At 42.4% G+C, this 288,358-nt stretch overlaps 2 protein-coding genes across 12 annotated transcripts; one reads left to right on the plus strand and one right to left on the minus strand.

Annotated features, from left to right (window-relative positions):
* The first annotated feature begins 12,832 nt into the window (after positions 1-12,832).
* On the plus strand, positions 12,833-199,880 carry LOC119660999 (zinc finger protein 2). Of its 9 annotated transcripts, none has more exons than XM_038070099.1 (15): positions 12,833-12,931; positions 14,698-14,814; positions 15,149-15,921; positions 78,222-79,019; positions 92,586-92,733; positions 93,070-94,492; positions 98,281-98,462; positions 99,175-100,872; positions 149,863-152,969; positions 154,130-154,273; positions 156,117-157,121; positions 157,246-159,348; positions 169,867-170,922; positions 172,576-173,359; positions 197,660-199,880. In XM_038070099.1, the coding sequence occupies exons 4-15, from the start codon at positions 78,924-78,926 to the stop codon at positions 198,151-198,153; spliced, it is 12,240 nt and encodes a 4,079-aa protein (XP_037926027.1). In that variant the 5' UTR covers positions 12,833-12,931; positions 14,698-14,814; positions 15,149-15,921; positions 78,222-78,923; the 3' UTR covers positions 198,154-199,880. The 9 variants fall into 9 exon arrangements, with proteins under 9 accessions (XP_037926027.1, XP_037926028.1, XP_037926026.1 ...); XM_038070100.1 differs by having other exon boundaries at positions 15,486-15,921; XM_038070098.1 differs by lacking the exon at positions 12,833-12,931 and adding an exon at positions 13,111-13,128 and having other exon boundaries at positions 14,698-15,921.
* Positions 199,881-223,431: 23,551 nt separating this feature from the next.
* On the minus strand, positions 223,432-266,658 carry LOC119660885. Of its 3 annotated transcripts, none has more exons than XR_005250495.1 (13): positions 265,780-266,658; positions 242,448-245,124; positions 232,669-232,825; positions 232,504-232,614; positions 227,323-227,483; positions 226,911-227,249; positions 226,680-226,830; positions 226,337-226,622; positions 226,136-226,273; positions 225,809-226,036; positions 225,269-225,750; positions 224,383-225,202; positions 223,432-224,307 (listed from the first exon to the last, which is right to left on the minus strand). XR_005250495.1 is itself a non-coding variant. In XM_038069804.1 (13 exons), the coding sequence occupies exons 2-13, from the start codon at positions 244,824-244,826 to the stop codon at positions 224,439-224,441; spliced, it is 4,974 nt and encodes a 1,657-aa protein (XP_037925732.1). In that variant the 5' UTR covers positions 244,827-245,124; positions 265,780-266,658; the 3' UTR covers positions 223,432-224,438. The 3 variants fall into 3 exon arrangements, 2 of the variants coding, with proteins under 2 accessions (XP_037925732.1, XP_037925731.1); XM_038069804.1 differs by having other exon boundaries at positions 223,432-225,202; positions 242,448-242,695; positions 242,918-245,124; XM_038069803.1 differs by having other exon boundaries at positions 223,432-225,202.
* Positions 266,659-288,358: the final 21,700 nt, after the last annotated feature.

Here is a 288,358-nt window from a genome sequence, read left to right on the forward strand (position 1 = left end):
CTCTTCTCCAGGAATCCGGTCCCTGTCCATCGCATCTCTTGCAACGCTGTTATATCAGCCCTATATTGGGACAGGGTATCGGCTAGCTGCTCATCAGCTTCATCTCTGTACAGGGAGCGCACGTTCCATGAGAAAATGCGCAAATCGTTATTCCGTGTTCGTTGCCGGGTCCGTCGTTTTAAAATCCGTCCTGTCCGAGGCTCCTGTTGTGGCTTCGTAACAAGTTGTTTTCCATGTAGGGTTATCAGCCCTACCCAACCCCCAACCTGGAGGACCAGTTGGTACAATTTGTCCCGTTTTTAGGTGCGGGAGACTCGCCTTCATCCTTCTCCGTCTGCAGCTTTTCGTTAAGAAAGAGCTCGCAGCGGTCACCACGTGGAGGTGGAGGTAGGGTCTGGTAGTAGAGCTGTTGGTGTTGGTTCAGCAGGCATTTCCCAGGTTTTATGCTCCATCGTGGGTACCAATCCACGTTTCGCCCTGAGACCTATACTACCCTTTGTCAGTAATTGGCTAAATCTAGCTGTCTCACTTACTGACAGGCATTTTTCGAACTGCTCTTTTAATTGTCTATAGGAGCAGTCCCCGAAAGCGTCAGAGACAAGTTCAACTGCCTGCTTGCCTAGACCCACCAGCGCGTAATTAAAATGAACACCATCCGCTGTGACGCCAACCAAAGTGAATTGGTCTTCGAGTTGGAGGAACCATGTTACTCGGCTCTTTCAACAAAACCGGAGAACCCGTACGGCCACGGTAGTTACTAAGGTCATGGTTAGCGGAAACGAACAATCCAAGAGAGAAAACGCGGAAGTGGAATGAGGATAGCTCGAGAACGAAAGAAATGAAAGAACGGAGGAGACGGAAAACGGACCTATAATATTTGTTAAAAAGAAAGTGGTAGCGCCGACTCTTGCGGCCTGATGAGTTTTCGGTATTTTGCCTGTATTTTTTTGCTTTTTTTTCAGTCCCCACCCCCTTTATGGCTCATCCTCGAAACCGGAATCGTAAAACGTGAAAAAAAATAGGAAAAATTTGTAAGGTTTCTACTTATATGAAAACAATACGGTCAATTGATTGAGGCTGAATGAGCGAAAAGGTTATAAATGATATATTATACAAATGCTTATAGACCTCAACCATATATTTTAAGGGTGGGTGCTAATTCAACGAACAAAACTGATATTCCACACTACAATTAAATCAAAAGCCCTCTTATATTGCATGGAATCTGTAAAATTTGGGCATCTTGTATCTTCACCTACCCCTTCCCCTTCCCAAGTTTTTTCCACATTGACAGGCCCCCCCTTAAAGCCCACAGTAGCATCAACATTGTCTTTGAGTATTTGTTTCTAGCGCTGTTTAAATTGCGGTGCCAGTAATATTGTCCGATCCACGGAGAATGTTGCAATTGAAATTATATCAAATCTGAAGCCTAACATCCACCACGAGACATTCTCAATCTTCGATTACTACCACGCTTTGCAATTTTAAATTTGCACTTATTCTTGTGGCGACGATTTGATATGTATGTAAGTATATCAATCAGTCTCTAGATCTTATACCAGTCCAAGGCACTTGGGATTTTTGTAGAAAACCAATTTTCAAAATACAAGCATACAACAGAAAAGTATTGTATCCGTAATTTTCGATGTTGAGAGTCGAGAAAGATATAAAAAAAAGACAGAAAAGAAACCGAGAAAAGATAATAGGAATGAAAAGAAAGAAAATAATAAATAAATTTGATTATATTTGATTGGAAATCGATAATTTTGTGGTGGTGGAAAATCTGAATAGGAAAGGCTATCATGCCCTTTATTTGGTGCGATCATGGTAGGGAAGGATCTTTATTGGATCCAAAAAGAAACAAATTTTGTCGAACCATCCATCATTAAGGTTAATTCCATACAAAAACGTTATTTTGATTTGTTAGTTAGGACGCATAAGCGGATAATGAATCAGGGGCGAGGGTGTAGAAATTGTTGTTCATGAATCATCGTATCACCCCTGATGACATAAAAGGACGATCGTCGTGGTAACCTATTAGCCCAGGCTGGAATAACGCAACGAGATATCTGAACACCCAAGAACAGACTTTTTCAGCACTGATCACCCTTGACCATATAAAGGGCCTTGGTAATCGATCAGTCCAAGCTGCAATAAGGAACAAGGAAGAGTGAATACCCAAGGCCAAACTTTTTCAGAACCGATTTTGATGAAGGCTGCAATTTCTATGAATCTATGAAATCGAGTCATAACAAAATGATATCAAAGAAAAGAAACCTTTTTCAGTTTACACTGATGGAAACTTTTGTTTTTAGGCTCGCTTTTTTTAGGAGTAAAATAGGCGAATGCGCTTACACACAGAGTGATAAACTCCCGCAATAATACGCCGTCGAACTGCCAACTAAGCACCTCCCTTCACAGAACTAGCCTGGAACTGATTGACACATTACTTCGTGCTAGTCGTCGCCCGGCCTTGGGGCCCTTCAAGTCTGGGAATCCCTTTCGCCAATGGCAGGGGAGAGGAGGAAGGGAGCTGTTTTTCAGAGAATCCCTTGCCATCCAGTCCCTCCGCCGGTCGAGTTCAATCTTCTTCGTAATAAGAACAGCCCATGACTCCAGAACCCAGCACTCTTCAGCAGCTCCCTCACAACGTTGCTCCTCTGTGTCTGCTGACGAAAGCAGTCCCAACTTTCACAAGAGAATAAGGGGTATTTAGCGTCATCCGCCACTCCATTACAGACTACACAATCAGAAGATCGCGCCTTCCCAATTTTGTGCATGTAAGAGTGAAATAATCAATCTCACCATGCGTTCGGTTCAGCCATGGATCTAAACTGGATGAGCCGCGCAGTCTATCTGTCTCTTGGCTCATTTTTCTAAGAGAGTTGCCACCCAGTCTTTCGCCCTTGTGACTTTCGATAGGTTTACGCTCCTTTGCAAGGAGGACAACGAAGATCACTCCCGCGATCACCACCACAGCCGGTTCGAAGGCAGTGCGGTAAGCAGACGGCACTCGCAAAGCTCCCAATCGCAGCACTTGAGCAAGGTGCTTAGGATTCACTACGTTGTCAAGGACATCAGCCCATACCTCCGCACCATATAGCGGAATGGCTTGCGTTGCTCCCATAAGAAGACTTCTCCAAGTAGATATGGGGCCCCCAATATTCGCCATTAACCGACTCAAGGCCGAAACTCTAGTTGCAGCCTTGTCCGCTGCTGTTTTGATTTGCTCGAAGAAGCTCATCTTCGTGTTGAGCATTAAACGAACTAATTTAACAGCTGGTTTTGGCTCTATGGCCCTGGTTTTTTCCAGCACAAGGCTGAAACCATGAGCAGTCGTCTATCCGTTCACCCGTCCCTTCAATATGCCAAATCTGCTTTGCGCCTGTTCCACTTTGCTTCCGGCAATAAGTGCCGCAACGTCGTTCTCATCTATCAGGCGCAACTCTTCTGGCATGTCTAGTCTTAGCAGACTATCGTAGAAAACATTCCAGAGGTCCGGCCTTCGGATGGATCCCTACGCTAGTCCTAACTTTATCTCCATCCTCCTCTGGTTCTCCAGCATCTCATCCCTCAATATCCGCAAGGGATAGCTTGGCGCGTGGAATGAATTTCCAAATGTGCTTAGCATATCTGTCCATCTTACTCATTGAAGGCATTTTTGACATCAAGCGTTATGAGGAGCACTATCCGTCGAGATTCGCTGCTGTGTGCTTCCACTTAATTAACCCACGATTGACCACGACCTTCATAACAGCATCCATCGTGGATCTCCCCGTTCTGAGCCCGAATTGCCTCGGGGATAAGTCCCCGACAGCGTCGATGGCTTCAGCAAGTCTACTCCTGATGAGCTTTTCGTCATGTCACGCATACACAGCTGTCGGTATACAGACGGCAGCTCCGGGTCTCCTTTTCTTTTGCTGATCAGTACGCTACCTCCCAGCGACAAGCGAAAATACTTTGCTTCAGACAAGCGTTGAACGCCTGAAGCAGCAAGTCTGGCCATTGGCGGAACACCAGTTTGTAAAGTCCCGCCTCGATACCATCAGGACCTGGCGCATTCTTGTTTTTCATGGTGAAAACTGCTTTGTCGAGGTCACTCATTGTGAAAATGGGGAAATTTTCGACGCTTTCAGCGCTACCACAATCTGTTTTGAGACAAGCTAACTTTTAGAAGTCCTGCATTGGTTTCCTCTCCTTGATCATAACTTGTTCCTGGGGTTCGCACTCTGTTTGAACCATATATAAGGGTTGTTTCAAAAATAAGGTTCACATATTTTTTCATGGACCAGGAAAGGTCTCTCAATAACTTGTCGAGTTTATCGTGGCCCATCTAGGCTTAAACTCCATACACACTACGCTGGTCCAAAAACACGCAGCACGCACACAAGCGTAGCTTCTTCCAAAATCCTGTGAACTAAGAGAATTTCAGCCGCTAATTGCCGGATCGTGATTGGCCGATCTTGGAGCATAAGTCGCTCAATTTTCGACACAAATTCTCCGAAGATCGACGAATTTAACCAGTTTTAACAACCAAGCGAGCATCTCTGAATGAGGCAGAAAGCATTTTGGCCTTTTGGCCGTTTGGCAGCAATGAGATTTGAGAGTAAGAAGGAGGAAATAAGCCAAAAATGGCGAAATGATCTTCTGGCACTAGGTCATTTTCCGGAGGTTGAAAAATAATCCAAGGCTAAGGATACGCTCGTTAAAGTAGACGAAGTAGAATTAAACAGGGAGATTCCCTCGAGCAGGAGTTTTTTCGACGGCTCAACCTTCGGAATTTGAAAGCTCCAAGCTGAGACCAAGTACATTAAAAGGGGGGGGGGGGAAGCCTTCTCAGTTTCTACCTTCCTCGAGTGGCTGAAATGCTGGCGGAACTCTAACAACGACCTAAACTTCCCGAAAAGAGTTCACTTGTGGCCGACTTTCCTGTGCTGCCTAGTTCTAAAATAATCCATTCTTTGGCCACCGTAAGGCACTGGTCATGAATCTAATGGTCGCGCTTTCTTTATGAGCGACCTTTCACCGTTACATCCGCGTTTTAGTCAACATATTCATGAGGATCTCGGTCAAGCGTCAACGTCGTTCTTTTCCTCTAAGGCCAAAATACTCCGATGGGCCGCCTATACACAAGTGTGGGTGTTGATTTTCTTTTGTCAATTGACGACCCTGGCAGACCAGGCGGCGATTGATTCGGTCCACGATGATCTCAGGGCTCGGTAGGCGGTCACTTTATGCTGATGTATATGGTTAAACGTCGTGATGATGGTACATTATGTACTCAATGGCTTCCTATATATGTCGAATTCGAAGTTGTAATAGCTTCTTTAGTATTTTCATATCGAGGAAGGGATTTTTTATTGGGATGCTCATCAACAAGTGATTTGGTCAAGTATATCTAGCTTATTCCCCTCTTTTACGTAATCCACATCTGTCCTTACATTTTCCTTGTTAGGCCTGCTACCAAAATTCCACTTAATAGCGGAGGTAATGGATTACCCATCGCTGTCCCTTTGATCATTATTAGCAAAAAGAATATTTCAAATAATATTCACGTAATAAAGCCTGCTTTCGCATAAGAAATTGTTCCATCCCAAGCAGGGTCTACTTCGTCTTCTTTTCCTACCATAGACCTACCCTATAGACTTTTGGGGTTAAGTCACCCGCCCATCGCTCCCTATTGAACCGGATTTTATCCACAACCTGACAGCCATTGTATTGTTCATAGATCTCGTCGTTATGTAGCCTACGGAATCGTCCATCCTCATGTAGAGGGTCAAACTTTCTTCAACGGATTCTTCTTTCGAACGCGACCAAGAACTCCTCCATCCCTAGTTATCCGCGGTCTCCAGAGGGAAACTGACCCTGAAGAAATTATGGTCGAACTGACCCACTTCTGAAAGTTTGCACGGTTGTACATTTTGTGATCAAACAAAAAAAAGTCCTCCGCGGGGAGAATTTCCCGCTCCCTATCAAATCTTAATCTGGTCTTTCTATAGCCAATTTTGAGCCCACCCATCGTGTGTGTCCAGCTTATAAAGAGATGGTAGCCAGACGGAAAGCGATTAAAACCCGATCAACCCCAGTCAAGGAAACAGTGACTCAACTCCATAGAGTTGAACCAACCTTTTTTCCGAAAGCAGGGAATCAAGCAAACGCCAAGCAACCAAACAAGGGTTTCCGAGAATTGGTTCAAACTCTCGCTTCTGCGTCCAACAACCAGCAGCGTCAAATTGCTGTGGGTAACCTTATCCTTGACTTATGGAATTAAGTGTTATCACATTAAACTCCGCGTCCCTGATCTCACACGTCCAACGTGCCACCGTGCAATTGTTAATCTACACTCTGGAGGTAGACTTCTACTGCATTTTAGAAGCTCACCTTAAAATCACCTCACCTTATTCGGAACGATAACAATTCAGGCATTGCCCTCCTAGTCGGATAAGACTATGGTTTTGAAGAAGTCGTCATCGAGAACCTGCAAACTTCTTCCGCTGCGGGGCAAGATTTAAAACTACCTATGGTAAACGGATCCTGGTAGTCTCCGTCTACATCAAATATAATTCTAAAACTGAGCAACTGGGCCATGGCTTGCAAGTCTTGGGCAATCTCCAGTTAAAGTCAAAATACCTTCTTCTCGGGGGGGATTTCAACTCGGGGCATACTTGCTGAGGCAGTTAATATATACGTAGAAACCCTGCTAAAATGGATCCATGACCCTTTTTCGCTCACCGATATTGAGATAGTGTAACCAGTCTTACCGGTGTATCTGGGTAAGACCGAGCGGTCAGTATATCCTTTTTAGGTAAAATCCTGCAAAACATCACTGGGCATGTCTGACGTTTTTGCGGTTGAGCTCCAACTTCCCTCGTCTTCTCAACTCCAAAAGCGAGTCATAACGACTACCCGATCCTTCGCTGACACAGACTGGGATTGGCAATTCATTTCAGAGTTAGCGCCTAATTTGAACTTGAAAAAACTCGTTATAACCCGAAACTCGTCCGATAAAGAAATCGACAAAGCAATAATTGTAGTCACCACCACAAGCTAGACCCAGAAATACCAAGCTAAGGAAAGTCGATGAGTTCGAATATAAGGCTCTACCCCCTGAAAGTCAGACAAATATGACGCAGGAAAATCAAGTGGACTTTTCACAAAGGTCAATGTCAAGTCAATGCAGAATACAAAGCTTTCCGGGATCAATTGCCTGAGTACAATTATTCGGTAAATGGGGGCGAATTTCAGTAATAAAGAATTAGCAGACATAAAACCCGGGCCTAATATGTTTCAGAATATAAACAGGTCGATGGGTAAACACAAGTCCTGAAATTTCGTTCTTACTAAGAGCAGGGAACCTGTCTGCAGTGACGTTAGAAAAGCGCAAGTTCGTGCGGAATCAGTTGAGGCTCAGCTAATACCACTCCACCGCGAAACGATCCGGCCTTAACTGTGATTGTTGACACAATTAGAAAATTCCTCTTCAAACATTCCCATAAGTTAGTAACTTTTCGGCTACGAAGACCGCAGTCAAACCAGTCGATTCGCAGCATTTTCTGAGTCTTCTACAACTCACCAGCTTAACTCAAAATCTAAATAGTAAAAAATCAGCCGGACTTGACGAGATTACCAATTTCATCGTTCTATTTGGAAACTGTCAAAAATCTTTACAATCCGAAAGAAGGGAGCCAAAAATTTCAGACTCATTTGCTTGCTTTCCAAAGTAGTTCGAGAGAGCCTAGACAATTGAACTTGTCGAGCATTGTAATCTCAAAAATATCATTCCCAGTCACCAGTGCGGCCTCCATCATAGACACAGAACCCAAAATGCCCTGAGGAACCTTCACGATACTGTTGTTCCTAGACTTAACAATAGACCAACCGTAGCCTCCGCATTGGATCTAGAGAAGACCTTTGACTTCTTATGGACCGGAACCGGACCCATATACAAACTAATCTTAAACAACTTTCCAATTTCGATTATCAGAATTGTCATTGTCAGATAGGCTATTCTATGTCAACGTCCGTAACTAATTTTCCGAACTCTTGCCAGTAATATCAGGAGTACCATAGGATTCCATTTTAGGGCCTACCTTAAATAAAATTTTCATGACTGACGTTCCCATACCGAACACAGGCCCTGACATTATAGGATAATGCCAATGACACACTTATCCTCGCGTCGAACCTCCGTCACAACAAGACCGGCAAAGCAATAGAAAAATACTCTGCAAATACTTCCGCAGCGTAGTTAGTAACACATCTACTATTTAATTTGCAAGAAAATAGGTCTTAGTGTTAAAGCCAAACCGATTCTGGACAAGATCCTGATAAAACTTATCACCTGTCATGGAGCACCTACGTGGATCACCTGCTCGAAAAGAGAATATGTTCTCAATTTAATGGAAAGGTTTTTGCGAGAAAACAAAAGACCACCCAAATCCATTAATTCGGCAACTCTACCAAGAAGGTTGCACATCCCCATTGGCCATATTTCTCAGGCCCCGCCAAATTGTGAGCAATAACCAAAAACCCTCCGCTCTTCTCAGGGTAGAGGTATGACAGCGTCTGATGAGTTGCTTCTGCTTTGGTACGAAACCGCAACCGTCTTGGTCCCTTTTTTAATGTAAGTATTACTTTATTTTTAGTAAGTAAAATGAAAACCTTCTGGTGCTTTTAGGGTGAGCAAATAAGGTTAATGTTTGGTAACTAAGAAAATGTCAAGATTTATGTACGAAAGACACCTATACCTATTGAAACAGAACGTTCAACTTTAGCTTGAAATAATCTATCAATGTTAGGACATAAGTCATTATTATCATCATCAACGGTGCAACAACCGGTATTCGGTCTAGGCCTGCCTTAATAAGGAACTCCAGACATCCCGGTTTTGCGCCGAGGTCCACCAATTCGATATCCCTAAAAGCTGGCTGGCGTCCTGACCTACTCCATCGCTCCATTTTAGGCAGGGTCCGCCTCGTCTTCTTTTTCTACCATAGATATTTCCCTGGGCTGGATTATCCTCATCCATACCGATTAAGTGACCCGCCCACCGCAACCTATTGAACCGGATTTTATCCACAACCGGACGGTCATTGTATCGCTCATAGATTTCGTCGTTATGTAGGCTACGGAATCGTCCATCTTCATGTAGGGGGCCAAAAATTCTTCGGAGGATTCTTCTCTCGAACGCGGCCGAGAGTTCTAAGATGTAAGATATAAGTCACTGTTGAAAAATAAAACCTAAATTGGTTTACAGTGAAGGGTTGATATTCTTTCCAACACCGTAGACTTGGTCAGTCGCTCCTTCCTTTATGGATATTTTTAATATATATAAAACTCTACTCACGCTTGCCCCTTCTAACTGGGCAAATTCACGGTAACAATGCCGTTTACTATGAATGAGAGCCAGAGTGACCCCTTTTTTGTTGCTGGAATATCAATTTTTCTACCCATACTGTCAATTTTAAGACATTGGTACACCTTTAAGAAATCGCACATTTTTTAAGCTACAGTCTGTTACATAAGAGCTTGGTCACTGTTACACGTAGATCAAAAATCAGAGCGTACTGTTTCTTTTTTTATGACATAGAGGGCACCTCAGTCCTTCATGCTTTTTGTAAAAAGTCAGCTGTCTGTCAAATTTAGTCTTCAATTGAGTGGTTTTTCGAAATGAGTGCTGTTTACGCCTCTCGCTTTGAGACAATTTTTCAATGTTTGCATGAAAAAGGACCCAAATTAACGCAAACTGCTGCTGCGAAATATATGGGAAAGTCGAAGCAATTCGTTAGCAAGTGGATAGATCGCTATAAAAAGGTCGGTAACGTTGATGATTTTCCTGATCGCGGGAGTGTCAAAAAAAGACGAAAAAAAAAGATTCTCGCATTGTTCTCGAAAGATCCAACTTTGACTTTACGTGGAGCTGCTGTGAAATTGAAAGCAAAAGGTGTTGACATTTTACGGAACGATTCGCAGGCACTTGCTTGCCAATAAACTGAAATATCGCAGTACTTTGGAAAAACCAATGTTGAGTGCAAAACACGTTGAAAAACGAGTGGAATGGGCGAAGGAAAACTTGGATCGCGATTGGAGCAACGTAATTTTTTCTGATGAATCCTCCTTTTGGGCATTTCCGAGCATCAAACACGCCTGGACAACCGTCACCAGTAGGATGCTTCAACGGACTGTTAAACACCCCGTCAAGGTTCATGTTTGGGTTTTCGGTACTTTCCCCCGGGCCCAGAGTTTTTTCGGTGGCCCAGAAAAAATTTTTAAAATTTAAACGAAAAAAAAAAGGGATAATAGGCGGCCCCGTGAAATTTTCCTTCTCACACCGGAAAGATTTCCACCCTGGGTCCGAATTAATTGCCTACGGCGTCCTGACTAAATTTCATAGCTGCATTAAAATCGGCGGGGTTCATAATTAGCTGGCACTGCACTGACGTTTTGGCATGGTGTTAACAATATTCAATCCAAGATTCCAGGTAAGACTTAGACCATCTGCATGAACGTAGAAGATACTCAGTTTTGAGCGACCCTATTGACAGCCAACTGTTTAAATGTCCTTTTTATCTCCCCAAGGCTTCTGCAATTAGTATTAATTGTCTCTCCCTCTGCAACCTTTCACCAACTGAATATTACAATTTTTTATGAATTATAAACCAAATAATATTTGGAAGATTTTAACAAAAAACGCCAACGCTTCGGAGGAAAATCATAGAAAAAAATCATCACCGCATATGTACGTCGTGAAGTACGGAATGGATCTTCTTGTTGTTCCTAGTATAAATGTATGAATTTTTTTCCTGGTCCAATCAACAACAGCATCATATCCATTCAACCAACCACCTACCACCCTAAATTGTCCAATCAGCAGAGGAAGAAGAAACAACAGAAATGGACTTGCTCTCATTATCAGCTACGGAGGAGCTTCTTTATCTCTACACGTATTAGACGACCCATATCAGATACAGAGGAGCATTAGCACCATTACGACCACCACCACCATCATTGCTCATGGGAAATCGTTATTTTTCTTCTCGTTCGTACACTATGGATTCTAGGGCTCTGTAGGATAGACTTGGTTCCTATTGATGATAGTAATGATACTGCACTTTATGATATTCCAAGGAGTCCAAAAAGGCATGAAATGAATTGTAAAGCCTAGTCAATTACTTGATGAATAATCGAAGGGATATGCTAGATGTTGAGGGATAGAGGTCGACTTCTTGTCCACCTTTAAACCAAGGAGTTGTAGGATATTTTTCGGCCCCTTCATTTCGAGCGCTGCAACTCAACCAACTTTGAAAATCTTAATCATATTTGCACTATCATGTCGTTAACACTCAATTGCTATTTCGCAAACATAAAGTGATACAAATGCCCCAATATATTCCACCAAACCGTCGCTTTCTGCTCCTGTCTAAAGTATTAGGCCCCCTTTAGATATACGAGCGTATATACATATGCGTCGCTTCTGCTTCGTTCTCTAATCACCGCCCCGAATATAGGTGGTGCTTCTACAATCGGAGAGATCCCATTCAGCCACCGCGGTAGCGTACACACATAATTGAAGCGCACACTAGTGTGGGAATTCCAGCAGTAGCAGCAGCAGCAGTGGCAACAGCAACGGGAATAGTGGATATACTATGCCCAGCCAGCATCAATTCGTTAGTAGTACTATGGACCCAGTCAGTCACTAGTCTCTCAATGGGACTATGTTGGTATGATACTCGGATGACTGTTCTGAAGAATCTGAAAAACATGCCATTGAATGAGCACTGAACTAGATAAGATTCACATGGCATTCCTCGTTGCAGCCTATCTCACTCTCAATGGACCGGGGAATCTGTTGAAATAACCATACAAATCGGTACACTCACAGGATACACACGCCTGGCCCAAGGGCAGTGCAAGTGTTAAGTGGGAGCCTTTAATAAAGCATAGTGGTTGCAAAAGAGAGGGACTGTCGCGAATTTGAATCTGAGTCCGCTTAGACAAGGAGCCGGCCAACCAGTCTGATTAGCCTCCGCGGGTCTTACGGCTCCTCTCGCATACAGCGGCCTTTTACCTTACACCCGCACTCTCATATATCTTGTGCTAAATGGGAACGACCAGTGCGGGTACGAATTGCTCCGGTTCTTTACCTGTACCTGCGCCGTGTATAACTACTCCTCAAATCACTGCATAGCGCTGAAATGCGTCGCAATGCGTTGTATTACGACCAGTTGATCCGTCGGTCCGTCGCAGGAGAAAAGACCGGCGCAAGGACTCCGTGGGTTGCTTACATTATATTGAAATCATATTAAAAGACCAAGGCGCGATGGATGATACTCCTGCAAGGACCTCTCCTTGGTTCATGCCCGGTAAGCTTGCTTGGCGAGTGTTCAAAAGAAAGGACATAAATTCATGATATTTAGCATAAATTTCATCCTTCTTCATATACAGTCGCGAGTCCTTGATGCCACTGGTGAAAAAGGACCCACCATTCTGCCATTTGACACCTTTAAGAATAAGTCTCGTCGCGTTTTGACGGAGAGGCCCACTATACCACACGCAAACACATAAAACTCTTGCGTTCTGGTACACCTATACATCCTTGAAAAATCATCTCATCTCGCTTCATATTCAACGTGTATCTTGTATCTTTTCAAGCTAGGTATCTACCATCTCATTTTGTCAGCACTGAAAAATAAACTAAAACAACTCCCAGAGTATCTGAATTAAATTTGTGTATGCTCAGATTTTCGCTGGTATAATTTCATGCATGTCTCTTTTACTCTGAAACCAGTAGACGAACTTGATGGTGGTAAGGTATATGGTGTGGTGTTCGATGGGAAGACTTTGTTGCCGCGGTGTAGTTGAAGTCCGTCGCGGTTTTAGCAGTCAAAGATACCATACCATGTGTACGATTTAGAGTTTTGTGTTGAATCGTGTAGGGGACTACTTTCAGTATAAAATGTTCATATGTATTTTTTGATGTTGTAGTGTTGTTGTTGTTGTTATTGTTGTTGTTTAGTTATATTTTTGCCGTGTGATTATAACCACTCTACCAATATCCCTTCTCCAGCGAGTTATGGTCATATGTAAACGAGTATAACAGTCTTCGGTCATCGCTCGGCATGAGCGCATGTAACCTTTTTTTGTTAACTTGTATATTAGTTTTTTTTAGTTTTTATTATTTTTATAATAATTTTAATTATTTTATACTGACATATAATTATTTTTAATTTTTATTGTCTCAATTAAAAAATTATTACTTCCCTGTTGACAATACTATCGCGGGACGTTCTTCATGAATATATATTTCGGATGAAAGAGTTATTTTAAAAGAAAACCGAGTTTTATTACCCCGAAAAGAACCCTGTCATAAGGGCGGCATTCAAGTTGCAAAACAATTGCTATTATCGCGAAGTAAGGACAAAGTGCTATATAAAATTTTAACAAGAACATCGTAACTCCCTGTGCCGGACCCAAGATCCTCACTTTGCGCGCCCAAATCTTATAAAGATATTTATAAATTTATAAATAGTTGTCAAACAATAATGTGGTAATCACCGTGCTGTCAAAAACCTAAAACCAATAAAAATATAAAATTTGAACTACGAAATAACACTTTTTCAAAACAGGAAATATGTGACTTAAAAAATGATATTCAATAAACTTGTGGTATCCCTGAGAAAATATCAAATGACACCTGATAAAGTTTTGTTATCAGTTAAAGTGGCCTTAAAAGTATCCTTAAGATTAATTAACACCTCCAAAAAAATGTGTTTTTCATCCCTAAATTCCTAATGGAATTTTGTGTTAATACAAAACAAATCGTGAAGCTGATTTGAACAAAAGTAACCGCCGAAAAAAGGATTTTTTTACCAGACATAGGATTTCTTGATTTTGGCGCAAAAACTCTGCTTTCCAATATAAAAATTGGATGATTTGTTGAAAGTGCGTGTTGTTTTCTGATCTATATATCATATAAGGTTCATCATATACTGCACGTGGATGTGACTTCGATGAAACAAATATAGATATATAAATGGTGATATAGCCTTATGTGTCAATTTATGCATATATTGCAAAAAAAATGCAGTAGGGTCATCGGAGATAGTGTAAAGTGAATTTGGTTTATTGTTAGATTTAGCTTTTCACCAGTGACGTGATGACTTCAAGGATTCTACAACGTATTTGTAAAAAACGTCGTGATTTATTCAGCATCCCTGATTGTGATTAAAGATTTCAATAAACCTGGAATTTTGGACAAGAAATTCATAGAAATCTCAATAATATAACAAGAACAAGTTAAAATGTTACTCAAGAATTGTAAAAGAAACAAATAGACAGTAGGGCAAAATAATAACTAAATTAACTAAAGATTCAGATAGATAGTAGGGAAACTAAAGACTGAAATGAATTACTAAACTGATATCTGTCAAATACGCCACGTCCTTTTCTAGAAAGTGGATTACAGACTATTTAGATACTTTGTATATGATAGAATATAACTAATAATTCGAATAGAATTGAATTATACCCGCCTTTATGACACGTCCCAATAGTATTTTACGATAATATTTTCACCATTTCCTAATTTTCAATTTAGTTTTTTTTAGTATTCTCTTAATTTTTTAATAGACACGAGTATAAACGTTATATCGTGAATATCGTTCGAGTAACATGTTGTTTTTCTTTTTCCATTTTCAGACAAATAAATTTAACAAAAAATATATATACATATATATTTTTAAAATGTATACATATACAGATATCTGCTATTAAGAAAAATGCAATGTGTAGTTCCTAAAACATCTCTAAAAAAAAGTAAATATTAAAAATTAAATAAATAAATTTATATGAATCAATATAAGAGTAAATATCTTTTTTAAATAACAACAAAGTCTTTATAATAAAAGGAAGCGTATCTACTTTATCCTTTGGAATTCAAATTCATTTTTATTCTAATAAATTTGAAGAGTTTGAAAAGTAAATCATAAAATCGATCACATCATAAATAACATCTCAAATTCTCGGAAATAAAAAAAAATATAAATTCCCGATTCGAAATTTTTGGGTAAATTTTTCATTCAGAATTTAGTTAATTTTTCACTCTTTGTATCGTGGATGATATTATATTTTGTTCCCGACACTATTATAGTTTTCTTGCTGCGACGTGAATAATTATAATTATAAAATGCCGTCGAAAAATGTTGATAGGTTGCTTATTTCTTGTCCGTGTGTGTGTGATGTGCTTAAATATTATTCTCCCTAAATAATCGGAAAAATAAAAACAGCAAAAAAACAACAGGATTTACAACAGCAGCAGTATAAACAACAAAGAGAAAACAAAAAAAAGTGTTCTATAAAATTGTAAAATAGATAAAAAGAAAAAAACAATAATGAAAGGAAAAATATTTCTTATGTTTTCTTAGTGATTTACTTCGTTTTTTTTTTTGGTTCCCCTCTTCTTATATGTGAAAAATTTCCAACAACAGAATAAAATTTAACAACAACATCACCGAGAAATATAAAAGGATTTCCATCTGTTAAATAAAATCTAAAAAAATATGAAATTCAAGTGATGATAATGATAATAATATTCAGTTGAATTTATTCCATGCATTTTCCATATAAAATTTATTTATTGTGTGTGTATGTGTTCTGTGTATGTTACGCAAAAGGAATAAATGCAGAGAAGCCAAAAGAAAAAAAAAAATATCAAAAAATCAGAAAAATTGAAAGTGAAATAAATGAAATATTTAAGAAAATGAAGTGATTTGACTAAGGTGAAAAAGAAAAAGATTTTATTTTCTTTTCACCATAATCGAGAATTGATAAGGCGATCCTGTACGACGTATCTGATATCAAATGAATCATATAAATTCAACATATTTAAGGTGGTAGCTGATTTCGTGGATTGGCGGAGAAAAAGTGAGTGTTTTTTTTATATTTATTGTGATTAGTACTATACGATACTATAGTTGGTAGATAAATAGTATAAATAATATACTCATAGCTAGCTTGTATTTTAGGGCCTTTATAATTTAATTGACTTCCAATTAACCACCATCAAGGTTGATAGTTTGATGTTCAAGATCCTGATCCATATATATAATATATCTGTAAGTTAGACAGATCGTCTATAAATCAAAATACCATCTCCATGGATGCACTTATCATAAGCAATTTACAATTAGTTCAAATTTCAATGATCTTCAGGGAAATATTTGGCTTCGATTTCCAAAGTATTTTCCGGCAACATTTCGGTTTTAAGACCGGAAAATTCAGATTCGAAAAAGTATACTTCGAACCCGGAAAATTTAATGGATATATTTGCTTTTAGATTCCGATGAATTACAAGAAAATATTCTTTCTGATTCAAAGATATTTTGGGAAAATATTTCCAAATCTAATTCTGGCAAAGTTCAAGAAACTCTTTTAACTTGCAGAAAATATTTCTTTTCTGATCCGAAAAATATTCCATTTTACTTCCGGAATATTTTAGCGTTTAGTTCGTCTCGATTTCGACATCGATCGATATTCAGATTCTCAAGAATTTCAGGGTAAAATTTTATTCCAATTCCAGAAAAAGAAAATATTCCATATCAATCCCTAGACATTTTCAAAAGATGGTTTCCCAATTGTTTCTGAATAATTTCAGAAAAATATAATGATAACTATACTAGGACATATTTTTAGAATGTTAATAGCCGAAAATTATGTTATTAATTACAGAAAATTCGAGGAAAATGCTTAGTTTTTCTCCCAAAACATATTTTTGATTTGGATACTACAATTATCAAGAAAACTTAAAAGATTCCATTACGGGGAAAATTTAGAGTAAATGTCTAGCTTTCCTTTTTAGAAAATTTTAAGAAAATATTCCATTTCATTTAATGAAAACTTGAGGAGAATATTCTGTTTTGATTCCAGAATATTTCAGAAAAAATATTTCCTTTTCGGTTTCGGCGAATTCCAAGAAAATATTTATTTCGGCTTCTGGAAAATTTACGAAAAATTTGTCGGTATATTTCAAATTATGGTGGGTGGTCGTAACAAAATATTTATTATATACTCCTTAAAATTTGAGACTGAGGCTAAAGAAGAAGAAAAAGAGAAAAATCTTCTAAAAAATTTCAGAAAATGAGAATCTTCCACCTATTAAAAACTGGATCCTCAGTTTTCCAAATTCTAATAATTCCTTTATTGTAAAAACAAAAATTCTCCTGCGGTTGAACTAATTGCGGCTTATGTGGTTCGCATGGATTCCAATGTAGAAAACATCGTGTCAATCGCACCTATGCGCCATCATTGTCACTTTCTAATAATGTGGTTTGGCTAACCCCAGGACTAGCCAAGAAATTGGCAGTCACACAACTTATATTCACAAACTTTCAATTTTCTCTCATGCCTTCCTTGGTTTATTGGAATTGGTTCTTCTACTTCATTATTGTCAAATTTGAAGAATGATCACAGAAAGATCATATTTGTTATACTACCCTCGAAAGAGGCAAATTCTCTTTAGAATGGTGCAAACCACAAAGTAGTAGCGTATCTCGGAAGAATGAAATTTGATAGTATATCCCTGAAGGATGAAATTAGTGCAGTCTATCTCCGAAGAATGAAAATTGGCAGTCTACCGTAGAAGAATGAAGTTTACTTATTTCCTCAAACAGGTAAACTTTGGTAGTTTGGTGGTGGATATGAATTTTGACAATTTGTCCTAGAAAACGTCATCCTTTCTGACTAGACAAGTAGTTCATTCGCGAAGTATGAACTTTGTCAGAATTAGTACTAATACAACAAAGTTTGTTGTTTAAAGGTTTTCAAACGCACTAATTGAGGGGAAACTGTCTTGAACTTTTGTTGATCCATATATCACTCATATTGAGCAAGGTTTTTTATTAATTAATCCGCTTATGCAAGTGATAGTGACAAAATCAGTTGAACGCTTTGTAGACGTGCGTCAACCATAAACCGAAAATAATATGGGTAGAGGCTATATATCCTATAGAACCCTGCAGTATCCATTTATATGGGGTTTGATCGCTGCTATATTGTCATACTGAGACAGAACTGCCACGTGGCAGAAGGCTGTCGAATAAAATCATGCCCGGAAAAAGTACTTTTTCACCAATTTTTATATCAAGAGTGACCACCAGTTTTCATATCAGAGTAACGTGGACTTTTACTACTGTGGTTGCAAAGTTTTACTTTGTCTTCAATTCAATGGTTTCAACTTTTACAGAGGCTGCTATCGAACGGCTCAAAAGTTAAAGAACAGCAAGAAGGACTTTTGCTCTCTCTTCACGTTCAGATCAATCCAATTTTTCGTCGAAGATCTATTGAAATTAGAGCAACATTAATTTGGTAAATTGGACCAAGAAGTTGTTTCAGACCAGAAAAGATGATCTAGGCACGAAAAAGGAGCATGTGGAGGGAGCATTTTGAGGATCACTAGAAATCTGAAGTTACGAAGGACAAGAAAAGATTCCTTAACAAAAATGAGTGCAATTGTACTGAAACTCCGCGAACGGGGGTAAACGTTCTTATTCGTTTTCTTTAATCTCTGTTCCTTTCGACGGGGTCGCTTCGCTACTTTTTTTCGGTCGCAGGTTTGGTCCAGATTTGTCGAGGAGCAAATCTATTGCGCTTGATAGAAAAAGCCTTCAACTTGCCGTTCCGCTTTTGGTATGATCCTTCAGAAGAAGTCAAGTGCTTTATAGTCATCGCATGAATTGACATTTACCAGAAAATGATTATTTCAAAAAACATCAACAACGAAAAGATACGGAACCTTCAAATTTTCGCAGCTTATTTTGAACTGATATGGGATTTATGTTATATATCAAAATGGAATTTATATTATTATACTTAAATATTATTCCGGCCGAAGATGAATTATGGCCGTTCTGGATCGTTTTCATTGAACTTAACAAATGTCAATGATGAAATATGAAATTACAAATTTACAAGAACAAGAAATGTGAATTTTTGGAAATCAAACTTTAAAACTATATTACGCCGAAGTGTTTAATGTATACCCAGTACCTCATATAGGATCATAGGAAGGGTAAATAACAGTGAGATAGAGAAAGTCTATCATATATACATGGGTTACATTATACAAGGTCAATGACGAAACTCGATCGCAAACTTTGTGCATAATTAATTAATTAATAGTAACTAACAAATTGGTTTAATTAATTGTTGATATATATCAATCTTCTTGTATGTTATTAGTAAATAGGATTTCTATGATTAAAATCCAATAAAATTGGATAAAATGCTAAAGAGATTCGGATTAAAAAGGAAATATCTAAATATCAGACCGATCTCTTTTACTTTTTTTTTATTTTACTTTTCTCTAATTGTTACTTTTATTTAGTTCTTAAAAATGAATATATAAGTATTTATAGGTAAAATAGGTATTAAATAAATCTGAAAGACAAATGAAGGGTTTTTTTTCGCTGAAATCAGCTTCCAATGAGTAAAAGGTAAAACAATTAAGGAGAGAAATTGGGGATTCGAATCGTTTTACCATAAATAATAAATAAATCTAAAAATCATCCTCTTTTCTTCAAACTGAGCTGCAAGAAAAGTCTGACAAGTGTAAAAGTCTGACAAAATAAAAAACATACAAAATGAATAAAGAATTAGAAAAATTACGCCGTTCTGCCATTTTATCACAAAAATAACAAAAAAATAAATAGCCTCAACTATCCCGAAAAATTGATCTTTTCTCCCGCAAACATTCCCAAAAAACAAACCCCGCATGCGTAAAACACTGAAAGGAAAATTTTTGGAATATTAAGTAAACAAGAATCTTTCATATTTTTTTTTTATCATTTTACCGTGAAAAATAAATATCAAATAAACCAGAAAATTCACCTAAAAAGTGATAGCAAAAGAAAGTAAAGATTATACAAAAATTCAAGGAGAAAAATCAAGATAGATTTTGGGTCTTTCTTGATTTGTGGTTGTTGTTATATTTAGATTTCTCGATATAGTACCAAATAGAATAGCAAACCAAACAGGATTCTGAACTTTTGCCTTTATCTCGATAAGGTGTTAGTGTCGTTCTTTTTAAACAGTTTGAAAGGGGCTTCACGAGTTTGTGGTAATTTATGGAAGACCACTACAATTAGAAGAAGCCTTTTTTTCGAAATCTTCGTCGCATTGACTCCTTTTCATAATATTTGTCTTTTTTTTATTAATTATATTAAATTATGGTGCATGGTGCTCAATACATGACTAGTAAAAAATACCAAATATAAATCGAAATTATCTGAAAAACAAAAAAAAATATCTTCAAAAAATCAAATCTGCCAATTTGGCTTCTCATAATAATCAAGGGTGATTTGAACCATGCCCAGGAGGACTATTGTGCTCATCCAACTCCCAAGTCAACTGAAATAGGAACTGCCGATAGTGGTTCAACCCTCAATAAGGCAACTTATTGACGTATTTGCTTAACGTCGAATTTACTTTGTTTTACAATATTGACCTAATTTTTGATAAATAAAACGAATGGTGACTGTAAATTTAGCCCACAGTCAGCAAAACGTAGCCCTTTTTACCTATCTTGGATGCCTATATCTAAATCTACGAAATATATAACAGAAAACCAGCTTCTGGGAGCTTGTTAGAATCAAATATTTTCCCGGAAGAATTTATTATTTTATTTTTTGTATTTTCAAAAAGTGTCAAATTTCGAAAATATCTTTCAGATATTTTGACAGCGTGATGGTTGAGGGGGTAGCATCTTCAAACCAAGTCGTGCTGCTGAAAGATTGTCATTTGTAGAACATTAAGTGTGTAGGCAATGGAGTTGAAAATGAGAGGGGGAGGGATAATAACAAAAAACAGACTGTGCGGATGCCCTTTACTCCACGAAGGAGTGAACGGGAAACCAAACACTTCACACATTGCAATGGTCTTTTTCTTAAATTTTGTTTTAATCAAATGCAGATTCGCGGTATTTCTAGCAAAAAGTTTTTAGGCAATGAAACTCAATACCGTCTCCGTTGCTAGAAGAAAAATTTTATTCAGCATATATCGATATTTCGGGAACAACCTGGTCCATTCTTCAGCACCGGGTGAATTTTTTGTTTCTGATTTAATTTTATTGTTAACATGACAAATATAGAGGATGCAGTCATTTCTCGTCCTTTTTCTTGGCCAAATATTTTTACACTTAAAATCCAGTACAGTATTTCAGGAACCAATTGAACAGTTGTCAATGTCAATCTTTGAAAAAGAAAATGGGGAAAAGTCTATCTCAGATAGGACGATGACGTAGGCCAGGATGCCATGTAGCCGCTAGTGATATTGTATTGGCGGAACTAGGCCCAAAACCTGATTGTATGAAGTTCCTTTGTGTATTTGGATTTTAACTGCAACAAAATTTGCCTCCGCTAAATTCCCTAATTTATCAAATCGTTCAAATATTCGACAAGTTTAGACATCCCCTCTTTCGGACTCAGTCTTTGTTAAGTTTGACAGTGGTTTAGTTCGTCTGAATTGGGTTTGAAATTTCTTGCGGGTTCAAGGTTAGTTTTGGGGGCGGCCGAACTTACAAATTAGTTTACCGAAATGAGCCTGAAATTCTCATTGTTCTGTCCCGCATTGAGGAATTAGTATTGAAATGACTATGACACTTTGGTGTAGTTGCAGTGTTTGGTACAATGGCTTCAAGACCAAAGACGTTAGATTTCTTGAAACGATATGGAGTGGTGTCAAAATTATTTTGTAAGTAGATCGAGTCAGGATTTCTAAGCGACACAAAGAACTGATGTATGGCCAGGGAACACCCCTACAGCAGTAGGTTTGGAAAATCCGCAATATTTGCCAACTGCTTGTAATTTTCGAGTAGTATTTCCTGAATCCCGCATAATATTTTCAAAATATTTATATTTTCTGATTTTGGGTCGTTACGTCCCCTACAAAATTCTGCTGGTCTTGGGGTTTTGATGACTTTTGTGATGGTCCGAGTTTTCCGGATCGGTATATCCACGGTCGTTTTAAACAATATTTCGCCATCAGAATATTGTACCGATTTAGGTCCAGATATCCCCGGCAATACGATGTTTCTGCCCTTTTCATATTTTTTACCAACAATTCTTCTTCTTCTTCTTCTTCAGTCTTTGTCCCGTTCACAAGCGGGGTCGGCTCATCGGGATCGGTTTCACCATTTGGTTCTGTCAAAAGACTAATCTGGATGCGATCGCGAAGCTTTCAAATCCCCATCCAGCGTATCAAGCCGCCGTTGTTTGAGCCGACCTTTTGGTCGCTTACTATCGACTCCGATGTTCAGACGAATCTTGGCGAGTGAATGCTCATTAGTGGAAATCACATGATCATACCATCGAAGACGCCTCTCTCACAGTTTTTCCACGATCGGTGCAACCCCATATCGATTGCAGATATCCTCCTTTCGATATGATCAAAACGTGTCACGCCAATAGTTCAAGGCAATATTTTCGTCTCCATTACCAATAATTCTCGGGTTGGTATTAAAAATGTTTATATTAATTAATCCAGGGATCTTAAAGGACTGAATTAACAAAAAATGCAAAATAGACAAAAACGTTCCGCATCCCTTAATCTCTCATACTCAAAACCGACAAAGGAATTCAAATTTTCGAAAATTTCCACTTTGAGCTTGCCCCTTGTTCCGACCGATCCCAAGAAAATCCTACATTGTTTAGAGCAACTTAAACCATACAAATTGCAATGAACAAAATATTAAAACAGGCTCTCCATATTTTGCACGTCTGCAAATGTAATCGTATCCTTTTGTCTGGATATATTCTCAAGAGAGACAACAGGACCGGAAAAAATAAAACCGGATAAATTGCCGTCGGACGATGAGGTATGTTACAACTATCATTCTCCCATACTGTACCTACAGTTCTACCTTATTTCGAATTGAAAAACCTGAACGACCACAGGGTGATTGTTGGTTTTTTTGCTATGCTTCATGCGCAGGTGTTCATCTTGCTCAACTACGATGACTATCCTAGGCTGAACAATAACCTCAGCAACAGCAGCAGCAGGATAACGTACAAAACACCCAAAAAAAAATGTATTTAAACAAAGCACCCATCAATCAAATAGGTGCAAAATATCTGAAACGCTCGCATATACCAAGTATAACATAATCTTCAAGGAGAGACAATAGTGATCTGATCCTTGAATAAAATTTTTTGAAAGGAAGACCCAATCCGATTCAAGAAAAACACGTCTCCTTTTTAAACTTTGAATAGGAACCAAGAAGAGTAGATACAGAAAAAAAAAAGAGTATTCCTTCTGTTTTCCTGCAAAAGTCCTTAATAACCTTACAAGGATGTGTGTCGTTGTGTTTTGTTGTTCTTCTCGGGTCTTAACTGCGTATACATGTAGATTTCGCTGTAACGAAATTTGACAAAAATCAGGACTCATGGGTTCATGGATAATCAAGGTATGATCGGCGAAATACAGTCAGACAGCACAGGGATACGAGGTGAGATGAAATAGGGGTTGAAATTGAAGTTGAATAAAGCATAATGAAACAAGTAACCAACAGGCTTGGTTCGTTTAGATTTTCTGCCTCTGAGTCTATGCTTTTGTCTCTATGGTCTATTGTTTCTAAAGCAAAGCAGGAAAAATGCATAGTTACCTTTGAATATCCTGTCCCTTTCGTTCAATTCAATAAGGTTTCCTTTAGTTAAGTAGGTACGGAATCTATTTAGGGAATACTGTGGGATAGTCGGTGAAAGAGAAAGAGAGAAAGATAATATGATGTTAGGGTGGTCCTTATGTTATTATCCATTGAAAAATATTTTTATTATTGACAGAATTATATTGAAATTTTTGGGTAGGATGTAGTGGACGAAAAATGATAAATCAGGTATGGTTAGTGATTTTATTGTTATCGAAGAGTTTAAAATTTCTATTCAAATTTTAAATTAATAATATGAAATAGAAAGAACAATTGGATATTACCATAGACTGTCATTTGCATATGTTAATTCACATTTTACTTATGTAGATGGTGGACTTCTTTTTTCATTTTATGGAACTCGAAATATAACTATGGATGGAGAGATTTAAATTATAAATTATAATTTAAATAAACATAATTATATTCTAGGAACGCTAGAAGTTATGCTTTGATAATGTCTATACTATTTAAAGAATTAATAGGTAATAATATACAACCATCTAAATAATTAAAAGATGAATCACTAAGTCCATTTGATAGTTTATGAGAATATTCATCTGTTTTTTTTTTTATACTTAAATAAATGTCATAAATCAAAGTGCCTAATTTCATCTAGGTCCCTAGCAGATCTATCATTTTTTAAACCAGAAGTAAATATAACATTTGAAACTTCTATACAGTAATCGTATCATGTTCCCGGAATAGCAAACGAATAAAAATAAATAAATAAATAAATAATAAAAAAAAATATGCAGTTTTCAACTTTCTGCCAATAAGAATTCGTGGAATTAAATAAATTCCAAGCTAGAATCCATAAATAGATAAAACTATGTATTATATAGAAAAAAAAAGGGAAACAGCTCATTCATTATCAGCAAACCAAGGGCGAAAAAAAAAATCTGTAGAAAAAAAGTACTATCAAAACAACTAGGTCTTCCTCTTTAGTACTAAATGAATTTCTTCAATTTCATATCAAATAAATGTCATGGGCGAATTGATGATCAATTTCCTTTCCTCCCTCTTACTATTGGACGACACCTGTGTTTACTTTTCAAATACATAATTGATATAAACATTTGGATTTGATGCTATGCGAATGAAAACTTGCAATAGTATACAATTGCATAGTATGCTTTAGTGGATTTATTTGCATCTACTAACGGTATGGCGGTGAGGGGCCTTTTCCGTGATTTTTTTTATAAATTAAACAAATATAATTTTAAGTCGAATTCTTATTTTGAACTAATTGAATATGTTGAAGTTATTCTGAGAATGTTCTTAAGAGGCTTTTTTCTAAGGTTATATAATAATTTGTTCTCATGGATGAATTCGAGGCAAAGAGTAATAAGTTATATAGCAATCAAATAGGCATATAACTGCATAGTGGGGATTGGATCTAAATATCTGCAAGATTCAAATCAAGTATTTGCATTTGTAAATTTCTAAAATATTTTTGATTTACAAATAGTAAATCATGGATCATGGATTGGTAAATTTAACTAGACGGGCATAGTTAGGCAAATTATTATTATACATATTATCTTAAAGATCTTACAAGTGAGAAAAGGACAGGATAAATTTCCATAATTTCCCTCAATTTCCACTGAAAATTTTTTAAGAAAAAAAAATTTAATCAAACAACTTTGTCCTCTTATTATATGCAAACATGTATGTCTTTTCTATACCATCCATTCATACATGTATCAATCATGTACAATAGATTTTATATCCTTCCCTATCTGCTGAGACCTCACTTAATGCAGGAGACCGCATTTATTTACCCATACATCTATAGTAAAACCATTTAAGGACAAGCAAAAGATGAAGAAAGAACACTGACTAGATACAAATACATGATCAGTGGAGATGTTTGGTTAATGGTGATAATTCATATCGATATTTATTTGTAATATTTTCAATGAAATTCCACGGGGATGTGATTTAAGTTTCAGTGAGTATGGGTTTTTTTTTTGTTGTTGTTTGAAAAGAAGCAGCAAATATTTGTCCCTTTTTCACTTGGATTTTTAGGGGCTTGTTGAAATGTTTCTGAACAGTATTAGGGATGTTCGAGAACAAAATGGTTTACACATCAAAAAGAAGGTATATCAAGGTGGTTGTGAAAATGGTTTATTGTATGTTTTTGAGGGATGAATGCAGAAATTATCATTTTGATGTAGATCAGAAGGTAAATTACCTTTCTAAATTAACATAGAAAAACAGTGCAATGGTTTGGCAGCGGCTGTGTGTCCGTCTCTCGATCTTATTGCCCGGGGTTCGAATCCCGGCCGTCATGGTTATTTGTGCTCAGCTTTATGATCAGCAGACTGTGTGGCCCTATACTCCATAAAGGAATGAGCAGAAAGCATATACTAAAATCTAAATTTAAATTCTCTAAATATCTTTGTTATTCGTAGTTTATTGCGATGTATCTATCTTTCAATTGTCATATGTAATATAAAGGTCTAAATGGGCTAATTAAAAAATTAAATTTCCAATAAAAAAATTCAAAGTGCTAATAATAATTTATAATTATTTATTTATATAATTTATTATTAAGCACTAATTTAATCCTATATCAATACATTTACAAACGTAATCATCGATATAACCATAAAAATATCCTTATTTACGATCAAATTAAATAAATCAGTAGTGCCGTCGGCATTGAGATAATAATTTTCTTTAAGAAAATTACCGGAAAAATGTTGTTATTTAGAGAAATTTATTTAAAAAATTAACGCATGCAACGCCTCTCAACTCACTATACCTCTTTCCACGAATCAAATTCCAGTTAACTAGAAATCCGGGGGGGTTCTGTTCTGGCAAATAACCAATCAAAATCAAGAGAGTGTTTTCCCATAACCTATGCTGGTTTCGATTTTCTTTTCATTTGATAGTTACCATAAAATGGTAGTATAACTATTGTAAATTAATTGAGCTAAAACTATAAAAAGATTCATTTACTATTATTCATTCCTTATAGTTTTTCCCGCATCTAAATTTTCAAAATGAATCATTGAAATGATATATTGTTATAAAATATGACGAATAAGTACTTATACGCATAAACCACATTTGCCTTCCGCCCTTTGTTTATATAAGAAACCAAATTGACCTTTTGTTAATCGAAAAGGTTTTTAGTTTTATTGCATTTTAAAGTATCGATCGATTTCTCAACTAAAAACGGATTAGATCGGTCCATTTGTATACTCATCTCATCTATTCGTCTTTTCACAAATTCTCCGCGAAAAGTTACTAGGAATTTACCGTTAGTGATAGTCGCGATGAAGTAGAGAGAGAGTAGGGGGAGGTGGGTGGAGATGTGATCCCCTTTTGCAATAATTGTGTTCAGATTCATTAAACGGCATTGCGTCCTTGCTCTCTATAACTGGCTTCCCTCATATCGCCCGTATCGAGGAAGTTATTCCGAGAGCTGACCTTATATCCACGGAAATCAGATGAGTACATGCTAATTTGTCAATTCCCCGGGAATTCATCTTAAACATCTAAGAATAATGTCAGCTTGGCAGTTTAGATGAAACACTTGTGTGTTTTTTGAAAAATCTACTTCTCCTGCTTTTTCTTCCGTCTTTGTCCCATTAATAAGCGGGCTCGCCGTGATTGATTTCACCATTTGGTTCTATCAAAGGCCCCTCCCCCCCCAAATCCCTATCCAGCGTGTCAAGCCACTGTTATTTCGGCCGTCCTTTCTGTCGCTTACAATAATTAACATCCAAGAAAATATTAGCCCAGCACGGCGACGAATTCGCATAGTTCCAGCACCAAGGACCTCCTTCCCAAATGTAATGCGAAATTGGATTGAAATTAGAATCAAAACCGATCTAAGTAAGAACTGAACGTGACCTTACCATAGCTGAATAACTGCTAAAACTTGAATCATGAATTTTGGAAGCGGTTCGTTGGAAAGTCTTCCCATTTTTCGGAGGCTTCAAAAATTTTATTTCCTTGGAAGTGTATGGAAACTAGATTCCAAGATTTTTGCTAAATTGTCACTTTTTTTGGCTGCAGTTAAGATACCACAATTAGTTTCATTATTTTAAGAGGGTTCAAGGGGCGAAAGGGTACGAAAAAAATCCTGAACCCTTCCCTGACACTTTGAAACATTTCAGATAGAAACTCCTTTTCACAGCTTGATATACAAAGTCATAAAAAGGGCTCAAATATTTATGATCGATATGTCATACCAAAATAACAGGTATCCTGATACCGAAAAAATATGAAACCCTGTGTCGACTTAGGGGGCTATTCTCCAACGCCAACACCAAAAGTCAAACACGTGATACAATTCAGTTCACCAAGATTATATCAACGTTTAAGTAAGGAAGGTAATGCTTAGCAGTATCTCTGGATATTGCGCAAACTTTTGATGAAGGATGTGCTGCTTATTCAGCTTAATTAAGAAATTCGAGCCTTAGTAGGCTTCTGAAATTGTTTCTCATTGTGCGCCTATCCTCTGTCAAGTCAAGTAACTACGAATCGGATCTGTTTCTACTATTGGTCGGGGTATTGCAAGGGGTATGCTAGGGCCAGTGCTATTGACGAACATTGGCGAAGTAAATGACAAACTTTCCGCTGTCAATGGGCCAAGAAATCGAGAATCGAAATTCATCATCATTATTGACAATCCGTGTCTGATGTTGGCCTGTATTCGTAAGAAATTCTAAACAACCTAGATTTTGCTTCGAGGTCCGCCAATATCCTTAGCAGCTACCTAACGTTCTGGTCTACTTAATCGAAAGCAGGGTCTGCCATGTTCTCTCTTGCCTTTTATCTGCAGCAAAACCTTATTAGAACCGATTCAATATTTATCTGTCCGTCAGTCTGTCTGTCTGTCAAACCCGATTTACTCAGGAATGGCTGAACCGATTATCAAGAAATTTGGTGAGAACATGTTGCCTTTGAATCCCTTTCCCTACAACGAGTGGCATCACTTTGCACTGAATTTAAGGAGGTTCAACAAACATGCAAAAGGGGGATGCATATTTTTTTTCGCCACAAATATAGTGATGTGGGGTATCAAATGAAAGGGCACGATTAGTATTGATCTTCTTGCTGATATTGGGTGAACCATAGAGTAGTGAAGGCTCATATTTTAGGAATTCACCTTGAAATCTTAAGGGGGGTTTCATCGTAGAAGTACAAAATTTGGTACCGTTATAACTTTTGAAAGTGTGAAAAAAATCTAACTATTTAATAATAGCTTTGAATAAATGGCGAGGAAAATTCTTATACAAGATGAAAACAAAACTTTTATACCCGAAGCGTTCAGGTTCCAGTATTCCGGCTTATTTCTACTATAGGTATTGGGCATAAAGGCATTGCGGACTGAAAATCATCACCCAACCGGATTAGATGACCTTCCCATCGCATCCTGTTAAGCTACATTTTAGCCACAAGCAAGCGGTCGAAATATCGCTCATCCCTTCGCTGGGCAGGCTACGAAATTACTCATCATCCTGATTGTTGGAGCCAAGGATTCCTTGGAGAATTCTCCTTTTGAAAGTAGCAGAAATCTTCGATTTCTTGATTACATTAAATACCACCTGAAAAGACGTTAATTTGTCTACTCAAGTTTACTTTGCCCTTTGAGTCGCAATCGTTATATGTAAATATATTGGTTTCGTTCAGATTAACAACAAGACCAAAGCACAAAGATGAACACGAACCCCCGTGCTCGATCCATTTTTTCATCGCAAAAATGTATACCTAGAATGCAATTCAACAGCCGTAATCATGTCCTAATACTGATAATATTTTCAAAATCAACGTTGAATTATAAGATTGAGACCCTATCCATTTAGTTCACCCGACCTTGTGTCCTTACCTCTTCTTCTTCTCAAACGGCTCTCTTTTTAGCATACCCAATGCTGAAAATTGAACCGTGAGCCTTTTCCCCAGGTGCTTAACAATGAAGTTCGAGGTGAACAGTTTTATTGGTTCCACGAAATAGATCCAACATGTCGGGTAAGGACCGATCAGATCAATATACAGACGTTGAAACACTCGATCAGAGGCCACATGTTTTCATTGTCGGGCTTTCGAAGATTTGCACAAATCACGACGTGACGGCTGCAATGCTTCAGGGTTTCACCAGCTCCAACCCCCCCCCCCCCCCCCCGCTCTCTGCATCATGTGACCTGAATGAATAGTCCTCAGTACAAGCAATCATCTCAGTTATTAACTCCTTCGGAATTCAAGGCATCCCGAAGTGTTGATCCTGCAGTTAAACTCCTGAAGAGAAGAAGGTTACCAAGCCTGCATATGAATCCATTGTAACACGCATATTGCAAGGACTTACGGAGATAAATTCATCTGCAAGAGTTGCTCGTCGAGGTTGACGGATTTGAGCACTATCAGCCAGTGACAGAGGCAGGATGTCAAAAACTGCTTTTACAATGTCGCCAGAATAAGCAGAGACGACCAGGTCGTACTCACTTCCATCTGCACAAATGCAATATATAATTCTCTCGTTATTCATATCAATTCCACCTCTGAGAACTATAGCCTGGGGCGTGTCAAAAGTGCCTGTGATGCAGTTCTTCATTATTGGCCACTTCTCCTATATCCTGCTGCTTTTGTTGGCGAGTTGGCAGACCGGAAGAGAATAAAAAGCAGATGAGACACTCTGTTGGGTTGGTCAGGTGGTTTCAGGATCATTAATTTGGGGTTATCATAAATCAGCCTCCCCTAGCTCAAGGGATGAAAGAGTAAAGATGAGATCCAAATTGAATATGGAGTTATCTGTGCTGTTGGCGTTGCTGGAGGAGACTTCTTTGTTATCGGACGCGCGACAGTTTTTGTAATGCTACTAATCAGTATGTAAGCTGTAAAATGATGGTGAAGAGAGAGCTTGAGGCAACCTGGTTTTAGTGGTGGAGGTATCAGGTATCAATGCTATAAGGAGCAGCTTTTGTATGTTCTCAATACTTGTAGAATAGCTTCTGTAGGTTTGTTGTTTTGTTAGAAGAGCAACCGTCAAAAAATGCAATACTTTTCGGACTCTCTTTTGGTTCAGTTTAAGAGTTTTATATCCCCCCCCCTCCCGTGATTTGGTTCCCGAAATAGGCAGGCAGGCTACTCTTTTCTTACTTGCACTGGAAGAACTCCTTCTTGGATGTTCTTACGACCTGAAAATCGATCCTGATAGGCTCATTTCCTATGAAGCGAAAGTTATCTTGCTCAATTTACAAAGCCCATATTTAGGATGCCCTCAGGATTGATCTGTATCTGGATGGCTGAAGTGGTTTGAGCGCTGGTCTGTCGCGGTCCAAATCTCACTCGGAACTGTCGGATGACAGTCGACTCAGCTGTGAGGGGTGTGAGTACCTTAGTCAAACCAGGGTAATAACCTCAAACGAGCGCAACGCGGATCACATTGCCTCCAACAGTGCAGAGGATCTCTAACACTCTGCAAGGCCCTGATCTAATATGGATTGTTACGCCAACGATTATTATTATCCTTAGGATAGATCAAACGCCTTTTCATAGTTCTGCAATGAATTTTGAATAAGGACAAAAATTAGGACCAAGACCATTCCATTGACATTCACTTTACACTACACCCATAACTCCTTTCTTTATAAAAATTCAGACTTTTTTAAAACAAAAAACTTTTCACTTCGCTAAAATTCCATCACAATTAAGCCATATCACAGCCGAAAACCTTTCGACCAATGACAGAATTGTGTTGTATATCCTTACATTATATGGGGTAGAATCAAAACCTCCCAATTACCACCGGCCTTGTTCCTCCCTGAAACTGTTAGCTTTCCTTCTTTCGTCTCCTCTTTCATCAATCCCTGCAATCTACCATATGCTCTCCTCCTACTTGACTCCTTACATAAGAACCCGGACTCATCAGACTAATTAAAAAATAGTAAAACTCAAACGAAAAAGGACCAATGGATCAGAATTGAAGAGGAGCTTGGTATTCATTGAAAAAAGGCAAATTTGATGTGTATTTCGACCCAGCTTTATATCATTTAAATTTTTGTTCGAAATTCCTTCTTTTTACCAATGTGGATAGCATTCCATTCGAAGCTATGATTTAAATAACCACAAACCAAAAATATAACGATTTCGAAGTTAGAATATCCATATATGTACCTACACACGCCAGTTTTCTTAGAATTTTTTTTGGATTTCTCTCCTTCTGGCGACATCTACATTTAGTATTGTACCCAGAAAGGACACAAAAAAAAAACAACAACCGTCAGAACAGAAATGAATCCAATCGTTCTGCTGTTAGTCTCCATCAGAATTTGGGACGAAGGAAAAATGGTTAAACCGATGCTCCACCTTCTTGCTCTCTGGATTTTTCTAAAGAAATTGGTTGGTTAATCTAGTGTAATGCAAATGGCGTATAAATAAATACATATATATATATATATACCTAGATTTTTACATAAGCTCGGTTAGTTGAATGAAATATATTGTCGCCCGCCACTTGGAGCCTGAATTCGCTTCACTCGCTTCATAGACAACAGATTCAAATACTAACGAACCACATCTTGCTCTCTCTTTGTCTCTCAGCTCCCCCGGTTATTTTCGTGATTCCTTCATCCCAGCAAGGTTCTTATCAACCTTCCTTGCCTAGGTCCACCCCATTCCTGCCGCCTGTCGGTCCTTGGTTCGTTTTTATCCATCTCCTAACGTGTGTTATTCTTCTTTCATGAATTCGGCCCCCCTCAAAGAAAACAAAAAAAAAAGGAGAAGCTAAAGCGACTGCAACCCCCTAACTAAAGAAAACAACAGCTTCCAATCAGAAATGATTATAATTATACATGGTAGTCTCAAGGAGTCCTTTCGGTAAGGGACCAGGGGAAAATGAAAACGAGCCGAGATGAGAGGACGATGTGTGATGATGGTGTGTTGCGCGCATAAGTGTGTGACAGATGTGGAAAAGTGTTTATCCCTTTTGCTCCACAATTACCCCACCCTTAAGAATCGTTGACTTTGCTGTTATGTGCTGCAATCATCATCATAGAAATAGGACCAACAACGCTCCATTTATCGCTAGTGTAGGTAGTGGAGATGAATGAGACAAAAACCTAAAGTACCTAAAATTCTACTTGAGCACCCTCGCTCCTCCACTTACCCCATCGTTGTTATTATTATCATCATTGGTTGTCAACCCCCTTACGAATATTTAGCATACCTTATGTATGTTCTCTTGTATAAAGAAGAAGAAAAAGGGACCCGTAAACGGTATCGAATGGCGGAATGCATCTCCAATTTTAACGGTGAGAAAAAGGGTATTTAATATGGAGTCGAGTCGGTATGCTAAAATATGCCCGCATTAAGGAGGTCTTCCCTCTTGAGGACAATATCCTCGACAGCTAAGATATTCCAGTTCGGCACTATTTCTATCTTCTGATATTTTGAATAATTTATCAAATTATAATTCAAATTATATAATTATTACTATGTATATATAATTACAATCTTCCCCTTCGAATTTTTTATTTTGATTCTAATCGCCCCCACCCCCTGGCTTCCCTTTGACAGTGTAACTTCATAAGTATTCAATTCACTCTTTTTACGAAATTACCTCGCTCCGCTCTCTCTCTCTCTCTCTCTCTCTCTCTCCCACTCTCTCCCTCTCTAGAAACCTGTGCATGTGCCTGTCACTGTGTGTGCTTGGTAAATGAGTGAACCGACAGATTAGAAATTTTTCCGTATCACCCAGAAACCTACAGCACACATTTACATCCCCTAACATCTACACATAAGTGCGATAAAGAACGTCCCTTATTATGTACCCGAGCGTATAGTAACAAGAGGCTGGGAATATTTGAAAAAAAAAAACATGTTTACCACCCCCAAATTCTATCCCCACTTTGCTTCTGTCAATTCGGGGTAGATGGGGGAGTGGAAGGTCCCCATCGTTGCCCTCGTCATCCTCATCTGGAAATTAATGACTTTCGCTCCTGTCCTGGCAATCTATGGTTGTCCCTTTTCCAGGACAACTAAGTCATCAGCGGATGTAAGTACAAAGGGAAACCCAAGAGAGAAAGAGAGAAAGGATGAGAGATAGTTGGCGATAGAAGGGGTGACAATATGACTTCTAGGAAAATTGTTTGCAAAAGCAACTCCTCCTGGATCCCAATTAAAACTACGTATATGAAGAGAACAACGGAATAAAATGAAATGAGCGACGCCAAAAACCAGGGGAGAGTAAATAAGCCTTGGCTTATAAACCATCATCAAGTATGCCACTGATTGGTTGTTGTATATCTCCTTCATATTTTATTGCTGGCGGAATCCGGAGTTACTGCCACCTTTTTTATCGTGATAAGGTGTTCAGTGATTCCTGCTTCACTGATAATATAAGCGCACACACGTATGCGGCGTGATTTGCTCTAAAATGTCCTTAGGAGGATGGGTGACTCGATATTTCCTCCTCTATTTTAAAATATATCGTTATCACCTAAAAAAGGACCCTCTTCCCTTTATCTAATTAACTTTAGGACATTGCTGAGCCATACAAGTGTGCTTCGAAACAATAGTGTTTTCCATTCAGCATTTCAGTTTAGTTTCCCTTACCGGCACCTATTACCCCATCCCCCAGCCCAACACAAGGATATTAAATCCCTCTTCCAAGGCAACAGTGCGAGCGACGGAGGTTCTCCCTAACTATATTATTAAAGGTACTTGCATGCACAAACCGGGGAGTTGGAGGAGCTTTGGGTTTTGGGTTCGATTGCCAAAAACCAGTCCTGATTGTTATATAGGCAATTTATATACAGGGGGGTGTAAATCACCTGATATGTGGCGCAAGGGCACCACATAATTTCCAAAAAGGTGTATTGCATATTAACTGACATTTCCATCAGAAGGGACATGTGTTCAAAAACGCTTAACGAGGTTATTTTTGATACCTTCTCCCCGTCCCCTGGGAATTGATTCTCCTTTATTTATGACGGATAAATTGACAACACCAGTGGAAACAAACAAAACAAGGAAAAAACTCCAAAACTGCAACTGTTAGCTGACTCACACTTCTTCAAGCACATAAGAAAGGATACACGGGACACAGGCATGTTAGACCAAATGAAAATGAGAAAAGTGTATGGAAATTTATTTTTTGAGACTTGCGCGGGTCACCTGCTTTCACTTGTTTCGGAGCTACCCATCCCCACCCCCGTTTGGTAGCTCACATGCAAAAAGCTGAGCCAGTATCTCCAGGCTTTCAGCCGAACAGGGATAATAAATGATTTCTCCGCCGTTCATTTGCCTATGCGATATTTCTGCACAGAAAAAAAGGAACCAAAAAAAAAAGAAAAACGGGGAAAATTAAAAAAGAATGAAAGCCCTTTTTAAGCTTTACCCAATCCTCTCGGTAGAATCGAATCGCCTACAATACCACGCATCCCTTTTTCCATTAAAGGATCATTTCTCTCCTCGCGACGTCGTTGTCATTCGTTTTTCCTTTCTTCTGCTGTTTTTTTTTTTTAAACATTTTCGGTTATGTATCCTTTTTGTCTAAGAGCGAAAAAGGAGCGAAGAATCAAATAAGGACAGAGTAAAAAGGACACTGAGCACAGAGTACCGTCAGCATCCTAGCGGCAGGGTTTTTTTTTAATGGTGATGAGCGTGATAGATGACGACTCTTCGCGCTTATTGCTCGACCGACGTGCGACAGAGGAATGCCAACATTTAATATATAGATTTTATGTAGAATTTCGGAGGTTATTTCTGCAGGATCTAATGACTCAACCCTCTCTTGAAATAAAAGAAAATGTGCGCCTTGTGTACGCGCGGAAGATGAGTTTTGTCCTTTTTGGCGGTGGGGAGTGTTGTACAAGCGCAAAATTTTTTTTGTTTTGTAGATATATAATCAGAGGAGGGTTGTAAGGACTCGAGGATGTATGCGCGGGGTGAAAATATAAATTTGCAATTCTCCTTATTTGAGATATGTTATTTTTGCTGGAAGGCTCTACGTTCATATTTAATTTTGTTCTGATTAGATATTTCGGGATATTGGCCAATCGTAATCAGGACCTTTTGCTGGAAAGGAAGGAGGCTGTGTTGGTTCGGATCGTACTGCGATCTTTGCGTATCAGAAGCACCAACCAACTTAGCTAAGTTTTCGTGTTATAAGCAGTCTCACTCCTGCCAATTGCTCATCTTCTGTTGGTGTCACTGATTAGTGAAAAGGACTTTTGATTACTTGATGTAAACAAAATATTCAACTGATCGCAACCTGTATCCTATCCGCGTGGAATTTGTGGTCAATTTTGTGAAAACCGTTCTTCATAGGCACTTTTCGAACGCTTGGAAGCTTTGAAAAGATCCAGTTCAGTTTAGTTTTTTTAGTCAGAACCAGTCTTCTTTCTTTCTTTCTTTTTCTTCAGCCTTTGTCCCGTTCACAAGCGGGGTCGGCTCGTCGTGATCGGCTTCGCCATTTGGCTCTATCGAATGTCTGATCTGGGTGCAATCTCGAGGCTTTCAAATCCCCATCCAGCGTATCAAGCCACCGTTGCTTAGGTCTGCCTTTTGGTCGTTTACCATCGACTTCGATGTTCAGATCAATCTTTGCAAGTGAATTCTCGTTTGCACGAATTGCGTGACCCATACCATCGAAGACGCCTCTCTCGCAACTTTTCCACGATCGGTGCAACCCCATAGCGATCGCGGATATCCTCATTTCGGATGTGATCTAAACGTGTGACGCCACTAGTCCAACGTAGCATCTTCGTCTTCATTACCGCAAGACGCCGTTCAATGTCTTTTATAGTCGGCCAACACTCAGAACCATAGAGAGCGACTGGACGGACGACATTGCGGTAAATTTTAGATTTGAGACGTTCGTTGATACGTCCTATGTCAATACTGAGCTCTCTGCACCGCATGGTAAACTTAGTTAAAACTTTTAAAACAATCCTGTGGGATAGTCTGTAGGACCAACTCTAAAACAAAAATTTTAGCGACTATGACCCATTTTCTCCTTCTCTGAGTGGTCTATAACTGAAAAGACAGGGCAGCCCCATTGCCCTAGACCTTTGTCATCTCACACCTTCTGGCGCTACAATGGACACCACGTTGGTTATATATGTACGTTACAAGGGTTAGGCTTGAACTCATATTGAGAAGCTGCAAATCGCTCGGTGCAGATCAACCAGCATCTGTTTATAGCTCCACAGAGAAGTAAGAAGTTTACCTATATATCGTAAGTACCTATGTCTGCCCACGAAGGTTTCTGTAAAGGTAGACTTAGGTTAGGAAGCACTTATTGGTGTCCATAATCCAAAATTTCCAATGTAAGTGAACTCAGTAGTGATCTCTTGGCTGATTTTGGTTATGGAAACTGAAGTTCTTGTCGGCAGGATACTTTCTCTTCGCTTTCTTCTGGTTAATTTCCAATCCGAGTTAACTCAAGTTTTCAAACTTGCACCAGCTGTTTTTATATTGACGGAAAACGGGTTCTGTGTCGCAAAAAAGAGGCCAAAATGTTGGAGACAGTTTCTCTCCAATCGATATGCTCCTTCATTCACCAAAAATCAAGTCAGACCTGGTTTTGGTTGAACGAATGATTCTTGTAGTGAGCTTTCTATTCTTTGACTTTTGCGGGGGTTAGCTCGTCTATATAGGGTTTACCACTTAACTCATTCGCAAGTTTCATCCGGGTTAAGCTGGTATTTCGATTGATCTCTGGTTGATTTTTCGTCAACCCAATCTTAGCTAGCGTGCGTGTTATATTGCCATTCCATCGAAAAAGCCTCACTGACAACTTCTCCACGATAGGTGCAATGCTATCTTGGTGGCAAATGTTCCTTTTTCGGACATGATCATCGCATGTTGTGCCACTCATCCAAGGTAATAACTTTTTCTCCATTATTGTATAGGCGACGTTCGTTACTTTAAGTGGCCGGTCAGTTCTCGGAACCATACCTTTTTTATCTTTAATCCCCCATGTAAGACAGTCAGGTCTCATTGTCATTAACTATTCTAGATGAATTTGAAGAAGTCATCCCTGCTGCTAGACAGTTGGTTCTTACTGTCACTAAATAAATGCTCCCTGCAAACAACAATGTTTGAAAAAATGCATAGAGAGACAAGACGGAAAGGATTTCGCTGCTCATGATCATAGAGAGAAAATCAGGGCCCAGGATAAAAATTATGTGACCCCCCCTCTGCTAATCGGTTCCATTTACAGGATTGGCTAATACGTACCGTCCAGACTCAAAAATGTCTTCTTGGTGGGTTAAAGCGTTGTATTGCGGGAAGGGTTTCCAAAAAGGATTGAAATGTAATGGAATGGAAAGTGACTATCCTATTCAAAGGATAATATATTGAAGCTCATTTAGCGTAGATGATCTCGTATCTCAATTAAGGAATAATTCAATATATCCATGCGCTTTCCTGGAACCAGTAGCAAAGTAGTGGTACTTCAAAACTGCCAAACTTTGCAAAAACAAAACCGCATGAAAAGAAAGATGAGGCCTAATTCATCCAATAGAATTAAGGATAGAAAATATATACAAATATAATTCGCAGGTTGGTCCCAATCATGGGGCCGTCCAATCATCTAATTGCTAAATATCATCTCATCTTGTAAAAAAGGCGTAAGCATTATAGTCTAGGACTAGCAAATTGAGCTGAGAAAGTAAAACAAAACCCTAGAAAGAGAAAAGTATCCCACACATATATCCAGATATAATGCAAATCAGCTAGTTACATGCATCTCCGAGACGAAGCACACAAGTCCTCCCTTGAACGACCAATCAAGTAGGACGATTTCACCACCACCATCCCATAATGGTATAGTCAAATTGCTAAGCAGGTTCCAATAAAGAAGCGAAGAAACAAACGCCAACGACACAAGAAGAAAAAAATCCCAAAAGGAAAGAATGGTGCGAGAAAGGAGCGAGTGACTATCCTTATTTACCCCTATCTTTGCAGCTCATAGTCATTATCACTCCTTTTTTGTCTAATTGTCCCGCCATCGTCGCACACACCATAAGGGACACACATAGAAACCAAGACCGAGCGCTAGAAAGGGCTTTCAGGACTCTTGCATCCTTTTCATCCTATATATATTTTCTTAATGAAATACATTCCACTAAGCATACGGAACAAGCCGAAATAACGCTACGAAAACGCGAGACTCTTCAAGGAAGAAAATCGGGGAAAATTTCGTAGTCGTACTTGAAGGGGGTGGAGAAGATTTCGGGTTGATGATGATGGTGTTACAGCGGCCGGTGTATGATTTTTTTTCCTCATGTTTGCTCCTTTTTTGTCCTTCTCAACTGCTTCTTTTTTTTTTCGGAAAGCGCGAGGGTATTGTATATTTTTCACTACCTCCTGTTCCTTTTTATATGCATGAGTCCCCCAGTTGTAGTCGTTCCTTTTCTCCCCTTATTTTTTTACACCCATCATCAACGAAAAGTTTTTTGCAAGTACTAAAGCAGATGAAGTGGAGAACTTTCACGATGGTAGACATTCATTGCCGCTGCTTATTCTGATGCGGCTGCTGCTGTTAGTATTACTCCCACTCGTATATGCAACTGTCGTAAGAGAATAAAAATGAAAAAGGGTCGAAAAATAAAGGGGGTAAACCGGCAAGATAGGGTCGCTGGAACGCGAAACGAGAAACGGCAGTCTGTATCTCTCCTGGCTTCTTTTTTGCATTAATTAACTAATCCTTGTTTTCGGAATGCACGCTACTACGTCCCCAATTCTAACCCCACCAGCACCCACCACAACTGCCAATCTCCCACTCAAATCACCCAGTCCCACCCCCGCAACTAGGACCATTTTTTTTTTTTCAATTTAATTTTTCCCTTTTTTTCTGCTGAAAAGAAGTCGCCAAGGAGGTGCAAAACGGGAGAAAGAGAGGTATAAGCAGCAGCAGCCGTAGCCGTGAAGTAGCAGTAATATGTAGCACCAATAACAACAACAACAACAGTAAAGCATCAACAAAAAAAAAGATTATTTTACTTAACGTCTGTTGTGTGCATGCAGGGTAATGTCTTTCGCGGTGTTGATGAGAGCGTACGTACAACGAACATTTCTCCTCAATAGGAATTCAACTATAAAACGGACGATCCGACTTTAGACGACGTGAAAACGCGCGATTTTTTTTATGTTACATGATTTTTTTTTTATTTTGGTAATAAATGTAAAATAATTCATAATATTATGTGGAAAACTAGGTGAAAATAGTGAACTGGTTTCTCAGAGGTTAGTTGATTTCCTACCTGATATGGTTTTTGAAATAATAGTCGAAAAAGTTCTGGTTATCGTCCTGGAAGAAAAAAGGACATAGAAGTATCTTAATGCCTTGGATTTATCACTATAAAGTAAATATAATAATTGATAAACATATAGTGTTTGGATATTAAGAAACGTGGTTTTCATGTGGTGACAATTCTTATGTGTGAAACTCTCAGTGACCCGGCATTTAGTTGATATAAAAATAATCAAATGAAACCATTCAAATAAATTAATAAATTTATTTAAAACATAAATTAACTAAACAATTGTTCAAATGATAAACAAATGTGCATAAAATAGTAGCCAAAAATAACATGAATAATAAATCGAAAAAGTGAACAGAAAATTATATTTAATCAAGGTTTGGTTCAAAAATTGACGAAAATCGGATATTAAGTGAAAAAAGTGTTAAAAAAGTGACAAAAATTGCAAATTCTATAATTAAAATTGTTGAATAAACAAGTGCTTCCAGTTGTCAGTTTCGAAGTGTCCAAAATAAATAAAAATTGAAACAAAATAAAAGAACGTAAATCATAAACTAAGCATACATTTGAAAGTCTGTATATGTTACAATTTTTATAATATAATAATTCAAACAAAAAGAGATGAAGATGGGATAAAAAGATAAAAATAAGTGATTTCAAAGTGGATTATGGTTGCTATGATAAGAATTTTCAAGGAACAAAAACCTGTGAACATACCTTTTCAAAAGGATCCACTTCTAGTGAATTTAGCCCGGATACATTGGATAAATGATTTTAAATCAACTTCAATTCGTCTTCTACATTTCTCTGTTGTTAAGTACATTCATTGAGCTGTGCTGTGTGAAAGATATGTGGATTGTTATAAAAATTATGCGTGTTGAAAATTTATCTAATAAAATGTTAAAAAAAACTAAATGAAATGATAATAGTATAAAATATATAGTATAAAATATAATAATAGTATTAGTAATAATAGTATTAACATTACAATATAATCAGCGAATAAAATTATCGAAAATAAATTCAGGAAATAGTTCGCTATCAGCTGAATTATGTGATAGTTTTCATTTATTATTCTTGAGAAATTTCATCCCATTATTGAGACTAAATTCTGAGCAGTTCAATTTGGATTTAATGAAAATAGAAACCAATGGCCAACTAAAAAAAGTGTTATTATTTATGAACAAATATATTTTATTTTCATTATTTTTCAATTATCACTGTCTTGTCTGATGTTGGATTTTAAGACTTTTCAAAATTTCAGGTGTTGGTGGCCGTTGGCCGTTGATAGATTGATTATTTTTATTATTATTCTCGAAACTTGAATAACTTATTATCTACAAATAACAATTCATTATCGATCCAAAATAAACCATCACCGACAAACGCTAATGTTTTAAAGAAAATATTTCTGGAAACAAAATGTTAAAAGATTGGATAATTCTATTCAATAATATAATTTTGAATAAATTATAAATATATTATTAATACCATTAACAACACCAAAGAACAAACGAACAAGCAAAATCGAAATAACAATAATTAATAGATAAAGCTAATTCAAAACTATCTTTTGTAATTTTGAACCAATATTCCAATCTCTATCAAATTTTGTCCTCACATAGCTACTATCTTGTTATTGTTAATTACAAATGAATATACTCTGAATCAATTTCCCTCAAGGACCTCTTCCTGGCTTGTTATTTTGAAATGAATTAGCATCAGAAATTTTAAACTAATCCTTGCATCTCTTAACACTACTCTCCCAATCTATTCGTGTGAAATTAAAGTATTAAAATATTATTATTGTGTACAAACAATGGTACTGAAAAAACTAATAGTTTGTTTACTGTTCACTCCTTGGGGAGTATAAGGCATCCACACGGTCTATTGGTTGTTAGTCTTATTTTTCAAATACTTTTATTATTACTTAATGCTGCCCAAATGATATGCAGGAACGGCCACTTTGCATAAAAATGAAGAATTGTTAGACTAAATCATCAAAGGCATATTTCTGGGTTAATGCCCTATCGTCCTTTTTTTTACAAACAATTTCAAACTATCAAGAAAATGTTGTTACACTTATTTTTAAGGCATAAGACCCAGTCTAATTTCAAGACGATGTTTTGTAACTTTTCGTGAAAACTAAACCTCGCTTTGAGCAAGCAAATACAACCTTAAATTGTTACATTAATTTTTTGGTGAAAATTAGAAGAATTGTCGACGCATCTTTCGAGCGTTCAAACAATTGCTTTCACTGAGATAATTCCCTCTGGAAATCACAGGAATTTTTGTTCATATTCAATGCAACAATAAACATCCTGAAATCCAACAATAAACGTTGCTGTTGTGAACACCAGCTTCGCATTCTGCTCCTGTGTGAAAAACAAACTGCAGTCCTATTGCAAAACCAAATTTGAACGGATCTCGTGAGTTTTCAGTCTCACTGTCTCTAATATAAACGCAATTTTCATAACCTTCAACTTCCTTCGAACTAATATATGATTTACTACCAATCCTGAAGGGCTCGAATAGATTTCAAGGCTTAGATCCATCTACGCTAGTCCATTCAGTACAGATAATCTAACCAGAGCTAGAAACAGGCACCTATACCGGGTTTCTGTTAATCCCCTCTCATTTCACAAAGCCTTTATGGCCTTATATCGCGAGAATTAGGAACAGAACTTCAACGTTCCTCCAAATTGTGCCCCTTGTGCTGCCATCACGCCCCTGGTGAGCTGGTGAGTTTTCAATCTCACTGCTTTTAATATAAACCCAATTTTCATCACCTTCAACTTTGTTCGCACCAACATTTGATTTACTACCAATCCTGAAGGACTCTAACACATTTCAAGACTTAGATCCGTCCACGCTAGGCCGCTCACTACAGATATTCCAACCAGACCTAGAAACAGGTATCTCTATCGGGTTTCCATAAACCCTCCTCTCAGTTCTCAAGGCTTTTACGGCTTTATAGAGTCCAAAGAATTTGGAACAGGACTTCAAAACTCCTCCAAATTGTGCCCCTTGTACTGCCATCACGTCTCTTGACTTGCATGCCATTGTGTTGCTTTTTTTATATTAACGGCAGCCTTATATCTGAGTTCCAATATGTTATGATCATGTGTTTTGACCTTCCCTTTGCAATTTCATTTGCCAATCAACAGCAGAAAATTTGAAGCCTCCTGGTGGGAGTGGTGAGTTTTTTGTCTCACTGTCTCGACTAAAACCCCAATTCTCACCAACTTCAACTTTGTTCGGACTAACAGACGATTTACTCCTAACCCTGAAGGGCTCTAACACGTTCCAAGGGTTAGATCTGTCTACACGAGCCCGCCCGCTACAGATGATCCAACTAGGGCTAGAAACAAGCGTCTGTACCGGGTTTTCATAAAGCCCCTCTCAAGAATTTAGGACAGGACTTCAAACCACCTCCAAATTGTGCCTCTTGTATCGCCATCACATCTCTAGCCTTGCATGCCATTGTATGGCTTTGCATTTGCTATCGCTTGGTCTTTTTTGATAATAGCGGGAACCCCATGTCTCAGTTCTCAATATGTTATGATCGTGTGTTTTGACCTTCCCTTTGGGATCAACCTTCAACTTCATTTGCCAATCATCAGCTGAAAAACTGGTCTACAATGCTCCTATTATAAGAAGACTGTACAATTTAGCAGTTGACGTACCTTGTGCCAGCTGAAAGTTTCTGCCAGGATCCATCAATGCCACAATATCCTTGCTGAACAAGTTTCTTTACGTCTTCTTATCAATCGTTTATCACTGAATGTTGGGTGCCCTTTTTCGAGCATTAAATTACTAAAATATGTCACTGAATTCTGCACACGAGTAACACTCTTTGTGAATTTGTTTTTATCAGGACAGTTTCTCCTGATATAGTGTAAGGATCCCCAGTTGATACACGGTTAGTCCTGTCCAGAGCATCTGTTACATTTCCGATTGTTTTCGTTTTAAGGATTTCCTCATAATTTTCATTCTGACGGGTCCTTTCGGGCCTCGTAGTGTAAGAATCTCAATTAATACATAATGATCTGAGAACCTTCCAATTTCATCAGGATAAGGCTTACGACTGATAAAACGAGATAATCCACGCAAGCTGATCTCGGCACCGAATTCAACAAAAGTTTAAGCCGAAGTCTCAGAGCAGAACCCACAAATCTCTCAATTTTTCAAGTAATTTTTTTTTCTCTTTTTTTAAAAAAAAAAGGAGTGCGTTGAAGCGCTCCAATAATAAGGGAAATCGGGCATCACCAATTTGCATTACCACCGAGGAAAGAAAGTTCAAGCTGATCGAATGCGATTCAATACCGTGAACAATGGCGCGATGGTTGAGTGGCTAGAGTGTCAGCCTTCAAATCTCGCTACCCTGGATTCGAATCCCAGTCATCATGGGTGTCTGTTTTGCTTTTGTGTTTTGTCTCGCTGTTGTGAGCTCATCACTTGCACAGCGTTAAGTATGATGATTGTGAAACTGAAGCACAATCTGACTCTGTGGACGTCCTATACTCCGCCAAGGATTGAACAGGAAACATTAAGTTAATACCGTAAACGAGAGGTGTGCTTCGGTCGCGGATTAACTTTGTTACCACAGTCGAAGCCTTTCTGTTAGCTTTTTTGTGGGTTCATTGGTGGATTTGATCAGTATTTCCGAATTGCGGGCTATGGCATTTGACTAAGAGAAGTCCTGCTGTTCGCTTTACGTTTATTATCCGGCGTCGAGCTTAAAGATGGATAAGCCACCCGAACGGAGATGAACATCTGACAAAGAGGAGTACGCTAAGGTGGAGGTAACTTATAAGGCTATGTAGATCATCCAAATATTATTGCTGGAATCAGAGTCTACAGAAACTTCAACCGCGTTGAGTAGGCATTGGTCCTGTTGAAAAACCCACCCACATGTCCATGGCTAGAAAGCGCCAGGTTTTTGCTTTCAGAATTGACTAACCTCTGAGTCCGTAAAAGGAAATATTCCCTTATTTCTGATACACGACCCCTCGATTGTGAAAAAAATACAATTACTAGATCCAAGGCATGTTTCCGGGGATTTCTTTCACAATAAAGGTCCTTTGGAGTAGTTTCCATGTTCAGCAAGATGATCAACAATTACGAAGCTATTAGCATTTAAAGTTGTCCAACAGATCTTTCTATTTTTCGACTATTTCCCCACCTACTGGACCTCCGATCTATGCACCATTTTGGAAATCCTTTTTTCCTTTAAATTAGTGATCAGAAATTTCGATTCTTGCCTCCAAATTCTCAATATTACCGAAGGTACTAGCATATCGGCGGTCACGTATTCCACTCTTTTAGTCCTAATTTTGGTTAATTGCTATCGTTAACTACTTTGTTCTACGTTTTCTTTGGTTTCCCAAGCGTTCTTCCGTTCATTGCCAGTGAGTAGGCTCGTTGGAGCCTTTGTAGTTGGAGACTTTTCGCTTGTTGAGTTCAGATATTTTGAAAATTCCTGAAAATATAGAAAATCTATAAATATTCTTGATATTTATAGATTTCGTATCCTATCTTTACCGATAGAAAGAAAAATATATTCGCCAAATTAGATTAAAGTCTTCCTATTTTCACAGAAGCCAGCGTTGAATTTTCTTCCACTAAATCAAGCAAATCTTCGGTGCATCGTTCCTAGACAGCTAACTTAGCTCCAAATAAAATGCCTACAATATTCGGACAAATCCAAATATATGTGAATTAACTTAGAAAGACAAAAAAAAAGTTCCTAATTTTCTGTAAGAAAAATGTCCTAAGTAATATATCCATAAAGGATAAAACCAAAATACATTAAAACATGGGAGTGCCATATATAATTTATTTTCAAAAAAAAGCCTCGCTAACTTAATAAAACAAATAAATGAATTAGCACTGAAATGAAAAAGAATTTATTTAAAAAAAAATTACTAAAATACTCTCCAAATTAAGGGTAATTTATAATATAATAAAAACCTTACCAAGCTTCAGTGGAATTGGGATGAAAACATCCTCAAAATAAAGGGATGATGGAATAAAATACAAAAGCGTGAAAACAACTAAAAGTGAAAATTAAATGTGCGAATTATATTAATTTAGGGGTGGTTTTATGTGAGAAAAAGTGATGAAAATTAGATGTAAAAATAATGTGAAAATAACAATCGTCACAACTCGTTAACCAACAACTGTTTTCATTTTTTTTCCGGCACTTATATAACTCAAGGATTCAAAGGATATAAAACTAACGAATCAAAATGTATGTACGTACTTCATGTTGTATAAATAAACCATCTTCATATATAAACCCTTGTATCCACTACATACTCTCTCTTCCACTATCTCTACATTATCTTTATTATGTGTCCTTGCCACCTTCTTTGCCATCTTCAGCAAGTAAACCAGAAAATGCCTGGATTATATATCCACGCGCTTTATTTATTAACTAATTAAACTAGGTCGAGTTTTGTTTCCTCCAATCAACAGCGTTTGTCCTTGCTCCTGCTCCTGTTCCTGCTGCTGCTTTTAGTTGATATAATTCTTGTGCTGCCCAGTCGTGTGCTGTTGTATCAACAACCACCCTTTGAGGAGGAAATAAAAGGGAGCAAATAAATAATAGTAGAGAAGAGACGATGGCATTGACATTGTATTTCTTCTCGTTCCCTGGTCACGCCTTGATCGTCCATCCCCCCCCTGAAATATTATTTGTACTACGCCACTTGGTCTGCACCAGGAGCCAATTGTCATTTAGCAAATTCCGTTTTTCGCTATTCGTTCATTTGTTTCCCTCTTCCAATAATTACGAAACTCCTCATAACCCTCTTAAGCACCCTTGCTTTATATGGATGTCTAATATATATGTACGTTTACACAGAGCTGAATTTCATGCAGTATACAAGGACCGTTTGCACAGCATCTCTAAGAGAAATAGCAGCAATTACTGGAGCTGAGCTGAAAGGACATGAGTTTGTTGTTCCTATTCTGGTTGGTAATTGGTTTTAGCACGAGTTTGAGTAACATGGGCGCGGTGATTGGCGTGGGCTGTCGCAATTAAGAGTGTGATTGCAGAATCATCCACCGTATACAATCCTTGTGTGCTGGCACACCCTCTTCATTCAATCAGAAGTTGGTGGATGCTCAGAGCTTATCTCATACCAAGAACCCGTCTGTTGTTTGAATGGTATATTTCGGTACAGACTTGATTAACGAATTGCGAACTATATCTAGATATCACCTAATATCCCCCCCCCCCCACCCCCAATCAATCGAAAAATCGGAGAAGACAGTGAAGGTTATATAACATCTTCTAAAGGTTTGATGGGGCTAATACTATGGCTAATTAATAGGATTCATCATTGGTATTTAGACCAGCTTCATTTGGGCAAACGCGTTAGCTAGTTACTTACCACTCTTACGAGGTGAAGGAGAGAGCATAGGGTCATCTTCTAGTTGTTCAACCTTGAACATCTCAGCAGGACTACTTATTGGACTGTTCACATGGACAAGGATACGACTTATATTATGTGCAAGAATATTTGTTTTATTTCAACTAGTTGGTTATCCTTGGGAAGGGGAGCGGAGGATACCTTATATTTATTGCTGGATTGTTGTTTTTTTTCGAACTCTGGAAATAAGGGAAGAGAAACCACTGGCATACATAAACGGCAAGGATTTCCACTGAAGAAAAATGATCATTGGGGAAGATGATAGATATGAAATTGGCAATTGTCATTTTTACACACAGGTTGCGTTAACTTGCTTAAATTTTAAACGGTCAAACATATTTCAAAGAAGCGACATTGCTCCTTTCTTTGTTCTAAATAATTCATTTTGATGCTGATTCAGTGGAAAATGAATTGATGAAAGTGCGTTCCTAGAAGGCTACCTATGTGTTTTAATTGCAGCTCAGAAGATAACACAAGCCAGATCACTCCTACCCCAAAATAACAATTGAATATCTAGCAACAGAGTAACAGGTCTAAAAAAATATCTCTAGCCTAGTAAAGTGTCAAAAATTGTCTGTGTTCCGATAACAATGTAATATTACAAACGTCACCTCTTTCTTACTATTACCCTAAATATGATGTTACTATATCATCAACATCAAATATGTCACACTCGGCAATATACAGTATCAAATATTAGTTATTACTTGAATAATTTGGCCTGCGTTTACTACATTTATAACATAAAGTATACGCCAGTGCCAAATAAGTATCAATGAAGAATGAAAGAACCTTTCGTGCAAGAGAAAAACAAAAGATCCACCAAGGATATAAGATAATAGAAGATTTTTGTACCGCGGTGATGCTTGGTTGTTCGGTAATATTAGGTGATGTAATCCGGTAATGTTAGGTGATGATATTTTCGTAATACGGTGATGCTTGATGATGCAATAATGTTAGGTAATGCGGTAATATTAGGTGATGTTATAATGTTTGAATTGCACTCGGTGATGATAATGTGATAACACATTTTAAGGTGATATCAATTTTGTAATATTACATACATCGCTTCCCCATCTCTACTAAGGTGACCTGAACAGATTCCTCGGGGGCAACCAAACTTTCAAACTTCAAGTACAAAAGAAAACGGCCTTCATTCAGCCAAACCAATTGTATCGCATGTCCCAGCAAAGTCTTCATTTGTAAACACTGGCTCAGTTTTTGACCATTCGCCCATTCAATTTCGTCCGAATACTATAGCAATGTGTAGACCACATATTCCAGATCATTATCAGGCTCAAATCAAATTGGCCAAAAACCCAGTCCAAAGGCAGCCCGATTCTTGGCGTCGACATCGACAACTGTCGCCGCAATTTGTACAACAATGAGCGGTAATGTTAGATATATTATATTATAATATAACATTACTTTTGTTATGCGGTGGTGCTTAGTAATATGGTAATATTAGGAGGTGTAATGCGGTAATGTTAGGTGATGTTATATTACATCATCACTTTTGTAATGCGCTGGTGCTTGATAATGCAGTATGTGGTAATATTAGGTGACGTTATAATGTTTGGATCGCGCTCGATGATGGCTATACTATGTCATTTAAACCTATAATTGGCATATTTCCGCCATCTATTATTATGTTCGCAACATCTAAGTGTTTCAACCTGCCATCTGGTATTAAGTATTCTTCCAGGTGCCAGGAACAAAGATAGGCCTACTCCAGGTCATTATCAGGCTCAAATCAAATTGGCTTAGTGCTAGATGACACGATGACAAAAAGCGCTACTCTCAGTTGGCTACGGGCCACTTTCCACTTTGACATTGCAAACAATCAAACTACTTTTCAAGCCCAAACAAGTTTCGATGAGGTGCTTCGGCGCAAGACCTTACAGTGATACATAGTTGCCATAAACCCCTATATGTGGCCTAGGACATCAACCACACGACACCTATGATTACCAGAAATTCGTGCGGGCACGAGATAAATGGTGCCAGTGGGCCTCCAAAATGCTTGATAACTTTATTTCAGGTTAAGGAGCACCAATGGATTCTTTATCTTGGCAAATACACGCAGTCCATGAAAGGCTTCCTAAAGGTGTCATTATCATCGTGATGGGTGTTATGAGTTCTAAGATGGCCTCTGATCTTGGGCATGTGGTGAATAGGCATAGTCTTGATGATCGTAACAACTATGATGAAAAGTTCTAAGACTTCTGCAACTTTAACCACCTCGTCATGGGTGATACACAGGATTTGCTATAAGGTCATTTGGTTTTCTACTGACCAGCAATGAATTTCTAATGGAATCGGCCTTTTTTTTGGAGACTGTATTCAGGATGTGTGTAACAGAGGAGATGCTGAAGTCCGCTTTGAAAGGCTGCTAAGCCCCAATACTGATAAACACTGGGCTCCCATAAAAAGCAGGTCCTCTGTGAATTGCTGCGAGCGGGAGATATGCTTCCCATCTGCGGTAATGAGCAGTTGTAGTGGTAGAAGAAATACCTCACAACAACTGTGTATAACATTCGATAAAGTTCCACCTTTTGTAGAGAACTTGGCAATATACCTTAACACGGAGATAAAGATTCCAAATGGAGTTATAACGCCTCGGATAGGGTCTGACTTCCAGGCTACGATCTTCGGCTTTTTTAACGGTTTATGATTGTTGTGGCTGAGCGCACGAATACTTTCTCAAACTTGAGCACGAACTCCGGCAATACTAGTGGAGAACGAGCGGAAGCTTCTCAGAAAATCGTGGGGAAAGTTGAGGCACCTTGCCAGGAATAGACAGCGATGCTGCGTAGGTATGATTGACATACTGTACCCCACGTAATGTTTCTGGCGCGTATAATTTCTTCCAAAATTCCCTTCTTCTAATTTTTTCCGGGTTCCCTTCATTGGCTATGGAGAACGATGACAAAAAAGACAATTCGGAAAATTCGTCACTCAAACAATTTGATTTCAGGTCAATCAGTCCAGAAAAAGGCGAACAGGTTCGCGAAGAAAGAATACTATGTCTGCGATGAGAAATATGTTTTCAATAAAGAAAATCTAGAAGAAGGGCTGCATCCACTGTGAAGTACAGGAAGTTGATGAAGGTATCAATAACTGGCCCCCGTTTGAAGACCCCTCAACCGAAGAAGATGACTCGGGGTTGAAAATCTGTAAATTTGAAGTCAAAGAACAGAAAAGAGGCACACAGGAACCCATAACAACCCTCATTTGAGGAGGAACTTAAGGGATTCAGGGGTGAAAACATGAAAGTCAAAATTCAATGTCGTTTCTTTGTCATCATCGCAGACCATGGGCCCCACTACTCTTCGGGAAAGCATGCCTTCCTCTCAAACTCATGGAAAGAAACTGTTTCAAAGGTGGAGATTTCTGATAATGACAAAAAAGAGAAGACAACCAGACCAAGAGATCACCTAACAGTATGCTACAAGTCTGTGTTCGAGACCTACGTTTGTACAGGAGGCAGATTCCAATATAATTCCAGCCATCGAGTCAGTTAGATTTGACGATTTGACGATTTGCTTCAGAGGTCACCTCAAGAAGGAATCCGGCAAACCGAAGTGAAACAAGGTCATCGGCGGAAACACCATTCTTCTGCGTTAGCACTACTACTAATCGACAAGTCCCTTCTTTGATCAACTTCCGCCTTTTTATTAGCCAAATTTATTTTAATATATCCTTATATATAGGTCCTTGGGCGAAATGTAGATTGGTACACACGACGAAGCAAAAACCAGGGGAAACGCCTGCTAAAGCAACACGAAGAGCTCTTCTCCCAAATCTTATCTCTAATTTCACATGGTGGCCAAAAACTGTAGACGGAGATGGATAAAGGTGAATTTTCTGCGCCTAAAAACGAGATAAATTGTACCAACTGGTCCTCCAGGTTTGGGGGTTGTGTAGAGCTGATAACCCTACACTGAAAACAAAAATTACGGAGCCACAAAATGAGCCTCGAACTGGATTGACAACTACAACGACGATGAAATTTATGAGCGATACTACCACCGTCTTTTTATGGATAAAATCCGGCTCAATAGAACGCGGTGGGCGGGTCATTTTATCTCTATGGATGAGGATGATCCAGGCTGGAAAGTTTATAAAGGCAATATGGTGGTGTACAAAATTAATGAAGTCCTTGTTGGTAACAATCAATAAATCTAACTCCTCTGTTGGATTTCATTGGGTTTGCACTGCATGCTGCTGAGCCCGAGTTAGATCCATTTTTGGGATGTCCTTCCTGGGGTTTCCTTCAATGTCGTTGACCATCGCTTAAGAAGATTCGAGTCTATCGATGTTAGTAATATTATTATTCTGCTAAGGGAAAGTCGCACCGCGTCCTTTACGAACTGTTGTGCCCCCGATGTTACTAACAGACGCGCTGGTCATTGCCATGGGAGCGCTGTCTAACAAACTTAAGACAGCAGCAGGGTTTACAGATTTATTTTGCGACGTGCTGTATTATATCAGCTGCTGAGATATTGACGCCCCTGCTTGTACCTCTTGGTAACGAGATCGTTGAGAAATTTTCGGTTGCTAATGCTGTTGGCTTCGCCTTGCTACCTTGGAACGCCTCTTTTTATATGTTTGCGATATAAAGCTTAAATCGGGGCCTGCGCCTATAGGCAACCACATTTCCGTTTTTCGGGTGGAAATAGATAGGTGTCGTGAAGGGGATGAAAAGGGGCTATTCGCACTCACCGAAGTCCAGTCGTGTCACCATATACCATCATCATCAACGGCGCAACAACCGGTATCCGGTCTAGGCCTGCCTTAATAAGGAACCCCAGACATCCCGGTTTTGCGCCGAGGTACATCAATTCGATATCCGTAAAAGCTGTCTGGCGTCCGGACCCACGCCATCGCTCCATCTTAGGCAGGGTCTGCCTCGTCTTCTTTTTCTACCATAGATATTGCCCTTATAGACTTTCCGGGTGGGATCATCCTCATCCATACGGATTAAGTGACCCGCCCACCGTAACCTATTGAGCCGGATTTTATCCACAACCGGACGGTCATGGTATCGCTCATAGATTTCGTCATTGTGTAGGCTACGGAATCGTTCATCCTCATGTAGGGGGCCAAATATTCTTCGGAGGATTCTTCTCTCGAACGCGGCCAAGAGTTCGCAATTTTTCTTGCTAAGAACCCAAGTTTCCGAGGAATACATGAGGACTGGCAAGATCATAGTCTTGTACAGAAAGAGCTTTGATCCTATGGTGAGACGTTTCGAGCGGAACAGTCTTTGTAAGCTGAAATAGGCTCTGCTGGCTGACAACAACCGTGCGCGGATTTCATCATCGTAGTTTTTATCGGTTGCCCTGTTGTGGCTTCGTAACAAGTTGTTTTCCGTGTAGGGTTGTCAGCCCTACCCAACCCCCAACCTGGAGGACCAGTTGGTACAATTTGTCTCGTTTTTAGGCGCGGGAGACTCGCCTTCATCCTTCTCCGTCTGCAGCTTTTCGTTAAGAAAGAGCTCCCAGCGGTCACCACGTGGAGGTGGAGATAGGGTTTGGTAGTAGAGCTGTTGGTGTTGGTTCAGCAGGCATTTCCCAGGTTTTATGCTCCATCGTGGGTACCAATCCACGTTTCGCCCTGGGACCTATACTACCCTTTGACCACCACTATATACCCCCGTGGCAAAAATGTTTGAAGCTGCGCTGTGTACGCGAGCTCGACCGAGAACGTTGTCGGAGTGAATCTCTTGGCTTAACAATTGCTGAGCTAGCTGCCTTGAGAGTGTTTTTGGTGCTGAAAGCGATGGTGTTTATACACCTGACGTTGTTTCCTCATGATGTCGAAAGAAGTGCGGCGTAAACCTTGTCAGCTATGTCGACTGCGGTTTGTAATAGCTGGTCATCAACCGTCATCATAATTGGTTGAAGAGGATAATAGCCGATAGATGTCTTACCCATGGACTACGCATTAGCGTCTCAGGAAGTTTGGTATCGCCGAGACATTGGAGGAGGAACTGGGAGGGATTTCTCGTCACGCATTGAAGTGCTCTCCATGAGCTGTCCGCCAGCAATGTGGGACCTTTCTAATTAAGATGGTATAATTAATATTATACGAAGGGTACGATTATAGTTCATGGTTCGATATGAAAGGACTTCAGGGTGGTTGCAAGCTTTTCGGGAATGTTATAGGTAGACCAACGCTGTTGAGCAGTTTAACAGATACTACACGAATCTCAACCGTATTAATATCCGTTGAAGTTTCAAGTCTCATGAATGATATGACAAGTCAATGGATTTAGCCACGAATCCTGAGAATGTTAGTTATTTTCCAAGAAGCGAAATAAAAGGATGATAATAAGGTTTCCGAAGGCGTTTTGAGTGCGACAAATTGCGGGTTTCCTGCTATCGTAATCCTGGCATACACCAAATAACGCCTTGCTATTTTGATTAACAGGTTTCGGGTCGGTTTCCTCTACTGACCAGATTAGGAGTCTTCATGCTAAACCGGAATAGTGTGCAGAGTTTAGATCCTTCCTTCATCTGCTCCTTATCGATACTTAGAAGACTTTTGACCATGTTAAAAGGGAATATACCTGGGGTACTCTACGCAAGAAGGACATTCCACAGAAACCAACAGAAGTAACTTACAATTTGAGGTCTTTCCAGTGGTTTATTACTTATTCCCTTTTCAGCATGATCATCTACCTTATCGATGAACTTTCGAAACTTTCTCCATCAAGGAATTCTCAGGCCAATATTTGTTGGTGAGCCTTCATTAGCGTGAATTATATAACCATTCAATGGTAAAATGTTTCTCGCAACGGCCATGCTGAACTGCTCAAAACAGAGAGTAAAATGCAGCAGAGGAGGCTGAGTTCCGATTCACTGTATGTGTTTTGAGGCATTGAAGCCAGCCCAGAACTTCTGCACCAAAGTTTAGGGTAGAATTTAGAAGCGTTTGTCTCGGTCAATCGCGGAGTTCTGAATTGAAACAGTCTAAACTTCACACATAGCGCAAGTGCATAGCAAGTAACTATGAGAGCTCCTGCGAGGATCTTGCTGTGGAAGCTTAGCGAACCAATCTTAGTAAAGGAGTCCTTTCCTCGTTGGTGGAATTACCATACCTAATTCCACCAACGTTTCGAGGAAAGGACTGGAATACTGGTACTTATAGTCATGCTCTGCCTCCGTTGTCGACCTAACAAATGTTCATACCTCTGCATACCTCTGCAAAATAGGTATTGTTTAGTGGATGCATGATAACTCACAGGGACCTTCGAGTAAGGTATTCTCGGAATAATGGAGAAGATCTTTAAAGGGCCCTTAATTTAAAAGAAACTAGCAGAAACCTAGATGGAGATAACATACATCGTTCCTTTTCGCTTGTGTCCTTATTGTTATTGTTATTATTTTTAATATTTGGAAATGTCCCCTTTCTCATCATCATCAACGGCGCAACATCCCGGTTTTGCGCCGAGGTCCACCAATTCGATATTCCTAAAAGCTGTCTGGCGTCCTGACCTACGCCATCGCTCCATCTAAGGCAGGGTCTGCCTCGTCTTCTTTTTCTACCATAGATATTGCCCTTATAGACTTTCCGGGTGGGATCATCTTCATCCATACGGATTAAGTGATCCGCCCACCGTAACCTATTGAGCCGGATTTTATCCACAACCGGACGGTCATGGTATCGCTCATAGGTTTCGTCATTGTGTAGGCTACGGAATCGTCCATCCTCATGTAGGGGGCCAAAAATTCTTCGGAGGATTCTTTGGGATATTTGTAATCTGAATACACTTTCAGTTCATGGGGAATCACTGTGGCCTGAGTGTTCAGTAGGTGAGCTTCATTAAAACAGAAACAATAGTTAAATATTGTAGATCAGAATTCACTAATGGATACATCACAACTTCTTAAGGATTATGGATGGAAATTTGTCAAGCTGGTAGCAATTTTAATTTTAAGATCAGTTCATATGATCATACCCCGCTTAACCATTTTCTGTAAAAAAAAGTGTACTCCCCCCCCTTTTGACATGTACGGCAAGGCCCCCCTTAAACTGGACAAACAATGGCACCACTCGCTGTGTGTAAAGGGATTCACAGACCACATGTTCTTACCAAATTCCGTGACAATAGCTGTAGCCATTTCTGAATAAATTGGATGTGACAAACAGACAGACATTAAATCGATTCTAATAAGGTTTTGTTTTATACAAAAACCTTTAAAAAAATATAAAAAGATATCAATTGAAATAAATAGTTTGGTCAAAAATCGAAGATAATACTATACAAATTACTCATTATATGCTAACTATTTTCGTGCAAGTTCTCTAATTCTTAGTCGACCACAGATCCAACAACCATCAAAATTGTTTTATAAAATTAAAACTATCTGAGGATCTATCTACTTCATCAAAAGGTGCATACAACTCTCGAAATCTATCAACAAATTAGTGAATGCATTGTCCAACAAAAGAATACATACTGAATTAAAAAAAAAGAATTACAACAAAAATAGAAAAACCAATTGACAAAAACATTGCCTAAAATACGAGGTTAGCCATGGTAGCATAAAGTGCTGCTAAAGATGAATGTAGAAAACAATGATGAAACATGGACGCACATGAGTGACTTTTAATTTTTTTTTTCCTTTCTTTAATTTACCGGTTTTATAGCATTTAGACGAAATGGTTAGTATTTGGTTTAATATTGTTTGGTCTGCCTCTGCTATTTTTTTAATGGTTTTTAATCATTTTATTGATTCTATTGATCGTGGTACTATTTTTCCTTGTTTTTGTGATGAATGGTGGATTTAATTTGAATAAACGTAATAATCCATTTCTACATTCCATCGATTGTTGTTGATTTTAATTTTGAACAAGCTTTTCTAAACTTTTCATTTTCCATTTCTACAGAGTCCTACAATCACAATACTATTTTAGTTATTCTCATCAGGACCTAATTTTTAACATTTTCATAAATTTATTTTTAAATATAATTTGCATCTAAAGTTATATTACGTTACGTAATCTGAAAGAATCAATGGTAAGAATCCTTTTTTTTAAATAGAAACTGAAATAAAGTAATAAAAATAAATATAATTTGAATTAATAATAAAATAAATACAAACTGCACCACAGTGAATTCGTTTCGATCATAATTGACTGATTAAAATAAAAGCATTGAATGGTTTTAAACCATGAAGAGAATAAATAAAAAAAAAATGATGTCCATTGTTGCTACTTAAATCTGTGTTTGAGTCAATGCAAGAATCAACTTTAATATGGATTGAATCCAACGCATTCATCACAATTTCCATCACTACCATATGAGATGATACCATATAAGCGGAAAATGATTTACAATATATATCCATATTTATACATACATACAAATAAATAAAAACTCAATACTGCTCCACATAAGATTCAGTACACCACCACCATATGTATATACCTATTTATTGATACTATATCGCAACATTGAAAATTGACTCTCATTTACTATTCATTTTCTGATTGATTCTGAGTCGTTTTTCTTCTTTTCCTACCCCGAACCCGTTCTCCAATCGAAGTGTTCAATTGTTAATTGAGCTCATTTCAGTGGTTTGTTACCCATTACTCGATTGCTTTTGTATTGTTGTTGCCGTTGTTGTTGTTGTCTTATATTCTGATTTTGTGTGAAATTAAGTATTTCTGTACGTCCGTTTAGTTGATTCTAAGTTTTTTTTTTTTCGCTCTCTCTTCCTCTCTCTCTATTTTGTGTTTTGTTTTGTTGTTTTCATGGTGATTACTAATATTACGCATCAGTGGGTTTTAGCCGATGATTGTTCACATGAAACCAAACATAATTTTAATCATTGTTTATATGTATGTCTGTATCTATTATATGCATACAAATAAAGGAAAAAGACGAACAATTGGTTTGAAAGAATTTTCGATTTATAATTTATTTATATGAGTTCCTTTAGTTTCAACAGATACATAATACAATAATTAGATTAGAATGAATTTGATCTGTTCATCTGATCGTCGATTTTTCTACTTTTATAAAAGAAAAAAATCAAAGAGCTAAATGGCCACTATGGTGTCTCGTAACTAAGAAACCATAAAAGGTTTAGTAAAAAATAATAAAAAAAATTATCGAAAAAAAATGATAAAAGAAGAGAACCCGTAAAAAATTATAAAAAAAATATTTATATAAAAAAATATTATAATAAAAAAAGAGACCAATAAGATACAATAATCTCTCACATTTTTTTTAAATCTATAATATACATTTCGTAATGCTATTATACCATAAATACTATTAATGCTAATATTGTTGTCCATGCTGCCCATCATTTGGGGGGGGGGGAGGGGGGTCGGCGGATGTTCTGAAAGATCTACCACCAGCACCATTTTTTAAGCAGATAGGATTGTCCGAGCCTAACTATATTGCAAATCTAACTAAATTAGCATTAAATTCAATTACTCATTAAACCAAACTATAATATTACTAAAACAACTAGTATAATTCGTGAAACTAAAATACAAATAAATCTATTATGTAGATTTATAATTATTTATAATTATTTATAATTATTACAAACCTAAAATAAGAAGGTATAAAAATATATTACCACCAAAATATTGAATTATTTAAGCAAACAAACAAGGGGCTGCGTTTTCTTATTTATTTTATTGAATGAGTCTTATCTTCTCACTCCAGATTTCGTCCTATTTCTAGACATCTAAATTGGTACCTATTTAAGTTGAAATTTCAACGAAAGTTTACCTGATTCCATACACATGCTCAGGCTTTTCTGGTCGGTATTTGCCTTAATCAACGTAACCCCATTAATTGCCAAATGATCAATTTGTGCAAGGACTTGGTAAAAATATCCATATATACCTACATACACTGTGTATATGGTATATATTTTTCGACATTTAATTGAGCTTGTTTTCCTCTTTGGAACGAACGTGAGGGCGATGTGTTGATGATGAAGTCTATGAACAGGTAATACATGAGACTGCACAAGCAATTTCCATATTACCTAAGCCAATCTATTGATTAGTTGTGCGTGCAGCTATAATTAAATTCGGAAATAAATCATTGTTTTCGTGTTTAAGCGAAATCGAGCTAAATGCATGAACTCTGTATGTGTGTAAGTAACACTAAAAGTGAAAAATTCTAGGCATAAGACGAAGGGATAAGATGAAGCGAAGTTGAAAGGGCCAGACATGTTGGCTTTACGTCGAAAACTTGACGTGGCGCTTTAAGGGGGTCATCCCGTTTTTGTTAGCTTTTTTTGCGACTCTTTTTTTTTAAGAACTGACTAAAATAAAAGTGCGATTTTTTCACCACTTATTTATTAATATCTTGAGCCTATGAAAAACAATTTTCAGACCGACATTACCGCTCATTATTGAAGTACGCAGCAATTTATTCATCCTTCTCCAAAAAAAGGCGTTTTTCAGATACCACGCGAGAGGGAGCTCTGTTCATCTTAAAGAAATCCAACCCAATAACCAAGCTCTATGCAAACTGTAAAGGCGCTTTTTGAAAGCTCAAAGCATTCTGTATTCATTGGCCATATAGTATAATGAAAAACTCCACGTGCTATGTGGTTACTATCAACGGAATGGAGAGAGTCTCGCTCCCTGGCTGACCTCACGGTCGTTCGCGTCACTCACTCTTCCTCCCAGGCACTCACTCTTCCTCCCAGTCACATCTGCCCCCAGTCCATAGAAACCGTCTAGGGCTGCCCCCAATGTCCGGTCTGTACGGATGGCATAGTGCCTCGCAGGGCGTTGGGGCCGACTTCAAGTGCACGTGACGAGATGGCTGAGACGGCCTCAATTAAGGACCGGAAACCATAAAAAGTGCAACAATCTTGTCTGCCTAAGACTGCCTCTCTTGTGGAACATCAAGGTAGTCGGAGATTCTCCCCGTATACCAGATCAGCAAGACTGGAAGCAAACTCGTCGCAGGTGGCTTTGCCAAGCAAAATGAATGGCAGGACCTGCGACCAGGACGGATCGTTGTGAACCATAATGGCGTGCCACCACACCATTCGACTGCGGACTGGACCACTAAAGTGCGAAATTCACTCTAGACAGAGGGCCTCAGCACATGACTGTGCTGTACTGTTCACGCCACCGCGTAAACTCACCAACGATCATGAGGCAATACTTTTAGCCATGCAAGCCTTACAAAGGGTCTACATTGTCAAGGTGTATGAGGTGGAAGGGCTTTGTGGGAAGAAAGTGAGTCGAGGATAAGATCCTTAACAATAAGCTTATTCATAATACGAAAATAGCCCTTTTTCGGGGCGAACTTTTTAAGAAGTAATGACCACAATGAGTTATTAGCAGAAGTACTATAGAAAGGCGGGACTTTTTTCTTCCCTCCACATATCCTCCATTACTCTCTCCCTCCACGAATGTGGAGTTGACAAATCCATCTTTACCATGATAATATCGAAGTACACACCAGTCACCACGATTATTCAACGGAATTTGTGAAAGAGAACCTCCCGTGTCTTTCCTCATACCACTGCTAACTTTTCGAGATGAATATAGCTTCACTTTGAGGAGCCATGCCGTTTAAAGTGGTGGAATGGAATGCAATAAATTCACGTGAAGTACAAAAATACAAAACTTTGACCTTGAACTTTATTAATAATGGTTAGATTTCCTTGAAAATTTCCAAAATTGTGCATCATGTCATCGTTTATTCTGATTGATGTCAAGGGGGAGTGTTTAATAATTTTATTTGAGCAGATATCGGAGTGGAATATATTTTGGGGCCTAAATTTCACAGATCATATTCTATCACCAAATGATAATAGCCGTTCCGTGTGAATTGGGTGTGACGGACAGACAGAGCTTGAATGGATTCTTATCAGGCTTTGTTCCACGCAGCGCTGTTAAAATTGACTATTCAAATGGACTGCCTGGACCGTTCGCACTCTTTCTTTGTATTCAGCGTGTCCGCCGGGCACATTTATTGTTCGGTTCTGATAGGGACGTGCAGAAGATATTGATTATCACATACTCTCATGTTTGATTATATACCAGTTAAGGAACGTGGCATCAGTCGAACTAAGGCAACTAATCAATTCCCAAGTATATTTTATTTAGTGCCGCTACACATTCGACAGGGAACTATCCTGTGGCTTTACTATTAATCTTACCTCGCTAGGAATCATATCAACACTATTCTACACACTATACCGCATTCCACAATGAAGCTAAAAGTTCTTATTAGGTCACTTGATGACTGTCATGCCATCAAAGATGGTGGCCTGACAGCCTAACATTGAAAGGGGGCTAACAACGGAACTTCCAAGTTATGCTTCAAATTAAGTTAACTTCACTGATGTTGTTTAGGATCTGCGGGATCCTAAGTCCCCATCCACTTGATGGTGGACCGGACTAAATGAGGAGCAACTTACTCCCTCGTTTTTTAGTCCATTGATCCCTAGTATTGGAGCGTAGCACCCCAAGCATTAAGAATTGAAAAAATCAAAAATTTGACTGACGGTTTCGTCAGGCAGCGTCTGATGAGTTGCCTCTGCCCTGGGAGCAGCGTGACCGAAAGTGCCAACAGGTGGAAAGACGCTCCCTTTTATCATCGCAAAAACACGACAAGGTTGCGAGTTATATTGGACTTAAAACACCAGTCGTTGTAGTCTAAGCTAGACTAAAGCTAGGTTGTTGTTTAGGATCTGCGGGATCTTAAGTCCCCATCTTTCCACCTGTTGGCACTTTCGGTCACGCTGCTCCCAGGGCAGAGGTGAGGCAGCGTCTGATGAGTTGCCTCTGCCCTGGACGAAACCGTCAGTCAAATTTTTGATTTTTTCAATAACTTCACTGATGTTGAACACTGTCAAGAAAGGATGCCATTCCGCCTCCATATAGCACATCCTTGTAGCATTCTCCCGTAGAATATGTAGCTTGTATGCCATGACCCTTCTCAGGCTACGGTAAGGTCTCTGCTCCGTCCGATTTAAGCCGCTTCTTCCAAATTATCGTCCAAAGGTTTCCGGATTATGGACTGAACAGTTCGGATCAGAGCTCGAATGAAGGTGTTGGGACGGACGCAGATCATGAGCATGCGATAGCCCGATCTGATATGGGAGACTTTCCCACCCCCTTCATTTCATAGCCCTGCCTGATGGTTTTTCATCATAGATCTCCGTAGTGTACAGATGATAGGAGTTTATCAGTTTTGTTCTTTTAATCCTTGCTGATTCCAAGTATAGGCTTCAATCCAACCAATAGTGCCCGGAATCCCTATCTGCAAGAACTTCATCCGCTCTTTCAGTTCTGTTGATACCTTTGTACCTCGTTGGCTACCATAACCTGCTGATCATACGAAATTAGTTCAGCATATGCAAAATTCCTTTGATCCCCATATTCAGACTCAATACGGTGGAACTTCTCTTGCCACCTGGGCACCGTGGCATAGAGCAAAACATAATATCAACTGCCGCAGTAAAAATAGAAAAATTTCTGCTATGCTCGGACTGGAATCACGCCTGCCACTCAGGATAGTCTATTGGAAAACGCAATTTGCACCCACCGGCGTACCTACTTCCTTTTACGACGACTGACCGCCTTGCATGATGCGACCCCGGAGGTCTGTTCTCAGGATGAACTTGCTATTCTAAGAGCTGAGGTTCAGAGGCGCATCCTCCAGGCAGGAGAAACATAAGAGAGCGGTTAAAACTTGCAATCTCGAGTTAGTGAATTTCAGGTCGGAGATATCGTGTATAATCGGCCCTTCAGCATAAGCAGTGCAGCGAAGCGGTACAATGCCAAACTGGATCGGAAGTTCGTGAAAGCGAAGGTCATCAGTAGAGTAGGAACGGTTTAATACAAGTTGGATGACTTGGACGTCGTAATCTGGGTGTCGTTCACGCAGATGATCTCAAAATTTAACCCGCTATATGAATGTTTGGGTGACTGTTCCTGTGCAGGACTCAAATACACAGCCGCTTTTCAGCATTCATTACATCATTGATCTTCAGCTGTCTTTGCTTGAGCTGGTCTCGGAAACCCAATGGCCCTCTAGTGCCCGCGTCTGTGCGACAGTTGCAGTCCTTTCTTTGCCTTCCCCAGAGACAATCAAAAAGGAAATGCATCTACTAATAAGCAATATTCCCCCCCCCCCCCTTTTCTACCATTTTTAACACCCCTTGTGAGGCCGCGCCTCACAAAACATCTGCAGCAGGAGAAACATCACTCGAGGATGTGATGCGTCCTGCATGCTCCTTTTCGGTCAGGGCATCCGGGTCCAGAGTTTTATGGCTCTGCGCGCGAGGTCGAGCTGTCTTGTTTTGCATTTCATTTCTAGATTTAGCTCGAGTGTTGTTCATTACGATAGGTGTTCGTGAATCCTAATGTTCGTGTATCTGGTGCGCACACGTGAGAGATCGAAGCGCTCAAAGGACCCCCCCCCCCGCATTCCCAACCCTGCATAGCATAGAGGCGTGAAAGCACGTGTCGGCGGAGCGCCTCGATGGAGTTTCAACATTTGCCAGTGGACCTTCGGGGTCAATTTCACAAGTTTTTAGCTTTTTGGGATAGCTGTCCTCGTTTGACCGTCTCCGGCACCTCAGGATGGCCTTTCGATCATCGCAATCTCAATAAATGTTGACAGATTCTGGAAGGGTTTTATGCAGAGTAGTATGTCAATATGCAGAAGTGTTATAGGTGCTCTAAGCAGTTGTAACTCGCTAGCTGGACATATATTCAGCGTAGAAGTAACACAAGGCAATACATATCCATCTTGAGTACAGAGGGTGGGTAGCGAAACCTATAGGTCGTACGAAAAATACGCGATTGCCATTAGGTTGTTGCAGATAACACCCTGCCGTGCTATCCTGATAGATAATGTCGCTAAGTCACTAGAAATAAAAACCTTTGTCGCCCATGTACGTCATCTTACCTTATACGTTCCAGAGATCGGTTACCCTCATATTCACTAGCAAAGGTGTTAAAATTTGTCACACAGAATCACAGCATATATCCTTAACATATCCTGAATCTCAGCTTAGCTAAACGGCTGATTCCTTTGTGTAGGTATGGAATAGGGAGAAGGCTCACCTCCTGAGCACTCAGATTACAGTAGTCTACTGTTCTCCAAGTTCATTGTCTTACTCAGGCTGGCTATGTCCTGGCACTTACTATACCCCCCCCCCCCTTTTCCACCTCTTTTTTGTCAGGCTTCTGCCGACGGCGGCAACGAACTAGATGTTGCCCGACGAATTGACAGCGCTAGATTCGCTTTCGCGGCTCTGGCTAAATTCTGGAAATCTAGCTATCTCAACACCAAGATCAAGGTGAGACTGTTCTGTGCTAGTGTCCCTTCTGTGGAGTAGCGAATTTCACTGTTACTCAAAAGCTTCAAGCTTTCGTCACTACCTGTCTGCGTCGTATTATCCGAGTACGGCGGCGGAGTGGCCTGACGCGATGTGATAGAAAGACCGAGGTGGCAGTAGATAGGCCACACATTAAGGCAATTGCACCGGAGGCTATGAGTTGCAATGGAATCCACTCTCCCAAGATGGCTGACGAGTGGGTCGTCCCATTGGCTCTTGGTGCAGACCAGTAGAGGAAGAGTGTGAGCGTCTCGGGAAGTCGTGCCGGGAGCAGGGTGAAAGGCAACAATAGTACATGAAATAAATCCTTAGCCGCCTTAGGTCCTCTGTCCAAATAGGTACTCTCGAACAAAGGCCCGTCCACGCCTCATACAAAATTGTTCTTTGTTTGTTTAATGTTGTGCTCGAGGGTCAGTTTCTCCTACGAGTACTCTTTTATCAACACGATCACTTTTAGAAAACCTAACGCTTCCTTGCATGGGTCACATGATACCGGTTTTCTAAAAGGTATACCTTACCAGACCCCCACCTTAGAAATGCGAGAAATCGCAAGGAAGTAGGGAAGGAAAAGTAAATTGTTTTTTTTTTTAATTTATATTGGAAACAATAACATTTCAAAAACCGAAGTTTATTTCACGATCAAAAGAATTTCACCCAAAGTATCTTTCCCTACTGCCTTTAATCAAATTATAGCTCCGTGCATTTCCCTTCCAAAATCCATCTTGGCGATGATAATGAACCAGAAGTGATTATGTATAATTACAACAACTGAAAATTGAACCAATCTTCACCAGAAAAAAAAAGGAAAACGAGCAAGCATCCATTTGCGGTGTAATTATCATCATAGTGTCTGTCTTACGGATCTTCTTTTCGGATTCAAACCGAAATACAACTACCAACCAATTAACCAACAACACGTTCGGCTTGCCATACTCTAACGCATCACACACAACCACACGAACTTGAAACGAATAATTATAATAATTAAGATCGAAAGTAAGAGAAAAAAAAAATGAACAGGAAAGAAATTAAATAATTTGTAAGACACTCTGAGCATGAACCAAGGAATAAGAAAAAACCACCCCGAAAAAGCCGACACCGTCGAGACCGACCTATTATACCAATCGAATGGTTGGTTTGAGGAATATGCGAACTGAAAGTGTATTACAAGAAAAAAGCCTTTAGAACGATCACACATAACCACAAGGACCATGCAGGAATCTTTGCCAGACATCCACAGAAAAAAAGATAAATTTTTTCTTCAAAAAAAAGTCGAAAAAAAAACCTCTTCCTTATTGGAAGCTTGGAAAAAAGGGAGAATTCTAAACGAAGGAAACCGCAAAACTTCTTGGGGTATTTTGGTTGTCGTGTTTTGAAAAGATATTCCGTGTAATTTCTGTAGAAATAGTAATTATCCTGGCTGATGTTGACCAGTCATTTCAGAAATATGTTGCTCTCTCATCGATGTCACGATAAAGTGATCCCGAAGTGTAATTCGAATTATGGGGTTGAGAGTTTTGCCTAAGATTAAGTCCTGACTTGGATGGATTCAGGGATGTTTCGTCTGATAGGCTAACTAAGGTTTAGATAGGTGTGTCAATTTTATATGATGTTTTCCCGTAGCTTTTGTTCCGCTTTTGTGTAGGACGGGTTCGCTATTTCTTCTGTTATAAGCATGCTCCGGGTAGAGTGAGGAGATTTTCAAATCAGTTTGGCCACAGGGGGTCTTCGTTAAGCCTTATCAGAGGTCTAAGCTTCGTGAAAATTTCCGGCCCGCCCGCCTGCCTCACCGAACTTGAATGATTCCAATAACTATACGCTATTTTATCAAAATTTAAGGGGTCTAAGGACCAAGCTGTCGGATTTCAAACCGTTTGCCTTAGCATTCCAATATCATGTCATCTGCATTTCTGAAACCTGGCTGGATGACAGGATTTTAGATTCTGAGCTCCTCGAAAGTTACCCTGTCTTTCGTTGTGACAGAGATTGCGTTGCGCTTGGCAAGACAACTGGCGGAGGTGCCGTAATAGTTGTTAAGTCCCCTCTCCGTGCCGAAATCATCTTTTCCTCCTCCTCCTCCTACGATTCTGTTACCATAAGTGTCCTTCCGCCAAATGTATGTCCCTTCATCATATCGTGTGTATATTTTCCCTGCCTAAACCCACCTTCTCTGTACGAGGATTTCTTCGACAGATTATCAGAGGCCCTAACCGTTTTGTTTCCCTCACTTCCTTTCATCCTCTGTGGTGACTTTAATCTTCCTATGCTCTCTTGGCCCGTTACCCCTGGCCTTCCCTCCTTCCCTAATAACTCGACCCACCCTTCCCTTCCTCTATCCACTTTCATGTACACCTGTGGGACCCTCCAATTTAACCTTTCTTAGAAACCACTTAGATCGCACTCTTGACCTTGTCCTCTCTAACCTTCCTGTACGTTATCTCTCCCAATCCCTTCATGCTCCGTCTTACGTTGCCCCTGACGCCCATCATCCTGCTCTCGAGTTCGATGTTCAGATATCCTGACTCCACTCTCCTGTCGCTCGCAAGCCTACCAAGTTCAACTTTCGTAAGGCGAACTTCGAAGGTCTGAACTCTGCCCTGGCGTCAATCAACTGGGTCCCCCTGCTCTCTCCATTTACATGTGACCAAGCACTCAACACTTTCTATACCATTTTATCTGATCTTCTTCCTTGTTACGTTCCCTCTTCTCCTAAGTGCTTACGCTCTTACCCCGTCTGGTTCACCACTGAAATTCACAAAAAACTACGTCAAAAACAGACTGCGAGAAAGAAGTTCTTAGTGCTTAGTTTTTTTTCAAATCCCTTCGTTCCTCGGTCAAATCCTTAATACGTAAGTCCAGACACGAATATTTGTCCAGCGTGGAAGACTCACTAAAGCGCGGAAATTTGAAACCTTTCTGGTCCCACATTCGCAACTCCCGCTGCCCTGCCCAGTTATCCCCTCCGTCCATTAAATTCTCTGGCTTCTCAGCTAACTCCCCCCAACTATCTTGTGATTTACTCTGCAGCTACTTTTCGTCAGTCTATGTTCCTCCTCCTTCCTCCGAATCCCTCCCGATAGTAGATGTAGCCTGCCCCGCATCGTCTACCACTCCCCTTCTTACCCCTATCCTTGTCGAATACCTCATTGGCGAACTTGATGCCAACGTCGGACCTGGCTACGATGGTCTTCCAAACCTCTTTTTGCTCAAAACTGGTAAGTCCATCTCCCTTCCCCTATCTCTTATTTTCAACAAAAGCCTGGAAGGAAATCATTTTCCCAGCTTGCGGAAAGAGGCTCTCATTATCCCCATTCACAAAAGTGGCGATCGTTCGCTTGCCGAGAATTGCCGTCCCATTTCCCTCCTCTCCTCCTGTTCCAAAATACTGGTTGTTGTCTGCCCACTTTGGCCAACACATAGTGAAAGAACAACACGGCTTCGTTAAACGTAGGTCCACTGCCTCCAACATGCTTGACTTTACCAACTTTGTCGCGAAATGTATAAATTCACGGCAAGAAGTGCATACCATTTACACTGACTTCGCGAAAGCCTTCGACACTGTAAATCATAAGATACTTCTATCCAAACTCTGGTCTTTAAACGTTCCCAAACCACTTGTTTTATGGTTTGCCTCTTACCTTTCCAAACGATCCTGCCGCGTCTCTTTTGACGGCTGTACTTCCCGCTCCTTCTCCCCCTCTTCTGGCGTCCCACAGGGGTCTATTCTGGGTCCTTTGCTATTTTTATTTTTTATTAACGACCTTCCTCCCCTCCTTACTTGTCCCTGTTTGCTCTATGCAGACGACCTTAAGCTGTTTTCCGCTATATAGTCGCCTATGGACTGTGTTTCCCTTCAGAATAACCTGGACACTCTGGTTCGTTGGTGCTTGACTAATGGTTTAGCGCTAAACGTCAGAAAGTGTCACTCTATGTGCTACTCCCTAAAATCCTCACCCACTTCTTTCTCCTACTCGCTTGACGGACATTCTTTATCCTGCTTAAATTCCACTCAAGACCTCGGAGTCACTTTCGACAATAAGCTCCGCTTTAACACCCATTGCCTCGATGTCATCAATCGAGCAGCAAAATTGTCAGGCTTTATTCCTCGCTCCTCCTCTGATTTTGACTTCATCCAACCCTCCTTAGTTCTCTTCAATTCCCTTGTAAGGAATACCCTCGAGTATTGCTCCGTGATCTGGTCACCCTCCCGTAACTGTGATTGTCTTGTCCTTGGAAATGTGCAGCATAAATTCACCCGTTCCCTCTTCTTTAAGAAAAGCTTCCCTCGTGTAGACTACCCCTCCCGTCTCCGCTTTCTAAACCTTCCCTTCCTACAATAGCGTAGATCCTATCTGGATGCACATTCTTTAAACTTTCCTCGGGTCTGATGGACTGCTCCGCCGCTGACGAGATCACCTGCCGTCTTGCGTCTTATAACACACGTAACGCAGATATTTTCAACGTGCCCTTCGCGGAGGTCGAAGTCTATTTTCATTCCCCGATTCCCAGGCTTTACCGAAATTATAATGCAAATCAGCTTGGTCCTTTTAACCTCCCTACTTTAAGTAGTTTTAAACGTAGGACAAGTTTTTTGCTTTCTCCGCCTCCTCCGGAGGACAATAATTAATTGGAATTCTCTCCGCTTGTTGTCCGTTAATTAAATAAATCATGTGCTATGCCAAGTTATGAGAAAATAGGCAAATGTAACTAGTGGAAACTAAGCTTCACCTAGGCCACAATACGTCGCTTGCACTATTCCTTAGTGTGTTTGTCCAGACAGTTTCCTACTCGTGCATCCCGTAGGCCCTAGTGAACCTAAGGGCATCTGCTATAAGCAGAGGGTATGTAAATTCTATATCAACTGTATCAAAAAGATAAGAAACAGTTGAGGGAACTATATTGGGGGGGGCTTACCAGGGATGAAGCAGTCCAGAGTGCTTATTGGGGGATACGAACCCATGCGTACAAAGGATTGCTTAAACCTCACCAAAAAGAACCTCCGAATCATAGTGGGAATTCTCACTGGTCATTGTCAGCTGAACTATCACCTGGGGAAGCTAGGGATATCTACGGACACTGCCTGCAGGTTTTGTGAGGAGGAGGACGAAACCTCTATGCACGTCCTGGGACAGTGTCCGGCACTTGTGCAAAGTAGGTCGAGACATCTGGGAGAACACTTAATACCAGATGCAAAGCTGAAACATCTTTTTTTTTTGTGCGTACAAGGAGGTGGAAAATCTTAGAAACACACGTCCGCCGCAGCTTTCCTCCTTCTTTGTTCCTTCAGCAACTCCTCCTGCATTTGGATGATTGCGGAGCCAACCGCAAGCCACTTCTCCTCGGACTCCAGCATTTCAGTAACCAAGCTCTCCGGGGTCCCGCTCCTGCCCAGCACCTGGTTTAAGCTCCTTCTCTCCATCGCAAATCATGGGCAGTGAAACATCACATGCTCTGGATCCTCCGGTATGCCATCGCATCTGGGATAGTTCGGAGAATCATTTAACCCAAAGCGGTGCAGATACTGCCTGTAGCAACCACCGTGTCCCGTGAGGAACTGGGTAATGTGGTAGTTGGTCTCCCCATGTTTTCGCCCAAGCCACACCCTAATGTTGGGAATGAGCCTGTGCGTCCACCGACCTTTCGCAGACTCGTCCCATCTGCGTTGCCAGAGATCAAGCGAGTCTGACCTTGCCGCATTTCTATGCTGTGCATGCAAACATGTACAGGACACTCATTTCTTTGGCCAGAATGTCAACCGGGATCATGCCTGCTACCACCAATACTGCCTCATCTGATGTGGTTCTAAAAGCACTGCAAACCCTCAAAGCCATCCGCCGGTAAACCGAGTTCACCTGCTTCCGTCTCTGAGAGTTTGCAAGCGCCTCTGCTCACACAGGCGACGAGTAGAGCAGGATGGAGCGCACCACCCCGGCTAGCACCAACCTCCAGCAATGTTTCGGTCCACCAATATTTGACAACATTTTTGCAAGTGCCGTAGTGGCACTGGCTGCCTTTTGGCATGCATACTCTAGGTGTTCCCTAAAACTCAATTTGGTGTCAATTATTACCCCCAGGTATTTGATAGCCGGCTTTGATACGACCGTATGTCCACCGACCTCCACTTTTACAGTGTTATTTTTTCTGCGTTTCGTTATTAAGACCGCTTCCGTTTTCGCGTCCGCCAAGGTCAGCCCGGCCTTTTCTAGCCAGGACTTTACCGCTCTCACTGTTTCCATTGCATAAACCTCCACACCTTCTCGGTGTTTTGCTGCAATAACCACAGCTAGGTCATCAGCAAAGCCGACAATCGTAGTCCCCTCTGGGACGGGAAGAGCAAGCACCCCATTATACATGATATTCCACAACAGGGGACCAAGTACCGATCCCTGTGGTACCCCGGCTGTGACAATGTACTCTTTGAGGCCCTCATCCGTCCCGTACCAGAGAGTCTTCTCTGAGAGTTAGTTTTCCACCAAATTCGCTAAGTATCCGGGGATACCTATGTCAGCCAACGCCCCTTTAATTCTATTCCAGTTGGCCGAGTTGAATGCGTTTTTGGCATCCAACGCCACCACGGCACAGCAGCCGCCAGAAATCAGTGCACCTTTTGCCAGGTTTACCACCATGCCAATTGCGTCCACCGTAGAGTGGGCGCGTCGGAAACCAAACTGGCGTTCCGACAAACCATTGCTGGCTTCGACGATGGGCAGGAGTCTGTTGTAGATGACTCTCTCCATCATCTTCCCCATTGTATCCAACAGGCAGATAGGACGATACGACGCTGGGCTTTCAGGTGGCTTGCCAGGCTTCGGAAGCAACACCAACTTTTGCCTTTTCCACTGGGCAGGGAATATTCCTTCTTTTAGGCACGCCTTGAAGGTGTTGGCGAAAGGGTCAGGCCTAGTCTTCACTTCCAGTTTCAAAGCTCGGTTGGGGATGCCATCCAAACCTGGGGCCTTGTTGTCACCGAACCTACCACATATTTCCCGCAGCTCCTCCATAGTTACAGGCGGTATTATGCCGTCATTTGGCTGGACAAAAATTTGCCTTCCCCTATTTTGGTGGTGAGGGAACAGAGTGGTAACAATGTGTTTCAGGAGGCGCGGACAGGTCACCTGGGGTGATTTCCGCAGCCTTTTCATCACCACTCTGTAAGCCTCGCCCCAAGGGTTTATGTCGGCATGGTCGCACAGCTTTTTGAAGCAGTTCTTTTTGCTCCTCCGAATGGCTTCCTTTAGGCGGCCACGCAATTGCTTGTGTGCCTCCTCTCGACCGTCGCCACCGGGTTTTCCCCTGAGCCTCTGGCAAAGCCTCCTTGCCCGAAAACATGCGGCTCGCAAACTTGCGATTTCGTTGTTCCACCAGTAGTTGGGTTGCCTACTGGGGAGCAATCGCCTTCTGGGCATAGTAGCATCGCATGCTTCCGTCACCCATCGAGTGATCTGGGTGACTTTCTCTCCAGCCGTACCATTCAGGGATATGTCCGATTTGAGCACCGCGGAAAACGTGTCCCCCTCGAGAGCTTTCACTGTCCAGCCAAGCATACCACCCGGCATTCTGCGAAAACTCTTTTTCGAGCTCGATTCGCCCTTGATCTCTATGCAGATTGCTTGGTGGTCGCTGTGAGTGTAGTCCTCACTGACATGCCAAGCGATTCTACTGGCTAAAGTGGCACTCACGTATGTCAGGTCCACTATAGACCCCAGGCCCCTTCCCCGGAAAGTGTACGAAGACCCAACATTCGCCAGTACCATGTCCAGCTCCGCGAATGCTTCGAGGAGAACACGTCCCCTGACATTAGTTATCCGGCTGCCCCATTCAAGAGCCCACGCATTGAAATCGCCTCCTATTATGATCGGCCAACGTCCTCTTGCATCCAAAACAAGAGCAGCAAGCATCCGCTCATATTCGACGAGTGTAGCGCTGGGTGGAGCATAGCAGCTGTAGATGTGGATGCCCTTCACCTTCGCTCTGATGAAGCCCTCCTCCGGGTGCTCCATTATTTAAGCTGAAACATCTGGAAGTGGGGAACATACTAAAGTTCCTAACGGTGACAGGCCTGCTTGAGATACTATGATCAACAGGTACACTATCACCAGTAAAAAGGGCACAATAGTTCTTCAAGGACGCGGTGCGACTTTCCCTTAACAGAATAATAATAATCTAAAAGATATTGGGCAATCCTAGTAGACACCGGTTTGTATTCTCGGAAAACTTCATAAAATCACCGGTATGCGCATATATGCTTATACAATAGGTCCTACTCCGTCAAATGGCACTTAAAAATCGTCTATAAATACGTGTTAATGTAGACAGAACCATTTTTTTGTCCCCGAAAATACCATCGCAAGCCGAGATGACAATTAACAAAGATCCTTCCGATTGTTATTTTGCTTTTGCCAATTATCATTCCATGCTACACCCTAGGATGTCAGGATGAATAGCAGCTATAACTGTCGGGAGTCGGATAGTCACTGGAAAAAACAATGGAACAATGCATATGCGTGCGAAACCCAAACTTAAAAACAAACAACAAATGCGACTTTATCACCACAATAAACCCATGGGTCAGAAAACCGCATAACAATAGCAAAAGAGTTAGAGGACATACGATTACGATACACACTATGCGGCGGCACATATAATAAGCGACTATATCTCTCCTTATGAGCCTCCAACTAGCATCAGAGACAGCAGCATCTTTTCATGTCCTGGATTCCATCACAAAAAAGTTGCCGAAAAATTTCGGGGAATTCACCAAAGAGTTTGATTTTGCTCCGATTGTGTTAACTTTTTTCTTGTCTTGTCCTTCCACTGTTTGTCGGTTTACCATGGTTTAACTTAGTGCGAAGTCAGTATCGGGTACCATGCGGGCGGACGTGCTAGTGTGTTGTGAATCTTTAGTGCAACATTTGCCGCGCGTATAGCCTTTAATTCGGAACTATGCGGTCTTCAGCGGCACAAAATATTTGTCGCACTTTCTTACACACCCCAAAAATGTCGTTGGAATTATTGGCTTGGGTTGTGTACGTAGCTCAGGATATATGGCTACAATCTTCCTCTCAACTGGCCCAATCTTACTTGCATCCCAGAAAAAAATCATAAAATCGCCGTACCATATGTGTAAGTTTATCTCTTGATCTTCGTCAAAGGTAAGCAGCGCACCAAGTACCATTCGACTATGGGATGCTGCCTCGAAGATGGTATGATGGGATGCGAAGAAGAAGATGACTCTGACCGGTGCTGCATCCGCGAAGACAATGGAGCACTTTTGCTGAGGACAAACTTACCTTGCAAGATGAACGACTTGAGATGAAGACCAGGCGGCATAAGAACTGTTGTTGGTCTAGTTCATTTAATGAGTGGGGAGGTAGAATTGGTATCGATAGTTAGCGGGAGTATCGGGATCACATAGCGCAATTAGACTCCGATTTAGGGCATTGATTACCCCTGGACTCCGGAAAAAAGGACTGTTCAGAATGAAGAGCCTCTAGCCTCTTCATCCAGGGCGTAAAATCGGCAATTCTTCCTCTACCATATCAAATCCAAAAGCGACCCTTATGAAACCCTGGTCTTCTCTCATACGTTCTGATCCCTGTATCCGCCAAAGTGGTTCTTTTTACGATCGTTCCGTTCGTCGTTTTCTTAATTGTTTAATTTCCAGGCATCCAACGTTCGCGGCAAACGTGTGTACTACTCACTCCGGTATATACCGGGCCACGGGATCGCAATGAAAAACCCCTGACGAGCAAACCAAACGGTCTAAAAAAGTTCCCTGCGGGACATTCGATTGGATGGATGTGCGATAATCGTGCGTGGTGGTCATTTCGTGGCTCTTATACGATCGTCCGGCATCATTCATCCCCGTTGACTGTTGCATTGGAATATATTATATGTTCAAATTCTAAAACGGTATATGAGAGTAATCAAAGGAGGATGACAGTCGAAACTTATCAGTAAGTTAAAAATTGGTAATTGGAAAAAACTGCGTATAGGCTTTCGAAGGATCCGTTTTGGAGGCTTTCATTTTCTTATTTAGCCTGGACCTATACGGATTTCAAAGTATTCAAGAATAGGACAAGAGATTTACTTACAATGACACAATGGACCACGCCATGGGACAGGCATGCAGTTCACAAACCCAACATATGATCACGAAGCGATGATGGCGCAAAAGAAAATGTGCAAAATTTGACACTTACTAGACAACAGAAACGAAGAGCATATGGTATTTGAAAAGAGAAAACATGGGGCGAGTTTTTCCGGGTGAAATGAAGCGGAGCTCCCTCGTTCAAAACCCAAAACCAAGCGTAAACCCACTAAGTTCAACTTCCGCAAAGCCAATTTTGACGGTCTGAACTCTGCTTTAGCGTCTTTCAACTGGGTTCATATATTAAGTAATTCATCGTGTCATCAAGCTCTTAACACCTTCTACAATATCCTCTCTGATCTCCTCTCCTGTTATGTTCCTTCCCCCAAGTTGGGTAAGAACGTAGGCAGGGAGGGAAATCCCTGCCTACGTTCTTACCCAACTTGGTTCACAACGGAACTTCATATTAACATTCGCTTGAAAGATACACCACGGAAGAAGTTTCGGGCTTCTAAGAATGACGCCGACCTTGCTCACTTTCAAGCTATACGATCTACTGTGAAGTCAATGGTCAGAAAGGCGCGTAAAAGGTACCTATTGAACGTCGAAGCCGCCCTTGCCCGCGGTAACTTAAAACCCTTTTGGTCTCACGCTCGCAACTCTCGTAATCCAACTCAATCTGTCCCTTCTTCTATCAGCTTCGCTGACTCCACTGCCAACTCCCCACAACAATCCTGCTACCTTCTCTGCACCTACTTCTCTTCAGTGTTTTCTCCCTCGAGCCCTTCACCCTCTACACCTTTCATAACCACAGACTCCTCCGAATCACTAGCCATTCCTCTCCTTACGCCTTCCTTGGTTGAGTTTCTCATTGGTAACCTTGACCCCAATGTCGGACCTGGCGCCGATGGGCTTCCTAATATCTTCCTTCTTAACTGTAGAAAACACATTTCCCTCCCCCTGTGTATAATCTACAACAAAAGTCTAGACGAATGCTACTTTCCCCGTCTCTGGAAAGAGACCCTTATCATTCCTATCCTCAAGAGCGGAGACCCTTCCCTTGCTGTGAACTACCGCCCCATTTCCCTTCTCTCCTCTTGCTCCAAAATCCTAGAAAGATACGTCAACGACTGGTTGACCGCGCACTTCGGTCACCTCATTGTCAAAGAGCAGCATGGTTTCGTGAAACATAGATCAACGGCTTCAAATCTTCTGGTCTTTACGAACTTTGTTGCTAAACGCTTGAATTCACGACAGGAGGTACATGCTGTTTATGCTGATTTCTCCAAAGCCTTTGACACAGTTGACCATAACATTCTCCTCTCTAAATTTTCTTCGCTAGACTTCCCTCCCTCAGTCATCTCCTGGCTTTCCTCCTATCTCTCATACCGTTCCTGCAAAGTTTCTTTTCATGGTCACTCATCCCGTTCTTTCTCTCTTTCCTCTGGTATTCCCCAAGGCTCTATACTTGGCCCGCTACTCTTCCTGTTTTTTATCAATGACCTCGCCTCCATCCTCACCTGTCCGTATTTGCTTTACGCAGACGACCTTAAATTGTTTGCCTCTGTTTCGTCTCCATTGGACTGTGCTCTCTTACAATCCAACCTTGATAATTTAGCCCGTTGGTGTTCGGTCAACAAGCTAACACTGGATGTCAACAAATGCCACTGGATGCGCTATTCCCTGAAACCCTCCCCATCATCCTTTTCCTATTCTCTCAGTGGTCAACCCCTTTCACTACTGACCTCTTTCAAAGACCTGGGTGTAATATTCGACGATAAACTTCGTTGACATCATTAATAGAGCGTCCAAAATGTCTGGTTTTATCCTACGTTCCTCGTCCGACTTTACCTCAATCCAGCCCTCCTTAACACTCTTCAATTCCCTTGTCAAAAACATCCTTGAATATTTCTGTGTAGTCTGGTCCCCCTACCGCATCCGTGACGGCCGCGCTCTTGAAGCTGTACAACGCAAATTCACCCGGACCCTCTTTTACAAAAAGAACCTTCCACGGGTTGATTATCCGTCACGACTCCGCACCCTCAATCTCCCCTCCCTACAGCAACGCCGTATCTTCCTTGATATGTGTACTCTTTTCAAACTCTGCAATGGTCTGATGGACTGCTCCGCCAACTCGGATATTACTCTCCGTATCGCCTCGTCTCATAACGCACGTAATGCGGACATTTTTGATGTACCCTTCGCCGAGCTCGAGATTTACTTTCACTCTCCGATCCGGAAGTTTTGCCGGTCCTACAATGCCCTACAGCTTGGTTCCTTTGACCCTATGTCCCTTTCTAGCTTTAAGCGCAAAATATGCCATTTACTTGCTCCTCCCTCTGAGGACAATATGTAATAAGAAATTTGCTTTCTGTGTATTGTCCTCATTAAATAAATAAATAAATAAATAAATAAACTGTGGCTTTGTCTACTATTTACTTCGGCTCTTTGGTATTATATGGGAATTCCAGTTTTGACGAAGGAATCAATGGTCATACCAATTTGAACGGAGCTGAAATGAATCCTCTTAAAAAATAAACATTTGCAAAAGATTAATGGACAGCGAACATCGCATCGGGATGGCAGGAGATCTTTCCGAAATATAAAGTGCTAGAAGGATCCTAAAAGGGATGAATGGAGACTTTGGAATAATCAACGCTACCGAGGCGAGGATAGATCTCTCTGTAAAGTGAGAATTTCACAGACGGAAAAAGGAAGCCTGGGAGAACCAACAGGACTGTGAACTCGAAAAGTATAGGGAGCAACCGCACCAGGTGGCATAAGACAGCAGGACGAAACCTTACACAACTCGATGCTTATCCTGCCGAGACAAAGAGTGGAGTCTGACTTCCGACGGAATGGGCATATCGGAGCGATAGGTTGAGTATTTTGAAGATCTGCTCATTAACCAGAACATCGGTGAATTGAAGGTCCCACCGACTGAAGACGACCGACAAATACGGCCACCACCATAGAAGAAACAGTCCTTGCAATCCAGCGGCTTAAAAACCATAATTCGCCAGGACCCGATGGGATTACAGCGCGGGAAAGCGAATCAATAGCTGACGACTGGCAACCAGGGATTATCTGTCCCATACATAAAAAAGGGGGATATCATGCTGTGCAGCAATTGTAAAGAGAGAGGTATCCGTTGCTGAGAACCATCTATTTTGCTAGGTTGGATAGTCCCATACGGCCAAAACACTATTCGCCCATTCCAAAATGGCCTTCACTCTAGGCAAATCAACAACAGATCAGATTTTCTCTCTGGGGTTCCACCACCTTTTTCATCGAATTTAAGGTCATTTATGATAGCATAGGTAGGGCAAAACTGTACATGGCCATGAGAGAATTCGGTGTGCCGGTGAAATTGATAAGACTGACTAGGCTTGCCTTGACAAATGCGCGAGGCCAGATAAAAGCAGCAGGATCACTCTCAAGACATTCAATATCAACAACGGCCTAAGACAAAGGGATGCCCTATCATGCGTTCTCTTTAAGTTGACTCTGAAAAAATTGATCTGCGATGTTGAGGTAAAGGCGAGAGGCACCCTCCTATTCAAGTCCACCCAACTACTCGCCGATGCTGACGATATCGACATAATGGGGAGATTTCGCCATACGGTCAAAAGTCTGACTGTACAAGACAATGATTTTGTCAGTCCTTATGAATTCCTCGGAAACCTGGGTATTTAGCAAAAAAAAATTGCAAACTCTTGACCGAGTTCCAGGGAAGATTCCTCCGAAGAATTTCTGGCCCCCTACATGAGGATGGAAGATTCCGTAGCATACATAACGATGAAATCTATGAGCGATACCATGACGGCCTGACTGTGGATAAAATTCGGCTCAACAGGTTGCTTTGGGCTGGTGACTTAATCCGTATGAAAGAGGATAATCCAGCCCGGAAAGTATATAAGGGCAATATCTATGGTATAAAACGAAAGGGATGGAGCGATGGCGTAAGTCAGGCCGCCAGACAGCTTTTAGGAATATCTAATTGGTGGACTTCGGCGCAAAACCGGAGTTGTCTGGAGTTCCTTATTAAGACAGACCTAGACCGGTTGTTGCACTATTGATGATGATGAGGATGAAATTCCCCACGCTGTTCCAATAGGTCCCAATAGTTCCTTTCAATTTACGCGGTCATAGCAATGCAGATCTAAAAAGGTCCTCGACTCCCCCCTTAAAAAACTTAAAAATCTAGAGTAAGACCAAGCTTTGACGATTTCCTTAATCTGGTCATTTATTTGAGGGATAATTTCATGGCTGAAGCTAAATATTTAACGACACGAAATCTAATTAGAAATAAAGCAAAAGATGTCATCATAAATTTAAATGTAGTTTTTAAAATAGAAACTAAATAATCCAACCAAAAAATATCCTTAATATCCTCTCTTTCTTTTATTAAAATTCCAGAATGTGCTACTGACTATTGCAGCCACGGAGTCGATACACTTCGACAGCCGAGCTATAAAGCTCGGCACAATATCAAAAGTGTTACTACCGTCGGAAACAGCCACATCGCCATCATCTTCGTCATTCACGTTAAAGTCACCATCATCAACGTCTTCACCACCAATTTCATCACTAGCACAAGACTTAACTATAACGTCACTGGTTCAAAAACCTTTAAATTTCTGCGCTGATCAACATCAAAATCAAGATAATCATAAATTTAACTCTGCAGACCATGACACGAAAGATAATAAAACTGTTCAAATTACACCAACGTCTACAACACCAACAACAGTAATTACAACTCCAATAGTGTCACCAAAAAACGGTCATTATTCTTCTGCATATACGTCGCATACAGTTCCATTAAAATCATCAACAACTGCATCGAATATTTTGTCAATCTCTTCTTCTTCCTCTGTTTCACCAATATCACCAACGACAACAACAACAACAACAACAGCAACAACACCATTATATGGATCTATTGCTACAAATTTCTTGCATTATTCAAAAAATCTTCAAGATAATATCAGTAGATCGTCAGAAAAATTGTTAGATTTGAATTTATCAAATGTTGGTGTAACAGGAACTGTATTGGCTGAAATACCATTGTCAGCAACGAGAAAATTAAAAAAATATAATAAACCCACTGCCAACAGTATGCCACCACCTCCTGATTCACCGCATGCCGATTTGGCACCGAGAAAACGTCGTCGTAAACGTGATGATCCTCAAAGTTATTTCACCAATTCAGAGGTTAGTGATGATTTTTGTTTTTGGGGTAGTTTGTAGTTGGTATTTTTTAGGGGTTGAAAATTTACGAAAATTTAATTTATTTTAAATTAAATAAATTTAATTTATTTAATTTAATTAAATAAATTTAATTTATTTAATTTAATTTATTTAATTTCCTTTCTCTGCATTTTATTAGGAATTCATGGAAAATTTGGGTTGACAAATACGTTGTTCTTAAAGTCTTCCCTTAACAAAGCACGTGTGACAAAGCCACGTTATTTGGATGTTCAGGCCATTCTTAACTTTTTCCTTATGATTGAATTTTCATCATCAACTCACCAAAGGTATCCGACCTTATTTCTCTTCCAAAAGATTACTTTGTTTGGGATATGAGGGACGCTAAGTCGACATCTACTTGATGATGGCCGGACCAGATGGAGAGTAACTTATTCTCGCTTTTTTTTTTTGGGCCACGGACCCTTTGTTTTGGACATAGCACCCAAGTATTCAAAAACAAGAAAAAAACCATTTCGGAAGCAGCGTGACCGAAAGTGGTAACAGATGGAAATCGCTCCTTTTTATATAATCGCGAAAACGAAAAGGGTCCGAATTATATCCAACTTAAAACCGCCAGTTTTTTAAGCCTAAACCCTGAATCTCGTCAGTTGCAAGCGGATCAGTTCCAAACTGATCGTAGTTTTGACAGGGTCATTTCTTTCACGGGGCCCTTCTCAGAGCCTACCTGGCGAACCTCAAAACCTAAGAACCCTGAAAATAATCAGGAGGCTATCACCTCATGGTGTTATACTAGGCCATAATTGTCGCTTCAGGCAAATTCTAAGACTTTGAATGTCGGTAGCATCCAAAAGTAGATATTCTGAAATAATATTTGCATATACATTACGTGCTAGGTACTAATGGGACAAACGTTTTTATTAGAGAAATACACAAAACCCTTCATACCTAAAGCGTCCAGTTTCTGGTCTCCCATCTTGTTCATAAGATGAAAACGGTTAAAACCACTTCCGATAAAACTGCTTTCTATAAAACAGACAAACCCTGAATCTATTATATTTTCAGGGTTTTATTTTAATCTGCCCGAACTCTGGAAAATCACGTTCAATTTTGACGCTTTCCTTCTTGGTGTTGACCTTAATGACAGACACGTAACTTGGGGCGACTCAGTAAACAACAAAAATGGCAAAGTTCTCTTCCATTGGTTCCAGTCAGGCCCAGTTCTTAGCGCGGACAAGAGGTTCTACCTTCCTTAGTCTGTGTCACTAGGGGCTCCTCACTTTCAGCTCACTTCGACCATCATACCATCAGTCTCACTACCGCCCCTCCCCCTTCCGTACAAATGAAGACCTTTCAATTTTACAAACTGGGACGATGTTCAACGCGACCTATCCAGTGCGATGGGTCCTACCCTAGACAAATCACGCATTCACACCAACGAAGAGCTAGCCTCTTATATAAGGAAATTCAAATTTGCCTTCGAAATTACAAATTAAGAAACATGCTCCAGAAAAAGAGCTTGGCTACTACAAATACGGTCTTTACCCCTCAACCTTTCTCTTCGTCCGCAGCTAAGGAAACCATTATTCCACCGAATGCGTAACAGATGCAACGCTGACAACTGTCTTCTCTCTGAGATAATTAAAAATCTGTGCAGCGGAATTAATGGAACTATTAGATCCGAACGCCGAAGTCCTTCAAACCTGGCTACCAAGTTTTCACAATGGTTGAAAGGGAAAAATCGGCTTTCAACCTCAGCAACTCCCCGATAAAGAGTAGACTTCTTCCGCCACTTATTCAGGGCCACTACTGTCAATGATGAAAGGTTGAGTTTAGAAGAGCCTTACCTACACCCCGTTTTCCTCAGTTCCAACCCCAACCCGGCTGACAGAGTCACAATCGGTCTGTTCCCTCTTCTATACATCCCAAAAAGAAGTTGAATTTACAATCATCATGTACGCCCTCTCCAGGGGTTGACCCATATGATCAAGCTGTCATGCGTCAGACTGAAGAAGTGGCTGTCTCACCCTAATCCACTGACAAACAAATCTTGATACGCGCAACACCTCGTTGGGTGAGCGTAGGTACTACGTGCAGGACTGACCCTCCTAACGGACAGTAATTCTCCTCTTAACCATCACCCTCTTTTACCCGCTTCTTTTGTCGAAGCTTTTCCCAGGACATTCGCGTTTGGACAATGTTCCGGTAGTCAATCCTCGCGCAGGTGTCGATTACATTTTGTCTGGGTTAGACTAAGGCAGTCGACATAACCTAGCTGAGCATGAGTTCTCTTTAACACCAATAACTTCTTCCCTGAATTAAGGTCACTCCTTCTACCAATTACGGTCTCCAATCCACGTTTCCTCAATCCCGCAATCTTCTGAATCCTTGATCCTTGTCCTTCTGCAGGGCCAAATCGAGCCCTTTGCCGGGTTAGTAGTACTTAACTACTATTTACAATTAGCAAGTTACAATAGCCTGTGCTTAGCACCCATGTACCCCTTACCAGGCCAGGAGTATCATAGAGGAAAGGGATTTTAAGCTTCCAGGGTTTGACTCACGATTTAGCAGGGCTTTAGAAATGTGGTCAATGAGGTTGTTTTACTTTTACCCTCTTAGATTAGAGTTGTCCTCCGGACACTGAAAACGTATTCTCGAAGCGGTTTGACTTTGGCTCGCCTATATACGATTTTGCCGACTTTTTTGGCCTTCCTTTCATTTTGCCATGACAGGAACAGGTGATCCAAGTAGGTACTCCATAACTGATAATGGGTCTTTTTCGCGCCGTGCACAGGGTCAGTTTGGCTTTGATACTAAAGCTGGTTTGTTACGAAGAAGACAGTAAATGCTACTAACTGCGCCATGTGCCTTGCTGACAGTCAGCTCAGGGTGTGGGTTGAAGGTTAGGAGTTGATGAGGTTTAACTCCCAATATTTGATGGTGTAAGACCTGCTCACTGTAATGTTTCCGAGTCTAATTTTTAAGCGTTTAGCTTTTCTATGGATGTCTCTACTACCTTGGTAGCTGGTAACTCCTCTAGGTAACTCCAAGGTAATTCCAAAAGTCAGGTAATATCTGCAGAGGTCTACTCCGTAGTTCTCAACCGCTCTAGCTGCCCTATTGGAGTGGAGATTCGATGCAATCAGCCGTGAAGTTATTATACTCGTATTAGGTTGTTCCTGAAAGGGATCCTTGCGGTTCTCCCGATGTTACCGGCAAGAGATCAGAGGATTCATTCACGGTACTTGGTAAAAAGTAATTTGCGATATTTATGTTTTACCGTTAACCTGTTCATCTGTTAAAACATATTAGGCCCGAGTTTAATATCTGCTAGTCATCGTGTAAATTCTTTGTTGCTAAAATTCGCCACCCTTTGCCGAATAATCGTCCTCAGGCAATTAAAATAGGCAAAAATGGTCAGACATGCCTGATAGAGTTTTGAATGATATCAGTTGAAAGTCGAGGGCAGTTCCTTCAGATAGCAGGAAGAAGTCAACGGTTGATTGACTACTGGGCCTTGTCGGTGAATCTGACAAGACCATGTCAACGTAGGCTGACGAGGAGGGATCCTGGGGTAGCGTATCCCCATTAAGATTTATCGCCCCAGATACTGTGCCTCGAGTTAATATCACCACCGAAAATGAGATACTTACATTTTAGTTGGAGGTTGCCCAAGACTTTTAGGTCCTCACCTAGTTGTTTAGCTCCAGAATTGCATATGGGGTAGACGAAAACTACCAAAATCCGCCCACCATCAGTGGTTTTTACTATTGTCGACCCGTCGGAAGAGTTGAACAGATTACCGATGACGACTTCTTCAAAAGGATTGTCTTTTCTGACAGCCCCCGTGTTGATGTCATTCGGTGAATCGGACATTATGATTGCTCTTAAGATGTATTTCTGAAACACAATAGATGTTTGCTTTCAGAGTACCAATTAGCTCTTGGGCAGTGGCTTGTTGGGGTTGTCAGATCGGAGACGCTGAGTTAAATGTGACAACATTTAATTCTATAAGGCCATTAAAAGTTTGACAGCTGCGAATTGACGCTGCTCTTTGGTTTGAGCAGATGCAAATGTTTCAACTAAATTCTTAAAATCTGCTTGGTCCTTCTTTTGCCCATTAAGGACGGGTTGCGGAGCAATTCTTGGTTGAGAGTTTCTAGCAGCTTGTGCGTATGATATGCCTGGTTGGGCCAAGATTTGTGACATCTGTGTCACTGGCTGTCAGTCGTTTTCTTCGATTTGCCAGCTTTCAATCTGGCAACCAGTTCTTTGTATGCCGGACATCTGCGGTAGCTCGCGCGATGTCCATTTTTACCGCAGTTACAGCAGCCAGGTGTTTATGTTTTGAGTTTTAGGCATTCACTATTCGGTTTCTGCGCATGTTAAACTTAAATTGTCGTTTCTTGCCCAGAGCCGTCACCACTATCAAGCGATCCTCAAGGCTTACTTATCTGGGCTCAAAACGAAAGACTCGTGATTGGTCTATAGAGGCGGTCCAGGCGTTTGAAACTGTCAAATCGAAGTCACAGTCTCCGCCACGGTTTACAAGTATGGACTCAAAAAGTTTCTTATCTTCGGCTCAAACTCTCAGCTATTCTGGGAAACCTCGGGAAAAGGAACCGGGGCCATTCATTCCCACCCATTTTCGAAAGAAAGTATTTCACGCTGTTCATGATCTCGCGCATCCGTGTATCCCGATTAGTAACGGGAAAGTACTTCTGTTCCTCCATAAAAAAGGATATCAGTTCTTGGCCCAGACAGTGTATCGCGTATCAGAAGTGCAAGGTCATCAAGCATGTAGAAATAAGTAGCCACATTCCTTCGGTCGACCAAACACTTTTACACCATTCACCTCGACATCATTGATCACAATCACCTACAGGTTTACGCGGTCGCCTGAAACAATACCTCTGACTGATATTACTGTATAATCATGTGTTGAGGCCCTCTGTCGAGAGTGGATCTCGCGCCGGAATTATAACAGACCAGGGAGTGCAATTCGAGTCTGCTCTTTTCTCGGAGTTAGGCAACCTCCTTGGTCTCAAATACCATAGGGCAATTACATACCACCCGCAGTCCGATGGAATGTTGGAACCGTGGCACCGGACGCTGAAGACCGTTTTAACGTTCATAACGATCCGCTTTGGTCGCGGACCCTGCCCTTCGGCCTGCTCGGCCCTCGAACAGCCCCGCGGAAATGGTGTACGCGGAGATCTTAAGACTGCCTCCCGACCCTATGCTCCACACCAGGTCGAGTTTAAGCGACACTAGTGTGCTTTGCCTGCTTAAGAGCGCGGTTTCCAAATTGCGAACGCCTGACTAGACACTCGACGCTTGGGATCTCCGGACGTGCTCGCAGGACCTCATCAGAGTGGATGCTGCTCGGGAGCCGTTGCAGGAACCATGCATGGGCCCCTTCAACGTCCTGCAGCGAAGCACTCATGCATCCAAACCCGACGTCCAGAGTGGGCCCATCGAGATTCAAGCTCTTTACGGGGCAACACGTGGTATCGGTAACACAATACGTCCGTTTTGCCTAGTGCAAGTAGGTCGTAACTACGTCGCGGGATTTCATCGCAGAAGCCGCGCAGTTTCAGCTGGGGGCGCAGTGATGTGGCGACACCCATCCTACAGTAGGCGCATCATATGTGCGAACGGCACATTGGACTCACCCATCGCCACTGAACCGAAGCCAGCACATCAGGGTACTGAGCCACGAGGCCCGGGCGGACTCAATCGGACCCGTGTATTCCTCCTCCTGGAGTAGTGCATTTCGCCCTGAATTAACTGAAATCCTTTCTAGAATTTCGATAACCTCATATGATAGAGACACGAAGCGGTTTTGATACACCCGCCACACTTTCAAATTCACTTTTCGTATCGTGATAAAGCAATTTAGCCCAGCGCACGAGTTCCTCTTTTACTAGGTGTTGTCGAAGAGCATACCAGATTAGCTCATGTGACACACGGTCAAACGCTTTCTCCATTTAGATTTTCAGGTATTTTTTAATTATCCCAAAATCGATAAGGTGAATAGCTTGAGGGCCAGAAAGTCAATTGTTCTGTCGACATAAGACCAATTATTGTATTTAATCAAAACTATCCAGAGCTAGTTGCTTTTTGGAGTTGATCGCTTCTCCTAGCACTTTTGGAAGTGAAATTATGGTATTGCCCCATTCTTCGGTGGTTTGGTGACCATTTTATTTCCAAGCAAACCGAGCACCCTCGTATGATTGATGCACTCAGTCTTTCTACTAAATACGATGTGTAGGCAGGTGAAAAAAAAATTAAAACAAACCCAAATTAAAGGTGTATCAAAAACAAATCAGCACTAAACTTTGTAGATTTACGTATCTCCGAACCCTACAAAGGCTTATTTTTCCAATTCTATATCATCACCAGCATCCCAACCAAAATGCCAAACAAATCGAGAAAAACACGCACCAAACTTTAACAAAAAATCCACATATAGAAAGAACTTTCTTGTTTTTCTGTTCTCATCGTTTTTTTCTTTTTTTTTCTTTTTATGATTACATCTATCTTAAATTCGTGACCCTAAACCTCGCTCGTGTCAAATCAAAGACCATCAAATTAGTAGATGAGTTGTTACATTGCAAATCAGCAATAATGAATAGTGAGATTGCGGGGGGTTCCTCATCACTTTAAGATTTTTGATTTCATCTTATTATTTGAAAATGAAAAAAAGTAATATTGTTAGAATATGTTTGTATGATGTGCTTATAAGACCATTGGTAATCGTTTTTTGCATATACATATGTTGATCGATTTATCTGAAATATTGTAAGTGATATATAACGAAAAATGGAACTTAATCAATCGAAAATTATGAAATAATATGTGATTGAAATAATTTATAATAATTTTAATATTTTTAATATTTATTTATTTATAGTAATTATTGAACATTATTTATAATAATAATTAATAATTATTTAATTATAATAATTGTTATAAAATAATCATTTATTTATAATAATTTTAACATTTATTTATTTATTTATTGGCTGATATGGTTTAGTTGCAATATGTTAGTATTTTATTTGTATTTTAACGTTTCATCTGGTTTCATCCATCTTCAGGGATCATGGAATAAATCCTGAGAAAAGCAGGTGGAACGCTAGAATATAAATGAAATGGGGAAAATTAAATGTCGGTCTTAGCTAATTTGTCATTGTTTTGTTAATACCAATCAATCAACTTTTGAATTAATTAACAACACCATTTTAACACCATTTTAACAATGAAATTCCGCCGTTCGCGCAGGGTATCTTTTGTAGTTCTTATAATTATACATAAATAATTACTAATATAAATAATTACTAATGTTAATATTACTAATCTTAATATGTCACTATCTAATATATACGTACATATAAAATTACTATTAAATAAACAGGAAAAAACTAAAACCATCTAGTACTTCTATAAAGTGCCATGATAAATAAAATAATTGCGTATGGTAAAGAGACTTAAAAAGCAAAAGATATAAATGAATAAATGAATGGACAATACAGAGCGGAACTCTGTACTGACGGAGAAATAAAGCCAAAATAAACTTCTTAAGATTGTGACTTCTCCTTACCTTAATTCATTCAATTGCGCATTGCGCACGGCATTGGTACCTAGTACGAGTACATCATGTTCACTGTATGTAGTATGGTATCCAGGGACCCATAGCGTCATAGCAAAGTGGTGGTAACTGCCCCTTCCTTTCAACTTCTTCACAGTCTCTGTTTATTTCATGATACGCTTTATGAACCATGCAAGCCACTACTCTCGCCCATGGCTGGGTTATGGAATCTTTGAGTATTCCATCCTGCCCACCTGCCCCTTCTATATCTTTTTCACTATTATTTCAGTCCTTAGGAGGCTACGAACTTTTTATTAATTTTTTTTACTTTTATTTCGTCGTCGCAAACACAGATTTTGAATTGACAACGCAAGTAATTTTCTTTTATATGAAATTTATCATGCATTGGGGGGTATTTAGTGACGGTTATAGTGTAGTTGTCGCCTTAAATAGTTTTATACTATATTCTTATATGTTAATGTGTCCGTATCTCAACCATGTGAGCTTATGCATCTTATGCTTCTAAGATACTTTAAACATGGAGCCTGAAAGAACAGACAAAAGACGCGGAGACTTGGACGACATAGCTATATTAAACTATAAAATACAATTAAAAATAAAAAAATGCCCATCATGCATAAAAACAGAAGAATCTTCAGAAATGGGCGGAACTACCAAATGGATTGCTATCATTTTGAATCTATTTGAGATGAAGTAAATTTGAGCTGGTCTGTTTGCGACAATTGTTCATCCACCTATCTGTCAATCGATCACAATATAATTTAATTTCACTTTTAGATACTTGTATCCGTTGGGGTAGTGTCAACGGTAGAAATGGATGAAGAAAAATAACAAATATTTGTATAATTGGATAAAATATATTTGATGGTTTTTTGTTAATGAAACATGTTGGACCACGTATTGCAATCTTTTTTAACAGAGAATGATAAATGATTAATCAAATCTTAACACTAATATCAAACATAACAGTTTAGTTAATAAAAATCAATTGATCTAAATTGGAATAAATAATTTTTTTTAAGAGGTTGAAAAGAGACTAACCTCAGAGTTCATGATCTCTGAGAGTGTGGGATTTTTACCCGCCAAGCTACGACTGAGATTTCCACGTCCAACAGCTTTCTATTTAGATTTCGTTTTTATTGGAAGAAGCCCCTTTGGTCCACTTTAAAGCTTTGGTTGGCTTCTTTGAGAAACAGGCTGTTCCTCAGTAGCTTATTTTTAAAAAAAAAATTAAACGCACGTATCTCCATTAATATTGAGAATTTCGCGAAAAGGAGCTTAATTTGGGATCGATAGTATATCCTCCCTGCACCCTGGACCCTACATCGTCCTCCCTGCACCGAAGAAGGTGCTAATAGGACCCCAAGCCAAGGTGGAACAGCATACGCCGAGGGCTGCGTGGCCAATGGGGAGCTTGGTCTTTAGTATGCGAACTCTGAATACCTTGGGCATCTTCAGTTTCAAATAAGACTCTTACCCTGGTGGCCGGGCCAGCCAGGGTGGACATTCTTCCCGGACTACTCGTGGGACCAAGACATGGACTCAATTAATAAAAAAACCAAAACGACAATAGAAGAGGAGGTGATGATGCCAGGCGCGCAGGAGGACGAGCTGCTGGCCTCCAGCCAGGAGACAGTGGCCGTCGAGAGCAGTACACTCAGTGCCAGCCGTAGCACCGTTATGCTGAAACCAACCGCAGGGACCTCCTGGAGCGAGGCGTTAGACGGACTAGTGGCTTCTAGTCTGGAACCCACTGCCGTCAGGCTGGGTGTAGCGAGTACCAGACATAGTACTCCTGACCCGAAGCCCTCAGCGTCGGGGGATCCCTCGAAAGCGAAAACCGACAAGAATGTCGGTCGCCGGAAACCGGCTAAGAAGCGAAGGTCCACGGGTGTCCTGCTCGAGAGTCAGTACCAGAAGGCCATGCATATTCTCGGCAAGATTGCCAAGAATAAGGAGGCCGGTACTGTCGACGAGCGGGATGAAAAAGACCTCGCTAAATACCAGGCAATTGTTGATGAATACAACAGCAAACGCCGGGCTGACGAGCAGAAGGCGAAGCTCATCGCTCTAAAACGCAACCGATCTCAAGACGAGGTCGAACAAGATAAGAAGCGGAGTAGAGTGGGCAAGAGCGCAGACGCCAAGCAACATAAGGAGGAAATTGTACAGCAACCGTCAGCCGGCGGGCCACGTTCCTATAACAACAGTCACGGTCTTAGGAGTTTGTGGCATCAAAACGGGGCACCAAAGCGCTAATTGGGCTCCTCGGAGCGGCCACTGATACCTACCTACCTACCCATAGAGGAGAATTAGACCGACAGAATGGCATGTTATGTGTGTTGTGCCGTTATTCTCATGTGATCGCAGTCGGTGGCTGCTTGATCTTTAATGACTTATTGGAGAAACGCCGCAGGGCTGGCCGTGAATTCCTCTAATTGGGCTACACGGAGGCAAAGGTAGACAAAAGGCAAGGATCGCGACCACGACGGATCACCGTGAGCCATTGTGCCGGCCTTCAGCGTCCGGTGCTAACGTTCCAGCATACTATAGGACTGTGGATGGTATCCAGTACTGCTATGTCGTTTAAAACCAAGGAGCTTTCATAATTCCGCGAAAAGAGTAGATTCGAATTGCATTCCCTAGTCCGTGATGATTACGGCTGGAACAACAAAGCGCGGAATCCACTCTGAACAGAGGGCTCGGACACATGACAGGAGTATTGCTTCAGACATCGCATAAATGATTGTGAAGTAATACTTGAATCCATGCGAGTCTCGCAAAGGGCCGATGATGTCGAGATGAATGGTGTGGAAGCGCTTGGTTGACCGAGACAATACACCTACTTCATTTCGTATGTGCTTGTCGACCTTCCACTTCTGGCACGCGTTGATCTGTCTGGTCCAGTAACCTACGTCCTTGTTCACAGACGGCCAGAACTATTTTTCGGTGACTAACCGGTTCGTCGCCTTGATGCCTGAATGTGGAAGATCGTGAATTGCGTGAAATACTGCGAAAATCGGCATGGATCCCTTATCAGAAGTCTCGCAGAGTAAATAATAGTTTAAGCCGAAAATAGGAAACTCCTTGAATTTGTATTTGAAGTGTGCCTTCAGGCTCTAAAGTCTGCGTCGTCTTTTTGAGCCGCGGCGGGGACTGTGATCTCCGAGATTCGAGACAAAACAACATTGTCTTTTCCAGACATGTCTTGCATATCAGAACTGGCTGATATAACTCAAGTGCCGAAGTTGGCGATGCGACGATTTGTTGGGCTTTTGTTTGTGTGAAGAGCGGTGCCTACTGCTTTGTCTGTGGTATCCACGATCACAAATAAGGGTGCATCTGGTCGAGGAAATGCCAGCAGTGTTGCATGAACGACCTGTTGTTTCTCCGCTTCAAACGCATGGACGGCCTCAGCAGACCACGCAACGTCGCAGTAATCTTTACTTTTGGGCGCAGACAAGTAGGCGTTCAGGATCGCTGGGTAATGAGCGGCCTTGAGCAAAAAACGATGATAGCAGTTTAACATGCGCAAAACCTTCACAGATACTTTACCATGGTTGGTAGGGAAGAGCTCTTTATCGCTTCAAACGTGTATGGGTCAGGGGTTATCAAATGGCCGAGAAATTTTACCTTCCTCTGGAGGAATTTTTCAATGTTTAAGACAAGCCCGGCCTAAAGGAGAAAAATGCATTCTAGATGTTCCAATTGCCTAGATTCTGAAGAGATCAAAATATCATCCATGTAGACCAAAGAAAACTTCAAGTTTCGCAAGACAGAGTAGATGAACCTCTGGAAAGCTTGTCCAGCGGCGCACAAGCCGAAAGTCATCCTGGTGAACTGGAAGAATCGGAAAGGTCTGCAGATAGCCGCCTTCAGAATGTCTTCGGGAGCACCAGGCATTTGGTGATACCTCTTGGCTAGATCTAGGGTCGTAAAAACACGGCAATTTATTAGCGATTGCGAAAAATCATGAATTAGTGGAATGGGGTGTCGGTCTGAAATTATCTGAGCATTTAGGCGCCCTATAATCTCCACCGTTTGGCTTAGGGAACAAATGAAGGAAGGACCAACAGCTATTGGAAGGACTACAAATATCCTGTTTCATTAAATCGTTGGACTCTTTCTTTGCAATAGGGCGAAAGTGGACGAACTTTTGAAAAAATTGGAGAGCCGGTAGTGTTGATATGGTGCTGCACATCGGGCTTAACCGACATGGAGAAACTACTTTCCCTAGTAATGTTGCGATACTTTTTGAGGAGTGCGCGAATGGGGTGGTCGGCAGCATCCTCGAAAATTAGCGAAAGAGTGTCATTTTGGCAGGTAGAAATTTTCCCTGCCGTTTGGACCGAGTTACAGGCGATCAGGAATTTTACCTTGTGTGGTTGACCCCCCCCCCCCCCCATCAAATAATTTTTTAATTTTAAATAAATACTATAATAAAATATAACGATTAATAATTTTTGGATCTTTTATCATAATTCGTTCCGAAAAACGTACTAGGAAATGCATATCCTATAATTTCCATGCCTCCCTCTTATGATAGTTAATTAAAATAAATTCATTGCTCATCAGTAATCGCAGATGCAGTCTGTGCATTTGGTTCCCTTCGTATTGTATTTCGTACCTTCAAAACGTTAGAAAAAACGAACTAATGAAACCTTATCTTAAACACTCAACTTTGTCACCTTTACATGTTTGTCACTGAAAATAAAAAAGTAAAAATACCACAGCAAATAATAGCGTAACAAGGGTAATATATGGAGTGACATATTGGAGGAGGAAGGAGGCGAGCATGGGTATCTTCTATAGCCAACAGAACGAAACTCTATGAAACTTATTAATACACCATCATCGGCTAGTAGCAAAGTACGCCCTCAAATATTGTATCTCGATACATAATACCTTTCAATATTCAATTTGTTTAATTGGATTTATTAAGTATGAGGAACGAGTATAGAAATTAATGGTTTTGCAATGAGAACTTTTATTTTATTTATTGTTTTTCTCTTTTTGTTTCTTTCTGGTGTCATGATTTTACCCATTTCCACCTCAATTATTTCTTTCAACTTTCATTTGATTTTATGGAATTAAATTGAATTCTATTGACAGAGTGTTATTTCTAAGGCATTTGGGGATAATTAGTTCTGTCATTTTCTAGTTTGTAGTAACAGTTGAAGGTTAGAACAAATTAGAGAAAATTTGAATAGAATTAAATGTATATATATAAAGCTTAATTTTGTGTCCCTCATGCTCTGAAGAAACATTATAAAATAAATATAAAATAAATATAAAATAAATATAAAAAAAAATAAATAAAAATATTTTTAAATATAAAAAATAATATTAAATGTAATATATTGAAAATAAGAATCTCGGCACTTCAAGTATCAATATTTTTGTGTGTTTTATAAAAAATAAATTAATATTTGAGTAGTTATTTGTCCCATTTGGACCTTCCTCATAATATATATACATAAATTATGTTAGACTTTTTTTTTGGTGTGGTGTTGACATTCAAAGCTTTAGAATAGAAGAATTAAATTTGCATGAAAGCTTTAAACTACTATAACTTTGTTAATAATAGTACAATTTCTAATCAAACTTGGTAGAGGCCAGCCAATTTTTAAAGAATAGGGTAATATACTATTATTAGCTTTACTTGAGCAAATATCGGTGTTTCCTTCTGAACTGATTTTAATAAGGTTTTGTTTTATATAAACCCATATAAATATTATGAGTACAAAATAATATAATAAAATATTGAGAAACTAAAAATTATAAAATATAAAAAAAAACATTATAACTATTATATATGTGTGTAAATATTATTATAAAATATTTAAAAAAGACATAAATAAATAAATATAAGTAAATAAAAAAAAAATTTATCTAATATTTCCACTAGATTTATAGAAATCCTTTTAATATCCTATTTTTCTACCTTTTCAATCTAGGAATACGAATCAGACGAGGGATCACCTGTTTCTTGTTCGGATGTTGAAAGCTTTCAGGGTAAAATAGTTTATAATCCGGACGGCAGTGCATATATAATTGACTCAGAAAACGAATCGTTATCCAACATTTCTGAGACGGGCTTAACAGGTTAGTTGAGAATCCATTATAAATCAGAAAGTATTGTAAACAATACCAAACAATTTTTGCTTCTCCTTTTCTTTGCCAATTTCCACTTCCTGGCACACAATTCCAACTGTTAGAAATATTTATATTTTATTTTATATTTTATTTTATTTTTTATATTTAAAAAAAAAATAAAAAAAATATGTTTTTTTTCTAAATAGCAAGATTTTGACGCTTGCAAGGACATTTTTCAAAATTCAATTTTTAATGAATCAATCAACACTATTTATGACTAACGGTCACTATTCTTTCTTTCCATACCCTACTTTGTCTAAAAACCATAAAATCTACACAAATCAGCTGGTCTACCGACTGCGAATAATCCAAAAATTCATTCATTTCGTGTGGTGAATGCTCGTGATGCTACAATTAATAAAATATCCGAACCAAATAAAATACAAAAACCAATTTTAATGTGTTTTATCTGCAAATTGAGTTTCGGCAATACTAAATCATTTGGTTTACATGCAAACAGTGAGCATACACTGAATTTACATGAATCCGAGAAATTATTGTTGAATCGTGAATATTCGAGTGCCATTATACAACGTAATGTTGATGAGAAACCACAAATATCGTTTCTGGAGCCTTTAGACGTGCATAAACAATTGTTTCAGCAACAATTTCAAAATTCATCTAATATATCATCGGTACTATCGTCAACAACGGGCGATTGTACAGTTTCAACTAATACACCATCAAATACAAGCAGCAGTTCGAGTTGTACACCAACGCTATCGGCGGCTAATAATAGTCTTAGTTCTACACCTTTGCAATTAAGTAGCAACTTAAATAGTCAAATGCTTGATTCAACAACTGCAACAACAACATCATCATCATCGTCAACACCGTCGTCATCGTCATCATCATCATCATTATCATCGCAAACATCAACAACATCACCAACATCAACATCAACGTCTACATCTTCAACAATTATAAATAATTCAAATAAATTAAATAGTGATATATCGAATAGTGCTACTCTAATTAAGTCTAATGCGGGTTATAGTGGTTCATCAAATGTTGCCGGGCAGAATTTAAGTGATTTTGTTCAACAACAATTCAAACAACAACAACAGCGTTCATCAACGCCGTCAGCATCACAAGCATCATCACTAGGTTTAACGAACAGTTCACCAATAAATATTGGACTAAGCAACAATAACAATAGCAGTAGTAACAATAATAACAGTTCTAACAGTTTGCAATCATCACCAATACCAACAACTGCACCAGTATCATCGTATTCATCATCAGCCATAACAACAACAACAGTTTCAACAACAACGCATGGTAGTGATGGTGGTAATAGTAGCAACAATTGCGGCAGTAACGCGAGTGATTTAAGTACCAGTAATAGTAGTAGTAATAATAATAATAGTACGAAATTACTAAATGAGTTCCTACAACAACAACAACAACAAATTTTACAACAACAACAGCAACAACATACAACATTGTTGGCATGTCCCGAACATCAAGGATTCAATAAAATTGCTGGTTTAGTTGATTGTAAATCATGTGAATTGATTAATATCAATAATTTAGCTAAATCATCACCAATGACACCAACAAAATCACCAAATAGTATTAATTTAACAACGCCACCATCATCGGCATCACTTACATCTATATCTCCAACAACGCCGGCACCAAGTTTTACAATTGGTGCATGTCCGGATCATATAAATGGTCGACCGATTGGTGTTGACTGTGGAAGGTAAGTCCTTTTTTCGGTGCTGGAATGAAAAAGAGACCCTTAAACCTCCATAGAGAAAAGTTCAGTCTGTCTGTTTGTTGTGTGACCCTCGATAATAACAAAAAAACTTTCTGGCACGAATCCTTCTAACACTGTGGGCGCGTTAAGTTCTTCTTAAATGCTAGGCTGAAAGTCTAATTACCCAAGATTATCTTTCAGCCTAGTATCTAAGACCCATCTAAGCAGCAAATAAACCCGATTGATCTTAACTCGATTAGTGGGTTTCTACCAACTAACTTATGTTTGCTACAAACCCGATGTCTTACTCGTTTATGATCCAGCCGTAGCTCGATAGTGAGAGAACCATCTTGTTGATCAGACGGCATATGCCTTCCTTAATCTGCATAAGGATATTGAGAGCACTGGGCCGTCGTTAAAAATTCTCTTTTCTCCAACGCTACGTAGGTCGTCGGCTACATCTCGAAGAGGTGTCATAAGACAGTGAGCTAGCTATCTTACTGATCAAACGCAGATACCTTGAGTAATCTACCTGAGAATATTGATAAGCGTTGGGGCCGTCAATTTTCGGGCACTAAGCAGGTCATCGGCTACGTCTCGAAATGGCGTCGCAAGATCTTTTGGACTGCAGAATCATAAAAGCGGATCAATGCATGCAAGGGGTTGAAGGCTTTCTTCACCGATAGCGAGTGTGATGTGCTGGAGCTTCGATACCCTGTACAATCTCGGCGATTTCAACAGGCTTGGCACTGCGCTGGTCAGGGAAGCGGAAGCTGTCGCAGATCGCGATGACCACGGCAGCGCGATAGTTGAGGAGGTAGAACGTCAGCCCCTCAATCTCGCTGCTCAGGGTTCGAATCCCAGCCACCCTGGGTGTCTCTGTTCGTCTTGTGATTGTCTCGCTGTTGTGAGCTTATCATCACTAAGTAGTGAACAGGAAACACAATCAATGCATTCGAACGAAGTAAAGCCGCGAGGCCTGATGGTTTCCACGTAGAGATATTTATCTCTGCACCTGCAGTTTTTTCAGATCTGCTTCGTTCCCTCGTACGGAACCGACACCTTTACCAGAGAGTGGAAGAAGGGAATAATCCTTAAGATTCCAAAGAGGGGGCCCGTTTTGTGTGCGATAATAGACTCCCCGCCTTATTTTTACTAATGACAGAAATCACTTCTATGATGTAATCTAATAAAACTCTCAAAGACCGTTTTTGAAAAAAGAACTGTTTATTTTAATTATCAGCATTTTGAATTTCAACCAAATTTCCACTCTGGATCCCCCTGCGTTGACCACATCAACACCCTACGAATCATTTTGGAGTTTTGAACTTCCCTTTACCTGCTTTGCTCTTTAAATACACCTCCACTACCCTGATGACATTTGATCTGATGACTGAGTGATCATGGACCTTGACTAAGCGGCTCTAGATTTAGAAAGAGAGGCAAGTAGAGTCGGTTGAAAATAAACCCCAAGAAAACTAAGGTCTAAAGTCTGTGTTGTTGCGCTAATATTTTCTCTGTGTTGCTATATGGGAGTTGCACGTGAAAAGTGATCCTTCGCTATAAGATATCATCGGGGCACGCTAGCCTGATATTTTTTCTAAAAAGGACTTGGTTAGCGCACATGCGAGTTACCCGTGGACTCCCAAACGTCACTCAAAATCCCCAAACTTTTATGAATACTTCATTATCAGGTATCATCGGGATACGCTAGCCTGATACTTCTTCGAAAAAGAATTTGGTCGGCGCACATGCCAGTTACCCGTGGACGATGTGATCAGACAGCGGAAGCGGCAATAGATAGGTCACATATAAGCGATTGGCGACAATTCCATTTCTGGATATATGCCATACAATGAAACCCATTCTCTCAAAATTTGGGCGAATGAGTCGCTGTAAGAGCACTTGGTGCAGAACTGTAGTGGGGGAATAGGGGCGCCTGGGGAAGCCCTGTAAGAAGTTGAAGCGCATTTTAGCGCATCGTGAACGATAGTGCGCAGTCATCGTTAATGCGCTATTCCTCATCAAGGGGTGAATAGCAACCATATATGGCATACACAGACCCCCATTTTTCAGTTTTTGATTGACTGCTCCATCCAGGGTAGAAGCAACTCGTTAAACTCTATTTCATCTAGTGGTTTGTCACTCTTTGGCCAGCAAAAGCATTTGTTTTTTCCGTTGACTAGTCTTTCTCTCGGGCGTCACAGGTGGTCTTGGTTTTAGCATTGCCTTTAGATCCACTTTAGACATCCAGTCTGGATGCTTTGTTGGCTCCTCAATTTGGGTAACAAATAATAAGCTCCTCTTCTGTCACAACTGAAATATTCTGTCGAGGATACACTTTTATTCAACGAAACTAAACACTAGGTTTATGGTTTCTTGTATTTTTTCCGGTTAACAATCGCCGGTATTTAGTGCTTCTCCCACAATTTGATACCGGACTCGTTATAAAGTTCATTAATCGATAAGGATTATAGCTTTTCGTCTCTGGGTGCTCTTATGTTCGTTACTTCTCTCAGTCATTTCTTCTTCTCTTTGAACTGCCCCCCCCCCCCCAGTAAACAGGGAATAGCGACTAAAATTTCCGTAGCATTTTAGGGTCCATGCACATTCCCTGAATTAACTGTCCTCACTCTATGGTGTCCTTGCTGGCCCCATTAAAGCACGGTATACTCAAGTTTGCCCGGAGGGCTCAAGCAGTTAGAGCACTGGGCTGTCGTAGCGGAAGGTGGCGGTTCAAATTTCACTGGTGCCAGAGAGATTTGTTATCGTGACTGGATGTCGGATGCCATTCGACTCAACTATGACCTGAGTCAAATCAAGGTAATAAGGTCGTCAACTGAAGAATAGGCCTTAGCGAAAACAGAATTATAGACCACCTCTTCTGATAGTGAAAAGTTTGTTATGGATGGCCCTCTCTCTAGCACTTTCAGTTTTGTGTTTATAGGACAGATTACGACGATTCCAGTCGGGGTTCGGTAGGAAATCTAGTCTCTTTCTTCCAAGGATATAGGGAAAATCCTTCCACTTCGCAGTGGGGCCTGGTGTTTACTGGTCCTATTAGGAACCGAGGGCTTTATAATACTGGATTTTCTAACAAATCGCTACAAGTTCTTCTCAGTTACAATGAGAATGGTGAAAATATCCGAAGAGGGTTTATGTTTTCAATAGTCGCCCCCCCCCGTCGACGTGCCAACCAACGTATTAAATCTAAAATATACTGTAATATCGTCCGTTCTGTCGCTCTTTATGGTTCTGAGTGTTGGCCGACTATAAAAGACAATGAACGGCGTCTTGCGTTAATGGAGACCACGATGTTATCTTGGACTAGTTGGCACGTTTTGATCACATCCGAAATAAGGATATCCGCGATCGATATGGGGTTGCACCGATCGTGGAAAAATTGGGGAAGAGGCGGCTTTGATGGTATGGTCACGTAATTCGCGCCAACGTGAACTCACTTGGCAAGGTTGGTCTGAACATCGAAGTCTATGGTATGCAACCAAAAGTCCGGCCGGCAAAGTTGCACGCCTTAATTTTTTGTGTTCGCTTTTCGGCCCCGACGAGATCGTGGCCTCTTTATAGCATTTCTGTGAACTCTCCCCCCTCCAAATGTGGGTCTCCCTGTCCTATATTTATTTTCATCTCCTTGTCTGTTTAAAAACTCACCAAGTTAGAAAATTACTGTGAAATGTTATTGGAAAATAGGAAACATTCTACCATTAAATTTCGAACCATCAAAGCTTTTACCATAGAATCCATTAAACTTTCTTTTCGATTTCTTTTCTCAGATGCGAAATGATTTTAAGTTCGGCAAGATTGAATAGTGGCTCGCAAATATCAACACGAAATTCATGTAAAACGTTAAAGTGTCCGCAGTGTAATTGGCATTACAAATATCAGGAGACATTAGAAATTCATATGCGTGAAAAACATCCAGACGGCGAGAGCGCATGCGGATATTGTCTAGCTGGTAAGTTGAAAAAGTATGCCAAGGCAAGAACAGAGAAAACAAAAGAAAAAAAATATATGTTGAAAGAGGCAAAAATGGCAGGGAAAAGGCATCTAATTTGCTTTAATTTTACTAACCATGGAGTATTTTATTTATATGTTTGTGAAGTAATTTTACAACCATCCAGATTGGTACTACTAAATGAAAGCACCTAATAAATTTATTTGTGAATTAATCAAACTTGTTTTCACCCAGGTTGATTATCAACAATCAACACATATCACAGTTCAACGTAAATTAATTTAAATGCATTAATTTCATGATGTAAATATTAAATAATTTGAAATTTCCTACTGAATATAATTATTCGAATTTAATTACGAGCCAGATTTGTTTTAATTGTTGATGTTGACGTTGAGAAATTTCCACTAAAATATGGCCGATGAGTTCAATAATTATAAAAAAAAACGACTTATAATCTCGAAATAAAGTCAAATAAAATTTGGATCTGATGCTAAATACCAATGCCGAGGTCGGGTTAGTTGGCTGAAAACTTTTCATATATTCAATTCAATTCAGTTAAATTCAATTCAATTCAATTTAATTCAACACAATACATTTCAATTCGATTAAATTGAAAGTTGAACATCAATTGAAAGCATCAAATCAGATGCAATTGAACGTCCCTTTTGTATTCATTCTCTTCCTTTTTTCATGTCAAATCAAATCTCAGGTCAACAACATCCTCGGCTAGCACGCGGTGAATCCTACACATGCGGGTATAAACCATATCGTTGTGAAATTTGTAATTATTCAACAACAACTAAAGGCAACCTATCGATTCACATGCAAAGCGACAAACATTTGAACAACATGCAAGAATTGAACAACTCACAGAACCTATCGTCAACAAATGATATTCGAGAGAATCCAAAAATCGTTATGCCAAATATGCCGCAACAGACAAGCAAACCAAAACCCAGTTTTCGTTGTGATGTTTGCTCATATGAGACGAGCGTAGCCCGAAATTTGCGAATACATATGACCAGTGAAAAGCACACGCACAATATGGCTGTGCTGCAGAACAACATGAAGCACTTCCAGGCGCTTAGCTTTCTACAGAGCCAAAATTTGGGTGCAGCGGCTGCCGCTAATATCCCAAACTTAAGCCAAATGCCGAGCCTGCAGCAAAACATGCCAAATTTACAAAATTTCCTACCAGAAGCCGCACTAGCCGACCTGGCCTACAATCAAGCTTTGATGATTCAACTCCTGCATCAGAACTCAGCGGCAGGAGCATTAGGAGCGGCTGCCGCAGCAGCTGCCGCGGCGGTGTCTATACCTCAGCAACAACAGCAGCAACAGCAACAATCCCAGTCGATTGGCCAGCAGTTGTCTTCAACTTCAGGGTGTGGTTCAACTTCAGGTCAACTGAACGTGCCGACAACTGGAGCATCTTCATCTGCCGCTGCGTCGTCTAACGCTGCAGCCGTAGCTGCTGCTGCACTCCTAGGGAGCTCCCTCGAACCCGATCAAGGACTGAATCTCGAAACGCTAGAACCTCCCATTGAACCCGATCAACGGCCAACGACGGTGTACAGTTGCCTGATCTGTTCTGCGTACAATACCAATAGCATCGATGAACTGAACAACCATCTCATGGTTGATCGATCTCGGAACTCTAGTTCGGCAGCAAACAACTGCAACAGTGATATAATGTTGATCATCAACAACAACTACATCTGTCGACTCTGCAATTATAAAACTAACCTGAAAGCCAACTTTCAACTGCACAGCAAGACGGACAAGCACATACAAAAATTGAATTATATCAACCATATCAAGGAGGGTGGCGCGAAAAACGAGTACAAATTGAAATACAACAATACGAATACCGTTCAACTGAAATGCAATTGTTGCGATTTCTACACGAATTCAATACAAAAGCTCAATCTTCACACACAACACATGCGACACGACACAATGAAAATGATCTTCAATCATCTCGTCTATATTGATCAACTCCATTCAATTCAACAACAACGTCGCCAATCAACTTCAACACCAACATCAACGGCAACAAGTCAGTCAATTGCTGACAATCAACGTATGTTGAATGCAATAAGTTCCGGTGGGAATAATAGTGATATTGATCAACAACAAAGTTCTGGTGCTGGTCATCTAGCAAATATTGAAGGTGGTAATACGAGCGCAAGTGGTAGTGCAAGTGGCAGTGGTGGGGCTAGTGTTCAACCAACACATACAATTATTTGTGAATTATGTAATTATAAAAGTGCAACTGTTTTACAAATGATTCAACATGTGAAAAGTATACGACACGTACAAGTTGAACAGTTTATATGTCTACAAAGGCGAAGCGAAAATCTTGAACCATTAGAATTGAGTGATGTATTCAAGATTGTTGAAAGTGGTAAGTGGTTGAATCATTTTCTACCTGAATTGTTTATAATTGCTTTCGAAATAATTTCTATTTGAGGATTGAGTTGATCCTAACTTGCCGGATTCATAGCGTTTGGAGAGCAACTGACGCAAACTTAAAAAATGGGACACTCATTTGAAAGGCCACGATCAACAAGCAGGACTGCAAAATTTCCCAATTCCTGAATAGTCGCTGGAGTTTTTCTTTTGTATTTAATATCCCCAGTGAGCGGATGGGGATTAGTTGAATGGAAACTTGCTGGATAATTCCAGTATATTTGGTTTGTCTGGAGCGTCCACGACTGATTCTGACCCGGACCCGTTTGACAGATTACCCCAGGCCAGGATTATTCAGTATACCCCGTGGACTTAGAGATCCTCAGCTACCCTGGCATCTCTCCTATCCATCTCCCTCTTTTTCATTTTAAGAATGCCTTGAGTATAACTTGCCACTCGGCTCCACATGCCTATACTCTGCAGCATGTCCTCAATTATGGTGTCCAGGGGCCTAAGATACCCTTCCGTCAAAAAGTGATGGCAGAAGAAAAAGGTATGGCAGGCATCATCTACCACGTCCTTGCAACAAATACAGTGGGGCGACCGTGATTTCCCGATTGTCTGAAGGAAAAATTGAAAATACCCATGTCCGCTGAGCAGCTGGGACAGGTAATAATCAACATCACCGTGCTTTCGTCTTCTATGAGATGCACGGTCCATCTACCTCTCGATTACTGCCATGCACAGAGAGTACGGTCTCTCTCCTCATAAGCGACAGCTTCCTTATTTCCCTCGCCTTACTGAGGTATATAGGTGGCCACTCGGCAGCATGAAGAGCAATCGGAATAACTCTCGCTATCACCATTACAGCTGGCTACGAGGCGGTACGATAGGCGGAGGCAACTCGCAGAGCCCCTCTTCTTTTTACTTGCAATAGGTGCTAACGGCACATTTACTTACTGAAGGAGTCAACACATATTTCAGAACCATTAAAGAGCACGGACTGAGCCGCGCTCATCAGAAAACAACGCCTGCTGGATAAATCGCAAACAATCTAGCCGCAGCGTTGTCTGCTGAAGCTGATATTTGTGTCTACAATAATGTCGGGGCATTTCACCGCCGGCTTCGACAAAACTATGGTTTCACTAGCCTGAATAGGGAGGACTCTGGGAACCCTCACCTTTGTCAGCACAACGGCTTCAGTTTTCTCCAGAGCTAGAGAGAATCCATGCTCACTGATCACCGCATCACCATTCTCAGTGTGCGCTGAGCTTGCTCAACCATGCGTGCGTTAACCAGTGCCGCAACATCGTCCGCGTGTCCGACCAGATGCAATTCTTCAGACATCTCAAGTCGTAGAACGCTTTCGTAAAAGGCTTTCCAAAGGTCCGAACCATGGATATATCCCTAAGCCCCGATGTTACCTTTATTCTGCGCTGCCCTTCCAGAGTCTCGTAGAGTAGGGCATGGTCCTTTAAATAGTCCCTCATTACCCGCAGTAGGTGGCCTGGAGTATAGAAACGATTTTCCAGTACCTGGTCACAAGGAGCACCACTCGCCGACAGTGGCGACTGCGTGCCTGAGAAAACTTCACCACTCAGATCACCTAAAACTCTATTGTGTTGATGAGTAGCCTCCCGCGCCACATATTGCGTCAACTGATTGTGGCTTGATGAGCTTCTCAAGCAACTTCCTCACTGTGTACAACATAGTGAGCGGACGATACACTGACGCCCCTTCGGAGTCGCCTCTGACCTTATCAGTACAAGTCTCCCAACCTTGCAGTGATAGGGAAAAACACCTGCTGTTAACCACGTGTTGAATACGCTGAGTAACAAGTGCGGTTTGTATTTACATACGAGTTTCAACACTTTACTGGGAATACCATCCAGTCCTGATGATTTTTAGTCCTTCATGGACAGGGCCGTCTCCTCTAGTTCCTTTGCTGTGAAGAGCATTCAGTATTCACTCCTTCATTGATAGCATTAGTTTGAATTTTGTGGACACGAAAAAGGGCCTGCATGATTTTTTCCATCTTCGCTGCTTCCATAGAACAGTGCGATTGATGGGCACCAAGTATTTTGGAAACCAGCTTCCACCCGAGGCCCTATGACAGTTTGTTTACGTTGTTGATTAGCTCCTGCCAGCAGCGTGCCATCTGTCTGTTGATTTCGTGGCAGACCTCGTGTTTACTAATTTCTACTTTTTTCCACTCTTGTATTGTGCGGTTCTAAGCATCGCCTCGTCTTGACTTCTTGCGCGCTGAGCAATCCACCGAAATCTGAGGCAATTCCTTCGTAGGTTTGCATTTTCAGGCGTTCACCAGTACAAGGGTATTTCCCGAAACGCAGTTTCTTTTTCGGAACCGATGCATTACAAGCTGCGGTAGTAAGACTCATTGTTGAATGATCTAGCGATTCAGTTGCAATTCTTCTGTCTGTGCTTGGGTCTTGTCTCTGATTTACCCCCCCCCCCCCACAAATTTTGTAACGTCGATTTTTCCGATGTTCCACCCGGTAGGTGTTTGCCAGACGGCAGAACATTGGGAAGCGCCGTTTGTCATTTTGAAGGAAATGTACTGATGATCACTGGCCGTGAAATCTTCCAGTACCTTCTATCGTTAGACCGCTGACACTAAGGACTCCGTAGGAAAAGTTACATCAAGGATAGTGCCCTCACAACTGGGGCGTCGGGATGTCGGAGTGCTACCGGTATTTAGCACAATCAGTCTTGCCCTGGCGGCCATCTCCAAAATCTATGTACCTCGAGAATCTAGTTGAGGTATGCCCCTGGCGTTAAAGTCTCCTCCGACTAAAATTGTCCCTTCAGGGTTTCTAATCTCGTCTTCCAAGCTGGCGAGCCTATTTCGAAAAGCTTGTATACATTCGTTTGGTGCAGAATAAACCCTAAAAAACGTCACTTCCACAAATAATCCAAAGGAATGCATCCCCTCGACAATGGGCCCGCACTTGCAAGTTAACCGTGTCTCTCACCCAGATGGTAGCAGTGCCAGATATATCGGCATACCACAATGGTGAAGTCCTATCTTGGTACTGGTCGCTGAGAAGCAACAACTCAACTCTCCTTTCTTGCACCATCTGCCCGATCAGATGGTGAGCAGTTGCATTGCTATGCATGTTTGCTTGCCGGACGTGGACCATGGTGCTTGCCTTTTCCTTTTCTATAACTCTTCTTTGAAGACTTGGCAACGCCCAGAACCGGGAATTTGAGCTACATCCTCTTTTTCCAGACCGCCGTCCTAGCATAGGACACATCACTTTGCCGAATCAAAAATCTTCGCTTTGCGGCCGGGTTCGCCACACTTGTAACGCAAGGTGCTTCTTTCCTATCCGTTGCAATCCCCTGCTAAATAAAAAGGTTGACTGATGGTTTCGTCCAGGGCAGCGTGACGGAAACCGGGGACAGGTGGTAACCGCTCCATTTATATATAGTCGCAAACCCGACATGCGTGCGAATTATATTTAAGTGAAATTAGTCGGATGTTCAGACCTAACCTAAGCCGAATTGAATTTTTTGTTGAGGGTGCAGGAAGTCCTGGGTCCAAATCCATTCGATGGCGGACAGAACCACTTAGTAAGTAACGTTTTTCCTCTCTTGCGGTCCACGGACCTCTCTTTCTGGGCTAAACACCAGAGATGTTTAAAAACGTTGACTGACAGTTTCGTTCGGGCCAGAGGCTGCTATATGTCCGTATGCCCTGCACTTAAAGCAGCAAGTTAGATCTGCCCCCCCTTCCCAATGGAGAAGTTGGCTCCCTGGCTTCTCAGGGACAGTGACAATGGCCAATTTTTGTCCTTTAGAGTTGACGGACACCTTAGGTTAGCTCACATCTAAGGAATTGGTTTTTATCACCTTTTCCGTCGATTCTGTATTAGTTAGACAATCCAGATTCCTTTTTTCAAGGGTGCACATGGGTTCAAGGCTGGAGACTATTGCCTTCGTGCCTAGAAAGCTCCACAAGTATATCGCCAGTTCGAGTCAGTCGGATAGATTTAATATCTACCCCAGCGTCTTCTGGTTTGGCTTTGGTGCGGACTTTTCGTATAACTTCCCTGAAAGATCTACCTTCGTTCGACTTAATGTGAGTGGACTCTGACCGTGGTTTGTCCCTTCTTTTTTTATTTGGCGCTGATGCCGTAGTCGACTTCGACTTTGGTGCAATGAAGCCACTACTGTCACTATTCAATTTAGGGTCATTGTTGCTGAATTTTCTGCTGTTTTCGATGCTACTTGGTACGTTTGGTTACCACCCCGCGGAATTCTTCCTGCTTTCGTCGTCTTCGGCAGATCCCGGCTGTTTTCTCCTTGTCTCCTTTCGTAGATTTTTTGTTCTCCTTCTGACGGGCTGAGGGCACTGCTCTTTGCGCGACTAGAGGCTGCACTAGCGATGTGTTTTTTTCCCTAGCTAGCCAATTTGCTCCCGAAACTTCTTAACATCTGGTTCAGGAACGCCGATAGTGAGTTGCCGGCCCATCGGCTCTTACCCCTGCTTTGCTACCTAGTAGCATCCAGGCGGAGATGTTGAGGTTATTATGGACCCCAAGTTGTTCCAGGGTCTCAGCACCATTACGCTCCTCCCATGTTCTAAACGATGATAGCTCGGAAACCCTCTTCAGGGTCAGTCGCAGTACTGTCTAAGTATAGGATTTTACGGTATCCACCTACTGATTCAAAGCGTAGTATAATCCCTTATGAGGATGCAGTGTTTACATCTAGGAGGAGTTTCCTCCCAAGCTGCTCACACTGCTCTAGATCGTAACCGGAAGGGTTGGTGTCGTCATACAAGGCCCATTCATCGACTTCGTTAGCCTTAGCTGCAAATGAAGGCTTAGCTGTTTCCGGGCGAGCCTTCTTTGCAGCCATTTGAGCCGAACAGTTGGTATCGTTAAACGACCGCTGCCGCTTTGATTTGCCCTAAGCCGTCGATGCGCGAGACGATCCGCCCTTTGCCCGAAGGCGGTCTGCCCCAGAGGCGGTTTGCTCGAAGGCATTGTTTTGCCCGGAGGCTGTTTGCTGCCCGAAGAGAAATGCTTGCCCGAAGACAGATATTTACCCGTACGTACGACTTTAGCTTCAGCAGGTGGCGCCGATTGGAGCCCGGGGTCAGAAGGGGAGTGTTTCGGCTCGTCCGTTAAGGACTGGGTCCTAATAAGGTTGGTTCCCACATAAGTGGGGAATCTGAGTTTAGACTCAGATTCTCTATCGAAGAATTCAGGGTTGTCCCTTCGCTCAGGGTTGGATCGTCATTATCAAAGTGTTGTCGAATTCTTTTGTTTTTGTTTTTTAGGTTTTTAGCCTCTTCATATTTGGCTGTCTTGGCTTTTGTTTTACCGGGAAAAATAAGTGGATCGCGGCAGAGCCCCTTTTTGTCTAGATAAGGCCAGTTGAAAGTGGGTGTCGCATGGTACCGAGAGTTCAAGACCACATTTTAACTCCTGTGACCATTCAGTCCTCGATACGGTAGTCATACCTTCCCTTGGGGGTTTGATTACCGTTTAGCCTCAGGTGTCGCCTCTGGTTTCCCTCCTTACTAAGCACGACAAGGTAGGTAATCGTCGAGGGAGAAAGATAGGTTTCGGCAAAGTCAACTCAATTCCCAACCCAAACCTTCTGTTGATTTGGCCAAACGTTCATATTCTTTTTTTGCAATTATGACCATATCTTCGTAATAAGCAGAGGTCTTCGATTTGTAGCCTCTTAATTAAGATATTATTGTATTTCAGAAACCATCTATTCCCATTTTTCTTCGGCTGTCGTCCAGGATTTTCGCTGGTCTGCAATAAGGTTAAGCAGCTTTTTCATCTCCATTATGCCATTTTTGATATCCATGGCGATGTTTCCCTGGACAATGATAAGAATCTTCATTTTCCGTAGGACCACCCCCTCCCCCCCCCACGTCTTTAGTAGCCTTTTTTCCTCTACTCTTGTCTTTCGGATGAGGTCTATTCCCTCTCGTGAGATGACTTGCATTTGATCTCGTGTTTGAGATGGATACAAGGAGGTGAAGTTATTGAGAAGGCTTTGGTCAAGGTATGAATGGTAATTTCCTTACTCATGGGAGATAGGACGCGGCTGTCAGGTTACCATTACGGTTCGAGATGGCCATGTCAAATCGGTGTTAGGCTTAAAAATCGGTGCTTATCAGAAGGAACCAGATTTGATCTGGGTGGCGAGCAGGTGTTCGATTACACGCGTGGATGTTTTCTATGTCGCGAGTATCGAGGGATCTATTGGGAGAATGAACAGGGACAACGAAAACAATGGCTTAGAACGAAAAAAGCCCTGCAACATGGGACATAGATTGGGAGATTTTAGGAGGTTAAAGACTTGTAAAAGAGTATGAAGTTTGCAGATCTAGTAGGACATCTGTAGAAATTCCTTGCAATTTGCTAATGAACTTAAGGAAATTGCGATTGGAGGCAGTACGCGGTTGGTCTGATGTTTGGGAAATAGAAAAGGTTACATTGTTTCGCAAGGTGTTCAAAAAGACTAGATTTACTAGGGGACGCCTACTAGTTGCCCAGGCAAGTAGGTTATTGGGAAAGTACGAGGTGGCCATAACCCTAACGAAGCTTCGAAAGTAATTGTCGTCTTGCTGGCTCTGGTGCTGTGCTACGACTGTTTGGTAGTCTCTGACTTGTAACGTTGGCCTTTTCAGAATAGCTGAGGTGTCGTGGCCCGCTCAGCTACCTTCATATTAGTTATTTTGATCCATTTGATCGTAATGATGAATGACTCCTATGTCAATATAATGAGAACTAACTAACTATTGTCTTTGCACATAAACTTTCTCCTTTATCAGCTTAAATCTGGCATTTCATTAATGTATACGGACTTCCCCATATCCTTTCTATTTTGCATCAACAACCCTTTTTCATTTTTCATACAAGGACACCCTATCCCGTGTTCAATTCATGAACAAATCCAATATTCGATTATTTTCAATCTTTGCCTTCCCTTCTCCATAAACCCTAAGCGGGGTTTTTTTCAGTTTTTTTTTTCAGCTCCTCCTGTTTTATTTCCAATACTCTCCCTATAACGTTAGCAATAATTATGATAATTAGTCCAACATACACCAGCTGCCTTAGGAGCTATTTGAAACATTCAAGCCTATACGTATGCATTGTTGATGGCTAGGACTAAGAACCCTAGGGTACAAGTTTGGGGGGGATTATTGAATGACAAGAAACTTTTCGTATTGGGCAAAGGATAAGGGTGGGGGGTAGGGGGGGGGGGAATAGTGTGGAATGTTTGTTAGTGATGTGAGGTTTTCCACGTTTTCACGATTAAAATTAATATATATGTATGCATATGGACAAAAGCAATTACTGGGTGTCTAGAAATCGGTTTGAGTTAGGCGGAACGTGTGTTTATTCCTCCACCTTTTCCTCCCCCCCCCCCCCCCGGAAAATGTATGAATTGTTAGTTCATTACGATTGAAATGAAGGAAAAGTGATATCAAGACTATCCTCTAATGGTTTCATTCTGTCTTGGAATTAGTGAACCTCCGACAATGTCTTTCATTCATCCCCTATCCCTTCATCCCCATTCCCATTATTTAAACCAGAAAACTATTTTCGTGTACAACGCGTGGTATGCCTATATCCTTGCGTCAAAAACGAAAAACTATCGATTTTTAATAAACAGTAAAGGTCCCCTCTCGCCACCGAAATCCATGAAAGTATGAAAAAAGGGTCCTGATTCTTTTGGCCCTTCTAAAACGTTCATTAGACATTATCATCACTATACGTATTTGGGCCAAATTGGTCACTGCTTAGGCTCCTCTGGCTTATTAATTTGACGATTGCTTTCTTTACATATTCACCGTGGCCCGTTGGGTAATAATAAGACTTGAATAAACTCAATTGTTAAAAACGATACACATCCACAGAGCTCGACATATATACGCCCGCCGAAAGTACAACATGTAACCATAAAAATCTGAGAAGTAAACAAAGTGATTCGTGAAACGTTGTAGAGTACAACCCTCTTTATTCAGGGGATTGAAAAATTAATGATATGCATACTCGTTATATTCGTAAGAAATGCATAGACACGACATAGCAACCGTTCCATATTCATGTTTTTCTTTGTTTGGTAAAGTGAATGATGGCATTGAATTAGGGAGACATGATTGCTGTAATAGTGCGGACGAGAAAAATTAATGAAGCCAACAAATTATCTCTATCCATAATAGCTTGAATTCTATACTTAAAAGAGTGTAGCACCTACTCCTGGTTCTATAGTTTGTGAGCAAGGACAATGAGTGGATGAATGAATCTATTGCGCTCTATAGAGAAATATCAGGCTCTCGACCCATGTTTTTAACACAGAGTGTGTATACTACCAGGTGTGTCATGGGCTAGGGATAATGACACAAAGAGATTAGTATGAATGTCGCAAATTCAACTGTTAGGACGTGTCCTCATGAGAAAATTTTCCTGCATCCTGCCATGGGGACTGCATATGGGACCTACTTCGCAATTCAATTCAATTCAATTCATTTATTTAAATAGTGACTTACAACTAGACAAAGGTTACTTAATGCTAGCTTAAATAATGGCTAATTGATCTTAACTCTATCAAACGGGTGACTATTACATTGTTTGGCCAACCCGACCTTCTCTGTAATTTACTTTACTTAGTATATAATTTTTTACATACATGGATCTTGACAATTTGTTGTACAATCTTGACTTTTCAATACTGCGCCTGCACTAAAGACGCGAGAAGGTTGAAATTTACTTACTTAACCTAACTTATTCTAACTTAATCTAGCTTAATCTAATATATACAATAAGCACTTACAAATGACTGTGCTTAGCCTCTATCCACTCCTACCAGGCAGGGAGTTTCAAAAAGGGTGCGGATTTTCGGTCTGTGGGATGAACTCACGATTTGGCAGGGCCTTAAGAATGTGGCCAATGGGGAGGTTTTACCCTGTTGGTAGAGATGCCGAATTAATGGGTTGGGGTGGTCCTCCGTTCTTTCGAAGAACCTTTCCATTATTGTGAGAACGTGTTCTCGAAGTGGTTTGACTTTGGCTCGCCTATACACTTCGGCGTTTTTGCCGATCTTTCTGGTTTTCCAGTTGTAAGACAAGCCTGTGCAATGTCTAAGGATTCGGCGTTCGAATGACTCGCATTTTGCCATGGCTTGGTTGGAGCATGAGATCCAAGTTGGTGCTCCGTAACAGATAACGGGTCTAATCAGGGTCTTATACAGTGTCAGTTTGGTTTTGGTGCTGAGACCTACTGTCTTGCGAAGAAGAGAGTAGATGCCACTGACTGCACCGCGTGCCTTGCTGATAGCGAGCTGGAGGTGGGGTTTGAACTTGAGGAGTTCATGCAGGGTTACTCCCAAGTATTTGATTGAACTAGATCTGCTCACTGTGGTGTTCCCGATTCTCATTTTCAAGCGTTTAGCTTTCCTGTGGATGCTTCTAGAACCTAAGTATCTAGATTTTCTCCTAAAAGTGCAGATTTGCGTTTTTCCCTCGTTTATCTTGATTCCCCAACTACGGTAGTACCTGCAGAGGACTACAATGTAGTTCTCAACCGCTTTGGCTGCCCTGTTGGGGTGGAGGTTTGAAGCGAAGATAAGCGTATCATCGGCGAATTGGATGAGGTCAACGCCATCATCGGGGATCGGAATGTCAGCCGTGAAGATGTTATAGAATGTTGGCCCTGAAATGGATCCTTGCGGTACACCCGATGTTACCGGCAAGAGATCGGAGAATTCATTCCCCACGCTGACATAAAAGTGCCTATCTTCGAAGAAACTTAACGCAAGTCTAATTATCGGGACTGGGAATTCATTGTATATTAATTTGTATATAAGTCCGTTTACCCACACGGAGTCGAAGGCCTTTTCTAAATCTAACGCACATGCTACTGTGGGTTTGTTGTTGACGTTAAGTCTTGAGACAACAGTGTCGTGAAGGTAGCTCAGTGCGTGCTGGGTTCCGTGTTTGGAGCGGAATCCGAACTGGAGGTCAGGGATAATTTTGTTGAGGTTGCAGTGCTGGACTAGCCCAACTGTCCATGCTTTCTCAAACAGTTTGCCAAGGTTGGATAATAGAGAAATGGGCCTGAAATTGCTTGGCTCGTTGGAAATGCCTTTTTTACGGATCGCAATTATTTTTGCAACTTTCCACGTGGATGGAAAGTAGCCATTATTAATACAGTTGTTGAAAACTGCTAATAGGAATTTCAATGAGGCTCTGGGTAGATTCTTTATTACAAAGTTCGGGATTTCATCAGGTCCGGCTGATCTTTTACCGTTGAGGTTTTGGGTTAAGTCGGTGAGTTGTGGTAAACTCAGAAAATGTTGCGATTCCGTTGGTTTGACTGAGGTGTTGGTTGTGGTGAATTTAGTGAGTTTCTGGGAGTTCTCAGAGACGAAGGCCTTGATTGTTGAATCAACAATCGATGATATAGCCGGGTTGTTTTGAGGCGGAGGGGAATTGAGCTGAGTCTCAAAAGATTCCGCGAGAACTTGCGCTTTCCTAGCGTCACTGCAGATGTGCTCCCCGTTCTTGGAGAGAGCGATATTACGAGATTTGTGTCTGCCGGTTAGCCTGTTGATATGCTGAAACATATCTGGGCCGGGCTTAATATCTGCTAGTTTCCTTGTTAGTTCTTTGTTGCGGAAAATCGCCACTCTTTGCCGAATTATTGTACTCAGACAATTAATCCGGGAAAATAATGCTTTATACTCAGCATTAACTTTATTTCCGTGTTTGTGGAAAATCCGTTTGAGTTGCCTACGCCATATTTGCCTGACTTTCAAGTGGAGCATAATATCGTGAGGGACTGAGTTATATTGTAACTCGTCGACTTTGATAAGCCTTGTGTTTCTGCGTGTAGCAGTATTAATGGCATCAGTGGCCAAGGTGACGGCTTCGTCGATCTCTATGTCCGATAGATTGCGGTCAGTTGCGAGTTTTTTCAAGTTCAGCCTTGGTGCAAGGTCTGACTTGAATTTGTCCCAGTCAGTGTGGGCGAAGGACCTTACGGTAGTCATCACTCGCTTTCGCAGTTGGGAGGACGAGGAAAGTTTAAGTAGTACTGCGAGATGATCAGACATGCCTGGAAAAGTAGTGCACGATATCACTTGAAAGTTCAGTGAAGTTTCCTCCGAAAGGAGGAAGTAGTCAATGGTTGATTGACTACTGGGTCTTGTCGGAGTATCTGGTAAGACCAAATCGACATAGGTTGGCGAGCAAGGGTCTTGGATCCATTTAAGCAGGGTTTCCCCATTTTTATTTACTGCCGTATCGCCCCAGGAGGTGTGCCTAGAGTTGAAGTCGCCACCGAAAATGAGGTACTTGTACTTTAACTGGAGATTGCCCAAGATCTTAAGATCTTGTCCCAGTTGCTCATTCCGAGAGTTGCATTTGATGTAGACAGAAACTACCAAAATCCGTCTACCATCAGTGGTTTTTACTATTGCCGCCGCGGCGGAAGAGGTCAGCAGGTTTTCAATGACGACTTCCTCAAATTCATAGTCTTTCCTGACTAAAAGGGCAGCGCCAGTGTTGTTGTCATTCCGGATAATATTATACCCGGTGAATTGCACGTTATGCCTGCTGTTTAGTTTCGTTTCTGAAACGCAATAGAAGTCTGCTTTCAGACTGTTAATCAACACTTGGGCTGTGGCACGTTGGGCGTGTGAGATCAGGGACGCGGAGTTAAAGGTGACGATTTTTAACTTCATAAATTCATAATGAGTTTTATAGCGGCGAATTGCCGCTGCTCATTAGTTGAGGCCGACGCGAGAGATTGCACCAATTCGCGGAAGGCATTTGGTGCGGGGATGGGAGCAGGTTGTGCTGCCACTCTTGGTTGAGTGTTTCTGGCAGCTTGAGCGTACGATACGCTGGGATTGACCAAGCTTTGTGACAGTTGTGTCACTGTGCGCTTGACTTGGGAGCTTTCATTGGCTCGCTTTTGTTTGGCAGCTTCCTTCCTGGCTACCATTTCTTTATAGGCTGGGCACCCGCGATAGCTCGCTGGGTGGCCAGCTTGGCCGCAGTTGCAGCAAAGAGGCCCTTCGGTCGCCTGTCTTCCGCATTCCCCGCGAGGATGGGATTTTGTGCACCTGACACATCTGTGCACAATTGAACAATTTTGGGCGATGTGCCCAAAATTCTGGCAGTTGAAACACTGCACTTCCTCGAAACTTTTGACCTTTTCCAAGGTTACCTTTTGATGAAGGATATATTTTACCTTCATCACCTCGCTGAGCTCTTGAGAGGGCTTGAAAGTCGCGATGAACAATCCCGATTGCGATTTCATCGGGAGGGCCGGATTTTCGCTATGCAGAAACTTGTCTCTGCGCGTAACCAGGTTCGCAACTGTCTTCAGTTGGAAATCTGGGTGCTCTGATTTAAGTTCTTCCAGGATGTCCACGGGGTCCGTTTCCCTGTGGAGTCCGCGGATAACTACAGACTGGGTGCGAAGGGAGGGAGGCGTCCTAGTGGTAGCATTAAGCCCCTGTTCTTTTAAAAGCGCGAAGACCTTCCCGTGATCTTCTGCCGTTTCCGTAAATATGAGGGTCCTGTCAGCCCTCGTATTTTTAAGGGACGCTTTTAGCCCCTTATTTTTCAGGAGTCTTAAAAAAGATGGTACGTTTAAACCGTACCCAGTTATAGCGGGGATTCTCATTTTCTTGGACTTGGTAGGTTGGGGAGCTTGTGGGGGGGTAGCCTGTTTAGGAGCGGTTACAGTTTTTACACTAACCTTTATCTCGTTACTTTTCCTCCTCCGCACGAAGTTGAACGGGTCACCTTCGTCGTTAACTTCGGGGTTTGGTGATGGTCCCACGCTGTCCATCTCGCACTCTTCGTTGGCTCTTGTTGAGTCCTCTATTGCTGCTGGTGCTCCCCCGCTGTCGATGACGATCGGTTCACTACTATTTCTTGCTACACTTTTTTTTGCTACACTGGTTCGCACCGCCTCTTGTAGCGCTGCTACCTCCTGTTTTAGCTGAATTATCAGCTGTTGTTGGCACTCCAGTTGCTGTGCGAGGGCTGCTTTCTCGCCTCTGAGCTCTTCAAGCTCCTTCCCCAGCGGGTAGTCATAATTTTCTGAGGGGCCCGTGCTCCCCTCCTCCTCAGACGATAGCTCACCAGGGAGTGCCATTTTAGAACTCTTGGCGGACATTATTGTCCCCAAGCCCGTCCTCAGCTCTCCTCCGAATCTTCACCAGTATTCACTGAAATTAAAGAAAAACAATTAACAATAATTGCACTTTGGTATACAGTGTCTCAATAATATTGAGATGCACTGCATACTTTAATCAACTGTACTTCCTTTTGAGAGTACTACACTTAACACTTCACCACTTTTTTTTTTTTATTTACGTTACTTGTTTCGTTTCACCGTGCTCCGTGCTCCGTGCCACGTCTGTCCGCTTCGATGTCTCGGAGCGAACGACTCCTTGATTAAATGTCCCTACTTCGCAATGGTTCAAATCGATTTATATGAAAGGTCACCGAAATCGATGGCGACTATACCACAATCTACTCCAGCGACACAAACAAACAAAGTCTTATTAAAACCGGTTCAATGTCTGTCTATCTGTCTGACACATGCATTTTTCTCATGAACAGATATACTGATTGGCGCGGAATTTGGGGAGAAGGTAAAATGTTTGAACACCAACACACCTCTCTACTTTGAGAGGGGGAATCTTATACATGCAAAAGGGGGTTGAAATTTTTTTTCGCCGTCATGTTGGGTATCAAATGAAAGGTCTCGATTAGTACCTTCCGAAATCGCTCTTAGTTTTGACATATTTCGAAAAGGCGGGGAGCGAGCAGTGGCTGGAAAAGTGATCATTTCCTTAACGTGCCGTTCTCGAAAACGACCCAACCGAAAAATCTAAAAAAAAAAAACAATGAAATTTCCCCTATACGGTGGCCAGTCTCCACATCGATATCTACTCAATAGTCACAAAAACTTAACCCACCCGGGGTAAACTAATCTAATGGAGACGTGAGGTCTCGAGGTGGGTTGATACCACCGAAATTTTCCTTACCAAAGAAGCTAAACCGCCAAACGGCCTAATAAGGTGGGGAACAGAATTTATAAAAAAAATAACTCGCGCGAGATGGACGGGGAAGAACTACCCCTGAGCTAATTCGGGCGACGAGTGGCTCCCGTCCTCCTCATGGGAAGGCCAGATAACATGAAAGCTCTGCAGCGGCCAACCCCAACCGAAATGTTCGCCTCTTGCCGCTTTAAACATAATGGGGGGGGGGGGGACCCTACGTTTTGCGAGGAATGTGATCGGAATAGCAGACCTAAGTCTATCCCAAACTAGGGATGGAGTGACGGCCCGGCAGTCCTCCCAACTTCGACTAGTCCGGTCGAAACTGAATGCAACACTCCAAACCAAAATCCCACAAAGTCAACAAACAACGCGGCTTTGAACTTTAATTTAAATATGTGATGAACCAAAAATTTGAGCTAACTCCTCAGCAAACATGCAAAAGGTGGAGTTCCTGAGCTTAGGATGGACAAGTGAATTGACAAGGTTCATTCTGCTTCCTTCTATATCCTCCTCTCAGGCACCTTGACAATATAATTTCAGCCGGCTATACGGCGGAATCCGTTGAAAAGCCCTGTTTTGAGCGTCAAGCTCGAACTTACAAAAGGATGTTCACCTGGTGAACAAAATCCCCCTTAAGTTGGTTTAGGCATCAGAGTATTCGCAAGTGAAGGAAGCTCTGATCCTAATGCTATCAAGCCCGGTGGGTGTAACCCCCAAAAAAAAGATAAAGGGAATGCCACCTTTCAGGGCCCACGTTGGGCGCCAGCTTTATTAAATTGAGAGTAAGCGCTGCACCAACCCGGTCACCAAGGCTCTCAATCAACCGAACTCCCCTAACAAGTTCGCGCAATCGGTATTCATGACTGGCCGATCCAATTGATCTGAGGTTTCAAGCGTTTTATAGCACTTTTTTTCAAAACGGCAAAGGTACACCAGGAGGTAATGTGGTTATTATTGCACCTGATTAGACTAGGTACTCACTAGGACTAGGTATTGGATATACAGTCACGATACAAATTCCTCTACTTCCAGTAAGGATTGAGTCGCGGCCTTCTGCTGTGGCGGCCAAGCGACAACTTTTGATACCAGGGTAAATTAGATATCCTTGGGGAAGGCGGAGGAGGCGGTTAACGGTTTTTGAAGCATTGATAATAGTAACTAGAAGCAGAAACTTTGTTGTTTGTTACTTTTAACTACGTTTCTTATAATGCGCTTTTTCCTGTTCCAGCAACTGCTTCTTGTCCTGCTGCTATACAACTAACTTGTAATGACAAAAGTGAGGGATCGGAGTGCCCAAATACCCGCCCCCACATTCCTGAGCCTGGCTAGCACAGAGCCGTCGAAACAAGTATCGACAGAGCACTTCAATGTTTGGCGGACCTTCACGGTCAGTTCGCTATCTTTTTAGGTTTCTTGGTATAGCTCTCCCCTCTTGGTCCGTTTATTAAGGATGGTCTTTTGACTATCGAAAATCCCATATTGTCGCTTCAAATGGCGCCCAACGTGGGGTTTCAGGACCAACATCTCCTAGGCTTCGAATATTTGAATCAGTCGAAGATAGCCTATGCCGGGTCACACGTTTTAGTGTGTCGGATAGAGAAACAATAGTTTCTCAACATTTTCCGCGGCTAGGCTCCGCGTACACTGGACTTCATTTTTCTAGTTTTGGGTTTCACACTTTTTTGCGCAGAAGCAAGTGCTCCTAAGCCTACTTTGCCCTTATAGTATACCACGAAAGTTTAATCATTCTGGTAAGTGTGTTGAGTTTCGTTTCGGGTAAAGTGCAGACCTTACTAAGGGAACCTCTCAGATGTCGGTGAAAATGCATTCACGCCCTGCAAGACACTCTCTACAGGGCTCTGACCTTCGTTTTGTGTCGTGTTTTGAGACTTTAGGTCTCACAAGAGAGTGTCTCTTAAGTCGGTGGAATACGGGCCTCGTCGGCATAAGTCCCTTCTTGCCTTTATGGGAATGACAATTCTTTCTAGATGTCGACCCGCGGTTACTGATCCTTTCTCTCTTGTGGCGAGGAAGAAGCTGATGGTCTGCTAATATTAGGTAGGAAACGGGGGACTGTAGATAGGTGCTGTCCCTAGCCGTCCCCAATACCTTGCATGCGATTAGTTTTCCGTATCCAAGCAAGGAAGAAGGGTGAAAAAGAAGACGTGTTTACTTCTGCGTCGGGTTGAAGAGGCGGTGAGAACGCATATTAAGGCGGGAATCGGAGGATTTTAGCGAGGTGCTATACTTGGCCGCTTCTTCTCGCTTCTGAATTAGAAATATTCTCATGAAGCTATCCCCTGTGTCAAGCTATCCCCAATACTTCATTTCCAGTCAGTTCTCTGTCTTCAATCAGCGAAGACTAGTTCGGTACGAAGGAACGGATGAGCGTGTGAGATTTGGTTGGATAACGGGGATCGCAGCTAGGTAGTGGGTCCGGCCTTCTGCGTTATGCATTCTCATCGCGTTCACGGATTCCATATATTCTCCTATTCTACAATCAGAACCCCAAAGACCGCGCCTGACAATACATCTGAGCCAAGGGAAACATTGATCGAAAATGTGACCCGTCGTGGATCCTTCTTTTCGATCGCGGCGGATTTACGGCTCCAAGTGCCATCCTTTTAGGTTTTTTTGGGATAACTTCCCCCTCTTGGTCATCTTTGCCCATTCAGGGTGGTTTGTTGATCATCGATAATCCAATTTCTTAGTCGTTGCAAACTATATCCTGTCTTACACTTCTTCCTATTCCTCCGAGTTCGTCCTGCTCGTTCCTATTCTACCAACTACGAACGTGTCTGGTTTACTTTCCATATGATCTGTCTGTTACCCTTCTACAAAAGCCGAAATCGGAATAGATTGTGATCCGAAGGTGCAAAGTCTGGAAAATACGATGGGTGAGGCAAAATTTCCCAACTCACTCCTTCTAAATATCGGCTTAGCAATGTGTGACCTGTCGTTGTCGTACAGCATTTTGCTGTACGAGTTTATCGTATCCATCGTCGCATTCCAACCATTTTTTGGAGAGTTTGATTCAAATTCATTAGCTGCAGTCGGTAACGATCGGCATAGATGGTCCCAGACGGTTTAAAGAGTTCATAGATGACACCCTTCTGATCCCACCAGATACGCAACATTATCTTTGAAGCATGGATATTTTTTTTCGGTGTCTATGAACTTGGTTCACCTGGCAGCCTACAACTTTTTTAACGCTTAGGGTTATCATAATAAATCCATTTTTCATCGCTAGTGACGAGGTGGTCCAAAAATGCTTTTCTTTTCTGCCGTTCAAGGAGGATCTCCCACATCACCAAACGTCTCTCCATATTGCCCTCCTTCAATTGATGTGGCACCTAGTTACCTTATTTCTGGACCACTCCCATCGTGTTCAAACGTTTACCGACGACTGATCTGTCAACATCTAACTCTTTAGGGAAATCATCAAGGGTTCGAAGTCTAATAATTCTTACAGTTGAGCATCTTCTTTTCAGTGTTCAGTTTCGTGTGAAAATGTCTCGGTTGGTCGCATTTTCATCTCTCTGTTTAATCTGAGTCCTTTTTACATCGTCTCTGACCTTACTCTCGGAAGTGTCAATGAGTTTCTCGCCTACCATAGTAATCCCCAACATGTCCATGACTTGCAAAAAGGGCAAAAACCGCTGAAGATCACGAACGTGGGTAGCAATTTCCACCACCCATTTGGTCAAGTGCGAATGTTTTTGAGGGATTTCGTGCTGTTTTGACTGCGTGTGAACCCAAGCACCTTTCTAATAAATTATCAGAAGGCAGAACCTCGTAAGTCGATTTCATCAATTGAACAATCTGGGATCGATGGGAATTCTCCCAGGCTGAAGACCTATCCCTTGGGTCTCAGCCTGACGCCACTTGATGAGCGGAACGGTCTCATGCCACTAAACTGTTCTTTGGCTTCAGCTTCTCATCATCATCAACGGCGCCACAACCGGTATCTGGTCTAGGCCTGCCTTAATAAGGAACTCCAGACATCCCGGTTTTGAACCGAGGTCCACCAATTCGATATCCATAAAAGCTGTTTGGCGTCCAGCCCTACGCAATCACTCCATCTTAGGCAGGGTCTGCTTCGTCTTCTTTTTCTACCATAGATATTGCCCTTATAGACTTTCCGGGCTGGATCATCCTCATCCATACGGATTAAGTGACCCGCCCACCGTAACCTATTGAGCCGGCTTGAGCTTCTGGATACATAAAATCATATTTCAAAATGCATAATTTTGCACATAAGACGCAAGTAACATTACGACTGAATCGAAGTCCCACCGGAACTGCTGTGAATATCTAATGCAGTTCCCTCTCTAAAAAATATCTATCTTCTTTTTCTTCAGCCTTTGTCCCGTTCACAAGCGGGGTCGGCTCGTCGTTATCGGCTTTGCCATTTGGCTCTATCGAATGCCTGATCTGGGTGCAATCTCGAGGCTTTCAAATCCCCATCTAGCGTATCAAGCCACCGTGGTTTAGGTCTGCCCTTTGGTCGTTTACCATCGACTTCGATGTTCAGGCCAATTTTGACAAGTGAATTCTCGTTTGCACGAATTGCGTGACCATACCATCGAAGACGCCTCTCTCGCAACTTTTCCACGATCGTTGCAACCCCATAACGATCGCGGATATCCTCATTTCGGATGTGATCTAAACGTGTGACGCCACTAGTCCAACGTAGCATCTTCGTCTCCATCACCGCAAGTCGCCGTTCATTGTCTTTTATAGTCGGCCAACACTCAGAACCATAGAAAGCGACTGGACGGACGACATTGCGGTAAATTTTAGATTTGAGACGTTTAGATTCGGAGTCGAGGGGAAGATTTTCGGAGAAAACGATTTTTTTTTACTTGGAAAGTTTCCTGAAATTTGAAGGACTACCCGAAATCCTTTTTATCACTTTTTTGATTTTATTTCTTCAGTAAGTTTACTAGGTCGCAAGGCCTAATGGGCTGCTTGTTTTCTGTCCACTCTTCAGCATAAACAATGAATGTAATATCTTCAGACGAAGTTGGAGTTAGTTAATTACTGTTGTTAGGCTTTCTGGTTTCTAAATGAGAGGATAATCGGCGTACATACATAATTTTCTATCCGGGAGTGGATCCCTTCTTTACGGCCCTGTCATCAACATCAGTGTTAGACCTTTTTCAGTATAACCATGCAAACATGCACAACAGCGACTGTTTTACCACCATATATACCCCTAGCTCGCCAAATTCTCAACTAATTATGATAAGTAGAATTTCAGTCACAAAAAAATGCTCTCAAATCAATAGAGCCATGAATAATCCGCAAAAAAAGGATAACAATTCACCTTCTCTCCTACAAAAATATATGTGCATGCACATCTGTCTAATGGAAGTAGAGCGAAGAATTCATAGACATAATGAACGTTGTAGCGATATCCTTTCATCATTTACCACTGTTGAAATGATTCTTTTTTCTTGTTCAGGTTTTATTCAAGGATAATGCCATTTTTAGGGATCAGGATGAGTGAAAATAAATAGGATTTCATGATAATTTGAGCGTTCCTAATTTAATGGATCATATGTTAATCATTTAATGGATTTAATACAGCCAGGATGTCCCTGCATGCCTGATGAAAAGGGGAGTGAACGGAGATGATATTTGGAGACATCAAGAGATGCAATGTTGTCCTAATCTTACAATGAAAGAATATTTTGATAGGAAGACTCGTTGTCTCCCATTTGATGTTGCTGACTAGATACTAAGGAAGATTTGAAAAATATGTTACGTCCTTTTTTCAATTTGAGAAAACGTGTCTATAAAAAGGCAGAACTCCTTGAATTCATAACAGCTGAGCCGTTCCGTTGTTGTTGACGAGGACCTTTAATGTTTCATAGCATGCAAACAGTTTGCATAGAACTTCAATGGTATCCGCCATGATATGGTCCTCCAAAATAGATATAACAAAAACTACCAGAGTTGAGTCAGCTTCGGCCTGGAAAAAAGTTCCGATTTGACCGATGAACAGCAGCCGCGGAGTATCAGTTCAGGACACTTTAGACATCGCTCCTGTTTGGAGATTGAAAATAATTGCAAGCCAGCGACTTCATATGTCGAAATCTAGGATATTCAGGTCGAAGAAGTATGATGTCGCATTGGTTATCCGATGTCCTTTCTCTCAACGATGACTCAAGGAGAAATTGAACACATCCCCGCTTTTACTATTCCATCCCTGGAGGATGGTTTAATTTAGACTCGCCAACAGAGAGCAAAATTCCGTTGTACCTTATTTATTTGTTCAGACTAGAGGACCGAGGACTGATCCTTGTGGAACCCCGCAAGTTGTTCTATGCGTCTTAGGTCTATCGTGCGAATCGTAACACACTAGTCTCTTCCGGAGAAATTCTATGACTATGCATACCAGGTATTTGGGAGCGTCCCATTTGAACAAACCCACAATTCTTCTTCTTATTTTTCTTCAGCTTTTATCCCGTTCACAAGCGGGGTCGGCTCGTCGTGATCGGCTTCGCCATTTGGCTCTATCGAATGCCTGATCTGGGTGCAATCTCGAGGCTTTCAAATCCCCATCCGGCGTATCAAGCCACCGTTGCTTAGGTCTGCCTTTTGGTCATTTACCATGGATTAGGACAAGCTTCTGTTTCCTCCACTTTACAGGAAAATCCCTATTTTGAGGCACGTCATCAACGTTTCGGCAAGCCACCTTGGAATTGTTTTAACGGTCACTACCAGAGCTTTATTCGCCTGGGGGTTGATCTTCGCCAATCTTCTTTGCGACTTCTAGGACTTCTTCAATGGTTACCTCGGAAGTTTCATCAGAATCTATCTGAACAGTGGGCAGGTTCGATTCATTCGAAACTTATTGAAAGAGAGTACCAATCATTTCCTACAGCAAATCAGGGTTGGTGATCGGTGGCGAGCATTTACCCTTGATTAATGCCATGACTGCCTTGTATGCACCTCACCATGGGTCGGAGTCCGCTTTCTTGCATAACTTCTTAAAGTGTTCAGTTTTACTTCTAGAGATGGCTGATTGCAGTTCTTTCTTCGCCTTCTTATATCAGTTGTGCAACTCTTCAGACTCAGGCCGGTTTCTACAACATTGACTGTGTCTCCTTTGGCTTTAAGGCAAACTTTGCGAAGCTCATCGATTTCAGAACTCCACGTAGAATTTAGGCATTCGTTTCTTGAGTACAGTGCGGTGTGGCATGGAAGCCTTACATGCTTTTTGTATCTCTTCAAGAACCTGCGTCACCTTTTCTACTGGGTTTCCCATCATTGCCGTTTCCTGCAGAAATATTTCCTCGAACATTTGCTTGTCAAGCTTCTGTAATGTCCAACCCACTGCTGCAGTTTTCTTGATACGTTTTCCTCCTGTCCTACGCTCCATCTCAAAGATGATAGCCTCGCTAGCATACACGAAAGTCCTGGGGGTTTAACGTTAGTACCTGCCATGAAGGCTTAATCCCACAGTCCTCGTCGGACACGGATTGATTTTGGGACAACAATCAGAGCCCCGCCATGCAAGCACAGCGGTCCTGGTTTATATTGAGTGCAGGCTCAGCATTCATACCAGTGGATGCGAGGCCTATCTAACACCTCTGCCGCAACTAAGGGGTACGGCACCCCAGTTGTACAGCGCAACTCCACGCTTGAACTCCGAGAACTCTGCCCGCGATGTAGGCATAACCACAACCACCATGAAACTCCCACTAGGGGGTCAACCGCAAATAACCGGGCCGAGAGCACATCCTCCAGGATTTCTCCTGAAGCATATGCTCTCAGAGGGCCATCCCGGTTCCCATGGTACCAGATAACCTCCGGTGAGGTTTCGTGGCAGAGCCACTTCAGATGAGTTCCTTGCAGACTCGGGTCTGATCGGGACGGAACTCGCTAGCATACAATTGGAGATCTTTAGATAATGTGTCGCTGATAAACGTAAGGTCTGTCACCGATCCCATATTTCGTCACCGAAAAGTATTAACGCCGCCGATATTTGGCAGAACGACATTCGGACGTGAAAATATTTCGAGCAATATTCGGCCTCTTGCATTTGTTTTTGGACTACCCCAGCTTTCGGCCCAAGCGTTAAAATCGCCGGCTTTTATTATTGGATTGTGGCGACTTGCTTCGGAAGCTAACCTTTCCATCAACAATACGAATTCATCTAGCGTGAGGCTTGGTGTTTTTCTGCATAGCAGGTATTGCACACTGGACACTTTGGCAATATGTCCTTTCTCTCTGCAACTTGGACACAAAGTAGACCTATCATGCCTGCTTGACCTGTTCCTCGAAATGTGTCCAAATTCCAGGCATTTGAAACACTTCTTTGGCGATACCTGTTCTCGCAGTCAACAGCTGACCCAACCAGCGCGAATTTTACCAACAGCAATCGCTTTTTCCGCTGCTTCGAATGGTAAGGCTATTGTGGGCTTCTGAATATCACCATATGCATTACGTGTCCTGATCACATTGGTCTTAAGGATCCAATCGGGCCCAAGTTGGGTATTTAGGGCCTCGCAGATCTCCGCTTTTGTGGTAATCTCAGGTTCACGAACTCAATCAACATTGTGTCCTGGCTCTTCTTTACCTCCACTGCTTTACCTTATGATGATTCCATCTTCTTTTGGAGATCGTAAGACTTACTCTCCTCAGGCATGAGCCAGAAGAGAACTGCCTGCCTTAATCTTTGGCAAGAATTCCATGTATTGTCTGCTGTCGGGATGCCTTTCGACAACGAGGTAGACATTTCTTCTTTGTGTTAGAATTGAGTTGGAGTTGGAGTTGGAATTGAATCAAGACCTTGAAGTCTATTAGAGCACTTCATTCAAGATCGAAACGGTACACTGCAGTACACTGTGGTCAACACTGAACTTGCCCGGGATTATTATCCTGATTTGACTCAGGTATTCATTCACAGCTGAGTCGATTGGTAGCCCATGTCGAGTTACGATACAAATCCCTGTGTCACCAGTGAGATTTGAACCGCGACCTTCCGTATGACAGTCAAATAGACAAAGGAAATAACAGTCATTGATTTCACTACACCACGAGTCACAGGAACTCCTTACAACTTCGAGTAGTTTCGTATGCAATTTTCAATAATCCTGTTCACAGTTTCCTCTTATTGTTTTGCATAACATTCACTCTTTGCGTCCATCGCTGTTAAGTTTCACTGTCTGCCTGTCTGTCCATCTGTCTGTCTTTCACATACACTTTTCTTGGAAACGGTCCTACTTATTGACACCAAATTTGGTGGGGACAATGAACGCTCACGCATACGGTAAGTTACATTGTTCTACGTGGAATTTAAGGAGGTCCCCATGCATGCAAAGGGGGGTGTAAAATTCTTTTTCACCAAATATAGTTTTGCGGGATATCCAAAGGTCTCGATTAACACTTTTCGAAAACTGGTCGGCTTTGACATTTAATTTACAAAGGGGGAGGGCGAGGCTGAAAAGTGGTCTTTACTTTCACGGACTCATTCTCAGAATCTATGAAACCGGAAAATCTGAAAAAAGATCAGGAAGCTGCTACTTTATGGTGCCTAGGCTCCGAAATATTGCCGATATCTGTTGAAATGAAGTTAATATTTGTATATTACTATAATTTTGAATAATTGACTGCAGAACCCTTGTTAAGTTTATTCGTACTTCCCCATGGGTCTATATCCACCTCTGCGCAGAGTTGCTTGAAGCAGTCTCAATTGCTTAGCTGTCTAGCCAGTTTCAGGTTTCTTCGAGCTTCCTTCTAAGCTCGCTGATTCACCAGCTGGACGATTCTACCCATGGCTCTCTGAGCCGCTCGTCTGACCCAATGAAGTCATTATTCCACCAGCAGTTCGGCCTTCTACTGGTGAAAGTACAATGTCTCTGCCTTGATGAGTCGCATGCCTTCGCGATACACTCCGTGATATGGAGGGCTCTATCTGAGGGTGTAGCTGGTATAGTGTCCTGGTCCAACCACACATATATGATTATTTGGTCGTCAATTGCTGGCGCAATCCAACCTGACATTTTCCTCATTCTTGGACGATCAGATTTCTAACCACTTGAGTTGCTTTTCAAGTCAAAAACTATTTACTGGTGATCACTTTGGGTGTAGTGTTGACTGATGTTTCAGGACATATGGGTAGCTAGTGACAAGCTAACAAAGGTCAGATCCACAACCGAACCGGATGCCCCATTCCGGTGAGTATTCACCTGACTGTCGTTAGCCGCTATGATAACTAATTGTGCGAAAGTCTCCAAAAGACAACGACCTCTTGTATTCGTCAATGAACTTCCCCATTCTCTGGCCCATGCATTGAAGTCACTGGCGATGACTTTTGGTTTCCGTCCTTTTGCATCCAAGAACAATCTGTCCAACAGGCTTAGAGGAGCATACCAGTTGCAGACGCATGTGCCGTCTATTTTCGCCCATTCGTACCCACTTGTGGACTACTTCATACATTCCTGTATGGCTTGATCCCTATGCCCGCAACGCCACCTCCCCCTGTAGGATCAGCTACCCATTCATTCTTGTTAGGGTTTTTATAGGGTTCGCTTATTATAGCCACTTGAACCTCTGATTCGTAGGTGGTCTGCGAGAGCAGGTCTTGAGTGACCCTACAGTGATTGAGGTTGATTTAGATTAACCTGCATTTAACACCTTTTTGAACTCGGGACACCTGCCGCTTCCGGCAATAAACATAATAAATAAAACATGATAATACCAAATTTTGTGGAAACACACTATTACTGACAAAGACTTTGAATGTCAGTAGCCTGGGAAAGTGAATATTTCGTCCTCATAACTGAAGCTTCCAGCGTCCTGTTTCCCAAGAATTGTATCCAACAGACTGTACGTTATGTCCTTGTAAAGAAGCTAAACACAGGCTACTCCTTTTACCGATTTTCTTAACACTTGTGTATTTCGTTAGACAGTGTCCGAATTTCAATTTTACTCACTGTATATTGAGAAATGAGTTAGTAGAGTAGATACTCGTATATTGATATATCTCAAAATTCTAAAATTCGGCCTTATATGATTTTGGCAAAACAGAGGAGAACGACAAGGATGCTCCTTAATCGTGCTCTGAAGGGTGAATCAAGCACTAGCTGGAATCGCTATAAAGAGGAACAGAAGGCTCTAAAGAAGAACATAAGATCGGCTAAACGATCATCTTGGAGACGCTTTTGCGAAGAGACTAACTCTCTTGAGGCAACCTCAAAGCTGAAGCGGATTCTGGTCAAAGAACGTAGCCAGAAACTGGGTTATTTACGTTTACAGAATGGGAAGTACACAGAAAGCGATGAAGAAACTGCAAATCATTTGCTTGAAATACACTTCCCAGGCAGCATCCAAAATCTAATCTCGGGGCCAACAGGTGCATACAGCCCTCAACCGAGAGACTGGAATCTGGCATGCAAAGTAGTATCGCTGGAGCGAGTGACTCGTTCCATAGATACATCACCCCCAAGTATTTGATGGCCGGCTTGGAAGTGATGATACGATTCCCGATTCTAATGCAGGCGTAATTTCTTTTGCAGCGCTTAGTGATGAGGACCGCTTCCGTCTTTTCCTCCGCGAGTGCCAGTCCAGCACTCTCTAACCAAGCCTCAATAACACTGATTGCTTCGCTTGAGTACAACTCAGCATCCTCGAGATGCTTTGCAACCACAACCAGTGCTATATCATCGGCGTAACCCACCACCGTAGCCTCCTCTGGAACCGGAAGGTTGAGCACATCATTATACATGATGTTCCACAGTAGTGGGCCCAGTACAGAACCCTGGGGGACACCCGCGGAGACAACGTACTCTTTGGATCCGTCATCGGTATCATACCAGAGTGTCCGCTCTTTCAAGTAGCTATCGATAATAGCGGCGAGGTAGGTGGGAACACCAATCGTCGTCAGAGACTTTCGTATAAGGTTCCAATTGGCCGAGTTAAATGCATTCCTCACATCTAGGGTCACCACCACGCAATATTTGCTGATACAACCCCTTCCGTGAATTGCATTTTCGGCCAAGCCAGTAACCATTTTGATGGCATCGATGGTTGATCTGGCTTTCCGGAACCCATACTGCCTATCTGAAAGGCCCCCTTGGCTCTCGACGACTGGAAGTAATCTATTATAAATGGCCCGCTCCAACATTTTCCCCATAGTGTCTAGAAGACATATGGGTCTATAGGAGGACAGTTCACCAGGAGGTTTGCCAGCCTTAGGCAACAGTACCAGCTTCTGCCGCTTCCATAGTGCAGGAAAAATACCCTCCGACATGCACGTTTCAAACAGCTCCGCGAACAGATCCGGTCTACTTTTGACTACTTTTCGGTATGCCGTCAAGATCCGGGGCTTTACTGTCGCCTATTCGACTGCAGATCTCTAGCAGCTCGTCCCTGGTGACTGGTGGAATCGGCGTCACATTCAGGGGGCGCTGGAAGGTGTGAGCACCCCCCTCTTGCTGGGGAAATAACCCCTGGATTATTTTCAACAAGAGCATAGGGCACGTGATCTGCGGAGACGATCGGCCTCTGAATCGTCCTGTCACAATTTATGTCCGCTTCCGAACAGAGCCCCTTAAAACATTCCCTCTTACTCCGCTGGATGGCGAGCTTGAGGTTCTTGCGAGCTCCCTATAGGCATGCTCCTTTTGCCCCTGATCGATCCTACCTATTGCCCTCTGAGCCGTTCGTCTGGCTCTGTGGCAAATCGATCGAAGATTGGCAAGTTCACTATTCCACCAATAATTGGGTCTTCTAGTGGGGAAGATGGGAAGATGCTCTGTGTGACATGGAGAGCTCTATCCGTGGAGGTGCCTGCTTTGCTAGGCAAGTCTAGCCACACCTCCATGAATGTTTGCTCATCCATCGCTTTGGCAGACCATCCTTGTGTTCCTCTGGATTTCGGCTTCCGGGGTGCGGGTCTCCTGCCTTGTGGCTCCATCCTTAGTTCAAAGGTGATTGCCTGGTGGTCGCTGTACGTGAAGTCCTCGCTAACTTGCCAGGACATGTCATGTGCTAACGCAGCGCTGATAAAAGTCAGATCTACAATTGACCCAGTTCCCCCTTTCCGATAAGTGTTTATATCGCCTTCGTTGGCCAGAACCATATCCAACTGGGCGAATGCTTCTAATAAGCACCGCCCCCTTGCGTTAGTCTCTTTGCTGCCCCACTCGATAGCCCACGCATTAAAGTCACCGGCTATCACCTTTGGACTCCGTCCCTTTGCATCGTGAACAAGATCGTCTAACAGCTCTTCAAACTCGGGCAGTGTGAGGCTCGGTGGGGCGTAACAGCTATATATGAATATACCGCTTATTTTTGCCCACACAAAGTCTCTAGCCGCCTGACCCATGCTATATTGTATGGCTTGACGACCGCACGCCCATATCGCCGCTCCACCAGTCGAATCTGTGACCCATACAGCACCGTCAAGATTTCTGTACGGTTATATATGATAATGATAGCAATCTCCATTGCGGATTCGTAAGTGGTCTGCGCAAGCAAATTTTGTGCGACCCTGCAATGATTAAGGTTTATTTGTATTAACCTCATTTTTTCACTGCAGTTAACGCCTTCCTAAATTCTGGGCATTTCCCACTTCCGGCAATATGCCGGTTATCCCTTCCCTCCTTTTCTTTGCACAAAATGCATTTGGGGTCTCTATTGCACTTCTTGGCAATATGTCCTTTTTCCCCACATCTTCGACATCGATCGGACCGATCGATGCCGCTAGTGCATGCCTTCGCGAAGTGTCCAAACATTAGGCATTTGAAGCACCTTTTTAAGGAGATCTGTTCCCTTAGTCGGCAAACAACCCATCCAATCCGAACCTTCCCCACGGCCAACAACTTCTGCGCTGACTCCACTGGCAGTCGCATTGTGGCCGTTTGAGTACCGCCATAAGCCTTTCTTAGGCTCACGATGGATTCTTCCCTGAAATCCTCCAACTTGAATTGTTCCTTCAAGGCAGTGCAGATCTCTTCTCTGGATGTTACTTCATCGAGATCCTTGCACTGAATATAGATCTCATGTTTTGGGAACGAACCGCGACATTCTCCCCAAGTGAGTTTAAAACTTGGTTACGAAAGTCGTCAGTTTTACCCACGCTGGATTTTTTCAGCTCAAACATGAGATCACCTTTCTGGGTCCTCCGGATTTTGCTAACATTTCCGCCTAGGTCTTTTACGTCAGGGTCAGATTTCACCTTCTTCAGTATCTCCGCATATGTTAGATGTCCTCTGCTGGAGATTACAATTGCCTCCGGGCGAATTCGCACCTTTGGTTTCTTATTTCTTTTTTTGTCGTGCATGCCTAGCACACGCTTATATTCCAACTAATGGCGGAATGTGAAGGTATTGTTCATTCCTAAACCAGGAAAACCCACCTACACAGACGCAAAAAGCTTTCGACCGATCAGCCTGACGTCCTTTCTGCTAAAAGGACTAGAAAGACTAGTAGATCGGTTCATAAGGGATACACACATTCCTAAGTGGCCACTTCACCATAGGCAACACGCCTACCACAAAGGCAAATCCACGGAGGCAGTACTCCATGAAAAGGCGATGTCCGAAAAAGAATACGCCTTAGGCGCATTCATAGAGATCGAGGGTGCCTTCAATTATGCCTCATTCGCGGCAATTTGTGATGCGGCAAGACAGCATGGAATGGAACCGCTGCTAATTAGTTGGATCCTTCACATGCTAGAGTGGAGAAAAATCCACATATCGGTCGACCAGAAGTCTGTTGAAGCAGGATGTCTCAGGGGCTGCCCACAGGGAGGGGTTCTCTCTCCACTGTTATGGCTCTTGGTGATGGATACCCTGCTGTGGCTCCTGGAGGACAAAAAAATCTTCGCGCAAGCCGTAATAATTACCGGCAAGTTTGCGGACACAGTATGTGACCGCTTGAATGCAACTCTGCATGTAATCCACAGCTGGTGCCTCCGCAACGGACTCACGGTGAATGCTAGGAAGACTGGACTAGTTATGTTCACTAGGAACGTCAGGTGGGGCAGCTATACGCTACCCTCGCTTACTGGAGCAATAAGTACTACGCCGTCTGCGGCACTTGAAGCTATCCTAAATTTACCCCCCATTCGTTTGGAGGTGAAACGGAACGCGGCCAATGACGCATATAGGCTCGATACCATTGGGGCGTGGAAAGGCGGCCAATCCAACGGGCATGCGTCTATCTAGAAATTCCTTGAAAAACATCCGGTAGCCCTGATGCCGACCGATCATATGGTTTCCAGATTCGTCCTTGAAAAGACATACACTGTCGTAATCACCGAAAGAGAAGAATGGTCGACAAGTGGCCATGAGTCTTTTCAGATTACGGACCTAATAATCTTCACCGACGGGTCAGTCACGGAGGATGGATCGGGTGCTGGGGTGTTCTCGGAGAATCCGATTATGGAACTGGCCCGACCCCTCGGAAAAATGACGACCATATTCCAGGCGGAGATATATGCCATTTCATTGGCAGCAGAAGAATGTCTGCGACAAAAATGGAGAGGTCGCACCATTTGAATCTGTTCCGACAGTCGGGCGGCATTATAAGCACTAAATGGCAACAACATATCAAGCCAGTTGGTGTGGAGTTGTCATCAGGTGCTGTTGAAACTTGGCCGACTGAACGAAACATTCCTGATGTGGGTGCCGGGGCACTCTAACATCGCCGGTAATGAGGAGGCTGACAGACTTGGCTCGCCGAGGGTCTAGATCCACAATGGTGGGGCCAGAACCAGCTCTTGGAATCCGACCATCTACTGTCAAGTCTACTTTGAAGGGTGAAATTGCAAGGATTCAGGCAACCGAGTGGAGAAATTTGGACTCTTGCCGGCAAGCGAAAATTCTTGTGAAGGAGTCTAGGGCCACTAGAGCGGCATTTTTGTTGTCTCTTAAGAAGTGGGACATGAAAACCCTAGTAGGGCTTTTGACGGGACACTGCCCCTTAAACTACCATATGGAGAAGATTGGGGTATTGGTTTCGGCTGTGTGCAGCCAATGTGAGGAGGAGGAGGAGACGACCCTGCACTTTTTATGCAGCTGCCCGGCATCCTCAGATCTCAGACGAAGACACCTTGGCAAGGTTTTCTTCAATGAAGAGTCTGCACAATCTCTGCCTCTTGATGATGTTCTCAGATTCGCTAAAGCCTGCGAACACCGTAGGCGGGAAGCCATTGAATAGGCAACTTAAGGGGGTAGTACAATGGGCCTAATAATGGCCTGAGTGCTCGGAGCTGCGGCTCCCCCCAGTTAACTAAACTAGGTAACTATATGATTTTTCTGTACCACTATGGTTATGCAGAAATCTAGATATCGTTTTCGCTTCTAAATTTCAAATACTTGCAGGCAGATGGATATAATGATGAGATCGATTTATTAGATACAAATACTTTGTATAAATACATCTTAAACCATAAATATAATCATGACACCATGTTTAACCCTATGATCATTCTATGAAGTGGTTTAGCTCTGATTTGTAGTCTATTATATAAAATATTATCCCAAAATGCTCAATCTAATTTATAAAATGATAAATGGTTGATGATAACCAGTATTTAATCAATGCGTTTGAATGACACTTCAAATGGTTCCAAGAGATATAAAACAAATAAGGGAAACGGTCTGTGTTACATTCCGAAAATTCTTTCGAACTAGCCTCTTGATTCTTGTGTGGATGTTTGGGTGTCGTTCCATAGCCAAGGGGCAATGATTGGCCTATCAAAACTATCCAGAGAAAAAAACAGACCTTTTATACATATATATATATATATATAGATATTTCCAATGCATAGAGGTATTCAACAAGATACTAAATGATTATGAAAAAAAAAAAAAAACATAATGAGAAGAAATGAAGCAAAACACCATGGCAAACGCTTATGGTACATGAGCCCCACGTTTCATTATAAAACTTCAATCATCTCATTGGAATGATTGAGCATTTTTCATCAACACAAATTTCATTAATTAATACTTTTATCGGGCTAAATAGCAAATTAAGAAAGAAGTATGAGAAATGAATAGATGAATAATGCAAGACGTAATGTACAAGCGGGTGTAGATGTTAAACTATCTATACCCGCTTGTAGCGGAATAAATATCATAGTTTTTTGCCACAATTAGCGGAATGTAGGCAGGGGGGGGGGGCGGGGGCAGAGGTAAGGATTTGCTTTTGAAGCTGTTCTATAACGTATAAATGTTTGATATTTAGGGAGCTTTGGACGTTCTGTTTTTTTTTCAAAATTGAAAGGGTTGGCCGTTTTGACCCGTTGTGCTCGCGTGTTCACGATCAGAAACTGAACAAAAACACTCTCAGGACTAATTTTCAATAAAATACTCGCATTGAATTCAATATTCTTCTTCTTCTTCAGTCTTTGTCCCGTTCACAAGCGGGGTCGACTCGTCGTGATCGGCTTCGCCATTTGGCTCTATCGAATGACTGATCTGGGTGCAATCTCGAGGCTTTCAAATCCCCATCCAGCGTATCAAGCCACCGTTGTTTAGGTCTGCCTTTTGGTCGTTTACCATCGCCTTCGATGTTCAGACCAATCTTGGCAAGTGAATTCTCGTTTGTACGAATTGCGTGACCATACCATCGAAGACGCCTCTCTCGCAACTTTTCCACGATCGGTGCAACCCTATAACGATCGCGGATATCCTCATTTCGGATGTGATCTAAACGTGTGACGCCACTAGTCCAACGTAGCATCTTCGTCTCCATTACCGCAAGACGCCGTTCATTGTCTTTTATAGTCGGCCAACACTCAGAACCATAGAGAGCGACTGGACGGACGACATTGCGGTAAATTTTAGATTTGAGACGTTCGTTGATACGTCGATCACAAAGGACACCAGTTGTGGAACGCCAGTCGGGCCAAATGGTATCTCACGCTGAGAATAACCTTTCCGTCCTTTTGGACACTCCTCCAAAAGTTCAGCCAGATTACTACCGAGTGTAGTCTCTCGAAACCAGTGAAGCACAATGTGCAGCACCGCATAAATACTATTGGTTCCCCGATTTTCTCGAAGGTGCGTCCTCTACCACCCCAGAAACTGGCTATTGCGCGGAAAGAATTTGAACAACTTGTTCAACAGGTTATCTGCAGGCCCTCAAACAGCTGTTGGTCTTCCTCATTGCATATGGTCCCTAAGCCAAATGGCGAATGGCGACCATGTGGGGATTACAGAAGGCTAAACGCGCAGACTGTTCCTGACCGATATTCGATTCCATTCATCCACGACTTTGCACATCACCTCGCGAATTGCCGCATCTTTTCGACCTTGGACTTAGCCAAGGCATACCACCAAATCCCAGTAGCTCCTGAAGACATTACAAAGACGGCAATATGCACACCCTTTGGACTCTTCGAGTTCACCCGAATGACTTTCGGATTGTGCAATGCGGCGCAAACCTTTCAAAGGTTCATTCACTCAGTCCTGCGAAACCTCGATTTCGGTTTCGTATATTTGGATGATGTTTTGGTCGCTTCTTCCACTGAGTCTGATCACTTAGCCCATCTCGAGTGCATTTTTCAACGTCTCCTTGAGGCCGGTTTAGTCCTAAACGCTGAGAAATGCAAATTCCTTCAACAACAGGTGAGATTCCTCGGCCACTCCATTTCCTCTGAAGGAATACAGCCCGACCCAGACAAGGTGCAAGCAATTACAAGCTTCCCGCGTCCGAAAACAGTGAGGGAGTTGAGGAGGTTCTTGGGCATGCTGAACTTCTACCGTCGTTTCCTGCCCAAGGCCGCCCATCACCAGTCCGTTTTGAACGCGTACTTGTCTGGCCCCAAAACAAAAGTCACACGAGAGATCGTATGGTCTGAAGAGGCTGTCCGCGCGTTCGATAAATCCCGACAGCAACTGGCATTTCCTCTGCAAGATGCACCCCTAGCTGTTTTTGTTGATGCCTCTGACATCGCAGTAGGTGCTGCCCTTCACCAAAAGGTGGATCAAGTTTGGCAGCCGTTGAGCTTCTTCTCGAAACAGTTGAATCCCGTTCAACGGAACTACAGTGCTCGCCGCGTACTTGAGTATCAAATACTTCCGTTTCTCCCTAGAAGGCAGGCCGTTCACAGTGTTCGCGGACCATAAGCCTCTCACGTATGCTTTGAAACAAAAGCCCGACAAAGCGTCCCCTCGTCAGGTTCGACACCTGAGCTTCATAAGCCAGTTTACGTCAGACATCCAGCACGTGTCCGGCAAGGACAACATAGTTGCTGACGCTTTGTCTCGTGTCTCCGCGGTTAACATCCCCGCCTCACTCGATTTCTCAGCTATTGCCAAGGCGCAGGAGGATGACGCAGCACTTCAGAGCCTCAAATCCAACCCTAAATACAAATTTCGGGAGTTGCCCATCTTCGACTCAAACCTCTCGCTCTGCTGCGAAGACTCGGAAAAGGGACCTCGCCCATACATTTCGGCCACATTTCGCAAGGAAGTGTTCCACGCAGTTCACGACTTGGCGCATCCCGGCATCAGGACTACAAACCGGTTAGTCACCGGAAAATACTTCTGGCCCTCCATGAACAAGGATATCAATTCCTGGGCCAGAGAGTGCATCGCATTCCAAAAGTGTAAAGTCTCCAGGCATGTAAGGAAAAAGTGGGCTCATTCCCCCGCACTACCAAGCGTTTCCACACAATACACCTCGACATAGTAGGGCCTTTGCGAGACTCGCACGGTTACAAGTATTGCCTCACAATCATCGACAGCTTCACGCGGTGGCCTGAGGCAATACCTCTGAAAGACATTACGGCGCAATCTTGTGCCGAAGCCCTCTGTCGAGAGTGGATACCTCGCTTTGGCGTCCCTGCAGTGGTCATCACTGACCAGGGAATGCAATTTGAATCCACCCTTTTCTCGGAGTTAGGCAAACTCCTGGGTTTTAAACGCCAGCGGACTACGGCATACCACCCGCAATCCAATGGGATGCTAGAACGTTGGCACCGGACGCTGAAAGCCGCCATCATGGCGCGCGACGACCCGTCCTGGACTCAAGTCTTGCCTCTCGTCCTACTCGGCCTACGTACAACCCGCCGAGAGGAATTTGCTGCCAGCCCCGCGGAGCTGGTATACGGGGAGAACCCAAGACTCCCAAGCGATCCGGTCTTCGACAAGAGATCGGGTCTCACGAAGTCGGGGTTGGTGCGTCTGCTGAGGGACAATCTCCGACGCATCAAAGCGCCACCACCCACTCGACACTCGCCCACACCTGCCTGTTCACCCAAGGAGCTAGACACATGCACGCACGTTCTGGTCAGGACGGATGCCGTCCGGAAGCCGCTGCAGCCTTCATATGAGGGCCCGTACCGCGTTCTCGAGAGGGGAGAACATTTCTTCCAGCTCGAGATCGGTGGACACAAAAAGGCGGTCTCTTTGTCCAGACTGAAACCCGTGTGCGCCCCGAAGTAGCGTCGTGTCCGTTTTGTGGATTAACGGGGAACGGAGTTCCGGGATCCGTTGTCGAAACCCCCTAGGTTTCGTCTGGGGGCGGAGTGATGTGGCGCGGCAGGATCTGCAGCATTCGAAATTTATTTCGAATGTTGCGGATGCGGACGGGTAGATGGCGCGGAACTCTCCACTCACTCATTTTAGAACGTGTTTAAAACTTCATCCAGGTTGCGTTAATGCGTGAAGCAATTTCATAACGCAGTTCTCCATTGGCTGATAGCGTTGACCCGAGGTATTTAAATCGCTCAGTTCTTGGCAAATCACTGCCGCTGACAGTGATTGTGCCTGTTTCATGGGGATCGGTCGTCAAAAATTCAGTTTTGTTTAAACTCAATCTGAGACCGTGTTGCATGAGGCGATCATTCCATTTTTGAACAAGTTGATCGAGATCATTTTTGCTATCAGATGCTAGGAAAACATCATCTGCATAAAGCAGTGTGTAGGGCGCTGGACGTTGGATATCCCGTGTGACGGTGTCCATAACAAGGACAAAGAGGAGTGGTGAGAGGGCACTTCCTTGATGAACACCAACAGAGACACGAAGCGGTTTTGATACACCCGCCATACTTCGAACTTTACTTTTCGGATCGCGGTAGAGGAATTGAACCCAGCGCACGAGTTCTTCTGGCACGAAGTGTTGTCGTAAAGCATACCAGATGAGGTCGTGTGGTACACGGTCAAACGCTTTCTCTAGATCCAGAAAGGCAATCTAAAGAGGGCCATGCTTCTCACGGTGTTTCTCCATGAGTAACCGCGCAGCGTGTATTGCGTCAGCAGTTCCGCAGTTCTTGACAAATCCGGCTTGATTCACGGTTATTTCAACGATTTCGCGAATACGGTTGTCAAGAATGCGTTCAAAAGTCTTCAACCGGATCGGACGATAATTTGAACATTCTGCTGGGCTACCTTTCTTTTTCCATATTGGAACAGTGGTACTTTCTTGCCAGTCAGATGGTGTTCTGCCTTCCTGAATAACCCGGTTAAAAAATTCACTGAGTCACAGTGTTGGGTCCCAGCTCTTCGCTTTCCAGAGCTCAGATGCGATGTCGTCAGGTCCTGTTGCTTTCCTCGATTTCATTTGTTTTATTGCCTCCTCGACTTCAGTTGCGCTGACTGGTGGAACTGCTCCAAATGTCGGCAATGATTGTGAAAGTGGAGGATGAGCAAATTCTTCAGTTGAAATCTGCTCGAAGTATTCTCGCCATCTATCCGTTGCGGCTCGACGGTTGGTAAGCAAAATACCGTTCTTGTCATTAACACAACAGAAGTGTTCGATATCCTATGTGCGTTCATCACGGCTTTTAGCAAGTCGATACAGATCTCTCTCGCCATCCCGAGTGTCCAGTTTATCGTAAAGATTTTTGAAATGGTTCGCTCGGGTGACAGCGACTGCTTTCTTTGCTTCCCGGTTGGCATTCTTATAAATTTGGCAATTAGCAGGCGTTTTATCGTCGAGAAATTTGTGGTAGAGGCGTTTCTTTTCATGGATTGTGTTGTGTTGTTTGGTGGTTTGTCCGTCGTCTGCAGATGGCGGGACCTCCAACTCGCCTATATTCTGGTTGTTGAGCAGTTCACCAAAATACTCAACCCATCGCTTCAATATGTCACTTCTGCGGGAAAGCAGGTGTTATACACCTTCAGCTTCATTCTGCTCACTTGTTGCTCTGAGTACTTTTCTAGTTTACAGACTTGTTGGTTATCTCGGTCTTCTTTTTCCGTCTGTGAAGTCGCTTCACCACTCCACGGCAGCATTGGCCCCAGCATTCTTTTTTTCCGTTGCTAGCTTACATTCATCATCGAACCATCCGTTACAGCTTTTCTTGCGGCTGAGGCCAAGCATGTTTGTGGCCGTCTCAATGATAACGTTCTTCAGGTGATTGTGAAGATTATTTGTCATGTTTCATCTCCGAGGCATCTACTAGGTACGGTTATCGCGGCATCTATATCCCTCTTATAGCTGTTATGGGGGCTGTGTTGTGGATGAAGCCATGATTGTCAGAAGAGATTGTAGGATGTCTTGTTACTCGGGCAGCTAGAAATTTCTCTAAGGTCCGTAGCTTGAATCTAGCTAGAGCTAGGCAACCACAGAAAAAGTGGCTGCAGGTTTGTGTTATTCCTTTTTCGCTGCTGGGTTCATCGCTGTAAACTCCATCCTGTCCGCGGTTCATTTCGTGGCTTCGTAACTTGGGTTTTCCGTGTAGGGTTGTAAGGCCTACCCGACAAGCTATAATTGTCTCGTTTTTAGAGACCTTCATTTTTCTCCGTCTGCAGTTTTTCATTAAGAAAGAACTCCCAACGATCACCACATGGAGGTCGGGATAGGGTTGTGGTTGTGGTTGTGGTTGTGTGGACTATCGTAAAAATTTTTCATTATAAAATGAAGGGAGCATTCTTGTTATCTCAAAAAGTTGCGGGTCGAGTGAACGAACAATCGCGCACAAAAAGTACAATCAGTTGATCCTTATTGAAAGTTTGATCTTGTAGAACTTCCTTCAACGGTCCAAATACGAGGGTCGTTTGAAAGGTCCGTGAAAAAATAAAAACTTCTTAATTCTTTGAGGTATACCTTTTTAATTTTTCGATATAATCTCCTTTTAGGTGTATACACTTAGTCCAATGCTGCTCGTTTGTTGATCCCTACCTAATAATTGGATTTGTCCAAGTCCGAAAAATAGCCACTGGTTTCTGCGATCACCTCCTCGTTTCAAGAAAATCCATTTCCCATCAGCCATTTCTTCAAACTGGGGAGCAAATAGTAGTCTGAAGGAGTCAAGTTTGGAGATTAAGGGGGTATGAAACGAGTTGCAACCCTATTTCCATTAATTTAGTGACTATAAATGCTGAGGCGTTAGCTGGTGCGTTGTCGTACTGGACCAATCGTGGTCGTTTTTCCTGTAGCTCGGTTTTCAAACGTCGATATCCTGTGTGCGTTCATCACGGCTTTTAGCAAGTCGATACAGATCTCTCTCGCCATCCCGTGTGTCCAGTTTATCGTAAAGATTTTTGAAATGATTCGCTCGGGTGACAGCGATCGCTTTCTTTGCTTCCCGGTTGGCATTCTTATAAATTTGCCAATTAGCAGGTGTTTTATCGTCGAGAAATTTGTGGTAGAGGCGTTTCTTTTCACGGACCTTCATTTCAACATCATCATTCCAAAGCCAAGTATCTCGGTTGATGTACCGCTTACTCGGCTTGGTGACCCCGAGGGTTGCAGCGGCCGCTTTGTGGATCGTGTCTTTCATTTGGTTCCATGATTCTTCCACATTCGTAATGGTTGGCAATCGTATGAGTGAGACCGTTTCTTCTTTCTTCTCACCAAATAATTCGCGGCGGGCCAGTGCGTTCCTCACGCTGTTTTATCGGTGGCTTCGATGGCTTAATTCGCAGGACGGGAATCAACGGCCGATGTTGAGGTGCGATGGTCTCATAGGGAACGACTTTGCAATCAGTGACAGTGGTAAAATGTTGGCGTCTTATGAGAATATAGTCGATTTGCGTTTTATTGTTCCCACCATAAAATGTGGGAAGATGAGACAATCGTTTGATGAACCATGTATTCATAAGTACAAGGTCATGGGTGTCCGGAAAATCGATTATACGCTCGCCACCTTCATTGCGCGCTCCGAACCCCTTTCCCCCATGGCACCTGTTACCGTCTGCCTTTTCACCCACATAACCATTAAGGTCACCGGCAGGCACGTGACAAGTCTTTTCATCGAGAAGTTGCCAGAAGGCATCTTTCTCGGCATCAGATCGACCCGTCTGTGGTGCATACGCGGTGAAGAAGTGAATAGTGCGATCAGCTGATATAATGGTGAGCTTCACCAGCCGATCATCAAATCGTTCGACTTCTTTAATGGCATCACGGAAACCCTCTGAGATGGCAATGCCAACACCATATTGAGTGTGTAGGTTACCAAAATAGAGAAGTTTGTAGCCATTTTTACCGCGTTCGCGTTGAATGTCGCAGCTTTTGGCACCAGACCATCGGGTTTCTTGCAGAGCGCAGATGTCAATGCACCTTTTCCGAAGGGCTCTTGCGAGTTCCTCGGTCTTTCCAGTTAGGGTACCAACATTTAGCGTGCAGACACGTATTTGTTTTGTTCGTTGTGTGCGGACTAACTTGCTTACATCCTGACGCCGTCCATGCGTCAAGAACCCTTGCCCATTTCTCGACAGGACGGGGGCCCGTGTGGGGGGGGGGGGGGGGACCAGCATACTATGTTAATAGCATGGCGGAGTTCATTGAATTCAATATTATGCAATCTTAACAGCCAATTGTTGATTAAGCTGCAAATAAACATGAATTTTACTTTAATTTTAAATTATCGAGTTTCTCGCTTAAGTCTTTCGTTTTGCTTGTTGGGATTTACTGATCAAATTTAATCTGAAATCGAATTTAAAAATTTGATTTTAAACTGAGTAAAAGTTTTGTCTGTTGTATAATATAACGGTTTTAAAAATCCAATACAGTACAGACTCGCAAAAGTTGGATACAAGGAAAAGTTAACTAGGATTGCGCTAACACAGGAAACACTAAAAAGTTAACTTTTCAGAAGGGTTTTATTCGATTGTCGTGTTGATTGTCACTGTTTGGATAGTCACAAGAAACATGTTTATTGTTTTTGTTGTAGAAAAATGCTTCATCTTAAAGAAACTATGTAGAACTTCATTGCAAATAAAAATGGAATTTTCTCATGTTGCACTTGGACTTTTATATCATTTTTATTCTTCCTATTTTTACTTTATTTCATTTTTCACGCTTTTATCTGTAAAAAAAATCCTCTTTTGCCTGGAATAACCATACCATAGCATTGATTTTAACGTATATACCGAGTACGTGTGTAATTTGCGAGGGCGGAATAGGGCTCCAAGTGATTTCTTAATGACCAGCAATTTACATACAGCATCGTCGTCGTGCAAGAAAAGTGCATGCCCAAGAAGTTAATAGCTCTGCAGCTTTCTGAGTGTTGGAATCTTTAATATATGATTCTTCTGCCCTGTATATCTCCCCCCCCCCCTACCTCTCTCCATCATTTCTCCTCTCATTTATGTTTCTTTTTTTTTTTACATCGGCGTCGCGATTTCATTGCAATTTCATCTCATTTCACTGTTGCACTTTTTCTGCATTATGTTGGATTGGATCTTGACTGTTGTTGGGTTTGCCGAGGAACTGTGAAATCATTCCATGGATAAAATGTATGTGGAGTGTTACATAGTTTCACTGTTTTCAAATAAATGCGCGAAAATATGGTAGTGAGAGGGTTCGGAGTTGGGCAAAATTGAATAATTCTGGAGAGGATATATGGTGCCCGTCTTGTTGGCATCGAACACGATTCAATCGGCATTTAGCAACCGGCGAGAAGGGAGCAAAGAATAATTTCCGTTTTTCTGTGCCTTTTCGTAGTCATCTTGGAGCGCTTCTTCGCTGTAGTACGTTGTGTGCTTGTTGCATATTGTACTGAACATTTAAATAACTTCTCCTTGCACTGCACGTTACAATTATTATGGTTACCTGCTTCGAATGCTCTTCAATCTTCTAGCGATCCTGATCTAACTACTCGAATTATTTGACGCTGAAAGGGTTTGCTGTGTAGCAGCCTGTGCGTTTTATATTTCATCCTGTAATCTTAAATGACAGCTTTCTTTCTTTAATATTCGATTATTCAGCGCAATATGCATTTCAATTTGAATGATGAGCTCCTATGCTCTTTGGACAGAAGTTCACTGAGGATTGCATATCCATTGATGCTTTCAATCTTCCAACAATAGTGTAACCAGGACCGTCTCTTGGCAGTCTTGATGGCCGAGTTGTACTTCTTCAGACAATCCTTGTACGACAGCCAAATCTTATGTCCGTAGCAGATGTTGAAGATCCCCCTGATAAGCTTCCTGAGGCTAGACAGATTTTCATTCCGCCAGTGTATTCTTGTTGTATTTAAGAGGGCACGAGACTCTAACGGTGGTTTCGAATGCCTTTTCCAGAACCCCGACCTCTGACCCTAGTTCATCTGTGGTGCCAATCTTGAAAATTTTCGCACCGGAAAGTTTGTTCTTGTTAAATTGACGAAAGTTCCCCCAGTCGATCCCCTGGGTTCTTTGAAAGATTTGGACACCTCCGTGACGAAATCTAGACTGAAACGTATCCAACTATCATCTGAGAGGGATCTCTGGTCAAACGTCCTCCAGTTCTCCACCCTAAGAATCCCATTGTCGGTTAGTAGGGTGATATCAAGGACTTCCTCCTAACTACCACAGTTCTCCGAGTCGAGAAAATGGAACGTTATTGTATCGGCCCTGTTACACGCCGGTAGATTTGTACTAATAATGAAATCAAAGAATGACTCATCTATTTCGTTGATTTTCGAGCTACCTTAAAGCGTATGCTTTGCATTGACGTCGCAGCCTATCAACAACTTGGTCTTCTTTCAAATGTGCAGTTCTCCTGGCTAAACTGATTAGTCGTGAGCTATGTAAGCCGAGGAAATATACACTTCACTGCCCCCGCTTGATCCAGTTTGACCACGACTGGGTCGCTGGAAGTCAGGTCCGGGCACTGAAAACGTGGAAACTCAACAACCTCTTGGTCTGTTCTGATCATCGTCTACTGTGCTGTGGAATAAGTTATGATATTTGCGTTGGAGCTCTTTGATGGTTCGGTCGCCTCCGATCCCGGGCTCTTGTAGGAGGAAGACAAGCAGATTAGCCGAGGCGTACTTCGAGTGCTTCATTTATGAGCGTTACCCTGAGCATGATCTGCTTGCGTGAAGAGTTCATCAATCTCCATCGAACCGTCGATTCTCATCTCCTCCAACCGCCCATCGTCCAGTTTTGTAGAGCGGAATACGTTTACCTTTGCGTTCCTGTTTTCGAACCGAACTTAATAGTCTACCTTCTCCAGTGCCTCTATGCACTCTCTATTCATACGAAACAGAAAAGGTTGGCTATTTGTTCGGGGTTCCACTTCTTTGAAAACTGCCCAGTCGTCCATCGAAATCCAGGGGCTTTTGAGGCGCAGGGATGGAACCAGCTTGTCCTTATCCATGTGGATGTTGAGCAACCACATGCGAGCGGCCGTTCTCCTGGGATTCTCGTCGTAGGGGATAACTTTGAGCTTTACGCCCTCCAAGGCGTATGAAGCGAGAAAGTCCCAGCAGAATTGGTCCTCGCAAGCTATAATGTTCGCTTTGGGATCAAGCAAATGCTCGATGCCCATATCCGACAGCTTAACCTCAACGCTGTTCCACACCCCGCCCCCTGCTACTAGAGTAATTGCCATCCGGCTAGTTGTTGCTGCTTACCTATCTGCGGAGATTGCATAGCGCCCGAGCTCTTGTACATTCTGCTATATTTTTGTTCGACTTCGACTTGAGATCGACTGCGTTTCATAAATACAAAAATTGAGCCGTATAAATGGTCCTTAGACCAACGCGAAAAAAACTGTCTCAAAGCAGCTCTCTTTTAAAAGCAAACAGAAAGGAGATTTGTTTTCATACGTCTACTCTAATCAAAATGCGATTGATTTTAAGGCAAGGCAAGGCTGGTTTTTAAAACTTAAGTGCCTCCTCCTTTTACGGATTGGGTTTCCTTTCGTGACACAAAGTTTTCGACCAAGGAACAAGCCGGGACACTATTTCAAAAGATTGCTGCGCTCCTTACAAACTTTATTAGCGCTCTCATCACCGGATAAACGATCGTAGGGCATTAATGTTTGGTCCCTCTTAATTGGAAAGCCAATTTACCTAACTTCCTCTACATTAAGCAGAATAGCTCAAAGATGCAACTTCATTGCAACCCTTGAGATGTCTGACATACATGAGAAGGAGATATATAAGCTACGGAAACAACAACAAAATCTCCCAATGGGGGGGAGGATTAAACATAGTGCGGTGTTTGAGTTCGGTCAAATAAGGTAAAAGTTCATACGCCCACAAGCGAAGTCACATATCTGAGACTACTTTCAATCTTAATCAAGGGCCGTCTTGACAGACTGAAGTCACAGAATAATCCTGCGAAGAATGTTTGGCCCCCTAAATGAGAATGCGGTGGGCGGGTCACCCAATCTGTATGGGCGGAGATAATCCATGCGAAAGGGCAATATCTATGGTGGAAAAAAAAAGAAGACGATGCAGAGTTTGCCTCAGATGAAGCGATGACATAGGGTGAACGCCAGACAGCTTGCAGGAATGTCTAATTAGTGGACCTCGGCCGAAAACCAGAATGTTTGGAGTTCCAAAAACTCGGCCGTTCTGGCGATATGTTAGCGAGTTAGAACTGGAGCAAATTTGAAAAATTTAGTTTTGAGAAAAACCTGATTAAAGATAAAAGTACTGATTTCATTGCCTATATTTGTCGGTATAAACAATATGCAAAAAATTTCTGGCATTGTTACCTACTCATGCATATCTGTGTGCGTGGTCCCTAATATCATTATGATTATTTATATCGTCCGCATAGTCCGAGCAATAATTTAGGGATGGCCCCTCAGGTATTTACCTGATGGGTAGAAAAGTTCGTAGGCTAACATATAGATGGCGCAGGAGAAAAGTTCGTAGACTAACATACAGATAGTGCTACTAATATTACATCCATATGACTTTTAGTTAACCTTAGCCTTCAAAAGACATGTGTTCAAATTTGACAACTGTCGGGCTCAGTTTGTGGGATAGAGCATTGTGAGCAAAGCAACTTTTGTTACTTTGAAAAAAAAATGAATAAAAAGGCAGTTCATGTGTGCGAAGCCAAGGCTTGGTATGATAAACATTCTTCGGCTTTTACGCCAGGAAAATCAACCATTGAAAAGTGATTTGCTAAGTTTAAACAAGGCGAAATGATGACAAGTCTAAGGCATCTGTATTTTGTGATGCGCATGGTATAATATGTATCGGCTATCTTGCGAAGGGAAAAGCCATCAACGGCGACTATTACGTAGCATTATTGGAACATTTGAAGGAGAAAATCGCGAAAAAAGGCCCCCATTTGAAGAAAAATACAATGCACCGTCATAAATTAATGAAAATGATGGCAAAATTGCATGAATTGGGCTTCCGCATCCACCATATTCTCTAAATCTGGGCCCCAGAGACTTTTCCTGTTCCCAGGCTGGAATAGAATGCTCGCTGGAAAGAAATTTAGCGCCGATGAGGCTAAAGATAAAACGTACTATACAAATAAAATCGAGAAATTATATGATCACTGTAATCATTGCATCGCTCTTGAAGGCAACTATATTGAATAATAAAATCAAATTTTGTCAAAAAATATGGCTTTTTCTATGTTAGCCTACGAACTTTTCAACCCACCTGGTATAACCGATGAGCAGCTACTCTACAGAGGCTTCAAAAACTATTTGAGATACGATCTCGTAAAAAAATGCAAAAGGAAAAAAGTCGATTTTCTGAAAATTTCGCACTAATTGTGCCCGTTAGAGAGATACCCGTTGTTAAATGGAACGACCCGCCAAATTTCACTGACCATGCAAGCTCAGCCAGGTATCTTTTCACTATCACCTGACCCTCGGCTGACCAGGATTAGAAAAGACCTTATCTAAGTAGGATGCCATGCTGCAGTGTCATTCCATGTCCACATTCTCGTAACACCAGCAGGAGTTAGTGTCACGGCTTTCATTTCTGGTATATGGACTTTGCAAGTCTGATTCAGAATTTTCCAAATCAAATTCCAAATTTTTCAAACAATACCAGATTTTTCCAAGCTAACTTCAGGTGTTTTCAAATCAATTTCAGAATTTTTCATTTCAAATTCGGAATTTTCCATTCCAAAATCAGAACTTTCATTTCAAATTCAGAAACCTTAATTAAGTCATTAAGTAACTTTTGGGGAAAGACAACTTCAGTAGAAAATAAAGTAATTAAAACAGTTCAGGTGGCTGAACGAACGATGCTAAAGATTTAGGGTGAAAAGGATCCTTTTTACCCGCCTTCGGAATAAAGACCACTTTTGCCCGTCTCCATGCCCTTGGTATGTAACCCAGTGCTATGCTCCCCCTTACCACCCTCAGAAGAGACTCTAAGATAATTCCTAGGCCTCTCTGGATAAGTGCTGGGAAAATGCCATCTGCTCCGGGAGATTTCATTGGTTGAAAAGTTCCCACTGCCCATCTTAGCCTAGCTTCTGAGCATACCTCTTTTGCTAGTTTCCAGCTCTCTTTCCTTCCCCTTTCATTCGTTGTTGGGGTGTCAGGCAGATTGTTTTCGCCTCCCACCGAGGGGTAGGACCCCGGGAAATGAGCTCTGAGAAGCAGGTGTACCCTGTCCTTCTCATTCTCGGTGAATGTCCCATCTTCCTTTTTCAAGCAGACAGAGGATATTCCCCCGTCTTTGGCTACAGCCTTCTACAGCCTGGTTGCTTCTGTGATCTGTTCAATCCCTTCACAGAATTCCCTAAAGCTGTTCCGTTTCGCTTCCCTGATCGCGTTGCTATACGCAGTCAATCCATTTTTATACCTCCGCCAGTCCCCGGTTTGTTTTGCCCGTACCTCTGTTCTCATTCTAGCTAGGTTCCTGTTCCACCATGGTACATCCCTTGATGACTTGACTGTCTTGGCCGGACAGCTGGCCTCATATGCGTCAATGACGATTGTGTTGAGGTTTTCCACCACCGTTTCTAATTCCAATTCGCTCCTGATGTCACCGCCTCCTTGAAGGTGGGCAATATTGTTGCTCAGGTGCGTTGTGTAGGATTCCCAATCCGTTCTCTTGGGATTCATTATTATTCTTTTTATTTCGGAGTTACCCTCAATATTGAATCTGATTATCCTGTGATCAGACATTGAGGGTTCATCCGACACCCTCCAATTCCTGACCATCCCATTCATTAGGGTATTTCCTAGAGTTATATCTAGTACCTCTTGTCTGGTGCTGGTCACAAATGTTGGAGTGTTCCCTACGTTGTGTATTTCTAACTTATTACTAAGAATAAATTCGAGAAGGTACTCACCTCTACGATTAGTGTCACTGCTTCCCCACACTTCGTGGTGGGCGTTGGCATCGCAGCCGAGAAGAAGTGGTAACGCCCTCTCCTCGCGATACTCCGTCAGCTTTGCGACTTGTTCCGGTGGAGCCCGGCTCTCGTCTCCTGGGAAGTATCCCGATGCTACAACTGCCTTTCGAGTGCTCCTGCCGGCTTCCAATGAGACTTGGATAGCCACAAGATCACCGGTTAAGAACTCTGAAAGACATATTTATTTTAAATTACGTTTGAGAATTATGCAAGCTCTTGGTTTTTCACAAGAGGAGTCCCAAATTACCTGCATGTCTCCTCCTTGCAGACCGCGAATCTGCCCCCGGTACACCCAGGGTTCCTGAGCCAGCACTATTCCAATGTTCTCCTTGGAATTTGCCCTTGCAATCACTGCAGATGCAGCTCTCGCATGGTGGAGGTTTATCTGGGCTATCTTAGTGCTGGCCATTGGTTCCGCTATTGTTTGGAGCTCTTCTCCACAGTCGGAGTGTCACCCTCCTCCTCTGACATGGCGCTTTCCTGCGCGTCGCTGTCCACCCCGAGCCCTAGGAGTCCTAGGTCTAGGTCGTCCAGCTTCTGCTCTTCACTGGGCAGCAGGTCTATTTCCCTGGTTGATCCCGTTCTTTCCGCCTCTATGGCTTCCGCGACTTCTTCAGGGACTTCGGTAAGTTTTCCACCCGATGCCTCCTCCGAGGTCTCTTTCCTTGGCTTTTCCCTGTGCACATGCACGGGTATGTTGCCAAATCGGTAGTTGATATGACAACTCCGACGTTTAATTGCCTCCAGGGATCGGTCATCTACCCCGATCGTGAGGAGTTTACCCTTTCCCTCCACCTTGCTTCTGAAGACTCTCCATAGTCGAGTATGGAGATCTTCGTTCTGAGCAATTAGGAGTCTCATAAGGTCTTCTGTTACTATTGCCGCGGCCTTTGGGAGAAAAACTGTCACCATATGGGCTCCTGGTATATCATCTCCAGCACATGTTGACAGTTCTACCCCTTCCCAGCCTGGCAATCTAGGAATTATGGTTCTAACCCATTCTGCGGTACCTTCCGTCGCGCAGTCCACCAGTATAAGGCCTGGTCGAAAGCGTATCCCGGTGAACACCAGTTTCGACGTCCAACCCTTGATCACCTGCTTGACGACAAGTTCCTCAATGATTTCCTGTTCCTCCCGAGTGAGTATTTGCTCGGGAAACCTTTTTGGCAGTATGGCCAGTCGAATGCCCTTGACCGCACTAGCATAGCTAATGGCGGGCTTCCTGGGTCCTGTCTTCACTCCTGACCTGCCCGGGTTTTCTCCTCCCTTGGGTTCAGGTCTGGATTTTTTGGGAGCATTCCCCTCATGCGGGCTGATCTCTGCTGCTCCCCGCTTTCTCGGCTCCGGTAGAGATGGTTTAGGTCTGTCCTGAGCCTTCTTAAGGGCCTCTTCTGGTTTCAGGCCTTCCTTCAGATAGCGCAGGTACCATTTAACCCCGGCGCCACTGAGACCTGTCTCCTTCCTGACGTCTGTTATATTTATCTCAAACGTGCTTTTGCTGGTCGCTGCTTTTTGAGCAGTGGTGTTTGTTGGCTGTAGTCCACGCAGTATACCGATGCTCACCTTGGATCCACTGCTTGACGTCCCAACGACGGCCAAACACAAAACTATGCCCATGAAATCAGAACGTCTAACTTCTTCTGTTGTGTCTAGTAAGTACCAATAATAAACTTTCGGAGCGTTTTTTCATTGACAAACAATCCCTTTTGAACTGAAGAGGGGGCACAATATTTTGATTATTCTTATTTCACATTCTGTACGGCTTTCTGATTCTTCGTTTTTAATAATTGCATAATTGAATCCACGCCGCTATAAGCATACCCAATGTATGCACGACCATGCACTTCAGTGAATGCATTTCATCTTCAATCTACACACAAAAAAAAAAAAGATAGTGTTTAGCATGCTTATTATTATTATAAGTACGGATAGCGAAGAATATACAGTCAAAGTCTCTACCAAGCAATCAACAAAATTGTGCCAAAAGCAAAAAACGATTTTTCGATCAAATTATTTGGAATTCCTTTCTTTTTTTCTCGTCTCTGTTTTTCACTCATTATTTCTTCATGCCTTAGGATTACGAATGAGTCCTCGAATCTTGTCCAGTTTCTTCCCTTCTTTCCATAATTTGCCAAGCAATATCTCTAGGAACTGACGAACGGGGTGAGGGGTTTCGTACGGGTCTTTATTGGATGCAAAATGTGCTCATTCTCCTATTTTTCTTATCTTTTGATTGGTACCTTTCTCATATTGCCCGAACTTATTATATGCACATGAAATTCATATTGAACTGTAATAAAATCGAAGGAGCATAATGTTCAATGCAAAAACTGGCCACGAGAAAAAACTATCTTAATCCAGGGTATAATACAGTATAATATCACACATCTCGCTGGAAAAGGGAGTGCAGGTACGATACCGTCCTCGGACGGAGCTCTGTTCATTACTAGCCATCATAAGCTGAAACTGAGGTACGAAAAATCATTTAGTTCCTTCCGGCTAACTTTCCGTCTTAAGCATACACGTAGAATTGGAAAGGGACGAAAACAGCAAAAGCATATCAAGGCAAATTTGCTTTTACAACAATTAAGACCAATCCAAGAAGATTCAAGAAGTTGTAAGTTAGGTTGATTGTCCATATGAAACCACCACCACCACGAAATTGAATCGAAAATTAAAAACTCCTTTTGCTGCTTGCAAGAAATTTAACCATCCATTTATAATGTCCCAGTTCATTGGGAACGAGGATGAACGAAAGGAGCGGAGATGCGGGCAAAGGTTCCGGGCTATTCTATTCAAATTTCAGGCCAATGCACTGTTCTTTGTAAAAATTATCTTGAGCGTATAAGATACGAAACCAATGCAATAGCCAGGATATGGCAATAGAGCCACGATTACATTGCGAAATAATAGCGCGCGCACAAGAACCTGATGATTAGCCCGAGACGAGCTTAGAAGAGATTATAGGAAGCGCCTCGAGGGCCATGTTTCAATAAAATTCTCGCATAGAGTTCATCATGACACAATGGCAACAGAAGATTGTTTTTTGAGCTGCCAACAATCATGGAATTCTGTTTAGATAATCGCGATACTCGCTTAAGTCTTTCGTTTAATTACAAGCATCGAGTTGCACATGATAGAATTCATTTCTAGGGAAGAGTTCAAGTATGTGATTGGAAAGTATGATTGGACTGTGATTAGAATGTGTAAATTTCATGTGGGGAATAGTTAAATTTCGACGGGGCTGGCGCTTGAAATGCTGCATTGGAAAATTTTCTAGAAGCTGATTCCATTCATTATTGGAGTCAATTCCTCATTACTTTTGGCAAAACTTAGGCAACCAACTCTTTTTTAAATACTATTTCATATCTAAATAACTTTGAATGAACAAAAAAAAATCACCCCTAAACACCATAAACCTTTCATTCCAGGTGTCATTAAATCTGAAAAATGTTCACCAGTCAATTCACCAGTTGATCCTAACTTAGGATCAACACCCAATCCACAACCATCGACGCCACATTCGCGACATAGTGACGGTGGTAGATCATCAGTTGGACTGCTACAATCACCATCAAGTCTTCCAAATATCTCGACAGCTACAACAATCTTCAAATGTAACAATTGTGACTTTTTTGCGGAAACCAAACAGGACATGGAAATGCATATTGACAACGTTCATCCAAATTGTTTGGATAGCGACTACATGACAATTCCTACAAATTCAACTGCACTACATGCATTTCAAGCTGCTATGGCTGCAGCAGCTGCTGCTGCAGCCGCTAATAAGCCTAGCTGTTCCCCGCAAACTAGTGGTAATACCACTCTTCTGCCAGCTGTAACGCCCAACAGTTTAGATGAAATCAAATCAGAGCGAATGGATGCTGATACAGATTCAGTGGGAGATGGTACAGAACCGGATCAACAAGATTTGGAGGGAATGGATGGGGCCGATGCAGGAAGTAATGCAACTGTTCCCGGTATCCTTTGTCCTCTATGTCAAGATAGTTTTAACGACAGAAAATCGTTGGAGTCTCATGTAATGGGAGTGCATAGTGTCAACAGTGATGGATTGACACGCTTATTGCAATTAGTCGATACTAGTCATTGGTTAAATAGTACAAGTCATACTAAGAAAGATACGGACGAGAGCGGTGCTGGTGAAAAGAATCATGCATCGAATAATTTCTGCATGCAACAGATGCGTGGCGATGAGCTCGAATGCAACCAATGTGAGCTTGCAGTGAAAACACATCAGGAATTGTTAATGCATGCTCAGGAAACCCAACATTATCCATCCGTGGGAGATCAATATCAGTGTTTGCTGAAACAATGTCCCCAGAACTTTTCAAGTCTACCAACAATGATCGCACATTTCAAGGATACACATATGAACATTGTGATATCAGAGCGTCATGTCTACAAATATCGTTGCAAACAATGCTCTTTGGCGTTTAAGACACAGGAAAAGCTCAATACTCATTCCCTGTATCACACAATGCGCGATGCCACCAAATGTATGATTTGCAACAGAAGTTTTCGCAGCACTCAGTCGCTGCAAAAGCATATGGAGCAAGCGCACAATCAACAACAATCGAATAGCCCATCCCCACCGCCATCAGATCAGGATCACGGTAAACAAATTAGCGGTGCAGGAATGGAAGATTTCATAACATCACCAGCATCCAGTGTAAAACAAGACGATGAATCTGCTCAAGTGCAAGATTTAATGCTTAGAGATGATCAACTCATGCTTCAACACAGCTCCCTTTTGGATTGTACGACGCCTACCACAGAAATGGACGAATATTTGAACACATCACAAATGGCTGAGGACAACTACAACGATCCTGGCCGCAAGCATAAATGCCACAAATGTAAGATGGCCTTTACGCATCAAAACTTCTTAGCCATCCATTATAAATCCAATCAACATCGACGAAATGAAAAACTAAACAACTATCCAATGGAAAAATATCTCGATCCGAATCGACCTTTCAAGTGTGAGATATGTCTGGAAAGTTTTACGCAGAAGAATATCCTTCTAGTTCACTATAACAGCGTGTCGCATCTTCACAAACTCAAGAAGCAAAGCGAAAACAACAACACCCCATCTTCGTCACCCAGTAATAACCCCTCTCCAATGGACTATGATAGGAAAAGCGTTGATTCTGACCGGCGCAGTGTCGAACGCGATCGCAAGTCCATCGATTTAGATCTAGAGATCATGAATGAACAGCAAAAACGCAAACTGAGCCCCGAAAATGACTACGACAGTCCAAAGAAAAGATTCAAGTGTGACATTTGCAAGGTTGCTTATGCCCAAGGTAGCACTCTGGATATTCATATGCGAAGTGTTTTGCATCAAACACGGGCATGCCGTTTGCAAGAGCAGCAGCAAATGCAACTTCAACATTCTGCTCAATTCAATCCATCGCTGACCACAAGTCTGGCCCGTATTGTGGAGCAACACCAGCAGCAACAGCAACAACAGCAAAGTGTCAGTCCAGCACCATCAAATCTCAGTGGTATACAGGATGATCCCAACATGCCCAAGTTCAACAATCAGATTTACAAGACCTTGCTGGAGAATTTCGGCTTTGATATCGTCAAGCAATTCAACGAGCTGAAACATACTGGCGGCGAAATTAATCGCGAGATAAATGAGGAGAAGTATTTTTGTCGACACTGTAAGAAAACGTTCTCGTCTATATTTGTGTTGAAGTCCCATTGTGAAGAGATACATAATGATAAGATCCCCTTGGACGTGCTAGAAAAGTTTGCAGAAAAGTTCAAAAATTACTACTTGGAAACAAGCGATACAGATAATGAAATCCTTGACTTTTCCGCTAAAAAATTGTCACCAGAGACATCGGATTCACCAAACTCATCATTCAATGGAAGTGGAAATACCACAGCACTAACTGTTTCAACAAAAGAACCTCAACCAGAGAAGAACCAACGGCCTAGTACTCCTGTTTCAACTTCTGGATTGTCGCCAGCTTCATCTCCCTCCTCGCAACAGCAACAACAGGCGCTACTAAAGAGCCAGCAAACAGCCAGTCAAGTACAACAACAGCTTCATACCGCCCTATCCCAGTCACAATCTCAACAATCGCCACAAATGCTACCCACCGATCTTGCCCAAAAATTCAATATCGATCCAACAATTCTTGCACAGAAAATCATGGAACAAAATCTTGCCAATGTTCCGCCAAATTTCGCAAACTTGCCGCAAAATTTACAAAGTCTTCAAAATCTTCAGAATCTGCAAAATTTACAAAGTTTACAGAATCTACCGAATATGCCGAATTTGCCACTAAATACGCTTGATATGCTTAGCTTAATGCAATTTCATCATTTGATGTCGTTGAATTTTATGAATTTGGCGCCCCCATTGATTTTTGGTGCAACTGGAGCCGCCGCGGCTGCAGCAGCTATTGCTGGTGGCAATGTACCGCCAGTTACGCCGGAAATTCCAGTTAATCCCGGACAACAAGTCCAACTGTTACAACAACAAGCAGCTGCAGCAGCGCAGGTAAGTGTCAATTGTAATTTTTATTGTATTTCCTTCTCCTCCACGTTCATTCAATTCATTTTATTTTATTTCAATTGAATTCAACTTCGTTCAATTAATTATTTCATTTATAATTTTTCTTAAATTTCAAAAGAATTTTCATTCAGTTCAGCCGTAAAGCATAATTCACTTAAAAAAATAAATAAATAATCAAAAATGCAAAAAAAAAAATCTCTTAATGGTATTATACTATACTCGTCGTCTTTCAACTTTCAACTGAATTCAACTTTCAGTGGTATGCGATGCAAAATTTATCTTAACATGGCAACATTTATCCTCATTTGAGTTCAATTTTGATCCAATTTATTTAATTTTTATCTTATTTTATTTCAATTGAATTCAACTCCGTTCAATTAATAATTTCATTTATAATATAATTTTTGTTATACCTCCAATGAATTTTCATTCGGTCCAGCCATAAGGCATACTTCACTTTAAAAAATAAAGAAATAATCAAAAAAAAAGATAAAAATACAAAAATACTTTTTTCTTATTGGCATTGAAATATGTCCGCTGTCTTTCAACATTCAACTGAATTCAACTTTCAGCGGTTTGCATCGTAAAATTTGTCCATTATTTGTTGGGTTATTAAAATTTGTCCCAATTTGGCAACATTTATTGTCATTTTGGTTCAACTTTAATCCAATCTATTTAATTTTTATCTTATTTTATTCCAATTGAATTCAACTCTGATATCTGTTGTACGTTCAATTTAATTCTAATTAATTCTGATATTTTTTTTGAATTTTCATTCAATTCAGCCATTCACTTTAAAAAAGAAATAATCAAAAAGATAACAAAAAAAACAAAAGTACATTTCTCTTAATGGTATTAAACTATGCCCGCTGTCTTTCAACGTTCAACTGAATTCAATTTTTGGTGGTTTACATTTGCAAAATTTATCTCAACATGGAATCATTTATTTTAATTTTAGTTAAATTTTAATCTAATTTATTTTATTTTTATCTTATTTTATTCCAATTGAATTCAACTCCGATATCTGTTACACGTTCAATTTAAGTATTTCGCTTATAATTCTACTAATATTTCCTTTCAATTTTCATTCAATTCAGCAGTAAGACATTTATCTAATATTTCGTTTCGATTTTCCCTCTATTTAGCAGGCAACAAACAATCAAAAACGCGCTAGAACACGCATCACTGATGAACAATTGAAAATTTTACGAGCGCATTTCGATATTAATAATTCACCAAGTGAAGAAAGCATCATGGAAATGTCGAAGAAAGCCAACTTGCCAATGAAGGTAGGTGATATTGACAGTTCATTAAAACCATTTTGAAAATGATATAATATTCATAAACCAAACATATGTCAGTCTGCCCGTCCTTCCTTCCGGTGTTCAAAATCTACAATTGGCTCTTGCCAAAGTGGTTGTGTGACTTTCAACTTACAATACTCTCTCTTTAGGTGCTAAGAAATTGTCGTGGTCCGCAGTTCCAAACACTCAAACCTTATTCAAGGTGCGTCCCATAAGTTTTAAGACTACGCTTCGAAAATAATTTTTAAAAATGCCAAAAATTCAAGAGGTTCAAAATAATCTCCGTTACCACGAATACACTTATTGGCGCGGTATTGTTATTATTATTAGTTTATCCATCGCTTTCCTAAACTCGGAAACTCGCTTTCAACTTGACAATTACACATTTTTGAATGTCCTCAATCGTTGCATAAAGAGGGAACTCCCCCCCCCCCCCCCCGCCCCCCAAATTTCAACCTTGGAAAGACAAGGTAATCTGGGGGACGCAAATCCAGAGAGTAGGGAGAATGGCTCGACTGAGTTACACCTTTTTAAGCCAGAAACTGCTGAACAACAATGGCCGTATGGGGTGGGACATTATCGTAGAGGTGGAGAAACTTATAATCTTTCCATAATTCTGGCCTCACACATGCAATAAATTTGCACAAATGGTCCAAAACTTCTTTGTAAAAACTCGGCATTGGCGCTCTGATCTTTTGAAACAAATTCGTGGTGAATGACTCCTTTGTTATCGAAAAAAAGAACGAGCATTGTCTTCCCTTGTGGCTTGTTCGGACCACACTATTCTGGCCCCTGGCACTTTGTTTCCGCCATCTACAGCTCTCGTCACTCGTTATTATCGAATCCAAAAAAATGAATCATTTGCGATCATTTCGAGCACATTCATCCACGTGAGCGAGGCGCTATTCCATTTGTTTGGCAGCTAACGCATGCGGTACAAAACTTCTTCAAATCTTCACGCAATATGCGTTGAATGATGGTTTTTGGTATCCCCGTTTTCGCCGCTATCAACCTGCACGATCATCGACAATAGGCCTTGAGGACATCGGCTACGGAGGCGATGTTTACATTTATTTTCATTCTCACTGGTCGACCAATCCTCTCTTCGTTTTGCATGTTCTCTCTTCCATCGATAAACGCGACATACCAACGAAATGATGTTGGACGGGACACACATACACTCTTTGTATAGTTCGTAAGCTTTCGTGCGGTTAAACACGGTTTTACAGCAAAATTTAATCGCAACACGTTCCACTAAATTTTTTTAATAACACAATAGAAAAACATACGTTACAGAAACACACACTTGCTAATACTAAAATGATCGAATTAAGCTGAAACTTTTGGTAAGGGAAAGGTTCAGCAAATTTCGTGAAGAGCGGGCCACTTTATCGTTCTTTTTTAACCGTAGTCTCCAAACCTGTGGGACGTACCTTGTATATTATGGCCACTGACCCCTTTTTCCGGCTCTTGAAAGTATCTTCTGCCTTAAAAAAACAAAACTTTCGGATGTATCTTTGTCTGAGGCCTTGAAAAGTCCGTCCTCCTCTTCTCTTCCGCAGATTGACTAGATGGAACCATTGCACCGATTTTGTGCGATCTTTATTATAAAGAATATTGGCCCCTGCCTAGAATATTAATGCTCCTCTCCTTTGAAAACAATAAAAACGCATTTCAAAATATTTCGCAATCGTTCACCGCGAGGAAGCCAGGAAAAGAATTCTTTGAAGCAACTAACTCTAAACTTTACAAAGAGAGGCCCAGTTACTACCACCCAATTCAAATGCCTAATTCATAATATAATTTCTTTCAACCTCCTCCCAAACAGGTGGTGAAACATTGGTTTCGTAATACACTTTTCAAGGAACGTCAACGCAACAAGGATTCCCCATACAATTTCAATAACCCACCATCAACCACACTGAATTTGGAAGAATACGAACGAACAGGACAAGCAAAAGTCACATCACTTGTTGATCAAAGTGGCAATTCAAATGATACCTCACAATCGCAACAACAACAACAACAATCCCAATTACTCCAGTCCCAGAGTCAACAGCGCCAACAACAGGATCAACAACAACAACAGCAACACCATCAATTTCACCAACAACACTCCCAACAAAGCTCGGACAATCGGCCGCTATCCCAACCATCTAGCACGGCCAGCGACCGAGGAGCTGATATTCAAATAAAAACTGAACCGAACGATGACCTTGGTTCAATGGATCCAGATCAACAATCGCTTCACCAGCATTCGCATCAGCTCCAGCATTCCCATCACCACCTCCTGAAACATGATCAACAACACGAGCATGATCCATCCAGTTCTGGTGGTGGTTCCTACCAGCACTCTCAACATCAACAGCAAATGTTCTACAACAATTTTGAAACTAAATCGGAATCAGGCAGCTCCGAAATCCTGTCACGACCACAGACGCCCACGAATTCATCTTACAATAATTTAGGTGAAATGACCAACACCCAAATTGATACGATGAGTCTAGGCAGCCTTGGAAGTGGAGGCGGAGTTGGGTCATCTGCCGGAGCGAGTGGAATGGCAGGAGTTGTGGGCAATCTGAATAATATGGGACCACCGAAAAAATTTCAAATGAATAAGATTTTTGATAAGAACAATTTTGAGACCAATTCCAACTCATCGAATAGTTCTTCATCGAGTGGTAAACGCGCGAATCGAACACGTTTCACAGACTATCAGATCAAAGTTTTGCAAGAATTTTTCGAGAATAATTCATATCCAAAGGACAGCGATCTGGAGTATCTTAGCAAGTTGTTGTTACTTTCACCACGAGTTATCGTTGTTTGGTTTCAGGTGAGCACATTTTCTTTTATGAAATTCTCATAATACAACATTTGAAAAGTTGACAAAAGTAAAGTAGTTTTTATGGTCCTGCGCAAAGTTTAATCTCTCTCTCTCTTATCCACCTTCTTTCCAGAATGCCCGTCAAAAACAAAGAAAAATTTATGAAAATCAGCCAAACAATTCATTCTATGAGTCCGAAGAGAAGAAACCAAATATCAACTACACGTGCAAGAAATGCAACCTCGTTTTCCAACGGTACTACGAATTGATTCGTCATCAGAAGAACCATTGCTTCAAAGAAGAAAACAATAAAAAATCGGCCAAGGCTCAAATTGCAGCAGCACAAATAGCTCAATCGCTCAGTAGCGAAGACTCGAACTCCAGTATCGATATCAACAGTGCCAACCTTTTGACATCAAATTTAGCAGCTCAACAGGCTGCAGCTGCTGCTGCGGCCGCTGCGGCGATTGGTGGTCCAGTGCCGAGTATTGGCTTGCCCCAATCACCCTCCGGATCAGCAGGATCGGGAAGTATAACATCGATTCCAGGTCTATCGACCAGCCCAGGACTGGGCTTATTAGCTTCTCCCCATGGTATCTTCGGTAAACATGCCGCCACTGTTCCAGCCAGTCAAAATGTTGGAGGAAGCTCAACAAAAGACGGTCAGTCGCCGCAAAAATTTGAATGCGACAAATGCAACTTAAGCTTTCCCCGATTTGAACTGTTCAAGGAACACCAGCTTATCCATATCATGAACCCAAACTTATTCCTCAACCAGAATTATGCGGAGAATACGCCTTTCGGTATTCTGCAAAATATGCAAAATAATCTGATGAATGCTGGGTCGGTATCGGGGAGCAACAACAGCGGTAGCAGTTCGGCTAGTCTGCTGATGGCTGGAGTGGGAGGACAGGACACAAGCATGGACCTATCACAAGCCAATAATAAGAAGAAGCGAAAGTATTCTGAGACGCAATCGAGTGGAGCTGGAGAGGACATACAATCAATCATGGCTATGCAGTCATCTGATTATGATCTGGCAAAAAAATTTCGCTCTGAACAGTATGATTTTTTATACCAATACTTTCTACAAAATGAACCCAACGACGAGCTGAAAAAACAGTACCAGCAACAACAGCACCAGCAGAGTATTGATATTGAGTACCTCGCGCACTTCTATCAAATGAGCGAACTGAAAAAGAAGGGAAACTATGATTTTTTCTACCAATACTATCTGCAAAACGAAAGTAAACAACAAAGTGACGGAGCTTCATCGATGCTGGAGAACCTGTCGAAACCAAACATGGAATTCCTACTGCAATACTACCAACTGAATGAATGCAAGAAGTTTTTTCAGTTAGGTGCCTCGCCCCAACGAATACATGATTTTCCATTGCTCAATCTGACTACAATGCCGTCAGCATCGGATACCAATTCAACAATGAATTCAATAACACAACAGAGTGGACTAACATCAACAAATATCGCGGAAACATCAGCAATACAACAAAGTCAAATGAGCGGCAATGGAAATTCAACGACGAGAGAAATATGCGCTGCAACTGGTCGTGGTACGGCAACGCCAACAACACCGAAATCAACAACACCAACAGGCGCACAAGCCATGCAAGCCGAAACTACAACGACACCATCATCAATGGCATCGATGATCAGTTCACCAACGCATGCAGCAGCAGTTGTTGCAGCGACAATCCTAGCAGCTGGTGGGAGCGGGGTAGTGAATCAAAAAATTCGTCAGGATCAACACCAACAACAACTCTCAATAATATCAACAACAACCATTGGTGGTAATGCTTTAAATGCTGATAGTAGTCCACAACATCAACAATCTTCACTATCAAATCTAAACACTGGTCTTCCAATATCATCACAACTGGCAACAAGTTTGCAGAAATCTGCATGTAGTCCACCGATAGCGACTTCGACGACCAGCACAGCTACCGCGGCTAGTTTGAATGATTTTCCCGGAAATCCATCTGCATCCAGTTTCCTGGGTGGTAACTCAACAACACCAACACCAACAGGTGGGGGTGTCGTATCGGGAGTGGAACATGTCACCACGATGGAAAAGCAAACGAATAAGCGGTTGCGAACCACTATTTTGCCGGAGCAGCTGAATTTTTTATATGAGTGCTACCAGAATGAGTCAAATCCAAGTCGGAAGATGTTAGAGGAAATCTCAAAGAAAGTTAATCTGAAGAAGCGTGTTGTACAGGTATGTAAGAAAGTTTGATGATAAAGTAGTTGTAGTATGATGAACTTTTTGTTTTGCGATGATTAGCTTTATAAATAGTTGGTTGGTGATGAATGACAAGTTCCGGAAAAGAACTTTTCGAATTTTAATAAAAATAATTCCCAGTTCAAGCCAATGTTAAGGCCCATTGCTGGACATTCTACCGTTATTATTACCGGAGAAGTTTCCCCTGCCCTCTATAGAATTGATTTTATGCAAATTCCTCCTTCATTTACTTACCCTTCTCCGGCAAACACTGTTAAAAAAGAAAATTCCATATCTAATCCTAAAGATCAAGTTGCTCGCTTAAGTCTTTTGTTTGCTTGTCAAGCTGTTGTCTTCAGATTTTTTCGTTGAATACGATTTTGAAAATTTTTTGCTCGCTTGAATCTTTTGTTTGTCTCTTGAGTTATTGACTTTAGTCCTACACTCATTGAGATATACTTAGACCAGGAACATTCAATACCGAACTTGACAAAAGGAGGACTCAACAATAGTAAATTATGATCACCATCATCAACGGCGCAACAACCGGTAGTAGTAAGTAAGAAACTCCAGTCAACCCGGTTTTGCGTCGCGGTGCGCCAGTTCGATATCCCTGAAAGCTGTCGAGTATCCTGGTCTACGCCATCTAAATTATGATCACTACCAAAGAAAAACTAGAAAATGTTGCAAAAGTTTACCGTGTAGGTCCATCAGTGCCTACTCGCAGGTCTTATAGACATCCGCTTGCACGCCTCTATATTAGCTCAGGAATCCGTTAGACGAGACTGTGACTTCCGAAAAGGCGCTTTCTACTGTGCATAACAATGTAGCCTCAACATCATCTCAGGAGTCTATGCACCAGGCCTCTCATTCTGTATTGAATTCGCCTGCAATGCCCTCCTACATCAGGGTTGCTTCCACTCGCTCTACACCCCTAATCCAGCGGCCCCTATGCGACGAGTTACGGTCCACCGAGCCTCCGATCCTGCCTCGCTCCATCGCGCCTACGACGGGACAATATCCGCAGCCTCCTCAGCAAGTTTTGAATCGGAACACAGCCGCCCCACTTTCTGACATTGTTCCTGTCGCCAACGAAGCTCCGCTTCCCGCTACCGCCATATATCCTGGCACTTCATCCATCCATACCAGTGGCCCCAAGTTAAACGTGGCGTCCCCACCTAAACAGCTCTTTATCTCCAGGCTAGCGTTCACAACATCTACGGACGATGTTCTGGAGTATATAAGGAGCAAAGTTGGTTTACTATCTCCTCTGTCCTGCATTAAACTCACAAAAGACGACAACACCGACCGGGTCATTGCATCTTTCAAGGTTACTTATCCGCACGAAGTTGATGTCCTCGGCAACCCTTCTTTCTGGCCTGAAGGTGTATTCATAAAGCCGTATAAGCGCCCCAATTCGCGGGTAAATTTCAGGGCAGCCCGCCTGCCTCGCCGAGCTATATAACTGGATCCATGTTCACTGTCCGTCTGGTTTATCAGAACGTCAGGGGTTTCAGAACCAAGCTGGGGGCCTTCAATTTATCCGCGCAGGCTCAGCAACACCATGCCATCTGTATCTCCAAAACATGGCTAGACGATGCCATATTATACTCCGAGCTCCCCGAAGGGTACTCCACTTTCCGTTGTGACAGGGACCGGGATGCTTCTCGTATATCCACTGGCGGTGGAGTCCTAATTGCTATAAAAGATTCACTCCCCGCTGAATTCGTCTTCTCCTCCTCCGGCTTTCCTTTTGATTGTGTTGCTCTTCGTGTCTCCCCGCCCAACTTCCTCCCGTTCATTGTTTCTTGTATATATGTCCCCTGTGCTAGCCCTTCTCACCTGTATGAAGAATGGTTTGACAGTTTGTCTGAATTCCTTACCGTCAGATTCCCTTCCCTCCCTTTCTTCCTTTATGGAGATTTCAACCTCCCCATGCTCAACTGGCCTAATCATCCTAGTCTTCCAATTCCTTCCAACAACCTCTCCCATTCTTCCCTCCTACTTTCTTCCTTTATGTATACTTGCTCTGCCCTGAATTTCAATACCACCAAAAACTCCTTGGGCCGCACTCTCGATCTCTTCCTTTCCAACCTCCCCGAGCGCCACTTCTCTTTATTTCCTGGCATATCCCCGTATGTAAAAACCGACGCTCACCATCCCGCGATTGAATTTGAAGCGGAGTTCCCTCGTTCAAAACCCAAAATCAAGCGTAAACCCACTAAGTTCAACTTCCGCAAAGCCAATTTTGACGGTCTGAACTCAGCTTTAGCGTCTTTCAACTGGATGCACATATTAAGTAATTCATCGTGTGATCAAGCTCTTAACACCTTCTACAATATCCTCTCTGATCTCCTCTCCTGTTATGTCCCTTCTTCCCCTCCCTGCCTACGTTCTTACCCAACATGGTTCACAACGGAACTTCATATTAACATTCGCTTGAAACATACACTGAGGAAGAAGTTTCGGGCTTCTAAAACTGACGCCGACCTTGCTCACTTTAAAGCTATACGATCTACTGTGAAGTCAATGGTCAGAAAAGTGCGTAAAAGGTACCTATTTAGCGTCGAAGCCGCCCTTGCCCGCGGTAACTTAAAACCCCTCTCGTAATCCAACTCAATATGTCCCTTCTTCTATCAGCTTTGCTGACTCCACTGCCAACTCCCCACAACAATCCTGCACCTACTTCTCTTCAGTGTTTTCTCCCTCGAGCCCTTCACCCTCTAAAACTTTCATAACCCCAGACTCCTCCGAATCACTAGCCATTCCTCTCCTTACGCCTTCCTTGGTTGAGTTCCTCATTGGTAACCTTGATCCCAATGTCGGACCTAGCCCCGATGGGCTTCCTAATCTCTTCCTCCTTAACTGTAGAAAACACATTTTCCTCCCCCTGTGTATAATCTACAACAAAAGTCTAGACGAATGCTACTTTCCCCGTCTCTGGAAAGAGGCCCTTATCATTCCTATCCTCAAGAGCGGAGACCCTTCCCTTGCTGTGAACTACCGCCCCATTACCCTTCTCTCCTCTTGCTCCAAAATCCTAGAAGGATACGTCAACGACTGGTTGACCGCGCACTTCGGTCACGTCATTGTCAAAGAGCAGCATGGTTTCGTGAAACATAGATCAACGGCTTCAAATCTTCTGGTCTTTACCAACTTTGTTGCTAACGCTTGAATTCACGACAGGAGGTACATGCTGTTTATACTGATTTCTCCAAAGCCTTTGACACCGTTGACCATAACATTCTCCTCTCTAAACTTTCTTCGCTAGACTTCCCTCCCTCAGTCATCTCCTGGCTTTCCTCCTATCTCTCATACCGTTCCTGCAAAGTTTCTTTTCATGGTCACTCATCTGGTTCCTTCTCTCCTTCCTCTGGTGTTCCCCAAGGCTCTACACTTGGCCCCCCTACTCTTCCTGTTTTTTATCAATGACCTCGCCTCCATCCTCACCTGTCCGTATTTGCTTTACGCAGACGACCTTAAATTGTTTGCCTCTGTTTCGTCTCCATTGGACTGTGCTCTCTTACAATCTAACCTTGATAATTTAGCCCGTTGGTGTTCGGTCAACAAGCTAACACTGAATGTCAACAAATGTCACTGGATGCGCTATTCCCTGAAACCCTCCCCATCATACTTTTCCTATTCTCTCAGTGGTCAACCCCTTTCACTACTGACCTCCTTCAAAGACCTGGGTGTAATATTCGACGATAAACTTCGTTTCAATTCCCACTTCGTTGACATCATCAATAGAGCTTCCAAAATGTCTGGTTTTATCCTACGTTCCTCGTCCGACTTTACCTCAATCCAGCCCTCCTTAACACTCTTCAATTCCCTTGTCAAAAACACCCTTGAATATTGCTGTGTAGTCTGGTCCCCCTACCGCATCCGTGAGGGCCGCGCTCTTGAAGCTGTACAACGCAAATTCACCCGGACCCTCTTTTACAAAAAGAACCTTCCACGGGTTGATTATCCGTCACGACTCCGCACCCACAATGTCCCCTCCCTACAGCAACGCCGTATCTTCCTTGATATGTGTACTCTTTTCAAACTCTGCAATGGTCTGATGGACTGCTCCGCCAACTCGGATATTACTCTCCGTATCGCCTCGTCTCATAACACACGTAATGCGGACATTTTTGATGTACCCTTCGCCGAGCTCGAGATTTACTTTCACTCTCCGATCCCGAGGTTTTGCCGGTCCTACAATGCCCTACAGCTTGGTTCCTTTGACTCTATGTCCTTCTCTAGCTTTAAGCGCAAAATATGCCATTTAATTGCTCCTACCAAGAAGTTGCTTCCTTTTGTTGCGAATACAGAATGTGAGTATCTTCGGAGTACTGTTACTTGAAGGAAATCAGTTGCACGATGGAGTTAGAAATCGTAAAAAGGAGGACTCATCCAAGCCGAAGCGATACAAGTACTTCCTGTATCCACCGTAAGGGACTGTCTTAGGTAGTAATTCAACTCACCACTCACAACTCCCGCTCGATCTCTCCCCTAATACACGGGATCAATCTACAGATCCAGCGGTCTTTTTCGAAATTATCCTCCCGTTATTGCCATCTCCTGTACGGCTCCTTCCTTGTGGCTTAGCGGAAGCCCGTAGTCAGTTCGGCCAGATTTGCCCTTCTTCAACGGTAGACACAGTGTGCCTCATTCGCAAGAAGATCCAAGGGATCGCGATGCGCGATGGTGCATAACGCCTCACAAAATACCATCCTGCACACCCTCAATGCAATTGGCCGGCATACCGAACTTACCCTGCCTGGTTCACCACGCTATCCAGTATGCATGCCTAGACAAAAGCCGCATGTAGCAGGATAGATTTCATCACCCTTGCGATAAGCAGCCGGCGACTATATTTTGGCGTTTCAATATTAGGCATCATCCTTGCTAGAGATGAGCTACCCTTTGCTGCCTTTTCACGCGGATAATCCAGGTGCCCCTTGAAACTCAACTTGATATCGATCATTAGTCCCAGGCATCTAATGACCGATTTTGAAACGACCTTGTGATTACCAGCCCGAATTTTGCCAGTATTGCTTTTCCTGGGATTGGTAGAAAGGATCACCTCCACTTGGACCCATTCTTTGATGGCATAAATGGTTTCGTTTCCATATGGTTCCACATCCTAGGGGTGCTTCGCAGCTACTACCACCTCCAGTTCATCTGCAAAACCAATCAATGTTGCCTCCTTTGACACGCGTGGCCCGAGGACTCCGTCCTCCCAAGTCAGTTCCACGACGGTTGCTATGGCATCGACCGTGGTCCGTGTTCTGCAAAACTTCTACTACCGTTCCAATAGACCACCCACTAGTTCGACGAGCTGAAGCAGCCTATTGTATATCAGACACTCCAAGATCTTCTCCATAATTTCCGAAAGACAGATAGAGCGACGTGAAGAGAGTCCTACTGCCGATATTCTGGCTTCCCTCTTGTCCTTTACCAAAGTCTCCTAGCTCGCAGACACGATGCTCCCAACAGTGCGATTTCTTGGCCCCACCAGTGGTTTGGTTTCCTACTGTGGTGGAACTTCTGTCGTGTCATTGTCCAGTCGCTTGCCTCTGACATAGCTGACTCACTTGTTCCAGCGTCGTTCCCTTCGGGTCAGACTTCTTTTTAAAGCTGCCAGGAAAGTGTCTTCCTCGAAAGCATTCAGATCTCCTGGTTTTTCCATTTCACACATTGCGTTCCCTCCTCTCTCTGACGGCCTGGTGGTCACTGTGGGTGTAGTGTTCACTCACCCGCCAGATCATCCCTCTCGCGAACGAGGTACTGAGGTAAGTCAGATCGACGATTGAGCCTAGCCCTCTGCCTCGGAAGGTGGGCACGCATTCAACGGTGGCTAACACGATGTTCAGCTCCACGAAAGTTTCAAGCAGGATGTGGCCCTTGATGTTCGTCACTCGAATTCCCCAGTCTAAGGCCATTGTTTCTTGAATGACTTGCCGTCCAGATGAGCGTTTCTCCCATGTAGCACTAACGTAATTTCGGTAAGAGAGAGGTTCAGAGATTGCCGCCACATCCACATTCGACTCTCGAATGGTTGGAGACAGCAAGTCCTTAGCTCCGAAGTCGAGGCATCAAAAGCATTTCTTGAGAAATACTTGCTCCCTAAGTCGGCACACGACCCTACATATTTTTACATTGCTCGCGGTAATCAGTTTAATTCCTGATTCAACCGGCAAGCCAATAATAGCTGTCTTTGTACTTCCATACGCCTTCTTCATTCCCTTTATCGCGCTTTCTGCTTTCCGCTAAGGTTGAATTTTTTCCTTAATGCAGCACAGATATCCTCCTTGCTACCTGTTGTTTTCGAGCTTTTATTTCAATTTGCTCACCCAGCAGCTGGCCGCGAAAACTATCCGCAGTCTTCTTGCTACGTCGAGGTCAAATCTCAGAAGAATTTGAAATCCAAAGTGGAGTCCCTGAAACCGTGAAATCCTGTCACCGATGCTTTTTGCTCTCGTTAGCCAAAGAAGGGATTCAATGGCCTATGTCATCTTTTCTCAAACACCTCGATTACGTTGGTCACATCTGTTTGGTCTTTTGCCAAGTTAGGGGCCTCGGCTAAATACCTCAAACATTTTAAATCGAAGTGAGCTTCCGACTCTGCGGAAATAAACACCAAGAGAGCGAAGGTGTTTCGTTTGATGTGATAACATCGCAGTCTTCTTATGTGCATTAATGGGTAGAACGTCAAAGATTTGCTGCCTTTGCTGATTGCGGCATCAAACTTGCACGAACTGGCGGGAAATCGCACAGCACTCAAAATAAATGAAGAAGAACGTTGACGGACGAGCCAGATACCGGAATGGCAATGGCGGGATCATGCATCATGCTCCAGCTCCGCCGTCCCAACGCCGGAGGCAAAGCGGACGCGTGTGAGATTCGCACCCATTAAAAACCACCCACTGAAGAGACCCGGCCTCAGGCCCGCAGAGCCACCATTTAGGTATTATTTCGCGGAGCATGTTTGCCTTTAGGCACTCGTCTCCGGCTTTTCTCCCTCTTTCTTCCTTCAGCAACTACTCCTGTATTTTCACGATTTCGGAGGAAATCGTAAGCCACTTCTCCTTCAACCTCAGGATCTGCGCAATTAAGTTTTCCGGGGTCACGCTCCTACTCTCCATTACGGACCTTGGACAGTGAAACATCACATACTCTGGATTCACTGGTATTCCACCAGATGTAGGACAATTAGCATAATCATCCAATCCAGAGTGGCGCCAGTAGCAATCGCCGTGTCCTGTGGGAATGATGAATACTCCAGGTGTTCCTTAAAACTCAATTTGGTGTTTTCACCTCCAGGTATTTGATAGCCGGTTTTGATACGACCATATATCCACCGACTTACACTTTCACAGTATTCTTTTTCCTCCGCTTCGTTATTAAGACCGCTTCCGTTTTCGTGTCATCAAGGTCAGCCCTGCTCTTTCTAGCCCGCCCCTCAACTTCTGCTTCTTCCACTGGAAAGTTAATATTCCTTCCTTTAGGCACTCCTCGAAGGTGTTTGCAAAAAAGTCAGGCCTAGCCTTCTCTGCCAGTTTCAAAGCTCGATTGCCATACAAACCTGGATCCTGGTTGTCCGGTCCTACCACATATTTCCCGCAGCTGCTCCAAAGCTGCAGGAGGTATTAGGCCTTCATTTAGCTGGACAGCCGTTTGCCTTACGATATTTTTGTGGTGAGGGAACAGAGTGGTAACACTGACGGGTCACCTGGGGTGATCTTCAAAGCCTTTTCATTACCACCCTTTAGACCTCGCCCCGATGGTTCATATTGGCATGGTCACATAGCTGTTTGAAGCAGTTCTTTTTACTCCTCCGAATGGCTTCTTTTAAGCGGATATGCGGTAACCTGTGTGTCTTCTCTCGATCGTCGCCACCGTCTTTGGTAAAACCTCCTTTCCCGGAAGCACGCCGCTTGCAAACTTGCGATTTTGTTGTTCCAACAGCAGTTGGATTGCCTACTAGGAACCAGTGGTCTTCTGGGCATAGTAACAACGAATGCTTCCGTTCGTCTAGCCGTACCCTTCAGGGATACGTCGGGTTTGAGCGCCGCGGAAAACGACTTTCGACGTCCAGCCGAGCAAACCATCCAGCATTCTGCGAGAACTCTTTTCGAGCGCGATTCGCCTTTGATATCTATGCAAATTGCCTGGTGGCCGCTATGAGTATCGTTCTCGCTGACATGCCAAGCGACCTAATTGACTAAAGCGGCACTCATGTACATCAGGTCCGCTATAGACCGCAGGCCTCTTCCCCTTTAAGTGTACGAGACCCAAACATTCGCGAATATCACGTCTAGCTCCGCTAATGCTGCAAGGAGAACGTGTTCCCTCACATTCGTTTTCTCGCTGTCCCATTGAAAAGTCCACGCCAACATCATCGTGCATCCGAAACGCTAAGCATCTGCTGGGTGGAGCACAGCAGATGTAGATGTGGACTCCTTTTACCTTCCCTCTGGTGGAGCCTCCCTTCGGGTGCTGCATTATGTCCTGGTAGGCTTGTTCTCTACAAACCCATAGCGCTCCGTAATTTCGATATGGCTCAGTAATTACAGTCAAATCGATGTTTTTCTCGCTGATGGTTTGTGAAAGTAAGTCCTGCGCCATGGTTGAGATTGATTTGTGGTCTCCTTTCTGGGGCCTAATGCGGCTGCAATTATTTCTCAAGTTGGTGAGCTCGGCGTCTGCTTTCACTCATATGTTCACCATGTTTGGAAATGATAATCACCACTAATCTTATCTTCCTCCAATTGCTTCTTTTTCGGGATGCCACCTTTCTCCAGGCTTCCGCTCTCTTTTCCCAAAGTCGCGACAGTTTTGCCGGCAGCTTCAGCAGTGGTATTCATTGGGAGTTGAGTCCTGTTTTCTATTCTCGGTTTCCCTCTGTCGTATTTTGGAACAGGCGTTATTTGAGTCGCCTGGCTCACTTTTTCGTTTGATGGCTTCCCCCTGTTTCGTCCTGGGTCTTGCCGTACGCCGAGCGGATGCCTCTTATCATGACCGTTATATTTTGGTCAATATTCCTGCGCTCCTTTATGAATGCACAAAGCGCCACGATCTTTTTATCCAGGGCAGTAAAGGCAGTTCTTGGTTGACCGTTGCCTCCACCAAGGCTCGGATGATGCGGCGCCAAGGATTCTTCCTCATCGAAGACTCTTGTTACGCACTTCTCACGGGGGGTAGCCATCGCGGGGCTTGTACCCGTGTGAGCCGGGATTCGCGAAAAATCGAACTTCTTCTGAACGGCTCCGCCGATGGATGGTGATGTCCAGCATGGAGCGAAGTTGGTTCTCGTCTACAAAGCAGCACGAAAAAGTTGACTTTCACTTCCACTTAAAATCGAGTTGCTCGCTTGAATCTTTCGTTCTACTTCTAGTCAAATTGCTGCTTCAAATCGTCTTTTTTGAACGTTGTAAAGTTGGCGGTGGACGATATGAGTATAATTATTGCCCTTTGCACTCTGGCTGGATTTTCTGCGCCCATAAGGATTAAAATGACTTCTCTACGGTAACTTGTTGAGCTGGGTTTTATCCACAATAAAGTGGTAGCGATATCGTTCAAAGATTCGTGCGCTGTGTAAACGAGGAAATACTTCGTTCTCCTGCAGGGAATCAAAGTTTTTTCGAAAGATACTTTTCTCTAACATAGCTAAGAGCTCGAAATTTTGTTTCCGAAAAATGGAGGCTCCGAGAAAGAAGTGCGACAAGATCTTTATCTTGTACAGTAGGAGCTTGCAATATGCGCTCTGTAGCGACGCACGTGGAATTATTTTGTTTTATTGCGTTTTATAATCTTGTAATGCAGCTAATTTTAATATTAATGTAAGATTGTTTTCTTTTTAAGTAAATATAATATTTTAATTTAATTTATTGTTGATGTTGGTTTTAGTGATTTTGGCATTGTTTTCTTTTTGTTTTCTTCTCTTTTATCTCTAGTAAAAGACCAAAACAAAAAATAGCAAAAATAAAACGATGAACTGGGAGTCATTTTGTTGTTAGGCACAATAATTTTGTGCAGGAATTATATTATCGAATTATTGCTCGCTGATTTTGTTTGTTTTTGTAATATTCAAAACTTGCCCCTTTAAAACTTTCAAGAGAAAAAGTGTGTGTTGTGTGTTTAATTATTTTTTTTGGATTGTGATTTGATATTATTTCCGACTAATAGTTTGCTTGATTAATGAAATCGGAAATCGTGCTAGAAATTAAATTATACCTGACCTCTGTGATTATTCTTGTCATTTTTTTCCTTTCTTTTCCGCAACAACTTTCGCTTTTAAATCATTCGTAATGCTTCGGGTTCGGACTATTTCTACTAAAAACAAAAAAAAACCATTTTAACACCTAAACAAAAACACAAAAAAAAAAAATCGAAACGAACCTCGGGGTGATCTTACGACCACATCAACAAACAATAATAACTCCTTGGAATATAAAAAATATAATCCTTGATAATCCGGCAAAAAATAATAATACAAACCAATGGTGTACTGTGCTGGTTCCTCAGGTTTGGTATCAGAATTCTCGCGCTCGTGAACGCAAAGGACAATTCCGACAAAATCTACAAATCATCAATAAAAAGTGTCCACATTGCGGTGCAATCTTCAAAATAAAATCAGCTCTGGAGTCGCATCTTCAAACGAAACATCCTGAAAAGCAGCCAATCAATATAGATCAAATTCCAGACGTGACTCAACAATCACTCGATAGTTCGTCATTTCCTTCACATCATTCGCATGATTTAAGCAGTTTGTTGCCGCAGACTCGTTCATCGTTGACCCCAACAAGTACCACAGGTAGCCATGCCTTCGCGACTGGCCTGAACTCCACAAGTTCTGGATCAGGATTAAGTCAATACCATCCTCATGATGGACTTTCGCTGAATGATGATAATGCAACAGTGACTTCAACAATCCTGGAATCACTAAGCAATTCAACAACAGCCGCCAAGTCTGGTACCCCTTTAGATTTGAGCAAAAGCACACCCAAATATGAGCCTAGCGAAAGCGATGTCAGCTACTCCGATTCCAACAATGATCACGATGAATCCAATGACTTTTTCATTACAACATCATCATCGGCACCGGCAAGCAACAATAACAACAACTCAAATTTGAATAACAATCACGTCAAAATTGCTGATTTAGTCAACTATCGACATCACAGCAACCACTCTCCTACAACAACCACAATTGTTACAACATCGAGTTCACCCCTAGGGGACAATAATCTTGGCGAGAGTCGATGCGGGACGAATCAGCACAATGATACATTTTACGATAGTGATGCTGCCAATAACGCCATGATGTCGAACCATCATCAGAACAGCAAGGATTTATCAAACCTGATCTATAGCGGTGGGGATAATGTGGGTGATATGGATCGATCGCCAGCTAGTCCAGCTAGTAGCACGCAAAGTATTCAAAAGAAGCGATTTCGTACCCAAATGAGTAATGTTCAAGTGCGGATTTTAAGGACACTATTTTCGGATGTGAAAACACCAACAATGACCGATTGTGAGAATATCGGTAGGGAAATTGGATTGCCGAAACGTGTGATTCAGGTGAGTCGCAGTTGTAGTTGTAAAGTATAACTAGTTAGAATTTTTGAGTTTTAAGTCCTTTTGCTATGGCTTATATGGGAACGTTCAGGGGATGCTTTCAACTAATAGTGGTAGAGGTACAACTATGTTAGGGTCGCAGAGTAAAGCTCATGGACGACTCATTCCGATATACCTTTTGTATCAAGAGTACCCAAAATTGATTAAAACAAAACACAAAATTTATCTGGTCTCCTTCAAAATAGTCCCGGACTGTAATAATGGCTAACCCAATCTTCCATACACTTTGCGCAGGAAGAAGAAGTTGTGACCTTCAATCCATGCTGCGAATTCTGTTTAATGTCTCCAATTGACACACAGAATGGGTTCCACGGAGTGGGCTCGTCGTTTCAGGAAGTCTAGTCCACGAAAAATCATGTTTTCAGCGACCTTTTTCCGGTGCTTTTGTTGCAAAAAATTTAGCTCTTTCGGAACCAAACCTCCAGCAATGCGTTTCATACCCAAAACGTTGGTTAAAATTCCGTGAACATCAAAAGAGGGACGAAGACGGCTTCGGTTTCGTACCAAGGCATAGGCAACTCATTAGACGGTACCTCACCTCTGCCCTGGGAGCAGCGTGACCTAAGCGGCTCGCAGGGTGTTCTATGCTCCCCGTTTATAATTCACAAAACTCGACAAGGATGCGAATTATATCCAACGCAAATCCGCCCACAGTTCGGACCAAACCTTGTCCGGGGGTAGACAATTTTTGTTTAGGGATTGAGGGGCCTTAAGTCCGTATGTACTTGATGTCGAACTCATTAGACGAGTTGCCTTTGCCCTGGTACAAAACCGTAGGCGTCTTCGTCCCTCTTTTGATTTTTTAACTTTGGTTGTTAAACCAAAAAAGAGGAGTCCGTGGACCATAAAGAGTGAGAGTAAGTTCTCCATTTGGTCCGGTCCATCATCAAGTGAATCCGGACTTAGGACTCCTCAATCCTTAAATGAAAATCCATGAACATTTTATTAATGTTCAATACACAAGCCAACTCTCTAACGAATTTCAAGCACTAATTTCTTTATTTTACCATCAGTGGTAGAGGTTAAAGGCCGAAGAAAATCCTCCACCAATTCACGCCTTTATTTGAACGGTTTGTACCAATGGTACGCTTGCGTTTTCGACATAGATAACTCACCGAATCCCTTCTTCAATATTTTCAAAGAATCGGAACAAGAAATTTTGTTTGCAAGACAAAATTTGAAGCGAACTTTTTGTTCAACTTTTTATCCACAGTAAAATTCGCAGAGCACTTCTGAGGTAGAGTAACATTGACAGCTGCTGTAAATACACAAGCTGAAAGATCGCGCCATTTTTATTTTTTGGTAATTAAGGAAAGGTGTACCAACTTAAGGGAAAAAATGTTGTCGAGGGGGGGGGGTTATTTTAAATTAGCGTTTCCTGGTACTATTTATGCAGAAGGTGTAAGCCACTCATATCTTATGCTGCAGACCCAATCCTCAAACGTTCTCCTGATATGTCCGCATGATTTTATTCATCGAATTAAAGATTAAATTTGACGATTTTCTTTCTTTCTTTTTAAAGTTACCCCTTTTCCGTACCAGGTCAAATGAAGTCAATAACATTTTCTTTCTTTCCTTCCTTCCTTCTTGATCCAGGTTTGGTTCCAAAATGCTCGGGCAAAAGAAAAGAAAAGCCGAAACAATCGTAGCTATTCCGACGAGACTTACGAACAAAATGGTAGTGATCTAACATGTGACATAATACCCTCATCGGAGGACTGTAAACTATGCAATATTCAAAAAGTCAATATGCAAGAACATGTCTTTTCTGCCGGTCACATAGCACAAGTTCGCTACTCTCTCGAGAATAGTGATCATCTCTTAGGGTACAGTGGCAGTGAATCAAGCGATCAGCATGATACTGTTGATCAACAACAATCAATGAAATCCAATAACACAATGGCCCATCTAAAACTACCAACCCCACCGCCATCAGTTATTGCCAATCGGGCATCACCTGGCGACATGCAACATGAATCGAACATGACCATCTACAATCAACTTCTTATGCAAAATCCTATGTTTGCTGCAGCTGCTGCAGCATCAACCAATTCCGGATCAAACAAACTTTTTGGTGGTGAACATGAAAATGATTCAAATGCAGCCATCACAGCTGCTGCTGCCATGATGAATTTCAATCAGATTCAACAGCATTTTGCAGCTGTTCAACAACAACAACAACAGCAACAAATGAATGCCAGTGAAAATTCTGAAAATAGTGTTGGAAATGCAACGGATGCTGCAACCGCTGCTGCTCATCGACTTTTGATGGGTAATAATCTTTTACTGCAAATCAATGCCGATCAACAATCAATTACACAGTCAACAAACAGTTCGGAGGCACTACTTCAGCAAATCTACAATTATAATCAAATGAGTGGTGAGTTGATTAAATAATGTTCAATTGTCCGATGTTTAATTGATTTAGTTTGTGCTGCTTGACAATGAATTTTGATTTGACTATTATTTTTTTTTTTTAATTGAAAATTACTGAAAATGTTCATAGGTCATGCTTTTTATGTCCTTTTTTTTTTTTGGAAATTTGCTGCTTACTATTTTCATTTGATTTGAATATTTACCATTTTGAATTCGTCAGTTTGTTGAGTTATAATTCGTTATTTCCATGTTCAGTTCAGTTTTCCCACAATATAGCTATGTAACGTTCACAACGGTGTCTGTTTTTATAAAAAGGATATCATATAGGAATAATATGTGAAAAGAATTGAATCGATTGTATATGGTGAACCATAACTACTGACCATAGCCTCTTATCGACAACAACCGCGAATCAGTCACTGGCATCCACGTCAATCTATTGAGCGACATACTGTCTTTTGATTAATGAGGAAAAGCACTGTCATAATAGATTTGAATTCAATATAAAATTTAGATTGAATTCAATATCGAACAAAGTTGAATTCAATTTGGACCATATCCTCTTGTCGACGACGACCACGAATCAGTCAACAAGATCCACGTCAGTCTATTGAGCGATATACTCTCCTTTGATCAATGAGGAAAGATTTGAATTCAGCATAAAATTTAAATTGAATTCAATATCGAACGAAGATGAATTCAATTTGGACCATATCCTCTTATCGACGACAACCGCGAATAAGTCACTGGCATCCATGTCAATCTATTGAGCGACATACTGTCTTTTGATTAATGAGGAAAAACACTGTCACAATAGATTTGAATTCAATATAAAATGTAAATTGAATTCAATATCGAACAAAGTTGAATTCAATTTGGACCATATCCTCTTATCGACAACAACCATGAATCAGTCAACGACACCCACATCAATCTATTGAGCGATATAATGTCTTTTAATTAATGAGGAAAAAAAACTGAAAAAATAGATTTAAATTCAATATAAAATTTAAATTGAATTCAATATGGAACAAATGCTGAATTCAATTTAGTCCATATCCTCTTATCGACAACAACCACGAATCAGTCAACAAGATCCACGTCAGTCTATTGAGCGATATACTGTTCTCTGATCAATGAGGAAAGAAACTGAAAAAATTGATTTGAATTCAGCATAAAATTTAAATTGAATTCAATTTCGAACAGTTGAATTCAATTTGGAAGACTATTGAACTGTTTTTGATTTTAATTGAATATAATTTCTTAGAGAAACAAATTCAATCGTAACAGGTAAAATCCTTGAATTGAGATCAATTCGATGACAGTTGAATTCAATTAAATTTAATTGATTTCAATTTCGCCGACAGTTGAATTCAATTGTATCAGTTATAACTCTTAATCATTGTCCTTGCCCAGATTGTTGAAGTTGCTGCTACGTACCCAGATAGAATAAGATTGGTTTCATCAAGACCTTTTATGTTTTCCTTGGTGCATCTCGCGGTATGCGATGCTGCGTTGCCCTGTGCCAAAAAGATTCTCTTCTGACTGTTTTTCGCTGAGTCCGGTAGATAATATTGTGTACAGTAGAGATCTACATCAATTGTCCTACTATTGGCCATATTCTCATCTTTCATTTCCCATATTGTTCGTGCTGCCTAGGTTGTTTTAATGCGATTTGCACCAAATTTTTTAATCCCCTTCAATGGGTCAAGATGATACCTAAAAATTGAACGATGACATTGTAGGTGCTGTGCCAATTCTCTTGTAGTTTGGCACCGATTTTCGTTCAAAAAATTTAGTAAACCAATCAAGAAATGGCTCTATCAGATACTTGCCTTCTTCATAAACGGGACAGATCTCCCGAGCAGTTTTCGTCCCTTGAAATCTTCATAAACAAAAAATGGTGTCCACAATATCAATTTTTTATTGGTTTGACAGTTTATTTTACATAATGGCCATTAATTGACTCCATACAAAAAAAAAACATTATAATCTTCGAAATAACATCAAGCATTCTATCAAAAGATTTTACTTTCCATCGATGATTTTAATTTAAAAAAATGGCGAGAGTGTTAATTACACATTCAATTTAGTTGAATGACTAAAACCATCGAATTCAAAAGGAAGATATTCTATTTTTCAATCAGATTTCAGCCGAACTCTTTTAGAACTTTGTGAATCTCAGTCCCATTCGATTTAAAAGAAAAAAAGAATTGTCAGAAATAGTAAGCAACAAAATAGTATCAAATGCAGAAAATTGACTAAAAACAAAATAAAATTGAAAGCTACTATTCTGAAAATATGTAAATAAATAGATTTGAAAATTTCGTACTAAACTTTTAAATATATGCCTCAATATACAAAAAAAAAATTACACTTACCTTTGTGATGTTCATCAATGCTTGTTAGTGTTAAAATTAGATTTAAAGCCGATGATGTTTGAATTTTATTGTGAATCTGTTATTTTCAACTATTTTTTTTCGATATAATATAAAAGCTTGTTCCGAGATATTTTTATATTTAAATTTAATTCTTCTATAATTTACTGATAGACATCATATTTACATAATTTATAAGTATATAATTTGAAAGGTCAATATAATTTCGGGCTTTTGATTTTAATTCTTTTAATTATTTTGATTAAGAGTTGAAAATCTGCTCCTACAATAGCCCTATGTAGTATAAATTCCAGAGAATCTACTAAGAACATGCAGGAAATGATTTTAGATGAAGGAAAATATATTCCATATATTGGGAGTAACAAGAGTAAATTTCGAATTTTAAAAAATGCCCAGTATAGTCTTTAGATTTAATTATGTAAAAAAGTCATGGAGGTCATATGGAACTCTTACAAAAATCCAAAAAAAACAGCTTTGAAAGAAGAAAGTATTAAGCCAGGCTCTTATATTTCGAAAAATAAAATCAAACAAAAGTCATTTTTGTCCGATATTTCGTTAATATTTGTTTAAATTATTTTATTTTTCCAATAAAATTTTTCAATTATTGTTTACAAAAATAATTTAATCATAACCTTTTAATATCAAATATAAGTGTTTATCTGCTCCCAATGTTCATTTCTGTTTTATTGAAATATTAAACAATTTGTTCATAGAGAAACCAATTTACGATTTTTAAGAACAAATGAAACATTTTTTTTTTATTATTCTATAATAAATAGTAAGATGGTGTATAAAAAAATATCTTTAAGAAAGACCTCGCATATATAAATTTTAAATATTATTTCTCTAGTAAAGCCAAGCATACACGAGTAGTAAACCTACATTTATAGTTGTATCAAAAACTATTGAAGGAGCACACGTTTCATGAAAGTTTATTTCATTTACAAAAGCGTTTAAGTCTCAATCAAAATGATATCAAAAAAATATATAATACGATGATAGTGATAATGATGGTTCGCAGTGAGATTTTTTATTATATATATTTTTTTTTTTTATAATGATGATGATGATGATGCCGTATGATTATGACTATATTATGTTATCAACATAAATGCCTAAATATAGGAACTAGACACGTAAAAATAAATTTGATATCAATATTTCAAGTTTAAGAAGAATTTAAAACGAAAAGGCATACAAATTTTTTGCGAAAAATAAATATAAATTTGTAATAATATTACTTTACTTTAAATTTATAAGTTGCATTTTTGTTTTAAGAATATTTTTTTTTGCCTTATAAATTTACGAAAATATAAACAGCAGAGAAATAAAAGTCAAATATTATATTACATAGATATATATGTGTATGTATATGGATCCGTGAATGTGTGCGTATGGGAAACGCTATTTTAACACCACAATACAAACGAAATGAACAAAAAGATCACTCAATAGATAAAAACTCGCATTTTCTCACTGTGTTAACTCGCAATTTCTCATTTTAATTTCTTTTTCCTACATCTCTTTTTCTCACAAATTTATTTCTCCCCCGCCCACATTTTTCTTCTTCTAACCCTTCCTCCCACTCTTGTGTCTTTAATTATGCATATAATAAAAAAATGATGGATGAAATAGCAAACACGAGTGAAATAACATTCATAAAAAAAATACTTTTTATGAAATATACTCCTAAATTTTTTATTCATTTCTGTTTGTAATTTTTATTATTTTTTTTTTTTAATTTGTTTTATATAAATATTATGATTTGTACAACTATTACATTTTATCCCTAAGTGTATTATTATTCTTATACATGTGCTGATAGAGATGAAAAATTTAAATTTATTATGTATATTCCGATAATCATCACCTAGCATTTTAAAAGTGAAAAAAATTGAAAAAAATTATCTACATTTACGTAAAATTACGTTCTTCTCTACTACCCTAATTTTTATTATAATTATTATTTTAAATACTAATTATTTTTATGTACAATTATGAAATCTAGTATATTTTAAAAGAAAATACAAGAGAAAAAAACTTGAAGTACTATTTATGGAAAATAATAATTAATCAAAACAAAAAAAAAATTATGTATTTTATTTTTATTTCTTAAATATTTATTTCAATGGTTTATACGTTTTCTTGGAAGGATCTTGTTTCTTTGCTTTTTTTTTATCCTTAATTTGCGCCACCATTTGTTTCAGTCTTACGTCGTTGGCATTTGTTGAATTATTTTGTCTGTTTTGTGTCTTTTATTCTTTTTTTTTGCCTTTTTGTCTGGTTTGCGTTTCAAGCACCCAAAATTTTTTGCCGTATTTCGTTGCTTACTTTCTGACAGGAATTAACAAACTCATGCAATACGATTTTTTAACGCAATAGGCCAACAACGTAAGTTACCAAAATACAGATGAAGAGAGACCCATTGATGAAAGGGTAAAAAAACATTATAAAAGAGTGACAAACAAACCAACGACGCAGCAAAGGGTCCCCGCTGCTCCCCTGGATTATTTTCACTCAATTGACTACCTTCTCTCTATAGCCTTCTTCAAGAACGACAAAATCAGTCTACGATTTATCCATTTCACCACCACTATTTCAACGTAACATTGTCCACGACAAAAACTGAGGGGGGTGGCTAGACATACACTTTGAATTTCACTCTAAGGATTGTGATAAAGCAATTTAACCTAACGTGCAAACTTCACCAGGACTAGGTGCTGTGGCAATACATAACAGATGAGTTCAAATGAGAAGCGGCAAACGCTTTTCCCAGATCTAGGGACACAGTAGGAAAGCGGACTGAAAGGAATGACGGAAGTTTACCTTTGTCAATATCTACGAGCATAGAGAATATTCAAGGTCTCTACACCAAAACCCCGAGGAAACTCTGGGTCTGAGAGAATTCCCTTCTTTGACTTTCGATAGACTTGCTAGACTAGATGCTAATATGCCAACCCAATACTTAGTTAGCAGACTTTCAAGATCTTTTTTTTTTTTGAGGAGGTGGAAATCTTCAAAAGACACTGATCTGGACACACCAGCGTGTGAGATTTTTACCCACTAAAACCACCTCTGACTCCCTCCCTGCCCCGCGGAACCACCATAAGGTATTACATCACGGGGCGGAGTCAGCTCACTCTAGCTTAATCCCATTTCTTCTATACGCGGCGCACGTGACCGCGTTTTTCTCCTTTCCTCTGCGTTTCGCAATTTATCTTGAATAGATACGACCATGGAGTTGACCGCATCCCAATTCTCTTGATGTGCTAGCATTTTCGGCACCAGATTTTCTGGTACCAGCACCTCTCCTAGAGTCTCCTCTAGATTCCTCCTTTCTTCCGCAAATCTCGGACAGTGGAAGAATACATGCTCTGGGTCCTCTGGGACTCCATCGCAATTTGGACAGTCGGGTGAGGTCTCCAATTTAAACCTGTGAAGGTATTGGAGATATCCTCCATGTCCCGTGAGAAACTGGGTGAGATTATAATTAATCTCATCGTGTCGTCTCTCCAACCACTCCTTGATGGCAGGAATGAGCCTGTGAGTCCACCGACCCTTTCCCGACCGTTCCCACCACTCTTGCCATCTATTTATGGATCTCTCCCTCTCAGCGTTCTTCGTCTGCGATAAGGGAAAGATTGGCTTCGCATGGTAAATATTCGCCATCTCATCTGCCAAGATGTCAATCGGCATCATTCCAGAGATGACGAATGCTGCATCATCTGGGACAGTCCTGAAGACAGAGCATACCCTCAGAGCTGCCCTCCTGTAGACTGCATTCAGTTTGCTAGTGTTAACTGACATCCGCAACGCCTCGCTCCAAACTGGGGTCGCATAGAGAATGATTGACGTCACCACCCTGACTATAAGCAACCTAGAGGTATGCCGTGGCCCTCCCACGTTCGGCATCATCCTCGTCAGGGCCATACTAGCAGTGGATGATTTATCACAAACATACTGTACGTGTTGCTTATAGCTGAGCTTCCTGTCTATCACCACCCCCAAGTATTTGATGGCCGGCTTGGAAGTGATGATATGATTCCCGAAGACTGTCAAGATCTGCCTAGACATTTTTACATCAGTCTGTTGTGAAATCCACGAAGTGAATTAAACAGTACGAAAATATATTGGCCTTAAAAGGCGCCTGGCAATGACTTGATTATGGGGCAGTTACGTCTCTATGGATTTACGTGAGTACTTGTCTCGTGCATTTAATCTCATGCTCTTTCTAGGACACTATGGACGTTCTCTTTGGCAATTTGGTTTTGGTTTGGCCGACAGATTTGCTGCCCCGTCTTCCTCACCGCCACCTCTGACCACCTGATTATGAGACAAAAAATTATAGCCGCCTCCTTGGAAGTTGTACATGCACAAACTTTCATGGTGGGCACCCATACCAACGGATACAATGAGGCAACGGCATCAAAGCATTATGACGAATAGCCAATTAATACGACCCCTTTGATTTTGCAACCACCAGGAGCTTTCTCCGCAATATATGTCCTCTCGGGTCCCCCGTCGGGATAGTGATCAGTCTGTCCACGGCCACAGAAGCGCTCCACTTCGCTACATTGATACCTAATCCTCCACCCTTGCCTCTACATCACTGGTGGATCTCCACCGCATTTCCCCCTGCCAATCAATGAACCCTACAATACCAAGCTCCGGTTAGCAATTGTAGTTTTTCAGAGGTACCGACCATCGATCACCGATACTAGCACTGCGGATCACATTGTTGACATTGACCTGGCCTAAACTAGCTTCCTTCCCAACGTAGTATGGATGCGTACCGCCGCAGCATCACAAACTACACTACTCCAGGGACTCGCCTCTGCAAGTTGGCTTAGCCACTCAATCATATTCAAGTTGACTTATTTTATTAATTGATACTATTGACTATATCTGAAGTTAAACCTGCTCATCACTGGCGCCTCTTATGGCTTGAGGATGCCCAGGCTTGGAGGTAACCCCGGAGGGCGCGCCTTATGAACATCTGAGGCAGGAGAAGTATCGGTTTGAGGATGTGATCCATCATAGATCCTTCTCAATAGTAGTCCGGAGTTTAAGGGCTCTACGCAAAGGCTTCAAGGTGGCGTATTCCCATGACTTCGACATCGTCGTTCAACTTTCTTAACCGTAAACTACCACCCATTTTTTGTCCCGCAGTACAAATGGACGACCTGCATTAATAAATTTTTCAATGGCATAAGATATTGCCCTTAGGATATGAGAGGACTAACAACCAAGTTTATGCGCTCCAATCTACCTGCACTAGTTTTCCAGTCAATCTTACCAAGAATCACAATAGTAGTACTCTTGATCTTGTCCTCTGCAAACTGCCTGTGCGACATTGATCGCAATAATTAGATGTTCCTCCTTACGTCACTTCTGCGCTTGAATTCTCTGGTCTTCTATGGTCTCCACATCGAGAAGCCAATTACGAAAATCTAAACTGAGACAAAAGAATATCTGTTCACTATTTAGTTACATTGGCGACCCCGTCTGGTCCCACATCAATTCCCGCCCAACAATGGCCGGCTTTCATTCACATAATTTCCATTTTAACTGCCACTGCCTCAACACCACCATGTGATTACGTGATTACGTTTCTTATAAAGCCAAAGCGAGGTTAATGTTTGTCAGGGTATTTCTTGAAAAATAATCCGGGGGTGCAAGCTTTATCCATTGTTAAGGACTCAATCAGATTCAGCTTTTATTTGGGCGATTTTTGCGTGAGTAGGATCAAGGCACAACGATCATCGAACCTTATTCCGTGTCCAATATTTCGTACATGTATATGGTTGCCATTGACTCCTTGGTGGGGTATAGCGCGTCAACCAAACCTACGTGCAATCGCTTTAGTTCCCCTCACGACTTTCCGAGCCGCTCGCACCCGTCTTCTACTGTTCAAAGCCAAATACCCTTGGGGCGACCCATTCATCAGCCATCTTCGGAGAGGGGATTCCACTGCATGGCATATCCCGCAATACAATTTCTCCCCCTCCTCAATGTGTGACCTATCAGCTGACACTTCCGTCCTCCTTCCAAATCACATACGAGCGCCAATCCTTTGCGCTGACGAGGTTGTGCTTGGAGCTTTTGATAGTTCACTTTCTACGTGCTACTCCCTTATAGCAACACAGAAAGAACAATAGCACAGGACAGTCTAATCTTGATCTTAGTGTTGAGATAACTGCATTTCCACACTTTGGACAGCGCAGTTAAAGCGACTCTAGTGCGCGTTTAGTCTGCCTCTCTTTTCAAATCCAGAGCCATTTGGCCAGGGTCCATGGCCCGGTGAGAGAGCAAACAGATATCATCAGCGTGTTGAGGTGGTTGAGAAAAGATGTCATCGTCCGTTGAATTAGTCCATGTTCACCTGACAAGGAAGCATGGAGAAGGTTCCCGATAACAAGAAGACTTTGGATCTCAAAATCGTTCAAGATTTTATCTCTACGCTGCATGAAATGAAATTTTGTGCCATCATATTTCGCTTTGATAACAGCTATTAGTTTCTACGGAATGCCTCACCTACGTAGAGCACTCCAAATACACTCTTTGTTCATGCTATCGAAAGTCATCTCGAAATCGATAAAGAGCGCGCAACAAAAATCTATATTCCGCGCACTGTTCCAAAATGTTCCGTAGGGTATTGATGTGGTCAATGTAGGAGGGTCCAGAGCGAAAACCAGCCTGCTCTCTGTCGATAAAGCTTTCAAGACGTTCTTTGTTGCGTTCCATGATTACTTTAGCTATTGTCTTTGCGACGGCAGGAAGCACGCAGATACCCCCCGATTGTCATACTCCAAACTGGTACCCTTTTTTTGAATGGCCTCCTTCCGCTCTCTAGGATAGATTTCGGTTTCCTAAGATTTCCGTACGAGTAGAAGTAGTAGATCTGCAGTCACTGCAGCTGCATCGATAAATAACTCTGGGAGGAGTTTGTCCATTCCAACTCGACTCGTCCTCGTCCCGAACAAGAATCGCTATTATCCTCCAGAAGTTTTAAATCTGTGGATCCTATAAACGTCGCAATTTATTCTTTCCACTACCCGATAAGGCCCTTCCCATTGTGACTGCAGATTTGGCGATTTCCTTTTTCTGCGTTGCAGCACAAGTTGTCCTATTAGAAGGTCTTTAGAATTCGCCCATAAGTCGCCCATAGTTTGCCGTCATCCTGCCACTCACTTTTCATAATTGTCCCCTGCCTATTTTATGAATCGTATCGAGTTCCCTCTGCCGTGTTCGCTCAAGTTTATACCTCCTGGTTTGGTAGTGGATATACTTCTGGCCATTCGCGAAAGCAGTCGATAACGCCGAGCACATATTTATTGCCTTTGGTACTCATTAGAAACGGCTCGGCTATATTCATGGCAATCGAATGGTTCGAATGGTGTTCCAACGCTATATTTGCGTAGGGTTCCTCGACTTCGTTTTTGCGGTCCTTTTGCAGATATACACTGCACGCATGTTCCCATCCAGTCTGCCACGCACTATCGGCATCCAACCCAGTAAAATCAACACTTAATTTTCTCCGCTTGAAATAATGTTATCATTTATCGCGGTCGGCCTAGCTGCTTCCTTCCGACTCTCAACAGATGATGTAGGCTCTCACTGGAATTCGCGTTCATCAACATTGCTACCTCGCGAATCCAAAGCTTCGCGAAATCTCTTCTGCAGTTCTGTTTTAGTTCCCATCGTAGGGAGCTCTAACGCTGAGAGCTCCCTTTTCAATTGCTCCAATTTCAAGCCCTCGAATTTAAGCATTCTGGCTTACGCAATCGCACCGCTTGTTACGTACGTTACGAAGCCTCTTACCGCTGTTTATTTTACACCAAATTATGCAACAATACTGCACAATTAATTATAGAACAATTCCTTCAGCTGGTGCATATTTATAACCAACGGGTTTAAGTCTACTTTTGAAACTTGACTGACTCCGTGGGCAGACCTCTGGCCCTTTTATACTCCGCGGAATATTCTAGAAAGGCATGCAAATACTTTACTTGAAAACTACTTTGCGATTTTGACAATATTACTGGCATTAGCGTCATCTATTAACAATTATCCTAACTAAATATTCACCCAAGTCTTATACAATTTTGGTGTCCTGGCTAACTGTCATTACTAGGACGTCACACATACTTTTCCCAAAGTGACTTTCGTTGCAGTATATTTACATTTTTTCTAGTGATTAAATGGATAAATGAGCAACATCCATTTGTATTCCAGATTGTTCTACGGACAATGAATAATAATAATAATAGGGAGCCGCATAAGTTTTAGCACCGGCACGGAGTTTTCTTCCTACGACGCTATGCATCCCCCCAATCCACCTCGATCATAGGCTACAGTTCGACCAAATTGAACTCGGATCCATGTATAGTCCAGCCCTAACATCGAGCGTTTTCAGCGCTTTATGTAAGTTCTGCGGGACTAATCCCGTCGCTGAAATTACCACTGGGACTACTTCGATCTTTTGTAGTCTCCAAGTCTGCTTCATATCGCCTGCCAAGGGGCCGTAGTTCCAGATTTTTTCGTGCTGTTTTTCAACAGTGTTCCGGTCCAACGGTACGGCTACATCGATTATAAACCACGCTCGTTCTTCCTTCAGAAGCAGAACTAGATCGGGTCTGTTATGATTAACACTGTGGTCAGTGGCAATAGTGTGATCCCACAGTAGTTTGACCCGATCATTTTCCAAGATTCTCTGCGGAGTATACTTATAATAAGGATGGTAGGTTGCCACTAAGTTATACTTCAACGCAAGGTTTTGATGGAGAATCTTGCAGACGGAGTTATGACAATCCTGCACGCAAATGTGTCCTCTTCGCAGTTGATAACCTACAATTGGAGTTGGTGATTGAGGAGTCGTGAAGAATGTACCGTTTATAATTTTTCGTTGGGAGCGAAGCATCCTGATTTGCCTGGAGTGAAGCCTCTTTGGTATGGGCCAATGATGTTCTGGGCGTATGGGGCTATCCGGCCTAGTAAGATAGTGGAGAATAGACGATTCCGTAGCCTAAACAATGACGAAATCTATGAACGATACCATGACCGTCCGATTGTGGATAAAATCCGGCTGAATAGGTTACGGTGGGCGGGTCATTTAATCCGTATGGATGAGGATGATCCCGCCCGGAAAGTCTATAAGGGCAATATCTATGGTAGAAAAAGAAGAAGAGGCAGACCCTGCCTAAGATCGAGCGATGGCGTAGGTCAGGACGCCAGACAGCTTTTAGGGATATCGAATTGGTGGACCTCGGCGCAAAATCGGGATGTCTGGAGTTCCTTATTAAGGCAGGCCTAGACCGGATACCGGCTGTTGCGCCGTTGATGATGATGATGAAGCATCCTGAATTGAAGTTAGGAATGCTTCGGTCTCATAGAAAAGTACACCATTTGTCAACCATTTGTTCAAGGCTTCGATGTCAATGCTTGACAACAACAAATTTTTTATATGACCTCCGTGAATGGGTTTCTCTTTCCACATGTCGATCTTCTGTTGGACTGAAGTAACATTCGACATGGGATCCCATTCTCTGCTTCTCAAGTTCGAAGAAGATAATTTATTATCTGCCATGACGGTAGCCTGATCTATTTGGTTAGAAGATTGTTTCTCAAAGAAAAACTCACGAAGCGATTAAATACCTCGGGTCAACGCTATCAGCCAATCGGGTCAACGCTATCAGCCAACGCTGCGATGAAGTGGCGTTCCACAACTGGTGTCCTTTGTGATCGACGTATCAACGAACGTCTCAAATCTAAAATTTACCGCAATGTCGTCCGTCCAGTCGCTCTTTATGGTTCTGAGTGTTGGCTGACCATAAAAGACAATGAACGGCGTCTTGCGGTAATGGAGACGAAGATGCTACGTTGGGCTAGTGGCGTCACACGTTTAGATCACATATCCGCGATCGTTATGGGGTTGCACCGATCGTGGAAAAGTTGCGAGAGAGGCGTCTTCGATGGTATGGTCACGCAATTCGTGCTAATGAGAATTCACTTGCCAAGATTGGTCTGAACATCGAAGTCGATGGTAAACGACCAAAAGGCAGACCTAAGCAACGGTGGCTTGATACGCTAGATGGGGATTTGAAAGCCTCGAGATTGCACCCAGATCAGGCATTCGATAGAGCCAAATGGCGAAACCGATCACCACGAGCCGACCCCGCTTGTGAACGGGACAAAGGCTGAAGAAAAAGAAGAAAAACTCACGAAGAGAATTCACTTGATTGTAGTGCAACGTTTTTAAATCAAGTACCTCCCTTCCTCCCTGATGACGTGGGATAGTGATCCTCAATTTTTCGGCAGCTCTATTGTGCATGTTGTTGTTTGCAAGAACTACCCTTACCCGTCTATTGGCAGATTCTGAATCAGTATTACTCCACTGTATCACACCGAAAGTGTATAGAAGGACGGGAATGGCGAAGGTGTTGATTGCCACGATTTCAAGGATAAGATCCCGACGCCGTTCAAATTCCCCCAGCAACTTAGATTTAATTATTGCCACAGCAGGTGTTGTTGCTTGCAATATGCCGAGGTATTTGTAGACGTCGTCCGAATCCATACCCTCAATTCTGATGTTATTTTGGCTGTATCCTTCGTTGTCGGTGTGTTTTCCCCGAACAATTGTTTTTATGCGACATTTTTCCAAACCCAACTGCATGCCGATATCCCTGCTGAACTGGATGGTGATGTCCAGCAAGGAGCGAAGTTGGTTCTCGTCTTTGACATAAAATGTGATGTCGTCAATGTACATCAAATGACTTAATGTACATTGCTTGACTTGGAACCCGTATTTGCTTTCATGCAAAAGATGGGATAGCGGATTCAAAGCCAAACAAAACCACAGTGGGCTTAAAGAGTCGCCTTGGAAAATGCCACACCCGATTGGTATCTCTCCTGATGTTTGTGAGGATACCGATAGCTTCGTGCTCCAATTCTTCATTACTGTTCTCAGAAGATGAACGACATTCGGGTTGATTTTATACAAGCGTAACACTCGGGAGCCTTTTGCGCATCCTTTTTGCTCCTCAGCTATCAATTTATGAACATCAAGATGTTTTCAGATGTTCGCGCACAGAACTGAAGTGAAGACCTTGTAGATGGTAGGAAGACAAGTAATTGGTCGACATTTTGAAGGGCAAGAGGCACCCTGTTCCTTGGGGATGAGGAAAGTTATCCTCTTGGTGAAAAATGGTGGAACTAAATCAGGATCGGCAATCATCTGATTAAATTGATTTGCCAATATACTCACAGGATACTGGCTCTTGAACCGCTTCAGCCAGAAGTTGTGAATCTTGTCAACTCCTGGCGCCTTCCAGTTACCTGCCTTGTCAAGGGCTGCTTCAACGTCGACTTGAGTTACGTCAGGCATGGTCATTTCGGGGAGGGCCTCGCATGAACGCATAAGGTGTGGGAGCTCCAAACACTTCTCCAGAAGTCTTCTGCCTGATCCAGATCGAGGCTACTTTCCCTATCTGAGTTGGTGAGATTTTTGTAGAATCCCCGTTGGTTCTGGAAGAACAAGGTGTTGTCTGTCCTTCGCTGAAAGCTTCTCTGATACCTACGGATGCGATTGGAGCATACCGCAAGTTTCTGCTTGAGCACCTCGAGGATTTCTTCGATTGACATATCATTGGACAGATGGTAGTTTCCAATGATGTTCGCAACGCATCTGTGCACTCTTGGTGATGGATTTCCAAGGAGTGCTTGCGTGACACGACCAGTCTCCTTTCCCAACTTTTCGACTCTTTTGTTGAGTCGAAACACCCAGAACGGTAAAGTCCTTCTGCGCATACCTCTGCTATTCGCTCTAAGATGTTGATTATGGAGACGAATAACCATGGCAGCTCCAACGTAGATCAGGCTGTGAACCTCTGTAGCAGTAATATCGGTAGCCAAACGATCAGCCAAAATTCTGTCAACGGCGGCAATAATGTTAGTAGTTGCCGAAGTAAACTTCAGTTTTGGGATTTTTGGCCTAGCGTCTGGGAGAATCTCAGCATACTCTGTGAATGCGACCTGGAATGCGGTCAAAGCCTCATTATAAATCGGGTCGACATCCCCAGTTACTAAGATTCTCCTGACTACTGGACTCATGGAGTGCCTTACAAGTGGAGTACTTGTGTTACTCCTTTGACTAGTCCGGTAATTTGATGACTCCACCCCGAGCTCAAGTGAAACCTCTTGGAAGATTTGTTGTCTAGTTGGTAAGGCAACTCGGTTGTTATTCACTATCACCCGGTATTGATTGAAAACGTTCTGCTCCGGAACATGACTTAGTTCCGGGAAGCGGGTTATTAACGCGTCATGGAGTCGATGTCTGTACCCTGATGGATTCCGTTCCAAATCCGTGACACGGTAATAGACGCGGACGATAAATTCGTTAAGTTGGTTCGTCCAAATCATACGACGCCTAGGTCTCCCGTCCTTGGTGGTTGACGGCATAACCGCCAAAACATCCAAGGGCGAAGAGCCGCTCTGATGTTGTTGAACGACCCTTAACCGTGTTGGGTACTGTCTTCGTGTCCCTGGGGTCCCATTAAAAGAATTTGAAATATTTTCCCCAATTCGGTTCTCACGAGTGTTGGGGAGGCAGTCAACCCTATATATAATGGATATAATTTAAATTAAAAAATTATTTAAATTTGGAATTAACTGAAATAATACTAGGAAAATTAAAAAAGGAAACCGGTAGACACGGTCAAAAGATGGTAGCTGAAATGTTGTTGGCAAAAATTACCTATCATCTGAATTTGAGGGTTAAATTGTAGAAGGTAAAAAAAAATTACCTTAAAAATATGAAAAATTAATTGGAAAAGTTTTACTCGTACATGTCAACTAAATAATCCATAGAAATTTTGAATATAACATTTTAAAAGCTTCCAAAGAGTTCCAATTTTTGATATAAAATCTCAAATATTAATTAATAATCTGAAATTTTCGACTTAAAATAGGGAAATAAATTCAAAAATTTGAACTTTTTATTGTAAAATTTCAAATATTAACTAATAAACTAAAATTGTTCAATTAAAATTTGCTTTGAATCTGAATCATCATGAACTTTCAAATAATAATAAAAATTAATAACAACAAATTGGCATTTTAAAATTCCAAAAGTTAATGGAAAAAAATTTGAATTTTCCATACAAATTTCTAAATAAAAAAAAAAAAAACTAAATAAAATGGAAAATCAACTAAAATTTCAGTTTGGCATTTGATATTCGCCATAACAATTATCATTATTAATTTATAATCGAAATTTGCAACCTAAAATTCAATGTTAACTAATAAACTTAAAATTTTCATTTAAAATTTGATTTGATGTTTGAAAGTTTATATATTCTAAATAATAAAGACAAATTAGCATTTTAAAATTCCAAAAATTAAACGTTAAAAGTTTTAATTTAAATAAATTGTTAAATAAACTAAAATTTTAATTTTGTATTCCATTATTCTGACTAATAATTAATAAACTAAAATTGTTAACTTAAAATTTCAAAAATTCATTGATAAATTCAAATTTTCAGTTTAGAATTGCCAAAATTAATTAATGAATTATTACTTTTCATTTAAAATTCTTAAAATTATTTGCTGAGTTTAAAATTAATAAATCAAAAATTATAAAAGATTTATTTAAAAAAAATAAATGATGGCTTTGTACCTTTCCATATGTATATGGAAAGGGGTATATCCAAGTTAAGGGTAAAGACTTATTACCATGCTTTGTTTTTTTTATCATTTCATTCGATTGCACTTGCGTTGCGCTGTTTGAAAAACTTCAGTTGCTATTTAGATATATGTTCAGATATTTTATTGTTGGATACACAAAACGCACATGTAACATTTTAACAGCAGAAATCAATTCTAAATTATTTTCAAAGAATTTCCTACTCAGAGAGCAAAAACATAAAATACTTTTTTTTCTTTTCCTTTTCAACCAACGCTTGGGCAGTAATCGGAGGAAAGTGAAAAAAAGAATTCCGACATCATTAGATCACCACCAATACTACTATATAACTACGACTACTACCATCATCTTCGCTTCCTTACTAATCCATTCATCATTTCTTCGTGATAGTTTGCACCAAATTTCTCTCATTTGCCTACCAGATAATGTGAATTAAATTATTGTGTTATGCAGACTCGAAAAAATACTGATTGACAGATGTAGGATGTTAGGAGTGGGGTTGTGAGGACAGTGATAAGGACGGTGATGATAATGACAAAAAATCAGGTTAGTCTTCAACTGTTTACAGTGTTTTTGCTCTTTTTAAAAAAAAACAAAATTGACTTTATCTGTTATCTGTTATCTCTGGGGATATTCGGAAAGGTAGACTCATATAAAGTGAATTGACTTTCAAAATATTCTTCCTCTGAATTCGAATAACCTTAAATCCACTTTCCTGAATCTTAGTCAATGAAAATACTTTGGCTGAAAATTTTGTTTATTTTCCTTAGAATAAAAGGTTTTGTAAATATTGTACATGCCGAAATGAAGTGAAACCATTGTAGTGGAAAGATTTTTTTTTTTTAATTTAGGGGCGGGCACACAGGGGGATCATCAATAGTAGTTGGTTAACTACTGTCTCTGAGACCGTCGCTGTAACTTATAGTTAAAAGATTTTTCTCTTACTAGAGCACCTGGTCACCACATCAAAACACCTCGTGACGTGGCGCGGTTGGTTTATCTTATCTTCTTTTCAAATCTTAGTTACATTTCGTTGACTGTTATGTGCCTGTTGTGTTCACTAACAATGGCCTCATCCTTGAACTTGTCTGATCTATCAAGCTTATCATGCCGTCATATTCTTTGTAATTTTGCCGAGGATATACTATGGACTTGCCCAGGATCACCGCAAATTTATGTGCTGTTTTTGGATCTTAGAGACTGTCGACTATGCTTTGGATTTCTTTGGGATTCACTTTTGGTTGCTTCCAGCAGCTTGGTGATGTGCTGTGGCCGCCATTCCGTACCCCTGCTTGAATGGATATTAACACCTGGTTTGGAGCCAGTAGTTCTTCTTCTGTTTCTCCTGGCATCATCCCTCCTTCCATCGTCCATTTGGTTTTTATTTTCCCCCCTTTTTGGCATTCTCTCCATGTTTTGGTCCGATAAAAGCGGCCATCCTGCAAAGTCGTCATACCAGGGTAAAGGTCTCAATTGAAGCAATCGGCCAGGAACACCCATGTTCACGTAGCTTCTGTAGTGCTAAACCTTCGATTTAAGACCTATAGTATCTCTTACGATTCAAGACGGGACGCTCGAAAATAGGTTGTTCGTTAAAAAAGATTCTAGTAAATCAAAGGTATATAAGAAAGCGATAAAGTGAACCGAGTTGGCCAAAAATTAACGTCAAATCACGTTTTAAATGTATACCCCTCCCTCTATTACGGAATAAATGCTGCTAATGTAAGGTCTCACAAAATCATAATAGAAGGAAAGAAAGAGATGGGTGGCCATCAAAAAACCCAATTACTTAAAACAAGCCCATCATCATAGAAAACATCGCATCTCGAAACAGCTTCAAAGCCACAAACTACGACGAGCTGGACGAAAACAAAACTGTCGCTCCGATAGGCCATCCCCATATTCTATGATAGGGAGGACTCTTTTTCAGATAATCTTTTTTAGAATTTTCCTTATCGTGTCTTTAAGACTAACCAGGGGTACGATGATGGAAGTCTCGATTGCTTATTGGGTTTCGGGGGCAAAATTAGTTTTTGCCCTTTCAGCTGGGCGGGGAAACCGCCTTCTATCATTTAAGTCTCAAATACGCAGATAAACCAGTAGGATCAGATCTTAACAGGGAGGTGTAATCACCCCACTGTGAGCTGACGAATATCCAGTCTGTGAAGAATCCTTTCCATGCCTTTGGTGTTTTGAAAGTTCAGTTCTCTGCTACAGAGATGTCTTGATCGTAAAAGGAAGACAGTGCGAATTAAAACTAGAGCTTACTAGGTCAAACTGTAACCGAGCCGGACTCTTCGGACTATTACAAAATTTGGAAGGATAATCGCTTTTTACGGCTTTTCTAACAACATATATATAGCGATCTATCTAAATATATATAGATATGTATGTATATAATATTTCTTTGTTCGTACACGGGGGTGGAAAATCTTCGCGTGTAGAATTGGCACCCACTAAAAATCACCCGTGGGACCACAATTTAGGTATTCATTCACGGTTGTATGTTTTCCCTTAGGGACTCGTCCTTCTCCTCCTTTCGGCTTTCCTCGCTCTTTGCTGCTTCAACAACTCCGCCAGTATTTTCACGATTGGGAGGAAGCCATAAGCTAGTTCTTTTTTGACCTCAGCATCTCCGGAACTAAGTTCTGCGGGCTCACGCTGCTGCCCAACGTTTGGTTTAGCTTCCGCCTCTCCATTGCTAACCTTGGGCAGTGAAACCTCACATTCTCCGGATTCTCCGTCATACGGAGGATCATTTAGAAAATCACCCAACCGGGCATTACTGCCTGTAGTACCCACTCTGGCTAGAAGCAACCTCCAACAGTGTTTCGGCCCACCAATATCCGGCAACATTTTTGCAAGTGCGATGGTGGCACTGACTACCTTTTGGCATGCATACTCTAAGTGTTCCCTAAAGCTCAATTTGGTATCAATTATTAACTCCAGGTGTTTGAAAGCCGGGTTTGATGCGGTCATATATCCAGCGACTTCCAACCTTCACAGTGTTCTTTTTTCCACGGTTCGTTCTTAAGACCGCTTCCGTTTTTGTGTCTGTCATGGTCAGTCCAGCTCTTTCTAGCCAAGATTCTACCGCTCCTACTGTTTACGTCGCGTAGACCTCCATATCTTCTGGTTGTTTTGCTGTAATAACCACAGCTTAGTCATCTGCAAAGCCGACAATCGTATTCCCCTCCGGGCACTAATTATATACGATATTCTACAAAACGGGACCCAGTACCGATCCCAGTGGTACCCCGACTGTCACAATATACCCTTTTGAATCCTTATCCGTCCTGTACCCGAAAGTACTCTCTGAGTGGTAATTTTGCACCAGATTCGCTAAATATCCGAGGGCACCTCTGTAAGCCAACGCCCCTTTAATTCTGTTCCAATTGGCCGAGTTGAATGTGTTTTTGACATCCAGCGTCAACAAGGCGCAGCAGTCGCCAGAAGTCAGTGCCTTTTGTCCAGTTCACTATCTTGCTTATCGCATCCCCCATAGAGTGGGTACGCCGGATGCCAAACTGGTGCTCCGACAAACCATTGTTGCATTGCATTGGAGTCTGTTGTGGATGACTCTTTCTATCATCTTTCCCATTGCATCCGGCAGTATTGAAGACGAGATTATGCTGGGTCCCCAAGTGGCTTGTTAGGTTTGGGAAGCAACACCAATTGTTGCTTTTTCCACTGGATAGGGAACATTCGTTCTTTTAGGCACGCCGCAGCTCCTCCAAAGTTACTGGGGGTATAATGCTCTCCCAATATTTTCGTGGTGAGGGGAAGCTCGGACAGGTCACCTTAGGGTGATCTTCGAAGCCTTTTTATTACCACCCTGTAGGGCTCGCCTCAAGGGTTTATATCGGCACGGTCACACAGCTGTTTGAAGCAGTTCTTTTTACTCCTCTGAATGGCTTCTTTTATGCGACCACACAGTTGCCTGTGTGACTTCTTTCGACCGTCGCCACCGGGTTTTCCAATGAGCCTCTAGTAAAGTCTCTTTACCCAGGACATGCGGCTCGCAAACTTGCAACTTTATTGTTCCACCAGTAGTTGAGTTGCCTCCAATCGCCTTTTGGAGATAGTATCATTGGATGCCTCCATAACCCATCGAGTGATTTAGGTCGCTTTTTCTCTAGTCGTACCATTCACTGCTGCTTCAGTGACACCTGCGCCCTAAGCCGATACATAGCCCAGCCTGTTCATACTCTTCCTACCGCTAACAGTTTCAATGCTACCTCTACTGGTAGGTTGATAGTAACGGTTTATATTCACGTGTACGCTTTCCTCAGTGTTTTCGCAGCTGAATCCGCCGCAAACCTCCTCCTTCATGGTGATCTCATCTATGTCTTTGCAGATTATAGTGATCTCCGGCCTGCTATCCTTTACTTCGGCTTCCTATCCCAACGAGTACATCCTTGGGTTTCTAGAGCTCCAATATAATATCTGCTTTCTGGGACCGTCCAATACGCTTGACATTATTTCCTAAGTTGATGAGTTCGGGGTCTACCTTCACTCTCCTGAGACTGTCAGCATATGACCCTTAACTTCGTTTGGAAATGATAATCACCTCCAATCTTCTTCTGATCGTTTATTTTTCGGGATGCTCCTTTTCTCCAGACTTTCGCATCCGCGTTTAGAAATTCGCTCCCTTTTCCGAGGTCACGGCGGCAACAGTTTTCCTACGAGTTTTAGCCGTAGTCCTCAAGTGCTCAGCCTTTTTGGCAGTTGAGTGCTTTTTTTTTGTTTTCCGTGTCTGCTGAGATGTTGAATCGTTCAACTTTTTGCACATCCTCTTGCCCAGTGTCCCCCTTTCGAATTTTGGTGCTCAGGTACTCAATAATATTGCAGTCCGAGGATTATAGAGTGGGTTCGAGTAGTTTCAGATAATTGAACAATACCACATGCGAGTCTTTCACGGTTTGTGTTTTGAGTCATTATTTTGGTATATCTCGAATGTTTGACCAATACCCACTCGGCTACCAATGGTCCGGTTTCTGACACACTTGACATAGCTACAAGGCCAATGATAAATGTTTCCCCTTTCCTGTTGTCACTCCTTCCATTGTGATGAGGTTAGGCTGTTTCAGTAGGAATTCCCACTGCATCCTTAAATGTCAATTTTGGCAACTTGGTATTAATACATACCATTCACTTAACGACGATTATGGAGAGAACGCCTTTCTCTAAGTCCCAGCATGCCTACCTCAAAGGAAAATCCACAGAAACCGCCCTCCACGAGGTAATTGGCACGGTTGAGCGGTCGCTGCAGTACAAGCAGTATACCCTTGCTGCCTTCTTGGATATAGAAGGAGCTTTCAACAACGTCAGTACCAACGCCATCAAGGAAGCCTTGAACGGTATTGGATTGGAGGGGTATCTCACACATTGGATTATATCCATGCTGAGTATCAGGATAATCCAGTCCGATCTGGGAGGCAACCACTTGACCAGAGCTGTGAACAGAGGCACGCCCCAGGGTGGTGCCATCTCACCGGTGCTCTGGTTAATAGTAATGGACAAAATTTTACGTACATTGGACAGCAGCGGGGTGAAGGTGGTGGCGTATGCCGACGACTTGGTGATATTAGTATCAGGGATGTTTCTATCCACTATGAGCGACATCATGGAAGGAGCGTTGCGAAAGGTGTGCCTGTGGGCACCAAGATACGGACTCAGCATAAACCCAACCAAAACGCAACTGATGCTATTCACCACCAAGACAAGGATACCTGAATTCCATCTACCACGGCTGAATGAACCAAGATTGGTTCTTTCCCCTAATGTAAAGTATCTGGGTGTAATCCTGGATCCTAAGCTAAATTGGAGGTTGAACATAGAACTGAGGGTTAAGAAGGCCTGTATAGCCTTCTATGCCTGTAAGAGAACCTTTGCAAAGAAATGTAGTGCATCCGATCCTGACGTACGGCTCTATTGTATGGTGGCAGGCTTTGTAGAAGAAATACAATAGAACGAAGCTTAATAGGATTCAAAGAACCGCATGTGCAGGTGCTACGGGGGCTCTGCAGTCCTGCCCGGCAGATGCTCTCAATGTACTCCTGCATCTCCTCCCCATTGACCTCCACATCAAATATGTTGCAGCGAGCAGTGCCGTCAGACTACGTGAGTCCGGATGCTGGACAGCGAAGTCCTACGGCCACAGCAACATTCTGGATGAAATACCTCGAGAAATCTGGGCATCCCCCACGGACTATGTGACATGCAAGCTGAACTTCACGAGAAACTTTGCTGTGGACCTTCCAACCAGGGCAAAGTGGAAGACCGGCGGCGTGTTGCAAGACTATGACACGGTATTCTTTACGGACGGATCAAAGATGGCCTATGGAGTGGGCGCGGGGGTTTTCTCGAATACACACGGTGTGTCCAAATCGTATGGTCTCCCAGGTTTCACCAGTGTATTCCAGGCGGAAGTACTGGCGATATTGGAAGTCTGTCGATGGCTGGAGCGTGATTCTAGCCCCAAGCGTAACATAGCCATTCTGACCGACAGCCAACCGGCCATCAAGGCCTTGTACTCAACGACGACATCTTCCCGGTTGGTGTGGCAGTGCAGAGACACGCTCAACCATCTGGGAGGCACGCTCAAGATCACTCTCCTCTGGGTTCCCGGGCATAGGAACATAGAAGGGAATGAGCGGGCTGACGGATTGGCCAGGCAAGGCTCTGCTCTTGGCAGTCCCTCGGGAAACACAGTCGGTGTTCCGCTGGCGGCTGTCGGGGGCCGAGTCTACTCGCACTACCTAGCAGCCGCGGGCCTGAGATGGCGAAGGCTTACAAGCTGTGCCAAATCAAGGAGAATTTGGCCCGCTTATAACATAGCCCGATCACGAGAGCTCCTGTGCCAGACGCGTGCAAATGCATTCAAGATTACGGCGGTCTGCACGGGGCACTGGCCCATAGGGGACCATGCCGCTAGGCTCGGCTTACCCTACAACTCGCATTGCCGAAGCTGCGGAGAAGGAAGGGAAACCCTCATGCACTTTCTCTGCGATTGCCCGGCTCTGGCTCGAGTCAGGCTGCGGACACTGGGAAAACCATTCTTTGGGGACCTCAGTGAGATTTCTAGTTACAGGGTCGGAGAGCTGCTTTCCTTCGTGAATGCTACGGGCTGGCTCTGAAGATCCGAGCCAGCTGGACTCCGCTTCCCTGTTCCTATAACAACAGTCACGGTCTTAGGAGTTTGTGGCATCAAAACGGCGCACCAAAGCGCTAATTGGGCTCCTCCGAGCGGCCACTGATACCTACCTACCAACCTACATACCATTGAATATGATTTTTTCAAAGTCCTGTCTACTCCCTGTGCCAGTAATAAATACAATAGATGATTGTAAATTTCCTGAAGCCTTGCATTCTAAAAATGATGTCACTCCCAGAAACTCTGATTTTCTTCCTAAGACCATGTTGGTCCATAATTAAGAAGTGAACAGTCTTCACAAATAAGGTGTCGCCTACCCATCAGGAAGCATGCATCTCAAGAAATAAATAGTTACCTTTAAAGTGTTTCATCTAAGCTAAGTGGTTGGGGGAATGGGAGGTCTTTAATCGTTCATAAAGAACAGAGCCTTTGGTGTGCCGTTTTCAACTTACAATTGATGATAGGCGCTTTGGCGCTTGTGACACCATGAGAAACGTTAGACGATGTTTTTAAACGTCTTCAGATGTTGATATATTATCGATCGGAGCGGATAAAAGAAATTGGTAGAGGGACGAAGTGAAGCTTGTGATGACCATAATGGGACCAACTAAAGTTGAACCAAGAAGGCCGAGTTTGTTGTTCTGATTGAGCGGTTAGTTGGAAAAAAAGCTAGTGCTGCTGCGCTCGAATAGACGAAGAGGATCTTCAATTGGCTCTCATAAGTTCTTTAGTTCCTCCCACTTCGGTTGTCTCTTCTTACGTATGACCATTTTTTCTATCAAATTTGCACTATACCCCTATAGCATTTCGATAATTGGATTGGAATAATCTAATCCAATTAATTATTGTTGGATGGGTAATTATAGCGGGCGTTTTGAGTTGGCATTTCCCAAGTATCACGATGAGGGGGATTTACTACTTGATCTAGTCAAAATTAATAGCAACCTTCATATCGCGTTATGTAATGTGCTATATATATGTGTGTGCGTGTCTCCCTTAGAAATATTTTTTAAATAACAAATTGGGCTCTAATTTCTATATTTTTCACAGGAAAACTAAAATCTACTAAAAATCATACCAACGACAAACCACAGGGCCTAGGGCGTGAATATACTCATCAAGAGCCCCCCGAAAACCAAAAAACTAAAGTCGAAAATCCTGTTAATGATAAAGATAGTAAAAAAAGTGATAATAAAATTAATAAGCTGGACGAACAAACCATCAAACATGAGCAAGGGAATGCGGTAAATAGTCCTTCGACTACCTTAAGAAATGATCCTAATATCAAATTAGGAGACAACGTTAATGACCTATTGCAAACGCCCCTTGGAGCAACAGAAACACCGAAATCCTCATCAGTATCTTTAAATTCAGTACGAAATTCAAAAAATATTGAACAGATACTAAAAATATCTTCATCATTTGTAAATAATACTTGCAATGATGACAAAAATCAACGGGAGCAGCATAAAAAGTTACAAAACGACATGGAAAATGCCATTAACGAGATTCTTACAATAAATACCAAAAACCTAGTTAAGTGAAATAAAGATGAAAGATAAAAGATGTTTGTAATAAGCCAGCTTAGTCGAAAACAAATGTAAAATGTTTCCTATTTGTGAAATTTAAGTTCCATGCATTTCGAAAGAAAATATGAGTCCTATATATATATATATACATAAGCTAAATACGGAATGAGTTGAAAATATCAAGCTAGAAAGCGGAAGACTTATATTCTGTCATTTAAATAAAAAAAAGTTCTAGATTAGAAGAAAAAGATAAAGCATTGATTTTTTTTAAACATTCAATCATAATAGGATACGTGGAAAATTCAATTTTGAAATTTTCCATGTATTCCAATTTGATATACCCGCAGAAAGTATAAATTGAATAATCTTAAAAAAATTGAAAGGATAAAGTCTTGTAAATATTTTCTAATTAAGCTCATAACAAGCCCTTGAATGGAGATGGAAGTGAGTCGCAATCAGTACAGGAGAAAATAATGCGGAATCAATGAAAATGAGAAAGAGTTTTAGATGGAAACAATGTGGATCCAAAAAAAAAAAAAAAAATGGAAGAAAAAATCATTAAAATGTAACCTAAATAAAATGCAAGTTCCTATTTTTAAAAAAAAAGTGAAAACATACAAAATTTAAAAGAGTGTTTATTCGAAAATTAGTATCTAAACGTATAAAAAAGTGGAATTAATCCTTTGTAATTGCTTAAATGTAATTGATACCAAAACTGTTTACAGAGAACTTTTTTCCAGTTTTCAAAATTGTGAAATCTCGTTTTTTAAAGAAAATAAGAAAAAATCTACATAATTGCCAACTACTTATTATTATTATTATTAATTATTGTAATAATTTAAGGGCTTATATATGAATTTTTTTTTTTTTTAAAAAAAAGATAATGGGTATGGGCCCTATTAAGATTTTTATGAAGTCAAATTAAAGTTCCTCACGAATATGATTTATTTTTTCAATTAAATTTGTGTATAGTGACGCCTTTTTAACTTGGCAAAATCTATATACCAATTTTCGATATTGTAAGTAATTTCCATATTTTGTGAAATTGGCTGTTTTATAAATGGTGAAAGAAATACTTTATATTCCTATGTATTTATACATATGAAGCAAAAAAAAAATTCGCTTTCTTCCCTGATTCTATCGATATATATTTATACTACTTTGTTTTTAATTTATCCAGATCCGGGGTAACCAAAATTGTTAAACCCTGAAGTAAACCAAAAGAAAGGAATAACGAATTGAGATATTAATGTGTAGACTTTTATGGGTAATTAGTTATAGTAGGAAAAAGAACAGAAAAAATCAATACTCGCTTTTCGATTCCTAATTAGATAAATAGTAAGATTTAGTATGTATTAGAGACGTAAGAAGTGAGAAAAAAATCGAAACTAAAATAATAAAATTAATACATTAAATAGCCTTCATATTTGGATGTCCAATGTAAATGGGGAAATCAAAATTTATATGGTCAGAAGAAAGAACTAATAGTAGCACAACGTTATAGTATGTATATCGAAACTTCACTTCATTGAACGAATTGCTTTTTTCTATGAAGGAGGAGGGGTGGTTGTTGATCCACTAAGAAACGATTAATCATATATTCGTATAAATACTCTTACTGTTTAGCTCTTGTGTAAGAAAACAAACTGTCAGACCGAGTAATTCGTCGATAATCTCAATAGTTCCGCATAGAAACACATTTTTCTATATGTTAGTTTGTTTTGGTCTATTTAAATAAAAAAGAAAAAAATAACTTAAAAAAAATGAACTGTAGTAGTAATACTGAAAACGAAAATCGAAATATTCGGCGAACGGTAGCAATAAAATCACTTATAATAAATGAAATATTATATTAGACAAAATAATGAGAAAATAATAATAATTAATAAATAACAAAAATCTAGTGGTAGACGATATTGATAAACTCATGACTGACGACGCGACTTGATATGCTCTCTCTAACTAAAGTATTAAATGACAAAAGAAAATGATATATACACATATGGATTATACATATACTCGTATGTATTTAGAATCATTCAAAAATCTACACAATAAGCTTGAAATCGCTTTTGGAAACCAAATCAAACATTGTCCCTCGCACCAAAATCCATTTTCGAAGTAGATACAATGCTGCTTCGATATCATGGATACGGAACATATAAATAAATGGAAGATGAAAAGAAAAGATGAATCATTTTGAAAAAGACTTATATGTAAATAAAGCAAATTTTTAAAATTTAATTGTGGATTATAATAAACATAGATAAATTACATCGGATTACACATCGCCAAAGAAAAGAAACAAAATATTTTTATCTTTTTTAACGAGAGAAAACGCTATAAATAGACTAATAAGTCATTTTTTTTATTGAATTTAAATTTACTAGAAAAGATAAAAAGTGAATTCAATTTCTTTGGAGGCTCTGTATCTCCGCACGATTGACAAAAATAAAAGGCAAGAACATTCCTCGAGACATGACGGAAAATTGGCATTTACTAGAACAAAAACTAAAATGTCACAAAATAATGAATTACATGTTGCAGATGAAAAAACGAAAAGTGCACGAATAACAATGCGATCTATTGGCTGTTTCCATTGCAGCTGCTCCAAATATTGAGCTCGAAACGGAATTATGGAAAAATCGATGACACTCCAATAATACTTCTCGTTCTGTTTGATGAGTGTCCCTAAGTGATGGCAGAAAAAAACGATAGCCTAAACAAGGATATATTAAAGCAAAAATCGAATGGAAATGTCAATAGAGCCAAATTACAATATGAAAATGACGATAAAACACGTAATGCTGATATATTTGGAATAGAGCTAATGAACAAAAACTTCAAAGATTTAAAATACAATTTAAACACACGTAAGGTTAGAGGTGATAGTGAGTAAATAAATCAAGGCATAAAATCAAGCATGATATACTGAACTTAAAACTAAAATTATATATATAAAAAAAACAAAAAGCAACTATAAAATCCCATATATAGTTAAACATAATTTTAAACGGAAAAAGAGAAAAAAACTACTCACACAGCTACTATTATCACTATTATTTTACTTTTAGTAAACTAGATTATACTTAATATTAAATGAAAAATCATGGTTCCTATATATATTAAAAATAATAAATTAACTGGTATGATACGTATATACATATGTATGTATTAACTTATACATATATGTATATCAAAATACAATATTTATAACAAAGAATAAAAAAAAAGTAAAAGTGAGAAAGCACCTGCACTTCATAATATATATATATATATATACATACTAAGGTTTATAATTTTAATATTAAATGAGTTACAGCTACTAGCGTAAAATACACATTTAGAACAGAAGAAGAAGTGCAAGTACAGTAAAGTCATCAAAAATAAGGTTCTACTAATCCAACTGCTACATAATTCCGATTAGTAATATTAAAGGGAGAAGAGAATAGCGATCCAACCAATGAGAATAAATGGCAACCAAAATCAACTAAATACTCGCTCAGATATGATTACCCTGTTCTTATCTTCGAAATAGATGAAATAGGCTTGAATTAATCCGAAAATTTCAGTTAACCAGAAAAGGTAGGACTATAAAACTAACACTCGTTTATATATAGAATTAAGGAGGGACACACAAACACATAGAATGAAACAAAAGTTTTACAGAATAAATCAAGAAAAATAGTTTTGATATAATTTCAAATCGAGATGTTACTAAATATCCATATTTAATTGTAAATTTGCTTTTCTTTTTCATTACAATTTATTATGTAAAAATTATATTTTGAGCCATCCCCTTCTGCTGGTAATTTTTTTCCTAGCTATCTCAGTTTTGAATGGATTCTAGACTTGACCAATTCTTCTTCTTAAAAAAATGTTGAAATAATTTCAAGTTTAACAAAACAACATTTCAGATTCGAGAAATTTTCTTAAATCATAAACTATTCACAATATATTCAAAACTGTCGCAGAAATAGATAATCTTTAACACAAATATGATCTTTAAATGTATATTAAAGATTTTTTTTCCTATAAATATTTCAAATAATCTGCAGGAAAAAAATGATTAAAATAAAATAAGACAGAATGAAAAACTATGTTAAAAACCATGTGCAATTTTTTTATTAAATTTCTTTTTTTAAGGAAAAGAAATATTTTTGTAATATGGGTGTATAAAAATAAATTTTAGATTAGATGTAAACATATAGACATGAATTTGAAATTTTAGTTTTTATTTATTGCTTTGTTATGAGAATCACACGAATGGAAAAGTAAAAAAAAAGTAAAGTCATTAACACCTCTCAATGATCACGGATGGATGGAAATATATATTTCTGATAATGGTCTCATATCTGAATTTTACATGTATAGGATCAGTAGCCCAACAAATAGCAATTTTATTTTTATATTATTTACCTATTTCATAGATTCATGTATGTATTTCGTTTAGATCTCAAAGGCTTCAAATCAAATTCGTAAATTCTCATAATTTATTTTTTATATAATCTGATCTGATAAAACCATTTCATTTTTACTTGTAGGTCTTGTTTAATTGTATTAGGCCGAAGATTGTTGTCTTTTATTTTCAATGGAAAACAAAATAAGATTTTTGAAAAATGGTTTTTTCGCCTTTGTGGGAATATAATATTTATTTATATTCCAGTGAAGGGAAAAAAATAATATTTTTCTTCTAAATTTTGCTATTTTTCCAGAAAAACGAAACCCAAAATGCTCATTCTGAAAAATACTAATTTATTTTACATTTTGATGCTCAGATACTTCTCTTCTCAGTATCTTTAACAATTTGAGATTAAAGGCAGTATCTGACTGAATAATCAATCAGATAAGAGAAAACCACTTTTATTTTCATATCACTCAATTTTTTGGATTGTTATATCATATTTGTAGACAGACGGGACTAAGTCTAAAGAAGAAGATTCCTACTTAGTTTTTATAAACTCAATTTGAATTGATTGCTGTCTATGAGTCTTTATAACCACACATTTACTACTTTAAAAGACCAAACCGAAAACACAATCAAAGCAGAAAGATCTTTATTGATTTCGTATTAATTAGTAGTAATAGTTTTTGTTAAACGGTTGTTTTTATACATTTCCTCATTTCTACACCTTCTGTTAAATAATAGCCTTTCCTAGATTTTGAAATCGCGCTGCAATATAATTTCTTGGGCAATTTCAAACGAAACAAAGTGAAAAAAATGGATATATACTCAAAGCAAGAGAAAATGATATAAATGAATACATACTCAAAACGTGCAAGCTAGTCCTTTTCCAAATTTTTAATTTCACATTATTTTCCATTGTTTAATACAAAGCGGACCGGAACACAACGCCGAAAACTACCAAAATAAAGATTCACACCACTATAAATACATTTATCTATATATTAAAAGATTATAACTTAATGTAAAGGGATTTAAGGAAAATCCTTATCTGTAATACAGAAAACAAAAAAAAAAAATGAAATGAAATATTCAAATCCTCGCAAGAATATGTGAAAACAAATAAAATTAACTAAGCAAAAGTAGAATAAATATGTTAAGTAAGTATTTAAAAAAATTTAACTTTATTGTAAGAAGACAAAAAAAAAATATATAACTATATATATATATTTAATTATTTACTATTGTATGAAAAGGAGAAAAAACATCAAGAAAATTGTTAAAAAAAGATACAAAACGAAAAATAAAGTTGACTGCTAATAAATACTAATGATGATGACGATTACAAGAATAGAGAGCATACTGAAAACTAAGTAAAATGAAAAATGTAAGTCGATACTACCAACGAAAACGAACACACATAAAACGCAATAAAATAGAAAATAAAATGGGATCATCAACAACAGAATTGTTTAAGAATTAATTTCAATAGAAACACTTCGTATTAATTGTTTTAATTTTTACTTCATACCATTTACATGAGTAATTTTTCAAATGAGGGAGAGTTATAAATCAAAATGCTTTTTTTTTTGAAAAAAAGGCAAGTGGTGGAACTTAATTTTGCTTCTATTGTGATTATTGAAGATATTAAAGTAAATATAGTACTTTTTGCAATTCATGCAATTGATATTATTCCATACTCAGTCGAAAATTTTGGTTGTGTTTATTTACTTAAGTTTGAATGTTTAATACTTGAATGGGATGCAATCTGCATATATTATATAAAATATCTTTCCTTCCATCAGTAACAGATTAATAAAATTATAATACTTTTTCGCAAATTAAGTATATTAAATTCTTCAAACCATTCAGAATCGCATCAAAACTATTCAGTTTTCGAATAGTCAATCATCAAATTGCATTCGTTTTATGTAGAAAAAATTCTGCATAAATGATTACCAAGTGCAGAAAGGTAATCTTGACATCAAGGTGCAAACCATCTACGTTCCATTGTAAAGTTTTAGATTTCAGTTTCCTTTTGAACGAATATTTCGACGAAGTTTAACATGAAAAATTTTCTTTTCTAGAAAATTCTTCTTGTGCGTAATTACTAATTTCGAGAGGGTCCTTCTTATACACATAAATGATTCAACATATCAGAAATTATACGTAAAATTTTCTTCTAAATATATGCGTATGAATATACATACCTTTATTTAGAAACTTAAAAATAAGAGCCGACATATTGACGGTATTTTGACAACCCTTTTAAATCACCTTCGAAATTTTCGGATGAAAATTTTCTATCAAAAAAAAAAGGCAATGGTAAATTACCATATGGAAAATTTAATTGGATACAAATAGCCAAAAATATATCTTTCAATAATGGAAATATCCGAAGAATATATAAATAAAAGAAAAATATTTTTTCGTATTAACTGAATGCCTGCTGCAGAATGTTGACTGAAAATAGAGATAGTCAATGTTCAAAACCGCGAATTACAATAAATAGAAATATCCATTTTTGATTTGATCTATTTTACCCAATTTGATTGTTTTCTTTTTTCCTTGTTTTATATTTAAATATTTTCAGCAAAATATAGGACAGTACAACTTTTGATTATTATATTAAAATCACTAAATTAATTAAATTAAATATTATTATGTATTATTATGTTGAACTGAATTCCACCAACAAAATATAAATCTTAAAATGATTCTTACATTAGATATAGCACGTCAAATACATCTAGACGTTATTGTTGTCACTTTTTGGAGGCCAATGAAATTAGATCAGATTTATACTCTCCCTACCCAAAGAATTAAAAACTAATCATATTAAACCACAAAGAGAGCTCCCAATAGGACCTAGTAACATTGACATATTAAACAATCTGTTGATACTCAAACGACATCCATAATTTCAAAATTATCATAAACAAATTATTTCCATTTTACAATACTTCACAGCAATGGATCTAAAGACAAGATTGATTAAAATCAAAACAAATACAGAACAGACATCCGAATACCATTGATGCAAACTATCTAAAAGTATATATAAAGATTGACATTGCCAGAAAAAGGCATGATGATTTGAAAACTGTGTATCAAAAAAAAAAAAAGATAGCAACCCAACAACTACCACAGTTAAAAACCGAGCAGAAAAGTAAGAAAAATAAAAAATACCAAAAGTCATATATGAATTAATATATTAAAAAACTACAAAAAAAAAAAAAAACCAAAAAATAAAATTGAAATGCGTATAAAAGTTCCTATTTCAAAAATGAAAAATAAAATATTACTAAAGTAAAAGAAAATATTATGAAATAGATTTAAATAAAAATAAATAAAATGCAAAAAATTTTTGAAAAAAACAATGAATGGGATTTTCAATTTAAAGTTAGTTATTATTTCGAGATATTTTCAGCAGGAAGGATTACTTACCATCATCATCAACGGCCCGACAATCGATATCCTGTTTAGGCCTGCCTCAATAATTAGCTTCAGGCATCCCGGTCAGAGGGAGTGGTCAAAGGGTAGCATAGGTCCCAGGGCGAAACGTGAATTGGTACCCACGATGGAGCATAAAACCTGGGAAATGCCTGCTGAACCAACACCAACAGCTCTACTACCAAACCCTATCTCCACCTCCACGTGGTGACCGCTGGAAGCTCTTTCTTAACGAAAAGCTGCAGACGGAGAAGGATGAAGGCGAGTCTCAAGCGCCTAAAAACGGGACAAATTGTACCAACTGGTCCTCCAGGTTGGGGGTTGGGTAGGGCTGACAACCCTACACCGAAAACAACTTGTTACGAAGCCACAACAGGACAACCGATAACAACTACGATGATGAAATCCGCGCACGGTGGTTGTCAGCCAACAGAGCCTATTTCAGCTTACAAAGACTGTTCCGCTCGAAACGTCTCACCATAGGGTCAAAGCTCTTACTGTACAAGACTATGATCTTGCCAGTCCTCATGTATTCCTCGGAAACTTGGGTTCTTAGCAAGAAAAATTGCGAACTCTTGGCCGCGTTCGAGAGAAGAATCCTCCGAAGAATTTTTGACCCCCTACATGAGGATGGACGATTCCGTAGCCTACACAATGATGAAATCTATCAGCGATACCATGACCGTCCGGTTGTGGATAAAATCCGGCTCAATAGGTTACGGTGGGCGGGTCACTTAATCCGTATGGATGAGGATGATCCCGCCCGGAAAGTCTATAAGGGCAATATCTATGGTAGGAAAAGAAGACGAGGCAGACCCTGCCTAAGATGGAGCGATGGCGTGGGCCAGGACGCCAGACAGCTTTTAGGGATATCGAATTGGTGGACCTCGGCGCAAAACCGGTATGTCTGGAGTTCCTTATTAAGGTAGGCCTAGACCGGATACCGGCTGTTGCGCCGTTGATGATGATGATCCCGGTCAGATATTGTCCTTATAGACTTTTCGCGCTGGATTATCCCCATCTATATGTATTCATTGACCCGACCACCGCAGCCTATTGAGCCGAATTTTATCCACAACCGCTCATAGATTTCGTAGTAGTCTCCTTGTTTGTGAAGTCTCCTTGGAACCTTGGTTTTATTTACATTTATCTTGAGTCCAACTCTGCTTGTCTCTCTTCCCAAATCCAGAGCCATTAACCAAAATCTATGACCTGGTGAGAGAACAAACGGATGTCATGAGCGTTGATGTTGATGTATTTGAGGGAAAATGTCGTGATCCTTTGAATTTTTCGACGGCCTCCTGACAAGACAACATGAAGAACGTCACGGATAACAAGAAGAAATAATATCGGTGACAGGATGCAATCCTGGCGGATTCCGATGTAGACCTCAAAGTCCACGTTGATTTTACCTCAGTGCGGGACGTGGCATTTCGTAACATCATAGTTTCTCCGGAATGCCCCTCCTGCGTAGAGCACTCCAAATACACTCCCTGTTCACGGTATCGGAAACTTTCTCGAAATTGATGAAGAACAGATGCAGCGAAGATCTATATTCCGCACAGTGTTCCAAAATTATCTGTAGGGTGTTGATGTGATCGATGCAGTGAAGCCCATAGTGTTTTACGTGGGCACCTGTCGTGAGACTTAATCCTACGGTCCTCTTCAGACACGGATTGATTTTGTGACCACAATCAGAGCCCCGCTGAGACAAGTCACAACGGTACCAGTCTACACCAAGTGCATGGCTTAGCATTCACACTGGTGGATGCAAGAATTACCTAAATCTCTACCGAACTATGGAGTACGGCACCCGTGTTGATACGCAACACCACGTCGAGGCCCGAGGGTCTCTTCTCGCTTGAGCACAACCACAACCACCATGAAACTCCCACTAGGGGGGCCAACCGCAAATTACCGAGCTGTCCTCACATATAACAGGAGTTCACCCGAAGTATGTGAGTCCAGGGGCTTTCCCGGTTCCCATGGTACCAGTATACCCCTGGTAAGGTTTCGTGACCAATTTGCCACTTCAGATGAGTCCCCGTGCAGACTCGGGTTTGATCGCCCTAATTAGGTCTTTGGAGCATTCGCCTACTGAATCACGGCCGGCAAACCAAAGTAATTACAGCGTCTCCCGGTGCCATCACTATGGAGGTTCTCCTCGACCACTTGGTTTTGGCTTGGCCGATAGGGTTGCCGCCCCATCTTCCTCACCGCCACCTCTGAGCACCATGTGATCGATGCAGGAGGATCACGAGCCTGCTCTCTGTCGATCAAGCTTTTAAGATGTTCTTTGATGCGTTCTAGGATTATTTCAGCTATTATCTTTACGACGGCAGGAAGCACGCATATACCCCTCCAATTGTCACACTCAAAACGGGTGCCCTTCCTAACTCCCTCCTCTTAACGATCATCCTCTTCTTCACTATCTGAAAAAGTTCTCGGATTCTCAAGATTTCCGTAAGAGTGGAAGTAGCAGATCCGCAGGAAATGTAGGTGCATCGATAAATAACTCTTCGGAGAGACCGTCAAGTCCAGCGGCTTTACTCCGTTTGAGTGTATTGATGGCAGGAACGATTAGTCCGTACCCGCATGTTACGGTAGCTAGCCATTTCATTCAAAAGAGGCGGAACTTCACCGGATATAATATGGTTGAGAACCATAGTGAAATGTTCTTTCCACCTCTTCAATTGTTCATCATCGTGGATGAGAAGTCGACCATTCCCATTCATCGATCCGCTTCCACCACTCCGCAGTCAGCCACACCTTATGATGCCCTTCGGGTCGTTGGCGACGTCCTGTGTAACACCCGAGAAAAGAGGATTTTTTATGGCAGTGCAATGCTCATCGATATTCTCAGGCGAATTAATCAGTAGGGAGCTCGATCAGCAAGATAGCTTTCCCATTGTCGAACGACAGCTGGGTCATTCAAGCAGTCCATGTTGAACTTAAGGGGTAACAGCTCCTCAATCCTGCAAGTGGCGGACGCAAGCGAACAAAAGGGACGATCAGATGATGAAGCATTTCGAGGCCGATGTCAACGCCTCTCTTGTTTCTCACATTCAGAAGACAACTCTTAAATCTACTGCTGATCCCGAAGTAGTCGATCTAATTAGTTCGTGGTATCCAAGGTTTTCGTTGCTTTTAACATCAACTTTCCTTGGTTCTCAACGGCTCGGCGTATGTTAGCCTGGCTGTAGGATAGACGTTGGTGACAACGAGGCCATACAGATTGTCAATAGAACTAACATCGGAGCTGGCCTTGAAGTAATCCCCAAATGGGTACTGGTACTGGTACGCTGATGACGGATCGTCATCAAGTAGATGTGGACTTAGGACTCACAACATCCTCAACAAAAAAATTCACTTCGGCCTGGTCTTGGTTTAAACTTATGACGAATTTCACTTCAATATAAGTCGTGTTTGTGATTATATATAAATGGAGCGATTACCACCTGTCACTACTTTAGGTCACACTGCTCCCAGGGCAGAGGTGAGGCAGGGTCTGATGAGTTTCCTCTGCCCTACACAAAACCATCCGTCAAGATTTTTGGTACTGGTTGCCTGTTTTTTTCTCGTGACAGTCCCTTCTTTGCCACTTTCTGAGATGCTCACTTGTTGCTTATCGCATGGTTGACCGTAATCTAGGGTTTCAGCTATTTAGGTCTCTCTTGTAACCTAGCGAGGTACTCCGTGTGTCATCGATCCCAAAACTCAAGCGATAATTTCTGTGTAAGCTGCCATCGCTTGAAGGATGAAAAGTTATAAGGAACAGATTCCGGAATCGAGAACACGGAGTTACCCGTGAGAAAGTGACCTGACCATAAACCTTCGTTATCGTTTATATCCGCTCTCAGAAGTGCTAAAGAACGGCTATTGAGGCAAGCCTCTATTTGTGCTAAGACGGTATACATTTCTTCCACGTTGAGATGCGCTTCGCTGAATGTTTTCATCAAGTATCGTTCAATCGATTTTATACCTGCTTCCCAGAGGGGGGAATATGATTCCAGATGATACCAGGGATGTCACCTTTGTTTCCGAAGTTAATAGTTTGATATATCTCTATATCTCGAGACATAAATTTTTCCTGTATTGTCAATAAGATTTGTCCATAACACTTCCTCGTTGATGACTCTATGCCACTTATGGCGACATTGGCATTTTCCCGTTTGATTCCCAATATTTTCACTGCTTCTTCAGTCACACAACCCTTGCCTGCTGCTTCTGTAGTATGACTGACATTATGGCATCTGGACAAGGAGATCGTCCCATATAGATCTCCGCCATTTATGGCCCAGCCGGTCTTATCCTTACTAATTACCGAACTGATAGTTTCGCACGCCAGCGGTCGCTTATTACCCTCCAAACAAGGCTCTGACTCGCAGTCCTCCTCGCTGACGAAAAAGTTCGTCTGAACCAGCAATTCCAAAGTTCCACCAGAAGATTCCGTCCAGGAGACTTCCAACTTTTTAAGAAAAGATGGGGTCCTATGTTCCTTGGACAGGGTTTTACTGAGTCTTCTTTGGTGCTTCCAATGTTCTGACAATAGTCCAACAAATACCGCCTCTAACCGGTCTTGATGGCCGACTTGTACTTCTTCAGGCAGTCCTTGTATGGCTGCCAATATTTGTAACAAATGTTGAAGATTTCCTTGGTTAGCTTCCTTAGGCTGAACAGATCTACATTCCACAACCTGTCACCAGCCTGTCTTGTTGTATTTAGCAGGGCACGTTACTTTAAAGACAGTTTCGAATGCCTTTTCTAGTACCCCGACATTTGACTCCAATTCGCCCGTCGTGCCAATCTTGCAATTTTCGGACCAGAGAGTTTCCCCCAATAATTTGATCAACCTTCCTCCAGGCGATCCTCCTGGGGTTTCTGAAAGGTTTGGAGATTTCTGCGGTATACTGCCGCTGTCATACACCAATAGATTTGTATTAATAATAAAATCAAAGAATGATTCGCCTCTTTCCTTGATTTCCAAGCTGCCTCAAAACGTATATCTTACATTGGCCTATCAACAGGTTGTCCTTCCTTGTACTCTCAGACTACCCAGTCGCCAATAGGAATCCTAACGTTTTGAAGGCGCAGAGATTGGGCGAGCTTGTTTTTATCTATGCGTATCTTGGGCAACCTGATGCGAGCGACCGATCCCCTGAGAATCTCTTCGTGAGGAATAACTTTAAGCTTCAAGCCCCTCCAGGCGTCACTGATATTACCAATGCATGAACCGAGAAAATCCCTGGAGAATTGGTCCTCGCAAGCCGTAAAGTTGAACCCATGGACAACCTGAATGAAACCAAAGCAGGGAAATGATCCCGTGCGTCCGCCTTTGGTGTCCAGGAGTTGCTCAATGACCATCTGCGACAGTCTTGTCTGGCCACGTCGGTGAAGGGTTTTGCAATTCGCCGTTCGTCGGCCGGCTATTGCTGTTTACCTTTCTCCAGATGTTGCTTAGCGTTAGAGCTCTTGCCCATTCTGCTCGGCTTTTGTTTTTGTTCAACCTAGCCTTGAAGTCTATTGCGTCTGTCAGGCGTTTGCTATTATATTCTTCAACAATCGTCTGCTATTTAGCCAAGTCGATTTCATCCCGCTCGTCGACAATACCGGCTTCCTTATTTTTAGCAATCTTGCTGAGTATATGCACAGCCTTCTGGTGCTGGCTTTTGAACAGGACTCAAGTGAACCTTCTCTTCTTAGCTGGTTTTCGGTGACCAACAATCTTGTCGGTTTTTACTTTTCAGCGGTCGCGGACGTCGACGGTTTCGGGTTAGGAGTATTATGTCTGGTCCTGGCTACACCCAACTTGACGACAAAGGATTCAAAGCTGGAAACCATTAGCCCGTCTGCCGCTTATGAGAGGTGCCTACGGTTGGTTTCAAAACAACGGTGCTACGGGTGGCACCGATTGTACCGTTCTCGCCGGCCACTGTCTCCTGGCTGGATGCCGGCAGCTTATCCTCCGATGATGCTCCCAGTATCACCGCCTCATCTTCTCTCGTCTGTTTTTTTAGTTTTAGTTTTACTAATTTAATAGTCCGGGAAGAATGTGCAAACTGGCTAGCCCGGCCACCAAGGTAAGAGTCTTATTTGATGCTGATGGTGCCCAAATAATATGGAGTTCGCATACAAAAACCCGAGCTCCCCATTGACCACGCAGCCTTCGGTACATGTTATTCTACCTTGGTTTGGGGTCTTATTAGTACCTCCTCTAGTGCAGGGAGGACGATCACCTGACTGTTGCTTCTGCTCATCCCCCCTCTAGATCCACTTGCCCCTAACTCATGATCAGCAGAAAAACAGACCCTCGTCAGTTAGATGAGCCTACTCCCACCCCGGCCCTACACACTCTTGGCCCGTCCGAAGGCGGCCACCACGGCGTATGACTCAATACGATAATTTTGTTTTTAACGACATTCGATGCATTTTCTTGGTCAGCCTATCGCGAGATCTGTCAGCAAGGGAGACCAAGTTGGATTCAGCCTAATAGAATAACTTCAACTAGACTTTATTTATTTCTTTCCTGATCTGACATAAATGGATGGTGAAAATCTTTTCCATTTACTTGAACCTACATAAGTACACTCATATGGCCACATTTTCCGAGACCATAATTTTTCCGCTTTCGACAACACTGATGCCAGTGCCTTGCTGAGCTTTTGCTAGTTTTTCAGTGTGTTAGTTTATCTTGTATCTGACTCTAATTCTAGACTTTTCAAGTTTAGTGGGTCGAAAAGTTGAAAGCTGGAAGCTTCACCTTCAAAGATATAAACCACGAAAATATGGAGCTTTTCAGCATTTACAAAAGCTTAGCAAAGACTCTGGAAATGTGTCCAACTTCACTGATACCAAATACTAACTGCGTCACGTTCGGTACTCCCGAAGCTCGTGAAGTATTCCGTTAGTCGTTTCCATCTAACTGTTATATTTTGTTGTAAGTATTGTGCTGCTTGTGATTTTTTTAAATGGATCGTACGAAGGACGATGGCTTTAACGTTCAACGTCATGCTCGCACTAAAAAACGAGTATTTCATGGGAATCGATACTTATCAGGCAAGAAAAAGGACTTCGCATCGACATCAGCAAAGAAACTTTTAGCAAGCATAAACATGGATGTTCCAATTGCGACAAGTTTTGTATATTGTATATTGGATTTTGCTGGAGTTTTCTCCGGTATTTCTGCAAATTTCTGTACACGTAGTAGTAAAAAAGGAATACGAAGGACATGTCGAGAAAAGAATGGGAACGCAGCTTAGAAATACAAAGAAGAATCACCAAGGCATTGGTGGAAAAGGGGCTGGAAAACTTACTGATAAGATTATTAACGACCTCACTACATTTTCGGCTAGCTATTCGTCGACACACAAATTCGATAGAAGGAATAAAGCAAGAAATTTGGGAAACTTTCTTCCATAAATGTTCTACAGACGAAAATCCTCAGCATCAAAATTGTCCAGCAGGCGAGGGAAGTTGGTGCAAATGGCGCAAAGCGGAAGCTAAAGGAGAACTGGATAGTTTTCACCACGTGAATGCACCTTTGACTTCTGATTCTACATCAGCCTTGTCCTAGATACGACGGGATCAAAAACGGTTACAGATAGACGAGGCCATAATTGGGATTTTCAGCGCCCACAAACAAGTGGGGATTACGCACTAAACTATGTGAGAAAGCTACCCCCCAACTGGTGCAGTCTATCATAAGTGCGTGGTTACTTGAGGGGTCATCCCGTGCGAAGGTCGTTTTTTCCGCTTTCTTTAGAATTTTTTTGTGAAGAACTGGATAAAGATACAAACATGAATTTTTTCACAGCATATTCGCTTGAGCATGCGCAGTAATTTTTCCAGCCCGATCGCTTAGCTCGTTATTGAAATACAGCGCAATTTATACACCCATCTCCAAAAAAAGGTGTTTTTCTGCTGCCACGCTAAAGGGCGCTGCGATCATTTTATCGAAAAAAAGTCAACGGCATTTTAACATGCAGACTTAGCTACAGTCCTACATGCCCCAAAGGGTGATGTTCTCATATTATCCTAAGTCCACCTTCGGTTCATACGCTAATACTACCGACGAAAGGAATTCTTGTGTCCTCTTTCCTGTAGCCCAGTGGGAATGGACGCGGAGATTAGAAAGCTTGAGCGGGTAGGTGTCATGCAACTCAGAGATGCCCATGATCCGCTCTCGCTTCCTGATACCTCCGCAGCGAACATGATACGGGAGCTGTGTCTAGGTACGTATTCATACGTCTCCTCCCCCCGAAACAAATCTGGCAAAGGTGTCGATGTTTTAACGGCCGTAGTAGGATCAATTAACAGTTTACTCTAATTCCCGGTATTGGCTGCAATACTTGTCGACGAATCCAAGTTGGGTGTTGCGGTTACTTTTATAAAGTTATCGTTAGAAGACACTGAGGATTTGCCAGATTTAGACGAACTACAGACGTTAAATGCAACCCCGGAATCATTACATGATAGGTTTGAAAGTTGGACGAGAGGAAGGATGGAGTAAAGGATTTGACCTCCGAGAAGTTCCAAACCTTAGTAGTAGTTAGAGTAGCGATGGGATCGCTACTCCTTAGCCAAGAACTTCACTTCTCCAGCTGCCTGACGAAGCTGTACTGCGGTGCTAAGACGTTGTCCTAAGCTTCCGGGGAATTGCCTCCTCTGGAGAATCTGTTCAGGTCGGTAGTTGATCTCCGAACCGAAATCGCAGAAGGAAAATGTGATGCTCCATTTCAAGGAGTAGAAGAATTTCGTCGCCGAAGAGCGAAACATGCAGTGCTCCGGTGAGAACCTAAGTTCCCGGATCTCCTCCCGCAGCCGCTCAAACTGCTGGACGAGCGCAGAGGACCGTTCTGTGTGTATGTTACGTCCGGCATTTATTTGCTGAGACGGGATGAGGGGCGTTTTTAAGGCAGCGCTTGATGGTAAATCATCTGGAGGCGCTGAAAATGCGACTCAGGCTCCCTTTCTAATCTTATGTCGAACGGTTATTTGCCCTATGGGAATTTTGTATGCAGCTCCAGCCAGTTTTGACTCCACCTCCTCATCCAGCTCCACCTGCAGGCATACAGAGACTTCTTTAAGAGTCATGACGAGATAGTACAATTGTATTTCGAGATAAAGATTACAACAACAAAAAATTAACTGCGAAAGTTCGCATCATCCTGTTGGAGGCCCGCGATGCACTCGTAGACTGCTTATAGCTAGATTGGCAAGTTCTGTACTGCTTTATGCAGCGCCAATTTGGTCAACTGCATTGCATACCACATGCAATGCTCAAAGGATGAGCGCGGTGTATAGAAAAACCGCCCTAAGAGTGTGCTGCGGTTATAGAAGCATCTCGGACGAACCCGATTCTTTCTCTGATCGGCAAATGGAAAGCGCCAAAAAGGAGGAATAGTTAAGCAGGTGGCAGCAACGATGGGAACAGGCAACAAAGGGTCGATGGAACCACATATTGATTCCCAGCGTCAAGGTGTGGACGCAGGGAACGCAAGGTGAGATAAACTATGATCTCTCATAGTTTCTCATGTTGGTTACGGCTAATACCTCTATAGGTTTAAGCTGGACAGCACACCCAACTGTCCCTGCTGCGACGGTATTCCAGAAGACCCGGAGCATGTTTTCCTCTATTGTCCTAGATTCGCTGAGGAAAGGCAGATTCTAGAGGAGGAACACTAGCACCGGAAAATATAATTGAAAAAATGCTTGCATGCCAGGAGAGTTGGAATGTGCAAAAGAGACCCCGAAGGAAAGGAGGGACGCGAAGTGGTAAATGCCCGGAAATTAGGAAGGCGTCAACTGCAGTGAAAAAATGAGGTTAACACAAATAAACCTCAATCATTGCAGGGTGGCACAAGATTTACTTGCGCAGACCACTAACAAATCCGCAATGGAAATTGCTATCATTAGTGAACCCCACAAAAATCTTGACAGTGGTGTCTCACACTGCCTGAGTTTGAAGACCTGTTAGCTAATCTTGTTCATGACGCAAGGGGACCAGGCGCAAAGGTGATAGCCGGTGACTTTAATGCGTGGGCTATCGAGTAGGGCAGCAAAGAGACCAACGTAAGGGGGCGGTGCTTATTAGAAGCATTTGCCCAGTTGGATGCAGTTCTGACCAACAAAGGCGATGTAAACATTTATCGGAAAGGGGGAACTGGTTCAATTGTAGAGGCAGGAAATCCAAAAGAACCCCCGGGATGGTCTGCAAAAGCGATGGATGAGCAAACATTTATGGAAGTGTGGCTAGATCTGCCTAACAAATTTGGCACCTCCACGGATGGAACTCTCCATGTTACACAAAGCATCTCTAAAGCATGTGACGCGTCGATGCCAAGGAGGTGCCCATTCCCCTCTAGAAGACCCAATTATTGGTGGAGTACTGAACTTTCCAGCCTTCGATCGATTTGCCACAAAGCCAGACGAATGGCTCAGAGGGCAATAGGTAGGATCGATCAAAGGCAAAAGGAGCATGCCTTTAGGCAAGCTCGCAAGAACCTCAAGCTCGCCATCCAGCGGAGTCAGAGGCCAGACGAACCATTGATGCCATCAAAATGGTTACTGGCTTGGCCGAAAATGCAATTCTCGGAAGGGGTTGTACCAGCAAATATTGTGTGGTGGTGACCCTGGATGTGAAGAATGCATTCAACTCGGCCAATTGAAACCTTATACGAAAGTCTCTGGCAGCGATTGGTGTTCCCACCTACCTCGTCGCTATTATCGATAGCTACTTGCATGGTGTAATACCGATGATGGACCCAAGGAGTACGTTGTCTCCGCGATCCTCAACCCTAAGCGCCGTAAAAGATATTACGCCTGCATTAGAATAGGGAATCGTATCATCACTTCCAAGCCGGCCATCAAATACTTGGCGTGATAATAGACGGAAAACTCAATTTTAACCAGCCCATAGAGCATACTTGCGAAAAAGCATCCACAATTAGTATGGCTCTGGCAAGGATCATGCCAAACGAAGGTGGACCGCGGCATGCTTGCAGGCTGCTCCTAGCCCGGGTGATGAGTTCTATCGTGCTGTATGCAGTCCCAGCTTGAAGAAACGCGCAGCAGGTTTTAGGCAATGCGTATAAGCTGAGTACGGTTTACAGAAGAAGGGTGTGTTCTGCCTTAAGCATCGTCTCAGACGACGCAGCGTTCGTCATCTCGGCAATGATGCCGATTGACATCTTGGCAAACGAAATGATGAACATTTATAACATCAGGTCCATCTCTCCCTTACCGCAGGTGAAGAAAATCGAAAGGGAGAGTTCCATAAACAGATGGCAACCGCGATGGGACCAGCCAGAAAAGGGTCGTTGGATTTACAGGTTGATCCCTTCCATCGGGGAGTGGCTGGAGAGAAAGCATGGAGAGATTAATTATAATCTCACCCAATTTCTCACCGACCATGGAGGATACCGTCAATACCTGTGCAGGTTTAAATTGGACACCTCACCTAATTGTCCAAACTGCGACGGGGTCTCAGAGGACCCAGCGCACCTATTTTTCGTATGTCCTAGGTTCGTGGAAGAAAGAAGGAACCTAGAGGAAACTTTAGGTGAAGTGCTATTACCGGAAAATTTTGTCCGGAGAATGGTAGCCAGGAAAACTGGGATACGATCAATTCTACGATCGCAGTAATCCAGGATAAACTGCGGAAAGCAGTAGAAGTGAGGAAGGGGCGGTTGCGAACCCCGCGGGTAGACGGAAGGAGACCTAGCTAAAGTAAGGTAACTCCGCCCCGTGATGTAATAGCTAAAGGTGGTTCCACGGGGGGCGGGGGGGGGGGGGGGGGGGAGGTCGGAGTCGAGGGTGCTTTTAGTGTGTAAGAATCCCACATTCTGGCGTGCCCAGGACAGAGTCTTTTGAAGATTTCCACCTCCTTAAAAAAAAAGGTGGACAGACTAACATCGACTCGATTCTAATAAGGTTTTGTTTCACACAAAACCTTGAAAAAAACCTTGTTTGCGACTTCAGCGCCGTAAACAACTAGACCGTAATTCAGGTCATTTCGAGCACATAGAATTCTTGTGAAAATAGAAGATGAACAAATTTTCCAGTTGAAATCTGCTCGAAATATTCTCGTCATCTATCTGTCGCTCTTTTTGCCATCCGGCTGGCGTTCTTATAAATTTACTAATTGACCAGCGTTTTATCGTCGAGAAACATAACTGTTGACGACGACCAGAGCTTCCCTCCTGGAAACCAGCCCGATGCTTGGACTACTGCGTTAACTACATCCAAGGATTCCAAGATGAATTCAAACTTGCTTCAGGTAAGTCTGTTTTCAAACGAAAACAAACAGACTCGGGCATCTCGGACAACGAGGCCCCAGCGAACAAAAACCGATTTTATCTCCTCTCCGACAACGAGCATCGCCCCGAAGCGACGCACATACGTCCCGGAAAGATAAGAATAGAATAGAAGAATAGAATTAGATTTCTCACCCCGATTTTCTTATACGGATTGACTGCCAGGGCACTGGGCCTTGTAAACATAGATAAAAATGCTACATTTGAAATTACCAACCTACCGGCCGACAGGCTCAAAGTCCGGCTCACCTGTCCCAATATCCATAGGAAACTAATACATTTAATTAAGATCGCCAAATTGGAAGTACATTCCTTCACGCTGAAAGAGGAGAGGAAACCAACCCTCATCCTCAGAGGAATCTCCCCCCATGAGTTCACTCCCGAAGACGTGGCTTCGGAAATCAAGGAGCTAACGCAGATCACACCTATCCGAGTAACTAGACTTTCCACCCCGTGGTCACGAGCCAATAACACTAATCTGAGCCTCTTCCGTGTGACTTTCAACTCTGACGCAGAGGCTAATATAGTCACAAAAAAAATACCCTCCTGCATCAACGGATTAGCTGGGAGAAGCCCCGAAAAGGGGGAGTCACCCAATGTTTCAATTGCCACGTATCCGCAAACTGCGGATACGACCCCAGATGCGTGAAGTGCGCGGGCCCACACGCCCCCGTTCCAATGTAGAAGACAACGCCGAAAAGGAGTCGGCGGCACCACTAAAATGTGCACATTGTGGCCAACTGGGTCACCCGGCCAACTTCTCTAAGTGCCCCCGCAGACTGGAATCTATCCAGCGCAAAGAAAGAGCAAAAAGCATCCCGCACTTTCGATCTGCCTCGTTCTTCCCCCACCTAGACAGACCCTCGCCTGATCGTGTCTCGCTGCCTAACACTCTGCCTCATGCCAACTGGACCGTTCCTCCCTCACTGACCTCGTCTTTTGCCGCAGTGACTAGGGGTCAAGCAAGACCCGAAACCCTTAGCCCTTTATCGCCTGCACATTCTTCCATTCCAAGGGGCTTCTTCATGGAAGCGAGGTCTCTATTCAATATGTCTTTCTCCTCGCTGTCGAGCGCAATTTCCGACTTCCATCACAACTATCTCCGTCTCCCCCCTGAAGACAAACCCGAAGCGTACCTACAATTCCTCCTCAAATTGCTAGACAACCAAAATGAAGGTGCTCACACTCAACACTAATTCGCTCATTTCTAACGACAAACGTGTCGCTCTCCACAAGCTCTTAGAGGATTCCAATCCTAATCTCGCTCTCCTAAACGAAACCAGACTGGGGGAAGCCCCCAACGTAAAATTACATGCTCCCGGTTACAGTACTTTCCGCAACGACGCGGGCAGAGGCACAGCTATACTAGTTAAAGCGGGACTAAGGGCAAATAGTATCCCATCGGCTGCACTGGTGTCAAACTGCCTGTTAGCAGTAGTCAGACTTCCTGTCAGGGGTGGTGGCGCCCTCCGAGTCCTAATCAGCTCTCTCTACTTCCCGGGTGGCACAGGTCGTCATCTCACTCCCATTCTGGACGAACTCTGGGAAATCGCGAGCAGTTTCGACGCCTTCATCCTCGGCGGCGACATCAACGCGAGGCACGTATCTTGGGCCGACTCAGTCAACAACGAAAACGGCAAAGTGCTCTTCGATTGGTTCCAGTCAGGTCCATTCCTTAGCGCGGACATCATTAACGCGGGAGTGCCATCCTTTCCTCGTGGATCCTCTTTCCTAGACGGCTTTATAATCTCGTCCAATCTCTCAGCATGTGTCACTAGCTGCTCCTCTCTAGCAGCCCACTCGGACCGTCATGCCCTCAGCCTCTCTCTACATCTACAGCAAATTCTCCCTTCACTCCACCTTCCGCACAAATGCAGATCTTTCAATCTGACAAACTGGGACGATTTCCAACGCGACTTAGACAGCGTGCTGGGCCCTCCCCTGGACAAATCGCGCATCCACTCTAATGTTGAGTGGGATGCATACATCCGGAAAGTGAACTCTGCCTTCGAAACTACAATCGACAAACACGTCCCAGTCAAAGAACCTGGTTACTACAAATACGGGTGCCTTTTCCCCTCAACCCTCCTCTTAGTCCGCGATAGAAACAGACTACTGCAGCGCAGGAAACGTTTATTTCACCGGTAACGGAACATATGCAACGCCGACTACCGTCTCCTCTCATCCTCTCATACCTCTCATCAAAGACCTGTCCAACAAAATCAATGGAGCTATTCGGTCCGAACTGAATGCATCTTACAAGAAACTCCTCAAATCCCTCAAACCCGGCCCACAAGTTTTCTCAGTAATTAATCGATTGACCGGAAGAAAGAAAAAATATACTAATTTCCATCAAACTCCGATAAAAATATGTAACCTCCAGTGTCATTCCCCCGAGGAAAAAATATCCGCCTGCGTAGACTATTTCCGCCACTTATTCAGAGCAAAACCGACAGCGGACCCCATCTGGAACTCGGTGGTCTCCAATGCTGTCAGCGATAAAAGGTTGAGCTTGGAAGGGTCTTACCTTTGCCTCTTTTCTCCCAGATGCCCGGCTGATGCAGTCAGAACAGGCCCGTTCGCCCCCTTCTTTACCTCTCTAGAAGAAGTCGAACTTGCAATCTCCCGGTGCAACAATAAAAAATCTTCGGGCCCCGATGGCATCTCAAACTTTGTTCTGCGGAAGTGTGCGCCTACCATCAGTGAACGGCTCGCCATCCTCTTCAACAACTGCCTGAACAACGGCCAACGGTATCTTGGAAATCCGCCCTTCTCATACCTATCCCCAAAAAGGGGTGCTCGGGCGATCTCAAAGATATGAGGCCCATCTCTTTTCTTTCCAATATTGGAAAAATCTTCGAACGTATCCTACTAAGGCACCTCAATAGACACTACTCCGCCATCATTCCACTTAACCAATTCGGCTTCGAAAACCTCCTCCTCCTCAATCAACTGGAAAACAGGCATTGCACCGTAGCCTGCGTCTTAGGCCTCGAAAAGGCGTTTGATTCTCTTTGGAAAGAGGGATTGCTCTGCAAACTAATCCATTCCAATTGCCCCCTCCCCTTATTCAGAATCCTTGCAGATTTCATCTCCAACAGAACTTGCCCCGTGTGTTTCGATGGACTACGCTCCTGCAACTTCCCGGTAAACTCAGGAGTCCCTCAGGGATCTATTCTAGGCCCTAAAGTTTTTAACATCTTCCCCCACGATATTCCCCTTCCTCCCATAAACTTATCCTCCAAGACAACGGCAACTCAGGCAGCCCTTCTCGCGCTCTCTTCCCTCAACGACAATGGTCCTCCCGCGTCAGGAGGGATCCTCTTCGCCGATGACACCATCCTTTTTGCGAGTGGTCTCAGGCCCTCAATAGCCTCCCTCTCTCTCAATATCCTAACCAATAGGGTCATCGCTTATTTCAACCGGTGGGCCCTTACCGTTAATTCCCTTAAGTCTGAGGTTATTTGCTTCAGAAACCCCAGTGGGAAGTGCCACTGGCGCACAGTACCAGAAAGCAAAAACCTGCATTTACGCATTGCTAACAACACACTCAAGCCGAAATCAAATATTAAATGCCTGGGAATCTCCCTCAACAACAAACTCAAATCCAACCCTCACGTCAGATCTGCTATCGCCAAGGCGTCTAAGGCCTCAGCTGCCTTAAAAAACCTCCTCTCATCCCGGGCCCTGTACCCTGCCACCAAAACCCCTTTATACAAGACTCTCATTCGTCCACTCCTGACCTATGGTTTCCCAGCATGGGCTACCATGTCACCGAACGTAGCAGAAGCCCTCCAACGCTTTGAAAGGACGATACTCAGGAAATGCACGGCCAAATACAGAAGGCCAAACCTAAAATTTCACCAAAACTCACATGATCAAGTTGTCGCGCGTCAGACTGAAAAAGTGGCTGTCCCACCCTAACCCGCTGATAAAAAATCTCGCTAAACGCAATGCACTATTACGCAAGCAGAGGTACTACGTGTCAGGGCTGACTCTCCTCTCGGACAGTAACTCTCCTCTCAACCATCACGTCTCCCCTCCCTCCTTCATCCCCTCCTTTTATCAAAACTCCTCCCCGGATTTTCACAGAGGCTAACCGCGTAAGTCCAATGTTCTGGCAGTCAATCCCCCGCGCAGGTGTAGATCACCTTCTATTATTTTTTCTTTACTTAGTCCAGATTAAGAGAATAGACACTAATTAGCCTGTACAAGCATTACTTTCTTCCCTAAATTAAGGTCCTCCCTTCCACCAATTAAGCCCCACAATACATGCCCCGCAATCCCACAGTCGTTTTCATCCCTCCCCCCTTGGGTCACTGTCCTCGCACAGGCCCAAATCGAGTAAAAGGGAGCCCTTTCTCAGAATGCTAACACCATTGAGAAAGGACTGCGCTTTACTCCAATTCTTTTAATCAATCCTGTCCACCGGTGCCTAAAAACTCCCTTTTCCCCGTTTCCCAGTACGGAGTACTATTTTGTGTTATGTTTGTTTAGTTTGTTTAGGTTTAAGCACATGTTATGTCAAATGAGCACTGACATGCACCACCTTTTCACTTTATAACATGTAACCGGCTAGGCCGGATATCTCCGTAGATTAGCGTCACATACTTAATTAGTCACGGTTGAGCTTTTAAGTTATTATTCCTTTTGTACCGCACATGCATTTCTTTTCTTTGCTCAATAAATAAATCTGAAATCTGGTGCATACTCTGTGAAGAAGTGAACAGTGCGATCAGTTGATATAATGGTGCACTCACGGAAATCCTTTGAGATGGCAATGCCAACACCCTGTTGAGGTTGGCGTTCATATCGTAGCCTTTGACAGCAGACCGTCGGGTTTCTTGCAGAGTGCAGATGTCAATGCACCTTTTCCGTAGGGCTCTTGCGATTTCGTCAGTTTTTTTTTTTTTTCAGTCAGGATGCCAATATTTAGCGTGCACACATGTATTTGTTTTGCTCGGACTAACTTCCTTACGTCCTAACGTCGTCCATGCGTCAAGAACCTTTGCCCATTTGTCGACAGGATCGGGGCTCGTCCTGCTGGGTCGACAGAGGTGGATGCCCTAGATATGCTGAGATCGCAGATGTAAAGTTCGGAAATCAATACTAAACTGACAATTATTATGTATATATGTTTGTGTATTTTCACATTTTGTGCCACTGATTTTACACGTTCTTTGATTTATCAAGATTTGTGTGTCTGCATGTGAGGTGTGCATGAAATGCATCAATTTTAGGTAGCAAATTCGAACAATTATATTTCCATGAATACAAATACGGTAGACAAAAAACTTTTTCCAGCAAATAAATTATAACATTGCGATAACTACAATAAAAATGTTCTAATAACAAAAATGGTGTAACAAAATGGTGTACGTTTTACTTATTTTTTTTGGTTTGTTTTTTTTTTTTTTAGGTTTAATGATTTTCAATAATAGTAGAAAATAAAACAACGGCATCGTAACAGTCTGAACATGTATCTTAATTTCACAATTTTCCATGTGACGTTCAACGAATAAAAAATATAAAATGAACAAAGATAAATTAACAATAAAGATGGCGTGGTTCAAACTAAAACAAGTTCAATATAATATTAAAAACAATGGAAATAAAAACAATATAATATGAATCATTCTAATTTCTCAAGGGGGAGAAACATATATAGTTTAATTTTCTTAATTATTTTCTTGTAATGAATGAAAATTAATGTGGTTTTCTTTGGTATATATTCACATTTTATCCACCTTTCTCTCTTTCTTACTTTTATAATATTATTTTATTATTAAATATCAAAATTATAAATTGTAAACAACCAACTTGGTATTGCCGTGTTTTTTTCTTTCGACTAGAACACTTGATTTCAATTTATTATCATTAATTTATATTAAAAGTTAACTTTCTAATCAAAATATCAAATAATAAGTTTTTTTTTTTAATAATTCACCTTGACGAGTAGAATGAGTAAGAGCACGTGGCGTATATTTCCAGGTGATCCTTTTAAATTGATTTTATACATTAATATTCTGAATTAAAAAAAAAAATACTAATCAACATAAATAACGAAATTTCCGGTAGAGTTTCAGCACTATTGCTTATAACACTCCCCCGTATTCCACGATTTAATGCTATTTCGAAGTCCTTTGTGCACTTGATATTAGTTCCTGGCGCTTGTAAATTGGCCCGGCAGGACTGACAGTCTGTTGTTGTCGACTTCGTGCGGTTTTTTCAGGTCTTGATGAATCTTCAGCAGTTCCACTACCTGTTGAAGTAGCTATTGTGCCCGCAGAACTACTAGACACTGAGGTAGAACCCGTTATGAATTCCTCTACCGCTGTTGAGGTAGTATCACCACTTTTAGACTTTTTATTTTGCTTCAGGATTCTTTCAAAATCAGCAGTTTTTGAGCGTAACACGGCCCCACCAATACTTGAAATGCTTGGAGTTAGTTTAGGTTCAGCGTTGGGATGGTGATGGTGGGCTGCCTGGAGGCTACCAAACTGTCCGATAAGGGTTGTTGGTGATAGGACTGGTACACCACTAGGACTATTTTCGCCAGTTGTCCCACTACCACTCGTTGGGATGTTGTTGGATTGCTTTCGTCCTGATGACCGTTTTAAGCTATCAGGACGTTTCGGTTGTGTACCTTGCTGTTGGGATGCCAGGGCTGAAGGGTATTTCTGTAAAATGATGCTGGTATTATCTGAAGATCGTCTACTGCTCGCCGCTGATGATGTTTCATCTGTGTTATATTGGTGCATCGTTGACGATCGCGACTGGTCAGACATCGTAGATGACGAGGAGGTTGTGCGTCCTTCGATAGTGATGGGAATTTGATAGGTTGTTGTACCAGTGGTCACCGCGCCTGAACCTCGCCCGAAATGTAACGATCCTGCCGAAATTAGGTCTTTTAGTTTTTCCAATGCTCGGACACCACCTACTGAGCCACGGTACATACCTGTTAAAATATCCTGTCCACAGCCATTATCCTCAATATACGGAATATCCGATAGATCTATATGTCCACTATTAGTTGTATCACACATGTTTGCTTGATTCCTCGGGTTCTGCTGCTGCTGCGATTGTTGCATCTGTACAGGAATTTTTAGGCTAGCTGTCACAACCCCTGCACCATCCTGATCACCATATGGCGGGAATAATCTCCGTGATTGAGCTGATTGTTGCTGTTGAAACTGCCCCTGCTGGGTTTGATTAACAGTTTGTTGTTGCTGATATTGTTGAATTCCAGAGTCACCGGTAGAGTTTCGCGACTCGACGCTAAATGGTATCCAATTAGTGCTACTGCTATTGAATGTTGTTTTTGTTGGTGAAGGAGTTCCTGCCCCCGTTCCGGATTCACTAAGATTTCGTTCACGTCGCCGTCGTCGAGTGAGTTCGTGCTCGCTTTCGATATATTTCATTCTCGATGTTCGCTCCCGCCTGCAGCCGGGTACCAACAATATAATCAAGGACAAACGATTATTAAAGAAATACATACCTTTGTGTTGCGGCATTCCCATTGGGATCACCGCCTTTAATAGTGTTTTCATGAAGGAAATCGTCTCGTGAATATATCGGTCGGTTTGTTATATTTTTATCATTTGGAGCACCTGGACCACTTTCTTCAAACGCCACAGAATGTTGAGGAAATGAGGTGTGTTTCAGTATTGGAACAGGAGGCGGTGAACTCAAAGGTGTGCTGGAACTGGCGCTGTCCATATCATCACTATAAAATTGAAAGTGCAAACAAGAGTTTATTTTGAATTCCAGGGCCCAGAAGTTCCCGGATAAGACCGCCTTATACACGCGTCTTTTTTATACGTACTCATATCGCTCCGCAATGTCTCTCCTTTCACAAAGGTAGTCTAATTGTTCCGGATATGTATCCATCATATTTGTATAGATCTCATCCATCAGTTCGGCTGGTATACGAAATAGCTCTTCGTAATGATCAATCATTGTTCTACAAGGACCAATCAACTGTAACATAGGACACTCGAAAGCTATCCCAGCTAGGATATCTTACCTTATCACATTAATCACATCAATTTGTTCATCGATTTCTTGTTCCGTGGTATTACTGCGCCCAGGCTCTGTAGACCTTAGGATATTTGGGGCTATAACCGTTGCCAAATTGTTACTATCCATTTTATTGCCCGTGATTACTGTATCATTTGACGTTACATCATCTGATGACCTAACAATTTTCGCTAGAAATCGCAGTAATACGTAGAGAGTATCACGATGTGCTACTGGAAGGAGTTGAATAAGGTGCGAGAGGGCCTCCAGTTGTAACCGTCGATTACGTATTTCTAAGGAAATATTGAAGGGAATCATTTGAACGTGGGGTTAGGAAGCTGATTACTTACTTTGGGTTTTCACGAAGGCTTTGTATAGGCTTCGACAGAGTAATGGCTCCGGCAGATCTCGGAGGTACTCCTTAAGAATGGTGGCGACATCATGCGGGCATATATCAGCGTCGATTGATGTTATTTCGCCCCGATCAAACCCTTCTTTCAACTTCAAAAGGGTAGATAAACAGAGAGCGCGTAGACGCGTGAAAAAAAAAAACTTTTTTGATATCCCAAATGGTCACTTACCTGCCTAACACGTTTCTTAGACGTACTAACACGAAATATGCCTACAGTATGGAGACCATGCTCTTCTATATGTTTAATACATTCCAACACTAACGCAGGTACTTGTTGTCCGGAATTAGGTTCTGTACCAGCCATATTTGGTGCATCGTGACCCAACAAATCGTCCTCGTCCTGACTACCTCGTCTCACGTCCGTTTGACTTCGAGACATTTTCATTGTTGCAGTATTTATAAAACTATTACGACAGCCACCACCCCCAGTCCCACCACCTCCGCCACTATCATCATATTGCCCCAGGATGTTGGTAGAACGTGAAGGTAAACTTTCACATGATCCTACCTGAAATTAGTGAGTGAAAAAGATTGTTTAGACTTGTGGTCTTATCTTGGTTGATAGTTACATGATCACTTGCTTTGTTGTGACTGCCGCCTCCCAAGAGTGATATTATAGAATTCCGTGATCCACGATCTGATCCACCTCCGCCTCCACCACTAACACCACCGTTTTTGTGCAAACGATCATTGTCAACGCATTTTTCTATGCTTACGCCAAAAACCAGGCCGCCACCATTAACTGAAAGTAAAGATCTTAATTAGTAGTGACATTACACCCAGGCCAACCCTGTGAGGATAGATTGTAAATAGGGTGAAAGTTTGGATATGCTTTCTTTTCATCATAGGACTAACTCCACCAGTTCTATTCTTCTTTTTCTTCAGCCTTTGTCCCGTTCACAAACGGGGTCGGCTCGTCGTGATCGGCTTCGCCATTTGGCTCTATCGAATGCCTGATCTGGGTGCAATCGCGAGGCTTTCAAATCCCCATCCAGCGTATCAAACCACCGTTCCTTAGGTCTGCCTTTTGGTCGTTTACCATCGACTTCGATGTTCAGACCAATCTTTGCACGCCTCTCTCGCAACTTTTCCACTATCGGTGCAACCCCATAACGATCGCGGATATCCTCATTTCGGATGTGATCTAAACGTGTCACGCCACTAGTCCAACGTAGCATCTTCGTCTCCATTACCGCAAGACGCCGTTCATTGTCTTTTATGGTCGGCCAACACTCAGAACCATAGAGAGCGACTGGACGGACGACATTGCGGTAAATTTTAGATTTGAGACGTTCGTTGATACGTCGATCACAAAGGACACCAGTTGTGGAACGGCACTTCATCCAGGTTGCGTTAATGCGTGAAGCAATTTCATAACGCAGTTCTCCATTGGCTTATAGCGTTGATCCGAGGTATTTAAATCGCTCAGTTCTGGGCAGATCACTGCCGCTGACAGTGATTGTGTCTGTTACATGGGGATCGGTCGTCAAAAATTCAGTTTGTTATCATAAGTCAGTAATTGGAATGAAGGGTTCGACATCTATATCGGTTGTTGAATTGTATTATTTCTGGATGGGGTGCTAAAAATATACGCGTATGGAAAACCTCCCCCTCGGCCACCCAAAAAGCTACAGAGGCGGACTAGCTCTCACAGAAAATTCTCGTAGTGGCTATTGGAAATTATCCATTGGCCTGTGAAAACTACCCTGGACAGCGCTGCGGGTAGATTTACCTAATTGACAAAAATCTAGTTGTACCATGTTTTAGTGACAAGGACGCCAATCGTGTTTTAGGGACAAGGATAATCTGCCATGCAGAGTAAAGCTGCTAATGGGGGATCTCAAAGCAAGAAGGAACAGCACAGACCAAGGACTGCGCTGCTAAGGAAGAACTGGGTTTCAAGCATTCGGACCTTAAATACCTTAGGCGGCTTCCGTTTTACTTAAGACTTTTGCCCTGGTGTTCAGGCTAATAAAAGTGGATTTTTTCCTAGATAACTCGTGGGACCAAGCATGAAATACACATTAAAAGGAATGGCACTAGAGGAAGAGATAGTGTTGTCAAGCGCACCATCCCTCAATTGGACCACAGTGGCCGCCAATTACAACGGAGTGTATACCAGAGGCACCACCCCTATACTAAAACTACTGACAATGGGGACATCTGAAAACACAATAACAGATAGCCTGTTAGGGTTTCCCAGCACCCGGACACCACAGCCACTAAAATGGAACCGTCCTACTTTCTGGTTTCATTCAATCTGTTATTTAATGTTCTAGAGTCATCATCATCAATGGCGCAACTACCGGTACTACCGGTCTTGGCGTGCCTTAATAAGGAACTCCAGACATCCCGGTTTTGTGCCGAGGTCCACCAATTCGATGTCCCTAAAAGCTGTGTGGCATCCTGATCTACGCCATCGCTCCATCTCAGATAGGATCTACTTCGTCTTCTTTTTCTACCATAGATGTTGCCCTTAAGGACTTTCCGAGTTGGGTCATCCTCATCCATACGGATTAAGTGACCAGCCCACCGTAACCTATTGAGCCGGATTTTAACCACAACCGGACGGGCATGGTTTAGATTTCGTCGTTATGTAGGCTACGGAATCGTCCATCCTCATGTAGGGGGCCAAAAATTCTTCGGAGAATTCTTCTCTCGAACGCGGCCAAGACTTCTAGATTGCTCATTAATAATGGAAACATTTTTGTTTGGGAGATGAGGGATCCTAAGTCCTAAGATCCTAAGTGCCATATATTTCACAAGATGATGATAAGGAGGGTTCCTGTAAACTCCTTCCTGCACATAGAAGACATATTTGAAAACGTGATCAGATGGTAGCTTTCAGCGATGTTTGCAACGCATCTGTGCACTCTTGGTGATGGATTTCCGAGAAGTGCTTCCGTGACACCACCAATCTGCTTTCTCAACTTTTCGACTCTTTTGTTGTCGAAGCACCCAGAACGGTAAAGTCCTTCTGCACATACCTCTGTTATTCGCTCCAAGATGTTGATTATTGTAAGGAATGACTGTGGCAGCTGCAATGTAGACCAGGCTGTGATCGATAATCAAACGATCAGCCAAAATTCTTTCAACAGCAGCAATGATGTTGATAGTTGCCGAAGTACACTTTAGTTTTGGGATCTTTATCCTAGGGTCTGGCAGAATCTGATCATATTCTATGAATTCGATCTGGAATGCCTCATTGTAAATCGGGTCGACACCGTCAGTTACTAAGTTTCTCCTGACTAATGGGTTCATGAAATGCCTTACAGCTGGAGTACGTTAGTTGCTCCTTTGCCTTGCCCGGTAAATAAATGACTCCACACCGACCTCAAGCGAAACACATTGGTAGATTTATTAACTACTTGGTAGAGCAACTCAATTGTTATTCACTATCACCTGGTACTGGTTGGCGATATTCTGTTCCAGAACATGATTTAGTTCCGGAAAACAGATTATGAACGCGTCATTGAATCGATGGCTGTATGCTGATGGATTCCGTTCCTAATCCGAGGTACGGTAATAGGCGCGGAGGAAAAACTGGTTCAGTTGGTTCGTCCATACCATACGACGACTAGGTCTTCCGCCCCTGGTGGTTGACAGCATGGTCGCCAAATTTCCAAGGGCGAAGAACCACCCTCTCAACTGTGTTGGGTATTGTCTTCTTGTCCCTGAGATCCCATTAATAGAATTTAAATTAATATCCCCTATTAGTTCCCATGGTCAATCCTGCAGCAGAGTTACAGCGTCCCATAGCTACCTCCAAAAGTTGGGAAGGTATTTTTGATCGTACACGGCAAATCTTAGAGAGACACGTCCGCTCCAGCCTCGCCACATTATCCCTGGAGCTATAGCAGGCGCGTGTTGGGTTCGCACCCACTAAAAACCACCCCCGATCTTTCTAGCCCCAGCCCAGTGAGACCATAATTTAGGTATTACTTCCTCTTTTCGATTTTTCTCCTTCTTTCCTCCTTCCGCCACTCCTTGTGTATTTTCATGATTGCAGTGGAAACCGTAGGCCAGTTCTCTTTGGGCCTCAGCATCTCCGTAACAAGGTTCTTCGGACTCACGCTCCTGCCAACGCTTGGTTTAGGTTCCTCCATTCAATGAAGAACCCGGGGAAATGAAATATCAGATGATGTGTTTCCTCCGGTATGTCACCACATCTACGAAAATTCGAAGAATCATCCAATCCAAAGCGTTGCCGGAGATAATGCGACTCTGGTCTTGTCGCATTTCAACGTTCTGTGTGCCCCTTCATGCATCTCGCATGGTGCAGAATGTCGACAGGGATCATATTCGCCACCACCAATACTGCCTCATCTTATGTGGTTCTAAATGCACTGCAAACCATCAAAGCCATCAGTGGGTAAACCCAGTTCACTTACTTCTATCTCTGAGAGTTTGCAAACGCCTTTGCCGTGGGTGACAAGTAAAGCAGGATGGATTGCACCATCCCGGCTAGAAGCAATTTAAGTAAAATACCCGGAGGCACCCATGTCAGCCAACACCCCTTTAATCCTGTTCCAGTTGGCCGAATAGAATGCGTTTTTGTCATCCAGCGCTAACACAGCACAGGGGGCGGCCAGAAATCAGTACGTCTTTTTCCGTCGATTTGATGCTGGGTCTCCAGGTGGCTTGTTAAGTTTGGAAAGCCGCACCAACATTCGCTTCTCTCAAGCACACCTCTAAAGTGACAACCTGTTTCAGAAGGCACGGACAGGTCACCTGGGGTGATCACCGCTGTCTTTTCATTACAACCCTGTACGCCTCGCCCCAAGAGTTCATATCGCCATGGTCAGTTGATATCATCTTGGTATGAAGCGGTCATTTTTACTTCTCCCAATGGCCGAGATGGGGGGGGGAAGTGTTATTTCTCCGGAGGCCTGGAGATTTCTCAAAAGTCCGGAGGAGAGATTTTAAAACTTAGGTTTGTTGGACAATACAGAGAGGTTCTCCTGTCCAGGGTCGAGAATCAAAACCGATAACAGCTATGTCGATGAAATGCGCGCACCATTGTTAGCAGCTAAAAGAGCCTTTTCAGCTTACAAATGCTGTTTCGCTCGAAAGGTCCCACCATAGGGTCAAACCTTTTACTATAAAAGACAATGATCTTGCCAGTCCTTATATTATATATTCCTCGGAGATGGACGATTCCGTATAGTTTATAACGATGATGCCACGACGGTCTGGTTGTCGATAACAGGTTGCGGTGGGCGGGTCACCTAATCAGTATGGGTGAAGATGACCGAGCCCGGAAAGTCTATAAGGGCAATATCTATGGCAAAAAAAAAGACTTGGCAGACCCTGCCTCAGATCGAGCGATGGTGTAGGTCTGACACCAGATTTTAGGGATATCGAATTGGTGTGTCTTACTTAGGCAGGTCTAGACTGGATACCGGTTGGTGCGTCACTGATGGTGATGATTAATATCGAACGAAGGCGAACCGCAGTATACTTGCAAGTAGATTTTCCAGGCCTGAGAAAAGGAGGAGGAAAGAAGGTGATGACCCTTGAACCTGGAGTAGAGACACATAAAGAAGCAGCTAGTGCTAAATGGATAATAGAGGATCCTGAATAATTTTCGACCCTGAGCCCAGACTTTTTCCCCACGGCCCTCCGGAAAAATTTGACTAATCTCAGAAAGAGAGAGTTTCAGAGAGATGTACTCATTCTATTATTCTTTAAAGTAACAGGGACAGTACAACTCCTTTTACAAATCTTCACATATTAAATTCAACAAAATATCTGGAACCTACCTTTATTTTCGTCTTTTTTTCCGGTATCAAAAATGCTAGTTGTTAATGCTTTTCGTTTAATTAATAATGGTCGGCGTTTCTGTGATTTAGACGATGTGGAACTTGAGATATCTAAAAAAAAATAATAATTAAGATTTATGAGATAAAAAACAATTTTAATTTTACCTCCAGGTACTGTAACGTTTACTCCAATATTAAGTTGATTAATCTTTTCAATGGCTACACGATGTAAAATTTTTCGTTCTATTTCTGATAAATCACGTAAACGACCATCAGATAGTACGACACGTTTTCCACTTGGTGACATCCATATACAATTGCCCTGGAATTATAATTTGCATATTATCATTTTTATGTTTAATTATTTATGTATATAGCGGAAGAATAGTTTTACATGAGGGTTAAATATGATATTTTACTTTTTGCTGACATGGAGGTGGCGCGGCTATCACAATCATTCCCAGCTGTAATGCGACAAATGTCAAAATGACGATGACAGATCGTCCATTTATTGTCGAGTTATTGTTCTCACAGCTGGCGAGATTAGAGTAATTGGAGGCAAAGTTGCTTTTCAATGAATTTCGTGTGTTGATTAAACATTACTTTATTAAAAACGATAATTGACGCTTGAAGAGGGAGGATTTCCTTAATCTAAACAAAATAGCTTTCTTAAATGGGGATAAAATACTAAGGAAGCTAAGAGATATTCTTAAAAATAAAGACGGAGATGTCTGGAGGTAGAGGATTATTGAGTTTATCCATGAATAAGTACACAATTAAGTTGAAAAAATAGCGTACTGTTTCGGAACGTGATATGGCATCATTACAGTATAGTTAACTAGCTTCAGATTCATATCAGCTGGAGTCTGAACTTTAGGTTGCATAATGTATAACGCAAATAGGTTATTGCGAACCAGTTAAAGGTCGACAAGGCTACAGCCGTCCGTCCTTCCATCATTGGAATCTTTATGCCACTAATAGCTACCCATCATATTCTCTATTGTTTCTCCTAAAACCTATTTCTCTGAAAATCCCTCCATAATGAATTGATAATCTACTCCTTTTTGAAAGAAATCGACGTCCTTTACAGACGTGAACGGGGTTCTGAACCACTAACAAATCCTCATCCAGCTTGAATCTATAAAGCTAGGACTAGGACATTCAGCAAGGCAATAGGCTACAGTATGAGGTTTAAGACCAAATCCTAAGCAAGTAACCCCTTAATCTATCGCCTCTTGAATATACAGTACATAGGGTTCTTTGGTTTAAGAACGCTTCGTCAGTCGTGGCATTTATGATGTGATATATCAATGGAAAGAAGGGTTTCACTTCTGCTTGTGATATGATGTAATGTCATTTCTAGTCACCACTCCTTGACATTCATAAGATAATTTCTCCAAAGCACTGAAATCCTCTTTGCCCGAGATGGAAGGATGGCGTAGCTTATTATGTTAGACAGCTTTTAGGGTAATCGAATTGTTAGACCTTGGCGCAAAACAGGGATGTTTGGAGTTCCTTATTAAGGCAGGCCTAGACCGGATACGAGTTGTTACGGCGTTGATGATGATGATGAATTGCACATAGCAGACTCTCTCGAAAAACCTCGTAGTTTCGTTCATTTTTTAAAAATAGGCAGAGATCTTTGAAAGGACGCAGCAGTGGGTAAAGTTTTTATTAGCTCTTATTTTGTCTCACTCCTTTTCCCTGCCTTGTGAAACTATCAGCCGGAGTTAGCTCACTCCAGTTGGGTCTCTTTTCATTCGTTTGCGGTTCTCTCAATCGCGCCATCTTAGTCTCCTCAGTAGCCTTAAATCTATATAGGGTAGATCCTTTTATGGAGTTAATCTATCATGATCCTCCTGGCATTCGTTAAATAATGTATCGAGTGCCCTTCTCCAATCAGGAACCGCATAGGGAAAGATCAAGTTTACCAACGTTCACCAGCATCCTTGCTAGAACCATTCCCGCAACAGGTCTTTGTCAAAAGCATACTGCATACTGCAGGGGTTGCTTCAAACTGAACCTTGCGTCAACCGTCATTTCCAAGTTTTTGATAGCCAAGATCCTCGATCCTCCAAGATAACTTCGAATTTTTAAATTTGTGAAAACCGAACTTCGACAGTGATGTCCACGTATTTCGCTATTTTGGAAAACTTATACATTGTGACCCAATTCCTCATCGCCTTGGTTGCCTTTATGAATGAAATCCCGATTGAAGTGCTCAAACCATAGGTCTACCAGAAGCAAGATTTCGCGAGAGCCTCGGAGAGTCCTATTTGCTTAGTCTAAGTCGCAAACAGAGCAACAGTCAGTTGTATTCAATATTCCATGGGAAAATCACTCCGGCTAAGACAGAGGTGGCGTTCTTTTGCGATCATACCTGTCAATCTGTCAATCTTTTGTAATCTGAGGATTATTAACACGGTCTTCTGTAATCTGTATCTTAGGTTTTGCTTCGGCGTTACCAAGTAGAATTTCTTGCTGTTTTTAATTCACAGGCCAAGCAGGCTCGCGGTATGCATAATCTCCGGTGCAGGAGATTTGCATTCTCTACCTCGGTGCCTCCATCATTCTCTGCTGGGTGCTCATCTCCAATTTGCTTAGTAAATCTTGGACGCATTCAGTCTGCATTTGAGGAGGTGGTTGAATAATGCCTTCCTCCGAGAAATTTCGGTTTAGAATCAAAACTTGTCCTCTTCCCGGTCCTTGGCGAAGAAAATCTCCGAGAATGACGTCAAGATCTCTGAATGAAGATCAAGAATCAGGAAAACTCAGAAAAAGGAACTCCACCCAGAGCCCAAGTATCCCGTTGGGGAAAGAAGCTAGTGCTAGACAGCTATCCCAAGAAGTAGTAATAGTAGACGAGACCTCGGTAAAATTATCACAAACATGGATAACTTCCTTGGATCAGTTCATCCAGGAGCCAGATGCAAATATAGCCGTTATTAGCGAGCCATATAGCAGCATGGTATGAACTGAGGAGTCGCCAGCGATCCTTAACGAATCGCTTAAGATATGGGGACTGGCATCCCCGAAGTGCCCGAGCAAGTAGTTCGGACGCGCTAGCTGACATAATACCTGTGTCCTAGGTAGTTGCGTCGAGAAATTTTCTCAATGAAGAGCGAATTGACCGATACATGCCGGGACACACTGGTAGTCCCCCGAGTCCCCCGATGGGATGGTGTGAACCTAGTTCTGCTAAGGTGGTAGTTGTGGCGTGTATCACCAGCCAGCCTCTTCGAAACTCTGGTCGGGTAGTGTGCATTTAACCGGTATGAGTAGACCTTATTGTCCCGAGCGAGCACCGATCCTGGGATCAGTTAAGCGTAGATCAGGCTTCAGGCAACTGAGGAAGGGGCTTTGTCCCCGAGGGTATACCTTTTCCTGACAATTGCGGCCCACCGTGAAAGATACTATCAGATAGGAAATTGTTTCACACATCAGCTTGGATGGATGTAGTCGACGCAACAAAGAAGGTCTCAAATCTAAAATCTACCGTAGTGTTATCCGGCATAATAGACTGTGATCACGTCAGAAAAGAAGAAATTAGCGATAAAGATGGGGTTGACACCAGTCGTGGAAAAATTGCGGGAGAGGTGCCCTGCATGGTATGGTTACGTCATTCATACTGATAGGAACTGACTAGTTAAGATTGATCTGGGCTTCGAAGACGATGCGAGGGGACCACATGACAGACTGAAACAGTTTTGGCTTGATAAACAAGAACAATAAAAAAATAGTGAATTCCATTTAAATGAGTCGACCCGGCTATTGAAGCTAAGGAAAAAATGAAGCATCAGCTTCTGCCTGTCTATAATTCCCAAAATATTCCTTCCGTAATGCACATTTCTAATAACCAAGTGAATATATCCAATCTAAACATCACCGCAACCTTAAGGGCATCCAGGATCGAAGCTTTGTTATCGCTCGATCTACTCCCGATTTACAGCAGCCTATTTTAGGTCAGGGTTGCTGAGGGAAACTTCTTGATTATTTTTGAGACTAAGTGGGTTCTGGGACGTCCGATTAGAGTTGTCCTCTAGGGAGAGATCCTCAAAACATATTCTCTTGCTTTGCTGGATAATCATTCTGACATGTGATGCCTTAGAGGATTGTTGTGTTTCCTGTGGATTGATTAGAGTCACCGCTTTCTGAACCGCTCGTTGACAACCACTCGGTGACAAACCAATCGAAGGTTACCTGTGTCATCTGCGGGATCTTCTTGCCACGTATTTGTCGAGAGCTTTTCCGGTAGAGTTGTTCACCTCCTTAGGCATGTCTGGCAACACCTCCATGAAGGTTTGCTCATCCATTGTTTTCGCAAACAAACTCGAAGTCTTATGCGTTGGCGAGCAAAATAACTGGATCCATGTTTACTGTCCGTCTGTTTTACTAGAATGTTAGGGGTTTAAGAACCAAGCTGAGAGCCTTCAATTTATCCATGCCATTTGTATCTTCGAAAGCTGACTGGACGATGCCTTATTAAACTTCGAGCTTCCCGGAGGGTACTCCAGTTTCCGCTGTGGCAGGTTCCAGGATGCATCTCGTAAGTCCACAGGCGGGGGGCCTTAATTGCAATAAAAGATACACTCCCCGCCAAACTCGTTTTCACCTTCTCTGCCTTTCTTTTTCACTGTGTTGTTCTTCGCGTCTTCCCGCCCAACTTCCTTCCGTTCATTGTTTCTTGTGCTTACCCTATGCTTGCCCTTCTCACCGGTATAAAGAATTTTTTGACAGTTTGCCTGAACTCCTTACTGTCAGATTCCCTTTCCTCCCTTTCTATCTTTACGGAGATTTTAATCTGTCCTAATCATCCTAGCCTTCCAATTTTTTTCAACAACCTCTCCCATTCTTCCCTTCTACTTTCTTCCTTTATGAGCACTTGCTCTGCCCTGAATTTCCCCGAGCGCCACCTCTCTTTATTTCCTTGCACATCCCCGTATGTCAAAAGTGACGCTCACCTGAAATTGAAGCGGAGCTCCATCGTTCAAACTCCAAAACCGAGCATAAATCTACTAAGTTCAACTTCCGCAAAGCCAACTTTGACGATCTGACCTCAAAAAAGTCAAGCGATGACGGCTTTACGGTTTCTTAGCAGGGCAGAGGCAAATCGTTAACTCAGCTTTAGCGTCTTTCAACTAGGTACATATATTAAGTAACTCAACGTGTGGTCCAGCTCTAAGAACCTTTTACAATATGCTGTCCGATCTACTCTCCTGTTATGTACCTTTCTCCCCTGCTTGCCTATGTTCATACAGCAGAGATTCTTAATAACATTCGTCTGAAACATGCACTGCGGAAGAACTTTCGTGCATCGAAGAATGACGCCGACCTTTCTCGCTTTAAGGACATGCGCTCTACTGTGTAGTCAATGATTGAAAAAGCGCACAAAGGGTACTTATTGAGCGTGGACACCGCCCTTGCCCGCGGTAACTTGAAACCGTTTTGGTCTCACGCTCGTAATTGTCGTAGTCCCCCTCAATCTTTCCCTTCTTCTATCAGTTTTGCTGACTCCATGGTCAACTCCCCACAACAATCCTGCGACCTTCTCTGCACCCACTTCTCTTCCGTGTTTTATCCCTCGACCCTTCCACCCTCGATTCCTCTTCTAACAGCAGACTGATCTGAATCGCTGGCCATTCCTCTCCTTATGTCTTCCTTAGTTGAGTTACTCTTTGGTAATCTTGACCTCAATGTCGGACCTGGTCCCGATGGGCTTCCTAACCTGTTCCTTCTTAACTGTTGAAAACATATTTTCCTCCCCCTGTGTATAATCTACAATAAAAGTCTAGACGAATGCTACTTTCGCCATCTCTATAAAGAGCCCCTTATCGCCCCTATCCTCAAGAACGGAGACCCTTTTCTTGCTGTGAACTACCTCGTACTGATGAAGGCGGTAAGTCGCTCCAGAGATATATATTTATGTTTAAAACTAAAAATTGCGGTATGAAGGAAGCTACCCCTTGTCTATCAACCTTTGTTACTGTTGACCATAATATTCTCCTCTCTAAACTCTCATTATTCTACTTCTCTCCCTCATTCATCTCCTGGCTTTGTTCCTATCTCTCATGCCGTTCCTGCAAAGTTTCTTTTCATGGTTACTTATCTCGTTCCTTCGCTCCTTCCTCTGACGTTCCCCAAGGCTTTATATTTATAGTTTGCCCCCTATTCATCCTGTTTTTTATCAATGACCTCGCCTCCATCCTAACCTGCCCGTGTTTGCTTTACGCAGATGACCTTAAATTATTTGCCTCTGTTTCGTCTCCACTGGACTGTGCTCATTCTTGATAATTTGGTCCGTTGGTGTTCGATCAACAAGCTAACATTGAATGTCAATAAATGCCGCTGTATGTGATATTCGCTTAAGCCCTCCCCAGCATCCTTTTCCTATTCTGTTAGTGGACAACCCCTTTCACTACTGACCACCTGATCTGGGTGTAATATTCGACGACAAACATCGCGTCAATTCCTACTTCATTGACATCATCAACAGAGCTTCCAAATGTCTGGTTTTACCCTACTTTCCTCCTCCGACTCAATTCAGCCCTCCTTAAGACTCTTCAACTCTCTTGTCAGAAACATCCTTGAATATTGCTGCGTAGTCTGGTGGGGACCTTCCGGGAACTTTCGCATCTGTGACAGCCGCGCTCTTGAAGTTGTACAACGCAAATTCACCCGGACCCTCCTTTACAAAAAGAACCTTTCACGAGTTGACTATCCATTACAACTCCGCTCCCTCAATCTCCCCGCCCTGCAGCCACGCCGTACCTTTCTTGATATGTGCACTCTTTTCAAACTCTGCAATTGCCTGATGGACTGCTCGGCTAACTGGGATATTACTTTCCGCACCACCTCCCATGACACACGTAGTACGGAAATTTTTGAAGTACCCTCCGCGGAGCTCGAGCTTTACTTTCGCTCCCCGATCCCGAGGCTATGCGACGGGAATTTCGAAGAAGATTCTCAAACTCACAATAGATAGATAGAGTCCCTGCAAGTTAAATTGTTCTTCAAAGCAGTACTGATCTTTTCTCTAGATGGTACTTCATCCAGAATGAACTCTTTATATAGTATATGGGTCTCAGGTGTTTGGACACACGTTGAGGCATTCTCATCATCATCAATGGCGCAACCACCGATATCTGGTCTAGGCCTGCCTTAATAAGGAACTTCAAATATCCCGGTTTTGCGCCGAGGTCCACCAGTACGATGTCCCTAAAAGCTGCCCGACGTCCTGGCCTATGCCATCGTTCCATCTCAGGCAGTGCTTGCCTCATCTTCTTTTTCTAATGTAGATATTGCCCTTGGAGGCTTTTCGGGCTGGATCATCCTCGTCCATAGGGATTAAGTGACCCGCCCACCGCAACCTATTAAACCAAATTTTATTCACAACCAGACGGTCATGATATCGCTCATAGATTTTGTCGTTATGTAGGCTACGGGATCGTCCATCCTCATGTAGGGGGCCAGAAGTTCTTCAGAGGATTCTTCTCTCAAACGTGGCCAAGAGTTCGCAACGTTTCTTGCGAGTAAAACATAAGGACTGGCTAGATCATTGTCTTGTGGAGTAAGAGCACCATATTCCAGGCCATTTCATTGGCAGGAGAAGAATTTCTGCGACAGAAATGAAGGGGTCGCACCATTCGAATCTGTTCCGACAGTCGGGTGGCATTATCAGCACTAAATGGCAACAACATATCAAGCCAGTTGGTATGGAGTTGTCATCAGGTGCTGCTTAAACTTCGCCGACTGAACGAAACATTCCTGATGTGGGTGCCGGGGCACTCTAACATCGCCGGTAATGAGGAGGCTGACAGACTGGCTCGTCGAGGGTCTGGATCCACAATAGTGGGGCCAGAACCAGCTCTTGGAATCCGACCATCTACTGTCAAGTCTACTCTGAAGGGTGAAATTGCAAGGATTCACGCAACCGAGTGGAGAAATTTGGACTCTTGCCGGCAAGCGAAAATCCTTGCGAAGGAGCCTAGGGCCACTAGAGTGGCATTTTTGTTGTCCCTTAAGAAGTCGGACATGAAAACCCTAGTAGGGCTTTTGACGGGACACTGCCCCTTAAACTACCATATGGAAAAGATTGGGGTAGTGGTTTCGGCTGTGTGCAGCCAATGTGAGGAGGAGGAGGAGACGACCCTGCACTTTTTATGCAGCTGCCCGGCATCCTCAGATCTCAGACGAAGTCGCCTTGGCAAGGTTTTCGTCAATGAAGAATCTGCACACTCTCTGCCTCTGGAGAATGTTCTAAGATCCGCTAAAGCCTGCGAACACCGTAGGCGGGAAGTCATTGAAAAAGCATCTTCCGGGGATAGTACAATGGGCCTAACAATGCACTGAGTGCTCGGAGTTGCGACTCCCCCCCCCCCCCAGTTAACTAAACTAAAACTAAAGAGCTTTGACCCTATTGTGAGACGTCCCGATTGAAACAGTTTGATATTCTGCCTAAGTCTTCTAGTTCGGGATTGGTTTGACCACAAGTCCTTTAAGGAATGTGAAGGACAAATTGCCCTTGTATGATATAGCAATCACCTCTGGGCAAATATTCGCAACTTTGCTTTCTTCTTTGTCTTTTTGTTTAGGACCTTCGTCCACCTACCGTTATTGTCTCTTTTGGGTTTCATTTCTGCTGTTGACAGACCCTTACTTTGTTCACCTAATACTTCACTTTTCAAGTCAATATAGAACGTTGCTTTGAACTTTATCTGAATTTTTTACGACCGATCCCCATAAAACTGGCACAGCCACTGTCACCGGCAGTGACCTGCCCAGAACTGAGCGATTTAAATACCTCGGGTCAACGCTATCAGCCAATGGAGAACTGCGTTATGGAATTGCTTCAAGCATTAGCGGAACCTGGATGAAGTAGCGTTCCACAATTGGTATTCTTTGTGATTGACTTATCAACGAACATCTTAAATCTAAAATTTACGGCAATGTCGTCAGACTTATCGCCCTCTGTGGTTTTGAGTGTTTGCTGACTATAGAAGACAATGAATGACGTCTTGTTGTAGTGGAGATAAATATGTTGCATTGGATTAGTGACGTGACACGCTTTGATCATATCTAAAATAAGGATATCCGCGATGGATATGGAGTTGCACCGATCGTGGAAAAATTGCAAAAGGGGCGCCTTCGATGGTATGGTCACGTGATTCGTACTAACGAGTATTCACTCGCCACATTGGCCTGAATATCGAAGCGACCAAAAGGCCGGCTGAAACAATGGTGGCTTGATACGTTGGATGGGAATTTGAAAGCCTTCTGACTGCATCCAGATCAGGCTTTTGATAGAACAAGATGACAAAGTCCATCAACATGAACCGACCCCGCTTGTGAATGGGATCTTTTGCCATCTTTGCCATGGGAAAATCTCCGAATTGAAGAGGTTTTTTGCGTAGTCCTGGACTTACTGCGTTTGAACAAATGTGGTTTTCATTGTGATGTCTTTCCTGGCCATCGACCTCTTTGCAGATCATCCCCCATTGCGTCCTTGCCCCCTTCCTCTATCTCTATCTAAGGTACAGTATTAGGTACCAGGGTGACCAAATTATCCACTACCGTAGGACTACGGTCCAAGGGTAACGACGGCGAGGAGCCTACTTCTTCCCACCCAAAAGTCGTTGGTGTTGGGGTTCTGAGTCCTTTTGTCATTCCCTTGTTTTCCGGTTTGGCTCGATGTTCTAGGCGTAAGATACTTTGATCCGGATGCCGAGCCGAGAAACCAGGCAAGTATCTAATCTTTTCTAAGTGTATCTATATGTAATACTGTTTTACCCTACCAAAGTGTCAACACGCCCCTTCACAGCCTCCCTCCTCCCTCTGCATGTACGTTTGGCCCCTCTTATATCGCTGGCACTTCCATGTCCTTTCTCACTCAAACTTTCCCCCTCCTTCTAAATATAAACTTATCATAGGCAATAAAGATACCTTACCTGCGGTGCCCATTGAGGCTTATTTGTAGCTGGTATACGACTTTGACTTTTCGATCGGGACTTCCATATCTTTTTGGATACAAATTGTCCGACGTTCGATGATGATTTTGATTTTTGCATTGCACTCGTTAATCCTTGACTACCACCACTACTATTGGCCGATGCAGAAAGGTGTTCTTGTTGTTGATATTGCGAAGGACTATATTTTTGCTGTTGCGTTGATTGGGATGATTGGGGTTGTTGTTGAGCTGCAGTTTGATCATGATGTTGATTAAACAACACAGTTGATGTATTATTTGCAGTAGCATTGTTATATAGACTATTGGTAGTAGTATTGCTAGTAGTAGTAGAAGTATTACAAGAACTAGTTACATTGAGAGTAGTAGAAGTAGTAGTAGAATTACGAGTATTAGAGTTATCATGCGCACTATGATGGTATCCATGCCACAAATTTGAGAAAAACTGTGTACCCGAATGAAATAGTCCTCCTGCACCGGCTCCTGCCGCGGGTAGGCCTCCGGGAGCTCCCATTGTGCCTTGCTGGCCAGGTGGTGGGGGTACTGATCCAGTTCCAGATAGATTCCCTTTTGACGCATCTTTTTGCTGTTGCTGAAGATACTCCTCGTGCTGTTGCTTTCTTTGCTGGAGGGCATTGTTCCAATCTGAGTGTGCTTCCTCCAAGAGAATGTCACAATCGATCCCTCGAATGTTATTGTAATGCAACAATGGCCATGCATCGAGTGTCTGGGTTGCCTTTGAATTTCCTTCATCCATCCCAGGTGGATTGATTTCTCCTTTCGCTCGGATATTTCTGAGGTTGCGATCATAGTTGACACGTTTGAATCGATTTGCGGCATCATCGTTGACGCTCTTTTTTCGAGCCATTCGCAAGTATCGCTTGATGGTATCACTAACCGATTGGGAGACATCCTCATTATCGACGCTACTCTTTCGGCGTGAATGCGACCTTGATGTAAAATCGGCCTCTTCCTCAGGTGCTTGGTTTAGCAGTTCCAATTCCTTTTTTCTTGTTTCATAGTCCTTTCGCAAGTTATTGATTTCATGCAGTTGCAGGAAGTCAGTCTGCATTCCCTGAGTCGTGAAGGTTTTCGCTGGTTTCACGACCGATATGAAAGGGACCAATTGGTTTGTGGGGCGTATGTACTTTTCTTTTGGTAATTGGAAGCCTTTATCACCTGTGAAGGTGTCCTTGTTTCCATCGGGGCCAGATAGGTTTGTAGCTCCTCCAGTGCTTCTTAGTTTTACGTTGAGACTACTGGTGGGTGATGTTTTGGGCTGATCCCGCCGAAAACTGAAGAGGCTCGTCAGAGAGCTGGCATGCGACAGATTATTGGTTGATGCTGCAGTGTGTCTATTTAATACTAAAGATAGCTGCTGCCTCTTGAGATCATTGTAGATTTTCTTCAGTAACGTTTTATTGTGCAGAAGATCCGTAGTTATATGTTCGGGTGGAATGATCGGTCGGTGTGCGGCTTGGCTATACAAACGAAGACTTTCCAAAAGCTCAGCAGTTCGTTTCGATAGATCCGATTCGCCTTGCTGGTCCGATGAAGTCGGGGACCGTTGTTGTGATCCATAGGACGAGGTAGTCACGGATACAGAAGAATACGATGACCGACTAGTTGATGGTTCACTTGTTGCTCCTGGTACAGTTGTTGGTATTTGTGACTCTGAACTGCGTTCTGGCTGTCGTTTATCTTGCTCCGAAATGTTGAGGTAACTATGCAGGAGTCGGATAACCATAGCAGCTCGACGATCATACTCTTTGTACTCATCGGTTTCAGCTTCATCGGCAGAACTTGCTTTAGATCGATGTCTCACACTTGGTCGAATTCGTCGCTTAAGTTTTCGCGATGCTGCTATCGCTCCCGGATATGAACTTTTTCGGCTCCATATTATAAACTTCTGTTCAGACCGGCAAACTTGTTGAAAAAATTCTTCAAGTTTTGGCACATCCTCGGCCCGATTTTGTGCACCATCTGGAATCAAACGACGACCTGCCTGTTGCATATATTTCCATGTTTTGCGTGTCAAAAGCCAACGCTCTTTTGTTGGGCCACTTTTCTTCCCCGTTGTATCCTTGTCACCACGGTGTACTTTACGACCCATGGTACTAGCGTGCCCGCTATCTGCCCCACCGTCGACATTCGATTCCGCTAATCCTGCAAATACTGTTGGTTGAAGTCGGCTACTGGTTGCTACCTGACCTTGGTGCTGTTCCGGTGTTTGATGGGCGAGATCTCCAACATTGCCACCCTCGCCACTAAGTTGAAGGATATGCTCAGCTCCAATGGGTCGCGATCTTTTAAGTTCCTTGGGCTTTTTCTTATACGTTTTAAGTTTTCTGTGATCGCCCATTACAAATAATTTATGCGCTCGTGATCAATTCAATTTTATTTATTTTCGATTTTTTAAGCATTTATTTTGGAATTTATTCAATATTTTTAGTACGAAAAAGCATGGAATCAAAACAAAGAAACAAGAAAAGTTTTAGGTGATCTTCTCAATCAATCAGTGAAGATGATGATGCTTCTTGGGCACGGTAGGTTCCATTGTAAACTTGACATTTATGAGAGGATTTGACATTGGTTCTTTTTCCGAAGGGATGATTTTTCATGCTCGCGAGTGCTCGCAGTTTGTTGCATGTAATAGTGTTCTGGAAAATTTACATTATGGTCACCATGCTCATGTGTTCTTTCTTAAAAAAAATGAAATCTACTCTATCAACTCTGCTTCGAATTTTTTTGTCACTGTGTGGGAGTCTCATGGAAATGTTCGGTATCGGTGTCAAAACGAGAGGAATACAGAAAGAGAGAGAAAGGGAGGGGGCATTAGAGAATTTTCAAAGAGAGGGGTCCATCTTTTCCATCGTAAGGAGGATATCTTAAGGAGGAACGCGTCCTAATAGACAATTGGTACAAGTCCTGGCTCATACTCGTACTACGGTGGAGAATAACCTCTAACATTAGGCCGGAGAATATCCTCTAAAATTAGGCCGGTTTGGTCTCACCATGCTTCAAGTTAAAGTTGCATAGTTCGGCAAGTCCTCACACGACCTCCTCGCGGTGACCGCTGGCGATCGTCTTCGGACGGGCCAAGAGGTGTGAGGCCGGGCTGGGAGTAGGCTGTGATAATGTGTTTGTCTCTTGGTCATGTGGTAGGTGCAAGTGGATCTGGAGGGAAGAGGAGCCAAAGCAACAGCCCGGGGATCGTCCTCCATGCACTGGATCCCAAGGGAAGCTGGAACAGCATACGCCGAGGGCTGTGTGGCAAACGGAGAGCTTGGTCTTCAGTATGCGAACTCTGAATACCTTGGGCACTCTAAGTTTTAAATAAAACTCTTACTCTGGTGCCTGGGCTAGCCAGGGGTGGGCATTCTTCCCGGATTACTCGTGGGATCAAGACATGGACTCAATTTAAAAAAATAAAAAATAAAATAAATCGACAATAGAAGAAGAGGGGGTGATGCCACTCGGAGGAACTGGTGGGATCCAACAAGGAGGCAATAGTGGCCGAGAGCAGCTCACTCAGTGACGGACGCACCACCGTTGTGCTGAAACCAACTTCCCGGAGCGAGGCGACAGAAGGACTAGTGGTTTTCAGCCTGGAATCTACTGCCGGCTAGCTGAGTGTAGCGAGCAACAGACATAGTACTCCAAACCCGAAACTCTCGACGTCGGGGGATCCCTCAAAAATAAAGACCGACAAGAACGTCAGTCACCGGAAACCGGCGTAGGTCCACTGGTGTCCTCTTCAAGAGCCAATACCAGAAGAGCATACATATTCTCAGCAAGATTGCTGAGAATAAGAAGGCCAGTACTGTCGACGAGCAGGATGAAAAAGACCTCTCTAAATACCAGGCCATTGTTGAGGAATAAAACAGCAAAGGCCTGGTAGACGAGCAGAGCGCAAAGCCCACCGCTCTCAAACACAATCAATCTCAAGAAAAGATCAAACAAGATCACAAGCGGAACAGAGTGGGCAAGAGCTCAGACGCTAAGCAACATCTGGAGAAAAGTACGCAGCAACAGCCAGCTGACGAGCCATGAACTGCGAAATCCTTCAGCAACGTGGATAGGAGCCAATTACGTGTGGCGCGGATGGTAATTTCGCTAGCGGTAAATGCTCGCGGAGGCGTGGACCAGTGCTGAGACCGGGCTGTCTGAGATGATCATTGAGCATTTCCCGGACGGCAAAGGCAAACACACGACATCCATACCCTGCTTTGATTCCTCTCAGGTGGTTCGGGGGTTCCACGTTAGAGTTTGCGAGGGCAAATTCTTCAGGGACTTTCTCGGTTTGTGCATCGCTAAGATCAGCGATGCCTGGGAGGGCGTAAAGCTCAAACTCGTCCCCTACGATCAGATTCCTAGGAGACCGGTCGCTCGAATTTGATTCCCGAAGATCCGCATAGATAAGTATAAGCTCGTCCAATCCCTGCACTTTCAAAACCCCAGACTCTCATGGACAACTGAGTTTTTATCAAACTGCAACCTTTTTTGCTCAGTATAACCGGAAAGTATCGGGAGGCACTGTAAAAGGTCGACTATAAATCACGTGCGGGGTAAGGAACGCAAAGGTGAAAGTGTTCCGCTCTGCAAAACCGGACGACGAGCTGGATCTAAGTGACGCCGCCAACGCGTTGTTGCAGGGGATGAGGATTGACGGTCCGACGGGAACTGGCCAACCTTCCACGCAAGCAGATCATACTGAGCATAGCGCAGATAAATCTGCAGCACTCGAAATGCTCCTTGGCTAACCTGCTTGTCTCCCTCCCAGAGGAAGACATCGACATCGCACTTATACAGGAGCCTTGGGTCGGAGGCGACCAAACCATCAAAGGTCTTCAAAGCAAATCCTTTAATTTATTCCACAGCACAGAAGACCTTGATTAAGGCAGACTTTGAGAATGTATCTTCGCCAAGAAAAGTCTGCCCGCTTTTCTGTGTCCGAACCTGAGTTTCAGCGAGCTAATCGTAGTCAAACTGGGAGAGAATGTGTATATTCCATCGGCTTACATGGCTTACGACCGATCAGCTCCATGAAAAACTACAACATTTGACGAGCACCATAGCAACAAAGAAAGCCAACCTGTTGATAGGCTGCGACGCAAATGCAAGGCATACGCTTTGGGGCAGCTTACAAATCAACGAGAGAGGTGAGTCATTCTTTGATTTTATTATTACTACAAACCTATCGGTGTGTAACAGGGGCCTTCACAACCGGCAATGGGATTCTTAGGTTGGTAAACTGGACCCTGTCTGACCAGAGATCCCTCTCAGATCACAATTGGAATTGGATACTTTTTAGTCTAGACCTTGCGGCAGAAGTCTCCAAACCTTTTAGAGACCCCAGGAAGATCGACTGAAGAAAGTTTGGTCAAGTAATTAGGAACGAATTCTCCGGTGCACAAATTGACAAAATTGGTACGACAGACGAACTGGAGTCAAAGGTCAGAGCTCTGGAAAAATCATTTGATACCTTATTTCGAGTTTCGTGCCCCGTTAATTACAGCAAGAAGACACTGCCACCGTGGTGGAATGAAGATCTCTCTAGCCTCACAAAGCTGACCAGGGAAATCCTCAACACCTACTACGGGCATAAATATTAGCAGCCATACAAGGACTGCCTGAAGGAATAAAAGTCGGTAAGAGGCGGTCTTGGTTGGACAATTGTCTGAACATCGAAACCACCAGCAAATCTGCAAGTTTTAGTAAAATTCTATCCGAGGAGCATAAAAAGCCTTCCTTTCTTAAAAAGTCGGAAGGCTCCTGGTCAGAATCTTCTGATGAAACCTTGGAGACGCACTTTCCCGCCAGCGAGGAGGACTGTGAGTCAGAGCCTTGATAGGAGAATTTCCAGCCACCCCAGCCGTGCTAGCCTATCAAATCGATAATTACTGAGGATGAGATCGACTGGGCTATAAACGGCTTCGCCACAAATAAATCTCCGGGTTCAGATGACATAACACCGGTCATGCCACAGAAGCAGAGGAGATTTACAGATCTCCGCTGTATCTCTTTAGGATACATACCACAGTCCAGGAGACACGTGCGAGTTGTTCTGATACCGAAAGGGAGCAGGCGTGGCGATAAATCCGCGAAGGACTTTCGATCAATCAGTCTCGTGTTGAAGACTCTAGAGCGCGTCCTAGACATCCATTTAAGGACGATTATGGAGAGAATGCCTTTCTCTAAGTCCCATCATGCCTACCTAAAAGCCAAATCCACATAAACCGCTCTCCACGCACCGTTGAACGGTCACTGCAAAACAAGCAGTATACCCTAGCTGCTTTCCTGCATATATAGGATGCATTCACCAATGTTAGTAGCACCGCCATTAAGGAAGTCTTGACCAGTGTTGGATTGGAGGGGTATCTTTCGCATTGGATTATATTCATGCTGAGAACCAGAATAATTCAGTTGGGTGTGGGAGGCAACCACTTGACCAGAGCTGTGAACACAGGCACTTCCCAGGGTGGTGCCATTTCTTCGGTGCTCTGGTTGATAGTGATGGACGAATACAAACAATTTACACAGCCAAGCGGCCATTAAGGCCTTGTACTAAGTGACGACATCTTCCAGGCTGATGAGGCAGTGCAGAAATGCGCTGAACAGTCTAGGCGGCTCACTCAAGATCATCCTTCTTGGGGTTTCCGGGCATAGGAACATAGAGGGGAATGAGCGGGCTGACGGATTGGCCAGGCGGGATTCTGATGTTGGCAGGCCTTCGGAGGGTACAACCGGTGTCTTGCTGGCGACTGTCAAGGGCGGAATCTACTCGCACTACTTAGCAGCTGCGGGCCTTAGATGGCGAAAGTTTATTACCTGTGCCAAGTCAAGGCCGATTTGTCCCGTTTATAACATAGTGAGATCAGGAGAGCTCCTGTGTCAGACGCGTGCAAATGCATACAAGGTTACCGCGTTCGGCATAGGCTCGGCATATCCTATAATTTCAATTGCCGAACTTGCGGAGAAGGAGGGCGGGACCCTTAGGCACTTCCTCTGCGATTGCGCAGCTCTAGCTTGAGTCAGACTACGGACACTGGGCAAACCATTCTTTGAGGACCTCAGGGAGATTTCTAGCTGCAGGGTGGGAGAGCTGGTTTTCATCGTGAATGCTACGGATTGGCTTTGAAAATCCGAGCCAGATGGACTCTGCGTCCCTGCCCTCGTAACAGGAGTCACGGTCTTAGGAGTTTGTGGCATCCAAACGGCGCAGCCCGGCAGTAGAGTTCCTCGGAGCGGCCACCAACCCTAGGAAGATCACCTACAGATGCTATGAGTCTTCCGAAAAGAAAGCTACCTCGAAGTGAGGCTGGCCGAAACAACGGAAACTAGATATGCTGGATAGTGATCTGAAAGGCTCGCCATTGCATCCAGATTAGAAGTTTGAGAGAGCATAATGGCGCAATCGATCAGAACCCGACTTATGTATTTTACAGGCGGTTTGACCTGCAAGCACAGAAACTGAATTAGTAATTTGCAAATGAACATTTCAAAAGTCTACTTTGACAGCCATTGAGGAAGAACGAAGGATTTCTGCAGCTAAATAAGTAAATATAGGATCCTCATCAATAGCTCAGTCAAGAAGTCCAAGAGAGGAGTCTTATTTTCCAGAGGATGTCGTTTGGACATCCTGGTAGAATGCGGGAGACATTTAACTCGGAGTCTTCTAAGGGGCCCATGATGGAGACACTATTCAAATAAAGCGCTAATATGGGGACGAGGATAATTTTCACCCTTAGCCCCTACTTTCTCTGGACGGATAATGCAAACCACAAGCAAGCCTCCTAAGATTGTAGATAAATCCTTAAAAAGAAACTAATGCATAGGGTACTCGAGGAAGAAAGGGGAGTACAAGTCTTGAGTGGAGAGATGAGCGCTGCTCATTCAAAATACAAAACTTCAAAAGGAGAAACCCTGAAAGAGGTTGTGGAAAGAATAGAGTGGACCAATTGGGCAATAAACAGGGAACAAACTTCGAATATAACAGGTGAATGGAGCGTCTAGAGGTTGTACTGTAAGAGAAAATTTGCTTAGGGTCTGTATCCAAAAAAAGAATATGGAAGTTCGATGAAAGAAGGGGGGATATAACCAGAGGTACATATTCTTCTAAAAGAGTAGAGTAGAAAATGTACCATCCTCTTGACTTCCCGAGACGATCACACACTTCCTCTACTGTTCTGCGCCAAGTTCCCTTTATGCGATCCACTCGTCGGCCATCTCGGGAGAGTGGATTCAACTGTATGTCATAGGCTGTCCTCCTCCTAATGTGTGACCTATCCACTGCCACTTCCGTCTTCCGGTCATAGTGAGTACGAGTGGCAAGCCTGTGCGTCGACCAAGTTCTTCGTTTGAGAGAGTAACAAGCCAGCGGACTCCGATGATACGAAGAAGACAGATATTGACGATAGCTTGGAGCTTTTGGGTAACAGTTTCAACTTGATCTTGGTGTTGAGATAACTGCATTTCAGATTTTAGATAGGGCAGCGAATGCGGATCAATTGCTGGTCATGCGTTGGGCAACATCCAGTTTGGTGCCACCGATCGCAGAAACCACGCTTCCCATTAATGGAGATAGGGAGAGTGCGATGACCGCCAGAGTGAAAAATTTGGCAGTGGTTGGTATTTATCTTCAGTCCAACTTGATTTGCCTCTATTTCCAAATCCAGAGCTATCTGGCTAAGGTCTATAACCCGGTGAGGGAGCGAACAGATGTCATCAGCGTAGTCGAGGTGTTTGAGGAAAGATATCATCGTCCATTGAATTCCCCACATCCTGCGAACAAGGCAGCATGAAGTACGTCATCGATAACAAGAAGAAATAACTTCCGTTGACAGGATGCAACCCTAGCGGGCTCCGCTTTGGACCACAAAAGAAATTTCCGATCCGAGATTTTAACTTGGTGCTCCAGATATACTCCCTGTTTACGCTGTGATAAGGTTTGGGGAAATAACGACGCCAACCGGAAAGATAAGTTTTGCATTTACAAGTCCCAGAAAAGAAGTTTTAGATATAATTCAAGAGAATACAAAGTCAATGGACCCACACTGTAGGGCATTGCAGGACCAGCGTAGCCTCGGGATTGGGATGTAGATGTCGAGCTTTACAAAGGGTACTTGAAAAATGTCCGGACTACGTGTATTATGAGAGGCGATGCGGAAAATGATATCAGAGTTGGCAGGGCAGTCCATTAGGCAATTACAGAGAATTGGATGAAGTGGCGTTCCACAACTGGTGTCCTTTGTGATCGACGTATCAACGAAAGTCTCAAATCTAAAATTTACCGCAATCTCGTCCGTCCAGTCGCTCTCTATTGTTCTGAGTGTTGGCCGACCATAAAAGACAATGAACGGTGTCTTGCGGTAATGGAGACGAAGATGCTACGTTGGACTAGTGGCGTGACACGTTTAGATCACATCCGAAATGAGGATATCCGCGATCGTTATGGGGTTGCACCGATCGTGGAAAAGTTGCGAGAGAGGTGTCTTCGATGGTATGGTCACGCAATTCGTGCAAACGAGAATTCACTTGCCAAGATTGGTCTGAATATCGAAGTCGATGGTAAACGACCAAAAGGCAAACCTAAGCAACGGGGGCTTGATACGCTGGATGGGGATTTGAAAGCCTCGAGATTGCACCCAGATCAGGCATTCGATAGAGCCAAATGGCGAAGCCGATCACGACGAGCCGACCCCGCTTGTGAACGGGACAAAGGTTGAAGAAAAAGAAGAAAAGAGAACACATATCAAGGAAGATATGACGTTGCTGAAAAGAATGTAGATTGAGGGTGAGAAGCCGTGACGGACGGACGTCCACCCGGAGAGGTTCTTTTTGAAAAAAGAGTCCAGGTGAATTTACGCTGTATATCGAGCAGAACGCGACAATCACGGTTGTGGAAGGGAGATCACACTACACAGCAATATGTTTCTGACAAGGGGGTTGAAGAGTGTTAAAAAGGGCGGAAGAACGTAGGATAAAACCAGACTTTTTGGAAGCTCGCTCGATAATGTCAGCGATGTGGGAATTGAAACGAAGTTTGTCATCGAATATTACACCCAGGGCTTGAAACGAGGTCAGTATTGTCCACTACGAGAATAGGAAAAGGTTTTGGGGAGAGCTTAAGCGAAAAACACATCCAGTGGCATTTCCTGACATTCAGTGCCAGCTGGTTAACCGAACATCAACAGACCAGTGTATCAAGGTGGGACTGCTAGAAAGCAGATGAAACAGAGGCGAATAATTTAAGGTCGTCTGGTTAAAGTCATAGATAAAAATAGGAGGAGTAAAGGGCCAACTATAGAGCCTTGGGGAACGCCAGAAGAAGGACAGAAGGCACCAGACGAGCAACCACGAAAAGAACCTGCAGGAACGGTATCTAGGCAGGAGATGATTGAGAGAGGGAAGTTGAGTAGAGAGGGTTTGGAGAGGAGAATATTATGGTAAATTAAACAAATTAGCCGCGAATTTGGTAAATACCAGAAGGTTTGAAGCCGTAGATCTATGTTTCGCAAAATCATACTGCTCTTTGATAATGAAGTGACGGGAGTGGGTGGTCAACCAGTTGCTGACATATTTCCCGAAAATTTTGAATCAAGAGGAGAGAAGGGAGATGGGGGGAGGGGTGACATTCTTTGTCGTAATCACCAAAAGAGAAGAATGGTCGATAAATGGCCACGAGTCTTTTGTTACAGACTTAATAGTCTTCACCGACAAGTCACTCATGAAAAACGGGTCGTGCGCAGAGGTGTTCTCGGGAAATCCGATTATAAAGCTGCCTCGACCTCTTGAAAATATTACGACCATATTTCACGCGGAGATATATGCCGTTTGATTGGCAGCAGAAAAAAGTTTGTGACAAAAAAGAAGGGGTCGCACCATTCGAATCTGTTCCGGCAGTCGCCCAGCACTATCAACACCAAACAGCGACGACATATGAAGCCAGTTGATGAGGAGTTGTCATTAGGTGCTGCTGAAGCTTGGCAGATTGAACGAAACATTCCTGATTTAGGTGCCAAGGCACTCAAACTTCGCTGGTAATGATCAAGCTGACAGAACTATTCACAAAGGTTTTGGATCCACATTGGTGGAGCCAGAACAGGTTTTTGGCGTTCGGCCAACCATTGTCAAGTCTACTCTGAAGGGGAAAAGGAAAAGGATTCACGTAGCCAAATGGTGATATTCGAACTTCTGTTGACAAGCAAAAATATTCGTGAAGGAACCCGGGGTCACTAAAGCGGCATTTTTGTTGTCCCTTAAGTACATAAAGGATATGAAAGGAAAGTATATGAAAAAGCGGGCTTTTACCGGAATACTGCTCCTTAAACTACCACAGGAAAAAAATCGGGGTGGTGGTATCGGCCATATGCAGCCAATTTGTGTAGGAAGAGGAGACAGCCCCCGACCTACTCAGATCTCAGACGAAGATACCTTGGTAAGGTTTCCTTGAACGAAGAGTCTAAATTCCTCATAAATTCCCTCCTATTTTCAGCATGTTTCAGTACAAACTAACTTGAGTTTGTCCTATATACATGTTGGGCTCAGATCCGTTTTTATGCAGACCCTAACCCAACATGAATTAAGACAGATGCTTTTTTCTACGAAGCTAGAGTAACTGAGGTATCGACATGATCCGCGAGGGCGTATGGCCAAGCCGGTTTAGTTGAGTTGGCGCAGATAAATAGCGAATTTCGGGATTGGCGATTATTGATCCCGAAGGATTTTCTTGGTCATCTTCAACTCAACAACCTATTATAGTTGAGAGAGGTACACTGTAACCTTTGAACGGAAGATTTTACGAGTCTTACTGAGGGCAATAACCCTCTTCATTCCCCCTCTCGATTGGCGTGGACACAATTGTTCCTCGGAAAAGGGTGTATATCCCCAGAATTGTCGAGAGAAAATCCGGCCCTGAGGTGAAAATTATGCGGAAAACGGGGCCTGAGGAGAAAATTATATGGGTCTGGGGACAAAATTATGCATGGCCTTTTTTTCATTCAAATTTATGTTGCGGGACCTCGAGAGAAATCCGAAGCCCGGGGAATCCCCCCCTTTCTACGCCCTCTCGTCAAGGCTGCATATCCTCCTCGAGCACTAACAAACCAGCAGTGGACCAGCGATAAATATTAGTCCTAAAAACTGTTTGGCTTATACGAGTATCTGCATGATCATATATGTGCATTTACGTTTCAACTTCCTTCGTTTGATATGGATTGATTACTGCCACGTCGTCTCATAAAGTCCCAAGCAGGAGACCATATGCTGGAGCTTAAAAAATCCTAAAGCGTGACACTAACAAACCAAAGTAATGTAGGAAATTCCAAGCGGAAGGCATTGCAGGAAGTAACAGATCCTTGGAGTGCAAGAGAGCTGCTAATATGATCCCTCAACAACATGTACCTCTCTCTAATCACCAGATCATAGCTTTCAGGATATTATTGAGCATATAAGACGAAGATGAAGCGGCTTCTCCTGTTTAGTTGCTATAGTGTATGCTGGTACCACAGTAGGTTCGCGGATCGAGCCACGAAATATACCACCTCTCGTACACTTTTAACGCGACTCCAAAAAGCTAAGATCGCTGGGGGCGCTGCGACGTCCACCGAAGCGCACGTCGCCTTACAGTATAAGGCCCCCAATGTAGGTGCAATTATCTGGTAGACACAGGCGCTGAAGTCTCAGTCCTCCCCGTCTCCAGGCCCAACAAACTATTTCTCCAATAGCTAAAATTAGCGGCAGCAAACTCCACGCCCATCGCAGCTTGCGGCTACAGACAATTAGACGTGAGTCTTGACTTGGGTAGGACCTTTTCGTAGCGCTTAATTTTGGCTAGCAACGCTGCCCCCATATTAGTCACAGCCTTCCTGTGTCATTATGGGTTGCTTGTAGATATGCAGGATAGGTCCCTGATAGACCCCACAAAGTCTCTTCGGTCGTCAAGGAAAATTTCAACTTGCTCGAACCACAACACTCTTTATATCATTTTTGATGACATTGTCGATCCACGCATTCGCGCACTCTTCTGAAAATATCGCAACATTGCTACTGAATGTAGCCCACCTCAGCCCTGTTAAGCATGATATCCAGCACCACATCAACACTACACCCCTCTACCACCTTAGAAGCTCGCTGTTGGGCGGAAAGAGTTTGAACAGTTCCTTAAACAGGATATATGCAAACCTTCCAACAGTAGTTGGTTATCTCCACTTGGTCCCCAAGCCCAATTGGGATTGCGCCCTTGTGCCCTATTCTACTTATCGAAGACTTTACACATTATTCGGCAAACTGTCGTGTTTTCTCGACCTTGGATCTCGCCAAGGCCTACCATCCAATTCCTGATGCCTCAGACACAGCAGGTGCTGACTTTGACGTTGGGTTTCTTTTCAAAACAGTTTAATCCCGCTCAACGAATTATTAGCCGCTTATCTGAGTATGAAGCACTTAAGCCGATATTCCCTTCAAGGCAGGCACCTTATTCACAGATCGTAGCCTCTGACTTCGACTTCTCCATTTAGCCTACATCAGCCAGTTCACATCGGACATTCAACATTTACCGCTGATGCTTTGTCCCGGATTTCCGAGATCAACATCTAAGCCACAATTTGGCAATCGCTGTGGCCCAGAAGGACGACGCAGTTCTTCCAAGCCTGCAATCGAACTCCAGACATAAGTGCAAGGAGTTTCTTAACTTCGGCTCACATTCCTCTACCTACTGCAAGATCTCTGAAAAGGGAGCTAGGTCATGCATTCCGACCGCTTTTCGTAAGGAGGTGTTTCGCCCGCAAACTGATGTTGCGCACCCTGGCATTCAGACAACGAACCAGCTAGGCTCCAGCAAGTAGTTCTGGCCGTCCATGAAGATGGACGTCAATTCTTGGGCCGGAGAGTGCATCGCATGCCAAAAGTATAAAGTCACTAGGCAAGCTAGGAAGGAAGTAGTTGTATTCCCTAGATCAGTAAGGCACTTCGACATTGTACACCTCAGCATTATCCTTTGCGAGACTTGCATGGCAACAAGAATTGCCTCGCGATCATTGATCGGCAATACCTCTGAAGGACATAACAATACAGTCGTGTGCTGAGGCCCTCCGTCGAGAGTGAATTCCGCGCTTTGGTGTTCCCGCCGTTATCATCACGAACCAGGGAATGCAATTTGAATCTACTCTTTTATCGAAGCTCGGAAAGATCCTGGGATCCAAACGTCAGCGGACAACTGCATACTACCTTCAGGCCAATGGGATGCTAGACCGTTGGCATCGAACGCTGGAGATATCCATTATGGCGCGCATCAAACAATCCTGGTTGTAGGTTTTGCCTTTCGTTCTGCTTGGCCTCTGTACAGCCAGTGGGGAACACTCGTTCAGTCTAGACGTCGGTGGCAAGCCCAAGAGAGTCTCCTTGGACCTTGGACCGCCTTCACACGGAGTAGTCGGTGTCAGTTGAATTGACAAATTGTAGAGTATATAAGAGCAAATTACTTTCAAGATGACCGCCAGGATCTTGTAGAATGTTTGGTCCGTTCGCTGAATAGATGGTGAAGCTTTTTAAAAGGGACGCACTGTCCGACGCACTCTAGTTCCATATATTGCTGAACGGTCCCTTTTGCCAGATTACTCGCACACACTGGGTAAAATACGAAGGCGATGGCTTCCCAGTAGCCAATCACCAAGTCACTAGTGGAGCTATAAAATGGTGATTTGGGGCTCTAGGTCTCGCAAGAGGGCGGGTTTTAAGTCTCTAGAATACGAGCCTTTTCAGCGCAAGGCTGAAAAGTTGTTCCGTCCGAGCTTTCGGGAACTGTCTCTTTTTGCCTTTATCTAAATGGCAATGCTTTCTAAATTTCGACGCGCGGTTACTGATCCTTTCTCTCATATCGCGAGGAGGAAGTTGATGGTCTGTGGGTATTAAGTTGGATTTTGAGGACTATAGCGAGGTGCTACGCCCGGCTGTCCTCAATACTTTGCATTCGTTTAGCTTTCCAAATCCAAGCAAGGAAGGAAGGTGAAAAATAAAACGTTTTTACTTCCGTGTCGGGTTGAGGAAGCAGTGTGACCGCATATTAGGTTGGAAACGGAGGATTGCAGAGAGGTGATATACTCAACCGTCCCTACTAGTCGCTCGCATTTTGGTTGGTGCCTGTGCCCGGCTGTCCCCAATCCTTCGTCTTTGGTCAGTTCTCCAGCTTCCAACAGCGTTGTCTGGAGTTCCTTACTAAGGCAGGCCTAGACCGGTTACCGGCTGTTGCGCCGTTGGGGGGGGGGGGGGGGGGGGGGGGGGGGGGGGCAGTTTCAGATAGAGGCGTTAGCGCGGTCTACCCGAGGCGACAGTCTCAAGTTGCTACGCCAGCATGCCCACATGAAAGCGGTCTATTCGTGAGGCTACAGGAATTGTGGAGAAGAGGGACACACATTTGTTGAACGCAAAAGACAACGGAAATGATTATGTTACAGATGTGGGTACTCCAAATAATGAAGCGCCAATATGGGCGTTGTGAAATAGCATAAGGAAACCAACCGTCCGTTTCTGACCCCTATTAGTTAGTCGACTGCTCTTTACCCATCACCGCATTCATTAATTCCTACTCCTAAGCGTCAAATCCATCAACTGACTCTCCCCTAACAGATCTCGGACAACGCCTTTTCAATATCGCTTCTCCATCGTCCTTAGCCGTTTTTCCTTAAGCGGGTCTCGGATACCCAGCTGCCCTGTAGTGTCCGCGTCTTTGCGAGAGACAATTTAAAACCACAAAAATAAAAACTCCAATAACATAGCCTGAGGATGTCAAGGTAAGGTGGAAACCTCAGAGGCCGCGCCTCATAAAACATCTGAGGCAGAGAAGATATTGATCGACGATTGATGTGATCCGTCGAGGATCCTTTTTTCAACCATGATACTCGGGTCCGCGGTTCTACGGCTCCTCGCCCGCGGTCGAGCCGTCTTTTTAAGGTTTTGTAAAAAACGAAACCTTGCTAAAATCGTTTCAATGTTTGTCTGTTTGTCTGTCCGCCTCTCCTACCCGAAGAGACCGGAGTCTGCAAGGGACTCATCTGAAGTGGCTCTTGCCGCGAAGCCTCACCGAAGGTTATCTGTTACCATGGGAACCGAGATGGCCCTTTGAGAGCATATGATCCAGGATAATTCCTGGTGAATATGCTCTTACCTCAGTTATTTGCGGTTGGCCTCCTTGTGGGAGTTTCATGGTGGTTCTGGTTATGCCTATACCTCGGGGGTGGAGCTCCTTGTGAGCTCAAGCGTGGAGTTGCGCTGTACATATCGCGGAAGAGGTGCTATTATAGATAGATTCCACTGACTGGTATGAATACTGAGCCTGCACTCAGTACCGCAGTGCCAGTCGTAGTGGGGCTTTGATTGTGGTTTCCAAATCTATCGGTGCCTGAAAGGAATTATGCCTACACGACAGAAACTCACGTTAAGTCTCCAGTACTTTCATGTTCGTCAGTATGTTTGTCTGTCACACGCACTTTTCTCAGATACGACTGTACTAATGAAGACCAAATTTGGTGAAAAGTTGAGAACTGTAAACACCCATACATTCAGTTAAATCTCTCTACGTTGACTTTAAGAGGGTGGCGGGTCCTCCTACATCCAAAAGAGGGGTGAAAGTTCTTTTTAACCGAAAATAGCCATGTTGGGTATGAAATGAAAGGTCTTCATTAGTCTTTTTCGATTCTAGTCTCAGTTTTGGCATTTGTTGAAAAGGCGGGGAGTGCAAGGGGTCGACACTGATGATTTCTTTGAAGGATCCATTCTCAGAAACTACCCAACCGAAACATCTGAAAGAAAATCATGGAGCTCCTTCTTTACGGCCTCAAAATACTCTCCATATCGATATCTGCTCAAATTAGGCAGTCGAGCTGTCTTTTTAAAGTTTTGCGTAAAACAAAACCTTATTAGATCCGATGCGATATCTGTTTGTCCGTCTGTTTGTCTGTCACACTCGATTTATTGGGAACGGCTGAAGCTATTTTTCCGAAATTTGGTAAGAATGCGTGTTCTGTGAATCCCTTTACATACAGTAAGTACCGCCATTTTATGTTGAGTTTAAGGGGGGCTCTTCACCCATGTGTACATTTTTTTTTTAACAGAATATGGTCATGTGGGATATCAAATGAATGGGCTTGATTAGTACTTTTTGAAACTGTTCTTATTTCTGGTATTGTAAGAAATGTTGGGGAATGAGGACTCAAAATGTGTGCTGCGAAAAGTGTAACAGGTCTCGTTCTCAGAACTTATCAAACCGAAAAATCTGAAAAAATTCTCAATGGAGGGCCTAAACAAAATCTAAGCCTCAAAATACATTCCATTCCAATACCTGGTCAAATAAAGGTAATAATAGCATATATTTCCATATTCTAGAAATTTTCCCGAAACCGTCTCTCCCCCCCCCCCCTCCTCTTGAGTTCAACCTAGAAGTATCGTTATCAGTAATGATATAGCGCACAATTTTGGAAAGTTTGAGGGAAATCCAGCTATTATTAACAAAAATTAGATAGAAGCTTGAGCTGTTGCATTTTACATAAATTTTGTTGCACTCTAAGACGTGAATGATGTCATCATGATATAAAGTGAACTTATATGAACGGCGGTGTTGGATATATCAAGGAATACTTTCCAGATATGTATGAAAGAAAGCACACAAAATCTTTATACTTGAAGCGTCAAGCTCGCGGTATTCCGACTTGTTTTTAATTTTTTCATTTGCAGATTTGTCTGGTGTGTTGCTCCTTTTGATAGATGCACGCGAGTCCTCGTGTTTGGTGTAGTTTTCAGGACAAACAAAGTTTGTGGACAAACGCGTTCGAAGAGAAACCTGAATTTTGTGCAATTACACGTGGGTGTTTGAAGTGCTCAAAGGAGCCACCCACTCCACATTTGCGTGCCCGGATAGGTATTACCTCTGTAAATGCTCGAGGCCAAAAGCTTGCCGTGGTGGAAGTCCCCGAGCAATATGCGAGGAAACTCCTTAACAGCGGGAGAATCAAAATCGGATGGGTAGTATGCAGGGTACGAATGCGGATAGTCCCCACCAAGTGCTACATGTGTCTGGACTATGGAGACACGTCAGCAGCTTGCAAGGGTCCGGACAGGAGGAGAGCATGCCGAAGATGCGGCCAAGTGGGCCATCAAGCGAAGACTTGCAAGGAAAGCGAGAGTTGTGTTCTCTGCAGGGATCGTGGCGCGTCTGGCGAAAGCGTCGCACACACTGCGAGCTCGGGATGATGTCCGATCTCCCCTCCCCCCCGTCCTCATGGTATCTCGACTTATCGGGCACTGCTGCCATCTGGGTTCGGGACGACGTTCGACTTCATGTTCTTGCCGAAGGCCGGGGGGACGGATTTGTCTGGATCCGGTGTTTAGGGATAAAGTTTTTTAGCGTTTACCTGACGCCGAATGAGACGATTCGGCGCCGACTTGATGCTCTGGAGGACGCCGTTTCGAGCACGGAGGGACGAATCCTGGTTGGCGGTGATTTTAATGTCAGGGCTCTTGAATTGGGCATGCCTCAATCTAACTCCAGAGGGAAACGGACTCTGGAAATGGCGGCGAGAACCGGGTTCGTAGTTTTAAACACCGGATCCACGCCAACGTTTCGGCGCCCAGGTTGTGAAAGAAGCACTCCTGACATCACTTTTTCATCGGAATCTCTGGCATCATCGGTGGACGGGTGGTGAGTCCTAGAAGACTTCTCGGCAAGTGATCATCAGTGCATTGCGTTCGAAGTGTTTGACGCTACTTGCCGGCGAGCACCAACACGACGTTCCCCCTGCGTGTGGAACGTCGCGAGGGTGAACATCGGAAAGTTCGTCGAAGCTCTTGGAGCAGGTAAGGCCTCGTTGGGGGGCACCCCGGGGGATGGTAGTGTCGCAGCTGACACCGTCGTAAATTCAGTGATAAATATGATAACGACGGCGTGTGAGGCTTCCATGCCCCGGAGAGATACCAGGCACGACAAGCCTTCAATGTACTGGTGGACGACAGAAATTGCCGACCTACGGAAGGAGTGTCATAAGCTCCGCCGTTTGGCACAACGTTTGCACGCCAACGAGGAGGCATGTGCCATAAAGGCACAATATAGATCAGCAAAAAGGAGACTCCGCAGCGCTATAAATAAAAGCAAAGCTCGCGGCTGGCAGAATCTTCTTAATGAGGTGAATGAGGACCCGTGGGGACTTGGCTATAAGCTCGTCACCCGGAAAATCGGGACTCTGCGGAAGCCCTGCATACTGAGCACCGACCAGATGGACCGCATTGTGCGGGCATTGTTTCCCAGACACGCTGTACGGGTTGATGTAAATAGCGCGGAAAGCGTCGTGGATTGCCCCCTTTTCACAATGAGAAAGCTCGGAGAAGCTGTTCTCACTATGAAAAACATGAAGGCGACAGGTCCTAATGGCATCCCGGCGGAGGTTTACAAATTGGTGTTCCGCCAACGGCCAGAGTTGCTGCTTGAAGTGTTCAACGCGTGCTTGAAGGAGGACATTTTTCCTTGTCGTTGGAAAGTGGCCAGACTCGCGTTGATCAGTAAGGGTAAAGAAGATCCGGAGCTCCCGTCTGCATACCGACCGATGTGTATGCTTGACACGGCCGGAAAAGTGCTCGAGAAGCTCATCAGGGGTAGACTCGCTGAAGCGATTCGTGCTGCCGGGGACTTATCCGCAAAGCAGTTCGGGTTTAGAACAGGGAAATCTACAGTGGATGCTGTTATGGAGGTTGGGTGTAGAGGCGTTTAATCGAGCCGGGGCACACAGCCGTCGATCTCGACGGATAGTGCTTCTCATAACGCTTGATGTCAGAAATGCCTTCAATTCCGTAAGATGGACAGATATGCGAAGCTATCTCTTGCGGATATTGAGGGATTATCTGAAAGACCGCTCCCTGCTCTATGAGACGCTAGAGGGCCAGAGGAGGATGGAAATCACGTTGGGAGTAGCACAGGGATCCATCCTAGGGCCGGACCTCTGGAACGCTTCCTACGATAGTCTGCTGAGACTCGATATGCCTGAAGAGCCGCGCCTGGTCGGTTATGCAGATGACGTTGCGGCACTTATTGCCGGACGCACTGTTGAACAGGCGCAAAGCAGACTTGGCATATTGATGCGACGGGTGAGCGTTCAACCTTCCGCTGGAAAAAACCGAAGTAGTCATCCTGACCAGAAGGAGAATCCCGACCCTGCGTCCCATATCGATCGGCGAGTTGACTATAGAGCCAAAACCAGCGATTAAATACCTTGGTTTAATGCTCGACTCGAAGATGAGCTTCTTCGAGCAAATCAAAGCAGCAGCAGGAGTCGCGGCCTTGAGTCGGCTAATGGCGAATGTTGGGGGCTCTATATCAAGTAGGAGATGTCTCCTCATGGGAACAACGCAGTCCGTTCTTCTCTATGGTGCGGAGGTATGGGCTGATGCCCTTGACAAGGAGGTGCATCGTAAACGCCTTGCTCAAATGCTTTGCGAGTGGCGTCTGCTTATCACACCGTCTCCGAACCGGCTGTGATGGTGATTGCGGGAGTGATCCCCGTTGCCCTCCTTGCCAAGGAGCGCAAAGCTATCTATCACCGTAAGGGCGAAAACTTAAGAGAAGTGGTTGCTCGTGAAGAACATCAACGCACCCTAAGCGAGTGGCAACTTTCTTGGCAAAATGAGCCAAGGGGCAAGTGGACTGCGCGGCTCATCGACAAATTAGACCCATGGTTGAACAGAAAGCACGGTGAGATTGATTACTTCCTTACCCAACTTCTAAGTGTGCATGGAGGTTTTCAGTCTTACCTGCACAGGGTTGGGAAGGCGCGATCTCCTGATTATGTGTTCTGCAATGGAGTGGCGGATGACACTGAACACACCTTTTTCTCTTGCGACAGGTGGGACGGCCTCCGCCAGCAGCTTTATGCAGACACAGGGGAGCTCTCTCCGGGCAACATTGTGCGAGAGATGCTGAAGAGCGCTGGCAGCTGGAATCATATTGCGCATTATGTTCGGGCTCCTCTTATTACGAAGAAGATTGAACTCGACCGGCAGAGGGATCGGACGGTAAGGGGTTCCCTGAACTAACAACAACTCCCTTCCTCCTCTCCCCTCCCGTTGGTGAAAAGAATTCCCTGACTGGAAGGCTCCCAAAACCGGGAGAGCGGGAGGGCTAGCGCGAAGTAATGTGTCAAACGGTTCCAGGCTAGTTCTCTGATGACAGGGAGGTGTTTAGTTGGTAGTCCGCCAGCGTACTGTTGCCGGAGTCCAACAGTCTGTGCGTAAACGTATTCATCCTACCCTACTCCCAAAAAAAACTCCATATTTGCGAGCCTGGCTTGCACAGAGGAATAGAAGCACTTGCAGGGTTTGCAGGCGGCCCTTGACGCTCAATTTCGCCATCTTCTTAAGTTTTTGGGTTAGCTTTCCCCTTTTGGTTGTTTCCGGCTACTAAGGATGGTCTTTTGACCAGCGACAATCTTAATTAGCCATTATACTCTAAAATTATAACGATTGGAAACGAGCTGAAGGAGGCAAGGATTTTTAGTGCATACGGCGTCGTATCTGAAACTGACGGGTGTTTCTATGGTATGGACATCCTCGTGTAGGTACCAAACCAAAGGGGAGGGCCCCTGAATAGTGAACCTGTAGAGGCACATATGTAACATAATCGTGTGGGTAATTTAAAAGAATCGTAATTACTTCAATTATTTGATTTTTATCTTCGAATTCTTAAGACATATAGTGACAAATATTTTTTTAATATTATATTTCAGCGCCCCTCCCCCTCCTTCAATTCGTATATTGAAAATTTTCAATTTTACTTCCGTTTGCCTTGAATATGTATTTTGTTTAAGAAGCAATTTAGTGAAGGAGGAGTGTAAAAATAAAATCGCATCTACATCTTTCCTGTGCTTTGCTTCATTTCCCTTTCCTTCTCCCCCCGCCCCCCCCCCTTCTTCTTCTTTGTACACAGATACTTTAGACTAGAGCTTTTCATTTTTGATTCTTGTTTCTTCCATTATTTCATTCATTCCTCGACAACGTCTATCTTAGATTTGACGCCGTCGTCGCCGTTCTAGCTTTTCTATAAGTAATTTCTCTCGGGGGTTTTTTTTTTTTTGTAAAGGATAAATCCACGGGAAAAATGAAAATCACTAAATTCTAGGTCTTGCGCACAAATCTTTCTACTTTTCATAAAATTCTATACGATGAGCGGGTACATGTGTGCCTTTAGTCTCAACCCAAAAATTTTCTGTGTGCTTCATTTTTATGATGGTTTTTTGTTATTTTTAGAATTATGTGCTCAATATGGCCACCACGAATATCTAAATTTAAGTGTGGAGAATACAACAAGATTTTTTTTTGGTTTTTATCTTTTTTTTTTCTTATTATATTTTATTTTTTTTTTTTTTTTTCAACATTTTCTGTTTGACGTACACATAGTTGGGTATTGGTGAGGGAACCATGAAGAGTTTGAATCTAAGGGCAAGCGAAATTACTGAGCGGACAAATGACCTATATATGGGGGATTTCTGGAATTTGTTTTGGAAAATCTAATTTTCATCAAAATTACTCTAAACAGAGAATTGTTATCTATTGTGCGTAACCATGAAGATTTGATAGTTTGGTGTAATGATTTATCTTTTTTATTCTCATTCCCCACTCCTGAACTTGATTATAAAAAGAGAGTTACTCTCAAAATTGGATGAGCATCTCACCCTACCCTCATCTTAACTTAGGGGAGAAGACATGCGAGCTATTGTTATCGCTGTGGTTGTTGCGTTTGCCGCCAGTGCGGATGAGGTATGAGCATGTTACAAAGTTTTTATAAACAATTTCCTCAATATCAGACATATCTAAAGAATTCGTAATGTTTTTTCTTCCACATCAAAATGAGCTCGATTTTTTGTGCCCCCTGTCAACCCCCCCCCCCCCCCGCCTCTCTCTCCTAATATGCCGTATTCAGGCAATTTTTCAATCGTTCATATAAAGTACATAAACATTTTTCGATTGATCAATTTTTGAAATTTTCTATTTCTATTTTTTGTTGTTTTTTTTTTATTTTTTTTTTTGGGGGTGCAATTGGGGAATAATTCTGGAAAGTGAGGGCGTGCGAGAACAATATTGCAAAAATTAACCCAAATATATACACAATTGTTATTTGATAGGCTCAAGTGTGTAGTTTTTGAAGTTACATTGTGCAATGGAAAAATAAGGTGTGTTTGGTCGTTTCATGACTTTTTCAAGCAGGACAATAGAAAAATTCATGTTGTAGAGTTGAAGATGTTCGATGAGTAGTTTTAATTGAAAACAAATAATTTTACCTGCACTTTTAACCTTTTCTTATATATTATTTTCAAATATTCTTATTTTCGAATATTACTATTTTCATATATCTAATTGTTGCACATTTTATTAATTTCACATTTGTCAAATTCCTGAATTCGCCATAAACTCCTGCCTCGAAACGTTTTGTTACATTCATCACTTCACTAATCACTTGCTCTTAAAATTCATTGAAATTTTTACGCGTTTTGTTATTATTTATAACAATAAATTATTTCACTCAAAATTCCACTCAAACTTCAATATCACTTTTTCTAGGCATTTTTCTGTTGTAAAATAATTTTTTCTAAATTTTTTCCTCCCACTTTCTCAATTTTATTGAATTTAGGTGAAATTCTTTAGACTGATTATGGATTTAATTTAATATTGGTTTGATATTAGGCTACTATCGAACAATTATCATTTATAAAGCGTTGCAAGATAGCATGGATTCCCGTCTTAAAATCAAAGATGAATGAATTAAAATTAAATTATTAACTTAAAAATATAAAAAGTTACAGAATAAGGAAAAATTAGAAATGAAAAAGAACACGACGCGTGTTTGAGACGATTGGAACGTAACATAGTGGCACTTTCGCGGTAGCGCGCGGAGGATTGTTCCCGAGATGATGATGATGATCAACACACTGTCGAAAAAAAACCGCACAGGTGTGTATCTCTTCCTTGTATTTAGTTTAGTTACATGGATAGGTTGAGGCTGTCCATTCCGCGTTCTCCGGCGCCGCTGCTACTGCTATTTCCAATCATGCTTTTTATTACTAATATCATCATCAATCTTGCCAAACATTTCAAACAATTTTATGAATTATTTGTTTAATTTTCTTTTAATTTTTTTCACATCATTTAATTTTGTTTTTAACTCCAGCACTGTTTATTAAAATAATAAATTAAATAATATTATTATTATTTTTATTATTTTAAATAAAAAAGATACATCCATCTATATTTTATATTTCGGGTTTTATAAATTTTAGAATCTTCATTAGTTGCTTTTTTTGGTTGATTTAAAAAAGGAGCTGAAAATAGTTGAGTTTAAATACGAGATAAATGTTTGATAGAATTTGACGAACCGGCTGTCAGGTATGCAATAGACTTTCGACTTTTAGTCAATTAACATTAACAAATATTGAATCAATCTCAATAAGTTGCTGAGAGAAATGTAAATTGATCACTAAAATCAAAACCATTGATCGGATGCCTTTTGGGCTCCAGATATGAAAATTTTGTGCGCGATTAATTCTTTAATGTTCCAAATTAATTGCGAACAAGACTAAATTTTGAATTGTATACTTGAACGTTTGAAGTTCATTCGTTTGAACTTCAACTTGTACAATGGGCACTTGCACAGAATTGAATGTGATGAAAATTAAACCAAATCATATTATCCAGTGAACATGAAACTATAATGCAACCCTCGATCAATTATCAAATACAAGTCGGGAAACCGGAAGCTGGGCGCTTCAGGTACGAAAGGTTTTGTGTATTTCTTAGTACGTAGCACGTAATAAATGCATATATTATGTGAGAATATTCACTTTCGGATGATATTGACATTCATAGTCTTGAATTTGCAAGGAAGCGACAATTTTGACGTATTATAACTTTGTTAGTAATAGTGCTATTTCAACCAAACTTGGTGAGATCATGCTCTATGGTATAACCTATATTATTGCGAAATTTCATGGTGCTAACGTGAACTTAAGGGGGGTTTTGCAGCCAATTACTAAAAATTATGGTAATATACTATTATTAACTTTATTTGTATAGATATCAGTATGGAAGGTATTTCAGAGCCCAGGCACCATATAGTGGCAGCCTCCTGATTTTTTTCAGATTTTTCGGTTTGGTAGTTTCTGAGAATGGCCCCCTTAAAGGAATGGTCACTTTCAACCCCCCGCACTCCCCACCTTTCCAACAAATGTCAAAACTAAGACCGGCTTCGAAAAGTACTAACCGAGACCTTTAATTTGATACCCCACATGACTATATTTGATGAAAAAAAAATTTACACCCCCCTTTTGCATGTATGGGGACCCCCCCTTAAATTCGACGTAAAAGGATGTAACTCACTGTATGCGTGAGCGTTCACAGTTCCCATCTTTCTACCAAATTTGGTTTCAATCGCTATAACCGTTTCCGAGAAAACTGCGTGTGACGGACAGACAGACAGACAGACAGACAGACAGACAGACAGACAGACGGACAGACAGACAGACAGACAGACAGACAGACAGACAGACGGTAAACCGATTTTAATAAGGTTTTGTGTTTACACAAAACCTTAATAAAAGAATAGAAGCAAAAGCGGATCATTAAAATGGGCGAAGTTGAAATATATGTTTTTGGATTAAATGCTTTTTCCCCACTTCCTTCTTCTCTTAGAAGGAGAGCTGGCTACATGAAAATTCACATGACTCGTTGCATGAACATTTTTTACCTGGAAATGGCCAGAAGTCCTACGGGAGGACCACGACATGGGTGGGCTGTCAAACTTGCCTAATTTTTGTCAAAAACAAACTGACACTTCCACTGCTGAATTTGACAAATATTGTCAGAAGGCTAGGTGGAAGTTAAAATGCTGTCAGAAGGCTTAAACACGTAAAATTTGCCTGGTCTGATTATGCTTCAGGTTAAAGTCCTCACACGACCTTCTCGCGGCAACCGCAAGAAACCGTCTTCGGACGGGTCAAGAGTATGTAGGGACGGGCTGGGAGGGGGCTCATCCAACTGCTGTTGGCCATGTGTTAAGGGCACGAAAGTCCTGGGGGTTTAACGTGAGTACCTGCCGGGAAGGCTTAATCCCACGGTCCTCTTCGGAAACGGATTGATTTTGGGACTACAATCAGAGCCCCGACATGCAAGCACAGCGGTCCTGGTTTATACTGAGTTCAGGCTCAGCATTCATACCAGTGGATGCGAGGCCTATCTAACACCTCTGCCGCAACTAAGGGGTACGGCACCCGAGTTGTACAGCGCAACTCCACGCTCGAGTTCCGAGGAGCTCTGCTCGCGATGTAGGCATAATCACAAGCACCATGAAACTCCTACTAGGGGGCCAACCGCAAATAATTAATTAAATTCTCCTGGAGCATATGCTCTCAGAGGGCCATCGCGGCTCCCATGGTACCAGACAACCTCCGGCGAGGCTTCGTGGCAGAGCCATTTCAGATGAGTTCCTTGCAGACTCGGGTCTGATCGCCCTCCTCGAGTATGTGGGGACGGAACACCCGAACGGGTTAACTGGAATCAATGTGTTAAGGGCAAGTGAATCTGGCAGGGAGATGAACAGAAGCAACAACCGGGGATCGTCCTTCCTGTGCTGGAAAAGGTGCTAATAGGACCCCAAGCCAAGGTGAAACTTCATACGCTGACAGTTGCGTGCCAAATGAGCAGCTTGATCTTTAGTATGCAAGCTAGGGATATCTTGGGCACCTTCACTTTCAAATAAGACCCTTGCCGTGGTGGCCGGGATAGCCAGGGTGGACTTTCTTCCCGGATCACTCAATTAGTAGAAAGTAAAATAAAAAATAATAATAATAAACTCCGCCGAAGCCGGTCCCAAGCCCGGTTGTGAAAGGAGGAGGGATGGATAGCTTCAGTCTGAATGGCTGTACGCCACCGCAGCGTCTCAGGGGGTAGGTGAGGAAAGTGCAGGAATTTTGCAGTCTTGCAGATTACTCACTAAGGAAGCTATCTACACACCTGGCAGCTAGGGATAAAATGCACCACCAAAAATGAGAAGAAGAAGAAATTTAAGGTCCGGTACGGATAACCGGCGGGAGTCGTCTGACTTGGTGACTGGGTCGGGCTCTCGTAATGGACAGCACGGCGTCGAAACCGCTAGTCGTGGGGCGGTTCGACGTCTAGGCCCCACGACGACCAGGAGCACAGCTCCGCCTGCTGCAGCTGTTTCGCCACAATCTGTGGCGACCACTTCAGCAGGTTCGCGTAGGAAGCGGATGAAATGGACCTCTTCATCATCCGCTCCTACTACGAAATAACGGCGGGGGCGGGTACAACATCCTACCGCCCCTTGTTGCACCAGAGATTCGTCGAGCGTTTCCCGCAATTCGCGCACGTGACTGTGCAGCGAGTCGCAGACCAGTACCGCTTCATTACTCGCAGCGACACAATCCCCGCCACCATCAGGGAACGTGTTCGACTTGAAGTCATCGGGGAAACTGGTGACCGAGAGTCGATGGGGGCAGAGGCGGCGGCATCAACAACACCACGCCGCACTGCAGGCAACAGATTCAGTACTCGCCGAAGCACTCTTCTCCACCGTCCAGCTGAGGTTTCCGCTGAGGTTCGGGACGAATTCCAAAGAGCGTGTATAGAATTCTCGGATATGGATCCTTTGCATAGACCAGGTATTCCCAGGCTCTATGCATCTCCAGCAACTCCGGGAATTCTATCTCAAATCAATGATGAGATTGCATCTCGACTGTGTGCTGATATGTCGCTGCTGCAACTACAATCACTTGTGTATTGTGGTGCAGTTGCGGCTATCAGATTGCACGGTCAGAAGATTCGCTTTTGTGTTATTGGTTTGAGTGACAAAAGAGATTCACCATGAAAAATTCGTCTGGAACGTCGGCGGGACTCACTAAGGCAGGACATTGCTAGACTGATTCAGATCAGCACTGGCAATGCCAGCCGACCGGTGAGAAATAAAGTGCAGAGGGTTTACCGGAACTGTGCCATCCCCTGTGAGACACCCGTAGTTGAAATTCTGGACACACTAAAACAGGAACTTTCTGTCATATGCAGTCGGTTACGGCGGTATGGCGAAAGTTATTCCAGGCGTGTCCAGAATGCAACATACGCGAGGAACCAGCGGAGCTTTTTCAGATCTCTCAACGAATCCCAACAGAGCGCCCAGACAATACAGTTCTCGGTGACGGAAGCGAAAGAGTATTGGGGTGGACTTTGGGGGTTACCGAGTGGATCACCGCCGAAGGCACCCGCCATGCCAATACACCTGGCATGAATTTTGCGGGTGTTACCGAAGAGGAAGTTCGACGAGCCATAAACATCTCGAAGAACTGGAGGGGCCCAGGTCTGGATCGGGTGCAGAATTTCTGGTATAAGAAATTTACCAGCGTACACAGTCGGTTGGCACGCAGTATAAATGAGGTCATGAGTCGGCCTGAGGAATTTTCACCTTTCCTCACTGCGGGGATTACCTACCTTATCCCTAAGAAGGACACGGTGCAGGACCCCGCAGACACAAGACCGATCACTTGCTTACCAACCCTCTACAAATTCATCACGTCCATTATTAGTGGAAGGATCAATGCGCACCTCGAGACCAACAACATTCTGTCCGAGGAGCAGAAGGGCTGCCGAGTTGGGTCAAGGGGTTGCAAAGAGCAACTCATTATCGACTCGGTAGTTGTAGGACAAGCAACTAGAGGTCAAAGGAACCTCTTCAGTTGCTAAATCGATTATGCCAAGGCTTTGGATAGCGTTCCGCTAATCGACGTGTGGCGCTGATGTATAGCAATTCCGCTAGCGGCAAACAGTTGCTGGAGGTGTGGACCAGTGTTGAGGCCAGGTTGTCGGAGATGGCCATTGAGCGTCTCCTGGACACCAAAGGCAAACACAAGGGATCCGTCCCCTGCTTTGATTTCTTGCAGGTGATCCTTGGGTACCATGTTATAGCTTGTGTGGACAAATTCTCCATAGACTTTGTCGGTTCGTGTATTGCTAAGATCAGTGACGTCATTCCCTAGTACGCCATTCCCTTGAGACCGGTCGCTTATGGTTGCTAAAGATCCGTATGGATAAGGACAAGCTCGTCCAATCCCTGCGTCTTCAAAACCCCCGGATTCGCACGTACGGCTGAGTTGTTATCAAAGGAAGAGGAACCGCATAAACGGAGAGCGCCCGAAGGCACTGGAAAAGGTAGACTATAAAGTGCAGTTCGGAGTCTGGCGCCCAAAAGAGAAAGTTTTTTGCTTTGCCAAACCGTACGACGACCTAGATGGGGATCAACGGGGACCGACGAACCCCCCACGCAAGCAAATCATGCTGACGGTAACGCTGATAAATCTGCTGCACTCTCTCCTTTGTCTAGAGGAAGAGTCTGCACGCTTTTATGTTTCTGGATATGAGTTCCAGCGACCTAGTCGTGGTGAAACTGGAGCAAGCGGCGGCAGAGTACGTGTATATCAGCTCCATCAGAAAAACTACAAAATTTAATGAGTACCATAGCAATAAAGAAGACCCATCTGTTAATAGGCTGCGATACCAGTGCAAAGCATATGCTGTGGGGCAGCTCAGAAATCAACGAAAGAAGTGAGCCATTCTTTAATTTTATTATAACCGCAAGCCTACCGGTGTGTAACAGCGGCAGTACACCAACCTTCCATTTCCTCAGCTCGGAAAAGTGTACCGATTTAAGGAGGGCTTTGTGTCTGACCAAAGATTCTTCTCAGATCACAGTTGGATACTTTTTAGTCTAGATCTCGCCGCTCTTCAAACCCTTCAGAGACCCCAGAAGGATCGACTGGGCAAAGTTCAGTCAAGTAATTAACAACAAACTCTCCGGTGTGCAAATTGGCAAGATTGGCACGATAGATGAACTGGAGTCAAAGGTCGAGGCTCTGGAAAAGGCATTCGAAACCACCTTCAAAGTCTCGTGCCTCGTGTCTCGTGTCTCGTACCGCAAGAAGACATTGCGCAGATTAATCTTCAAGATCTACTACAGGCATAAATATTGACCAGGACAGCCTGATGAAGAAGACCGCCTTGGTTGGACTATTGTTAGAACATCAAAAGCACCAGCGAATCCGCGAGACTCAGTAAAATTCTACCCATCCTTTCTTAAAAAGGAGGAAGGCTCCTAGGTGGAATTTTCTGGTGAAACCTTGGAGGTGCTGGTTCAGACACACTTTCCCCCCAGCGAGGCGGACTGTGACTCAGAACCTTGCTTGTAGGTTTTGCCACGACACTAGCCGTGCGAGACTATCAAATCGGTAATTAAGGAGGATAAAATCGACTGGTCTATAAATAGACCTTGATGCCCAAATACCTGGACAAAAGAATAGCCACGATTGTGGCGTCTCAGCTGAAAACATGCTTAGGTATGACTAACGCTTCACCGCACCATGTGGGTTATGCTCCCGCGGGCGAACCGCTCCTTCCCACCCCCATAAGTTCAGAAAGGAGCTATTCACCTCTAAGGAGCTGCTAAGATTTGCTTCCTCTTCCTATAGTTTGGTTATAGAAAATCCCATCTGACTCTGTTGTAGATAGGAGCAGTTATCAACGGTCTCAAAGTTGTAGTCTTCTATCTTTATCCTTCCTGTTTGACCAGTGCGGTTTGACGTTGTTGGTTCGTTGGTTTTTGGTGCTGACCTTGCCACGATATATTTTGTCTTGCCTTCATTGATATGCAACCCAAGATCTCGCGCCGCCTGTTCGATCTGAATGAAGGCAGTTTGTACGTCTCGGCTGGTTCTTCCCATCATGTCGATATTGTCAGCATAGGCCATAAGTTGGGTGAACTTAAAAAGAATCCTACCCCTCTCAGTTACATCTGCATCACGGATCATTTTCTCCAGGGCCAGGTTAAAGATGCCGCATGATACGGCATCCCATTATATTACACCGTTGTTGATGTTGAAGGGTCTCGAGAGTGATCCCGCTACTTTAATGTGTCCTCGCTGGCCTGGTTGTTGAGTAGTTTATCAAAATACTCGCTCAAATATGGACCATTCTGTCGGAAATCAGGTTTCCTTGTTTGTCTCAGCAGAATTAGCATCAAAGTATATAAGGCTTCATCCTACTGACTTGTTGCGCCTGGTGCGGTTACTCCCTGTACTTTTCGAGTTCGCAGACCTGTTAGTTCTCCCAGGCTTCCCTTTTCCGTCAACGAAGTCGCTTCTCCGATCGACGGAGCTCGTGACAAGTCTTCGCGCCAAGTATGTTTAGGAGTGGCGTATAGGCTTAGTACAATCCGGGTATGCAGACCGTATCGAACAACATCAGGAGAAGCAACATATTTACCAGCAGGAATGATCCCCATAGACATCTTGACAAATGAAGGCCGGGCGACTCTACGACGAAACTTGTGCAGCCGGGGGGTCAAGCGTATTTCGACGGTAGCTGGCATTGTGGGAATCTGTCGAAGAGTGACAAAAGAGGTGGAACGAATCACAAACTGGTCATTGGGCATACCGCATTATTTCAGACATTCCAAGATGGAAGATGGTTTTAACGAAGCCACGGGGAACTAAGCCACGAGTTAACGCAATTCTTAAGTGGTCATGGAGGTTATCGTTCTCATTTACATCGATTTGGTCAGAAAGAGTCACCATGCTGCCCAAGATGTGGTAATGTAGCCGAGAATACGAAGCATGTCATATCTGATTGCCCCAGGTTTACCGTGCACCGAACAAGAATGGAAGAAGGCGGCAGGAAGAACTAAGACGAAAACAAGAAAGAGAGAGAACCATAATGAGTCGCAGTTAAAAGCTGATCCAGCCCCGCGACACAATAGTTTATTGGAGTTCCGTGGGGAGAGTGGAACGAGAGGGGGGTAGTTTTAGTGAGAAGCAGTCTCACATAACTGTGTGGCATGACCCAGCCGTAGGTTTTAAGCATTTCCACATTCTAACGCCGAAAAAAATGGACCGATGGACAGGCAGACAAACGGATTTGGACATATGGTGAAGGATTGCACTAGCACCATGGATAGCTCCAACTGTGTCGAGGGGAAAATCATTTCGCCAAGAAACCTCACTGTCATTTGTTCAGGTAAATGAAAGAACGGGTAGCACCAGGTGTCCAGCCTACAGGATCGCTTTAAGCACTCTACGTATATGAGAATCATCCAGCTGAATCTGAATCTCTGCCAAGCCGCCCAGGACCTGCTAGCACAGAAAGTTATGGAAAGGAAACCGATGTTGCTATTGTCTACCAACAATACAAAAACCTCCATCAAAGCATTTGGGAAACAGACATAAGTGAAAAGGTTGCGGTGTGGGCTTGCGATAATCGAGCCTTGCACCACCATCACCACCAGTCTGGGCTTCGGCGATAAAAATCGCAGACAGCTTCAAGTCACATATCCCCGCTCTTCAAACATGTTGCGCCTATCGAACATCATCTTATGAGGCAGCATGCCTGATTGCGGGGATGATCCGAGTGGATATTCTAGCCGATGTGGCAAGCCGTTTATACGAGAATCAGGAAGCGAATCTAAACAAGCAAAGTGAGCGAATAAGGTCATCGGCTGCATGTCAGACAGCATGGGACCAAGCGGAGGATGGCCGGTGGACACACAGGCTTAGCCCAAACATAGGTATGTGAACTATGCAAAACCAAGGTGAGACGAGTTACGATCTGACCCAATTCTTTACCGGACACGGTAGGTACAGGATGTACCTCGGTAAGTTGCATCTCGATGAATCGCCTGCATCGCCTACATGTGAAGGTGCAGCAGAAAATGCAGAACACATTTTCTTCGTCTGCCCAAAATTTAAAAGCTCAAAGAGAAACATTCAAACAAAGGTGACTACCCGTTCAACGGTGGAAAATCTGAACGTCTCAAATCTAAAATTTACCGCAATGTCGTCCGTCCAGTCGCTCTCTATGGTTCTGAGTGTTGGCCGACCATAAAAAACAATGAACGGCGTCTTGCGGTAATGGAGACGAAGATGCTACGTTGGACTAGTGGCGTGACACGTTTAGATCACATCCGAAATGAGGATATCCGCGATCGTTATGGGGTTGCACCGATCGTGAAAAAGTTGCGAGCGAGGCGTCTTCGATGGTATGGTCACGCAATTCGTGCAAACGAGAATTCACTTGCCAAGATTGGTCTGAACATCGAAGTCGATGGTAAACGACCAAAAGGCAGACCTAAACAACGGTGGCTTGATACGCTGGATGGGGATTTGAAAGCCTCGAGATTACACCCAGATCAGGCATTCGATAGAGCCAAATGGCGAAGCCGATCACAACGAGCCGACCCCGCTTGTGAACGGGACGAAGGCTGAAGAAAAAGAAAGAAGAAGATGCGGTAGTTGCAATGGAGAAAAAGACCCATCAGCAGCTAAAACAAGCAGAAGCGCAACGGAGGCATAAAAGAAGCTACTGCATTTAATGCCATCAACGGGATAGCAGCCTCGTGGTCCGTAAGAGTCCATCATGGGTGTCCTAGATTTCCGATGCGTATTCTTGACGGATTTCCCCCAGTAAAAAAAAAACAAAAAAACAGATAGATTTGGGGGGGGGGGGATATATATCACAAACAAAAATCTAGCTTCAGCCGAGCTTAGCTTCAAACTATTGGCGGTTTAAACTTGGCTATAATTTGCACCCCTATCATGTTTTTACGCAAAAGAGGGGTCTGTGAACCAAAAAATGTTGCAGTAAGTTGTTCTCCATTTGGTCCGGTCCAACATTCAATGGATGTCGACTCAGAGAATCCCTCATATTTGGGATGTTCAGAAGTGAAGTTGAACGGTGCAGTCTTGCTATATATACCAATGTCATGGACCCTGGCATGGTCTTAATTCCGAAAGCGGATAAAAGGATGGATGAACACGACCCTCAGTTATCCACTGGATGGGGTGCTACAACCCCTAATGTGAATTATAATAACCCCCCGCAGCCAGTCTCAAACCCGGTTGTGAAAGGAGGAGCGATAGATAGCTTCAGTCTGAATGGGTGTACGTCATCGCAGTGTCTGAGGGGGTAGGTGAGGAAATTGTAGGAACTTTGCAGTCTTGCAGATTACTCACTGAGGGAACTATCCCCACACCTGCCAATTAAACCTAAGGTCCGGTGCGGATAATCTCCGCCTTGATGACTAGATCAGGCTCTGCAATGGACAGCACGGCGTCGAAATCGCTAATCGTGAGGCGGTTCGACGTCTAGGCGCCACCATCACCAGGAGCATGTAGCCCCCGCTGCAACTGTTTCGTCACAATCTGTGGCGATCCCTTCACTGCATCGAGGAAATGAACCTCTACATCATCTGTTTCTACTATGCAATAGCGGCAGGACAGGTATAACATCTTACTGCCCCTTGTTGTACCAGAGACTTTTGACGAGAACGTTTCCGGCAATTCGCAGTGAGTCGCAGGCTAGTACCGCTTTATAATTCGCAGCGACACAATCCCGGCCATTATCGGAGAGCATGCAAACATAGGCTGATCACGGTAACATATCCGGTTTACCGGTATGACCCACAGGGATCAGCCAGTTCAAACTGATAGACACATACTAGACAACAAGCCTGACGTCTAGTTAGTTGACACGACGGGTCGCTCCGCGTATATTATTGGTGTTGCTATTCCATCGTAATAGCAACATTGAACGGAAATAGTTCTTTCCAAAAACTAAAGGAAATTGGACATCCGAGCGAGCGGTTGAAGTTCCCATAATATTTTCGGCTACAGGTATTGTACCCAAATCTCTCACAGGTTCCTTTGATGTCCTGGGGTTCAATTCATTCAAAAGTACTCCATTCGCATACGTGTTCGATGTTGTGGGGAGTTCTCGAGGGATTCTCATGGTCACCACCGCCGGGGCTCCTTTATCTTTCAAGTAGGTAGAATCGTCCGAGCCTAAATGTTTGACACTCAGTGCTAGTATTAGGTAAAATCCGGAATCTGCGAGATTGTGGCAACCCGCATAAATTTTCGATCCTAGATAGGAGAAATTTTCAATGGCCCCAAAGTTGTGGTCTCCCATCTTTATTGTTCTTATTCGACTAGTGCTAGTTGATGCTGTTGCCTCTTTGGTTTTTGGTTCTGACGTTGCCACCATATATTTCCCAAGACCTAGCTTGTACCTCTGGGGTCGTTCTTCCTATAATACCAATATCGTCAGCATAGACCAGTATTTATGTGGACTTGAATAGGTTGGTGCTTCTCGCATTTACCTCAGCATCACGGATCACTTTTTCCAGAGCCAAGTTAAAAAGGGTGCCTTAGACCGCTATTGATGTCGAATGGTCTCGAGAGTGATTCTAATGCTTTTATCTTACCTCGCACATTGGTCCGAGTCGGTCTAGTCAGTCTTACCGAATATAAACTGGCTAAGCTGTCTTAAGCGAACGTCTCAAATCTAAAATTTACCGCAATGTCGTCCGTCCAGTCGCTTTCTATGGTTCTGAGTGTTGGCCGACCATAAAAAACAATGAACGGCGTCTTGCGGTAATGGAGACGAAGATGCTACGTTGGACTAGTGGCGTCACACGTTTAGATCACATCCGAAATGAGGATATCCGCGATCGTTATGGGGTTTCACTGATCGTGGAAAAGTTGCGAGAGAGGTGTCTTCGATGGTATGGTCACGCAATTCGTGCAAACGAGAATTCACTTGCAAAGATTGGTCTGAACATCGAAGTCGATGGTAAACGACCAAAAGGCAGACCTAAGCAACGGTGGCTTGATACGCTGGATGGGGATTTGAAAGCCTCGAGATTACACCCAGATCAGGCATTCGATAGAGCCAAATGGCGAAGCCGATCACAACGAGCCGACCCCGCTTGTGAACGGGACGAAGGCTGAAGAAAAAGAAGATGATGAGACCAATGCATTAAGCTAGAATAAGGAACCGGATAAATTCAAGGAATGGGTGGCAATGGTAATATACTTCGTCTCACAGTTATTTGCGAAGGGAGGTGCTTCCTCAGGCACTGCAAACACAGTTAACATGCGAGTGCGAGCTCATGATCGAAGAGACGGCTTCGTATGGGTTCGTTGTGCGGAAGTGGCGTTTTTCAGCCATGACCTCACATCTAACGAATCCATACAAGCTTTTCGGAAAAACCTTGCCACTTTGGACGACGAGATTAGAAACACGGAAGGGAGAATTGTAGCTGGAGGAGACTTTAACGCCGGAACCCTCGAATGCGGCTTATTGCTACGAAAAGCATGAAACGAGCCACTCACACAAGTTTGGGGGTCCTACGTCTAGTAGGCGACGTCTCCTGATGAGCTCAACGCAGTCTGCCCTGCTCTACGGCGCAGAGGTATGGACTGGCGCTCTTAACAAGGAGGTATATCGTAGACGCCTCGCGCAAGTACAGAGACGGGGAGCTTTACGGGTGGCTTCTGCGTACCGCACAGTCTCTGAACCGGCCGTGATGGTGATCGCGGGAGTTATCCCCGTTGCCCTTCTTGCTAGGGAGCGTCAGGCCATATACAAGCGCAAGGGAGCTGAGCCAAGGGAGGTGGTTGCTCGCGAAGAACGGCAACACACTCTAGACGAGTGGCAGCTCTCTTGGCAAAATGAAACTAGAGACAGATGGACTGCGCGGCTCATCGGCAACTTAGATGCGTGCCTGAATCGGAAGCATGGTGAGACTGACTATTTCCTTACCCAATTTTTAAGTGGGCATGGAAGTTTTCAGTCTTACCTGCACAAGATTGGAAAAGCGCGTTCTCCGGATTGTGTGTTTTGCAATGGAGTTGTGGACGATGCCCACCACACTTTTTTTTCTTGTGGAAGGTGGGATGGGGTTCGTCAACAGCTCTATTTAAACATCTCTCTCCAGACACTGCTGACAGGTGGAACAGTGTTGCCCATTACGTTCGGGCCCTTCTCTTTGCTAAGAAGATAGAACTCGATCGGTGGAGAAGCCGGATGGCAGCGGGTTCTTTGACAGTTCCTTCCCCTGCAAGGCGGGAGAGTTCGGGGACTAGCCTGAAGTAATGTGACAAACAGTTCCAGGCTAGCTCTCTGACGATGGGGAGGTGTTTAGTTGGTAGTCCGACGACGTACCGAATCGGGAGTCCAACACTGTCTGCGTAAAAGCACTCACCTACCCTACCCCCCAAAAAGAAAAAAAATAGGCACGCAAAAAGTTGCAGTGGGTCATCACGAAAAATAAAAATTATTACTTCAAACGATTTTGTGAGGAGGCAGACTCTGACCCATAGGGATGCGCGTACAAGTCGGTTATGCCGGCAATAAAAGGCAAAGGTCCCCTTCTATTATGTGCCCTAGTTTATTGTAGCACCCAGGACAGAGGTGAGCCAGCGTCTGGTGAGTTGCCTCTGCCCTGGACGAAATCGTCAGTTTTTCTTCTGCTGTGCCCCAAAAGAGGGGTCTGTGAACCAAAAAATGTTGGAGTAAGTGGTTCTCCATTTGGTCCGGTCCAACATTCAATAGATGTGGACTAAGAATCCCTCATTTGGGATGTCTCTGCCCCCCCCCCCCCCTCCCCACGAAACAGCGCACGGAAAGCACTTTGATGGGTGAGGGGGGGAGGGGGGGGGAGTCATCTGCCACCTGTAGTGTCCCGGCGGTAACGCAGCTCCAGAGCCGCTGATGCGAAGTCTGTGGTTAAGACGCCTGCCATTTGTTCATTGGCCGATTATAGTGATGATACATTGTCAGCGACTACTACGCCGCACTTCCGTCAAATATTTCGGAACCAACATCAAATGTAACAACATCATCACTTTCAGCAGCTGAAACCAGTTTAACGCAGCTAACCAATAAAATATCAAATCAACTTGCAAAGCTGCGTATAAAGCTACACGCGGTCAAACACAGGTCTCACCCCGTGAATTCTTGCAAACCTAAAAGTCGACGCTGTCATCCTCGATGACGTTTACAGCCCAGGTCCGAAAATTTTCATACCCCTGGTATATGTTAGTATTACTGGAGATGTAATACCGAAGTCACCAAAATCGTGTAACTGACTTTCGGTAAACGTCCTCGGGAAGTCATTAAAAGTGGCAAACGGCCTCGTTTCATCGTCTCCATGCTGCCTGTTGAAGTTCGACATAAATGTTATTATAGAACAAGATTCCCCATAAACTGGTGGTATACGTGTTTATCCGCGCTGAAAATTCCAAGAACCATGTAAAAAGCCATAGTTTGAGCTCTGGTTAACCAACGGGATACCAATTGCCACATGCGGAATCGTTACCCTCACACACTCAACCTAGACTTTGTACGAGATCTCCTTGGAGTTTTATTAAAACGGATGTCTCTTAGCACATTACGGACTCCTTTCAAATCTTCAGCACGATTATCTTTAAGATTCAAAAACTCCCCTTATCTACCAAGGAGAGATGGCACAATATACAATTCTGACCATTGGACAATTACTGGAGGAGGAACCCCTTGTCATGATATCCCATTGGATGTAAGGCAGCCAAAAACTACAACTGATGACATTTTGACATAAAGTCTTAGGGGTTTAATGTGGGTACCTGCAGTGTAAGCATAATACCATGGTCCTCTTCGGGCACGGATTGAATTGGAGACTGTCATCAGAGCCTCGCCATGATTGACACAGCGCTACTGGTTCATACTGAGTTCAGGCTCAATATTCACATCAAGGATGCGAGGCCTATTTAACACCTCTGTCGCAATTAGGAGAACGGCGCCCGAGTTATACAGCACAACTCCACGCTTAAGGCCACAAGGACACCACGAGAGGGCTAACTGCAAATAACGGGGTCGAGAGCATAATCTCCAGGAATTCTCCTAGAACATATGCTTTCAGAGGGTCATACCGGTTCGCAATGTACCAGATAATCCCTGATGAGGCTTCGAGGCAAAAACCACATCAGATGTGTCCCTTGCAGTGGACGACACTCACCAAACGGGTTTGACATTTCGACAGAAAATTTATAGATGAGAGAGAGAAATGACAGATTGGAACACGGAGAAGAAGGGTTCGATAAAACCACAGGCTATATCTCGCCATTAAGGATCCGACAATTTATGGTACAGATTCAATCAAGGCAGTTCACCTGAATTTGAAAGCTTGAAAGGTGTCCAGGAAGGCTCAGAGCATGAATTGTGATGGACGAAACCAGACTGGATTGAATTGGACTGATGAAAACAGAAAATGCATTGAAAAAAATTTTTGCGTGTCCAAAGGACTGCAATGGTTTTCGCAACAAGGCCAATTGTCAAAAAGTGAAGTTTGGGAGAAAAAAATAATAATTTACTGTCGTGAGAGAGTAGTCAAAAAAACAATGAATTTGGTTAGAAAAATATGAATTTGACCGTACGATGCTGAGGTTTGAATTTGTGCTGTCTCACTGCTAACCGTCTCTTTCTCCTTCGCTTGTCACGCGAGGGGTAGGATGAGTCACGAAGTGGCGGTAAACCACTAGAAGATTGTAGATTTCCTTCATTAATTTTTCCGCCGTCCTCCAATTGTCCAAATTGAACCTGCTGAGGCACAAGCGATATTCCCTGTGCCCCGTAAGAAATTTATAATTATTTTCGCCATGTCGTCTCCCCAGCTAATTCTACCTCATTTCCCGAGGGCTCCCAACATTCCTGCCACTTTCGCCGTTCTTCACTGCGGAAAAAAGGGGCTGACTTCACATTGTATATGCTCGTTATTTGTTCTGCCAAAATGTCAGTTGGTATTATTCCCGAGATGCTGAATGCTACCTAATCTGAGATAGTTTTGAAGGCATAACACACCCTTGGGGCTGTCCTACGACCGTATCTATTATTACTCCCAAGTATTTGATGACCGGTTTCGCAATGATGATATGACTGCCGATTCTAATTCGGGCACCCCAGGTTTTATAATGAGGACCGCTTCCGTTTTTTCCTCCGGAAGTGCCAATCCAAAGCTCTCTAATTAAGCCTTAACAACGGGGATGGCTTTGCATGAGTATAACTCAGTCCCTCTCAATGTTATATCGTCGGTGTAAGCGCGGCCTACTCCGGAATCTGAAGCGGGACATTCACATTGACAACGTACTTCTAAGGTCCACCATCTCATACCAAAGCCTCATTCCTCCTAAATAGCGATCGACAATAACAGCGAGGTAGTTGGGAACACCAATCGCGGGAAGGGCGTTCCGTATTAAGCTCCAGTTGGCCGAATTGAACCCATTTCTCGGTCCGGAGTTACCACTAAGCAATATTTTCTGAAACTTCCCTTGCCGTAAATCGCGCCCTCGGAAAATCCACTAACCAATTTGATGGCTATGGTTGATCTTGACGGCGCGATGATTAAGAAGGTAAAGGGTCTTGTGTTTGTTGCGTTGCTGGGAACTTATCACTTCCATAACGTTATGTCCGACGATTGTGAAACTGAAGCACAATTTGACTATGTGTAGGTCCTATACTCCACCAAGGAGTGAACAGGAAACATTTATGGTTTATCTGGCTTAACGGAATGGGTACTGACGACATGAAAGGCCTCCTTGGCTCTCAATAACCGGGGACAATTTATTGTAGATTACGCTCCCATGGTGTCTAGGAGACCCATATGTCTCCTCCTCCTCTCTATAGAAGGGTGGCTCACTTACAGGTTTACTAGCCTTAGGTAGCTTCTGCCATTCCCTTGTTTTATGAAATATCTCCTTGGACCTGTCCGATCAGGATTTTACGACGAGCTCCAGCCCCGGGGCTTTATTGTCTCCTCCTGCTTTATTAGGTTGGTCTAACCACACCTCTATGCAGTTCTGCTAATCTGAAGCTTTTGCAGACTAATCTCAAATCTTTCTCGGGTTCGGGCATGATGCCTTTTTGTCCTGTGATTTATGCCATAGTTTAAAGAGGATTGCCTAGTGATCGTGGCATGTGTAGTCCTCGCTGACGCATCAGAACCTACCACGTATCCGTCCGGAGATGACAAAGGTCAAGTTTACGATTAAGACTAACTCTCCCTTCCAAATACTCTCGTTGGCCAGGACTATAACCAACTGTACAAAAGTCTTTAATAGACTACGATCCCATGCATTTGTTTCTCTGCTACCCCACTCAAGTCCCCAACCGTTGAAGTTACTGGCAATCACCTTTGGATTTCATCCTGTTACCTAAAGAACAAGATAGTCAAGCATTTCCTTGTCGGCAGACAGTGTCAAGCTCGGTGGGGCGTAGCAGCTGTAAACATATACACTCCTTGTTTTCGCGCACACCAAATCACTGGTTGCCTAACAAAACCGGGATAGCTGGAGTTCCTTATTAAGGCAGGTCTAGACCGGATACCGGCTGTTACACCGTTGATGATGATGATGGTTGCGCTTCCTGGCAATATAATCTTTCCCCCTACACCTTCTGCATTGATCGGATCGTTGAATTCCACTGGTCCGTCTGTCACATGCACTTTTCTTAGAAATGACTGTACCGATTGACATGAAATTTGGTAGAAAGGTATGAACTGTCAACTTAAGGAGACCCGTGTACCTAAAAGAGGGGTGCAAATTTGAAAGGTTCCGATTAGTACCTTACGAAGCATATATTAGTTTTGCGGCGGTTGAAAGAGGTCAAATACTTTAATAACCCCCTCAGAGACCACACAACCCGAAAACCTGGAAAAAAATTACGGTGACCCATGTCCATAGTATCTAGGCCTCAAAATACTCTCCGCTGAGATTGGGACTCAAATAAGTTAAGTCAAATGAATGAAAATGAAACCGAATCACAGTTTTATTGAAAATTAAATACGGAGAAAAAATCCCAATACCAAAAACAGGCTGTGGGGGTGCCTTTTGTTCCACAAAGTAGAAAGCAGTAGAAGCTGGAGATATATTTCTGTAGATTATAAGTCATAAAAATTTTATAGATAAAAGATTCGCAACTAAATACGATCCAATGTGGGTGTATGAAATTTGTTTCTGAAGTTAGTTTCACTAGGGGGTGGTAAATTTATGCCTTGAAATCAGAACAAGATGTTTTTAAGGTTTTGTGTAAAACAAAGCCTTATTAAAATCGATTCAATATCTGTCTGTCTGTCTGTCACACGCACTTTTCTTCAAAACCTCATACAAGAACCGTGGGTTGTTGGTGGGGCAGTCAGGGGCCTAAACTTCCAACATGCTGACCTATTGTATGCCAATGGAAGCGATCGACCCCGCACCTGCATGGTAGTCTCCAAAGACTTCCAGGCTAACCTGGTTAACGACCTATGTGATGGCGACACCACATCGGCTAAGCTAACCATAAAAAATCAACAGGGATACTATGGTGCTCTGCATATTTCCCCTACGACGCAGAAGACGTTCCCAGTGGAACATTCATCAGAGCTATCCAATATGCCAAAAGTAGAGGCATGGGGGTAATAGCAGGATGTGATGTCAACGCTCACCACATATACTGGGGAAGTTCGAACATCAATGCAAGAGGATCGAGACTACTGGAGTATCTAGTAGGAACCGATTTGCAGATCCTAAATGTGGGTAATGAACCCACTTTCTTCAACGTGGTCAGGCGAGAGGTCATCGACATCACGGAGGCATCTCCTGACATCGCGGCTCTGATCGGAGAGTGGAGAGTATCAAACGATATCACACTCTCGGATCACAGACGCATTGATTTCGTTATGGGCATGGATCTACCTCCACCCACTCCATTTCGGAATCCGAGGAAGACAGATTGGGTAATGTATCAAACAAAATTGAACGCCCGAGTCACGATCCCTGGGAGGCGCATCAAATCCATTGCTGGAATTGAGAAGACAATCCAGATGATCACAACTAGCATGAGAGAAGCTTTCGAAGAAAGCTGTCCACTCAAGATGCCAAAGAAGGGTAAAACACCATGGTGGAACTCGGATTTGGCAAAACAGAGGAGAACGACAAGGATGCTCCTCAATCGTGCTCTGAAGGGTGAATCAAGCACTAGCTGGAATCGCTATAAAGAGGCACAGAAGGCTCTAAAGAAGAGCATAAGATCGGCCAAACGATTATCTTGGAGACGCTTTTGCGAGGAGGCAACCTCAAAGCTGAAGCGGATTCTGGTCAAAGAACGTAGCCAGAAACTGGGTTATTTACGTTTACAGAATGGGAAGTACACAGAAAGCGATGAAGAAACGGCAAATCATTTGCTTGAAGTACACTTCCCAGGCAGCATCCAAAATCTAATCTCGGGGCCAACAGGTGCATACAGCCCTCAACCGAGAGACTGGAATCTGGAGCGAGTGAAATGGGCATTTAACTCGTTCCACAGATATAAGTCTGCAGGTCCGAATGGCATCATCCCTGCGCTAGTAATAGAAGGAATGGATGCCCTGGGTCTACACATTCGGAATATATATCGGGCATGCCTAGCACACGTTTATATTCCAATTATATGGCGGGATGTGAAGGTGTTGTTTATTCCCAAACCAGGAAAACCGACCTACACAGACGCAAAAAGCTTTCGACCGATCAGCCTAACGTCCTTTCTGCTAAAAGGACTAGAAAGATTAGTAGATCGGTTCATAAAGGATACACACATTCCTAAATGGCCACTTCACCATAGGCAACACGCCTACCAGAAAGACAAATCCACGGAGACAGCACTCCATGAACTTACGGCAAGAATTGAAAAGGCGATGTCCGATAAAAAATACGCTTTAGGCGCATTCATGGACATCGAAGGTGCTTTCAATTATGCCTCATTTGCGGCAATTTGTGATGCGGGAAGACAGCATGGAATAGAACCGCTGCTAATCAGTTGGATCCTTCAAATGCTAGAGTGGAGAAAAATCCACATATCGGTTGGCCAGAAGTCTATTGAAGCAGGATGTCTCAGGGGCTGCCCACAGGGAGGGGTTCTCTCTCCACTGTTATGGCTCTTGGTGATGGATACCCTGCTGTGGCTCCTGGAGGACAAAAAAGTCTTCGCGCAAGCATTTGCGGACGACCTAGCCGTAATAATTACCGGCAAGTTTGTGACCGCTTGAATGCAACTCTGCATGTAATCCACAGCTGGTGCCTCCGCAATGGACTCACGGTGAACGCTAGGAAGACTGGACTAGTTATGTTCACTGGGAACGTCAGGTGGGGCAGCTATACGCTACCCACTTTAGCAGGGGCGGAAATCCAGCTGGCACAAACAGTCAAGTACTTAGGAGTACATTTCGACTCCAAGTTAACGTGGAAGCATCATATCCAGGAACCATATCAGAAATCCTGCAGATTGCTCTGGTACTGTAGGAATGCGACAGGTAAGACCTGGGGACCTCCCTAATAAAACCCATTTTGATGTATGCATGCATCGTCTGGTGGCCAAGACTGAACTTTGCTAACAGCAGGAAGCTGCTAACGCAGATTCAGAGACTTGGTTGCCTAAGTATTACTGAAGCAATGAGTACTACGCCGACTGCGGCACTTGAAGCCATCCTAAATTTACCCCCCATCCACTTGGAGGTGAAACGGAAAGCGGCCAACGACGCATATAGGCTCGATACCATTGGGGCGTGGAAAGGCGGCCAATCCAACGGGCATGCGTCTATCTGGAAATTCCTTGAAAAACATCCGGTAGCCCTGATGCCGACCGATCATATGGTTTCCAGATTCGTCTTTGGAAAAACATACACTGTCGTAATCACCGAAAGAGAAGAATGGTCGACAAGTGGCCATGAGTCTTTTCAGATTACAGACCTAATAATCTTTACCGACGGGTCAGTCATGGAGGATGGATCGGGTGCAGGGGTGTTCTCGGAGAATCCGATTATAGAACTGGCCCGACCCCTCGGAAACATGACGACCATATTCCAGGCGGAGATATATGCCATTTCATTGGCGGCAGAAGAATGCCTGCGACAAAAATGGAGGGGTCGCACCATTCGAATCTGTTCCGACAGTCGGGCGGCATTATCAGCACCAGATGGCAACAACATATCAAGCCAGTTGGTGTGGAGTTGTTATCAGGTGCTGCTGAAACTTGGCCGACTGAACGAAACATTCCTGATGTGGGTGCCGGGGCACTCTAACATCGCCGGCAACGAGGCGGCTGACGGACTAGCTCGTCGAGGGTCTGGATCCACAATGGTGGGGCCAGAACCAGCTCTTGGAATCCGACCATCTACTGTCAAGTCTACTCTGAAGGGAGAAATTGCAATGATTCACGCAACCGAGTGGAGAAATTTGGACTCTTGCCGGCAAGCGAAAATTCTGAAGGAGCCTAGGGCCACTAGAGCGGCATTTTTGTTGTCCCTTAAGGACAGGGACATGAAAACCCTAGTAGGGCTTTTGACGGGACACTGCCCCTTAAACTACCATATGGAAAAGATTGGGGCAGTGGTTTCGGCTGTGTGCAGCCAATGTGAGGAGGAGGAGGAGACTGCCCTGCACTTTTTATGCAGCTGTCCGGCATCCTCAGATCTCAGACGAAGACACCTTGGCAAGGTTTTCTTCAATGAAGAATCTGCATATTCTCTGCCTCTTGAGAATGTTCTCAGATTCGCTAAAGCCTGCGAACACCGTAGGCGGGAAGCCATTGAATAGGCAACTTACGGGGATAGTACAATGGGCCTAATAATGGCCTGAGTGCTCGGAGCTGCGGCTCACCCCATTTAACTAAACTAAGTAACTAGCTTTCTCCAAAACGGCTAAACCGATCCGAAAGAAATTTGGACAATTTTTGGACAGATGGGAGCTATGAAATCTCACGCATGCAGCGAGTGGCATAAATTTAGGTGGAGTTTAAAGGGGGGCTCCCCAAACATGCAAAGGGGGGATTGAAACATTTTTTTTCACCGGATATAGTTGTGTAAGGTATCAAATGGAAGGTCCCGATTTATACTTTCCGAAACTGACATTAGTTTTGGCATAAATTGCAAAGTGCGTGAGTAAGGAGTCAAAATGTAGGCACTTGAAGTGAGGCAGGACTCATTTT

Source organism: Hermetia illucens, chromosome 7 (assembly GCF_905115235.1).
Source record: "Hermetia illucens chromosome 7, iHerIll2.2.curated.20191125, whole genome shotgun sequence".
Classification (NCBI taxonomy): domain Eukaryota; kingdom Metazoa; phylum Arthropoda; class Insecta; order Diptera; family Stratiomyidae; genus Hermetia; species Hermetia illucens.

Bases quoted from the DNA above. Each gene is read 5' to 3' on its own strand.
- LOC119660885 (XM_038069803.1), bottom strand. From the start codon at position 244,826: ATGGGCGATCACAGAAAACTTAAAACGTATAAGAAAAAGCCCAAGGAA. The intron at 226,037-226,135 runs GTACGTATAAAA...TCAATTTTATAG, and splicing joins GACATTGCGGAGCGATATGA to TGATGATATGGACAGCGCCA. The intron at 225,751-225,808 runs GTATGTATTTCT...ACCCGGCTGCAG, and splicing joins GGGAATGCCGCAACACAAAG to GCGGGAGCGAACATCGAGAA.
- LOC119660999 (XM_038070099.1), top strand. From the start codon at position 78,924: ATGCCACCACCTCCTGATTCACCGCATGCCGATTTGGCACCGAGAAAA. The intron at 94,493-98,280 runs GTAAGTCCTTTT...TTCTTTTCTCAG, and splicing joins ATTGGTGTTGACTGTGGAAG to ATGCGAAATGATTTTAAGTT. The intron at 157,122-157,245 runs GTGAGCACATTT...CCTTCTTTCCAG, and splicing joins TTATCGTTGTTTGGTTTCAG to AATGCCCGTCAAAAACAAAG.